The sequence below is a fragment of the Pseudophryne corroboree genome, chromosome 3, assembly GCF_028390025.1.
Source record: "Pseudophryne corroboree isolate aPseCor3 chromosome 3, aPseCor3.hap2, whole genome shotgun sequence".
In the NCBI taxonomy this organism is placed as follows: domain Eukaryota; kingdom Metazoa; phylum Chordata; class Amphibia; order Anura; family Myobatrachidae; genus Pseudophryne; species Pseudophryne corroboree.
In genome coordinates this window covers 8,416,902-8,705,259 of record NC_086446.1, presented here as the reverse complement: position 1 = coordinate 8,705,259, position 288,358 = coordinate 8,416,902, and the positions used below count along the sequence as shown (strand labels likewise).

At 46.7% G+C, this 288,358-nt stretch overlaps 3 protein-coding genes across 6 annotated transcripts; 2 read left to right on the top strand and 1 right to left on the bottom strand.

Moving 5' to 3' along the window:
* Positions 1 to 63,398: 63,398 nt before the first annotated feature.
* On the bottom strand, positions 63,399 to 95,880 carry LOC135054531 (oocyte zinc finger protein XlCOF7.1-like). Of its 3 annotated transcripts, none has more exons than XM_063957673.1 (7): positions 95,615 to 95,880; positions 92,305 to 92,449; positions 72,710 to 72,901; positions 71,543 to 71,660; positions 71,365 to 71,462; positions 65,847 to 66,051; positions 63,399 to 64,708 (listed from the first exon to the last, which is right to left on the bottom strand). In XM_063957673.1, the coding sequence occupies exons 2-7, from the start codon at positions 92,380 to 92,382 to the stop codon at positions 63,909 to 63,911; spliced, it is 1,491 nt and encodes a 496-aa protein (XP_063813743.1). In that variant the 5' UTR covers positions 92,383 to 92,449; positions 95,615 to 95,880; the 3' UTR covers positions 63,399 to 63,908. The 3 variants fall into 3 exon arrangements, with proteins under 3 accessions (XP_063813743.1, XP_063813741.1, XP_063813744.1); XM_063957671.1 differs by having other exon boundaries at positions 63,399 to 64,711; positions 95,615 to 95,878; XM_063957674.1 differs by having other exon boundaries at positions 63,400 to 64,711; positions 71,582 to 71,660; positions 95,615 to 95,876.
* Positions 95,881 to 128,497: 32,617 nt separating this feature from the next.
* LOC135054525 (zinc finger protein ZFP2-like) lies at positions 128,498 to 280,868 on the top strand. 2 transcript variants are annotated; one of them, XM_063957660.1, is made up of 7 exons: positions 128,498 to 128,656; positions 142,553 to 142,688; positions 153,431 to 153,622; positions 256,861 to 256,939; positions 257,058 to 257,155; positions 257,302 to 258,103; positions 278,523 to 280,868. In XM_063957660.1, the coding sequence occupies exons 2-7, from the start codon at positions 142,611 to 142,613 to the stop codon at positions 279,638 to 279,640; spliced, it is 2,367 nt and encodes a 788-aa protein (XP_063813730.1). In that variant the 5' UTR covers positions 128,498 to 128,656; positions 142,553 to 142,610; the 3' UTR covers positions 279,641 to 280,868. The 2 variants fall into 2 exon arrangements, with proteins under 2 accessions (XP_063813730.1, XP_063813731.1); XM_063957661.1 differs by lacking the exons at positions 128,498 to 128,656; positions 142,553 to 142,688; positions 153,431 to 153,622 and adding exons at positions 210,546 to 210,679; positions 218,877 to 219,021; positions 255,477 to 255,650.
* LOC135054524 (oocyte zinc finger protein XlCOF6-like) lies at positions 154,445 to 171,655 on the top strand. Its single transcript, XM_063957659.1, has 4 exons — positions 154,445 to 154,567; positions 154,686 to 154,783; positions 154,930 to 155,398; positions 168,762 to 171,655. Exons 1-4 carry the CDS (start codon positions 154,465 to 154,467, stop codon positions 170,549 to 170,551), a joined length of 2,460 nt encoding a protein of 819 aa, XP_063813729.1. The 5' UTR covers positions 154,445 to 154,464; the 3' UTR covers positions 170,552 to 171,655.
* Positions 280,869 to 288,358: the final 7,490 nt, after the last annotated feature.

The following is a 288,358-nucleotide window of genomic DNA, read 5'->3' as shown; positions in this document are numbered from 1 at the left end:
TTTTCACATTTTTTTAATTCTTTTAACTTTTTCATACTTTGCGATCCATGTGGACTACGATTGGGAGCGGTAGCCTGTGTTGAGCGCAGCAGGAGCGGAGCGAGGCATCTTGCCTGAAGCATGGCGAGCGAAGTGAACCCTGCGAGGGGATGCGGTGCACTAATTGGGGTTCCCCGTCACTTTACGAAGAAAACGACACCAAAGAAACATGAAAAACTCATGTATATATTTTTCCATGTCGACTTTGTTAACGTTGACCTATTGTCCGTGTCGACCTATTTCTGGTGTCGACCTAAGTGATGTCGACCCTCAGTCCCAGACCTATATATATATCTGGGACAAGTTACCAGCCCCTGAAAATGACTGAACAACATAACAGTCATGTAAGATCAGGCGGCTGTCTGCGTCCGAACAGATCAATACTTGAATTGCTCTGTTGGGCGCCATCTAGTGGCCGCTGACGCAAAAACCATTGAGGTGAGGAGCAGCATTAGCCGTTTATTATATAGGATATATGACAATGTGCCACCTCAGACTTCCATAGCAATAGGGGACATGTTTCAGGATGTTCATGCCCCTATATCTTGCAGATATATCGGCCTGTGGCTCTGTGTACGGGCGACCCGCCAACCACTCGTACACTGGGTGCAGGGACTGGCATCACAGCTGCGCGGTCCCGGAAATGACGTCAGATATCCGCCCTGCAAACGCCTGGACACGCCTGCGTTTTTCCAACCACTCCCAGAAAACGGTCAGTTGCCACCCAGAAACGCCCTCTTCCTGTCATTCTCCTTGCGATCAGCTGTGTGAATGTATTCTTCGTAAAACACATCGCCCAGCACTGATCCGCTTTGTACCCATACGACGCGCCTGCGCATTGTGGTGCATAAGCATGCTCAGTTCTGACCTGATCGCAGCGCTGCAAAAAACTCTAGCGGGCGATCAGTTCTGAATGACCGCCAGTGAGCGCTGATTGGTGTGTATGCTTTTTAGAACAACTGCTGTGTCTGCTGACCAACATCCTGTGCCACCACCGCTTACATCCATAAACTGCCCCTACAGCATGCCCAACATCCTGTGCCACTGCCCTTATATCCATACACTGCCCCTACAGTGTACCCAACATCCTGTGCCACCACCGCTTACATCCATAAACTGCCCCTACAGCATGCCCAACATCCTGTGCCACCACCCTTATATCCATACACTGCCCCTACAGTGTACCCAACATCCTGTGCCACCATCGCTTACATCCATACACTGCCCCTACAGTGTACCCAACATCCTGTGCCACCACCCTTATATCCATACACTGCCCCTACAGTGTACCCAACATCCTGTGCCACCATCGCTTACATCCATACACTGCCCCTACAGTGTACCCAACATCCTGTGCCACCACCGCTTACATTCATACACTGCCCTTACAGTGTACCCAACATCCTGTGCCACCACCGCTTACATCCATACACTGCCCCTACAGTGTGCCCAACATCCTGTGCCACCATCGTGTACATCTATACACTGCCCCTGCAGTGTGCCCAACATCCTGTGCCACCACCCTTATATCCATACACTGCCTCTAGTGTGCCCAACATCCTGTGCCACCACCACTTACATCCATACACTGCCCCTACAGTGTACCCAACATCCTGTGCCCCCACCGCTTACATCCATACACTGCCCCTACAGTGTACCCAACATACTGTGCCCCCACCGCTTACATCCATACACTGCCCCTACAGTGTGCCCAGATCCTGTGCCACCACCGCTTACATCCATACACTGCCCCTACAGTGTACCCAACATCCTGTGCCCCCACCGCTTACATCCATACACTGCCCCTACAGTGTGCCCAGATCCTGTGCCACCATCGCTTACATCCATACACTGCCCCTACAGTGTACCCAACATCCTGTGCCACCACCCTTATATCCATACACTGCCCCTACAGTGTACCCAACATCCTGTGCCACCACCCTTATATCCATACACTGCCCCTACAGTGTACCCAACATCCTGTGCCACCACCCTTATATCCATACACTGCCCCTACAGTGTACCCAACATCCTGTGCCACCACCGCTTACATCCATACACTGCTCCTACAGTGTGCCCAACATCCTGTGCCACCACCGCTTACATCCATGCACTGCCCCTACAGTGTGCCCAGATCCTGTGCCACCACCGCTTAAATCCATACACTGCCCCTACAGTGTACCCAACATCCTGTGCCACCATCGCTTACATCCATACACTGCCCCTACAGTGTGCCCAACATCCTGTGCCACCATCGTGTACATCTATACACTGCCCCTGCAGTGTGCCCAACATCCTGTGCCACCACCCTTATATCCATACACTGCCTCTAGTGTGCCCAACATCCTGTGCCACCACCACTTACATCCATACACTGCCCCTACAGTGTACCCAACATCCTGTGCCCCCACCGCTTACATCCATACACTGCCCCTACAGTGTACCCAACATCCTGTGCCACCACCCTTATATCCATACACTGCCCCTACAGTGTACCCAACATCCTGTGCCCCCACCGCTTACATCCATACACTGCCCCTACAGTGTACCCAACATCCTGTGCCACCACCGCTTACATCCATACAGTGCCCCTACAGTGTGCCCACATCCTGCACCACCACCGCTTACATCCATACACTGCCCCTACAGTGTGCCCAACATCCTGTGCCACCATCGTGTACATCTATACACTGCCCCTACAGTGTGCCCAACATCCTGTGCCACCACCCTTATATCCATACACTGTCTCTAGTGTGCCCAACATCCTGTGCCACCACCGCTTACATCCATACACTGCCCCTACAGTGTGCCCAGATCCTGTGCCACCACCGCTTATATCCATACACTGCCCCTACAGTGTACCCAACATCCTGTGCCCCCACCGCTTACATCCATACACTGCCCCTACAGTGTGCCCAGATCCTGTGCCACCACCGCTTACATCCATACACTGCCCCTACAGTGTACCCAACATCCTGTGCCACCACCACTTACATCCATACACTGCCCCTACAGTGTGCCCAGATCCTGTGCCACCACCGCTTACATCCATACACTGCCCCTACAGTGTGCCCAACATCCTGTGCCACCACTCTTATATCCATACACTGCCTCTAGTGTGCCCAACATCCTGTGCCACCACCGCTTACATCCATACACTGCCCCTACAGTGTACCCAACATCCTGTGCCACCACCGCTTACATCCATACACTGCCCCTACAGTGTGCCCAGATCCTGTGCCACCACCGCTTACATCCATACACTGCCCCTACAGTGTGCCCAACATCCTGTGCCACCACCTCTTACATCCATACACTGCCCCTACAGTGTGCCCAACATCCTGTGCCACCACCGCTTACATCCATACACTGCCCCTACAGTGTGCCCAACATCCTGTGCCACCACCGCTTACATCCATACACTGCCCCTACAGTGTGCTCAACATCCTGTGCCACCATCGCTTACATCCATACACTGCCCCTACAGTGTGCTCAACATCCTGTGCCACCACCGCTTACATCCATACACTGCCTCTAGTGTGCCCAACATCATGTGCCACCACCGCTTACATCCATGCACTGCCCCTACAGTGTGCCCAACATCCTGTGCCACCACCACTTACATCCATAAACTGCCCCTACAGTGTGCCCAACATCCTGTGCCCCCACCGCTTACATTCATACACTGCCCCTACAGTGTGCCCAGATCCTGTGCCACCACCGCTTATATCCATACACTGCCCCTACAGTGTACCCAACATCCTGTGCCCCCACCGCTTACATCCATACACTGCCCCTTCAGTGTACCCAACATCCTGTGCCACCACCGCTTACATCCATACACTGCCCCTACAGTGTGCCCAGATCCTGTGCCACCACCGCTTACATCCATACACTGCCCCTACAGTGTGCCCAACATCCTGTGCCACCACTCTTATATCCATACACTGCCTCTAGTGTGCCCAACATCCTGTGCCACCACCGCTTACATCCATACACTGCCCCTACAGTGTACCCAACATCCTGTGCCACCACCGCTTACATCCATACACTGCCCCTACAGTGTACCCAACATCCTGTGCCACCACCGCTTACATTCATACACTGCCCTTACAGTGTACCCAACATCCTGTGCCACCACCGCTTACATCCATACACTGCCCCTACAGTGTGCCCAGATCCTGTGCCACCACCGCTTACATCCATACACTGCCCCTACAGTGTGCCCAACATCCTGTGCCACCACCGCTTACATCCATACACTGCCCCTACAGTGTGCTCAACATCCTGTGCCACCACCGCTTACATCCATACACTGCCTCTAGTGTGCCCAACATCATGTGCCACCACTGCTTACATCCATGCACTGCCCCTACAGTGTGCCCAACATCCTGTGCCACCACCACTTACATCCATAAACTGCCCCTACAGTGTGCCCAACATCCTGTGCCCCCACCGCTTACATTCATACACTGCCCCTACAGTGTACCCAACATCCTGTGCCACCACCGCTTACATTCATACACTGCCCCTACAGTGTACCCAACATCCTGTGCCACCACCGCTTACATTCATACACTGCCCCTACAGTGTACCCAACATCCTGTGCCACCACCGCTTACATCCATACAGTGCCCCTACAGTGTGCCCAACATCCTGTGCCACCACCGCTTACATCCATACACTGCCCCTACAGTGTACCCAACATCCTGTGCCCCCACCGCTTACATCCATACACTGCCCCTACAGTGTGCCCAGATCCTGTGCCACCACCGCTTACATCCATACACTGCCCCTACAGTGTACCCAACATCCTGTGCCACCACCGCTTACATCCATACACTGCCCCTACAGTGTGCCCAGATCCTGTGCCACCACCGCTTACATCCATACACTGCCCCTACAGTGTACCCAACATCCTGTGCCACCACCGCTTACATCCATACACTGCCCCTACAGTGTGCCCAGATCCTGTGCCACCACCGCTTACATCCATACACTGCCCCTACAGTGTGCCCAACATCCTGTGCCACCACCGCTTACATCCATACACTGCCTCTAGTGTGCCCAACATCATGTGCTACCACCGCTTACATCCATACACTGCCCCTACAGTGTGCCCAACATCCTGTGCCACCACCGCTTACATCCATACACTGCCTCTAGTGTGCCCAACATCATGTGCCACCACCGCTTACATCCATGCACTGCCCCTACAGTGTGCCCAACATCCTGTGCCACCACCCTTATATCCATACACTGCCTCTACAGTGTGCCCAACATCCTGTGCCCCCACCGCTTACATTCATACACTGCCCCTACAGAGTACCCAACATCCTGTGCCACCACCGCTTACATTCATACACTGCCCCTACAGTGTACCCAACATCCTGTGCCACCACCGCTTACATTCATACACTGCCCCTACAGTGTACCCAACATCCTGTGCCACCACCGCTTACATCCATACAGTGCCCTTACAGTGTGCCCAACATCCTGTGCCACCACCGCTTACATCTATACACTGCCCCTACAGTGTACCCAACATCCTGTGCCACCACCGCTTACATCTATACACTGCCCCTACAGGGTGCCCAACATCCTGTGCCACCACCGCTTATATCCATACACTGCCCCTACAGTGTGCCCAGATCCTGTGCCACCACCGCTTACATCCATACACTGCCCCTACAGTGTGCCCAGATCCTGTGCCACCACCGCTTACATCCATACACTGCCCCTACAGTGTGCCCAACATCCTGTGCCTTTGGAAAAAGATGCCCTGCTGGCGTTGAAACGCGTTAGCGTACAGGTGTTCATTATCGTCAACACTACTTGGAGTCTGATTCAGCCTGAGCCTGTGTAAGAAACCAGTTCTTTCATAATTGTCGCCACTACGCATACCACCGACCAGCCGCCGCCAGAGTGTCGATTTGTCCTCCATATACATTGGTGACTGCAGGGAGGCTCAATCGGAGCTGCCCGTGGGAGCACAGGTCAGCCACCTTCAGTTGAGAGCCCGTCCATACCCCTACAGTGTGCCCAACATCCTGTGCCACCACCCTTATATCCATTCACTGCCCTTACAGTGTGCCCAACATCCTGTGTACCGCTTACATCCATACACTGCCCTGCAGTGTGCCCAACATCCTGTGCCACCCTTATATCCATACACTGCCCCTATAGTGTGCCCACTTCCTGTGCCACCACCACTCACATCCATAAACTGCCCCTACAGTGTTCCCAACATCCTGTGCCACCACAGCTTACATCCATACACTGCCCCTACAGTGTGCCCAACATTCTGTGCCACCACCCTTATATCCATACACTGCCCCTACAGTGTGCCCAACATCCTGTGCCACCACTGCTTACATCCATACACTGCCCCTACAGTGTGCCCAACATCCTGTGCCACCACCGCTTACATCCATACACTGCCTCTAGTGTGCCCAACATACTGTGCCACCACCGCTTACATCCATACACTGCACCTATAGTGTGCCCACTTCCTGTGCCACCACCACTTACATCCATAAACTGCCCCTACAGTGTGCCCAACATCCTGTGCCACCACTGCTTACATCCATACACTGCCCCTACAGTGTGCCCAACATCCTGTGCCACCACCGCTTACATCCATACACTGCCTCTAGTGTGCCCAACATCATGTGCCACCACCGCTTACATCCATACACTGCCCCTACAGTGTGCCCAACATCCTGTGCCACCACCACCTACATCCAAAAACTGCCCCTACAGTGTGCCCAACATCCTGTGCCACCACCGCTTACATCCATACACTGCCTCTAGTGTGCCCAACCTCATGTGCCACCACCGCTTACATCCATACACTGCCCCTACAGTGTGCCCAACATCCTGTGCCACCACCGCTTACATCCATACACTGCCCCTATAGTGTGCCCACTTCCTGTGCCACCACCACTTACATTCATAAACTGCCCTTACAGTGTGCCCAACATCCTGTGCCACCACCCTTATATCCATACACTGCCCCTACAGTGTGCCCAACATCCTGTGCCACCACCGCTTACATCCATACACTGCCTCTAGTGTGCCCAACATCCTGTGCCACCGCCCTTATATCCATACACTGTCCCTACAGTGTGCCCAACATCCTGTGCCACCACCCTTATATCCATTCACTGTCCCTAGTGTGCCCAACATCCTGTGCCCCGCTTACATCCATACACTGCCCCTATAGTGTGCCCACTTCCTGTGCCACCACCACTTACATCCATAAACTGCCCCTACAGTGTGCCCAACATCCTGTGCCACCACCGCTTACATCCATACACTGCCCCTACAGTGTGCCCAACATGCTGTGCCACCACCACTTACATCCATAAACTGCCCCTACAGTGTGCCCAACATCCTGTGCCACCACCGCTTACATCCATACACTGCCCCTACAGTGTGCCCAACATCCTGTGCCACTGCCCTTATATCCATACACTGCTCCTACAGTGTGCCCAACATCCTGTGCCACCACCCTTATATCCATTCACTGCCCCTACAGTGTGCCCAACATCCTGTGCCACCACCGCTTACATCCATAAACTGCCCTTACAGTGTGCCCAACATCCTGTGCCACCATCGCTTACATCTATTCACTGCCCCTACAGTGTGCCCAACATCCTGTGCCACCACCGCTTACATCCATAAACTGCCCTTACAGTGTGCCCAACATCCTGTGCCACCCTTATATCCATACACTGCCCCTACAGTGTGCCCAACATCCTGTGCCACCATCGCTTACATCTATACACTGCCCCTACAGTGTGCCCAACATCCTGTGCCACCACCCTTACATCCATACACTGCCCCTACAGTGTGCCCAACATCCTGTGCCACCACCCTTATATCCATACACTGCCTCTAGTGTGCCCAACATCCTGTGCCACCTTCTCTTACATCCATACACTGCCCCTACAGTGTGCCCAACATCCTGCACCACCATCGCTAACATCTACCGCCCTTATATCCATACACTGCCCCTACAGTGTGCCCAACATCCTGTGCCACCACCCTTACATCCATACACTGCCCCTACGGTGTGCCCAACATCCTGTGCCACCACCGCTTACATCCATACAATGCCCCTACAGTGTGCCCACATCCTGCACCACCACCGCTTATACCTAGGAGCATACCGCTATACTCCAACCAGGACTCAAGTGATGTCACTACCCGATGCACTACAACGCCCAGCGTTGCCCTTATGCTCCAGGCTGCATCTAGGACTCATACAACCTTGTATCTGTTTAACCCTGTGGTAAAAAAACCCCACCTGTTTCTGTCTTGGTTAATGAGACCCTGATAAGTTGTCTTCTGTGTGGACCACCAATCAATCGCATACCCATTGCAGACTCAGCCCTCCAGTACTGCCAGGGGAGTTTTGCTAATATCAACTATCTTACCTAAGATGTTGGGTGTTCAAAGCTGGTTATTGAGCGGGCACACCATGTTAGATCTACCCATACTTCTGACGGTGGTAGCCCCTATGTTGCAATATTCTGTTGCCTTTTGTCCTCAAGAAAATGCTATGGATTGCGTCATGAAAATAAGATTTTAAACCTACCGGTAAATCTTTTTCTCCTAGTCCGTAGAGGATGCTGGGGACTCTTTAAGGACCATGGGGTATAGACGGGCTCCGCAGGAGACATGGGCACTCTAAAGAACTTTTAGTATGGGTGTGCACTAGCTCCTCCCTCTATGCCCCTCCTCCAGACCTCAGTTAGAGAACTGTGCCCAGAGGAGATGGACAACACGAGGAAAGGATTTTTGTTAATCTAAGGGCAAGATTCATACCAGCCCACAGCAAACACACCATATAACCTGGAATATATGCAACCAGTTAACAGTATGAACAAAACACAGCATCAGTCAAAGACCGATTCCAACTGTAACATAACACTTATGTAAGCAACAACTATATACAAGTCTTGCAGATTTAGTCCGCACTGGGACAGGCGCCCAGCATCCTCTACGGACTAGGAGAAAAAGATTTACCGGTAGGTTTAAAATCCTATTTTCTCTAACGTCCTAGAGGATGCTGGGGACCGTGGACCGTGGGGTTTATACCAAAGCTCCAAACCGGGCAGGAGAGTGCGGATGACTCTGCAGCACCGATTGAGCAAACGCAAGGTCCTCATCAGCCAGGGTATCAAACTTGTAGAATTTATCAAAAGTGTTTAAACCCGACCAAGTAGCTGCTCGGCACAACTGTAAAGCCGAGACGCCTCGGGCAGCCGCCCAAGAAGAGCCCACCTTCCTAGTGGAATGGGCCTTTACAGAATTTGGTAACGGCAATCCAGCCTTAGAATGAGCCTGCTGAATCGTGTTACAGATCCAGCGAGCAATAGTCTGCTTTGAAGCAGGCGCACCAACTTTGTTGGCTGCATACAGCACAAACAGAGACTCTGTTTTCCTAACTCTAGCCGTCCTGGCTACATAAATCTTTAAGGCCCTGACTACATCCAGGGACTTGGAGTCCTCCAAGTCACTCGTAGCCACAGGTACCACAATGGGTTGGTTCATATGAAATTAAGATACCACCTTAGGCAAAAATTGTGGACGAGTCCTCAACTCTGCTCTATCCACATGAAAAATCAAGTAGGGGCTCTTGTAAGACAAGGCCGCCAATTCAGACACCCGCCTTGCGGAAGTCAAGGCTAATAACATGACCACCTTCCAGGTGAGAAATTTTAATTCAACCGTTTGAAGGGGTTCAAACCAGTGTGATTTAAGGAACTGTAACACCACGTTAAGGTCCCATGGTGCCACTGGGGGCACAAAAGGAGGCTGCATGTGCAGTACTCTCTTTACAAAAGTCTGGACTTCTGGGAGAGAAGCCAACTCCTTCTGAAAGAATATAGATAGGGCCAAAATTTGTACTTTAATGGAGCCTAGCTTCAGGCCAATATCCACTCCCGTCTGTAGGAAGTGGAGAAAACAGGCCAGATGGAAATCTTCCGTAGGAGCTTTCCTGATTTCACACCAAGAGACATACTTCCTTCAAATACGGTGATAATGTTTCGCCGTCACCTCCTTCCTAGCCTTTATCAGAGTAGGTATGACTTCCTCCGGAATACCTTTCCCAGCTAGGATTCGGCGTTCAACCGCCATGCCGTCAAACATAACCACGGTAAGTCTTGGAACACGCAGGGCCCCTGCTGCAACAGGTCCTCCCTGAGAGGAAGAGGCCAAGGATCTTCTGTGAGCATTTCCTGAAGATCTGAGTACCAGGCCCTTCGAGGCCAGTCTGGAACAATTAGTATTGTCTGTACTCTTTTGCATCTTATGATCCTCAATATTTTTGGGATGAGAGGCAGAGGAAAAAACACATAGACCGACTGAAACACCCATAGTGTCAACAGGGCGTCTACTGCTACTGCCTGAGGGTCCCTTGACCTGGCACAATAACTCCGAAGCTTCTTGTTGAGGCGTGACGCCATCATGTCTATTTGAGGAATTCCCCAGAGACCCGTTATCTCTGCAAAGACTTCTTGATGAAGTCCCCACTCTCCTGAATGGAGATCATGTCTGCTGAGGAAGTCTGCTTCCCAGTTGTCCACTCCCGGAATGAAGACAGCTGACAGAGCGCTTACGTGATTTTCCGCCCATCGAAGAATTCTGGTGTCTTCCGCCATCGCGACTCTGCTGCTTGTCCTGCCTTGGCGGTTTACATGAGCCACGGCTGTGACATTGTCTGATTGAATTAGAACCGGTAGGTTGCGAAGAAGATTCTCCGCTTGCCGAAGGCCGTTGTATATGGCCCTTAATTCCAGCATGTTGATGTACAGACAAGTTTCCTTGTTTGACCATATTCCCTGAAAATTTCTTCCTTGCGTGACTGCTCCCCACCCTCGGAGGCTCGCGTCCGTGGTTACCAGAACCCAGTCCTGAATGCTAAACCTGCGACCCTCTAGAAGGTGAGCACTGTGCAGCCACCATAGTAGAGATACTCTGGCCCTGGGGGACAGTGTTATTTTCTGATATATCTGTAGATGGGACCCGGACCACTTGTCCAGAAGGTTCCACTGAAAAGTCCTCGCATGAAACCTGCTGAAGGGGATGGCCTAGTAGGCTGCCACCATTTTTCCTAGAACTCGAGTGCATTGATGAACTGACACTTTTTTTGGCTTTAGCAGGTCTCGGACCATGTTCTGGAGATCCTGGGCTTTTTCTGAAGGGAGAAAAACCTTCTGCCGTTCCGTGTCCAGAAGCATGCCTAGAAACGATAGTCAAGTCGTTGGAACCAATTGTGACTTTGGCAGATTGAGAATCCAACCATGCTTTGGCAATTGATCTCGCCTTTATAAGGAGATCATCCAAGTATGGGATAATTGTGACTCCTTGCTTGCGCAGGAGCACCATCATTTCCGCCATCACCTTGGTGAAAATCCTCGGGGCCATGGAAAGCCTAAACGGCAACGTCTGAAACTGGTAATGACAGTCCTGTCCAGCGAATCTCAGGTACTCCTGATGAGAGGGATATATGGGGACATGAAGGTATGCATGCTTTATGTCTAGTGATACCATAAAATCCCCCCCTTCCAGGCTGGATATTACAGCTTGGAGCGATTCCATCTTGAATTTGAATTTTTTCAAGTACAAGTTCAGGGATTTTAAATGTAAAATGGGTCTGACCGAAACATCCGGCTTCGGGACCACAAACAGGGTCGAATAATACCCTTTTCCTTGTTGGGCCAGGGGAACCCTGACAATCATTTGCTGCTGGCACAGCGTTTGAATTGCAGCTAACACTACTTCCCTCCCTTGGGGAGAAGCTGGTAAGGCCGACTTGAAAAATTGGCGTGGGGGCACCTCTTCGAATTTCATCTTGTAGCCCTGGGAAACAATTTACATCACCCAAGGATCCACGGCTGACTGAACCCAGACCTGGCTGAAGAGTCGAAGGCGTGCCCCCACCAGTGCAGACTCCCTTAAGGGAGCAACAAAAATGGTCCTTTGGAGAAGGCAAAGGACCAAGAGAAAGCAACTATAAGCCTTTTCCTGGGCACACTTGAAAAAATTCTTGAAAAGATGAAGTTATTAAGACATTGCTTTTATTAATGTATACTTTAAAAAAGGGCGAGAGCTAGCGTCAATAATTGAAGAACATAAGTGTTCAAAAGTACGAATGTACCTATAGTAGGCAAAATAATAATTTAAGTGAGCGAAAATTAATGACACCTCATTCAAAAAGATATATCATACATATCCTCTATGATAGAAATTTTGTATGAGTGAGGTCACTGCCTCGGGTCTGATATAGTCAGATAAATGCTATAGCCTGAAACCAAGTTGATGCACTGGGTCCCAGGAACCAAAACAATTTGGGACCCAGTGCATCAACTTGGTTTCAGGCTATAGCATTTATCTGATTATATCAGACCCGAGGCAGTGACCTCACTCATACAAAATTTCTATCATAGAGGATATGTATGATATATCCTTTTGAATGAGGTGTCATTCATTTTCGCTCACTTAAATTATTATTTTGCCTACTATAGGTACATTCGTACTTTTGAACACTTATGTTCTTCAATTATTGACGCTAGCTCTCGCCCTTTTTTAAAGTATACATTAATAAAAGCAATGTCTTAATAACTTCATCTTTTCAAGAATTTTTTCAAGTGTGCACAGGAAAAGGCTTATAGTTGCTTTCTCTTGGTCCTTTGCCTTCTCCAAAGGACCATATTTGTTGTTTCATAGTTGTCATAACTATCTTCCGGGAGCACCACCAACCATTTGCTGAACGTATTATTCTAGTAGGCTTTCATGTTGGTTCAATATTTCCAATTTATTATCAAATAATTGTTAATCCTGTGCAGATGTATTCTCTTTTGTTAATCCCTTAGGGGAGCCCAAGCATCATGCGGTTGATTTTGTAGAAGCCGGGGAGGACTTCTGCTCCTGGGAACCAGCCGCAGCAGGTGTTCTCTTTCCTCTACCCTTACCTCTGGCAAGGAAGGAGGAGCCCCGACCTCTTCTGGACTTTTGCGACCGAAAGGACTGCATCTGATACTGTGGAGTTTTCATTTGCTGTGGGGGAACAAAAGGCAAAAAGGTAGATTTACCCGCGGTAGCTGTGGAAACCAGGTCCGCGAGCCCCTCCCCAAACAACACTTCACCCTTGTAAGGTAAAACCTCCATATGCTTTTTTGAGTCCACATCACCCGTCCATTGTCGGGTCCATAAGGCTCATCTCGCAGAAATAGCCATGGCATTGGCTCTAGAACCCAGCAGTCTAATGTCTCTTTGAGCGTCTCTCATATATAAGACCGCGTCCTTAATATGGGCCAAAGTTAGTAAAATGGTATCCCTGTCCAGGGTATCAAGGTCAGCTGACAAAGTATCTGTCCAAGCTGCAACTGCGCTACATACCCATGCCGACGCAATTGCCGGCCTGAGCAAAGCACCAGTATGTATATAAATAGACTTTAACGTAGTCTCCTGCCTGCCGTAGGGAAAGGATATGCCATAATAACCCTTTCGGGAATCTGCAGTCTCTTATCTGGGGTTTCCCAAGCTTTTTCAAATAACTCATTAAGTTCATGGGACGGGGGAAAGTTTACTACAGGCTTCTTCCCCTTAAACATGTGTACCCTCGTGTCGGGAACAGAGGGTTCATCAGTGATATGCAAAACATCTTTTATTGCAATAATCATACACTGAATACTTTTTGTCACCCTAGGGTGCAACCTTACTTCATCGTAGTCGACACTGGAGTCAGACTCCGTGTCGATATCCGTGTCTACTATCTGTGACAAGTGACGTTTCTGAGACCCCGAAGGGCCCTGTGAGTCGGTCCAATCCGTGGATTGACCCCCTGTTGTCTCCCTGGACTCTGCTTTGTCCAGTCTCTTATGTAATGATGCCACACTTGCATTTAACATATGCCACATATCCATCCACTGCTGAGTCGGCACCGTCGAGGGGGACTCACCACTCATCTGCTCCACCTCCTCCTTGGACGAGCCTTCCGCTTCAAACATGCCGACACGCACGTACCGACACCCCACACACACAGGGATATAACTCTAAGGGGACAATTCCCCACCAAGGCCCTTTGGAGAGACAGAGAGAGAGTATGCCAACACACACGCAGCGCCCACTGACACTGGAAATTTACCAGATAGCGCTTTTATGTTATAACAATAACCTATACACTCACTGCGCCAATAATTGTGCCCCCCTCCTCTTTTTTAGCCCTCTGTTCTGAGTTCAGCAGGGGAGAGTTCGGGGAGCCAGCTTCTCTGCAGCTTCTGTGGAGAAAATGGCGCTGGATAGTGCTGAGGGATCAAGCTCCGCCCCCCTCCAGTGGCGGGCTTGGGTCCCGCATGAATTTACAAAAAATGGCGGGGGTTCATGGATTTACTGCCTCCGCAGTTTAATGCCTCCCAATATGCCAGTCCCGAGGTTTATTACTGCCCAGGGCCCCTCCTGCGCACTGCACCCATCTGTGCCTGTTCTGTGTGTGTGTTGTGTGAGCAATGGCGCACAGCGTTACCACTGCGCGCTTACCTCAGTGAAGATCTGAAGTCTTCTGCCGCCTTGAAGTCTTCTTTTCTTCTCATACTCACCCGGCTACTATCTTCCGGCTCTGCGAGGAGGACGGCGGCGCGGCTCCGGGACAAACAGCAGGGTGAGACCTGCGTTCCGACTCCTTTTGAAGATAATGGTGTTCAGTAGCCTAAGAAGCAGGGCCTATCAGTTAAGTAGGTCTGCTTCTCTCTCCTCAGTCCCACGATGCAGGGAGCCTGTTGCCAGCAGGTCTCCCTGAAAATAATAAACCTAACAAATTCTTTTTCAGAGAAACTCAGGAGAGCTCCTCTGTAATGCACCCAGTCTCCTCTGGGCACATGATCTAACTGAGGTCTGGAGGAGGGCCATAGAGGGAGGAGCCAGTGCACACCCATACTGAAAGTTCTTTATAGTGCCCATGTCTCCTGCGGAGCCCGTCTATACCCCATGGTCCTTACGGAGTCCCCAGCATCCTCTAGGACGTAAGAGAAAATTCCGTAACCTCCAGTGGAAGAGTAATAATAAGAATTTACTCACCGGTAATTCTATTTCTCGTAGTCCGTAGTGGATGCTGGGGACTCCGTAAGGACCATGGGGAATAGACGGGCTCCACAGGAGACTGGGCACTATAAAGAAAAATTAGGTACTATCTGGTGTGCACTGGCTCCTCCCTCTATGCCCCTCCTCCAGACCTCAGTGAGGGAAACTGTGCCCGGAAGAGCTGACATTACAAGGAAAGGATTTTGGAATCCAGGGTAAGACTCATACCAGCCACACCAATCACACCGTACAACTCGTGATAACTTTTTACCCAGTATGAATAACAACCGAGCACCACTCAGTGGATGGCTCATAACAATAACCCTTTTAGTAAGCAATAACTATATACACGTATTGCAGAAAGTCCGCACTTGGGACGGGCGACCAGCATCCACTACGGACTACGAGAAATAGAATTACTGGTGAGTAAATTCTTATTTTCTCTAACGTCCTAGTGGATGCTGGGGACTCCGTAAGGACCATGGGGATTATACCAAAGCTCTCAAACGGGCAGGAGAGTGCGGATGACTCTGCAGCACCGAATGGGCAAATGCAAGGTCCTCCTTAGCCAGGGTATCAAACTTGTAGAACTTTGCAAATGTGTTTGAACCTGACCAAGTAGCAGCTCGGCAAAGCTGTAAAGCCGAGACCCCTCGGGCAGCCGCCCAAGAAGAGCCCACCTTCCTCGTGGAATGGGCTTTCACTGATTTTGGATGCGGCAATCCAGCCGCAGAATGAGCCTGCTGAATCGTGTTACAGATCCAGCGAGCAATAGTTTGCTTTGAAGCGGGAGCACCCAGCTTGTTGGATGCATACAGGATAAACAGCGAGTCAGTCTTCCTGACTCCAGCTGTTCTGGTGACATAAATCTTCAAAGCCCGGACTACGTCCAGCAACTTGGAGTCCTCCAAGTCACGAGTAGCCGCAGGCACCACAATAGGTTGGTTTAAATTAAAAGATGACACCACCTTTGGCAGAAATTGTGGATGAGTCCGCAATTCTGCCCTGTCCATATAGAAAACCAGATAGGGGCTTTTACATGACAAAGCCGCCAATTCTGACACACGCCTAGCCGAAGCTAAGGCCAACAGCATGACCACTTTCCACGTGAGATACTTTAGCTCCACAGTCTTAAGTGGCTCAAATCAGTGGGATTTCAGGAAGCTCAACACCACGTTAAGATCCCAAGGTGCCACTGGTGGCACAAAAGGGGGCTGAATATGCAGCACAACATTAACAAACGTCTGAACCTCAGGCAGTGAAGCCAGTTCTTTTTGAAAGAAAATGGATAGGGCCGAAATCTGGACCTTTATGGACCCTAATTTTAGGCCCAAAGTCACCCCTGACTGTAGGAAGTGCAGGAATCGACCCAGCTGGAATTCCTCTATAGGGGCCTTCCTGGCCTCACACCAAGCAACATATTTTCGCCATATACGGTGATAATGTTTTGCTGTCACATCCTTCCTAGCCTTTATCAGCGTAGGAATAACTTCATCCGGAATGCCCTTTTCTGCTAGGATCCGGCGTTAAACCGCCATGCCGTCAAACGCAGCCGTGATAAGTCTTGGAATAGACAGGGCCCTTGTTGCAACAGGTACTGTCTGAGAGGCAGAGGCCAGGGGTCCTCTGTGAGCATCTCTAGTAGTTCTGGGTACCAAGTCCTTCTTGGCCAATCCGGAACAATGAGTATTGGTGGTCATTCCGAGTTGTTCGCTCGGTAAATTTCATCGCATCGCAGCGATTTTCCGCTTAGTGCGCATGCACAATGTTCGCACTGCGACTGCGCCAAGTAAATGTGCTAAGTAGTTAGGAATTTTACTCACGGCTTTTTCTTCGTTCAGGCGATCGTAATGTGATTGACAGGAAATGGGTGTTACTGGGCGGAAACATGCAGTTTTATGGGCGTGTGGGGAAAAACGCTACCGTTTCCGTGAAAAAACGCAGGAGTGGCTGAAGAAACGGGGGAGTGTCTGGGCGAACGCTGGGAGTGTTTGTGACGTCAAACCAGGAACGACAAGCACTGAACTGATCGCACTGGCAGAGTAAGTCTCGAGTTACTCAGAAACTGCACAGAGATGTCTTATCGCAATATTGCAAATCTTTCGTTCGCAATTTTAAGATGCTAAGATACACTCCCAGTAGGCGGCGGCTTAGCGTGTGCAATACTGCTAAAAGCTTACGAGCGAACAACTCGGAATGACCACCTTTGTTCTCACTCCTCTTTTTCTTATTATTCTCAGCACCTTAGGCATGAGAGTAAGAGGAGGAAACACATAGACCGACACGAACACCCACGGTGTTGCTAGTGCGTCCACAGCTGTCGCCTGAGGGTCCCTTGACCTGGCGCAATATCTTTTTAGCTTTTTGTTGAGGTGGGACGCCATCATGTCCACCTGTGGCAGTTCCCATCGATCTGCGATCTGCATGAAGACTTTACTGATGAAGTCCCCACTCTCCCGGGTGGAGGTCGTGTCTGCTGAGGAAATCTGCTACCCAGTTGTCCACTCCCGGAATGAACACTGCTGACAGTGCTCGCACGTGATTCTCCGCCCAACGAAGAATCCTTGTGGCTTCCGCCCTTGCCACCCTGCTTCTTGTGTGTATATGGCCCTTAGTTCCAGCAGATTTATGTGCAGACAAGTCTCCTGACTTGACCACAACCCTTGGAAGTTTCTTCCCTGAACGACTGCCCCCCATCCGCGGAGGCTTGCATCCGTGGTCACCAGGACCCAGTCCTGTATGCCGAACCTGCGGCCCTCAAGGAGGTGGGCACTTTGCAGCCACCACAGAAGAGACACCCTGGCCCTGGGGGACAGGGTGATCAGACGATGCATCTGAAGATGCGACCCGGACCACTTGTCCAACAGATCCCACTGAAAGATCCTCGCATGGAATCTGCCTAATGGAATGGCTTCGTATGACGCCACCATCTTTCCCAGGACTCGCGTGCAGTGATGCACTGATACCTGTTTTGGTTTTAGGAGGTCTCTGACCAGAGTCACGAGCTCCTGTGCCTTCTCCTCCGGGAGAAACACCTTCATCTGGACTGTGTCCAGAATCATGCCCAGGAAGGGCAGACGCGTCGTAGGAATCAGCTGTGACTTTGGGATGTTCAGAATCCAACCGTGTCGCCACAACACCTCCTGAGAGTGTGCTACGCTGATCAGCAACTGCTCCCTGGACCTCGCCTTTATGAGGAGATCGTCCAAGTATGGGATAATTTTGACCCCTTGCTTTCGAAGGAGCACCATCATCTCTGCCATCACCTTGGTAAAAATTCTCGGTGCCATGGACAGGCCAAACGGCAACGTCTGGAATTGGTAATGACAGTCCTGTACCACAAACCTGAGGTACTCCTGATGAGGCGGAAAATGGGGACATGCAAGTAAGCATCCTTGATGTCCAGAGATACCATAAAATCCCACTCTTCCAGGCTTGCAATGACCGCTCTGAGCGATTCCATTTTGAATTTGAACTTCTTCAGATAGATGTTCAGGGATTTTAAATTCAGAATGGGTCTGACCGAACCGTCCTGTTTCGGTACCACAATCATAGTGGAATAGTAGCCCCTTCCCCTTTGAAGGGGGGGAACCTCTACCACCACCTGCTGGAGAAAAAGTTTGTGAATTGCCGCCAGCACTACCTCCCTTTCCACGGGGAAAGCTGGCAAAGCCGATTTTAGGTAACGGTGAGGGGGGGCCACTTCGAATTCCAGCTTGTATCCCTGCGATACAATTTGAATAGCCCAAGGATCTACCAGTGAGCGAACCCACTGGTTGCTCAAATTTCGGAGACGCCCCCACTGCTCCTGGCTCCGCCTGTGGAGCCCCAGCGTCATGCAGTGGATTTAGTGGAAGCCGGGGAGGACTTTTGTTCCTGGGAACTGGCTGCATGGTGCAGCTTTTTTCCTCTACTCCTGCCTCTGGCAAGGAAGGACGCACCTCTGACTTTCTTGCTCTTTTGCGAGCGAAAGGACTGCATTTGGTAATACGGTGCTTTCTTAGGCTGTGGAGGTACATAAGGCAAGAAATTTGACCTCCCAGCCGTAGCTGTGGAAACTAGGTCCGAGAGACCGTCCCCAAACAATTCCTCACCCTTATAAGGTAAAACCTCCATGTGCTTCTTTGAGTCGGCATCCCCTGTCCATTGCCGAGTCCATAAGAACCTTCTGGCAGAGATGGACATTGCATTTACTCTAGAGCCCAGCAGGCAAATGTCCCTCTGGGCATCCCGCATATATAGGACCGCGTCCTTGATATGTGCCAGGGTCAGCAAAACAGAGTCTCTGTCCAGGGTATCTATCTCCTTAGACAGAGTATCCGTCCATGCCGCTACCGCACTACACATCCAGGCCGAAGCAATGGCTGGCCTCAGCAGTGTACCAGAATGTGAGTAAACAGACTTCAGGATAGCTTCCTGCTTTCTATCTGCAGGATCCTTAAGGGCAGCCGTATCCTGAGACGGCAGGGCCACCCTTTTAGACAAGCGCGTCAACGCCTTGTCTACCCTGGGCGAGGATTCCCAGCGTAACCTGTCCGTTGGCGGGAAAGGATACGCTATCAGCAATCTTTTGGAAATCTATCCGGGGAATCCCACGCTTTTTCCACATAATTCATTCAATTCATGTGACGGGGGAAAAGTCACTTCTTGCTTGTTTTCCCCATACATATAAATCCTCTTGTCAGGGACAGGATTTTCCTCAGAAATGTGTAATACATCCTTCATTGCCACAATTATGTAGCGGATAGCCTTAGTCATTTTTGGCTGCAATTTTGCCTCGTCGTCGTCGACACTGGAATCAGAGTCCGTGTCGACATCTGTGTCAACTAACTGGGATATTGGGCGCTTTTGAGACCCTGACGGCCTCTGCGCTGTGGGAGCAGGCATGGGTGGAGACCCTGACTGTCCCAAGGCTACAGCTGTATCCAATCTGTTATGTAAGGAGCTTACATTACCATTTAACACCTTCCACATATCCATCCAATCCGGTGTCGGCCCCGTCGGGGGCGACACCACATCTGTTTTCACTTGCTCTGCCTCCACGTATCCTTCCTCATCAAACTCAGACTGAGGACAGGACCCCACAAAGGCTTTTTGGGGAGACAGAGAGAGAGTATGCCAGCACACACCCCAGCGCTATATAACCCAGGAATTACACAGTACTGTAGTGTTTACCCGGTAGCTGCCGTTTTTATATTATATATGTATGCGCCTAAATTTATGTCCCCCCCCCCCTCTCCTTTTTATCCAATGCACCTGTATACTGCAGGGGAGAGCCTGGGGAGCGTCCTTCCAGCGGAGCTGTGAAGAGAAAATGGCGCTGGTGTGCTGAGGAAGAAGGCCCCGCCCCCTCAGCGGCGGGCTTCTGTCCCGCTTTTCTGTGTAAAATATGGCAGGGACTCGGGCCTATATACAGTCCCAGACTGTATATATGTCTAATTTTTGCCAAAAGGTAATTTATTGGTGCCCAGGGCGCCCCCCCTGCGCCCTGCACCCTACAGTGACCGGAGTGTGCGGTGTGCTGTGGGAGCAATGGCGCACAGCTGCAGTGCTGTGCGCTACCTTTAGTGAAGACAGGAGTCTTCTGCCGACAATTTCAAAGTCTTCTTTCTTCTTGCTCTGCGGCGCGGCTCCGGGAACGGACGATCAAGGTTAGGGCCCTGTGTTCGTTCCCTCTGGAGCTAATGGTGTCCAGTAGCCTAAGAAGCGCAACATAGCCACAGTTAGTAGGTTTGCTTCTCTGCCCTCAGTCCCTCGTAGCAGAGAGTCTGTTGCCAGCAGAAGCTCTCTGAAAATAAAAAACCTAACAAAATACTTTCTTTACTAGTAAGCTCAGGAGAGCCCACTAGGAGCACCCAGCTCTGGCCGGGCACAGATTTTAACTGAGGTCTAGAGGAGGGGCATAGAGGGAGGAGCCAGTGCACACCAGATAGTACCTAATCTTTCTTTAGAGTGCCCAGTCTCCTGCGGAGCCCGTCTATTCCCCATGGTATTTACGGAGTCCCCAGCATCCACTAGGACGTTAGAGAGAAGAATTATTAATCTGTTAGGATTAGACGGTGGAAGCAACTCAGGCGTGTGAGGAAGTTTCCCCAACTTGTCGTCCAACTTTATCGAGTTTGCCTTGTTGTATCCTGTAAGGCTACTCTTATTCAATGGTGCCTCTTACACAGTGGTGCAAGTAGAAAAAATGTCTTACGGGTACTGTGTGCGCGCGCCGAAGGGTGTGGCCAAATGCCACGTGGGGCATGGCCAATGAAAATGGGGGCGTGATACAAATATGGGGGAGGGGCAGATACACGTATGACCCCAATAGTGTCAGATACACGTTGCCCCACAGTGCCAGATATACATTGCCCCACAGTGCCAGATACACATAACCCCACAGTGCCAGATACACATTGCCCCACAGTGCCAGATACACATTGCCCCACAGTGCCAGATACACAAATGTCCCCAGAGTGCCAGATACACATTGCCCCACAGTGCCACATACACATTGCCCACACAGTGCCAGATACACAAATGTCCCCAGAGTGCCAGATACACATTGCCCCACCGTGCCAGGTACACATTGCCCCAAGGTGACAGATACAGAAATGCCCCCAGAGTGCCATACATTGCCTCACAGTGTCAGATACACATTGCCCCACAGTGCCAGATACACAAATGCCCCCACTTTGTCAGATATACATTGCCCCCCGTGCCAGATACAGAAATGCCCTACAGTGCCAGATATCCCCCAGTGCCAGGTATATATGCCCCCCTGTGCCAGATATGCCCCCAGTGCCAGATATCCCCCTCCCTGTGCCAGATATCCCCCAGTGCCAGGTATATATGCCCCCCTGTGCCAGATATGCCCCCAGTGCCAGATATCCCCCACCCTGTGCCAGATATCCCCCAGTGCCAGATATAAATACCCCCCCTGTGCCAGATATGCCCCCAGTGCCAGATATCCCCGAGTGCCAGGTATAACATGTCCCCCTGTGCCAGATATCCCCCAGTGCCAGGTATATATGCCCCCCTGTGCCAGATATGCCCCCAGTGCCAGGTATACATGCCCCCCCCTCCCCTACTCACCGCTGCCGTCGCCGTCCTGTTTGTCATGTGAGGGAAGGAGAGCGCAGCCTGCGCCTCTCCTTCCCCTCAGTCTCCGGTGGGTGTCTCAGTTTAATTCAGCGCCGATCCGTGAGCCAATCAGAGCTCCCCATCCCCCCAGCCCCCGCAGAAGTGCAAAAGCATCGCACAGAGGTGATGCTTTTGCACTTTAGGAGTAGCTCCCGGCCCGCACAGCTTTAGCGTGCTGGCCAGGAGCTACTCGTCGCTCCCCGGCCCGCTGCGGCTGCGTGTGATGTCACACAGCCGCTGCGGGCTGCCCCCCCCCCCACCGCACGGTCCTGCCATGCCTGCGTTAACCGGACCATGCTCCCATAACGGCAGCCAAACGCCGCCGTGCCGCCCCCTCCCGCCTCTGCCTGTCAATCAGGCAGAGACAATCGCAGGGAAGCGACGGCCTTCGGCCGTCCGGCATGCGCCAGCGCACTGTGGCGCCGGTGCATGCGCAATTCCGACCTGATTGCTGCGATAAACTGTAGCGAGCGATCGGGTCGGAATGACCCCCATGATACACACTACTATTTCTTATGGGGATGTATTGTTTAAAGATAGGTACTTGGAACGTAGGTGGTCGTAACTGACCAATGAAAAATAAAAAGGTACTTGAGGAAATAGACCTATCTCCTTGCATAGGAGATACTCACACTGGATGTTACCATGGGTTGTCCTGGCTTCAGTCCCCTATAACGCTAAAGCCTGTGGATTCTTTAAAGAGGGGTTTGCAGCATACAATCCACTCCACTGTTGTAGATCCTCAAGGGTTGCTTGCTGGGGATCAGTATGTTTTGTTGATGGACGGGATTCCTGCGGTCAGAATACCGACAGCGGCATCCCGGCCATCAGAATCTCAACAGCCCCCCTGTAAAGAGCCCTAACCTTTCCCTGCCCCCTACACTAACCCTCCGTTGTGGGCGCCTAGACCTAACCCTCCCAGATGGTGCCTAACCCTCCCTTCCCCGCTGCCTAAACCTAACCCTCCCCTTCTAAGTGCCTAAACCATACCCTCCCTCCCGGTACATAACCCTAACCTCCCCTTCTAAGTTCCTAAACCTAACTCTCCCTCCCAGGTACCTAACCCTAACCTAACGCTCCCTCCCCGGTACCTAACCCTAACCTCCCTCCCCGGTACCTAACCCTAACCTCCCCTTCTAAGTAACTAAACCAAACTCTCCCTCCTGCGTACCTAACCCTAACCTAACGCTCCCTCCCCGGTACATAACCCTAACCTCCCCTTCTAAGTAACTAAACCTAACTCTCCCTCCCCAGTACCTAACCCCAACCTCCCCTTCTGAGTAAGTAAACCTAACTCTCCCTCCCCGGTACCTAACCCTAACCTCCCCTTCTAAGTAACTAAACCAAACTCTCCCTCCCCGGTACCTAACCCTAACCTAACTCTCCCTCCCCAGTACCTAACCCTAACCTCCCCTTCTAAGTAACTAAACCTAACTCTCCCTCCCCGGTACCTAACCCTCCCTCCCCGGTACCTAACGCTCCCTCCCCGGTACCTAACCCTAACCTCCCCTTCTAAGTAACTAAACCTAACTCTCCCTGATTTGTGCCTAACCCCAACCTCCCCTTCTAAGTGCCTAAACCATACCCTTAATCCCCGGTACATAACCCTAACCTCCCCTTCTAAGTTCCTAAACCTAACTCTCCCTCCCCGGTACCTAATCCTCCCTCCCTCCCCGGTACCTAACCCTAACCTAACGCTCCCTCCCCGGTACCTAACCCTAACCTAACCCTCCCTCCCCGGTACCTAACCCTAACCTCCACTTCTAAGTAACTAAACCTAACTCTCCCTCCCCGGCACCTAACCCTCCCTCCCCGGTACCTAACCCTAACCTAACGCTCCCTCCCCGGTACCTAACCCTAACCTCCCCTTCTAAGTAACTAAAACTAACTCTCCCTCCCCGGTACCTAACCCTAACCTAACGCTCCCTCCCCGGTACCTAACCCTAACCCCCCCTTCAAAGTTCCTAAACCTAACTCTCCCTCCCCAGTACCTAACCCTAACCTCCCCTTCTAAGTACTAAACCTAACTCTCCCTCCCCGGTACCTAACCCTCCCTCCCCGGTACCTAACCCTAACCTAACGCTCCCTCCCCGGTACCTAACCCTAACCTCCCCTTCTAAGTAACTAAACCTAACTCTCCCTGATTTGTGCCTAACCCCAACCTCCCCTTCTAAGTGCCTAAACCATACCCTCCCTCCCCGGTACATAACCCTAACCTCCCCTTCTAAGTTCCTAAACCTAACTCTCCCTCCCCGGTACCTAATCCTCCCTCCCTCCCCGGTACCTAACCCTAACCTAACGCTCCCTCCCCGGTACCTAACCCTAACCTCCCTCCCCGGTACCTAACCCTAACCTAACCCTCCCTCCCCGGTACCTAACCCTAACCTCCCCTTCTAAGTTCCTAAACCTAACTCTCCCTCCCCAGTACCTAACCCTAACCTCCCCTTCTAAGTAACTAAACCTAACTCTCCCTCCCCGGTACCTAACCCTAACCTCCCCTTCTAAGTAACTAAAACTAACTCTCCCTCCCCGGTACCTAACCCTAACCTCCCCTTCTAAGTAACTAAAACTAACTCTCCCTCCCCAGTACCTAACCCCAACCTCCCCTTCTAAGTAACTAAAACTAACTCTCCCTCCCCAGTACTTGAGGAAGTCTCCGTTGCTAGGAGACGAAACGCGTTGACGCCCCTTTCTACGAGTGCAGTGCAGTGGATATCAGTTACTCCACAGACGGGCTCCTACCATCTCGGTCCTGCTATTCCGGTTCCGTCCACATCTAAGCCAAGTGACCTACAGTAATTATACCTCCGCAGTGAGGTTAAAGGGAGTCCAGCTGCTAACGGCACTTCTACATCAGAATCCCGCTGCGACAAGCTGGATATAGACGGATCTCCGCTGTGACACCAGTGCGGCGCCAGCCATCAGCGGTTTTGCCGTTCCATGCTGTTACCGATAGCCATACGGATCAGGTCCCTTGCTGGGAAACTCCCTACATGTCATCATCTGACGGTCAACTGACGGCTATTATTACGGAGAATAAATATTCCAACAAGTCTGTCTTTTAATTACCATTGTGGCAGCAACTACCAATCTTTACATTCTCCCCGTGCAAATGCATACAGGACTCTGCATTACATCTCAGGAATCAGCACGAGGGTAACTATTATTACTTGCTTTGCTTCTAATAATTTTATTGTGGAGCCATCTGTGGACATTTTATTTGATTCCACACTGGGACGCCAGTGTTAGAATCGATTGTTGCTCTTTGTATAGAGCCTCTTTCACTTAAGATATCCGATCTGCATTTTAGATACAGTGTATGCTGTTTAAACAGCACGTTTATAAAAGTTAGATACAGTGTTTCTATTTACACTTGCAAGAGGTGAAATACCTCCGGTTTTTATACTGCTATATATATATATATATATGTATTGTTTGTCTTATTTACTTTGTTTTGTGTCATTAACTGTTTTATAAAATATTTTTCACTATAAAAAAGGTCAAGTTTCATTGAGTCAATCATTCTCCTTGCTAGACTGCACTTAATTAATCAATCAATCAATTCAAAGTGATTTTTGGTGCGCAGAGCATTTCTTTCTCCTTTGTATTTCAATTAGTTGTTCAGCCTAACCAGCTGTTTTTGCTCAGCAGCCCTAGAGATCACAATTTTCACTGATTACCATCTGGTAAATTACTACCATACATTATTTTAGCGCCAGATATATATACAGTTTGAGATTTATCTCTAGCTGTAGGTATATATAAGTTTTCTCCCTCCCCAGTACCTAACCCTAACCTCCCCTTCTAAGTAACTAAACCTAACTCTCCCTCCCCGGTACCTAACCCTAACCTCCCCTTCTAAGTAACTAAAACTAACTCTCCCTCCCCAGTACCTAACCCCAACCTCCCCTTCTAAGTAACTAAAACTAACTCTCCCTCCCCAGTACCTAACCCTAACCTCCCCTTCTAAGTAACTAAACCTAACTCTCCCTCCCCAGAACCTAACCCTAACCTCCCCTTCTAAGTAACTAAACCTAACTCTCTCTCCCCGGTGGTACCTAACCCTCCCTCCCCGGTACTTAACCCTAACCTAACGCTCCCTCCCCGGTACCTAACCCTAACCTCCCCTTCTAAGTAACTAAACCTAACTCTCCCTCCCCAGTACCTAACCCCAACCTCCCCTTCAAAGTAACTAAACCTAACTCTCCCTCCCCAGTACCTAACCCCAACCTCCCCTTCTAAGTAACTAAAACTAACTCTCCCTCCCCAGTACCTAACCCCAACCTCCCCTTCTGAGTAACTAAACCTAACTCTCCCTCCCCGGTACCTAACCCTAACCTAACTCTCCCTCCCCAGTACCTAACCCTAACCTCCCCTTCTAAGTAACTAAACCTAACTCTCCCTCCCCGGTACCTAACCCTCCCTCCCCGGTACCTAACGCTCCCTCCCCGGTACCTAACCCTAACCTCCCCTTCTAAGTAACTAAACCTAACTCTCCCTGATTTGTGCCTAACCCCAACCTCCCCTTCTAAGTGCCTAAACCATACCCTCAATCCCCGGTACATAACCCTAGCCTCCCCTTCTAAGTTCCTAAACCTAACTCTCCCTCCCCGGTACCTAATCCTCCCTCCCTCCCCGGTACCTAACCCTAACCTAACGCTCCCTCCCCGGTACCTAACCCTAACCTAACGCTCCCTCCCCGGTACCTAACCCTAACCTCCCCTTCTAAGTTCCTAAACCTAACTCTCCCTCCCCAGTACCTAACCCTAACCTCCACTTCTAAGTAACTAAACCTAACTCTCCCTCCCCGTCACCTAACCCTCCCTCCCCGGTACCTAACCCTAACCTAACGCTCCCTCCCCGGTACCTAACCCTAACCTCCCCTTCTAAGTAACTAAAACTAACTCTCCCTCCCCGGTACCTAACCCTAACCTAACGCTCCCTCCCCGGTACCTAACCCTAACCCCCCCTTCAAAGTTCCTAAACCTAACTCTCCCTGATTTGTGCCTAACCCCAACCTCCCCTTCTAAGTGCCTAAACCACACCCTCCCTCCCCGGTACATAACCCTAACCTCCCCTTCTAAGTTCCTAAACCTAACTCTCCCTCCCAGGTACCTAACCCTAACCTAACGCTCCCTCCCCGGTACCTAACCCTAACCTCCCTCCCCGGTACCTAACCCTAACCTCCCCTTCTAAGTAACTAAACCAAACTCTCCCTCCTGCGTACCTAACCCTAACCTAACGCTCCCTCCCCGGTACATAACCCTAACCTCCCCTTCTAAGTAACTAAACCTAACTCTCCCTCCCCAGTACCTAACCCCAACCTCCCCTTCTGAGTAAGTAAACCTAACTCTCCCTCCCCGGTACCTAACCCTAACCTCCCCTTCTAAGTAACTAAACCAAACTCTCCCTCCCCGGTACCTAACCCTAACCTAACTCTCCCTCCCCAGTACCTAACCCTAACCTCCCCTTCTAAGTAACTAAACCTAACTCTCCCTCCCCGGTACCTAACCCTCCCTCCCCGGTACCTAACGCTCCCTCCCCGGTACCTAACCCTAACCTCCCCTTCTAAGTAACTAAACCTAACTCTCCCTGATTTGTGCCTAACCCCAACCTCCCCTTCTAAGTGCCTAAACCATACCCTCAATCCCCGGTACATAACCCTAACCTCCCCTTCTAAGTTCCTAAACCTAACTCTCCCTCCCCGGTACCTAATCCTCAGTCCCTCCCCGGTACCTAACCCTAACCTAACGCTCCCTCCCCGGTACCTAACCCTAACCTAACCCTCCCTCCCCGGTACCTAACCCTAACCTCCCCTTCTAAGTTCCTAAACCTAACTCTCCCTCCCCAGTACCTAACCCTAACCTCCACTTCTAAGTAACTAAACCTAACTCTCCCTCCCCGGCACCTAACCCTCCCTCCCCGGTACCTAACCCTAACCTAACGCTCCCTCCCCGGTACCTAACCCTAACCTCCCCTTCTAAGTAACTAAAACTAACTCTCCCTCCCCGGTACCTAACCCTAACCTAACGCTCCCTCCCCGGTACCTAACCCTAACCCCCCCTTCAAAGTTCCTAAACCTAACTCTCCCTCCCCAGTACCTAACCCTAACCTCCCCTTCTAAGTACTAAACCTAACTCTCCCTCCCCGGTACCTAACCCTCCCTCCCCGGTACCTAACCCTAACCTAACGCTCCCTCCCCGGTACCTAACCCTAACCTCCCCTTCTAAGTAACTAAACCTAACTCTCCCTGATTTGTGCCTAACCCCAACCTCCCCTTCTAAGTGCCTAAACCATACCCTCCCTCCCCGGTACATAACCCTAACCTCCCCTTCTAAGTTCCTAAACCTAACTCTCCCTCCCCGGTACCTAATCCTCCCTCCCTCCCCGGTACCTAACCCTAACCTAACGCTCCCTCCCCGGTACCTAACCCTAACCTCCCTCCCCGGTACCTAACCCTAACCTAACCCTCCCTCCCCGGTACCTAACCCTAACCTCCCCTTCTAAGTTCCTAAACCTAACTCTCCCTCCCCAGTACCTAACCCTAACCTCCCCTTCTAAGTAACTAAACCTAACTCTCCCTCCCCGGTACCTAACCCTAACCTCCCCTTCTAAGTAACTAAAACTAACTCTCCCTCCCCAGTACCTAACCCCAACCTCCCCTTCTAAGTAACTAAAACTAACTCTCCCTCCCCAGTACCTAACCCTAACCTCCCCTTTTAAGTAACTAAACCTAACTCTCCCTCCCCAGAACCTAACCCTAACCTCCCCTTCTAAGTAACTAAACCTAACTCTCTCTCCCCGGTGGTACCTAACCCTCCCTCCCCGGTACTTAACCCTAACCTAACGCTCCCTCCCCGGTACCTAACCCTAACCTCCCCTTCTAAGTAACTAAACCTAACTCTCCCTCCCCAGTACCTAACCCCAACCTCCCCTTCAAAGTAACTAAACCTAACTCTCCCTCCCCAGTACCTAACCCCAACCTCCCCTTCTAAGTAACTAAAACTAACTCTCCCTCCCCAGTACCTAACCCCAACCTCCCCTTCTGAGTAACTAAACCTAACTCTACCTCCCCGGTACCTAACCCTAACCTAACTCTCCCTCCCCAGTACCTAACCCTAACCTCCCCTTCTAAGTAACTAAACCTAACTCTCCCTCCCCGGTACCTAACCCTCCCTCCCCGGTACCTAACGCTCCCTCCCCGGTACCTAACCCTAACCTCCCCTTCTAAGTAACTAAACCTAACTCTCCCTGATTTGTGCCTAACCCCAACCTCCCCTTCTAAGTGCCTAAACCATACCCTCAATCCCCGGTACATAACCCTAGCCTCCCCTTCTAAGTTCCTAAACCTAACTCTCCCTCCCCGGTACCTAATCCTCCCTCCCTCCCCGGTACCTAACCCTAACCTAACGCTCCCTCCCCGGTACCTAACCCTAACCTAACGCTCCCTCCCCGGTACCTAACCCTAACCTCCCCTTCTAAGTTCCTAAACCTAACTCTCCCTCCCCAGTACCTAACCCTAACCTCCACTTCTAAGTAACTAAACCTAACTCTCCCTCCCCGTCACCTAACCCTCCCTCCCCGGTACCTAACCCTAACCTAACGCTCCCTCCCCGGTACCTAACCCTAACCTCCCCTTCTAAGTAACTAAAACTAACTCTCCCTCCCCGGTACCTAACCCTAACCTAACGCTCCCTCCCCGGTACCTAACCCTAACCCCCCCTTCAAAGTTCCTAAACCTAACTCTCCCTGATTTGTGCCTAACCCCAACCTCCCCTTCTAAGTGCCTAAACCACACCCTCCCTCCCCGGTACATAACCCTAACCTCCCCTTCTAAGTTCCTAAACCTAACTCTCCCTCCCCGGTACCTAATCCTCCCTCCCTCCCCGGTACCTAACCCTAACCTAACGCTCCCTCCCCGGTACCTAACCCTAACCTCCCTCCCCGGTACCTAACCCTAACCTAACCCTCCCTCCCCGGTACCTAACCCTAACCTCCCCTTCTAAGTTCCTAAACCTAACTCTCCCTCCCCAGTACCTAACCCTAACCTCCCCTTCTAAGTAACTAAACCTAACTCTCCCTCCCCGGTACCTAACCCTAACCTAACGCTCCCTCCCCGGTACCTAACCCTAACCTCCCCTTCTAAGTAACTAAACCTAACTCTCCCTCCCCAGTACCTAACCCCAACCTCCCCTTCTAAGTAACTAAAACTAACTCTCCCTCCCCAGTACCTAACCCCAACCTCCCCTTCTAAGTAACTAAAACTAACTCTCCCTCCCCAGTACCTAACCCTAACCTCCCCTTCTAAGTAACTAAACCTAACTCTCCCTCCCCAGAACCTAACCCTAACCTCCCCTTCTAAGTACTAAACCTAACTCTCCCTCCCCGGTACCTAACCCTCCCTCCCCGGTACCTAACCCTAACCTAACGCTCCCTCCCCGGTACCTAACCCTAACCCCCCCTTCAAAGTTCCTAAACCTAACTCTCCCTCCCCAGTACCTAACCCTAACCTCCCCTTCTAAGTACTAAACCTAACTCTCCCTCCCCGGTACCTAACCCTCCCTCCCCGGTACCTAACCCTAACCTAACGCTCCCTCCCCGGTACCTAACCCTAACCTCCCCTTCTAAGTAACTAAACCTAACTCTCCCTGATTTGTGCCTAACCCCAACCTCCCCTTCTAAGTGCCTAAACCATACCCTCCCTCCCCTCCCCGGTACATAACCCTAACCTCCCCTTCTAAGTTCCTAAACCTAACTCTCCCTCCCCGGTACCTAATCCTCCCTCCCTCCCCGGTACCTAACCCTAACCTAACGCTCCCTCCCCGGTACCTAACCCTAACCTCCCTCCCCGGTACCTAACCCTAACCTAACCCTCCCTCCCCGGTACCTAACCCTAACCTCCCTTCTAAGTTCCTAAACCTAACTCTCCCTCCCCAGTACCTAACCCTAACCTCCCCTTCTAAGTAACTAAACCTAACTCTCCCTCCCCGGTACCTAACCCTAACCTCCCCTTCTAAGTAACTAAAACTAACTCTCCCTCCCCAGTACCTAACCCCAACCTCCCCTTCTAAGTAACTAAAACTAACTCTCCCTCCCCAGTACCTAACCCTAACCTCCCCTTCTAAGTAACTAAACCTAACTCTCCCTCCCCAGAACCTAACCCTAACCTCCCCTTCTAAGTAACTAAACCTAACTCTCTCTCCCCGGTGGTACCTAACCCTCCCTCCCCGGTACTTAACCCTAACCTAACGCTCCCTCCCCGGTACCTAACCCTAACCTCCCCTTCTAAGTAACTAAACCTAACTCTCCCTCCCAGTACCTAACCCCAACCTCCCCTTCAAAGTAACTAAACCTAACTCTCCCTCCCCAGTACCTAACCCCAACCTCCCCTTCTAAGTAACTAAAACTAACTCTCCCTCCCAGTACCTAACCCCAACCTCCCCTTCTGAGTAACTAAACCTAACTCTCCCTCCCGGTACCTAACCCTAACCTAACTCTCCCTCCCCAGTACCTAACCCTAACCTCCCCTTCTAAGTAACTAAACCTAACTCTCCCTCCCCGGTACCTAACCCTAACCTCCCCTTCTAAGTAACTAAACCTAACTCTCCCTCCCCAGAACCTAACCCTAACCTCCCCTTCTAAGTACTAAACCTAACTCTCCCTCCCCGGTACCTAACCCTCCCTCCCCGGTACCTAACCCTAACCTAACGCTCCCTCCCCGGTACCTAACCCTAACCCCCCCTTCAAAGTTCCTAAACCTAACTCTCCCTCCCCAGTACCTAACCCTAACCTCCCCTTCTAAGTACTAAACCTAACTCTCCCTCCCCGGTACCTAACCCTCCCTCCCCGGTACCTAACCCTAACCTAACGCTCCCTCCCCGGTACCTAACCCTAACCTCCCCTTCTAAGTAACTAAACCTAACTCTCCCTGATTTGTGCCTAACCCCAACCTCCCCTTCTAAGTGCCTAAACCATACCCTCCCTCCCCGGTACATAACCCTAACCTCCCCTTCTAAGTTCCTAAACCTAACTCTCCCTCCCCGGTACCTAATCCTCCCTCCCTCCCCGGTACCTAACCCTAACCTAACGCTCCCTCCCCGGTACCTAACCCTAACCTCCCTCCCCGGTACCTAACCCTAACCTAACCCTCCCTCCCCGGTACCTAACCCTAACCTCCCCTTCTAAGTTCCTAAACCTAACTCTCCCTCCCCAGTACCTAACCCTAACCTCCCCTTCTAAGTAACTAAACCTAACTCTCCCTCCCCGGTACCTAACCCTAACCTCCCCTTCTAAGTAACTAAAACTAACTCTCCCTCCCCAGTACCTAACCCCAACCTCCCCTTCTAAGTAACTAAAACTAACTCTCCCTCCCCAGTACCTAACCCTAACCTCCCCTTCTAAGTAACTAAACCTAACTCTCCCTCCCCAGAACCTAACCCTAACCTCCCCTTCTAAGTAACTAAACCTAACTCTCTCTCCCCGGTGGTACCTAACCCTCCCTCCCCGGTACTTAACCCTAACCTAACGCTCCCTCCCCGGTACCTAACCCTAACCTCCCCTTCTAAGTAACTAAACCTAACTCTCCCTCCCCAGTACCTAACCCCAACCTCCCCTTCAAAGTAACTAAACCTAACTCTCCCTCCCCAGTACCTAACCCCAACCTCCCCTTCTAAGTAACTAAAACTAACTCTCCCTCCCCAGTACCTAACCCCAACCTCCCCTTCTGAGTAACTAAACCTAACTCTCCCTCCCCGGTACCTAACCCTAACCTAACTCTCCCTCCCCAGTACCTAACCCTAACCTCCCCTTCTAAGTAACTAAACCTAACTCTCCCTCCCCGGTACCTAACCCTCCCTCCCCGGTACCTAACGCTCCCTCCCCGGTACCTAACCCTAACCTCCCCTTCTAAGTAACTAAACCTAACTCTCCCTGATTTGTGCCTAACCCCAACCTCCCCTTCTAAGTGCCTAAACCATACCCTCAATCCCCGGTACATAACCCTAGCCTCCCCTTCTAAGTTCCTAAACCTAACTCTCCCTCCCCGGTACCTAATCCTCCCTCCCTCCCCGGTACCTAACCCTAACCTAACGCTCCCTCCCCGGTACCTAACCCTAACCTAACGCTCCCTCCCCGGTACCTAACCCTAACCTCCCCTTCTAAGTTCCTAAACCTAACTCTCCCTCCCCAGTACCTAACCCTAACCTCCACTTCTAAGTAACTAAACCTAACTCTCCCTCCCCGTCACCTAACCCTCCCTCCCCGGTACCTAACCCTAACCTAACGCTCCCTCCCCAGTACCTAACCCTAACCTCCCCTTCTAAGTAACTAAAACTAACTCTCCCTCCCCGGTACCTAACCCTAACCTAACGCTCCCTCCCCGGTACCTAACCCTAACCCCCCTTTCAAAGTTCCTAAACCTAACTCTCCCTGATTTGTGCCTAACCCCAACCTCCCTTCTAAGTGCCTAAACCACACCCTCCCTCCCCGGTACATAACCCTAACCTCCCCTTCTAAGTTCCTAAACCTAACTCTCCCTCCCCGGTACCTAATCCTCCCTCCCTCCCCGGTACCTAACCCTAACCTAACGCTCCCTCCCCGGTACCTAACCCTAACCTCCCTCCCCGGTACCTAACCCTAACCTAACCCTCCCTCCCCGGTACCTAACCCTAACCTCCCCTTCTAAGTTCCTAAACCTAACTCTCCCTCCCCAGTACCTAACCCTAACCTCCCCTTCTAAGTAACTAAACCTAACTCTCCCTCCCCGGTACCTAACCCTAACCTAACGCTCCCTCCCCGGTACCTAACCCTAACCTCCCCTTCTAAGTAACTAAACCTAACTCTCCCTCCCCAGTACCTATCCCCAACCTCCCCTTCTAAGTAACTAAAACTAACTCTCCCTCCCCAGTACCTAACCCCAACCTCCCCTTCTAAGTAACTAAAACTAACTCTCCCTCCCCAGTACCTAACCCTAACCTCCCCTTCTAAGTAACTAAACCTAACTCTCCCTCCCCAGAACCTAACCCAAACCTCCCCTTCTAAGTAACTAAACCTAACTCTCCCTCCCTGGTGGTACCTAACCCTCCCTCCCCGTACTTAACACTAACCTAACGCTCCCTCCCCGGTACCTAACCCTAACCTCCCCTTCTAAGTAACTAAACCTAACTCTCCCTCCCCAGTACCTAACCCCAACCTCCCCTTCAAAGTAACTAAACCTAACTCTCCCTCCCCAGTACCTAACCCCAACCTCCCCTTCTAAGTAACTAAACCTAACTCTCCCTCCCCGGTACCTAACCCTAACCTAACGCTCCCTCCCCGGTACCTAACCCTAACCTCCCCTTCTAAGTAACTAAACAGTAACTAAACCTAACTCTCCCTCCCTGTGGCCGGAGAGCCCCAGCCACGAGGAGAATGGCCACCTGCGGCACTGAAGGGGTTAAACCCTAGTGCCCGGCGCCATTCTTAAGGACAAAGGGCGCTTGGCGCCAGATTTGAAATATGTTGGGCGCTAGGCACCGTGTGTTATAAACTGTTTTAGACATGTAATGTTTAGATGCGCCGTGGCCCCGGACCCCTCCGGAGACCACGGCAGTGAGGGCAGCCCCCGGCGCGCTCAGCAGAGTGTGCACGCCGGGGGAGAGGGCAACCACCGACCGCCGGAGTCCGGGAGCTCCGCTCCCGGCAGCGGTCGATGCAGCCCCGGGCGCACTGTAGTGTGCGCGCCTGGGAGAAGGGTGAGCGCTGCGGCTGGGAGCTCGGCTCCCGCTGCAGTGCTCTATGTGAGAGCCGCCGCTGGGGGCCGGGAGCTCTGCTCCCGGCGCCTCAGCCCAGCACGGGTGGCCAGCCGCAGCAGCCGGGACGGACGTCCCGGGCTGCTGGGCAGCGAGGGGGGTGCGCCGCAGCCCGGCTCCCCGCCGGACGCTGCGGCGAGGCTACCAGTCAGGCGCCGCGTATGGGGGACTGGGCTAGCCGGCTCCCTAGCGGCGTGGGTGCAATTAGGCTGGCGAGCAGGCTGATGAGCGCTGGGGTCCCCCCCCCGGGAGCTATGCTCCCGGCGCCTCAGCACTACAACAGAGCCAGAGTCCCGGCGGCCGGGACAAGTGTCCCGGGCCGCCGGGCTTCAGTACAGGGGGGTGCGCCGCTGTGTGCGGCGGGGCCCCAAAAGTAGTGCCACACTGGGGGGGACAGGGAGAGCCAGCTCCCTGGACCCCAGTGGCAGGCAGACAGGCTGGAGGGTGGGGGAAGCCAGCCCCATACCTCCAGCACGCAAAGAGCCCTAGCAGCCAGGCTGCAGGGCTAGGGAAGCCCAGCGCTGAGCACTGCGCACAGTAGTTAAATGAGACATTGTGTAAAAAATGTAATGACATACAGTGTGTTGTAAGGCACTACAGTGCCTGAGTATGTAGAGTCTGTGCAGGGCACAGGCTCAGTGTATATTTAAAGGGAAATGTACAGTGTGATTTAAGTGTAATGTATTTAAAGGTAAATTGCACTTACTTGATTGTGTGTCCCAGGAGGGGGGAATCCATGGCTGTGCAGGCTGATGGATTCTCCCAGACCTTTTCCCCAAAAACGGAATGCTTTCTCATCCAGCCTCACATTTCCAAGGGGTACAGGGAGAAAGAGAAGCAGCTCAGCTATGAAACAAGCTGAGTGGTTTCTTGGAGCTCCATGGAGATCAGCCTGTCACGATCCGGGTATCTGGACGCCATTTCTTACCCATCAGATGCCTCCTAAGGCTGGCTCAGCGCTCCAGGGCCGGATCTCATCTGTTATCCTGATGTTTACATTCCTGCATCCTCTCCTGTCTCTCTGAGACGCGGTCACAGTAAACGCCATATTACATCTGGCATGGCGTCTCCCGCGGCCTCCGCCGCCGTCCCTGAGTTTCTGCATGCAAAGTGTCAGAGTGGCGATTACGTCAGCCGCGGCCTCCGCTGTGCCCGCGTGGTTTGGATGTGCATTCATCAGTCTGGCGTCTCCTGTCTCCTGTGGCCGGCGCCGCCATTGCTGCTTCAATTCTCACATGGATTACAAACCAAACTTCCCTCCAAGTGTCTGCATGGGCGCAGCCATCTTGGATTTTGTCATCTGATCATTTCCACCAATCTGCTGTCTGTATTGTTGATTTGCATAATTGCCTAGCCTACCCCTTCCTTGCTGCAGGTATAAGTAAGCTGTGCCTGAGCAAGGAAGGCGTCAGTGCTTTGGTTGTCAAACCTAGTGTTACGATTCCTGTACTCCAGACTGGAGAAGATCTTATGGCAGAGATCTGAGTACAGGAATGAAATACAGGTTGTGGGAGCTGGAGAGCCTAGTAACCCCTGGCGCCCTAACTCCGTTGTCTCGCCCGTGTTATCAGAAATCCCCTGCGAGACTATGGTTGCTTGAGCCCATGGCAGCCGCGTTCGAAGGGCGGATTATGTCTGCCCAACCCCGATGCCCCCGCAGGTCTTAATGGGAGACAAGGGGAAGTCCGAGACAGGGTGATAACAAGGGGCCCTCTGACTAAGCAACCAAGCCAGGGGTTACAAGCTAACTTAACTAAATCAAAAGGTATGTGCGGACTAGCCGCCAGGGAAAAGGACAACCAAGGATCCACGGATCCGACACTCCTATCCGGCACCGCTGGACACCAGAGTGGATCTTGTGGAAGCGGAATCCTCCGCAAAGCTCCAGAACTCAAAATAAACACAATAATAAATAGTAGCGGACAAGCCGCAACACACGGCTGCGCCGCGACTCACGAACACCACCAGATGTTAAAGGTGCTCGGTCAGACTCCAGGAACAGATGGTAACTTCCGAGTACTGGATCACTGAGAACAGGAACAAACGAACAGACCGGGACTGGGAACTCTCTCTGCAGCAGAATCAGGCAAACAGGAAGCTATCACCGGCGTCTGTGAGGAGTCCTGGGAGTGCTTTTAACAGAGAGTCTTCCAATCAGCTGTTTGGAGGCTAATTGGATTAAATGCCATGCAGCTGACAAGCTGCATGGCCAGGGAAACAGATGAGTGATAATTACAACATGCCGTGCAGCTGCATGCTACACAGCCAGGAAACCAGTGATGATATAAACTTAGACCCAGCAACGGGGAACACGATCCGACAGTGGCGTCCCCGTTGCTAGGCACCGGCCGCACTGACGAGCGGACCCTCGGCGCCTAACAGTACCCCCCCCTTGAGGAGGGGTCAAGGAACCCCTAAATCCGGGTTTCTGAGGAAATTCTTGAAAAAATGCCCTTTTGAGCCTTGGGGCATGAAGGTCCTCATCTAGGACCCACGACCTTTCCTCAGGACCATAACCTTTCCAATGCACCAAAAAATAAAGCCGACCCCGGGACAGCTTGGAATCGAGAACCTTCTCAACCACGAACTCCTGCTGACCCTGTACATTAACTGGTGATCTCCCCTGAGGTTTTTTACGAGGAAATCTGCTAGATGAAACATATGGTTTGAGCAAAGAGCAATGGAAGGTATTTCCGATTCGTAACGTTTTTGGTAGCTGTAACCGGAAAGCAACTGGATTGACTTTTTTGATAATGAGAAATGGTCCAATAAATCTAGGACCCAATCTGGCTGAGGTTTGTCGAAGTTTGATATTGCGAGTCGACAGCCACACCCTGTCTCCTACTCTAAAAGTGCACGGCCGCCGGAACCTGTCCGAAAAATCTTTTTCCTTGAAAGCTGCTTTTCTGAGAGCTATGTGCACTTTTTTCCAAATAAGTTTAAGATGAGAGGTCAGGGCCAGAGAGGAGACAGAGGAATGTTGGAAAAATGAATTAGCTCTGGGGTGGAAACCAAAAACTGCAAAAAATGGAGACACATTGGTGGAGGAATGACAGGCATTATTATAAGCAAACTCTGCCAATGGAAGAAACTCAGACCAGTCATTTTGGAGTTTGGCCGAGTACAAACGCAAATATTGTTTTAAGGATTGGTTCACTCGCTCAGTCTGTCCATTTGATTGTGGATGATAACCGGAGGTTAATGATAATTTCATTTTTAACGAAGCACAAAAAGACTTCCAAAACTGTGCAATGAATTGTGGACCCCTGTCAGAAACAATATCAGTGGGTAACCCATGGAGTCTGAAAACATGACGGAGGAACAAGACTGCCAATCCCTGGGCAGATGGCAATCGGGGAAGACCAATAAAATGAGCCATCTTACTAAAACGGTCCACTACCACCCATATGACTGTGCATCCAGCTGACAGAGGGAGATCCACCACAAAATCCATGGAGATATGCGACCATGGTCTAAGAGGAACATTCAATGGCATAAGTTGACCAATAGGCAAAGAACGGGGAACTTTATGCTGTGCACAGACCTGACACGAAAAAACAAACTCTTTAATGTCTTTAGAAAGACCAGGCCACCACACTGAGCGGGATACCAATTCAAAAGTTTTAGCGACTCCCAGATGCCCTGCAACTTTGCTATCATGAAATTCCTCCAAAACAGTTGCTCTCAAAAACTCAGGAACAAAAAGACGACCAGCAGGAGTATTTCCCGGAGCTTGATGTTGAAGCAGCTTCAATTGAGAAAAAACATCCTGTGTGAGACCTGCCTGAATGACTGAAGGCGGAAGTATGAGAGTAACAGGACTGTTGTCTTGAGCGGGAAGAAAACTGCGTGAGAGGGCATCTGCCTTGGTATTCTTGGAACCAGGTCTGAAGGTGATAATGAATTTGAAACGAGTGAAAAATAAAGCCCAACGAGCCTGTCGGGCATTCAGTCGCTTAGCTGATTCAATGTATTGAAGATTTTTGTGATCTGTCAAAACAGAAATGGTATGGGTCGCTCCTTCAAGCCAATGTCTCCACTCCTCAAAAGCCCATTTAATAGCCAGCAACTCCCGATTACCAACATCGTAGTTGGATTCAGCAGATGAGAATTTCCTGGACATAAAGGCACAAGGATGTAACTCAAGGGAATCTGGATCCTTCTGAGAAAGGATAGCCCCTACACCAACCTCCGAGGCATCTACCTCAACGATGAAAGGCAATTCTGGGTTGGGATGTCTAAGGACAGGGGCTGAGACAAAGGCTTGTTTCAAGGCCTGAAAAGATACTTTAGCTTCACATGACCAATTGGTAGGATCTGCTCCCTTCTTAGTGAGTGCCACAATGGGAGCAACTATGTCAGAGAAAGAGTGAATAAACCTTCTGTAGTAGTTCGCAAACCCTAAAAAGCGCTGAATTGCTTTTAAGTTGGTGGGTTGCGCCCAACTCAGGATGGCTTGGAGCTTCTTAGGTTCCATTCGGAATCCCCGAGGGGAAATAATGTACCCTAAAAAGGATACCTCCGTGACGTGAAATTCACACTTCTCCGGTTTGGCATACAAGTGATTTTCACGTAATTTCTTAAGTACCTGACGCACCTGGGTAACATGTTGTTCTATAGAGTCAGAATAAATCAAAATGTCGTCTAAATAGACCACAACGAATCTTCCCAGAAACTCACGGAGCACATCATTAATGAGATCCTGAAAGACTGCCGGAGCGTTAGATAGGCCGAAAGGCATGACCAGATACTCATAGTGACCTGATTGAGTACTGAATGCCGTTTTCCACTCATCCCCCGATCTGATTCTAATGAGATTATATGCTCCTCTCAGGTCAATCTTAGAAAAAATAACAGCCGAACGTAGCTGATCAAAGAGGACAGAGATCAGAGGCAGAGGGTAAGTATTCTTTACTGAGATTTTATTCAGGGCTCGAAAGTCAATGCAGGGTCTGAGGGAACCATCCTTCTTCTCTACGAAGAAAAAACCTGCACTTAAAGGGGATTTAGATGGCCTGATAAACCCTTTCTCAAGACTTTCTTTCACATACTCATTCATGGCCACAGTTTCAGGACCAGACAATGCATATAACCTTCCTTTAGGCAACGTGGCACCAGGAATTAACTCAATGGTACAATCATAAGGCCTATGGGGAGGCAAAATATCCGCATTGCCCTTGGAAAACACATCCAAAAAATCTTGGTACTCTCCAGGAATATGTGCGGACCTGGCAGCAGCTACTCGGATAGGAAGTGTAATACATTCTTTATCACAGATGGTACTCCATTGTAGAATCTCCCCAGACTGCCAATCTATGATGGGATTATAAAAGGCCAGCCAAGGGTGACCCAGAACCACAGGAACTGCTGGACAATGGGTAAGAAAAAACTCAATCTTTTCAGAATGTAGAGCTCCCACCGAGAGCAAAACAGGAGGTGTACATAGAGAAATAACCCCATTGGATAAGGGACTCCCATCTAAACCATGCATGGTGATACACCTACTTAAGGTTAACTGAGGAATACCTAAGGCCTTGGCCCATGTTAAGTCCATAAAGTTTCCTGCAGCTCCACTGTCCACAAAAGCAGAGACCGAGGAACAGAGGCTGTCATAAGAAACTTTAGCAGGAACCAATAGTGAATTATTTGAGGAGATGAGCTGTAGACCAAAGTGAACCCCCTCATTATTCACTTGGTCAGGAAGTTTCCCGACTTGTTTGGGCAACTACGGGCAAAATGTCCCTTACCTCCGCAGTACAAACACAGACCAGAATTTTGCCTCCTGGTTCTTTCTTCCGGAGACAATTTGGAGAGACCAATCTGCATAGGCTCCTCCATGTCTATCGGAACGGAAGAAACACAGGGAAAAGAAACTACAGATGCCCCTTTCTCAGTCCTCCGCTCTCTGAGCCGACGATCTATTTTAATAGAGAGCTCCATGAGTTTATCAAGGTTCTCAGGAGCGGGATACTGAAGGAGGCTGTCTTTTATAGATTCAGATAAGCCGAGGCGAAACTGACTGCGCAGGGCAGGATCATTCCAGCCACAGTCGTTCGACCAACGGCGAAACTCCGTACAATAATTCTCTGCAGAATTCCTACCCTGTCTTAGAGCACGCAACTGACTTTCTGCGGATGCCTCTCTATCAGGGTCGTCATACAATAGCCCTAAAGATTTCAAAAAAGCGTCTACAGACGATAAGTCCGGATCGTCTGTCTTTAAACCAAAAGCCCAGGTCTGAGGATCCCCCTGAAGCAGAGAAATTATAATTCCAACCCGCTGAGCCTCCGTACCTGAGGAAACTGGTCTTAAACGAAAATACAGTTTACAAGACTCTTTAAAATTAAAAAACTGTTTTCTATCCCCAGAAAAACGGTCAGGCAGATGCATTTTTGGTTCAGGGATGACCCTCGGGGAAGTCCGTAACAGATCTTCCTGTGAGCTCACCCGGAGGGACAGATCCTGAACCATCTGGGTAAGTTCCTGAATCTGACTAACCAAAAACTGGCCAGGATTTGGCCCAACACCGGTGGGATTCATGAGGCCGACAAAATTCTCCCTACTGGATAAGTGAAAAAATTAACTCCTGTTGAAATTTTTTCTTTTGTCTGGCCGGTGATAATGTTACGATTCCTGTACTCCAGACTGGAGAAGATCTTATGGCAGAGATCTGAGTACAGGAATGAAATACAGGTTGTGGGAGCTGGAGAGCCTAGTAACCCCTGGCGCCCTAACTCCGTTGTCTCGCCCGTGTTATCAGAAATCCCCTGCGAGACTATGGTTGCTTGAGCCCATGGCAGCCGCGTTCGAAGGGCGGATTATGTCTGCCCAACCCCGATGCCCCCGCAGGTCTTAATGGGAGACAAGGGGAAGTCCGAGACAGGGTGATAACAAGGGGCCCTCTGACTAAGCAACCAAGCCAGGGGTTACAAGCTAACTTAACTAAATCAAAAGGTATGTGCGGACTAGCCGCCAGGGAAAAGGACAACCAAGGATCCACGGATCCGACACTCCTATCCGGCACCGCTGGACACCAGAGTGGATCTTGTGGAAGCGGAATCCTCCGCAAAGCTCCAGAACTCAAAATAAACACAATAATAAATAGTAGCGGACAAGCCGCAACACACGGCTGCGCCGCGACTCACGAACACCACCAGATGTTAAAGGTGCTCGGTCAGACTCCAGGAACAGATGGTAACTTCCGAGTACTGGATCACTGAGAACAGGAACAAACGAACAGACCGGGACTGGGAACTCTCTCTGCAGCAGAATCAGGCAAACAGGAAGCTATCACCGGCGTCTGTGAGGAGTCCTGGGAGTGCTTTTAACAGAGAGTCTTCCAATCAGCTGTTTGGAGGCTAATTGGATTAAATGCCATGCAGCTGACAAGCTGCATGGCCAGGGAAACAGATGAGTGATAATTACAACATGCCGTGCAGCTGCATGCTACACAGCCAGGAAACCAGTGATAATATAAACTTAGACCCAGCAACGGGGAACACGATCCGACAGTGGCGTCCCCATTGCTAGGCGCCGGCCGCACTGACGAGCGGACCCTCGGCGCCTAACACCTAGTTCCAGTTTGTCTCTCTCCTGTGATTGTCTTCCAGGTTCCAGCTCCTGTGTCAATCCTTCCACTACAGAGACCCGCACCAGCATTCCATCTGCGGTGTAGCCTGACTCTCCGATCCATTTGGATTCACCAGCTTCCAGCTACAGATCTACCTGCTTTCAGCATCCAGCTTCCAGCAGAGGTCAGCTCTCCTTAAAGTGCCGGTACCCCTTTTCTGCAGTTTGTCATTTATCACCGGCATTATTATTTCACCGCTCTCAAACTCCAAACTTCATTATTATTTCATCGCTCTCAAGTTCGTTTATTATTTAACTGGTTCCAGCCAGTATCCACTCCGTACCAACAACAGTCTGGTTCCAGCCAGTATCCACAGCAGCCGTTTTATCTTCAGCAGCCCAGCCTTTCCTGGAACACCAGCTGGTTCGATCCTGGGTTCTCTCCATTGCTACAGTCAGGCCTGGTAAGGACTTTCCAACTAGAAGATTATAAGAACTATCTCACACTACCAGTGCCTGTGGCCCTTGCCACCCTGTAGTACCCAGGAATTGTATTTATCCTCTGTTGACTTTTATGTTTCCTTTTACTGCTGCTGTGTTGCGGAGTTGTCATAAATAAACATCATTGACTTTTATTCAAGTTGTCTTGGTCACGCCTTCGGGCAGTTATTATTCATGTTACTTACATGTCCAGGGGTCTGATACAACCTCCCAGGTTCCGGTACATCTCAGCCCCTACAACTGAGGCTGCCTCCCGTCAGCTCAGGCCCTCAGTTGTGACACAGCCGTAGTGCCAAGAAACCTGGACCGGGGAGCCAGGCTGCCCAGCTCTGGAGCCCAAATCCAGGCTGCAGGCAGTGAGAGGGGTCCCGGGCAGGTTTCTGGAAGTCAGATTTAGGAGGGAAAACCTCCCCCCAGCCAGACGGAACGGCACCGTGGGAGTATCCTGATTCTCCAAGCTGGGAGAGCCAAAGGAGACCGACCACTCCCCACTGTCCATAGGGAACAATGTAAAGCTGTGCATGAGACCAGAGCATGCACAGCTCATGGGTAAACATTGATTGGTTGTGCACCACAGGGCGGGCTTACCCCCTGTGGTAAGGGGTCTTGGAGAGGGATAAAAGAAGGGCAGTTGGCCCATAGGAGTGTGTATTATTCCATCTTATTCTGCTGAAAACATCTGATTGTATGCTGTTGCCCCTAGCAATAGGGAGGAGCCTTTTTAAAGGTTATTTGAGCAATAAACATCTTTGCCTCAAGAAGACTGCTTCATCTTGTGACCAACAGGGGGGATCGGTATGAAATACCTCCAATCAAAATCCCGACACCCACTGACCGATGGTCAAAATCCCGACAAGGTCGAAATCCCGACACGGACAAAATACCGACATTTAAAATACCGACAAGGTCAAAATACCGACATGTAAAATGCCGACAGGTCGAAATACCGACATGCATTTTTTGATGTTTTTTTGTGTGTATGTCGACATAAATCAACATGGACACCATATAAAGTGTACCGCGTCCCCTCGCATGGCTCGCTGCGCTTGGCACACTATTATATTCCCCCTCCAGGTCCACTGGGACGGTAAAGTATGAACAAGTCGGTTTCGATTAAAAAAATCATGAAAAACCTGTGTCGGTATTTTGACCTGTCGGCATTTTACATGTCGGTATTTTGACCTTGTCGGCATTTTAAATGTCGGTATTTTGTCCGTGTCGGTATTTCGACCTTGTCGGGATTTTGACCATCGGTCAATGGGTTTCGGGATTTTGAACGTCGGGATTTTGATTGGAGGTAAACTGACTGCATCCCCAACAGGGTTAGGCCAAACCTAGCCCCATCCTCCGGCTGTCCAGGGAAGCACCTAGCGTCTCCAAGCTCCGCCTTCCGCCAGCTACCGGTAGAGGCCTAGCAAGTGGCTAGTGGGGATTCGTCAACACCACACAGGTGTGGTAAGGCAGTGCGTCGGCACATACAGAGCAGAACCGTGGTTCCAAACGCCACGGCAGGTTAGGAGTTTGGTGGTGGCAGCGAGAACCCGCCCACAGCGCAGTGGGTGGAGTCAGTAACAGGCGGTTACTGACGGTAAGCGGGAATCCCCTATGTGGTCAGGCCTCGTGCGGCTTGACCTTCCATTCTGTGCGCAGTCGACGGGACGCGGCAAGCGGCAAGTGCTTCCGTACGGTACCGTCCTGTCACACTCCCCGGTACCTAACCCTCCCTCCCTCCCCGGTACCTAACCCTAACCTAACGCTCCCTCCCCAGTACCTAACCCTAACCTCCCCTTCTAAGTAACTAAACCTAACTCTCCCTTCCCGGTACCTAACCCTAACCTAACGCTCCCTCCCCGGTACCTAACCCTAACCTCCCCTTCTAAGTAACTAAACCTAACTCTCCCTCCCCAGTACCTAACCCCAACCTCCCCTTCTAAGTAACTAAACCTAACTCTCCCTCCCCGGTACCTAACCCTCCCTCCCACACGGTACCTAACCCTAACCTAACGCTCCCTCCCCAGTACCTAACCCTAACCTCCCCTTCTAAGTAACTAAACCTAACTTTCCCTCCCCAGTACCTAACCCCAACCTCCCCTTCTAAGTAACTAAACCTAACTCTCCCTCCCCGGTACCTAACCCTCCCTCCCTCCCCAGTACCTAACCCTAACCTAACGCTCCCTCCCCGGCACCTAACCCTCCCTCCCCGGTACCTAACCCTAACCTAATGCTCCCTCCACGGTACCTAACGCTCCCTCCCCGGTACATAACCCTAACCTAACGCTCCCTCCACGGTACCTAACCCTAACCTAACGCTCCCTCCCCGGTACCTAACCTTAACCTAATGCTCCCTCCCCGGTACCTAACCCTAACCTCCCCTTCTAAGTAACTAAACCTAACTCTCCCTCCCCAGTACCTAACCCCAACCTCCCCTTCTAAGTAACTAAACCTAACTCTCCCTCCCCGGTACCTAACCCTCCCTCCCACACGGTACCTAACCCTAACCTAACGCTCCCTCCCCAGTACCTAACCCTAACCTCCCCTTCTAAGTAACTAAACCTAACTCTCCCTCCCCAGTACCTAACCCCAACCTCCCCTTCTAAGTAACTAAACCTAACTCTCCCTCCCCGGTACCTAACCCTCCCTCCCCAGTACCTAACCCTAACCTAACGCTCCCTCCCCGGCACCTAACCCTCCCTCCCCGGTACCTAACCCTAACCTAATGCTCCCTCCACGGTACCTAACGCTCCCTCCCCGGTACATAACCCTAACCTAACGCTCCCTCCACGGTACCTAACCCTAACCTAACGCTCCCTCCCCGGTACCTAACCTTAACCTAATGCTCCCTCCCCGGTACCTAACCCTAACCTCCCCTTCTAAGTGCCTAAACCTATCCCTCCCTCCCCGGTACATAACCCTAACTATTCCGTCCCTGTACCCTAACCCCCCTTCTCCTACCTAAACCTAACCCCCTTCCCCCTTCTGACAGTACATTTGTGATTTCAGCTGTCAGTATTTTGATGCTGGTGTCCCGATTGGCATCTGTATTTCGACGCCGGGCTTGTGGCGTCCTGCGGGATTCCGGCATCGGTATAGACTGCCAGGATCCCATTCTTCGGGATGTTAACTGCATCCCGCTTCCTGATATGAGATCTAAGTATGTGATGCTCAATGTTTCCTGCAATGTTTACGCCCCAAATGTTTGCTTAGAATTTTGGCCAAAAATATGGGCCTACCTAAAGCGTCCAGGTGACCTCACCATGTAGGTCCCTCACATTCCTATGGTTCAAGTCCAGGGCATGGGACCCCCCAAGTCAGCACAGCCAAACCGTCCCAAGGTACCACACTAGTGCGAGACAGCAAATGTTAGATGGTGTTAGATAAGTAAAAAGTTGCCCCAAATCCATCACTAATACTGACATACTATAAATTGATTACGGACTTACCTTTCATAGTGCCTTGTTCAATATGCAGTCTGCAAATTCAAGGAGTCCATGCAGCTTAGCCTCACAGATATTTGGAGAGCCCGCCACTCAATAGGCCGTTAATGTACATTCTTGTCAGCTGCCATGCATAGATGACCTCCTCCGAGCAACGCACTTGTTCCCTCATTTCTCCTAAACTTAAACACGTTCCTATCTCGGATCATGCCCTGTTGCGGAGGAATGTGACGTCACTATATAGAGCGCCATACCGTCAATGGAGCATTCCTTCTTGTCTCGCCCATTCTCTAAAGATCAGGAATATGTTAGAAGCCACTTGGCAGTAATGCCTACATAATAATTCGGACCTTGCCCTCCATGACCCATTACTTTGGCAAGCATCTAAAAGAGGCTGAGTGCGATTCTTTCCTATTACATACAGCTATTTACATCTGGCTTGATTTGAAGAAACATTGCATCCTCCTCAATGATGGGTACACCCAGGCATTTAAACATATCATATCGGCTTTGGAGACCAAGGGGTGGATTTACTAAAGCTTTGAAAACAGACCAGTGAAGGTGTTGCCCGTTGCAAACTGATTCTATCATTTTCTAGAATGCAGTGGAGAAATGATAGCTAGAATCTGATTGGTTGGGCTTGGGTATGATATAGACCGTGATGATGCTGTCATTCATCATGTCTGCATATTGTCCCCGGTGACCCAGCAGTCACTTACCTGCTGCCATTGGCTGCAGCAGTGTCTTCTGTGTCCCAGCGGTCATGGAATTGTGACTTCTGGGCCAGAACCCCATTTTTTTTTAAAAGGGGCAGTCATTTACAAGGCACGGTTTAGCCTTGCGCAAGATTGCCCCTTTAAAAAAATGTCCACGTTCGGCCAGCATCCCGCACGGCCGATGAACACGGACCTCCTTCCATGCCGGCCCCTAGGGGAGATGGGCGGAGAGGGAACCTATAGCAGAAGGTTATTATGAGCCATTATCAGCCATCTTATCTAAGCCGCCTCCCTGGTAGCCAATCAGATGTATCCTACTGAGATACAAATAAGAGTTGATAAAGAGACAGGAATCTAGACACCCACCAGACATTAGAACACAATGGGATAATAGTGATATAATAGGACATAGGAAGGGCACATACGGAAACAGTAAGTGAAGAAAAATATTAGAACCTCCGAGGGCCACGGCCTTCCATATATCTGCTGAAATATAACTTAGATTAATAACAGGAAATAGAATTGGAACATTAATAAAACAAAAACAACTAAAACGGAGCAATAAGAAAAGCATTACTTTATTCTCCAAATGACACATGCAATACACGTTACCATGCATCATAGAGACATATAAGAACAACGTGACCTTAAACATACATGAAAATGCCATAGGATAGGGTACCCTTCAACCACATGTAGATATAGAAAAAGGAGGAGGTATTCCTGTTGCACTGGATATTCACTAAGAAATGTGTGGCTAAGTGTGGTATGTTCACCCCTTGGGTTTGCTATCGGAATACAATTCTAGATCTTAATTCGTGGTACGGAAAAAAAAAGAAATTCAATAATATATTATAAAAAAAATACCTTACCTCCCTGATATGAAAGAATAAACTTAAAGTATACACCATTGAATTTTGTAAGAAATAAGTTTATTAAAAATGGCTGGGTTGTTGTTTTCTTCACTCCCAGTAGCAGTATAAAATTAAGATAAATTATAAGTTACAGAATTGTCACGTTGATAGTGGCGCTCATCTCTACACATGCAACATTTGAGTATTATAACGCAAGTACAATAAAGTTTAGTACTATAGTAAGACTAAAATGTACACATAAAACATCATAAACAGCACTTGTAAAAAAAAAAAGTAAACATATTTATTAAAAAAGGTTTCACTCATCCAAACTTAGTGGATCGGAATGCGTTTAACAGAATACAGTTCACTTCCTATTGCAATTTTTTTAAACTTTTTTTTTTTAGATTGTGCTATTAAGTTTTATGTGTACATTTTAGCATTTATTTGTCTTAAGGATCAGAGAAAACTTGTTGGAGTCTCACAGCGGACACTGGGATTCAGAGGCTCAGTTGAAATCTGGGCACTTTAAAAAACGGCTCAAAAAGTCTAATTTCTACCCTGCTGGGAAACTAATTTATTTAAAAAGAGAGCGCGATTCTACAATACCATAAACAGAAACAAAAAAAAGGACATAATAGGAGGGGATCATGTGCCCACCAATGGACTCTGAGAAACAGATAGTGTATATCACAGGTTCTGAAACGTGTTCCTCAAGGCACCCCAATGGTCCAGGTTTTAAGTATATCAATGCTTGGCCACAGTTGACTTAATTAGTACCTCAGTCATTTTGATTTAACCGTCTGTGCTGAGCCTTGGATATACTTAAAACCTGGACCGTTGGGGTGCCATGAGGACTGCATTTGAGAACCTCGGTTGTATATACAAAAATTCTGTATTTTTCTTCACCCTAATGAGGAACACTGGGAACATTACAAAGCTGTTCCTACAGGAGGCTACACTTATTGAACACATAAATGGTGACTATATTTAAAACCTTTCAAAGTTGTGGACTGAAGATGAGGTGGCCACTGGACACAGTTGCCCAGCTGAGATCCCATGCTGTGCCGCTCAAGAAACAGTCCCTGATTTGGTAGAACGCGACATTACGCTTTATAGGAACAGAATGACCTACTCCGCCATAATCCTGACTAATTACCAAAGTAGTCAACCTACAAATGATTTTGTTGAATGCTGATCCTCTTGTGGTCATCACGGAGGACCAAAAATCCATTTGTCTTAAAGACATAGATCTCAAAGCTCTGAAGAAAAGAGAATGGGGAGTCCTCTTCTTCTGTAGACCTGCCAGAATCTAAGGCCAGAACCACAATGTCCTTGTTTGACATGGAACTTGGAGACCACTTTGGGCTAAAAGAAGTATTAGTCACTAACATTGTCTGATCAGATCTTTTTGTTCCTTTCTCAGATACCACAGTATCCTCAAAGATGTGTTCAACCCTATAGTCAGAGTTTCAGTACATTTAACAGAATATTTACCAAGTCACAATGGTTTAACCCCAATGTTGAGCACAGTTTGCTGCCCCTAAGCCACCTGAAGAACGATTGATGCACTTTTGGATATAGTGTGATGAACTAGTCTGATGATAGTGACTTGTATAAATTGGTAAATCCTATACTACTGTGAGGACTTAGCAAGTTAGAAAACTTCCTGGCCTGTGATTATTAACGTTATAGTGTACTATGGCCCTCATTCCGAGTTGTTCGCTCGCTAGCTGCTTTTAGCAGCATTGCACACGCTAAGCCGCCGCCCTCTGGGAGTGTATCTTAGCATAGCAGAATTGCGAACAAAAGATTAGCAGATTTGCGAATAGAAAATTCTTAGCAGTTTCTGAGTAGCTCAAGACTTACTCAGCCATTGCGATCAGTTCAGTCAGTTTCGTTCCTGGTTTGACGTCACAAATACAACCAGCGTTCGCCCAGACACTCCCCCGTTTCTTCAGACACTCCCGTGTTTTTCCCAGAAACGCCAGCATTTTTTCGCACACTCCCATAAAACGGCCAGTTTCCGCCCAGAAACACCCACTTTCTGTCAATCACAGTACGATCACCAGATGGATGAAAATTCCTCGTTATGCCGTGAGTAAAATAACTAAACGCATGCGCTCTGAGAACCTTGCGCATGCGCAGTAAGCGACTAATCGCAATATAGCAAAACTCGGCAACGAGCGAACAACTCGGAATGAGGGCCTATATGTGCATATTTACAATGAAGGGCATTTGCCATTTTACTGAACGGTTTACCCGAGTGACCAAAGAACCCGTATCCTCACAAGGTGTCAGGCTTCAAACTGCCCTAATTCCAACTGAGCCTCTATAACCCAATGTAAAGGGGAAAAGAAATCTGACATTTGCCCCCATGGGCCATTTCTTGCAGCTTTGGAAAGTGAACTGAGAGATAGAAACAGGTTACAGAACTAATTATGTAAACCATCTTCCTCCATCAGAATACAAAAAAACAGAAGTTCAAAGCATACCACACTACAAATTACATAGCCAGCATATTGCGAGATAATAGATTACATAAAACCGTACAAAACAACGTAATCTTGTTAGTGCTGTGGAAATTGATGCCGATATCCAACAAAATAATAAAATGGCCAAAAGTTCGAAACGAGAGATCTGTCTAATCTTACAGTATGTTGCTAACACACAATCAATTTATGTCAACAAGAATAAAATGATATGTTAATATTCTGTGTGACTGAAGCTTTCAGTTCTCATTCATAACGAGTGATGTATTTATAACTTTGTACACACCACAAAAGATGAAAAAAAGAAAATCTTTTTGTAGGGCACTCTTGCTTTAAAAAATAAAAATGTCAAATGTATTTGCTCATTAATAAAAATGGAAACCAAGAATCAACATATATCTTGTGAGAATGATAACTATCAAGGCAGACGCACGTTTCACCTATTCCCAGTTTGATCATAGTATGTACCGGGTCTGGCAGCTGGCTTAAAATATGTCCATGAAGTTAACCAATCAGCATTTATTCAATTTGATTGGCAGCTGTCATACGCAATAGCGTGCAGCACTGCTTCTAAAGCAGTTTTTGACTGCCAACAAATCAGGAGACTTCCTACATTCACCAATCACAGCTTATTAGTATGTGATGTTGATTAACATCGCTAAAGTGCTTTGATACTGAGGTTCCATCAGATATGTCATACCTGAGATGTCTCACCACATTGGAGGATATAATCACCAAACCTTCGGACAAGTGATGTAATATCAACCTGTAGCCAATAATTATATGAAAGAAGCTTTTAAGCAGGTCCTGTATATCTCATGTTACCAATGCCAACTCTTTAATCCAATAGATAAATTATTTAATTTTCTACACAAGGATGATTGACTAAAATGTGAGGAATGGCACAATCAAAAAACAAGAACATGATTTCTTGGAAGGTCACGAACCCCAAGATCCCTATATTTTACTTGCTTCCTAAGGTCCATAAGTAAGGGGAAAATCCACCAGGTAGGAAGATTGTATCTGGCATTGGTAGGGGGTAGGGTGCAACTAGAACAAGCAAGTAGAGTCTTGGACCTTAATTTTAAAAATGATGTGACTGTCTCCCCTTATATCTACAAGAAGCCTCTGATGTACTGTAAAAAAATAAATGTCAAAATTGCTGAAAATTATCTGATGTTACTGGATACGGAGTCACTGTACACTAGCATCAATCACAAGACGGGAATCTCAGCTGTAAACTATTTCTTGAAAATGGAAGGAACAAATTCCATGAATTCTTATTAGAGCCATTACAGTTCATTTTGAGTAGAAATGAAATTCCATTGCTGACCAAGTCTTCATGCATGCCCACAGTACGGTGATGGGATCATCCTGCGCATCTACATATGCAAACATCTTCCTTGGGTGCTGGGAGAGGGAACTAGTTTGAGGAGGATAGAGATCTTACACAATATGTAACCTTGTACACCATGTAGACAAAAGTGATTGGACAATGCCCCACCCTCTCCCACGTGAAATGGTGTGCTCCTACAACAGACAAGCTTTCATGAAGGTATAAAATGGGTAGAGGGGCACTGTTAAGATAATTTGCTAACAAAATGGCTTGCCAGAAGGTTCTAATTGAGTTTGAAAAGGGATCATCGTTGGCTACGAGATGTCATGTTTCCAGGGAAACGATGAGCTGGTATACAGAAAATTCAATAACCTGGTTGGACTGGCCAGCTCAAAGTCCAGATGTTAAACCCCACTGGCAACCTCTGGGATAAATTGGAGTGATGGATGCGTTCTAAACCAACTCGACCTTCAGTGTAGCAGTTGGTCAATGTTTTTAAGGCAGATTAGCAAACATACCACCTGCTGTTGTCCAGGAACTTGGGGACAGTTTGCCAAGAAGGGTGTCTGCAGTAATCACTACATGTGGTGGCCCTGCAAAGTACTGACATCAATAAAATCTTGTTGATCTATTTGCTGTCAGTGTCCAAACACTTTTGCCTATATACTATAGATATGTTACATAGACAACATCATCATGATTTGGAATGACAGTGAAGAACAGGTCATGGAATTCATTAGGAGATATAACTCTAACAAACAACTTGAAATTGATGTTCGAAATCAGCAAAGATACTATAAAATACCTGAACTAACGGATCACAAAAAATGGTCAAGGAGAACGGACTTGTTCAGGGAAAGTACATCTACAAGTAGCCTTGCTCATAATACAGGCTGGCACTTCCCACCAACAGTACAGTAATATACCTAAAGGGGAACTCCCAAGGCTACGTGGGAAATGCTTTAACACTATGGTCATCAAGGAGAGGTGTCAAGAACTTACCACATGACTCTGTAAACCTTACATTCACAGATGAATAAATATGCAATTTTCCTCATGAACAACATCAACAGGGACAATCAAATCTCCCCCCCAAAATACTAAAGAGTGAGAAACCAATACGATTGGATTCATAGGAATTTTCAGTCATGAATGGAAAGTATTCAAGGAGATAATTCAGAAGAAATGCTGATCCTACTTATGGATAAGGATATGGAAAAAATTACAGAAGACAGCAAAAATAATATGGATGATTTCTGCAAATCTCAACGACCAAGTGATGAAGAGTCACTATGAAAAGATTGCCCCCCGTCTATTGAAAATTAAAGGCTCATACCCATGTAGTTCATGTAAAGCATATCTTCACTTAGAGAAGACACAGCCACTACAGACCGACACGAGGAGACAGTTATAACAAAAACCTTCCTTAACTGTAATACTCTGGGAACAATATACTGCCTACAATACATATGTGGAATGAGATACGGGGACATGACGACCAGGATTCTTAAGACGAGTTCTGAAGCATGTGGGGAACATCAGAAATGACCAAAATAACCTTCTCAAATAAAAAAATAAAAAAAGATAACACCAGTGGGAAGACACTTCCATACAGTACATAGAGGAGGTTTCGGGAACATGAAAGCTTTTGACCTTGAGAGAGTCAAATTAGGCATTCCAGGGGTAAATGACCAATGAACTCCAATGAGGGAGAGTAAGTAGACTTTCAGATTAGGCACAATCACAGCACACTGTCATCTATACATATAGGGGGTCATTCCGAGTTGATCACTCGCTAGCAACTTTTTGCAGCGCTGCGATCAGATAGTCGCCACCTATGGGGGAGCATATTTTCGCTTTGCAAGTGTGCGAGCACCTTGCAGCCAAGCGGTACAAAAACAGTTTATGCAGATTCTGAGTAGCTCTTATTCAGCCGATGTGATCGCTTCAGTCTATTTGGTCCTAGAAATTACGTCAGACACCCACCCTGCAAACGCTTGGACACGCCTGCGTTTATTTCCAAACACTCCCAGAAAACGGTCAGTTGATACTCGCCCTCTTTCTATCAATCTCCTTGCGATCGGCTGTGCGAATGGATTCTTCGTTAAATCCATCACTCAGCAATGATCCTCTTTGTACCCATACGACGTGCCTGTGCATTGCGGTGCATACGCATGCACAAAAAGTTGCTAGCGAGCGATCAATTCAGAATGACCCCCATAGTAAAATTGTAAGGGTTGTGTCTGCACATAGAATTACTTCTAGGGACCGTTTGTGAACTATGGAGACAAAAAAAAATATTTTCGAATTTTTTGTCTGTGTGCTTGTTCCGGCATTACGAAAAAACTACTGGATGAATTTGGATCACGTTTTCACTATTGTATAGCTTAGAGACATATGGGGTCATTCCGAGATGATCGTAGCTGTGCTAAATTTAGCACAGCTACGATCATTCACACTGACATGTGGAGGGACGCCCCGTATGTCAGTGCCGCCCTCCCCCCCCCAGCAAGGCATCGCACAGCGGCAATGCGTTTGCACTTCAAGAGTAGCTCCCGACCAGCGCAGCTTTAGCGTGCTGGCCGGGAGCTACTCATTGCTCCCCGGCTCGCAGCTGGGGAGCGATGAGTAGCTCCCGGCCAGCACACTTATGTGCATGTGATTTCTTAGTTTTTATTTTTAATAAATTTGCAAACATCTCAATATATCTTTTTTCGCATTGTCATTATGGGGTTTTCGCATTGTCATTATGGGGTTTTGTGTGTAGAATTTTTGGGGGAAAAAAATAAGATTTTACTTACCGGTAAATCTATTTCTCGTAGTCCGTAGTGGATTCTGGGGACTCCGTAAGGACCATGGGGATAGACAGGCTCCGCAGGAGACATGGGCACTTTAAGAAAGAATTTAGGTTCTGGTGTGCACTGGCTCCTCCCTCTATGCCCCTCCTCCAGACCTCAGTTAGAGAAACCGTGCCCAGAAGAGCTGACAGTACAAGGAAAGGATTTTGGGAATCCAGGGTAAGACTCATACCAGCCACACCAATCACACCGTATAACTTGTGATAAACTTACCCAGTTAACAGTATGAACAACAACAGAGCATCAGATCAACCCTGATGCAACCATAACTGAACCCTTATTGAAGCAATAACTATATACAAGTATTGCAGAAGAAGTCCGCACTTGGGACGGGCGCCCAGCATCCACTACGGACTACGAGAAATAGATTTACCGGTAAGTAAAATCTTATTTTCTCTAACGTCCTAGTGGATGCTGGGGACTCCGTAAGGACCATGAGGATTATACCAAAGCTCCCAAACGGGCGGGAAAGTGCGGATGACTATGCAGCACCGATTGAGCAAACAAGAGGTCCTCCTCAGCCAGGGTATCAAACTTGTAGAACTTGGCAAAAGTGTTTGAACCTGACCAAGTAGCCGCTCGGCAAAGTTGTAATGCCGAGACCCCTTCGGGCAGCCGCCCAAGAAGAGCCCACCTTCCTAGTGGAATGGGCCTTAACTGATTTTGGCAGCGGCAATCCAGCCGCAGAATGAGCCTGCTGAATCATGTTACAGATCTAGCGAGCAATAGTTTGCTTTGAAGCAGGAGCACCAAGCTTGTTGGATGCATACAGGATAAACGACGACTCTGTTTTCCTGACCCTAGCCGTTCTGGCTACATAAACCTTCAAAGCCCTGACCACATCAAGCAACTCGGAATCCTCCAAGTCACGAGTAGCCACAGGCACCACAATAGGTTGGTTTATATGAAAAGATGAAACCACTTTCGGCAGAAATTGTGGACGGGTCCGCAATTCTGCTCTATCCATATGGAAAACCAGATAGGGGCTTTTATGTGACAAAGCCGTCAACTCTGACACACGCCTAGCCGAAGCCAAGGCTAATAGCATGACCACCTTCCACGTGAGATATTTCAACTCCACCGTTTTAAGTGGTTCAAACCAGTGGGATTTCAGGAAACGTAACACCACGTTAAGATCCCAAGGTGCCATTGGAGGCACAAAAGGAGGCTGAATATGCAGCACTCCCTTTACAAACGTCTGAACTTAAGGTAGAGAAGCCAACTCCTTTTAAAAGAAAATGGATAGGGCCGAAATCTGGACCTTAATGGAACCCAATTTTAGGCCCAAATTCACTCTGGACTGTAGGAAGTGAAGGAAACGGCCCAGCTGGAATTCCTCCGTAGGAGCATTCCTGGCCTCACACCAAGAAACATATTTTCTCCATATACGGTGATAATGTTGAGCTGTCACGTCCTTCCTAGCCTTTATCAGCGTAGGAATGACCTCATCCGGAATGCCCTTCTCTGCTAGGATCCGGCGTTCAACCGCCATGCCATCAAACGCAGCCGCAGTAAGTCTTGGAACAGACAGGACCCCTGTTGCAACAGGTCCTGTCTTAGAGGAAGAGGCCACGGGTCGTCTGTGAGCATTTCTTGCAGATCTGGATACCAAGTCCTTCGTGGCCAATCTGGAACAATGAGAATTGTTCTCACTCCTCTTTTTCTTATTATCCTCAGCACCTTGGGTATGAGAGGAAGAGGAGGAAATACATAGACCGACTGGAACAACCACGGTTTCATCAGGGCGTCCACAGCTACCGCCTGAGGGTCTCTTGACCTGGCGCAATACTTCTGTAGCTTTTTGTTGAGGCGGGATGCCATCATGTCCACCTGTGGCAGTTCCCACCGACTTGTAATCTGTGCGAAGACTTCCTGATGAAGTCCCCACTCTCCTGGGTGGAGGTCGTGTCTGCTGAGGAAGTCTGCTTCCCAGTTGTCCACTCCCGGGATGAACACTGCTGACAGTGCGCTTACGTGATTCTCCGCCCAGCGAAGAATTCTGGTGGCTTCCGCCATCGCCACCCTGCTCCTTGTGCCACCTTGTCTGTTTACATGAGCCACTGCAGTGATGTTGCGTCCGTGGTCACCAGGACCCTGTCCTGAATGCTGAATCTGCGGCCCTCGAGAAGGTGAGCACTCTGCAGCCACCACAGGAGTGACACCCTGGCCCTGGGGGATAGGGTGATTAACCGATGCATCTGAAGATGTGATCCGGACCACTTGTCCAGTAAGTCCCATTGAAAGGTCCTTGCATGGAACCTGCCGAAGGGAATGGCCTCGTATGATGCCACCATCTTTCCCAGGACTCGAGTGCAGTGATGCACTGACACCTGTTTTGGTTTTAATAGGTTCCTGACCAGTGTCATGAGTTCCTGAGCTTTCTCTATCGGGAGATAACCCCTTTTCTGGTCTGTGTCCAGAATCATGCCGAGGAAAGGCAGACGATTCGTAGGAACCAACTGCGACTTTGGAATATTTAGAATCCAGCCGTGTTGCCGTAACACTTCCAGAGAAAGTGCTACGCTGTTCAGCAACTGCTCTCTTGATCTCGATTTTATGAGGAGATCGTCCAAGTACGGGATAATGGTGACCCCTTGCTTCCGCAGGAGTACCATAATTTCCGCCATTACCTTGGTAAATATTCTCGGTGCCGTGGAGAGACCAAACGGCAACATCTGAAATTGGTAATGACAATCCTGTACCACAAATCTGAGGTACGCCTGATGAGGTGGATAAATGGGGACATGAAGGTATGCATCCTTTATGTCCAGAGACACCATAAAATCCCCTCCTTCCAGGCTTGCGATGACCGCTCTCAGCGATTCCATCTTGAACTTGAACCTTTTCAGGTATATGTTCAGGGATTTTAAATTCAATATGGTTCTGACCGAACCGTCTGGTTTCGGGACTACAAACATGGTCTAATAATAACCCCTTCCTTGTTGAAGGAGGGGAACCTTGACCACCACCTGTTGAAGATACAATTTGTGAATTGCAGTTAACACTATTTCCCTCTCGTGGGGGGAAGCTGGTAGGGCCGATTTGAGGTATCGGTGAGGGGGCATCTCTTCGAATTCCAGCTTGTATCCCTGAGACACAATTTCTATTGCCCAGGGATACAACTGGGAGTGAACCCACTTGTGGCTGAAATTTCGAAGACGTGCCCCCACCGGGCCTAGCTCTGCCTGTGGAGCCCCAGCGTCATGTGGTGGATTTTGTAGAGGCCGGGGAGGACTTCTGTTCCTGGGAACTAGCTGTGTTGTGCAGCTTCTTTCCTCTGACCCTGCCTCTGGCAAGAAGGGACGCACCTCGGACTTTCTTGTTTCTTTGTGATCGAAAGGACTGCATTTGATAATACGGTGCTCTCTTAGGCTGTGAGGAAGTATAAGGCAAAAACTTTGACTTTCCAGCTGTAGCTGTGGAGACCAGGTCCGAGAGACCCTCCCCAAACAATTCCTCACCCTTGTAAGGTAAAACCTCCATGTGCCTTTTTGAGTCGGCATCACCTGTCCATTGCCGAGTCCACAGGACCCTTCTGGCAGAAATCGACATAGCATTTATTCTAGAACCCAGTAGACTAATGTCTCTTTGAGCATCTCTCATATATAGGATAGCGTCTTTAATATGCCCCAGGGTCAACAATATAGTATCCTTGTCTAAGGTATCAATTTCCTCAGATAAGGTATCTGTCCATGCTGCTACAGCACTACACACCCAGGCCGACGCGATCGCCGGCCTCAGTAAGGTACCTGAATGTGTATAAATGGACTTCAGGGTAACCTCCTGTTTGCGATCCGCAGCGTCTTTGAGGGTAGCCGTATCCTGTGACGGCAGGGCTACCTTCTTGGATAAACGTGTTAAAGCTTTGTCCACCCTAGGGGAGGATTCCCAGCGCAACCTGTCCGTTGGTGGGAAAGGATACACCATAAGAATCCTTTTGGAAATCTGCAGTTTTTTATCTGGAGATTCCCAAGCCTTTTCACATAGCTCATTTAGCTCGTGTGAGGGGGGAAAGGTTACCTCTGGCTTCTTTTCCCCATACATATGCACCCTCTTGTCAGGGACTGGGGTTTCCTCTGTGATGTGCAACACATCCTTAATTGCTATAATCATATAACGGATGGATTTAGCCAATTTTGGCTGTAACTTTGCATCCTCGTAATCGACACTGGAGTCAGAATCCATGTCGGTATCTGTGTCAACAATTTGCGATAGTGGGTGCTTCTGAGACCCTGACGGCTTCTGCGACATAGGATCAGGCACGGGTTGGGACCCTGACTGTCCCGAGGCTTCAGCTTTTCTAACCTTTTATGCAAGGAATTAACATTATCATTTAAAACCTTCCACATATCCATCCAATCAGGTGTCGGCGCCGTCGGCGGAGACACCACATTCATTTGCTCCCGCTCTGCTTCCACATAGCCTTCCTCATCAGATATGTCGACACACGCGCACCGACACAACACACACACAGGGAACCCTTTCTGAAGACAGTTCCCCCACAAGGCCCTTTGGAGAGACAGAGAGAGAGTATGCCAGCACACACCCCAGCGCTATAAACCCAGGAATAACACAGTATCTTAATGTTAACCCAGTAGCTGCTGTTTATATTGTGTTTTGCGCCTAATTATGTGCCCCCCTCTCTTTTTACCCTCTTCTACCGTGTATCTGCAGGGGAGAGCCTGGGGAGCTTCCTCTCAGCGGAGCTGTGGAGAAAAAATGTCGCTGGTGAGTGCTGAGGAAGAAGCCCCGCCCCCTCGGCGGCGGGCTTCTGTCCCGCTTAAATATGCAATTTTTGGCGAGGGCTCATACATATATACAGTGCCCCGCTGTATATATGTTTAACTTTACCAAAAAAGGTCCCAAATGCTGCCCAGGGCGCCCCCCTTCCACCCCCCGCGCCCTGCACCCTTACAGTGACCGGAGTATGTGTAGGTGTGTGGAGCAATGGCGCACAGCTGCAGTGCTGTGCTTTACCTCACGGAGTCTTCTGCCGCCTGTGAAGTCTTCTTTGCTTCTCATACTCACCCGGCTTCTGTCTTCCGGCTCTGCGAGGGGGACGGCGACGCGGCTCTGGGACCGGACGGCGAGGGTGAGATCCTGCGTACCGATCCCTCTGGAGCTAATGGTGTCCAGTAGCCTAAGAAGCAGGACCTATCTTCAGAGAGTAGGGCTGCTTCTCTCCCCTGAGTCCCACGATGCAGGGAGTCTGTTGCCAGCAGAGCTCCCTGAAAATAAAAAACCTAACAAAATACTTTCTCTCAGCAAATTCAGGAGAGCTCACTGAAAAGCACCCAGCTCGTCTGGGTACAGTATCAAACTGAGGTCTGGAGGAGGGGCATAGAGGGAGGAGCCAGTGCACACCAGAACCTAAATTCTTTCTTAAAGTGCCCATGTCTCCTGCGGAGCCCGTCTATCCCCATGGTCCTTACGGAGTCCCCAGCATCCACTAGGACGTTTGAGAAATTAATTTATTCCATTTTGGAATAAAGCTGTAACATAACAAAATGTGGATAAAGTGAAGTGCTGCGAATACTTTCCAGATGCACTGTATATATGAATCTCAAATCAGGCAGGTTCTTGACTCATGAAGTTTCAGTTTACATATCAATGCATTTGATGGCGCACCAAGACAAATACTAAACGCTATGGTTGTGCACGATGCGAGTAGACTCAAGCATCATTTTGTGTTAATCTCTGAAGGAAAAACTACCGCACAGCAATAACAGACATCTACGCAAGTGAAGCCGCAGGCAAACACTAATAAAGAATACACTGGTTATTGAGCTTTTCTGGAAAAATGAGTCTTTAATCTCAAATATGATCAGACCCGGAATTACTTTAATATACAAGATGTTCTTAAAATTCTATTACCATAGACAATTTATTAACACAATATAACTTCTGGAAGGTCTATGTCTCTGTGAAATATAGCTACAATTACCCCTTTGTTAGACATAAAGGCGTCATATTTTATTGTATTTCAATGATGCAGTGGAAACCTAGGTTTGATTGCCTAGACCAGGGGTGGGGAACCTTTTTTCTACCGAGGGCCATTTGGATATTTATAAAATCCCTCGGGGGCCATACAAAAATTCTCAACTTAAAAAATTACCCTGCCCCCCAGTAGGTCTGCCCCCTAGAGGTACTGTGTGCGCGCGTGCCCCAAAAAAATGGGTGTGGCCAGTTAAAATGGGACGTGATACACATATGCCCCCAATAGTGCAGTGCCAGATCCACAATTGCCCCCACAGTGCCAGGTATACAAATGCCCCTCACCGTGCCAGGTATACAAATGCCAAATGCCCTTCACAGTCCCAGGTATACAAATGCCCCCCCCCCCCCCCCCCCCCCACAGTGCCAGGTATACAAATGCCCCCCCCCAGAGTGCCAGATATACAAATGCCCCCCCCCCCCCCCACAGTGCCAGGTATACAGATGCCCCCCACAGTGCCAGGTATACAGATGCCCCCCACAGTGCCAGGTATACATATGTCCCCACAGTGCCAGGTATAGATGCCCCCCACAGTGCCAGGTATACAGATGCCCCCCCCCCCACAGTGCCAAGTATACGTATGTCCCCACAGTGCCAGGTATACAAACGTCCCCCCACAGTACCAGGTATACAGATGTCCCCACAGTGCCAGGTATACAGATATCCCCACAGTGCCAGGTATACAGATGCCCCCTGCTTACCGCTCCATTCGGCGGTGTTTCTCATGTGTCAGGAGTGGACAGGGAGGAGAGCGCGGCTATGTCGGGTGGCGGCGTGTAGGACTTCAAACAAGCCGCCGGTGTGAGAGCAAATCAGAGCTCGCGGACCGGCAGCTGCGGCTCCTGATTTCCTGCCGGTCCGCGAGCTCTGATTGGCTCACGAACCGGCGAATGGTTTGAAGTCCTACACGCCGCCACCACCCAACATAGCCACGCTCTCCTCCCTGTCCTAACAGCTGAGACGCTGCCGCCAGACTGAGTGGCGGCGTGTCTCGCTGACAGAAGCGGGTGGGCCGGAGCAAACAGCTTTGCGGGCCTTATACGGCCCACGGGCCGGAGGTTCCCCACCCCTGGCCTAGACAAACGCTTCCTAATACCCCTTTCACACCAAAAATGCAGGGTCTTACCAGGGAATACGGTCCCGGGTTCATGCAGGGACATTCCCGGGTAAGACACCTTGCATACCGCAGTCAGCATATTGCCGGGTTTCTGACATCAGCGGTGACGCTGCGGGGGTGGCGCTAGAGATCACATGATCTCCAAGCGCCGCCTGTACATAGAGAGTTAACGGGAGCATTGACCCGGCTCCCGTTCACACCGCACAGTGAGCCGGGTTGAACACAGGTTCAACCCTGGTCAAGAGCCGGGTTGAAATACCGGGTCACAGGACCCGGTATTTCAACCCAGGTACCCTTTCATACCGCACATGAACACGGGTTATGCGTGTTCATGTGCCAATAACCTGTGTTCAGAGGTGCTGGTGTGAAAGGTGTATTAGATGCTCTCTCAAATGATCTAACTATACAACAATAAGAAAGTACAATCACTTACGTCATTCATGCTACAATTTGCTTCCAAAAATCATATTAACTATTACGTTCTCTTATGCGCACTGCGTTTTTGTTATCCTTATCCTCCACATCCCTCCACCCCCCTCTCCATATACTAACATTATTTCACACTAATAAATACCGTCTAAAATAACACTGAATCTAGCAGGTTATATAGATATTATATGCTTTCCTCTCCTCTAATTGTTTATTATAGATGTTTTAGAATGAACAGGAGGTGCATAACCCATTATAGGGTATAGCACGATATTTTCAATATTATATTCTCCCTTTATTTTCTATTCCCCCCCCTCCAATTTATCTCCCCTCTGTCACCATTCCCCTTCCTCTTGATCACAACACATAGCCCCTGCCCATACACCCCCTTCCCTTTTTGTGTTATATATATAAACAGTTGGGACTTTACCTCCAGCGTCTAACAGCATTATTATTAACGAGGTATATAAAAAAGATGCAGGGATGTATGGACAAGCCAATATTATATATTACAGTAATGAGTAGAAAAATACACCATGGTGCACAGAAATTCTAATTTATGGCGACCCATCAAGGACTGATATACCATATTCCTCCCCCTATTTCCATGCCAATGTCAATTCTCCTTATATAACAATTATCAGATGGTACCACTGTCAATTTTACAACACAGAAAAACACACTTGGGGTAGGATAAATCTAACAAACTACTATTTAAACTTCAGTATCACTGGATGATAACTATGTTGACCAAAATCACATACTTCTGATTAGTGGATGTAGGAAGCCTTATGATTTGTCAGCGGCCAAACACACCCTTAGAAGCAGCACTATATGCTATTTGTTTTGACCACTCTTAATCAAACTGAATGAATGTTGATTGGCTAACTTCAATGACATATTCTAACCTAGCTCCTAGACTCAAAACTGTGATTAAGGTGGGAATGGGTGAAACGTCCGTCTGTCTTGATGTCCTAGCTCCTAGACTCAGAATTGTGATTAAGGTGGGAACGGGTGAAACGTGCGTCTGTCTTGATGTTAATAAAATTCACAAGATATATGTTGTTTCTTGGTTTGTTTTTAATTAAGCAACAAATAAAAGGTACATTTTATATTTTAACTGTTTAAAGCATGAGTGCCCCCACAAAAAGTTATTTTTTCCTCTCTTTTGTGCCGTATACTAAAATTCTAGAGGAGCAACACCAGGTGGACGATTGCAACTCACGCAAAATTCCTATCTGGGAATACTTCTCAGTATCTGAAACAAATTTGATTTCTACATAATTACATTGAACCTGTACAGCAAACTATACATTTTTTGTCAATTTTATACACACTATAAATGTATATATATATTTTTTAAATAACTTACTGTGACAAATACACATAGTTTACAATTCTAGGAGTATCACTAGATTGCTTTTAATGTTTAACAGCTTATTGCTTTTATCTTGTATGTATTGTCCAATGTTTAAGACGAGATCTGCATTTAAAATATTTCCCAAACTCGAGTATGGACATTATCTTTCACTATTTTTGACATTAAAACATTTCCCACACTAAGAACATGAAAATAGTTTGTCATTGGTATGCTTCCTTTGATGTCTAATTAGACTTTTATTCTTTTTAAAACATTTTCCACACTCAGAACAAGGAAATTGTTTCTCACCTATGTGACGTTTCTGATGTGTAACAAGATCTGATTTCTGTGTAAAACATTTTCCACACTCAGAGCATGTAAACGGTTTCTCTCCTGTGTGAAGTCGTTGATGTCTTTGAAGATGGGATTTCTGTGTGAAACATTTCTCACACTCAGAACAAGAAAATGGCTTCTCACCCGTGTGACTTCTCAGATGTTTAACAACAGCTGATTTGTTTGTAAAACATTTCCCACACTCATTGCACATAAATGGTTTTTCTCCTGTATGAAGTCTCTGATGTCTGTAAAGATGTGATTTCTGTGTAAAACATTTCCCACACTCAGAACATGGAAATGGCTTCTCACCTGTGTGACTTCTCTCATGTTTAACAAGAGTCGATTTGTTTATAAAATATTTCCCACACTCAGAGCATGAAAACGTTTTCTCACCTGTGCGATTTTGACGCATCGCTAAAACAGACCATGAAAGGACTGTTTTACCTGAATCAGATGTGCTATGTGTAGCAGTAACTGATTTAGTAGGATAACATTCTTTATGATTAAAGGTCTCAGGTGATTTATCTGCACCGATCACTACTGGATGCATATCTAGAGTAATGGGGTTTTCTGCTGAAGAATCTTGTGTGATGTTATCTTCGATTTTAAAATCTGGAGACAAAGCGAGATGTCCCTCCAAAGGATCCCTGCTTGTGCATCCATCTGCTGGAAATAAATAATTTAATTTGTATTAGTGAGCACAAGAGGTCTAGTTGTTTACCCCCGTCAGTGCTAAGGACAAGTAAGACTAATCCTCAGCAAATATAACAAATGTCGAAAACTGGCTTAAATTAATTCAAGTCACCTTTATGCAGAATAGGGGGGTGGGACGCAGTGTCTTTGTGATTACTGTCTGGTGATAATGGTGACAATAACCGCCTGCATTGCAGAAAAACAAGTATAGCCAGGGATGGGGGATGGGGAAGGCAATTAAAGGAACCAATCTAAGCCATCCTGGAACCTACAGAACAAGGGACACCTTTCACATTTTATTCAAGTAAAAAAATAAAAATGTATTATAATTTTCAAGAACAGAGTCTTTTATAAAAACTTATTTGTAGAACCCTGATTTTTGTAGTTTAAGAATGGTGGGGTTTAGTTTTTATTGTTTTATTTATTTTATGCACGCATTTGCGTTTAGGTCCCAAGCTTGCAATTTCAGTGATAAAATAAATATATATCTTTCTTGACCATTTTGGGAAAGTCATAATAGCTGTGCCAAGAGGAATAAGCAAACTACATCATGACAATGCGATGCCATCTGGAAAACCAAGATATAGTTTGTGAGGGGGCTGCATACCCACAATTACTGCTAACTATGTTTAAATATGAGCAGCCCAAAAAAAAAAAGGGTCAACATAGGTGCAAGTACCGGGGTGAGACGACTCAACAGCGGAGAGGTTAATTTTCTTTGCAAACTTTGAAAAACAGAAAAAGGATGCCGTGAAGCAGCCCGTAATACTGTAGGTCCCTCACGTAGGAAAAGCCTGATTCAGAGATGGAGCAATGTCAATGGGGGAGATGGTGACTAAAAAGGGGGCATGTTGCGGCCGTTTTGGGGGCATGTCACAGTTTGCAACTGCGATTCCGTACACAGATACAATGGTTCCATCATCTCAGTGACTGACATTTTGCATATTTTTGCACAGCTGGTGCATACAAATTTGCAGCTGCGATGGCATTAGTGTACATGTCTTAATCCGGATATGAGTTGTATTGCAACTTCAGTAGAGACAATTGCTGAGCGGATAGGGGTAGCAACAGGATAGCAGTACTTCTGTAATAGGTGTTTATTACTCACCTGTGCTGATATCTGTAGGGATTTCCTCCTCCTTACACTGATGATCACCCCTCACATACGTCTCTTCTTCTTCCTCTGCATCTTCTAGCTTAATATCCGTCACATACATCTCTTCTCCATCTATAACTTCTATCTTAATATCACTCACATACGTCTCTTCTTCACCCTCTTTATCTTCTTCCTTATTATCAGTCAGATCTTCACCCTAAATAACCCACCAATCAATAATATAATACTGTAGAAATGTCTGCTATCATTAATTGAGCTTAAACAGTAGAATATCAGTGTATAAGACACACTCAGCTTCTCTAATAATAATTTTATTTATATAGCACTCTTTCTCCAATAGGACTCAAGGCGCTTAACAGATACATAGCAAAATATAGTACAGAAAATAATGAAGCACAGAACAACTTTTCATAAAATACAAAAGCATATAGATACTAAAAGAGACATTATGGAAATGCCTGAGTAAACAGGAAAGTCTTGAGTTTATTTTTGAAGGATTCTATAGTTGGGGCCTCTCGCACTGTGCGGGGAAGCGAGTTCGATAGAGTGAGAGCCGCATGATTAAAAGCTCGACCCCCAGATGAATTACAGTAGATTCTAGGTACAGCTAAAAGTCCTTCATCCACAGATCGCAGTAATCGAGTGGGGCAGTATGGGGTCAGAAGCTGCTTCAGGTACCTTGGGTCCTGGTCATGTAGGGCTTTGAAACTCAGTAAGCCAATCTTGAAGATTATTCGCCATCTTACAGACAGCCAGTGAAGGGAGTACAGGATGGGTGTTATGTGGCTAGAACAGGGCTGGTTGGGTAACAGCCTGGCAGCTGTGTTTTGCCCCAGCTGTAAGTGGTGCAATTCTTTTGCTGGGAGGCCAAGGTAGAGGGCATTACAGTAGTCTAATCGAGATGATACAAATGCATGTATGACTTTTGGCATATCATCTGAGGGAATTAAGTGCTTGATTCTGGCTATGCTCAGTAGGTGAAAGAATAAGGATTTGATTGTGGCTAATATCTGATGTTTAAGTGTCAAGCCCCCATCCAGGACAACGCCAAGATTCCGCACACGATCACTGGTTTGTAATTCTGAAATCCCCAAGTGTAAATCCAGTTGGTTGGCTATACTGCAGTCTTGTCCTTTGCTGTTGCGGTCCTATCATAAGGACCTCTGTTTTATCCAGGTTCAGTCACAGCCAACTGGCGCTCATCCACTACTGTAGTTCAGCTAGACAGCCATTTAGGGTTGCTATTGGGTTATCAGTGCCCGGAGCAAAGGACAAGTACAGTTGTGTATCATCTGCATAGCAGTGGTAGACCAGCCATAGTGCCTGATTATTTCACCCAGTGGGAGCATGTATACTGCAAAAAGCATGGGGGATAGTACAGAACCTTGTGGGACACCACATGGCAATGGCACTGATGGTGATGAGTATACGCCAGACGATACTCTCTGTGACCTGCCTGTAAGAATTATTTGATCCAGCTTAGGACTGTGCCATCCAGTCCACAAAAATGTATCTTTCACTCAATCAGAAGCCCATGGTCCATGGTATCAAATGCTGCAGAGAGATCCACAAGGATTAATATTGAACAGTCACCTCTGTCTCTTGCCATCAGAAGATCATTTAACACACACACCAGGGCTGTTTCAGTGCTATGGCCCTCATTCCGAGTTGTTCGCTCGTTAGTTTTTTTCGCAACAAAGCGATTAGTCGCAAACTGCGCATGCGTAACGTTCGCAGTGCGCCCGCGCCAAGTAAATTAGCAAAAAAGTTTGGTATTTTACTCATGGCTTAACGAAGAAATTTCATCGTTCTGGTGATCATAGTGTGATTGACAGGAAGTGGGTGTTCCTGGGCGGAAACTGGCCGTTTTATGGGTGTGTGCGAAAAAACGCTGGCATTTCAGGGAAAAACGCGGGAGTGTCTGAAGAAACGGGGGAGTGTCTGGGCGAACGCTGGGTGTGTTTGTGACGTCAAACCAGGAACGAAACTGACTGAACTGATCGCAGTGGAGGAGTAAGTCTTGAGCTACTCAGAAACTGCTAAGAAATTTCTATTCGCAATTTTGCTAATCTTTCGTTCGCAATTCTGCTATGCTAAAATACACTCCCAGAGGGCGGCGGCTTAGCGTGTGCAAAGCTGCTAAAAGCAGCAAGCGAGCGAACAACTCGGAATGAGGGCCTATGTCTTCTCCTGAATCCTGATTGGAATGAATCATAAATATCATGGGTTGTCAGGCGGGTTTCCAGTTGATTTGCAACCACTTTCTCAATAACCTTTCCTAGAGAAGGTTTGATACAGATAAACATAAATAGAATAGCAGCGCTAATAAAGTAATTTATAAACAAATGGTATTAATGATAATAATGAAGGATTGAGTGAAAATTAATAACAATTTAATATTCCATATATTTAAGAGCACTTAAAACAACATGATCTGGCCATTCATATAATTGATTACTCAATGAAACTACTGCCTATCTGGTGTAGTCCGTTCCTAGCATAGAGGACTGGTGTAGATTTTAGTGATGCAACACTGGAAATAAACCAAAGGTGAAGTCCCACAGGGGTTGTTACCACAATGTGCCGCTGGAGGTGTAGTCCCTTGAAATTATCCTTGTGTTGGATTCAACCCAGGCAAGGGTTTTTTTGGGGGTCCTCACTGCAATGCGGTATCCTCCTGTTGTGGAGGGCGTGGATGGTAATCACGATGGTTTTTATTCACCTCAGGTTCTTAAAGATGGTCGCACTCCAGTCCTGGTTCGGACACACCAAGGCGGTTTCAAGTTCCAAAGAGTGAGGGCCTGCAGTGCCCTGCAGCGAAACGCGTCAGGAGGCTTGCCAGGCCCTCACTCTTTGGAACTTGAAACCGCCTTGGTGTGTCCGAACCAGGACTGGAGTGCGACCATCTTTAAGAACCTGAGGTGAATAAAAACCATCGTGATTACCATCCACGCCCTCCACAACAGGAGGATACCGCATTGCAGTGAGGACCCCCAAAAAAACCTTGCCTGGGTTGAATCCAACACAAGGATAATTTCAAGGGACTACACCTCCAGCGGCACATTATGGTAACAACCCCTGTGGGACTTCACCTTTGGTTTATTTCCAGTGTTGCATCACTAAAATCTACACCAGTCCTCTATGCTAGGAACGGACTACACCAGATAGGCAGTAGTTTAATTGAGTAATCAATTATATGAATGGCCAGATCATGTTGTTTTAAGTGCTCTTAAATATATGGAATATTAAATTGTTATTAATTTTCACTCAATCCTTCATTATTATCATTAATACCATTTGTTTATAAATTACTTTATTAGCGCTGCTATTCTATTTATGTTTATATGTATGCACATTGGGTTTGACTACCCCAACTTTTAGCAGCTGCTTTAGAAACGCAACATCCATTCAGCGCCCGAACCTTTTTCTATCTTGATAGAAGAAATTCCATTGCTAAGGTTTGATACAGGTTGGTCATGCAGTCGGGATCTAAATTAGGTTTTTTAAGAGGTCTAACAATTGCTTCCTTTAGGGGTTCAGCATTGAACAATTTTTGCAAAGATAGGACCAATTATATTCATACAACCTATTAGAAGCTTGGTTGAGGCAGGGTCTAGATCACAGGTGGGTGGACGCAAAATCCAAGCAATTTCAGCAGTGTCCTTTACATCCACTGCGTTAAAGCTGGTCCATGAAGGCAGGTGGCTTATATTGGCAGGTTTTGTAATTTGACACTCCTTTGATGGCACTGTGGAGATTCCAGCCCGGATGGTGGATTTTTTTTATTTTTTTCAAAATATTTTTTTTATTAAGCACCGCAATTGCCAACATTTCTTTACAACCTGCACAATAAATACATTTAAATGGCCAGGGGTGTGCATCCAAGCAGTACATTGAATCAAATACAGTAATTATATCACAATGAAGTAGAGTAATCCATATTGGAAGGTTATCCATTTACCAAAGAAATAATATATAAATGGTCTGCTAGGATGCAATACTGTGATATAAAGTGATTATAACACTGCCATTCACACTATATAATACATTACTAAATTGATAAGACGTAAAAGGGGAGGGGGGGGGGGAATGAGGAGCCGCACAGGACCACAAGAGCCAAACCCCAAGGTGTCAATTGTAAGCAGAAGGAGAAAGCAAGAAGTAATATTCCCTCATATATCGAAGGGGAGATCTCCCGTGATTCTTCGCTGCTGAAACCACGTTGTGTTTGTAAGGGATTCTACTAGTCTATTCTGAAACTCCCTGGGCAGAATGGGGATTTAGCTTTCCCATGTTTCAAAGAAAGGCGGAACCAAACGCTCCTTATTCAATGATGCTTCAATCCAATCCATGTTAAAAACATGGAATGGCTTGTTTTTAAACATCTGTAGGGATGACGGAGAGGTAGAAATCCAGCTCTGCAATATAGTCTTTTGGACAGCAGCGCTTATAGCTAGCAGTAACTTCCTGCACCCCCTAGCAATTCTTTGATGGTGGATATTTTATCTGCAAAGAAGTTTGCAAACTCGTTACATCTTGCCTGGGAGAGGGCTTCATCAGTCTGCAGGCATGCTGGCTTGCAAAGCATCGCCACTGTGCGGAAAAGTTGAGCTGGCCTATTGTTTGCTTCCGTGATCTAATTTGACAGGAACTGTGATTTCTTACGAGTGATTGTCGAATGATATTCTTCGTTATGCTTTATTCGTTTTATTTTGTCATCCACTAGGTTAGTCTTCCTCCATCGTCTTTCCAGTCTACGCCCCCTTTTCTTGAACTCACTAACACTGTTGTCAAACCATGGAGCTAGACGTTGTGGTTTGTGAGGTCTTATACGCACAGGGGCGATAATATCAATTGCAGCCATAACATCCCTATTATAATAACGGACTAGGGAACAGGCCTCTTCACAGGCACCCAGTATAGCAGAGAGATCCAGATTTGCTGCAAGAGCCTGGGGAGTCATACCCCTCCTTGAAGGATACCTTGTCAACTCCACGGGCAGAGATGTAATTTGAGGGGTTGCAACTGAGAACCAAAGGGAGTAGTGGTCTGACCAGATGACTGGGTTTATTTTTAGGTCAGTGATTTGTAATCCAATCTGAAAGACAAGGTCGAGAGTGTGACCACTTTTATGTGTGGCAGAAGGAATGACCTGTGTGAAGCCCAGACCATTCATTGTGCACAGGAAGTCTTTGCCAATGCGTGAGAGCTCATCATCCCCCCAGGCATTGAAATCACCGAGGATGAGCCATCTTTGATGTTCCAGAACCAGGCCAGCAACAGTGTCTGCAATTTCTTGTAGAAATATCTTTCCATCTCCAGGGGGCCGGTAAATGAGAAGTACTCTGAAACCTAATCCTATCGAACTCCGGCAGCAATGCATTAGAATGAGCAAATAATTTCAATAGGGTGGATCCTAAGTTTAAGTTCTTTTTTTGAAGCAGATCATATACACATCATAGAGTGACAGTCACTTTGGTATATTGGTGAGACTCTAAATCCCACCTACCTGATCCTCCTGTGGGGTCCTGTGATTCTCCTCTGTACAATCCTTGGAATACAGAGGACGGGAACATCTCTCTGGGGTATCTCTGTTACTGGGTCCATCTGCAGGAGACACACAGTGACTGAGTGCAGTGTATATATGTGATTATCAGGTGATGTGTGTATATAGGGGGCCCCCATACCTGCTCTCCCCTGTACAATACATGACAGTCTCCTCTTACCCAGCGATGTGAGGGGCCGGTGATTCTCCATCATCACGTCCTTATACAGACCCCTGTGTTCCTCTATATACTCCCCCTCCTGTATGGAGACATAGACAGTGACATCATGACACCTTATAGGAACCTGACACATACAATGATACAGTCATCACCCAGACACGTCCCCTGGTGTTACTGTATAATGTCCCATTCCCAGCAGTCACCTCTCCAGTCATCACCCAAACACAACCCCCTGGTGTTACTGTATAATGTCCCATTCCCAGCAGTCACCTCTCCAGTCATAACCCAGACACGTCCCCTGGTGTTACTGTATAATGTCCCATTCCCAGCAGTCACCTCTCCAGTCATCACCCAGACACATCCCCTGGTGTTACTGTATAATGTCCCATTCCCAGCAGTCACCTCTCCAGTCATCACCCAGACACGTCCCCTGTTGTTACTGTATAATGCCCCATTCCTAGTAGTCACCTCTCCAGTCATCACCCAGACACGTCCCCTGGTGTTACTGTATAATGTCCCATTCCTAGCAGTCACCTCTCCAGTCATCACCCAGACACGTCCCCTGGTGTTACTGTATAATGTCCCATTCCTAGCAGTCACCTCTCCAGTCATCACCCAGACACGTCCCCTGGTGTTACTGTATAATGTCCCATTCCCAGCAGTCACCTCTCCAGTCATCACCCAGACACATCCCCTGGTGTTACTGTATAATGTCCCATTACCAGCAGTCACCTCTCCAGTCATCACCCAGACACATCCCCTGGTGTTACTGTATAATGTCCCATTACCAGCAGTCACCTCTCCAGTCATCACCCAGACACGTCCCCCGGTGTTACTGTATAATGTCCCATTCCCAGCAGTCACCTCTCCAGTCATCACCCAGACACGTCCACTGGTGTTACTGTATAATGTCCCATTCCCAGCAGTCACCTCTCCAGTCATCACCCAGACACATCCCCTGGTGTTACTGTATAATGTCCCATTCCCAGCAGTCACCTCTCCAGTCATCACCCAGACACGCCCCCTGGTGTTACTGTATAATGTCCCATTCCCAGCAGTCACCTCTCCAGTCATCACCCAGACACGTTCCCCGGTGTTACTGTATAATGTCCCATTCCCAGCAGTCACCTCTCCAGTCAGCAGCTGAATGATCTTGTTGGTAAGTTCCAGGATCTTCTGGTCATTGTGTCTCTCATGTATCAGTGAGTGAGGTGGAGGCACCGTGATGAGGCGCTGGGTGCTGCTCCGTCTTCCTGACACACGGGAATGGCTGCTGGGTTTCTCACAATCACCAAATGTCTTCTTCACTATTGTGTAATCCTGTGTATTGGGGGAGACATCAATAAAGGTAACCATATGTGACAACACTGTGTATAAAGCACGGAAAACACAAAAGCAAATGAGGCTTACATGGTGAGACAATAATTCCGTAAGCAAAGTTTAGAATACAAATGTTAAAAGGACATCATATGTTCGAGAATAGAGAGTAACCAATGTCTAATAGGCATAAAGGAGAATAACAAAGATTTTGAACAAGATGCCACCTCAGAGAACAAATACACTAATCAAAGTACTACAGTAATACAAAGGATGGAGGAGGGAGGGGGGAGGGAGGGGATGTCATTTTCATAGAAAGCTTCTCATACCAAAGAGTATCTAATATAGATTGCAGAAAACCTTCTGCATGCTGGAGTCTTTTTGTAGAGATGGTTCAACCCAGTCCTTGGTAAGCATAAATATATTTTCTCTGCGGAAAGCCTGTAGTAAACCTTCGGACCGGAACCCAAAAACATTTCATGAAGGAGCAATTCCAGAAGAAATCATCCCTTCCTAGGCTAGTCCAGTTATGGCTCATTTCCAAAGGCTGGAAGGCTTGGAGAGGCTGCTAATCTCTTACTGCCATCAGGACAGTGATCCCGCTGTCTGCCCGCACATATCATCTCAGGACCATCCATAGATTCTCCAAGGAAGATAACGCCGGTTCCTCACAATCCTTGCACAGTGATTCTTATGTTCTTCCACTGGTTCATTCCAACGCAGGTCCTAGCTCACACTCTCCAACTACTCTCCTTAGCTCTGGGCTACAGCTCAGTTACAGCCTCCCGGATGTGACTGGGACAATCGCTGTGTAGCTCCCCCCTGTGGCCACGTAACCAATAGCTACTTTCCAACCACACATGAACAGTATTGGGTTTTCTTATTTAATCATCCGTGTATGGACAGTAAACATATTCGGATTACACAATATGCCCCAACATGATATTGTTACTGGATCACCGTCATAAAACAAATACAACCTTACCCAGTATATTATTAATAACCTGCCTGGGGATGCTGCAGAACATCTTTCCATGGTTCCGTGGAATGCAGTGCATAAAACCAGCGATCTTTACTCTTTGTGCATAACATTAAATACTATATAACCAAATAAACTATTATATATTACATATGTAACACTGTAACCTATAACTTACGTATTTCCAATATAACAGATACAGTCTAACCATTGTCCATCACTGTGAGAGTACCGCCTGGCTGTGGGTTAGAACCCCGATATGCCATAAAGTGAAGGGGTAGGCCGCCATGCCATCTTGGAAAGATTGATTCTTTAATGGATTATTTAATATGGTAAGGTAAAGGGAGTAATGAGGATTTAACCAGTGCCTCCATGTTAGAATGTCCGAAGTTTTCCATACTGACATGAGAAGGGACTTCCCCATCATGACTATGAAGAAATGCAGTAAGTGGGTCTTCAGGAGTAATCCCTATTCCAAGGTAATACTTGCATAAACCAATCCCTGGTATGGAACTGCGCCGCTAGGCTATAAACCCACATTAGGGCAGGTAATCCACCATTATGTTTGGGTTTTTGCAATTTGGTGAGAATCAGCTCAGGCCTCTTCTTGCCCAACAGAGAGATTTTTGAAACACAACGATGAAGAATTGCCCTTATTTGTATTGTTTTTCTGTTGTTGTTACATTGGGTGAGGAAGGCCATCTTTGGAGCTTCAACTTTTGCTGATGAGTTCTTTCCTTTTCGAAAGTCTTCAGTTCTTCAAGACTTTTTCTTAAATGTATTTCCAGATAATCCCTTCTCTATGAATTCACTAGTGAGGTCCTCACTTTGGTTTTGAAATACATCATAGTTTGAGCAATGTCTTTTCTATCTTCCAAACTGCCCTCCTTGAGAGATTGGCAATCCATTCATGGTGGTGTTTGCTGTTGGCAAGCAGCAATGTGTTACAATATACCTCTTTTACATGTGTTCTTGTCTTGACGGTGTCGTTTTCTATACACAATTCCAGATTTAAAAAACCACAATGCTCCTACTGGTGAAGTCCAGATTACTGTGGTTATAGTTAATGCAGATGATGACTTAATCCATGATTCTTCTAAATTAATGCCATATAAAAAGTAACTTGGTAATGAAGCAATGACAGCAAATATGGTGAGTTTTGAAGGGGTTATTGCTCCAGATGGTGTTCACACATAGCAAGAAACAGGTTTGCGTAACTTGGTGCAAAGCTCGTTCCCATCGCAGTCCCATTGATCTGATCAATGGAATCACCCATGTACCAAAATTAATCCTAATGTAATATGTACTCCATGCTATCTAATATGACGTTGATCTGCTTTTTTGGTAAATTAGTAATTTAGGAAAGTTAGAACCTTGGATGTTTTCATCCTATGTCATGTTGAATGCTGTATAAAGGGATTTTCCGTCACTATTACAGACTTAGGGGTGTATACAATAGCTGTCAGAAGATGCCGTCTTGTCTGAAAGACGGCAGCATCCGACAGATTTCGGTCGGAAGGGGATCCGACCTATTCAAAAAGTGCAGTTTTTTTCCGACAGGTCGGGAATTCCCGACTTGTTGGAAAACACGTGGATCGGCGGAATAGTTGCCGATCCGCATGCTTCTGTCGGAATCGGGGCCAAATCGGACAGGTTTTGGCCCCCTTTCCAACAATCTCAATCCGACTTTAAAAAAAGTCGGATTGAGCAGGGTGTCCCCCACGGCCAGGCTACTCACTCTCCCACCGTCGCCACAGACATCACCCCAACTGACGCAGATATATCCCCCCGACGCCAGCTTGTAAAAACGAGTCATCGCCCTTCATCCAAGAACAAAAACTATGTCAGCTCACAACTTCTTAAGGGGAACAAGGAGATAACTGCAGCTAAAGGATGTATTTTGTCCCGCAATGTTCCTTCACACAACATTCAAGGAGGCGTCGAAAATAGGGCTAGGTGAAAGAGGCATGGCTATCCTTACCCTACAATAGGAACAAGTTTAAACAAGTTGTACATAAACATTATATAATTCCCCCTCTCCCCAGAAATCAGTCAGAGAGTTAATAAATATCTGACATGGATTTTTACACAAAGTACTACATACTAAAGAAATACAAACAGTAACATAATGTAAATGAGACACATATTTGATCACTTTTTCTAACAATTTAATAAAACCAAAATTTATGAGCGATTGGGCAATAGACTTTAATTGAAAAAACAGCCAAATGACTCACAAAGGGCAAAGACAGTTACCATATTACTTGTATGTGAAAATAGGATTTTAATACCTACCGGTAAATCCTTTTCTCCTAGTCCGTAGAGGATGCTGGGCGCCCGTCCCGTCTCTATGCCCCTCCCCCCAGACCTCAGTTATAGGAACTGTGCCCAGGAGAGACGGACATTTCGAGGAAAGGATTTTTGTTAAACTAAGGGCGAGAAACATACCAGCCCACACCACAAACATACTGTACAACTGGAGTAGCATGAAACCAGATAACAGTATTAACTAACAACAGCAACAAGCTGAATATAACTGATACACAAACCACGTGTAACCGAAATTAACCATTATCGACTCAACTGCAAGGAACAGTCCGCACTGGGATGGGCGCCCAGCATCCTCTACGGACTAGGAAAAAAGTATTTACCGGTAGGTATTAAAATCCTATTTTCTCTTACGTCCTAGAGGATGCTGGGGACTCCAAAAGGACCATGGGGTCTACACCAAAGCTCCAGAGTGGGCGGGAGAGTGCGGCCGACTCTGCAGCACCGCTTGAGCAAACATGAGGTCCTCATCAGCCAGGGTATCAAACTTGCAGAACTTTGCAAAAGTGTTTGAACCCGACTACGTAGCTGCTCGGCAAAGTTGAAGTGCCGAGACCCCTCGGGCAGCCGCCAAGATGAGCCCACCTTCCTGGTAGAATGGGCCTTTACTGACTTCGGCAACGGTAGCCCAGCCGAAGAATGAGCTCGCTGAATCGTATTACAAATCCAGAGTGCAATAGTTTGCTTAGAAGCAGGATTTCCAATCTTGTTGGAAGCATACAGGACAAACAGAGCCTCTGTCTTCCTAGTAAGAGCCGTTATGGTGACATAAATTTTCAAAGCTCTTACAACATCAAGAGATTTTGGGACCGCAACAGCATCCGTAGCCACAGGTACCACAATAGGTTGGTTTATGTGAAATGAAGAAACCACCTTCGGCAGAAATTGTTGACGAGTCCTCAATTCCGCTCTATCCGAATGAAAGATCAGATATGGGCTCTTGTGAGACAAGGCCGCCAACTCGGACACTCGTCTGGCAGAGCCAAAAGCATGACCACTTTCCAAGTGAGAAACTTTAACTCAACCTTACGCAAAGGCTCAAACCAGTGAGACATAAGAAACTGCAACACCACTTCAAGATCCCACGGCGCCACGGGTGGCACAAATGGAGGATGGATATGCAGCACTCCCTTCACGACAGTCTGAACCTCAGGAAGGACGGCCAATTCCTTTTGAAAGAAAATAGATCACGCCGAAATCTGCACTTTTATGGAACCCAATTTCAGGCCTGCATCCACGCCTGCCTGCAAAAAATGGAGGAAACGACCCAAGTGGAACTCCTCCGCAGGAGCTGCTTTGGTTTCACACCACGACACATACTTTCTCCAAATATAGTGATAATGTTTCGCCGTGACCTCCTTCCTAGCCTTAAGGAGAGTGGGGATGACCTCCCCGTGAACACCCTTCCGAGCTAAAATCTGGCGTTCAACTTCCATGCCGTCAAACGCAGCCACGGTAAGTCCAGAAACAGGCAGGGCCCCTGCAGTAACAGGTCCTCTCTTAGAGGAAGCGGCCAGGGATCTTCCACTAGTGTCAAAGTCAGAAAAATATCTCTATGCACACTGCCATATTTGCACCTCACCCATGTCCGTGCTGCGCATGCGTGCGCTCTCCCGTGAGTGCGCATACTCGCAGTATTTAAATAGCAATATTCCGGTGTTGGTTTGGAGCGGATTAGTCGCTCGTGCGAATAGTTATGGACATAAGAAGTTTATGTCCATTTACTATTATTTGTTCTTACTTAGTCATGCGGCGGGAAACCCAGTATCCCACCCACCTGAACAGTTGGAAACAGTCACAGCCCACCTGTATGAATCAACCTATGACCTTTTGTTATAATGCGAAGCCGAATTCCTGTGTCCAATGAACAATGAGATTGTAGGGACCATAGAATTGTATTGTGTGTGGGGCATAAATAGGCAGGCCGACCATATCCAGGTCACACTCTCTTCAACGGTTCTCATTGCTGATAATCGGGAGCTGGATATCGAGGCGCATGCGATCGTTTCCCCTTGTGCGTAAGTTTTCTCCGCAATCATATTGTCTTTATTGTTATTGTGAGCCATTTCTCTCTCTCTCTCTCTTGTCCTCTTTCTCTCTTATTTTCCCTTAAACGTAATTGTATTGTATTGTATTTCTTGTGTAGTTATCTGGTTAGGTAGTCTATGTTATATTGTAGTGTATGACTTGTATTATTCTTTTGCAAATAGAACGTTCACATAAGGTGTTAGAACCTCAGCAGGGTGTCTGTGTCTCTCTAGCTGGTACAAAGGGGTTCTGAATTCTAAATCGCTCTAACAGCATTTACATTAACAAGGTTAAGCAGGGTTATATCGCTGCAGTATTTCAGCAGTAAGGTTTTACAATACAAACTCAATCATAGTGTGTAGCACAATGTAAGCATAATCTGTGTTTAAAGTTTATAAAGGTTACTGTCTGTGTGTATGCTCACTGTGGGTATTCCGTACACCCAGCACAGCGTGTGTACTTTATTTTCGTACCACGTGCGAGGTCTTCATACGCAAATAGCGTACGGAGTGCGTAGCATGTGCACATGGTTTAGCAGCCATTACGGCTACACGGTATTAATATATAGCTAATGTTAAAAGGTAGTTATTTGACTCTATCGAGTGGGGGCAAGTCCGGTCCATCTCATATCCGCAGTCAGGCGAAGAAGGCGCAGACTTGTATCGATCAGCAAAGGGAGGAACAGGTAGTATCTTGGAGTGCTGATCAGATGAGAGTCTGCGTCTGATTCTTTTGGTCTGTAGGGATGCTGGTGGAATCCGAAGAAGGTAGGAACATTGAGCTATTGTCTTTGTAAATCTGGTTTTTATTTCGATTTGGTGCCAACTGCACACGCAGATTGGATGGTTTGTCTGTTTAAATAGGTTTAAAATTATTTTTAATCGCTCTGCATAGCGTGATAACTAAAAGGGGCTGGCATGATGATTTTTCTTTGTGACAAAAGGTCTGTCCCCCATTTTGTGTAAACCTCATGGATGGGGGAGGAGCAGCGGCCATTTTGGGAAGGTCCAAAAATTTTTTTTGAACGGCTGATTTTCAGTTGACTCAGGAAATAATCAGCCATCCACTGTCAAAAAAAGAAATCATCATTTAATGAGGTTTTTTTTGCATTTGTTTAGTCCATATCATAGGCAATCATAAGTAGTTCAGATAGAGTTTAATAACAGATAATAATAAATGAAATATTTGATTTAAGAAATACACAAGTAGTTTTTTTTTTTTTTGGTAACTGTCTCTCTTCAAGAACCTGTTTTAACGCTGCTATTTGTAGGATGGCCATTGAAATGCAAATGACCTGTGGGACTGGTTTGTTGTTTGTTTGTTTTTTTCTCTCTCCCAGCAGTGAAAGAAATTGCACATTCATATGCAAAGTAGAAGCATGAATAAGGTCTCATATATGTAATATCTATATGCGTGTGCTTACATCAATATATGTTATTAGATTAATTTAGAATTGCATGTTCATTTGTGTAATCTTCACATCTCACTTTCCTGGTTGCCATTTTATAATTGATAAACGTGCTAAGAGAGATTTGTCGCTATTTCATAGTTAAAGTGTAAAAGTAATACATTAAAGGGATAAAGTGTAAAGCGCACACGCAACTCTACCTAAAGGTATAAGGAGAGATTGGTGTGGTGCTCGGTAGATGATCGAGGATCATCTACATCAGGGGTCTTCAACCCGTGGCCCGCGGGCCACAGGTGGCCCGCTGCTATGGTTTCCATGGCCCGCCGACGCGCCCGCCCGCAGCGCACATATGAACACAAAAAAAAAATATTTTTTTTTTCCCTTTCCCGGAGTCATGTGACTCCTCCGCACTGTCACTGGTTGCCTGTGAAGAAGGGGAGTAGCTCCTCTTAGGCTGGTCAGTGGTCTGGTCACCCTTACTGTGTCTCCCTCCCTGTGTCTCCCTCCGCCTGCAGTGTTGAATAGGTGGGTGAGAGCGGCGGGGACCCGGCTGGGGTGGGTGCGGCAAGTTACCATTGAGAGCAGGGGGCAGTGCGGGAACCCGGCGGGCGGGAGCGGAGGGGGTGCGGCAGCATGTATGCAGCCTGAGCATGGCTGTGTGCGGCGGGGACCCGGCGCGGGGGGGGGGCTGCGGCAGGAGAATAAAAGTGTATAAGTGTTGAGGGCAGGGGGCAGTGCAGGAACCCGGCGTGCGGGAGCGGCGGGGACGGGGGTGCGGCAGCCTGAGCATGGCAGTGAATAAATTAGTATTGAGGGCAGGGGGTGTGGCGGGGGACCCAGCAGGGGGTGTATTAAGTATTAAGAGCAGAGATGGCAGGGAGCATGCTTTGACAATGCTGCTGTCTGTCTGTGATGGGGAGGAGGGAGGGTATGATAGCACCTATGTCTTGACATAGGCGCCATCATACCCTCCCTCCCCCCATCACAGACAGACAGCAGCAATATTGTGAAAGCATGCCCACATTATACCCACCAGTCCAGTGATACTGCCGTATGAGTCCAGTTCAGTGCTTACAGACCAACATCTTGAGAATACTCTGCGCATAGCGACTTCTAACATTGATGCCAACATCGACAAGCTGGCCAAGCAAAAACAATGCCAAGTTTCCCACTGATATGAACTTATTATAATAACAAAGGTAAAGTAGACCATGTTTCATTCATTAAATTACAATAATTATCTTTTGAAGTCTTTTTTATGGTCTTATGAGTCTAGAAAAGGTCTCATTACAATCATAAATTAAAATTTAGATTCTAAATACCGCAGTATAGCTTAGTGGCCCTCGGCTTCGTTTCATTTTTTTATGTGGCCCACACTGTCTTAAAGGTTGAAGACCCCTGATCTACATTGATAAACGTGTTAGTTGTGTTACGGTGGACAAAGACTGGTGTACACGTGTCTCTAACAAAGGGAGAGACTCGCGTGCGCAAAGGCCGACGCACGCAGCGTATATTACGCAACGGAGCGTCTGTGTACGCCCACGTAACTCAAACCACAAGTTGATTTTAACAGGCGATAAATAGCGCAAGGAGATAAATAGCGCAAAGCGATAAATAGCGCAACGCGGTAAATAACGCGAGGCGAGAAATAACGCAAGTCTATTTTTGGGTGTCCGAAATTTAAATTAACAGATCCTCCTCCTAATTGGTAACACATCTGGTCTAAAGGAAAAATTTCTGCGCAGAAATAGAAATAGAAACAAAAGTGTACATGTGATGAGTGAGTGTTTCTATATTACATAAGTTTATATAACTTTGAGGTTGAACCAAAAGAAATCACAGAGTACTCGTGAGGAACATACGTGTAAGTGACATGCACGGTGGCTAGGGAGGCATCCTTGGTTAAACATAATATATGAGCATTAGAGTATAGCGGACCAGGAGGTAACGGACCAGGAGGTCATACTGCAACAGACCAGGAGGTCATAGCAAACCAGCAGGTTCAGGTACAGTAGACAAGGAAGTCCGCTATACAGTCCACAGGCACAACACCGAAAAGGGTTGGTGCAACACCCATATAGGCCATACAAGCTCGCTGAAGGAATTCGCAGCCACAATTTTCGATTCCATTGATCTTTCCGTACATAAGATTAGTTGCTTATGTACTGAACGATTGTACCGCACGTAATTGTGTGCATTAGTAAACCTGACCGGTACCATTTTCGTACGAAGGTCATAAACGCTATTTGTACATTCTGACGTGATTTGTGTAATTTTTTATTTTTACAAAGGGAAGTTCGCTGGTCACTCAGGAATTATCCAACAACCCCACCTTTACTGGAAAGAGTAAGTGTTCTTCGGATAACCCTCGCATGTTCCAGTAAACAAAGGTTTATAGGTGCCCTGGGTCGAGTGCGCCAGCACCATATCGGTGTGATCAGGTCGCATTGGTCGGCGTGGGCGAGCGAGTGGGGTGCTCGGTAAACTTCACCGCCTACCTATCGTGAATATCTTGGTTTTTTGTAAGGTTCCGTAACACCTGCAGATTATGGGGGCCAGTTGTTCAGGAAGGAGGCGATCAACCTCGGTTCGGGTTGACTTTATAAACCGACCAGTCGAGTCGGCAAGGTACGTAATGTGTGAAAAATACGGAAGACACACAGAAGTTTTATGTGATGAATGGGAGAGAATGACTGTACATGATGGGGAGAAGTTCCCAAATATAGGTAGCTTTAGCCCAAAAGTGTTACTGAATCTAAGGAGGAGGATAGGTCTCATTGAACCAGCAAAGAGACGAATCAAACATTATGATTATTTGCAGTTATGGCAACAGGAAAGTGAATTACAAAGAGATTTAATTGACTTATCTGACTCTTATCTTGAGAGGAGAGACATGGCGATGGAGGGGATTGTGGTTGCGGAGAAAAGCACAAAGGTGAACAATAAAAACGCTCTTAGCAACTGTAGTATAGATGATAAGAATAAGTGTAATAAATGTAACAATGATTATTGTAATACTGTTGAATGTACAACTATTAACCTATGCAAGTTGCACCCCATGTCAAACTTCCCTCAGGAATACCAACAAGAAAGTGAGCCCAGAACGATGTCGGCACCCCTTCCAACAACCATCACACAAGACATCCAGGTGGACGCGACCAAATTGGTAAAGGCAATAATCAAACCCCCTAACGGAGGGTCAGGTGAGGTCGTGTCCACAGGTACGTACAATGTTTTATATCACGCACCAACAGATGTACCACATATTGTAAGACCAACACAAGATGATGTAGCTGAGTTTGATCCGGTCAGGGTGATTGCAGTCCCCAATGGGAAGACTGACGATCAGGGAATCATTCCCGTCAAGGACAGTGCAATGCGCTGTCTCTGGTCCCGGACCGAATTAAGATCAATTATGTCTGAATTTCCTGATCCTAGGAAAAATCTAGTAGCCTGTCAAAGATTTATTAAAGAACTAGGAAACTCCACAGAACCCACCAACAAAGATTGGCGGAAGGTGCTGAGGGTATGTTTGCCCTCCAGTGTTGACCCTGCGAAATTTATTGCTGATTGTAAATTAGACACGGAGGTACCTTGGACGGAGGAACACAATCAGGAATGTATTAAGCAGATCAACCGACAGTTAGAAGTATATTTCCCAGCCATTGTCGAGTGGAACAAAATTTTCTCCATAAGACAAAACGAAAGGGAAAGTACTTCTAATTATTTCCACCGGGCATTGCAGGACATGACTAGGTATACGGGTATAGAAAACATTGAAACAAGCACACCGCACAGAGAAGCAGCAGTATCTGTGCTAATGAATGGTTTAAAGGATGAATTAAGTACAAGGGTACAGACCACCAACCCAGACTGGAAAGATATCTCGGTGGCCGCATTAAGGGAGGCCATCATTAATCATGATCAGAACATCACCAGATACAGAGAGTCACTAAGTAACAAATTAATGGCAACAAGTATACAGGGCCTAACCACAAGACCACCCCAACAAAAGCCCCACACCACTGCGAAAAATTCAAATATGGAAGTCTGTTATAATTGCCAGAAGGAAGGTCATTATGCAAGAGATTGCAGGTCTAGAAGCACACACAAGGTATATGCACCCCCTAGACAACAACATAACCAGAATATCCAAGGAAGCAGGGAGGTACAGGGAAAGCGGTTGAGGGTGATGAGCATCCAAGCGTTTGAGGAGGCATCAAACCAGCCAAGACTCCATTTCACTGACACTTGGAGGAAGCCCAGGGTTTGTTATCGTTGTAAAAGAGAAGGGCATTATGAAAGGAACTGTAACCTCCCACGTAAGGTCAGACCCCCTAGACATGAAAATGAGCATGAATATGACACACCAAATCACAATCAGGGATCATATAGGCCACACCCATGATATGTAGTCAGGAAAGGTGATCATTAGGACTGATGGTAAGCCTGAGGTAACGGTTAATAAATTGGGAGGTCATTCACTGAAGACACAGGAATGACCAGGTGAAACGTTGTAAATGTATTTGTGAAGAAAAATGTTTTTCTCTCTCTCTCTATCCCCATCTCTGACGATTATTGGTAAGAATTCACACATTGCATATCCACTTGGTCCATGCAGAAGTCTACCAAACCCCAGCATGACCTATCCGCCACAATGTATTTCTGGCCAGATACAAACAGTGGAGTAATGCAGGTGCTGGTGGGGAGGGACTGTTCAAGGAGACCATTAGACACGTAGATATGACAGCCTGATAATGCTAACAATGTTTTCTTAATGTTGAAAAATGTTTGATAAAAATGCTTTGTTTCTCGTTTCCTATTGTTGTTTGTTGTTGAGTTATGTAATATATATATGCACATGAAGTGTTCTCTCTCTCTTTTGTTTTTTTGACTCTCTCTCTCTTCTCACTCATGTTTTCATGGTTTAAAGATGGTATGTCACCCCTCAGTTGGACCAATGGTAATGCCAGATTTTCGCTCCTTACAGAAAGATCGTCGGTTAGGAAGGAATATTGCATCACCAGAATGTTCGTTTGGAAGACTGAGAGACAGCACCTTTGAGAGGACAGCAGAACAAAAAGAACAACAAGACGAGAGAACTTATTATCGTAACAAGTTCTCTCCCCCTCAAACTGTTTTCTTATACCCCCTTTACAAATTTCTTCTTTTCTCCTCCTGTAAGATGGACTGGCCCCAAGAGACTGTGATATGGATTTTCCTGTTGACCATGATGTTGACCAGAGCAGTCTGTTTCGGTGAGAGTACCAGTGAGGCCGAGAAAGGATCCAGAAAGGTCCTGATGACTGAGACGGAGGTGTAAATTTCCAATAGCAACCTAACCAACAAGCAAAGGCGAGTATCAGAAAACGATCCGATAGCATTGACCATAGAAGAAATTGTGACGGATTGTTAGCTGAAGAAAACTGTATCTGTAGGCTCTGTAACAATGTCATTGAGGATGGGTGCATTAAGAAATGCCAATCCAGTTTTAATATCCATATGGACCGGCATCCATTGAGTGACTATCACTCCTTAGTGGGTAGTGTGTTAAACCAGACAGATTGTTGGGTATGCTCACAAGTACCTCAGGGCCACAGCAAATCAGGGCTAGTACCATTTCCTTTAACGGTAGGGGAGGTACTTGAGCTAAAGGGTGGGAGACCGGTGGACAGGAGGTTCAATATCTCCAGTCCTCCTAGTTTGAAGCTCCACCAATACCATGTGGATAGGTCCCTATTATGTTTCAACATCTCCAATCCCCGAAAGCCGGGAAATTGTGAAGTGTCATGGAGCAACCAAACCATGACCTTTTCGCATAGAGCAGATAGAATGCCTACAGATACAGAGCTTGTACGCCACATAGCCAGTAGAGGAAAATCTTTCCGGTATAGGTACACCTTAGGAAATAGGATTACGAGAGTTGGAGAAGTATCACCAGGATACTGTGCACATATCGTACAACCTGATACGTGTACTAAGCAGATGGAAGAATTAGGGTCAGGAGATTTCACATGGAAGGTGTGTAATATGGTTATGTCCTACTCCGTCCCATATGTTCTCCCCGATGATGCATATTTCATATGCGGGAGAAAGGCGTACAAGTGGCTTGCCCCAAACTCTGAAGGATTGTGTTATATTGGAAAAGTATTGCCTGAAGTAATGACTGTATCACATGACAAAATGAAAGACATACACCGTGGTCCCCAAGCTCCTTATACTCACACTCATTACGAGCACATTGTTAAAAGGCAACTGACAGAAAGGTTAGAGCATCCGGCCTCCGATCTGATCCATGAATCCACCGGGATTCAGGTTCTGATGGCGTTAGATTTCACTCGCACAGCTCGAGGAGTGATGAACTATAGATACATCTCTGCGCTTGCAAATTTGTTAGATAATATCACTGAAATGTATGACGACACGTTTAGGTATACTGGAAGGGAACTTCAAGCATACAAAACAGAACTGGTACAGCATAGAATGGTTCTTAATTACCTCACAGCAGTGACAGGTGGATATTGTGTTACATTAGCAACACAGTACGGCGTGAAGTGTTGCACGTATATCACGAATAGCACCGAGGATCCGGTCGAGGTCATAGACCAAAAGATGGACGATATTCTCCAATTGAAGTGGGAATTTCGCCGAAAACACAATCTCACCCTTGCTGCTGTAGGTAATGAGCTGACTGGTTGGGTGTCATGGTTGAACCCGCGAAATTGGTTCTCCGGTTTAGGAGAGTGGGCTCAAGGAGTCATAATGGATGTTGGGAAGTTTCTTCTATGTATCTTGGGTGTCATTATATCGATTGGATTGATATTTAGATGCGGGCAGGCTTTAATGAAGTGCAAACAGAGTACAAGAGTGATGAGTTTGAGGAGTGAGGAAACTGTAATAAACCTGGATTTGATTTATGACCCAACGATAGAAACAATGATGTGATGAAAATGCGATTATACGATCCGTTTCTTTCACCTGTTTTTCTGGTTTTCTCCAAGATAAAAAGACCCCCTTAGACGAGGAAGTTGACGAGACGCTATACAGACAACGGATTGACCAAAGAAGAAGTTTTGACCACTTTAGATACGGACATTTGATGAACTTTGCCATGGATCCCCAGTTTCCCTAGAATTCTTAAACTTACGCTAGCCCAACATTTTTTTGTAAATCTAATGGCATTGACAAAGCTTTTTGCTCGCACCTAATGGGCAAAACAGCGCAAAGAAGATGACTTTCAACTGATACCGAACAAAACTACAAACGACAGATGTACATTAACCTGACATAGAATACCACTGCATTTTCCATAAGTGTTCTTTATCTTCATCTCTACAACCCTCAGGTAATAACACACATAGTCGATAGGGAATACAGGCACAGATATCAGCAACCACATACCTCCCCTATTCATGTATCATCAACTAAAATGTGCTTCCCCATTTTGTTACAACTGAAAGCCGAAATGAGCTCGGTAGAGTTTGACAGCCCATCCACAGACCCTTAATACGGGATAAGAAGGAATTCAAATGTATACTTCGCAATACCTCGAAGCTTGATTTACAACACGTACGGCACGATGATACATGACCCCCCAAACATGGACTCATACACACAAGCTTCTGCTGTCTCACTAGGTCATACCCTCTTCACACCTGCTCCTCTCTCCTCCCCTACCCAACCATGGAAATGAATTAACCCCTGACATATATTTTTCTCCTTTTGAAATGTTTTAGAAGGTGGCAGTTATTATTGACTGCCAAAGGGTGGACTGTCAAAGTCAGAAAAATATCTCTATGCACACTGCCATATTTGCACCTCACCCATGTCCGTGCTGCGCATGCGTGCGCTCTCCCGTGAGTGCGCATACTCGCAGTTGCGTGCACCCGCGGGTGCTCGGTATGCGTATTTACGGTAGTGTGTAGGTAGTCGTAGCGTGCGACTCAAACGTTACATATTTTCAGTAATAATGTATTTTGTAGATCATGGTCCCTTTGATAGATTCTGAAAGTTTAGTTAACATAGCATGTTCCTGAACAGAGAGATCCCTCTTTGTATTGTACGAAGGGTCTAACAGGGGTCATACAGTAGTGTTTGGTACCCATCGGAAGAGTATTTAAATAGCAATATTCCGGTGTTGGTTTGGAGCGGATTAGTCGCTCGTGCGAATAGTTATGGACATAAGAAGTTTATGTCCATTTACTATTATTTGTTCTTACTTAGTCATGCGGCGGGAAACCCAGTATCCCACCCACCTGAACAGTTGGAAACAGTCACAGCCCACCTGTATGAATCAACCTATGACCTTTTGTTATAATGCGAAGCCGAATTCCTGTGTCCAATGAACAATGAGATTGTAGGGACCATAGAATTGTATTGTGTGTGGGGCATAAATAGGCAGGCCGACCATATCCAGGTCACACTCTCTTCAACGGTTCTCATTGCTGATAATCGGGAGCTGGATATCGAGGCGCATGCGATCGTTTCCCCTTGTGCGTAAGTTTTCTCCGCAATCATATTGATCTTACTGTTATTGTGAGCCATTTCTCTCTCTCTCTTGTCCTCTTTCTCTCTTATTTTCCCTTAAACGTAATTGTATTGTATTGTATTTCTTGTGTAGTTATCTGGTTAGGTAGTCTATGTTATACTGTAGTGTATGACTTGTATTATTCTTTTGCAAATAGAACGTTCACATAAGGTGTTAGAACCTCAGCAGGGTGTCTATGTCTCTCTAGCTGGTACAAAGGGTTTCTGAATTCTAAATCGCTCTAACAGCATTTACATTAACAAGGTTAAGCAGCGTTATATCGCTGCAGTATTTCAGCAGTAAGGTTTTACAATACAAACTCAATCATAGTGTGTAGCACAATGTAAGCATAATCTGTGTTTAAAGTTTATAAAGGTTACTGTCTGTGTGTATGCTCACTGTGGGTATTCCGTACACCCAGCACAGCGTGTGTACTTTATTTTCGTACCACGTGCGAGGTCTTCATACGCAAATAGCGTACGGAGTGCGTAGCATGTGCACATGGTTTAGCAGCCATTACGGCTACACGGTATTAATATATAGCTAATGTTAAAAGGTAGTTATTTGACTCTATCACTAGTAAATCCTGAAGATCCGGATACCAGGCCCTCCGTGGCCAATCTGGAGGACGAGTATTGCCCGAACCCTTGTTTGCCTTATGATCCTCAACACCTTTGGAATGAGAGGAAGCGGAGGGAAAACATACACCGACTGAAACACCCACGGAGTTACCAGGGCGTCCACCGCACAGGCTTGGGGGTCCCTTGACCTGGAACAATACTTCGGAAGTTTCTTGTTGAGGTGAGACGCCATCATGTCTATCAGAGGAGTTCTCCAACGCCTTGTCGCTTCTGCAAATACCTCTTGATAAACAGCCCACTCTCCTGGATGGAGATCGTGTCTGCTGAGAAGTCTGCTTCCCAGTTGTCCACGCCCGGGAGGAAGACTGCTGACAGAGCGCTCACGTGCTGTTCCGCCCTGCGGAGAATCTTTGTGGCTTCCGCCATTGCCGCCCTGCTCCTTGTTCCACCTTGGCAGTTTACATACGCCACCGCTGTTATGTTGCCCGACTGGATCAGGACAGGGAGACCCTGAAGAAAGCTCTTCGGTGGCAGAAGGCCATTGTAAATGGCTCTTAACTCGAGAACATTTATGTGGAGAGAAGATTCCTGGCTTGATCATTTTCCCTGGAAACTTCTTCCCTGCGCGACTGCGCCCCAGCGTCGGAGACTTGCATCTGTGGTCAGCAGGACCCAGTCCTGTATTCCGAAACAGCGTCCCTCTAGAAGGTGAGAGCCTTGCAGCCACCACAGGAGAGAGATCCTGGCCCTGGAAGATAGACTTATTTTCCGGTGCATGTGTAGGTGAGACCCGGACCATTTGTCCAGCAGGTCCCACTGAAACACCCTGGCATGAAACCTGCCAAACGGAATGGCTTCATAAGCCGCCACCATCTTCCCTAGCACTCGAGTGCATTGATGAATCAACACTCTTGTCGGTCTCAAAAGCTCCTTGACTATGGTCTGTATTTCTAGAGCTTTGTCCTCCGGAAGAAACACTCTCTAAAGCTCCGTGTCTAGGATCATGCCCAGGAAGGGCAGCCGAGTCATCGGAATCAACTGGGACTTTGGCAAATTTAAAATCCAACCGTGATGTTACAGAACCGTCAGGGAGAGTTCCACATTCCTTTGACCTCGCCTTTATCAGGAGATCGTCCAAGTACGGGATAATTGTGACCCCTCGCTTGCGAAGGAGTACCATCATTTCTGCCATAACCTTGGTAAAAACCCTCTGGGCCGTGGAAAGCCCAAACGGCAACGTCTGGAATTGGTAATGACAATTCTGCACCGCAAATCTCAGGAAGGCCTGATGCGGAGGATCTATCGGGACGTGTAAGTAGGCATTCTTTATGTCGACTGACGCCATAAAATTCCCCCCTTCTAGGCTGGTGATCACAGCTCGAAGAGATTCCATCTTGAACTTGAAAGTTTTCAAGTATGGATTGAGGGATTTTAGGTTCAGAATCGGTCTGACCGAACCGTCCGACTTCGGTACGACAAAGAGGCTCGAATAGAACCCTTCCCCCCGTTGGGATGGGGGAACGGGGACAATGACCCTCTGTTGACACAACGTTTGTATCGCAGCATTTACCACTTCTCTTTCTGGAAAAGAAACTGGCAAGGCCGATTTCAAAAAGGGGCAGGGGGGGGGGGGGCATCTCCTGAAACTCCAGCTTGTACCCTTGGGACACTATGTCTAAGACCCAAGGATCCAGGGCTGATTGAAACCAGACTTGACTAAAGATTAGGAGACGGCCCCCCACCGGCACGGACTCCCGCAGGGGAGCCCCAGCGTCATGCGGTGGACTAGGTAGAGGCAGGGGAGGACTTTCGGTCCTGGGTGCCTGACACTGCAGGCAACTTCTTTCCCCTTCCTCTACCCTTTGAAGCGAGGAAGGACGAGCCCTTACCTCGTTTGTATTTATTAGGCCGAAAGAACTGCATCTGCTGATGGGGCCCCTTTTTCTGTTGAGTGGGAACATAAGGAAGAAAAGATGACTTACCCGCAGTAGCGGTAGACACCAGGTCAGCAAGGCCGTCACCAAACAAGACACTACCTTTGAAGGGGAGAGCTTCCATATTTTTCTTGGAGTCGGCATCAGCATTCCATTGATGGATCCACAGTGCCCTCCTGGCCGAGACTGCCATGGCATTGGCTCTTGATCCCAAGAGGCCAACATCCCTCGCCGCATCCTTTAGGTAATCTGCAGCGTCCTTGATATAACCAAGAGTCAAAAGAATGTTATCCTTATCAAGGGTATCCATGTCAGCAGCTAAATTATCAGCTCACTTAGCAATAGCACTACTCACCCATACAGACGCCACAGCAGGTCTGAGCAATGCACCAGTATTAACGAAAATGGCCTTCAATGTCGTCTCCAGCTTGCAAACAGCCGGATCTTTGAGAGCAGCAGTGTCAGGGGACGAAAGCGCCACCTTCTTGGACAAACGGGATAGAGCCTTGTCCACATTTGGAGGTAACTCCCATTTTTCCTTGTCATCAGAGGGGAAAGGATACGCCATAAAAATTCTCTTGGGAATCTGCCACCTCTTGTCCGGCGAGTCCCAAGCCTTCTCACAAAGAGCGTTCAGTTCATGAGAGGGGGGAAACTTCACCTCAGGTTTTTTCCCTTTAAATAGGCAAATCCTTCTGTCCTGAACAGCAGGTTAGTGAGATATATGCAAAACATCTTTAATAGCCACAATCATGTACTGAATACTCTTAACTACCCTTGGGTGTAAAGTAGCCTCATTAAAATCGACATCGGAATCAGAGTCCGTGTCGGCATCTGTATCAATGAACGTTTTTGTGACCCTGAGGGGGTCTGTACCTGAGCAAAAGCATCTTCCATGGATTTTCTCCATGTTTGTGTCTGAGAATCAGATTTATATAGCCTCTTAGACAATAAAGCCACATTAGCATTAAGTGTACTTAACATAGTAACCCAATCAGCAGTCGGCTGTGACGACAGAGCCATTTCCAACTCCTTTTCTGCACCCCCAGTACCTTCCTCACACACACTGGTCAAATAAAGGGGACAGCCTACAGGGAAGCCCGGAGAGAGAAACACAGAGGGAGTATGCCAGCTCACACCCCAGCGCCCATATACCACACAACTATAATATGTCAGTAGCACTGTAAATAATAAAAAAGCACAAAAAAAAGCACAAATTTGTGAGGAAATTGGAGGTCCGGGCCAGCGTCTCAGCAGCGGCTGTGGAGAGAAGAAAATGGTGCTGGTGAGCTGTGCAGCTAATCCCCGCCCCTTCCCGGCGCACTTCAGTCCCACTCAAATTTGAAATATTTATACTGGCGGGGGTATTATATACGGTGCCCGGGCACTGAATATGCCTTTAGCCAGTACTAATGTCCCTGTATTATTACTATAGATATAAGTGATGTCACTGTGACACTCCCAGATCCCCTCACCTCCCCAGTAATGTCCCTGTATTATTACTATTGATATAAGTGATGTCACTGTGACACTCCCAGATCCCCTCACCTCCCCAGTAATGTCCCTGTATTATTACTATTGATATAAGTGATGTCACTGTGACACTCCCAGATCCCCTCACCTCCCCAGTCAGCAGGTGGATGATCTCCAGAGTGAGCTGTAATATACTCTCAGTCATGTGACTTCTGTCTATGTCCATCCTCACTGATATATACAGGACGTGTGATGATTAGTAGAGAATCCCCGGTTTCTCAAACCTTAGTTATCTAAGAATAAATGTAATTATTAGTATAAGCATCACATAGAAAAAAATTTACTTACTATAAACAACAGCTTAGAAGCTGTACCCATAGCACCCTATACTTCTGCCCACCGGACTCTGTATAACAATGTGTAACGCTGACATGTATATTCCCCAGCTCAGAGGCCAGACCCATAGTGCCTGATACTACATATCAACGTGTGCCAAGGTCTGTTATTCCTCCTCATATATCACTGTAAGATCCCCTCTCCCCTATATAATAATACTACATATCAGTGTGTGCTGGCAGCCATGTTATTCCCCCTCATATATCACTGTAAGGTCCCCTCTCCCCTATATAATAATAATACCACATATCAGTGTGTGCCGGGAGCTGTGTTATTCCTCCTCATATATCACTGTACGTTCCCCTATATAATAATACCACATATCAGCATGTGCCGGGAGCTGTGTTATTCCCCCTCATATATCACTGTAAGGTCCCCTCTCCCCTATATAATAATAATACCACATATCAGTGTGTTGGGAGCTGTGTTATTCCCCCTCATATATCACTGTACGGTCCCCTCTCCCCTATATAATAATACCACATATCAGTGTGTGCCGGGAGCTGTGTTATTCCTCCTCATATATCACTGTACGGTCCCCTCTCCCCTATATAATAATAATGCCACCACATAGCAGTGTGTGCCGGGGGCTGTGTTATTCCCTTCATATATCACTGTACGGTCCCCTCTCCCCTATATAATAATAATACCACATATCAGCGTGTGTCGGGAGCTGTGTCATTCCTCCTCATATATCACTGTACGGTCCCCTCTCCCCTATATAATAATAATACCACATATCAGCGTGTTGGGAGCTGTGTTATTCCCCCTCATATATCACTGTACGGTCCCCTCTCCCCTATATAATAATACCACATATCAGTGTGTGCCGGGAGCTGTGTTATTCCCTCTCATATATCACTGTACGGTCCCCTCTCCCCTATATAATAATAATACCACATATCAGCGTGTTGGGAGCTGTGTTATTCCTCCTCATATATCACTGTACGGTCCCCTCTCCCCTATATAATAAATAATACCACATATCAGTGTGTGCCGGGAGCTGTGTTATTCCCTCTCATATATCACTGTATGGACCCCTCTCCCCTATATAATAATAATACCACATATCAGCGTGTGCCAGGAGCTGTGATATTCCCCCTCATATATCACTGTACTGTCCCCTCTCCCCTATATAATAATAATACCACATATCAGCGTGTGCCAGGAGCTGTGATATTCCCCCTCATATATCACTGTACGGTGACCTCTCCCCTATATAATAATACCACCACATATCAGTGTGTGCCGGGAGCTGTGTTATTCCCCCTCATATATCACTGTACGGCCCCCTGTCCCCTATATAATAATAATACCACATATCAGCGTGTGCCGGGGGCTGTGTTATTCCCCCTCATATATCACTGTACGGTCCCCGCTCCCCTATATAATAATAATAATACCACATATCAGTGTGTGCCAGGAGCTGTGATATTCCCCCTCATATATCACTGTACGGTCCCCTCTCCCCTATATAATAATAATACCACAACATATCAGCGTGTGCCAGGATGAGACAAGAAGGGGGCAACAGGTGAGGGGGGTGGGAGGAGACAGGCAGGGGCAGCAGGTGAGGGGAGCAGTCAGGAGACAGGCAGGGGCAGCAGGTGAGGGGACAGTCAGGAGACAGGCAGGGGTAGCAGGTGAGGGGGCAGTCAGGAGACAGGCAGGGGCAGCAGGTGAGGGGGGCAGTCAGGAGACAGGCACGGGCAGCAGGTGAGGGAGCAGTCAGGAGACAGTCAGGGGCAGTAAGTGAGGAGAGCAGTCAGGAGACAGGCAGGGGTAGCAGGTGAGGGGGCAGTCAGGAGACAGGCAGGGGCAGCAGGTGAGGGGGCAGTCAGGAGCAGAAGGTGAGGGGGCAGTCAGGAGACAGCCAAGGGCAGTAAGTGAGAAGAGCAGTCAGGAGACAGGCAGGGGTAGCAGGTGAGGGGGGCAATAAGGAGACAGGCAGGGGCAGCAGGTGAGGGGGCAGTCAGGAAACAGGTAGGGGCAGTAGGTAAGGGGGGCAGTCAGGAGACAGACAGGGGGCAACTGGCGAGGGGACAGCCAGAAGACAGGTAGGGGGCAACAGGTGAGGGGGCAATCAGGAGATAGGCAGGGGGCAGCAGGTTAGGGGGCAGCAGGTGAGGGGGGCAGGAGACAGGCAGGGGCAGCAGGTGAGAGGGGCAGGAGAAGGGCAGGGGCAGCAGGTGAGGGGGAGAGGAACCAGCAGATGAGGGGGGCAGGAAACAGGCAGGAGGTAGTAGATGAGGGGGGCAGGAGACAGGCAGGGGTAGTAGGTGAGGGGGGCAGGAGACAGCAGGGGCAGTAGGTGAGGGGGCAGTCAGGAGTCAGGAAGGGGCAGCAGGTGAGGGGGGCAGGGGCAGCAGGTGAGAGGGGCAGGGGCAGCAGGTGAGGGGGACAGGAGACAGGCAGGGGGCAGAAGGTGAGGGGGGCAAGAAACACGCTGGAGGTAGTAGATGAGGGGGACAGGAGATAGGCGGGGTAGTAGGTGAGGGGGCAGGAGACAGGCAGGGGTAGTAGGTGAGGGGGCAGGAGACAGGCAGGGGCAGTAGGTGAGGGGGGCAGGAGACAGCAGGGGTAGTAGGTGAGGGGGGCAGGAGACAGCAGGGGTAGTAGGTGTGGGGGCAGGTGACAGGCAGGGGGTAGTAGACAGGCAGAGGGTAGAAGATGAGGGGGTAGTAGACAGGCAGGGGGTAGAAGGTGAGGGGGCAGGAGACAGGCAGGGGGCAGTAAGTGAGGGGGCAGGAGACAGCAGGGGTAGTAGGTGAGGGGGGCAGGATACAGCAGGGGTAGTAGGTGAGGGGGCAGAAGACAGGCAGGGGGTAGTAGACAGGCAGGGGGTAGAAGGTGAGGGGGTAGTAGACAGGCAGGGGGTAGAAGGTGAGGGGGCAGGAGACAGGCAGGGGGCAGAAAGTGACGGGGCAGGAGACAGGCAGGGGGCAGAAAGTGAGGGGGCAGGAGACAGGCAGGGGGCAGAAAGTGAGGGGGCAGGAGACAGCAGGGGTAGTAGGTGTGGGGGCAGGAGACAGCAGGGGTAGTAGGTGAGGGGGTAATTTTACCTGGAGCTGGAAATCCTAGAGGCCAATTAAAATAACAGGAGGGAGAATAAGGCGATGGGTGATGACGTCATATCTGCGACGTTATTTCTTCTAAGGTCACTAGTCGGACTAAAAGAAAATGGCGCCCTGTGTATGATATTACGTCTCTTATACTATTTGAACCACAGGAAAATGGCCGCCGGGATTCTTGTAGAGTTCATGTTGTTGCAATTACAATGTTATAACTCGCCCTCTACTGCCCGTTACCGCGATCCCTTATTTACGAGCGGCCTCTGATTTGCTCGTTACTATAGTAACTAAGATGAGTCCCCGGCGTCCATGTTGGACTTGGGCAAAGGTTAACAACAGTGTAGGCTTTCCCTCATTTAGGCTAGCAGCACAGAGGGGCCCTCACACAGCAGCACAGAGGGGAGAGATCACACAGCAGCACAGAGGGGCCTCACACAGCAGCACAGAGGGGAGATCACACAGCAGCACAGAGGGGAGATCACACAGCAGCACAGAACATATAATGGTATGTGAGATACAGCACGTCACATGGGAGAATAAAAGAGCCATGCACAAAATAAGAAAAAATAATGGAAATATATAAATGGGATATACACAAAGCATCAGGCAGATCAGTGATATTAGGCCTGAACAGAGATGGGCGCATTGGCACAGGTGCTGTGTGATAATATCCTCATGCCACAGGAGGAGGCATCATATGTGCATAGACACCTCCTGGGCGGCCTGTGTCATCTGCTGCTGCGTCATGCTGCCTGACCACCGGACATCTGAGCGACCTTCAGGAACTGGCCTCGGAACAACCAAATAAAACGAGGCTGAAGTTAGCTTCTTATTCGGCCAGCTTCTTATTCACTTCTTATTCGAGCTCCAGCTTCTTATTCAGATCATTCAGTTTTGCAAGGGTTAATGAGTCTTGGGCAACACATTTGATGCCTGAAATTCACAGAGTAGGGTCCCTTTCATATGACCCACCTGTATTTTGGCTTGCCCAACGCTGGTTTGGGCATGAAATACGCTGGCAAAGTGGGCACATACACTATAATTCACCATTTTGAATAAGTAGCTGTAGTTGTGCAAGGGTTAACGAGTCTCGGGCAAGAATTTTGACACCTGAAATCAACTGAGTCGGGTCACTTGCATATGACCCACATGTATATTGCCTTGCCCAACACTGGTTTAATACATTGCCCAAGTGGGCACCTTAACACTATCATTTTCTATTATGAATAAGTAGCTGTAGTTTTGCAAGGGTTAAAGAGTCTCGGGCAACAATTTTGACACCTGAAATCAATAGAGTCGGGTCACTTGCATATGACCCACATGGATATTGCCTTGCCCAACACTAGTTTGGCCATGAAATACGCTACCCAAGTGGGCACATACACAGTATTATGAATTACTAATTTGAATAAGTAGCTGTAGTTGTGCAAGGGTTAACGAGTCTCGGGCAAGAATTTTGACACCTGAAATCAACTGAGTCGGGTCACTTGCATATGACCCACATGTATTTTGCCTTGCCCAACACTGGTTTGGGCATGAAATACGTTGCCCAAGTGGGCACCTTAACACTATTAGTTTATATTATGAATAAGTAGCTGTAGTTTTGCAAGGGTTAATGAGTCTCGGGCAACAATTTTGACACCTGAAATCAATAGAGTCGGGTCACTTGCATATGACCCACATGGATTTTGCCTTGCCCAACACTGGTTTGTGCATGAAATACGCTGCTCAAGTGGGCATTTTAACACTATCATTTTCTATTATGAATAAGTAACTGTAGTTTTGCAAGGGTTAACGAGTCTCGGGCAACAATTTTGAAACCAGATCTCAATAGAGTCGAGTCACTTGCATATGACCCACATGGAGTTTGCCTTGCCCGACACTGATTTGGGCATGAAATACGCTGGCAAGGTGGGCATATACACAGTATTATGAATTACTATTATGAATAAGTAGCTGTAGTTGTGCAAGGGTTAACGAGTCTCGGGCAAGAATTTTGACACCTGAAATCAACTGAGTCGGGTCACTTGCATATGACCCACATGGACTTTGCCTTGCCCAACACTGGTTTGGGCATGAAATACGCTGCCCAAGTGGGCACCTTAACACTATCATTTTCTATTATGAATAAGTAGCTGTAGTTGTGCAAGGGTTAACGAGTCTCGGGCAACAATTTTGACACCAGAAATCAATAGAGTCGGGTCACTTGCATATGACCCACATGGATTTTGCCTTGCCCAACACTGGTTTGGGCATGAAATACGCTGCTCAAGTGGGCATTTTAACACTATCATTTTCTATTATTAATCAGTAGCTGTAATTTTGCAAGGGTTAACGAGTCTCGGGCAAGAATTTTGACACCTGACATATACTGAGACGGGTCACTTGCATATGACCCATATGGATTTTGCCTTGCCCAACACTGGTTTGGGCATAAAATACGTTGCCCAAGTGGGCACCTTAACACTAACACTTTCTATTATGAATAAGTAGCTGTAGTTGTGCAAGGGTTAACGAGTCACGGGCAAGAATTTTGACACCTGAAATCAACTGAGTCGGGTCACTTGCATATGACCCACATGGATTTAGCCTTGCCCAACACTGGTTTGGGCATGAAATACGCTGCCCAAGTGGGCACCTTAACACTATCTTTTTCTATTATGAATAAGTAAACTGTAGTTTTGCAAGGGTTAACGAGTCTCGGGCAACAATGTTGACACCAGAAATCAACAGAGTCGGGTCACTTGCATATGACTCACATGGATTTTGCCTTGCCCGACACTGGTTTGGGCATGAAATACGCTGGCAAGGTGGGCATATACACAGTATTATGAATTACTATTATGAATAATTAGCTGTAGTTTTGCAAGGGTTAACGAGTCTCGGGCTACAATTTTGACACCTGAAATCAACTGAGTCGGGTCACTTGCATATGACCCACATGGATTTAGCCTTGCCCAACACTGGTTTGGGCATGAAATACGTTGCCCAAGTGGGCACCTTAACACTATTATTTTCTATTACGAATAAGTAGCTATAGTTTTGCAAGGGTTAACGAGTCTCGGGCAACAATGTTGACACCAGAAATCAACAGAGTCGGGTCACTTGCATATGACCCATATGGATTTTGCCTTGCCCGACACTGGTTTGGGCATGAAATATGCTGCCCAAGTGGGCACCTTAACACTATCATTTTATCAAGATAGTGTTAAGGTGCCCACTTGGGCAGCATATTTCATGCCCAAACCAGTGTCGGGCAAGGCAAAATCCATGTGGGTCATATGCAAGTGACCCGACTCAGTTGATTTCAGGTGTCAAAATTGTTGCCCGAGACTCGTTAACCCTTGCAAAACTTCAGCTAATTATTCATAATAGTAATTCATAATACTGTGTATATGCCCACCTTGCCAGCGTATTTCATGCCCAAATCAGTGTCGGGCAAGGCAAAATCCATGTGGGTCATATGCAAGTGACCCGACTCTATTGATTTCAGGTGTCAAAATTGTTGACCGAGACTCTTTAACCCTTGCAAAACTACAGCTACTTATTCATAATAGAAAATGATAGTGTTAAGGTGCCCACTTGGGCAACGTATTTCATGCCCAAACCAGTGTTGGGCAAGGCAATATACATGTGGGTCATATGCAAGTGACCTGACTCAGTTGATTTCAGGTGTCAAAATTCTTGTCCGAGACTCGTTAACCCTTGCAAAACTACAGCTACTTATTCAAATTAGTACTTCATATTACTGTGAATGTGTCCACTTGGGCAGCGTATTTCATTGCAAAACCAGCGTTGGGCAAGGCAAAATCCATGTGGGTCATATGCAAGTGACCCGACTCAGTTGATTTCAGGTGTTAAAATTCTTGCCCGAGACTCGTTAACCCTTGCACAACTACAGCTACTTATTCATAATAGAAAGTGTTAAGGTGCATACACACGGAGAGATTTTGGCTATGAGAGATTTTGACTAACTTTTCCCTTGAACTGGCAGTAGGAGATTTTGACTAACTTTACCAGAGATTTTGTCTAACTATGCAAGAGATTTTGGCTATGGGAGATTTTGACTATCTCATTTAAATAAGGGGATGAGTGTCATATATAGGATGAATTTACAGGGTGGCTGGTATTTAAATAGCTGAAAGTTAAAAAAAAAATTTGCGTGGGGTCCCCCCTCCTATGTAAAACCAGCCTCGGGCTCTTTGAGCCAGTCCTGGTTGTTAAAATACAGAGGAAAAAATGAGTAGGGTTCCCCCATATTTAGACAACCAGCACCGGGCTCTGCGTCCGGTCCTGGTTTAAAAAATCCGGGGGACAAAAGACATAGGGGTCCCCCGTATTTTCCAAACCAGCACCGGGCTCCACTAGCCAGGGAGATAATGCCACAGCTGGGGGACACTTTTATATTGGTCCCTGCGGCCGTGCCATTACCCCCCCAACTAGTCACCCCTGGCCGGGGTACACTGGAGTGAGGACCCCTTAAATCAAGGGGTCCCCCCCTCCAGCCACCCAAGGGCCAGGGGTGAAGCCCGAGGCTGTCCCCCCCATCCGTGGCCCGGTGGATGGGAGGCTGATAGCCTTTCAATAGTAATATTGTTCTTTACAGGAGGCCTACAGGTCCCAGCAAGCCTGCCCCAGCATGTTGGCACTTGGAGAACCACAAGTGCCGGCATGCCCGGACATAAAGGGCCCGCTGGCACCTGTAGTCCACCTGTAAAGAAAATATTTAAAAAAAAAACACAACACATTCTTTTAAAAATCTTTTATTAAACTGGGTCTTCACCTGGGGGCGACGGCCTTTAAGCTCTTTTGCATGGCCGCCGCCTTCCCAGGGCTTCCGGCGTCTTCACCTGGGGGGGCGCCACCTCCCCAGGGCTTCTGGGGTCTTGCTCCGGCGTCTTCACCTGGTGGGCGGCTGCTAAGCTCTTTTGCATAGCCGCCGCCCATCCAGGACTTCCACGACGTCTTCACCTGGGAGGCGGCGGCCTTTAAGCTCTTTTGCATGGCCGCCGCCTTCCCAGGACTTCCAGCATCTTCACCTGGTGGGCGGCGGCTGCTAAGCTCTTTTGCATAGCCGCCGCCCATCCAGGACTTCCACGGCGTCTTCAGGAGCTCTTCTCCGCTCCTCCTCCGCCGTCGGACTGACAGCCGCTGCCTCGCGCTGACTTATATAAGTCAGCGGGAGGGGGCGGGGCGATGACGCGGCGAGCCGTGATTGGCTCGCGGCGGCCATCTTGAATTTCAAAAATGACGCTGAGGCGCCATTTTTGAAACTGGTACCGCTCCGCTGCCAAACTCTGCAATAGAAAGGTAAATTTCCCCCGCCCGCACCGCTGCCGCAACCCGCCGCCGCCCGCACCGCCGCCGCCCACACCGCCCACACCGCAACCCGCCGCCGCCCGCACCGCCGCCACAACCCGCCGTCGCCCACACCGCCACCGCAACCCGCCGCCGCCCGCACCGCCGCCACAACCCGCCGCCGCCCGCACCACCGCCGCCTGCACATCGCTATCGCTGGGAAAAATCGGTGGCCTCTTAAAGTGTTAGCGATTTTGCCTAACTTTACCAGCGACATAGCCAAAATTGACTTGCCGGCACTGACTATTTTTCCCAGCGATAGCGACTTAGCGGGGACGCGCATCGCTATCGCTGCCTGTATACACACGGAGCGATCTGCACTAACTTTCTGAGCGATTTTGACTATATAGTCAAAATCGCTCAGTTATATCGCTCCGTGTGTATGCACCTTATGTGTTAAGGTGCCCACTTGGGCAACGTATTTCATGCCCAAACCAGTGTTGGGCAAGGCAAAATCCATATGGGTCATATGCAAGTGACCCGTCTCAGTATATGTCAGGTGTCAAAATTTTTGCCCGAGACTCGTTAACCCTTGCAAAATTACAGCTACTGATTCATAATAGAAAATGATAGTGTTAAAATGCCCACTTGAGCAGCGTATTTCATGCCCAAACTAGTGTTGGGCAAGGCAAAATCCATGTGGGTCATATGCAAGTGACCCGACTCTATTGATTTCTGGTGTCAAAATTGTTGCCCGAGACTCATTAACCCTTTCAAAACTACAGCTACTTGTTCATAATAGAAACTAATAGTGTTAAGGTGCCCACTTGGGAAACGTATTTCGTGCCCAAACCAGTGTTGGGCAAGGCAAAATACATGTGGGTCATATGCAAGTGACCCGACTCAGTTGATTTCAGGTGTCATAATTCTTGCCCGAGACTCGTTAACCCTTGCACAACTACAGCTACTTATTCAAATTAGTAATTCATAATATTGTGTATGTGCCCACTTGGGCAGTGTATTTCATGGCCAAACCAGTGTTGGGCAAAGCAATATCCATGTGGGTCATATGCAAGTGACCCGACTCTATTGATTTCAGGTGTCAAAATTGTTGCCCGAGACTCGTTAACCCTTGCAAAACTACAGCTACTTATTCAAAATGGTGAATTATAGTGTATGTGCCCACTTTGCCAGCGTATTTCATGCCCAAAGCAGCGTTGGGCAAGCCAAAATACAGGTGGGTCATATGAAAGGGACCCTACTCTGTGAATTTCAGGCGTCAAATGTGTTGCCCAAGACTCATTAACCCTTGCAAAACTGAATGATCTAAATAAGAAGCTGGAGCTCGAATAAGAAGTGAATAAGAAGCTGGAGCTTGAATAAGAAGTGAATAAGAAGCTGGCCGAATAAGAAGCTAACTTCAGCCTCGTCAAATAAAGGGCTATCGTCTGCAACACTTCCGCAGCCAAAAGAAAATTAATACAATACCAGAGTTGCGCAGTGAAACAGAAAAAGCTGCCCAGACACACTGTTCTGTGGGGGAAGAAACACCAATTCCCAATGTTACAAAGAGGAAAGAATGGTGAACAGAGTGTCACTGGCGCTGAATCCGTATGGATATGTGTGGGCCCCCAATGACGGGATCCTATACCCCTAGAGTAGGACTGTGTCCTTGGGGTGGTAAACAGTAACTGGATGACAATAGATATAAAATCACAAGTGAATATTTATTAATAAAAACATACAATACGTGAACACTGAAAGTGCAAGGTGACCATGGGCATTCCAAAAAAAGTGACTTGTGCTTTTTTTCAAAACGCACAAAGATCCTCTCACCCTCTCACTGTGTTGCGGTGGGCTAGCTTATGAATAAGCTGTTGTGGTCCTAGGCTGAGTTAGCCAAGCACCACCGCAGAAAGATTATCAGCATGGATTCACTTCCAGTTCACCTGTGTTTATCCACAGTCCAATGCAACGCGTTTCGGTTCCACAGAACCTTTCTCAGGAATTGCAGCCCCAAATAGCTGAGGCTCGTCAATTATGCTGCAGCTAAGGGGGCACCACCATCATCAATGCAAACAGAGGTCAAAAGGAACATCAAGGGAGAGAAGGTCAAAGGCACACATGGAGAAGCAGGGGGCAGAGGCACACATGGGGAGAGGGATCAGGCACACATGGGGAGAGGGATCAGAGGCACACATGGGGAGGGGAGGTTGGAGGCACACCTGGGGAGGTGGTCAGCGCACACATGGGGAGGGGGTCAGAGGAACACATGGGGAGGGGGGGGGCTGAGGCACACATGGCGAGGGGGTCTTGTGTGTGTGTGTGTGTGTGTGTGTGTGTGTGTGTGTGTGTGTGTGTGTGTGTGTGTGTGTGTGTGTCTGTCTTATGCATCCTCTATACTGGTAGATTATAACAATAAGATTCTAGCTGTTATGATTCCAGCACTCTGATCTGAGGTGGTTCTATTGCAAGGACCGGAGCACTGGAACGGAATGCTGGGGAAGGGAGCGGGAATAGAAAGTAGCCCCTGGCGCCCTAACTCCGTTGTCTCGCCCGTGTTGCCAGAAATCCCCTGCAAGACTATGGTTGCTTGAGCCCATGGCAGCCGCGTTTGAAGGGCGGATTATGTCTGCCCAACTCCGATGCCCCCTCAGGTCTTAATGGGAGACAAAGGGAAATCCGAGACAGGGTGATAACAAGGGGCCCTCTGACTAAACAACCAGGCCAGGGGCTACAAGCTAACTGACTAAACCTGAGGTATGTGCGGAAACCCGCCAGGGAAAAGGACAACCAAAATCCACTTGTCCGTACTCCTACCCAGCACCGCTGGATACCAGAGTGGATCTGTGGGAGCGGAATCCTCTGCAAAAGCTCCGAAACACAAATAATAAATGATAAATAATAAAGCTGCCCAAGCCGCAACACACGGCTACGCCGTGACTCACGAACACCACTGGATGTTCAAAGGTGCTCAGTCAGGACTCCAGGAACAGATGACGACTTCCGAGTACAGGACAACTGAGAACAGGAACGACCGGATACAGCAGGACTGGAAACACTCACAGCAAACAGATTCAGCATGCAGGAAGCTATTACCGGCGTCTGTGAGAAGCCCAGGAAGTGTATTTAACAGGGAGTCCTCCAATCAGCTGTTTGGAGGCTGATTGGATTAGATGCCATACAGCTGCCAAGCTGCATGGCCTGGAAAACAGATATCTCATTAATTAAATTGAACCCAGCAACGGGGAACGCAGTCCGTACGTGGCGTCCCCGTTGCTAGGGTCCATGCGGCTCCGTGCGCCCGGCGTCTAGCGTTGCCAGGGAGCCGGCGGTGTTATGATACCAGTACGTCTGACCAGAGGAGATCTTATGACGGAGGTCAGAGTACTGGAATGGAATGCTGGTTACGGGAGCAGGAAAGCCTAGTAACCCCTGGCGCCCTAACTCCGTTGTCTCGCCCGTGTTATCAGAAATCCCCTGCGAGACTATGGTTGCTTGAGCCCATGGCAGCCGCGTTTGAAGGGCGGATTATGTCTGCCCAACTCCGATGCCCCCTCAGGTCTTAATGGGAGACAAAGGGAAATCCGAGACAGGGTGATAACAAGGGGCCCTCTGACTAAGCAACCAGGCCAGGGGCTACAAGCTAACTAACTTAAACCAGAAGTATGTGCGGACAAACCGCCAGGGAAAAGGACAACCAAAAATCCACGAATCCGTTACTCCTATCCAGCACCGCTGGATACCAGAGTGGATTTGTGGGAGCGGAATCCTCCGCAAAAGCTCCGAAACACAATATAACCAAATAACAAATAGTAAGCGGTCAAGCCGCAACAAACGGCTACGCCGCGACTCACGAACACCACAGGATGTTAAAGGTGCTCGGTCAGGACTCCAGGAAAAGATGACAACTTCCGAGTATAGGACCACTGAGGACAGGAACGACCGGATAGACAGGACAGGAAAACTCTCTGCAACAGACACAGCAAACAGGAAGCTATTACCGGCGTCAGTGAGAAGTCCTGAGAGTGCTTTTAATTGGGAGCTCTCCAATCAGGAGCCAGACAGGGTAATTAACAATCATGCCGTGCAGCTGCATGCTGCACGGCCAGGATACCAATGAGGTGATTAATCTAGACCCAGCAACGGGGAACGCGGTCCGACAGTGGCGTCCCCGTTGCTAGGGTCTGAGCGGCTCCGTGCGCCCGGCGTCCCTAGTTGCTAGGCGCCGGGCTGCACTGACGGGCGGACCCTCGGCGCCTAACAGTACCCCCCCCTTGAGGAGGGGTCAAGAAACCCCTAAGGCCAGGTTTCTGAGGAAATTCTCGAAAAAATGCCTTTTTGAGCCTCGGGGCATGGAGATCCTCATCCAGGACCCAAGACCTTTCTTCTGGACCATAACCTCTCCAATGTACCAAAAAATAAAGCCGACCCCGGGACAACTTGGAATCGAGAACCTTCTCCACCAAGAACTCCTGCTGACCCTGTACATCTATTGGTGATTTCCCCTGAGAGATCTTCCGAGGAAATCTACTGGAAGAAACGTATGGTTTCAACAAGGAGCAATGGAAGGTATTTCCGATCCGGAGAGTTCTTGGTAAACGTAACCGGAAAGCAACTGGATTGATTTTTTTTATAATATGAAATGGTCCAATAAATTTAGGGCCCAATCTGGCTGAGGTTTGTCGAAGTTTAATGTTGCGAGTCGACAACCATACCCTATCTCCAACTTTAAAAGTGCACGGCCGCCGGAGCCTGTCAGAAAAATTTTTCTCCCGAAATGCCGCTTTTCTGAGAGCAAGGTGCACTTTTCTCCAAATGAGTCTGAGATGAGCGGTCAAGGTCAGTGAGGAGACAGAGGAATGTTGAAAAAAGGAATTAGCTCTGGGGTGAAAACCGAAAACTGTAAAAAATGGAGACACATTGGTGGAGGAATGACAGGCATTGTTGTAAGCAAACTCCGCCAACGGAAGAAACTCGGACCAGTCATTTTGGAGTTTGGCCGAGTACAAACGCAAATATTGTTTTAATGATTGATTAACTCGCTCAGTCTGCCCGTTGGATTGGGGATGGTAGCCAGACGTTAAAGACAATTTCATCTTTAAAGAGGCACAAAAAGACTTCCAAAATTGTGCAATGAATTGTGGACCCCGATCAGAAACAATATCAGTGGGTAACCCATGGAGCCTGAAAACATGGCGGAGGAACAAAACTGCCAATCCCTGGGCAGATGGCAATCGGGGAAGAGCAATGAAATGGGCCATCTTGCTAAAACGGTCAACTACCACCCATATGACTCGGCATCCGGCTGACAGAGGGAGGTCCACCACAAAATCCATGGAAATATGAGACCATGGCCTGAGAGGAACATTCAAGGGCATAAGTTGACCGATAGGCAAGGAACGGGGAACTTTATGCTGTGCACAGACCTGACACGAAAAAACAAACTCCTTAATGTCTTTGGAAAGACCAGGCCACCATACTGAGCGGGAGACTAATTCCAAAGTCTTAGCGATCCTCGGATGCCCGGCAACTTTGCTATCATGAAACTCCGTCAAAACAGTTGCTCTCAAAAACTCAGGGACATAAAGACGACCAGCAGGAGTATTTCCAGGAGCTTGATGTTGAAGCTGCTTTAACTGGGTAAATAAATCTTGTGTGAGGCCTGCCCGAATGACTGAAGACGGAAGTATGGGAGTAACAGGACTGTTATCATGAACTGGAAGAAAACTGCGTGACAGGGCATCCGCCTTGGTATTCTTGGAACCTGGCCTGAAGGTGATAATAAACTTGAAACGAGTAAAAAATAAAGCCCAACGAGCTTGCCGGGCATTCAGCCGTTTAGCTGATTCAATGTACTGAAGATTTTTGTGATCAGTCAAAACTGAAATGGTATGTGTTGCTCCCTCAAGCTAATGCCTCCACTCCTCGAAAGCCCATTTAATAGCCAGTAATTCCCGGTTACCAACATCGTAGTTGGATTCAGCAGATGAGAATTTCCTGGACATAAAGGCACAAGGATGTAATTCTAGAGAATCCGGATCCTTCTGAGATAGGATAGCCCCTACTCCAACCTCCGAGGCATCAACCTCAACAATGAAAGGCAATTCTGGGTTGGGATGTCTGAGGACTGGGGCTGAGACAAAGGCTTGTTTCAAGGCCTGAAAAGATAACTCAGCTTCACGTGACCAGTTGGTTGGATCCGCTCCCTTCTTAGTCAGTGCCACAATGGGAGCAACTAGGTCGGAGAAAGAGTGAATAAATCTTCTATAATAATTCGCAAACCCTAAAAAGCGCTGAATTGCTTTTAAGTTGGTGGGTTGCGCCCAACTAAGGATGGCTTGGAGCTTCTTCGGTTCCATACAGAATCCCCGAGGGGAAATAATGTACCCTAAAAAGGATACCTCCGTGACATGAAATTCACACTTCTCCAGCTTGGCATATAGGTGATTTTCACGTAATTTTTTTAGAACCTGACGCACCTGGGTAACGTGTTGTTCAATAGAGTCAGAATATATCAAGATATCGTCTAAATAGACTACTACGAATCTTCCAAGAAAATCACGGAGCACATCGTTAATGAGATCCTGGAAAACTGCCGGAGCGTTAGACAGGCCGAATGGCATAACCAGATACTCCTAGTGACCCGACTGAGTACTGAATGCCGTTTTCCACTCATCCCCTGACTTGATTCGGATGAGGTTATATGCTCCTCTCAGGTCAATCTTAGAAAAAATCACAGCCGAACGTAGCTGATCAAAGAGGACAGAAATCAGCGGCAAAGGGTAAGTATTTTTTACTGAGATTTTATTCAAGGCTCTAAAGTCAATGCAAGGTCTGAGTGATCCATCCTTCTTCTCCACAAAGAAGAAGCCTGCACTTAAAGGGGATTTAGATGGCCTGATAAATCCTTTCCCTAGGCTTTCTTTAACATATTCATTCATGGCCACAGTTTCTGGTCCGGACAATGCATATAACCTTCCCTTAGGCAAAGTGGCACCAGGAATTAGCTCAATAGCACAATCATAAGGCCGATGGGGAGGCAGAATGTCCGCATTGCCCTTGGAAAATACATCAACAAAATCCTGGTATTCCACAGGAATGGGTGCGGGAATGACAGCAGCTATTCTGATGGGAAGCGTAATACATTCCTTATTACAGATGGTACCCCATTGTGAGATCTCCCCCGACTGCCAATCAATGATGGGATTATGAAAGGCCAGCCAAGGGTGACCCAGAACCACTGGAACTGCTGGGCAATGGGTAAGGAAAAATTAAATTTTTTCGGAATGAAGAGCTCCTACCGAAAGTAGTACAGGAGGTGTACCGAGAGAAATAACCCCATTGGACAAGGGACTCCCATTTAAACCATGCATGGTGATACACCTACCCAAGGCTAACTAAGGAATACCTAAGGCCTTGGCCCACGTTAAGTCCATAAAGTTCCCTGCAGCTCCACTGTCAACAAAAGCCGACACCGAGGAACAGAGGCTGCCAAAGGAAACTTTAGCTGGGACTAACAGTGAATTATTTGAGGAGATAAGCTGCAGACCAAAGTGAACCCCCTCACAATTCACTTGGTCGAGGCGTTTCCCGACTTGTTCGGACAATTACGGGCAAAATGTCCCTTACTCCCACAGTACAAACAAAGACCAGAATTTTGCCTTCTGGTTCTTTCTTCAGGAGACAGCTTGGAGAGACCTATCTGCATGGGCTCCTCTATGTCCACAGGAATGGAAAAAACACCAGGAGTAGACCCGACAGGTGCTCCTTTTTCAGCCCTCCGCTCTCTGAGACGACGATCAATCTTAATAGAAAGCTCCATGAGTTTATCAAGAGTCTCAGGAGCGGGATACTGAAGGAGACTGTCTTTTATAGACTCAGATAAGCTGAGGCGAAACTGACTGCGCAGGGCTGGATCATTCCATCCACAGTCGTTCGACCAACGGCGAAACTCCGTACAATAAATCTCTGCGGGATTCTTACCCTGTCTGAGAGCACGCAAATGACTCTCGGCGGATGCCTCTCTATCAGGGTCATCATACAATAGCCCTAAAGACCCCAGAAAGGCGTCTACAGACAACAATGCCGGATCGTCTGTTCTTAAACCAAAAGCCCAGGTCTGGGGATCCCCCTGAAGTAAAGAAATAATAATTCCGACCCGCTGAGATTCCGTACCTGAGGAGACTGGTCTTAAACGAAAATAAAGTTTACAAGACTCTTTAAAATTAAAAAACTGCTTTCTATCCCCAGAAAAACGGTCAGGCAAATGCATTTTCGGTTCAGGAACGACCCTCGGGGAAGTCCGTAACAGATCTTCCTGTGACCTCACCCGAAGGGATAGATCCTGAACCATCTGAGTAAGTTCTTGAATCTGACTAACTAGAAGCTGGCCAGGATTTGGCCCTACACCAGTGGGATTCATGAGGCCGACAAATCTTCCAAACTGAAATAAGGGAAAAAATCAAATCCTATTTAATTTTAAATTTTAGTCTGGCCGGTAATAATGTTATGATACCAGTACGTCTGACCAGAGGAGATCTTATGACGGAGGTCAGAGTACTGGAATGGAATGCTGGTTACGGGAGCAGGAAAGCCTAGTAACCCCTGGCGCCCTAACTCCGTTGTCTCGCCCGTGTTATCAGAAATCCCCTGCGAGACTATGGTTGCTTGAGCCCATGGCAGCCGCGTTTGAAGGGCGGATTATGTCTGCCCAACTCCGATGCCCCCTCAGGTCTTAATGGGAGACAAAGGGAAATCCGAGACAGGGTGATAACAAGGGGCCCTCTGACTAAGCAACCAGGCCAGGGGCTACAAGCTAACTAACTTAAACCAGAAGTATGTGCGGACAAACCGCCAGGGAAAAGGACAACCAAAAATCCACGAATCCGTTACTCCTATCCAGCACCGCTGGATACCAGAGTGGATTTGTGGGAGCGGAATCCTCCGCAAAAGCTCTGAAACACAATATAACCAAATAATAAATAGTAAGCGGTCAAGCCGCAACACACGGCTACGCCGCGACTCACGAACACCACAGGATGTTAAAGGTGCTCGGTCAGGACTCCAGGAAAAGATGACAACTTCCGAGTATAGGACCACTGAGGACAGGAACGACCGGATAGACAGGACAGGAAAACTCTCTGCAACAGACACAGCAAACAGGAAGCTATTACCGGCGTCAGTGAGAAGTCCTGAGAGTGCTTTTAATTGGGAGCTCTCCAATCAGGAGCCAGACAGGGTAATTAACAATCATGCCGTGCAGCTGCATGCTGCACGGCCAGGATACCAATGAGGTGATTAATCTAGACCCAGCAACGGGGAACGCGGTCCGACAGTGGCGTCCCCGTTGCTAGGGTCTGAGCGGCTCCGTGCGCCCGGCGTCTAGCGTTGCTAGGGAGCCGGCGGCTGTCCGCATGCGGCGTCCCTAGTTGCTAGGCGCCGGGCCGCACTGACGGGCGGACCCTCGGCGCCTAACAGGCGGCTGTACGCGCACGGCGTCCCTGGTTGCTAGGCGCCGGGCCGCAGCGACGAGCGGACCCCGGCGCCTAACACTAGCAGGATAAAATATCTATTGTATGAGAAGATGGTGATGTTTCTCCAGCACACTGATGTACTCATCAGGTACTCTGCTCCACAGCGTTTTCTCATGATAATGCTTTAGTGAGATTGAGTTACTTGCCAGGAATAGGTGCACTACAATAAAGTGGCCGCCATCTATGAAGCTGTATCTACTCAGATATCGGGCAGAAATTTGTTCTTGGTTAGGTAGGAAGATGATTCTCCTGCTTCGACTACTCACTGTCATGGGCCTTGAGATCTTAGGACCATCTGAAGCAGGAGTGTGGGAGACCTGATGAGTTGTCTGCTTATAGAGCAGAAATCAGCATAAGCAGATATGATAGAGAGTTCTTGGCAATACGATGCAGCAGAACTCGACTGGACTCAGCACCAGGAGACACATCTGGAATCCTAGCTCTGAGGACCTGGTACCAGTCATTGGGAACTCAGCACCTGGACTCAGGGGCTTAGGGCTGGAACCCACTACTGTTAACGCAGGCCAACACCACTACAGAGCTGCAGAGAACCAAACCTGGAATCGAGAAGCTCAGAACTAATGTCAGGAAAGGTGACCAACCACAGGGATTGTATTATCCCGGAACCAACACCATAACACACAAGCCTGGAAGTGGAATAAGTCCCTGGAATTCTGAACTGAGAGCAAAGATACAATACGACGGGCCTCTGACTGAACCAGCTGGATAAACCTGGAAACCACAACCTACCATCAATCCTACCTAACCAACAGGACTTACACTTGGGGGCTCAGTTACAAAACACTGAACATATGCGGAATCTTGGTGTTGTCCTGGATAGTGGCACCTGACAGTTAAACATCAGGTATCAGCCACAATCAAATTCTCATTCTTTATATATGAAGAACATAGCCAGAATCAAGAAGATCTACCTAAAGTCATACATGCATTTGTATCATCACAACTGGACTACTGCAATGCCCTTGTCAAAGTCGAAAAATATTGCAGAATATCCAGCACGTATAAACTGCACACACATGCCCACTGCGCGTGCACTTGTTCTGCCGTGAGTGCACATATCCGCAATTTGCGTATGGTCGCTCCCGCGTGACCTGCACATCGGCGCGTGGCATGGGTATTTCCGTAAGAGTTTGTGTACGCATGGAGAGCCATCAAAACACATTACATATTTAATCCAAATAGTGCACAATGTACACATAGTCTCCTTGCACCACATCAGAAAGTTATAGCTGTTTAAATGGTTGCAGAACAAAGGGATTCACCTTTACAGGATAAGAGGGGACAGACTAAGCTTATAAGGTGGTATTTGGTATCCAGCTGTAGGGTATTTTAAGGGAAACATTCCGGTGTTGGTCTGCGGAAGATCGCATGTTCCTGCGGATAGTTATGTGCAGAATATAGATATAAACTGTATTTACTGTATATTATGTATGCGACGAGAATCCAGAGGAGACCACCCACAAGAGCAGTTGAGAAAGACATCGCCTTCCTTTTCAAATCAACCTATGACCTCTCCTGTACTGTAAAAGTGCATCCCTGTGTCCAATGGACAAAGGGATTACAGTATCCATTGTATTGCTTTTGGAAGACTTGTATAAATAAAGCCTGCTGCAGGCCGGCCACACACAAGACTCACAACGTTATCTATTTGATGACGGAGGACTGGACCAGGAAGCGCACGTATGTACATTGAGCTGTAGCCATTATTCTGTTACATATTGTCTTGTTTTGTAGTGTATAATTTGTATTGTGAACCCCCTTCAGAAATAATCCACTGTGGTGTCGGAACCCAGCGGTTAATCACAATTGGTGTTGTGTACTCATTGCCATGCTAAGGTTTAAAGTGTATTATTATTATTGCATAGCATTGCTGTAGAAGGTTTAAAGTGTATCTCTGGGTGTGTACGCACTGGGAGTACTTTGTACCGTCAGCGCGGCGTGTTTACGCAAAGTCCGTACACTGTACGGGACTCTGTACGCTAATAGCGTAAAAGGTGCGTAGAGTGTGAATTAAGTATAGTGGCCTTAGCGGCTAAAGGTTTAAAGTGTATTTACGGTGTGTTTAAGGTATAGCTTTTATTCCTGTAAAGATAATCGACATTATCAATAGGGGGCATCGTCCGATTTTCCACATTTTTACTGCTTAACAGGTCACAAGCAGACATAATTATCAGCATCAGGGTGGACAGAAGGTATCCTACGTATCCTTTTCTTGGTCGGTGTATACACTGAAAATCCTACTTAATTGCTGATTAGATGGTGTCTAATCAGATGGTGTCTTAATTGCTGATTAGATGGTGGTTTGTAGGGATGCTGGTAAGAACTCGTAAGGTAAGCAGTAAAAAAGCTATTTAAAATCTGTGAATTTATTTTTGGCGACAAATGCGTACACAACAAAAGCGTACACCCATACCCTGTGCATACTCTCCTACATTGTTGCCCTAACACTCAGATTACTAGATTCATAATATAAGTATTAAGGTAGTAAGTGTAAAACACAAACGCAGTCTGGCCTAGTTATAAAGGTTTATACAGAAAAGAAACTGTGTGACGTGTTAAGTGAGCAATTATAGTTAATTTTGCTCACATTTATAGAAATTGTATGATTTGTGCTATTGCGGACGTACGGTTTTGTACATGTGTCTCGGACACAGTACGGAACTGCACACATGGCGTAAGCACGGTCGCGTGTTTACGCAAATTACGTAAGAATAAGGTTGCTATGTACAAATTACACAATAGTTCGTTTAGTTTAAAGGTGGGACAGTAGCCACGCTACAATAACACAAGATTGCCCAGCTTCCAAAGTTTAGTATAAAACCCTTATTTACTGTATTGCCTCTGGGAGTAAAGCTGTTTGTCTGAATTAATAATAATTTTCTGTACAGAAAAACCAAAGTGTAATTGAGTGAGCGAACGCAGGAGCGAGTGGAAATTTGAACCACGGAATTTGGAATCTCGGTGTGTGGTACATCAAGTGAGTGGAGACTTGGTGGCATGAGGCGGCTGACTCACGTTAATATAAGGTTTAATATGTAAGTCATGAGGAGACTTATAGGAGCGTGGTAGGGAATTGTGAAGTGTTGTGACCCATATACTTTTTTAGATACGCTCCGGCTGAGGTTTCGCAGCCTGAAAATCGATTCCAGTGGTCGTACGGCAGATAAGTAACAAGTACCTATACGCTGTGCGATTGGACAGCGCGTTTGTGGGTGCGATATATAGCGCAACGTGATATCCTTTTTACGAGCTTTAGCGTAAAAATCGCGGTATCATCAGCGCTGTATAGAACATACGCAAGTGTGATTTGTGTATAATAAAGTGCATAGGGAGTTTTCGCTGGTCTCTCTCAGGAAAATCTCCAACGGCCGATACTTTACTGGAAAGGGTAAGTTATTCCTAAAAACTTCCAGCAAATATAGGTCACATAGGGCCCTAAGTTGGGTACATTGCCTTCTCTATCGACAGTGTATGGTAGTACTGGCCAACGTGGGCGGTGAGCGGGTGAAGAGCGCTTGGAGAACTTTCACTGTTACCTTATATTGAGTATTTTGATGTTTGTGGGAAAAGGCCCACAATTATGGGAGCCAGTTGCTCAAGTAAGGGACGTTTAACCAGGGTTCAGGATGTAGAGCCGCGGCCCATGGGGTCAGCGGAGTTTAAAGGAAAAAGTATTGAAGACTTTTTGTCTGAATGGGAATGTGTGACTGACAAAGATAGGAAACCATTCCCTAAGGTGGGCAGCTTTGAACCAGAGGCACTGCAGAATGTAAGCAGTAAAATATGTCTTCAAAACTCCAGAAAACAAAGGATTAGACATAATGATTGTTTAAATTTATGGCAACAGGAGGGTGATTTGCAAAGAGAACAAATTCGCAAAACAGGTTCAAAACCTAGCGGGAATGAGAACACAAACACAGCAGTGTTGACACAGGTCGAAGGGGAAGAGATGGCTACAGTCAATGATATATCCATAAACGATAGTAGTATGCAAAAACAATGTATTAACCCTAATTTTTGCAAGATGTATCCTGTTTTAAATTTTTTTCCAGGTTATAGGTCATAGGAAGATGAAGGATCCAGCCAACTCGCAGCTCTCCTCCAAGCAGTCACTTTGCAGGACAATCAGGTGGGGTCTGTCCAACCAGGTAGTGCAGTAACAATATTCCCCAATGAAAGAACACAGCTACCGGTAAGTGTGAGACGGCTCATTGCACAGAGAGAACAACACCTCACAGTAAACAAATCAGGAATGGAATGGTAGAATTACACCCTGTCTAGGGAACAGTAACTCCCAATGGGGGAACCGATAGTCAGGGAGTAATCCTCACCAGGAATAATGCAATGTATTGCCCATGGCCCAGAGATGAGCTGCGATCAATCATTTCAGAATTCCCCGACCCTCGGAAACAATTAGCCAGATGTCAGACATTTTTCGGAGATCTGGGTAATGCATATGAACCGACAAACAAACACTGGCGGATACTTTTGAAAGCGTGCCTGCCCCCTAATATTGACACCCAAAAATGTATCACTGATTGTAGATTAGAGTCGGATAGTCTTATGACTGACAAACACAATCAGGAGAACTTAGAGCAAATTAACAGGCAACTAGAGTTGTATTTCCCCACAACTGTTAAGTAGAGAAGAATTTTCTCCATAAAGCAGAGGGAAAATGAAATGACATCTGAATATTTCCATCGGGCCCTGCAAATAATGGATAGATACATGGTGGTATCGGATACAGGGAACGATAGGAATTACAGGGAGGTGGCTGTCTCTGTGCTAATGGACGGACTCGATAAGACAGTAAGGGACAGAGTACAAATATCTTTGCCTAATTGGAGAGGAGTCACAGTAGCTTGCCTTAGAGCGTGCGCAATTGTACACCACAAGAATATTGTTAGGCGTAGAAAACAACAGGAGGAGAGGCTGAGGATTGAAAGCATACAGGCTCTTACACAAAAGTCTCATCAGCCTAAAACCCCAGACCCCTGCTGTTTGGAAAAGACCGAGAACATGCTACATTTGTAGGAAGGAAGGGCATTTTGCCAGAGATTGTAGGTATAGTAGAACACATAGCCAATATAGACCCCTAGACAGAGAAAACAAGCCACGTTATTAAACACATAGACGGGATCAAGGGACATATAGTAAGGAATCACGAGCCATATAGAAAACACAGATTCGGTTAATGGGAAGAACAGAATAAATGCAACTTTACCCTTTTGACAGAACTTACTGGGGTTAGGAGGAGGCCTCTAAACTTCTGCTTCTCTCTCTAGCAGAAGTGACCTCTAAGTAACTTAACAGGAGTTTTGTTAGAGATGGTATACATATAGAGTGCTCCCACCCAGGAAGCACAAAATATGTTAGATACCCACGAAGACTAATGTTGCATTTCACTGTTTTAGATGCACGTCCATCACAGGTAGAGGAAATTATCTCAAAATACCGGGTTCCATATGAACTTAGAATGGACAAGACACTGGATTGATGGCTGGGATAGTCCCAGTAGAGATATAACACACATAGAATTTATTTAGGGGAACAGACCGATTAGGGAATCATTTCCCGTAGTGCCCAATCCAGATGTCAAACTTTGTAAAATCTTCTTTGCCTCTACAAACTTATCTGTTACTAAACTGTGTGATTTGTCTTCAAAGTTTCCTCTTTATCTCTTAAGTTTACCGACAGGATTACAGTTCAAACGTCACATGTCTACTTGGTCTTTTCAGAGTTCTGCCCAAACCCAGTATATCTCACCAGCATAGGGACACCAGTATCAGTGTGCCTGGTAATGCACAAAGGGTGGAGAATGGGAATACTGGTGAAAGGAGACTGTGCATAGATACCGATATACATGATGGTGTGACAGTCTGATGGTGAACGCAAATCTGACAAATTGTCTTTTTATTATTTCCCCTCTCTTTTCACTTTCCACAGGTGGTTCACTTCACACAACTGATAATACACAACAGTTAAACACATTGAAATGCAAGATTTATGTTCCCTACAGAAAGGTCGCTGACCCAGAGAGAACCCGTGACAAAGAGCAGAGTGTAGAGAACATCGTATCACTGGAGTGTCTGTTCCGGGAAGGTTGAGAGGCAGTACTGTTGAGACGGCACCGGCACGGAGAACAACAAGACCAGAGGCGGTTGTCGCACCAGTCTTTTTTTATTTTCTCCACCCCCCACTACTCTCCTTCTCTCCTTCTCTTTCTCCCCCTTCTTGTTTCCCTTCTCTTCCCTTAACAAGATGGACTTGTTTTCCTGTTAATCCTGTTGTTGACCAGGACAGTCTGTTTCGGTGAGGGTCCCAGAGAGGTCGAGAAGGGATCTGGAATGGGTACTGATGGCGAGGATGGATTTGTAGAATCTCAAGAGCAACACATCACTCGAGCAAAGGCGAGTATCAGAAAGCGATCTGGTAGTCAGGGAGCTCGGAGGCACTGTGAAGGGTTATTGTCTGAGGAAAATTGCATTTGTAGGAATTGTGAGAACATAGTCGAGGATGGGTGCATCCAGAGATGTCAGTCCAGCCTTAATATCAACATGGACAGTCATCCATTGAGTGATTACCACTCACTAATGGGTAAGGTCTTAAACCAGACAGAATGCTGGGTGTGCTCACAAGTACCTCAAGGTCAGAGCAAGTCAGGATTAGTACCGTACCGTTTAGCAATAGATGAGGTACTCGAATTACGGGGTGGGAGACCGGTGGACAAGAAATTCAATATTTCTAGGCCCCCTAGTTTGAAGCTCCACCAGTATCACGTAGATAGATCCTTATTATGTTTCAATATTTCCAATTACCGAAAACCGGGAAATTGGGAAGTGACGTGGAATAACCAGACAATGGCCTTTTCGCACAGAGCTGATAGGATACCCATAGACTCTGAACTTGTACGCCAAATAGCCAACAGTGGAAGGTATTTTCGGTATAGGTATACTCAAGGAAGCAAGACCACTTGGAAAGTTTGTAATATGGTAATGTCATATTCTGTCCCCTATGCTCTCCCCGATGATGCCTATTTCATATGTGGGAGGAAGGCGTATAAGTGGCTTGCCCCGAACTCAGAGGGATTGTGTTATGTTGGAAGAGTGTTGCCAGAGGTCATGACCATAACCCATGATAAGATGAAAGATGTTCACCGCAGTGCTCAGGCTCCTTATACTCATACTCACTATGAACACATCGTCAAGAGAGACCTCATAGAGAGGACAGAGCACGTAGCCTCTGATTTAATCCACGAATCCACCGGGATTCAATTCCTACTCACATTAGACATCACCGTACTGCCAGAGTGTCACAATCCTGACTGTAGGTTTCATATTTGGTGACTTACCCCTGCCATCTGTCCCGGATCCTGTGTCTTTTACTCACTGAGTTAAACAGCTTGTCAGCACTATGAGTTTTCCTGAGTTCTCTGCCTGAAAGGTAATAGTTAATTAGCTCCACCTGTGGTGATTTCCTGTGTGAGGCTGAATTCAGTAATCTGAAGTTCAGGCTTCAGTGTTCTCTCGGCCTGCTAGGCCTCATTCTACATCACAGCCTAGTCTGGAGTAGTCACATGACAGTGACTGTTCACCTGACCCAGAGTTGTCCAATCCTCTGCCAGCCTGAGACTCTCTGCATCACCTAATCCTGCTCACCAATCACCAAGAACCAGGAAGTATAAATCGGGAGGCTGAGTTAGAAACTGGGCCAGTTACTCGTGTCACACACAGCTATGTGTGAGCCTTAATGCTGAGCTCCCTAAAGTTGTGATCTCCAGAGCTCCAGTATCCCTGTGGCCTCCGTGCCTCTGCACCTCCGTGCCTCAGTACCTCCGTGCCTCTGCACCTCCGTGGCTCAGTACCTCTGTGCCTCTAGACTCTAGTAGTGCCATAGTAAGTGGTGTGATTAAAATAATATATACAAAGTGATAGGAAAAATAATAAGTGTTAATAAAGTGTTAGGGTGTGCTGACCTGCAGCAGCCCACCCATACCGACACAGGGGCCACTGCACCCCACACCCACCCCACAAATAATTACATATATATATATATCTGGGTTAAATTCCCAGTGTAAGGCCACATGGTAATGGCACCTACAGCATCTGAGAGCCAGCTTACCTGGGGATACCCCTGGCTTCCCCTATGGCACTACTAGAGTCAGCAATCCCTCCTAATGCTGACCAATTTGTGCCTCTCTATATACAATACACAAGGTGGAAAGCTGCTCAATCAGATTGTAATGTCACTCAGGTGTTAAAAGGGGAGGGGTAATTCTGTGTAGGAAAAAAACTGTGTTCCCTAATGCACACCGAGTGAATAATATTACTATATAATAATAGTCAGATAATACGGAGATCTTAGTTGCGTATATCTGCAGATATAGGGTTAAGCCCCCAGGCCGATCGACAAGGCTTCTCCGTCACTGGGGGTCCCTAATACTAGGTATGGGCCTGGGGTGCAGGACCCCACAATGTCGGCACAGGTCGGCCACCCCAGGTCAGCACACAGGTGAAAATTAATAGGGGTTAATAAGAAGCACAGAAGTGCTATGTAAGTGATGTGATTAAAATAATATATACAAAGTGATAGGAAAGGAAGGGAGTTACAAGCTTACAAGACGGAACTGATCCAGCACAGGATGGTCCTTAATTATATCACAGCCGTGACGGGTGTGTACTGTGTCACTTTGGCAACTCAGTATGGTGTGAAGTGCTGTACGTATATTACAAACAGCACTGACAACCCCACATAGAGTATCGATCAAAAGATGGATGATATATTGCAGTTGAAGTGGGAGTTCCGGAGGAGACACAACCTTACCCTGACTGCTGTGGGTAATGAGCTGACTGGCTGGGTCTCATGGTTGAACCCACGAAATTGGTTCTCAGGATTAGGAGAGTGGGCTAAAAATGTTATTATGAGTGTAGGAAAGTTTCTCCTTTGTATCCTGGGAGTCGTCATAATTATTGGTTTGATATTTAGGTGTGTTCGAATTCTGACGCGGTGCAAGCACGGCACAAATTTGATGAGTTTAAGGAGCGAAAGCATTGTTATAGCAGCATATTTAATTTACGACCCATACATAGAGACAGTGTTATGGTAAGGATTCCAAATGAATTCCATGGCCTGTTTCTTTCACCTGTTTTTGCTTTGTCTCCCCGTTTGCCCAGATACACCCATCCGGAAAAGACATCAGCCCTACCCAAGAAAGTCTATGAAAATGTTATGTGAATGTATTTGTGATACGTGTCTTATCTTCATCTCTACAACCTCCAGCTAATGGCACACATAGTCGACAGGTGATATCCACATATACTAGCACTCACATATGTTCCCCCTTCATGTATCATCAACTAAATGTGCACCCCATTTGTTGGAACAAGAAGCCGAAAAGAGCTCAGTAGTGTTTGTCAGCCCACTTACAGACCCTTAATACGGGATAAGAAGGATTTAATGTATACTTCGCAATACCTCGAAGCTTATCTAAAACATATACGGCACGATGATACATGCCCCTCAGACATGGATTCATACATACATGCTTTTTACTATCCCACTAGGTCATACATTTCCCGCCTACAACTCTCCTCTGACCATCCAATCGTCTGTAGATATTGTATTGATATTTTTCTGTTTAGTGATTAGATAGTGGCAGTTATTGGTGACTGCCAAAGGGTGGACTGTCAAAGTCGAAAAATATTGCAGAACACACAGCACGTATAAACTGCACACACATGCCCACTGCGCGTGCACTTGTTCTGCCGTGTGTGCACATATCCGCAATTTGCGTATGGTCGCTCCCGCGTACCTGCGCATCGGCGCATGGTATGGGTATTTACGGCAGAGTTTGTGTACGCATGGAGAGCCATCAAAACACATTACATATTTAATCCAAATAGTGCACAATGTACACATAGTCTCCTTGCACCACATCAGAAAGTTATAGCTGTTTAAATGGTTGCAGAACAAAGGGGTTCACCTTTACAGGATAAGAAGGGACAGACTAAGGTTATAAGGTGGTATCTGGTATCCAGCTGTAGGGTATTTTAAGGGAAACATTCCGTTGTTGGTCTGCGGAAGATTGCATGTTCCTGCGGATAGTTATGTGCAGAAGCAGAATATAGATATAAACTGTATTTACTGTATATTATGTATACGGTGGGAATCCAGAGGAGACCACCCACAAGAGCAGTTGAGAAAGACATCGCCTACCTTTTCAAATCAACCTATGACCTCTCCTGTACTGTAAAAGTGCATCCCTGTGTCCAATGGACAAAGGGATTACAGTATCCATTGTATTGCTTTTGGAAGACTTGTATAAATAAAGCCTGCTGCAGGCCGGCCACACACAAGACTCACAATGTTATCTATTTGATGATGGAGGACTGGACCAGGAAGCGCACGCGAATATTCTCACGTATGTACATTGACCTGTAGCCATTATTCTGTTATATATTGTCTTGTATTGTAGTGTATAATTTGTATTGTAAACCCCCTTTCAGAAATAATCCACTGTGGTGTCGGAACCCAGCGGTTAATCACAATTGGTGTCGTGTGCTCATTGCCCTGCTAAGGTTTAAAGTGTATTATTATTATTGCATTGCATTGCTGTAGAAGGTTTAAAGTGTATCTCTGGGTGTGTACGTGCTGTGAGTACTTTGTACCGTCAGCACGGTGTGTGTACGTAAAGTCCGTACACGGGGGGTAATTCCAAGTTGATCGCAGCAGGACATTTTTTAGCAGTTGGGCAAAACCATGTGCACTGCAGGGAAGGCAGATATAACATGTGCAGAGAGATATAGATTTGGGTGTGGTGAGTTCAATCTGCAATCTAAATTGTGTAAAAATAAAGCAGCCAGTATTTACCCTGCACAGAAACAAAATAACCCACCCAAATCTAACTCTCTCTGCAAATTTTATATCTGCCCTCCCTGCAGTGCACATGGTTTTGCCCAACTGCTAAAAAATGTCCTGCTGCGATCAACTTGGAATTACCCCCACTGTACGGGACTCTGTAAGCTAATAGCGTAAAAGGTCCGTAGAGTGTGAATTAAGTATAGCGGCCTCAACGGCTAAAGGTTTAAAGTGTATTTACGGTGTGTTTAAGGTATAGCTTTTATTCCTGTAAAGATAATCAACATTATCACCCTCTACCTTGGTCTCCCAGTGAAAGAATTACACCACTTACAGCTGGTACAAAACACAGCTGTCAGTTAACCAACTAGCCCCGTTCCAGCCAATAACACCCATTCTCTACGCCCTCCGCTGGCTGCCTGTAAGATGGTGAATCATTTTCAAGATTGTCTTACAGACATGACCGGGTTCCAAGGTACTTGAAGCAGCTTCTGATTCCATACTACCCCACTCGATTACTGTGACCTGTTGATGAAGGACTTTTAGCTGGTCGAGCTTTCAGCTTTGTGGCTCCAAGTCTATGGAACTCTCTTCCCTGCACAGTGCGAGAAGCACCCACTCTAGAATTCTTCAAAAATAGACTCAAGACTTACCTATATACTCATCATCTCACTAATATCCACTGTTAATTCTGTTTTGTATTTTGTGCTGTCAAAACAAATGTAAAGCCCCTTGAGTCCTTTTAGGAGGAATATGCCATATAAATTACATTATTATTATTACTACCACAGCCCTGGAACTGAACCCTTGATACACAGGAACAACCGCAGTATAGATACTTAGAACAGGAGAAACCAGCTAAAGTATCAGCTTATGGAGGGAACTTCTTGAGATAACTGCAGTATATGGAAGCCAGTAGGTGCAGAAGAGGAATGTGGGAATGCAGAAGACTGCTAATAACACTGGAATACAGACAGTGGTAGCTGCTCAATCATTCCTGGAGATAATTATATCAGGTGCTAAAAAAGGGCAGGGTCACAACAAACAACAGACAGGAAGGCGGGGGGTGTCCCCCCCCCCCCCATCCCTAGTTCCCCCAGCACACTTATACCTGCAACAATACTTGAACCTATCTGGTAATAGAATTTCAGAGAATTGGTTACATGAAACATAGAAACATAGAATTTGTCGGCAGATAAGAACCACTTGGCCCATCTAGTCTGCCCCTTTTTTTTTTTTTATATATTATTTTTTTTTTATCACTAACCTTATTTGATCCTTATTTCTTTGTAAGGATATCCTTATGTCTATCCCATGCATGTTTAAATTGCTCTACTGTCTTAGCCTCTACCACCTCTGATGGGAGGCTATTCCACTTGTCCACTACCCTTTCTGTGAAATAATTTTTCCGCAAATTTCCCCTGAACCTCCCCCCCTCCAGTCTCAGTGCATGTCCTCGTGTCCTATTGCTTCTCTTCATTTGGAGAATGTTTCCCTCCTGGACTTTGTTAAAACCCTTCATATATTTGAAAGTTTCTATCATGTCCCCCCTTTCTCTTCTCTGCTCCAAACTATACATATTGAGATTTCTTAGTCTTTCTGGGTATGTTTTGTGATGTAGGCCATGCACCATTTTAGTTGCCCTCCTTTGTACAGTTTCTAATGTATTAATATCCTTTTGAAGATATGGCCTCCAGAACTGAATACAGTATTCTAGATGAGGCCGTACCAATGACCTATACAGTGGCATTATTACTTCTTTCTTTCTGCTGCTGATTCCTCTCCCAATGCAGCCAAGCATCTGACTAGCCTTCCTCATTGCCTTGTTACATTGCTTACCTGCCTTTAAGTCATCTGAAATAGTGACTCCTAGATCCCTTTCCTCCTCAGTAGTTTCCAGTATAGTGCCATTAATACTGTATTTAGCTTTAGGATTTTTGAGACCCAAGTGCATGATTTTGCATTTTTTGGCATTAAACTGTAATTGCCAGACTCTTGACCATTCCTCTAGTCTACCTAGATCCTCAATCATTTGTTTTACCCCACCTGGTGTGTCTACCCTGTTGCATACCTTTGTGTCATCTGCAAAAAGGCATACTTTCCCTTTAATCCCATTTGCAATGTCACCAATAAAGATATTGAAAAGCACTGGTCCAAGTACAGATCCCTGGGGTACTCCACTGGTAACATTTCCCTCCTGTGAATGCACTCCATTTACCACAACTCTCTGTTTTCTATCCTTCAACCAAGATCTTATCCATTCAATAATCCTAATATCCAATCCCAAACTTTCAAGTTTATTTAGCAGTCTGCGATGTGGAACTGTGTCAAAAGCCTTACTAAAGTCAAGATAAGCTATATCCATGGCTCCACCTTTATCCATCACTTTAGTCACACAATCAAAAAAGTCAATAAGATTTGTTTGACATGATCTTCCCCCAGTGAATCCATGCTGTTTGGGATCCAGTAAATTGCCGGATTTGAGATGATCTACAACTCTTTCTTTTAAGAGTGTTTCCATCAATTTCCCTACTACTGATGTAAGACTCACTGGTCTGTAGTTGTTTGCCTCTTCCTTGCTTCCACTTTTGTGCAGTGGGACTACGTTTGCTCTTTTCCAGTCCCCTGGAATTTCTCCTGTAGCTAATGACTGGTTGAATAATTCTGTCAATGGTGCTACCAGCACCTCTTTAAGTTCTTTTAGTATCCTTGGATGTATCCCATCTGGCCCCATAGATTTGTCCACTTTCAGCTTTGAGAGTTCTGTTAGGACCTTCTCCTCTGTAAATGTACTTGTTTCATTTTCCTGAATATCCCTGCAACTTAACTGTGGCCCCTTCCCCTCTCTTTCAGTAGTAAATACTGAGCAAAAATAATCATTAAGATGATCTGCTATTAAATTGTCTCCCTCAACAAGATTCCCAGTGTCCGTCTTTAGTTTTATAATTCCGCCTTTTGTTTTTCTTTTTTCGCTTATATACCTAAAAAAAGTTTTGCCTCCTTTACCCACTGACTGGGCCATTTTCTCCTCAGCTTGTGCCTTTGCACATCTGATTACCTTCTTTGTCTCCTTCTGTCTAACAAGATATATCTTTTTGTCTTCATTATTTTGTGTCTGCTTATATTTCCTAAAAGCCATCTTTTTTGCTCTCACAATATTTGCTACTTCTTTTGCAAACCACACTGGCTTCCTTTTCCTTGTGTTTTTCCTAACAGTTTTGATACAAAGGTCTGTTGCCTTCCATATTGCACATTTGAATGTTTTCCACCTCTCCTGCACTGTTTCCAAGTTCCTCCACTCTGCCAAAGAATCGCTTACACATTTTCCCATCCCTACAAAATCAGCCTTCCTAAAATCCAACACCTTTGTTTTTGTATGGGACGAGTCAGTCTCTGTCTTAATGCTGAACCATACTGCTTGATGATCACTGGATCCGAGGTTTTCACCCACTTTTACGTCTGATAATCTGTCTCCATTTGTAAGTATTAAGTCTAATATTGCGTCTTTCCGAGTGGGCTCCCTCACCAATTGGTGGAGGGATGCTCCCTGAAGGGAATTTAAAATGTTCCTACTTCTAGTGGAACTAGCAACAGACACCTCCCAGTTTACATCAGGAAGATTAAAGTCTCCCATGATTATTACCTCTCCTTTTAATGCCATTTTAGTTATGTCCTGCAATAGGTTCTTGTCAAGTTCCTCTTCCTGACCTGGTGGCCTGTATATCACGCCAATACGAATAATCAACTTTTCCCCTGTTTCTATGGTCACCCAAAGGGCCTCAGTTTTTTCTTCAATACTTTGTATTAATGTAGTATTTATGGCATTTTTTATATACATTGCTACCCCTCCCCCGATTTTTCCAATTCTGTCCTTCCTAAACAAAGTATATCCCGGTATAGCTATGTCCCAGTCATGATTTTCATTGTACCATGACTCTGTAATTGCCACAATGTCTAGATCATCCCTTGTCATTATTGCAGTTAGTTCTGGGATTTTATTTCCTAAGCTCCTAGCTCCTAGCTCCTAGCGTTTGCAAAGCATGTTTAGCTGCTGAGCTGCATCAAGTCTTCTCCGATATTAGCAGTCCTAACACTACATAATGGCAGTGCCCACATAGGGTCATGTGATTTGTCTACAGTAAGGCCTCATGATAAAGGCTCATACAAAACCGCATCCAGACTGAGGGCTAGCTTACCTGGGAGCCACCACTAATATCTCCCCCTCTCTGTCTGCAATAACACTGGAATGCCAGCAGGTGACGGAAGCAAACTGAGCAGATCACAGGTGAGATTGGTTTATGAACCAATGCTTGCTGAAAATGAATAGGGTACTGGATAAACCAGCGAATGTGCAGAAGCCTGCTGAGAAGAATATGTAGGTGGAGCCAGCAAGGTGAACAGATGCTTGCTAAGCAGATGTACAGATCACTGTGAGAGTACTGGCAACAGGAGGCAGCTGAAGAAAGTCCAGACACAGGAGTACAGCAGTCGGTAATAGGAACAACACAGAAATTACTGAAACCTGGCGATCAGGAACTATCCTAGAAGGAAAGTGTTGCTTTGACAATGTGCTGTGCTCAGGAGCAGGTTTAAATAGGCCAAAGTGGAAGGCCATAGGCAAACAAGAATCATGTGTGCCCAGCTGCAGCACAGGTAATGGACTAGGGAATCACAGGGGGAAATCCAACATGGCCACGCCCATTCAGATGACCACTTTGTGTACATTACATGTTATGGAGAGCGGGGATACTACTTAGGTATTGAAGTTGTGTGGAGAACAGTGATGTGGCAGCGCCGAGTGTGGTAAGTGGAGCTAAGACCCCAATTTGTGACACTCTACCTCTTTCAAATCCTCCCTACCTTCACTCAAATACATAGATGGTTTATGCAGCTTTGTCAACCTCCGTCAGGCCACTTCTAATGGTGGGAGAGGGTTTCCAGATGCCTGTCTTTATTTTATGGCTGCTTACTTGAATCAAGCAGTGATTTGGTTTGTGAACTTGTATGCGTCGCAATGGATTGGTCTGGAGGCTACCTCATACAATGTTTTCTACTTGTACTCCGTTGCTAGAGTGTCTACAACATTTACACCTTCCTCAAAGATGTATTCTAACCTGGCGGTCGCGATGGTGATCCGAAGCAGTATCTACGGAAGCTACACTCGGATCACAAGTGCAATGCAGGTGGTGTCTATTTCGGCTCTGCAATTCTGTCCATCTCTGAATGAGGCCTTCAGTACGGTCCCACCTGGTCATTGCCTGTTCCTGCTCTATATGGGATTACTGTGAAGCCCATTATCAGACTACTGCCTATCCCTCCCCTAAGGTGGAATCTAGACTTCTCCTCAAGGCCACTCTCTGACCTGATGTTGCCATTGACTTAGAGGGGTGTTACCAGTTGTGCTGAGTCTTGCCTCTACCCTTCACTCCCCATGTGTGCCTTTGACCTTTGTTTGCATTGATGATGGTGGTGCCCCCTTAGCTGCAGCATAATTGACGAGCCTCAGCTATTTGGGGCTGCAGAAGTGTCGCCGACAGACAGCCCTTTATTTGGATGATCCGAGGCCAGTTCCTGAAGGTCTCTCAGATGTCCGGTGGTCAGGCAGCATGACGCAGCAGAAGATGACACAGGCCGCCCAGGAGGTGTCTATGCACATATGATGCCTCCTCCTGCGCCATGAGGATATTATCACTCAGCACATGTGCCAATGCGCCCATCTCTGTTCAGGCCTAATATCACTGATCTGCCTGATGCTTTGTGTATATCCCATTTATATATTTCCATTATTTTTTCTTCTTTTGTGCATGGCTCTTTTATTCTCCCATGTGACGTGGGTATCCAGTCTCTAGGTCAACCACACTGAAGTTGACAGTCATTAGGTCGACCACTATTGGTCGATATGCATTAGGTCATCATGGTGGTGTACATGTGCTAGGTCGACTTGGAAAAAGGTTGACATAAGTTTCTGATATATTTTTTAATTTTTTTTGAACTTTTTCATACTTTACGATCCACGTGGACTACGGGAATAGTAACTTGTGCCGAGCGCAGCGGGAGCGGAGCGAGGCACCTTGCCTGAAGTATGGTGAGTGAAGTGAGCCATGCGAGGGGACACGGTACACTAATTGGGGTTCCCCGTCACTTTACGAAGAAAAGTACACCAAAAAAACAAAAACCCCTCATGTCGACCTAAAGACCATGTCAACTTATTTCAGGTGTCGATCTAGTCACTGTCGACCGAATGACTGTGGACCTAAGTGTGGTCGAGCTTATGATCCACACCCGTGACGTGAATACCATTATATGTTCTGTGCTGCTGTGTGAGGACCCCTCTGTGCTGCTGTGTGAGGCCCCTCTGTGCTGCTGTGTGATCTCCCCTCTGTGCTGCTGTGTGAGGCCCCTCTGTGCTGCTGTGTGATCTCCCCTCTGTGCTGCTGTGTGATCTCCCCTCTGTGCTGCTGTGTGAGGCCCCTCTGTGCTGCTGTGTGATCTCCCCTCTGTGCTGCTGTGTGATCTCCCCTCTGTGCTGCTGTGTGAGGCCCCTCTGTGCTGCTGTGTGAGGCCCCTCTGTGCTGCTGTGTGAGGCCCCTCTGTGCTGCTGTGTGATCTCCCCTCTGTGCTGCTGTGTGAGGGCCCCTCTGTGCTGCTCTGTGAGGGGCCCTCTGTGCTGCTGTGTGAGTCCCCTCTGTGCTGCTGTGTGAGGGGCCCTCTGTGCTGCTGTGTGATCCCCCCCTCTGTGCTGCTGTGTGAGGGCCCCTCTGTGCTGCTCTGTGAGGGGCCCTCTGTGCTGCTGTGTGAGGGCCCCTCTGTGCTGCTCTGTGAGGGTCCCTCTGTGCTGCTGTGTGAGTCCCCTCTGTGCTGCTGTGTGAGGGGCCCTCTGTGCTGCTGTGTAATCCCCCCCTCTGTGCTGCTGTGTGAGACCCCTCTGTGCTGCTCTGTGATTCCCCCCTCTGTGTTGCCGTGTGAGGGAAAGCCTACTGTGTTATTACCCCTTCGCCCAAATCCAACATGGCCGCCGAAGGCTCATCATAGTTACTATAGAGCATAATCAGAGGCATCATAAGGAATCGCGGTAATAGAGAGCGGACACTAGAGGACGATTTGTACCAAAATAATTATAACACCATATTCTCATCAAGAATCCCGGCGGCCATCTTCCTGTGGTTCAAAAAGTAAGAGAAGTAATATCATGCACAGAGCGCCATTTTCTTATAGTCTAAATAGTGACATCAGGAACTAATGACGCCGCATATATGACGTCATCACCGATCGCCTAATTCTCCCTCCTCAAGTGAGTGGCCTCAAGTATCTCATTCTCCAGGTAATACTACCCCCTCACCTACTACCCCTGCCTGTCTCCTGCCCCCTACCCCCTGCCTGTCTCCTGCCCCCCTCACCTACTACCCCTGCCTGTCTCCTGCCCCCTCACCTACTACCCCTGCCTGTCTCCTGCCCCCTCACCTACTACCCCCTGCCTGTCTCCTGCCCCCCTCACCTACCACCCCTGCCTGTCTCCTGCCCCCCTCACCTACTACCCCTGCCTGTCTCCTGCCCCCTCACCTACTACCCCTGTCTGTCTCATGCCCCCCTCACTTACTGCCACTGCCTGTCTCCTGCCCCCCTCACCTGCTACCCCTGCCTGTCTCCTGCCCCCCTCACCTACTACCCCTGCCTGTCTCCTGCCCCCCTCACCTACTTCCCCTGCCTGTCTCCTGCCCCCTCACCTACTTCCCCTGCCTGTCTCCTGCCCCCTCACCTACTTCCCCTGCCTGTCTCCTGCCCCCTCACTTACTACCCCTGCCTGTCTCCAGCCCCCTCACTTACTACCCCTGCCTGTCTCCTGCCCCCCTCACCTCCTGCCCCCTCACCTACTACCCCTGCCTGTCTCCTGCCCCCCTCACCTACTACCCCTGCCTGTCTCCTGCCCCCTCACCTACTACCCCCTGCCTGTCTCCTGCCCCCCTCACCTACTACCCCTGCCTGTCTCCTGCCCCCCTCACCTACTACCCCTGCCTGTCTCCTGCCCCCTCACCTACTACCCCCTGCCTGTCTCCTGCCCCCCTCACCTACTACCCCTGCCTGTCTCCTGCCCCCCTCACCTACTACCCCTGCCTGTCTCCTGCCCCCTCACCTACTACCCCTGTCTGTCTCATGCCCCCCTCACTTACTGCCACTGCCTGTCTCCTGCCCCCCTCACCTGCTACCCCTGCCTGTCTCCTGCCCCCCTCACCTACTACCCCTGCCTGTCTCCTGCCCCCCTCGCCTACTTCCCCTGCCTGTCTCCTGCCCCCTCGCCTACTTCCCCTGCCTGTCTCCTGCCCCCTCACCTACTTCCCCTGCCTGTCTCCTGCCCTCCTCACCTACTTCCCCTGCCTGTCTCCTGCCCCCTCACCTACTTCCCCTGCCTGTCTCCTGCCCCCTCACTTACTACCCCTGCCTGTCTCCTGCCCCCCTCACCTCCTGCCCCATCACTTACTACCACTGCCTGTCTCCTGCCCCCTCACCTACTACCCCTGCCTGTCTCCTGCCCCCCTCACCTACTACCCCTGCCTGTCTCCTGCCCCCCTCACCTCCTGCCCCCTCACTTACTACCCCTGCCTGTCTCCTGCCCCCCTCACCTCCTGCCCCCTCACTTACTACCCCTGCCTGTCTCCTGCCCCCTCACCTACTACCCCTGCCTGTCTCCTGCCCCCCTCACCTCCTGCCCCCTCACTTACTACCCCTGCCTGTCTCCTGCCCCCTCACCTCCTGCCCCCTCACCAACTTCCCTCTGCCTGTCTCCTGCCCCCCTCACCTACTACCCCTGCCTGTCTCCTGCCCCCCTCACCTACTACCCCTGCCTGTCTCCTGCCCCCCTCACCTACTGGGTCTGGGACTCCAGGTCCACAACAAAAAGGTCAACACACCTTAGGTCGACGTCAATTGGTCGACATGGACAAAAGGTCGACAGGAACGAGGTCGACATGGAAAAAGGGCGACATGAGTTTTTTATGTGTTTTTTTTTGTGTTGTTTTTGTCGTAGAGTGACCGGGAACCCCAATTAGTGCACGGCGTCACCTCGTATTGCTCGCTTTACATATTGTTCATGTCGACCTATGGCGTTGACCTAAGGTGTGTCGACATTTTTGTTGTCGACCTGGAGTCCGGATACCTACCTACTACCCCCTGCCTGTCTCCTGCCCCCCTCACCTACTACCCCTGCCTGTCTCCTGCCCCCGCACCTGCTGCCCCTGTCTGTCTCCTGCCTGGTTCCTGCCCTCCTCACCTGCTGAACCTGCATGTTTCTTGACTGTCCCGTCACCTGCTGCCCCTGCCTGTCACCTGACTTCCCCCCCTCACCTGCTGCCCCATGCCTTTCTCCTGACTACCCCCTCACTTGCTGCCCCTGCCTGTCTCCTGCCCCCTCATCTACTGCCCCTGCCTGTCTCCTGCCCCCTCATCTACTACCCCTGCCTGGTTCCTACCCCCTCACTTGCTGGCCCTGCCTGTCTCCTGCCCCCTCATCTACTGCCCCTGCCTGTCTTCTGCCCCCTCATCTACTACCCCTGCCTGGTTCCTCCCCCCTCACCTGCTTCCCCTGCCTGGGAAAAAGTACAAAAGGCAGCCATTATCTCGTAGTCTAAAAAATGAGTACGAATTATCACCCACTGACTGCTTCTTCCACCTCCAGGCTGTATCTATGTGTGTGTCTCTCTCTCTTTTATATATATATATATATATATATATATATATATATAAAATAAAAAATCGTTATATTATTAATAATATATAGTGGAGAGGAGACCGCTAATATGTGGTATTATTATATAGGGGAGAAGGGACCGTACAGTGATATATGGGGGGAATAACACAGCTCCCGGCACACGCTGATATGTGATATTATTATTATATAGGGGAGAGGGGACCGTACAGTGATATATGAGGGGAATAACACAGCTCCCGGCACACACTCATATGTGGTTGTTATTATTATTATTATATAGGGGAGAGGGGACTGTACAGTGATATATGAGGGGGAATTACACAGCTCCCGGCACACGCTGATATGTGATATTATTATTATATAGGGGAGAGGGGACCGTACAGTGATATATGAGGGGGATAAACACAGCTCCCGGCACACGCTGATATGTGGTATAATTATTATATAGGGGAGAGGGGACCGTACAGTGATATATGAGGGGGAATAACACAGCTCCCGGCACACGCTGATATGTGGTATTATTATATAGGGGAGAGGGGACCGTACAGTGATATATGAGGGGAATAACACAGTTCCCGGCACACGCTGATATGTGATATTATTATTATATAGGGGAGAGGGGACTGTACAGTGATATATGAGGGGGAATAACACAGCTCCCCACACACGCTGATATGTGGTATTATAATATAGGGGAGAGGGGACTGTACAGTGATATATGAGGGGGGAATAACACAGCTCCCGGCACACGCTGATATGTGGTATTATTATTATATAGGGGAGAGGGGACCATACAGTGATATATGAGGGGGGAATAACACAGCTCCCGGCACACGCTGATATGTGGTATTATTATTATTATATAGGGGAGAGGAGACCGTACAGTGATATATGAGGAGGAATAACACAGCTCCCGGCACACGCTGATATGTGGTATTATTATTATATAGGGGAGAGGGGACCGTACAGTGATATATGAGGGGAATAACACAGCTCCCGGCACACACTGATATGTGGTATTATTATTATTATATAGGGGAGAGGAGACCGTACAGTGATATATGAGGAGGAATAACACAGCTCCCGGCACACGCTGATATGTGGTATTATTATTACATAGGGGAGAGGGGACCGTACAGTGATATATGAGGGGAATAACACAGCTCCCGGCACACGCTGATATGTGGTATAATTATTATATAGGGGAGAGGGGACCATACAGTGATATATGAGGGGGGAATAACACAGCTCCCGGCACACGCTGATATGTGGTATTATTATTATTATATAGGGGAGAGGAGACCGTACAGTGATATATGAGGAGGAATAACACAGCTCCCGGCACACGCTGATATGTGGTATTATTATTATATAGGGGAGAGGGGACCGTACAGTGATATATGAGGGGAATAACACAGCTCCCGGCACACACTGATATGTGGTATTATTATTATTATATAGGGGAGAGGAGACCGTACAGTGATATATGAGGAGGAATAACACAGCTCCCGGCACACGCTGATATGTGGTATTATTATTACATAGGGGAGAGGGGACCGTACAGTGATATATGAGGGGAATAACACAGCTCCCGGCACACGCTGATATGTGGTATAATTATTATATAGGGGAGAGGGGACTGTACAGTGATATATGAGGGGGAATAACACAGCCCCTGGCACACGCTGATATGTGGTATTTCTCTGACGTACTAGTGGATGCTCGGGACTCCGTAAGGACCATGGGGAATAGACGGCTCTGCAGGAGACTGGGCACATCTAAAGAAAGATTTAGGACTATCTGGTGTGCACTGGCTCCTCCCCCTATGACCCTCCTCCAAGCCTCAGTTAGATTTCTGTGCCCGGCCGAGCTGGATGCACACCAGCTCTCCTAAGCTTCTAGAAAAAAAGTATAGTTTAGGTTTTTTATTTTACAGTGAGACCTGCTGGCAACAGGCTCACTGCAACGAGGGACTAAGGGGAGAAGAAGCGAACCTACCTAAGTGGTGGTAGCTTGGGCTTCTTAGGCTACTGGATACCATTAGCTCCAGAGGGATCGCACACATTACCTGACCTCATCGTCCGTTCCAGGAGCCGCGCCGCCGTCCCCCTTACAGAGCCAGAAGCAAGAAGGTCTGGAAAACCGGCGGCTGAAGACTTCTGTCTTCTCCAAGGTAGCGCACAGCACTGCAGCTGTGCGCCATTGCTCCTCATGCACACCACACACTGCGGTCACTGATGGGTGCAGGGCGCTGGGGGGGGGGGGGTGCCCTGAGCAGCAATAAATAACACCTTGGCTGGCAAACTGACACCATATATAGCCCCAGGGGCTATATAGCTGTAAATTAACCCCTGCCAGAATTATTAAAATAGCGGGAGAAAGCCCGCCGAGAAAGGGGCGGAGCCATCTCCCTCAGCACACTGGCGCCATTTTCCCTCACAGCTCCGCTGGAAGGATCGCTCCCTGGCTTTCCCCTGCAGTCCTGCACTACAGAAAGGGTTAAAAAAGAGATGGGGGGCACAAAATTATGCACAGTATAGTAATATAATGCAGCTATAAGGGAAAACACTCTTTATAGGTGATATCCCTGTGGTATATAGCGCTCTGGTGTGTGCTGGCATACTCTCCCTCTGTCTCCCCAAAGGGCTTTGTGGGGTCCTGTCCTCTGTCAGAGCATTCCCTGTGTGTGTGCTGTGTGTCGGTACTGCTGTGTCGACATGTATGATGAGGAAAATGACGTGGAGGCGGAGCAAATGCCTTATGAATGTGATGTCATCCCCTGCGGGGTCGACACCTGTGTGGATGGACTTATGGAAGGAATTACGTGACAGTGTCAACTCCTTACATAAAAGGTTTGACGACATAGGACAGCCGGCTACTCAGCTTGTGCCTGTTCCAGCGTCTCACATATCATCAGGGGCTTTAAAACGCCCGCTCCCTCAGATGACAGATACAGATGTCGACACGGATACCGACTCCAGTGTCGACGACGATGAGACTAGTGTACCCTCCAATAAGTCCACCCATTACATGATTGAGGCAATGAAAAATGTATTACACATTTCTGATAATACCCCAGGTACCACAAAAAAGGGTATTATGTTTGGTGAGAAAAAACTACCAGTTGTTTTTCCTGCATCTGAGGAATTAAATGAGGTGTGTGAGGAAGCGTGGACTTCCCCCGATAAGAAATTGATAATTTCTAAACGGTTATTGGCAGCGTACCCTTTCCCGCCAGAGGATAGGTCACGTTGGGAAACACCCCCTAGGGTAGATAAAGCGCTGACAAAGGTGGCACTACCGTCCCCGGATACGGCCGCCCTAAAGGAACCTGCTGATAGAAAGCAGGAAACTACCCTTAAAGCTATATACACACACATGGGCATTATATTGAGACCAGCTATTGCATCGGCATAGATGTGCAGTGCTGCAGCTGCGTGGTCAGATTCCCTGTCGGATAATATTGATACTATGGATAGGGACAATATTTTGCTGACGGTAGAGCATATAAAAGACGCTGTCTTATACATGCGTTATGCACAGAGGGATATTTTCCGGCTGGCATCAAAAATAAGCGCTATGTCCATTGCCGCCAGGCGGGGGTTATGGACTCGGCAATGGTCAGGCGATGCCGACTCGAAACGGCAAATGGAAGTTTTGCCCTATAAGGGGGTGGAACTGTTTGGGGATGGTCTTTCAGACCTCGTTTCCACAGCTGCTGCTGGGAAATCGACTTTTTTGCCACAGGCTACCCCACAACAAAAGAAAGCACCGTATTATCAGGTACAGTCCTTTCGGCCCCAGAAAAGCAAGAGGGCTAGAGGCTCATCCTTTCTGCCGAGAGGCAAAGGTAGAGGGAAAAGGCTGCACACAGCTAGTTCCCAAGAGCAGAAGTCCTCCCCGGCATCCGGTAAGTCCACAGCATGACGCTGGGGCTGCTCAGGCGGACCCGGGTACGGTGGGGGCCCGTCTCAGAAATTTCAGCGCACAGTGGGATCTCTCACAGGTGGATCCCTGGGTCCTTCAAGTAGTATCTCAGGGGTACAGGCTGGAATTCGAGACGTCTCCCCCCCGCCGTTTCCTAAAATCTGCCTTACCGGCAACTCCCTCTGCCAGGGAGGCAGTGTTGGTGGCTATTCAAAAACTGTATTCACAGCAAGTGATTGTCAAAGTACCCCTCCTTCAACAAGGAAAGGGTTACTATTCCACAATGTTTGTGGTACCGAAACCGGACGGTTCGGTGAGACCCATCTTGAAATTAAAATCCTTGAACACTTATATCAAAAGATTCAAGTTCAAGATGGAATCGCTCAGGGCGGTTATTGCGAGCCTGGACGAGGGGGATTACATTGTCTCCCTGGACATCAAGGATGCGTACCTGCATGTCCCCATTTACCCTCCTCACCAGATTTGTGGTACAGGACTGTCACTATCAGTTCCAGACGTTGCCGTTGGGTTATCCACGGCACCGAGGGTCTTTACCAAGGTAATGGCCGAAATGATGATACTCCTTCGCAAGAAGGGAGTTTTAATTATCCCGTACTTGGACGATCTCCTGATAAAGGCGAGGTCCAAGGAACAGTTGGTAGTGGGGGTAGCACTTTCTCGGGAAGTGCTGCAACAGCACGGCTGGATTCTCAATATTCCAAAGTCACAGCTGGTCCCGACGACACGTCTTCTGTTCCTGGGAATGATTCTGGACACAGACCAGAAAAAAGTGTTTCTTCCAGTGGAAAAAGCCGAGGAGTTGTCATCTCTAGTCAGAAACCTCCTAAAACCAGGACAGGTGTCGGTACATCAATGCACACGAGTCCTGGGAAAAATGGAAGCTTCGTACGAAGCAATTCCATTTGGAAGGTTCCACGCAAGGACTTTCCAGTGGGACCTGTTGGACAAATGGTCCGGGTCCCATCTCCAGATGCAGCAGCGGATAACCCGGTCGGCAAGGACCAGGGTGTCGCTGCTGTGGTGGCTGCAGAGGGCTCATCTACTAGAGGGCCGCAGATTCGGAATACAGGACTGGGTCCTGGTGACCACGGATGCCAGCCTTCGGGGCTGGGGTGCAGTCACACAGGGAAGAAATTTCCAAGGACTGTGGTCAAATCAGGAGATTTCACTTCACATAAATATTCTGGAGCTAAGAGCCATTTACAATGCTCTAAGCCAAGCAAGGCCCCTGCTCCAAAACCAGCCGGTGCTGATCCAATCAGACAACATCATGGCGGTCGCCCATGTAAACAAACAAGGCGGCACAAGAAGCAGGAGGGCAATGGCAGAAGCCACAAGGATTCTCCGTTGGGCGGAAAATCATGTGTTAGCACTGGCAGCAGTGTTCATTCCGGGAGCGGACAACTGGGAAGCAGACTTCCTCAGCAGGCACGACCTCCACCCGGGAGAATGGGGACTTCATCCAGAAGTCTTCCAAATGCTGGTAAACCGTTGGGAAAGACCACAGGTGGACATGATGGCGTCCCGCCTCAACAAAAAGCTACAAAGATATTGCGCCAGGTCAAGGGACCCTCAGGCGATCGCTGTGGACGCTCTAGTAACACCGTGGGTGTACCAGTCGGTTTATGTGTTCCCTCCTCTTCCTCTCATACCCAAGGTACTGAGGATAATAATAAAAAGGCATTCCGGAGGAAGTCATTCCTACCCTGATCAAAGCCAGGAAGGGTATCACTGCAAAACATTATCACCGCTTTTGGCGATAATATGTTGCTTGGTGTGAGGCCAGGAAGGCCCCTACGGAGGAATTTCAACTGGGTCGATTCCTGTATTTCCTGCAAGCAGGGGTGACATTGGGCCTCAAATTGGGGTCCATTAAGGTCCAGATTTCGGCTCTGTCGATTTTCTTCCAGAAAGAACTGGCTTCACTGCCTGAAGTTCAGACGTTGTAAAGGGAGTGCTGCATATTCAGCCCCCTTTTGTGCCCCCAGTGGCACCTTGGGATCTCAATGTGGTTTTGGAGTTCCTGAAATCACATTGGTTTGAGCCACTTAAAACCGTGGATTTGAAATATCTCACATGGAAGTGGTCATGTGGTTGGCTCTGGCTTCGGCCAGGCGTGTGTCAGAATTGGCGGCTTTGTCATGTAAAAGCCCTTATCTGATTTTCCATATGGATAGGGTAGAGTTGAGGACTCGTCCTCAGTTTCTCCCGAAGGTGTTCTCAGCTTTTCACTTGAACCAACCTATTGTGGTGCCTGTGGCTACTAGGGACTTGGAGGATTCCAAGTTACTGGACGTAGTCAGGGCCCTGAAAATTTATGTTTCCAGGACGGCTGGAGTCAGGAAAACTGACTCGCTGTTTATTCTGTATGCACCCAACAAGCTGGGTGCTCCTGCTTCTAAGCAGACTATTGCGCGCTGGATTGTAGCACTATTCAGCTTGCGCATTCTGCGGTGGGACTACCGCAGCCTAAATCTGTAAAAGCCCATTCCACAAGGAAGGTGGGATCATCTTGGGCGGCTGCCCGAGGGGTCTCGGCTTTACAACTTTGCCGAGCTGCTACTTGGTCAGGGGCAAACACGTTTGCTAAATTCTACAAATTTGATACCCTGGCTGAGGAGGACCTTGAGTTCTCTCATTCGGTGCTGCAGAGTCATCCGCACTCTCCCGCCCGTTTGGGAGCTTTGGTATAATCCCCATGGTCCTTACGGAGTCCCCAACATCCACCAGGACGTCAGAGAAAATAAGAATTTACTCACCAGTAATTCTATTTCTCGTAGTCCGTAGTGGATGCTGGGCGCCCATCCCAAGTGCGGATTGTCTGCAATACTTGTAAATAGTTATTGTTACACAAATCGGGTTGTTATGGCGAGCCATCTGTTCAGAGGCTCCGTTGTTATCATACTGTTAACCGGGGTTCATATCACGAGTTGTACGGTGTGATTGTTGTGGCTGGTATGAGTCTTACCCGGGATTCAAAATCCTTCCTTATTGTGTCAGCTCTTCCGGGCACAGTGTCCTAACTGAGTCTTGGAGGAGGGTCATAGGGGGAGGAGCCAGTGCACACCAGATAGTCCTAAATCTTTCTTTAGATGTGCCCAGTCTACTGCGGCGCCGTCTATTCCCCATGGTCCTTACGGAGTCCCCACGGACTACGAGAAATAGAATTACCGGTGAGTAAATTCTTATTTATTATTATATAGGGGAGAAGGGACCGTACAGTGATATATGAGGGGGAATAACACAGCTCCTGGGACACGCTGATATGTGATATTATTATATAGGGCGGAGGGGACCGTACAGTGATATATGTGGGGGAATAACACAGCTCCCGGAACACGCTGATATGTGGTATTATTATTATATAGGGGAGAGGGGACCGTACAGTGAGATATGAGGGGAATAACACAGCTCCTGGCACATGCTGATATGTGATATTATTATTATTATATAGGGGAGAGGGGACCGTACAGTGATATATGAGGGGGAATAACACAGCCCCCGGCACACACTGATATGTGGTATTATTATATAGGGGAGAGGGGACCGTACAGTGATATATGTGGGGGAATAACACAGCTCCCGGAACATGCTGATATGTGGTAATATTATTATATAGGGGAGAGGGGACCGTACAGTGATATATGAGGGGGAATAACACAGCTCCCGGCACACGCTGATATGTGGTAATATTATTATATAGGGGAGAGGGGACCGTACAGTGATATATGAGGGGGAATAACACAGCTCCCGAAACACGCTGATATGTGGTAATATTATTATATAGGGGAGAGGGGACCGTACAGTGATATATGAGGGAGAATAACACAGCTTCCGGAACACGCTGATATGTGGTAATATTATTATATAGGGGAGAAGGGACCGTACAGTGATACATGAGGGGGAATAACACAGCCCCTGGCACACGCTGATATGTGGTATTATTATTATATAGGGGAGAGGGGACCGTACAGTGAGATATAAGGGGAATAACACAGCTCCTGGCACATGCTGATATGTGATATTATTATTATATAGGGCAGAGGGGACCGTACAGTGCACCCCCTCCTCCAATAATAAGAAACATACCAAACAAATGAGTTAAATATCACATCAGTTGAGGGAAAGTAGGGATAGGAAAGAGAAAGGAAGAAAGAAAAAAGAAAGGAAATAAAGGAGAAAAGGATATGTTAGAGAGCAAAGAGAAAGCATTAGTACCGAGGTACCATAAATGGTTAGCGTTCGTTGCCGGGGGGGGGGGGTGTCAAATCCTTATTCTGGGCAAGGAGAGTAGCTCATGGGTTTGGAGTGAATATTATACCATGTTAATCCCTAATGAGGAGTGTCTACGCTGTAAACTAGGCATCTCATTTAAATCCATCTTTCATCATCCCACCTGTGGTCAAGTAATGGTTCCCACTATCCGACTAGTCCAATGCCATGTAGTGTCGCGGAATACCTTCCAGATACATTCACGCCTGTCTAGGGGTAAAGTCTCTATATAGGTTCCCCATTTTTTGTGGAAAAGCTTCACTCCATTTTCAATTTGAAAAGTGGCCATTCGCCTCTCACAAAACAGTATATCTAGTAAGGCAGATTCCCATTCTCCCATTGATGGAGCAGTTTTATATATCCAGTGTCTCAGTATCACCTGTCTCGCCACCGTGACCATCACAGTCAGTAGCGGGATCATAGAGGCAAGGTCAAACTGCGACAACCAGGATGAAAAGTCCGCGAACAGCAACGGGCCCACCTCTTCTGGAAGGGGTAATTTAAGTAAACGGGATAGATATTGGAGAAACTTACGCCAGAACCGTTTGATTTTCCCACATAACCAAAAATTGTGCGTGAGGGATGCTCCACTCTCTCCACATTTAGGGCAACTACTCGTCTCACCAGGGCGGAAGTGTTGTCTTTGAGAGGGGGCTATATACATCCTGTTTAAAGTTCTTAAATGTATTTCCTGTAGTGTGGCGGATTTTAGAGCTTTGAGGACCAGTTCAGTGTTCTTAGACATCTCGTCCATCGCGGGTGCCTCCGGGAGTTCCCGCCGCCATGAAACAGAGAGAGGGGACCAAGAGGGGGCTGACACCTCAATCAGGTCACTATATAGATAGCGAATTTTGAATGGGTTATGTCTACAAAACGTGAGAGTATCGAGTATTGTTCGAGGAGAGGCCTTTTTACCCAGGGGGTCACCTAGGGAGGTAATGTAGTGGCGCGCTTGGAGATACATAAAGAAATTAGTGTGGGGCAAAGAAAATCTGTCACGTAGTTGCTGAAAGGAGAGCATCTGGCCACCAGGATCAAAGACATCCCTGATAGAACAAATTCCTTTACCTTTCCACGTGTAAAAGTGTCGATTGTCTAAGGAGGAGGGGAAATTAGGGTTGCCCCATAAGGGAATATACGGTGACTCAAAGGGGTTAGTATGGAACAATTTATGAGTGGAGATCCAGGCCCTATAAGTGTCCCAAAACAGAATATTAGTCTTTAGTTTTTGGGGTAGTTTGGAGAGTGGTGTGTGAAGCAACGCTGCTGGGGAGTAAGGGAAAAACAATGCTTCTTCCAATTCCAGGTTCGTAGATAGATCTGATCGGAGCAGCCAGTCTGAGGCAAATTTAAATAGTGCTGCTCTAGCAAACATCGTCACATTGGGCATACTCAGACCACCTTTACGTTTGTTAATATAAGTTCGGGCTTTGGGCATGCGAGGTTTAGCGTTTTTCCATATAAATTTTGAAAATATTTGCGAGCATAGTAGGGAGTCTTGTTTAGTAATCGTGACAGGGAGCATTTGGAGCAAATATGCCAGTTTAGGGAATATAACGGATTTTATCACGACTATTCTGCCTAGTAGAGAAAGTTTAAGATCTTTCCAGGTTTCTAGTCGTGTTTTGATTTGTTGGATAATGGGAGTGTAATTGAATGTATACAGCCGGGAGAGTTCTGAAGGGATATAAATACCCAAGTATTTTAGTTTAGTAGGGGTCCTTTAAACAGTTCTTAAAACGGGTCTGAGCAGTTAAACCCCCTTCACATCGCATGTTGTAACCAGTATATTACCATTTAATTACCGTTTTGGTACCTTTCACACTGAAGCCGTTTCACCCATAGAAAACAGTGGTTGTCATTATAAATGGACTTTTCTGGCCCACAGATTATTAATAATTATTAAGTAATTAATTATTAATAATTTGGATAGTCGTACGATGGAACCCAGCAGCTTGAAGCATTTGAACCATGTTTTTATATACGAGTGCATCCTTGACTGTCCCAGTTATTTGTCTGCAGATTTCCTCATCCCTCTGATTCTTAGCAGCTCCCTCACCTCTTCATCACTCCAAGTTGCCATTGTATAATATATTTGCAGTAAGAAAACGCTTCTAAACCCACTCTCATGTGTCTGATGTGTTTTTCCTCCAGCTTCCTGCTTCTGCCTGGTGACATCACACATGGAGACAGCCTATCACCTCCTGTGGCTTGGAAATACCGTTTCAGAGCCTTTCACACTGCACAGTGAAACGGTTCTGAACCGGGTAGGACACTGCTTTTTAACCGTTTCAAAATACCAGTATTTTGAAAATGGTAAATTCAAGGTGGCCCTTTCACATCGCAGCTAGAACCGTTTAGGAAGGCTGAAAAATCGGCAATTTACTGTGTTAAAGCTGCGGTGTAAAAGGGGTATAATATGTGGTATTATTATATAGGGGATCGCACAGTGATATATGAGGGGGAATAACACAGCTCCCGGCACACACTGATATGTGGTATTATTATATAGGGGAGAGGGGACCGTACAGTGATATATGAGGGGAATAACACAGCTCCCGGCACACACTGATATGTGGTATTATTATATAAGGGAGAGGGGACCCTATAGTGATATATGAGGGGAATAACACAGCTCCCGGCACACACTGATATGTGGTATTATTATATAAGGGAGAGGGGACTTACAGTGATATATGAGGGGGAAAAACACAGCTCCCGGCACACGTTGATCTGTGGTGGTGGTATTATTATTATATAGGGAAAAGGGGACCATACAGTGATATATGCGGGAATAACACAGCTTCCGGCACACGCTGATCTGTGGTATTATTATTAGCGTTACACATTGTTATACAGAGTCCGGTGGGCAGTAGTGTAGGGTGCTATGGTGGGTGTAGTACTGGTGACCGGCGGTCTCCTAACCGCCGGTCACCTTACCGACGCCGGGATCCCGGCGGGGAGGAGTGAGTGCAGCAAGCCCCTCGCGGGCTCACTGCGCTCGCCACGCTGCGGGCTCAGTGGCGACCTGCGGTCACCACGGGTTCTATTCCCACTCTATGGGTGTCGTGGACACCCACGAGTGGAAATAGTCCCTGTTGGTTGGCATGCCGACCATCAGGATAGTGAGTCGTCGGGCTCATGGAGGAGGTCATGTGACTGTCGGTCAGCTGACCGGCGGTCACATGAATACCACCCGTTATGGGTACAGCTTCTAAGCTGTTGTTTATATTAGTTACATTTTTGCTATGTGATGCTTATACTAATAATTACATTTATTCTTGTATAACTAAGGTTTGAGAAACTGGGAATTCTCTACTAATTGTCACACGTCCTGTATATATCAGTGAGGATGGACACAGACAGAAGTCACATGACTGAGAGTATATTACAGCTCACTCTGGAGATCATCCACCTGCTGACTGGGGAGGTGAGGCGATCTGGGAGTGTCACAGTGACATCACTTATATCTATAGGAATAATACAGGGACATGACGGGGGAGGTGAGGCGATCTGGGAGTGTCACAGTGACATCACTTATATCTATAGTAATAACACAGGCACATGACTGGGGAGGTGAGGGGATCTGGGAGTGTCACATTGACATCACTTATATCTATAGGAATAATACAGGGACATGACGGGGGAGGTGAGGGGATCTGGGAGTGTCACAGTGACATCACTTGTATCTATAGTAATACAGGGACATGACTGGGGAGGTGAGGGGATCTGGGAGCGTCACAGTGACATCACTTATATCTATAGTAATAATACAGGGACATGACTGAGGAAGTTAGGGGATCTGGAAGCGTCACAGCAACATCACTTATATCTATAGTAATAATACAGGGACATGACTGGGGAGATGAGGGGATCTGGGAGAGTCACAGCAACATCACTTATATCTATAGTAATAATACAGGGACATAACTGGGGAGGTGAGGGAATCTGGAAGTATCACAGTGACATCACTTATATCTATAGTAATAATACAGGGACATGACTGAGGAAGTTAGGGGATCTGGAAGCGTCATAGCAACATCACTTATATCTATAGTAATAATACATGGACATGACTGTGGAGGTGAGGGTATCTGGAAGTATCACAGTGACATCACTTATATCTATAGTAATAATACAGGGACATGACTGGGGAGGTGAGGGGATCTGGAAGGGTCACAGTGACGTCACTTATATCTATAGTAATAATACAGGGACATGACTGAGGAAGTGAGGAGATCTGGAAGTATCACAGTGACATCACTTATATCTATAGTAATAATACAGGGACATGACTGAGGAAGTGAGGGGATCTGGAAGCGTCACAGTGACGTCACTTATATCTATAGTAATAATACATGGACATGACTGGGGAGGTGAGGGTATCTGGAAGTATCACAGTGACATCACTTATATCTATAGGAATAATGCAGGGACATGACTGGGGAGGTGAGGGGATCTGGTGGTGCTATGGTTATTTCACATACATGTAATATGGTAACTGTCTTTGCACTTTGTGAGTCATTTGACTGTTTTTTCAATTAAAGTGCCCATAAATGTTGGTTTTATTAAATTGTTAGAAAAAGTGATCAAATATGTGTTTCATTATCATTATATTACTGTTTTTATTATTTTTTACTTTGTAGTAAAATCCATCTCAGATAATTATTAAATCCACCTGATTGATTTCTGGGCAGAGGGGGCTTATATAACCAGTGTTCACAAAATACTCGCTATAGTGCGTATTTATGCGCTACAGCGAGCGAGGTACTCACTCTTTAAAAATGACTGGGTGCTGCAGGAATGGTATTGACTGAGGCGCACACAGGCGCCTGACTGACAGCGCGTCCTGCAGAACCCTCGCCGGATCATTCCTCAGTGCCCCTCCCCTCTTCAACGGCTCCTGTGTCCCGCCTCCTTGATCTCTGCGTGTGTTCCTTGGTGGAGAGTTGTGCTGCCGCGCTGTACCTTCCTGAGCTGATCCCGCCTTCCCGCAGCTGGTAGAGGCGCTGGAGAGGAGCGGAGCAGGTGACGTGGAAAAGGGTGAGCAGCGGGGCTGGGATTTATTGTTGTATGGAGGAGAGGGAGGCATTCTGCTAAGGGAGGTCCTTACACTGGCTGCCATAGTGACTCCCCTATATACCCATCCCTAACTGTGCCTCCTTGAGATACCTCATCTTCTCTGTACCCCCATCCCTGACCTTGCCTCACACTGACACCTCATCATCCCTCTACCACCATCCCAGAAAGTGCCTCCCACCAACACCTCATCTTCCTCCCTTTACCACTCCCCTCATCCCAGACCATGCCTCCCACTGACACCTCATCATCCCTGTACCCCCATGCCTGACCGTGCCTCCCACTGACACCTCAATTAGGTTTCGTGATGACAATCTATTTAGGATTGAAACATTGAATACTGTCACTTTGTGTATGACTTTTTATTTTGTTGACAAGAGTCCAGAGTGCCGCTGAGCATTGGGTATGACCGGCGCTTGAAATCCTGCTGATCACCATACCGACGCCGGGATCCCGCGGATTAGAATGCCTGGGGGGGGGGGGGAATTGGCACAATGAAGCCCCTGGTGGACTCACCACAGGTTCTATTCTCACTCTATGGGTATCGTGGACACCCACAAGTGGGAATAGTCCCTTTTCCCCAGTACTGCGCAAACTGCTATTGACCCTTACCCCCTCCCTGCCCCCATTACTCCGCTGGTACTGCATGGACCTAAGCCCCTCCTTGCCACCAGCACTGCCCCAAATGCTGTCTACCCTTACCTCTTCCCTAGCTCCAGCATTGTATCAATACTGCCTGCCCTTAATCGACTCCTTTCCTTCTGTACTTCCCCAGCTGCGGTCTACCCTTACTCCCTTCCTACACCTAGCACTGACTGCCCCAACCCTCTCCATGTCCACCAGCGCTGTCCCAACTGCTGTCTGCCCTCACCACCTATAATATGTGATGGGACCCAGAAATAGTGGAGTAGGACCACCATTTTTTTTAAGTTGAGGGGTCCTTGGGACCCAAAACATTTTTCGCTCCGCACGATCACTGGTAATGTTTTTGTACAACCTGTTTAAACTTGTTCCTATTGTAGGGTAAGGATAGCCATGCCTCTTTCACTGAGCCCCATTTTTGACGCCTTCTTGAATGTTGTGTGAAGGAACATTGGGGGACAAAATACATCCGTTAGCTGCAGTTATCTCATTGTTCCCCTAAGAAGTTGTGAGCTGACATAGTTTTTGTTCTTGGATGAAGGGTGATGACTCGTTTTTACAAGACCTTTGTATTGGGGATTGTTTTTCAGCCCCTTGTATTACATAATCTAGGGGTGCCACCATCTTGATCGCTTATCTACTCTTGAGAGAAATGAGCGCTATGTGTTTGAAACTGTAGCAATAACATTTTAGCTTTTGTCTACAAGCAGTAAATCAATAAAATAACAAATAACATTAAAAGCAATGCAAATTAGTGATAATGTTCCAGCTCTCTTCCAATATTTTCTCCGCCTCTAAGAAACCGGGTGTTTGGGGGACTAGGTTTTTAAGGCTGGAATGCTTCCTTACCCTAAACTTGGCCTGTCACTTCCCTCCAGTTCTTCTGTAGCGCTGGCAGTCTCTTGTCTGTGTTAATGTCTCTAGTCTCTGCTCTACGTTTGGCAGGTGGTAGGGGGGGGGGGTTGGATGATGTTAGCATTGGGGGTATTCAGTCTGCAGCGATGGAAGGATCACGTACGTTTCCCACTTGGTGTACTTTATACTACTGGCCGCAGTGAGAGGTCCTTTTATGTAAACATTCTAGAAAGACGTTTAATTCATTTGTATCTAGTGTCTTAAATAGAAAGATCCAGTTGTTTTCAGTCTTTTATAATTCATTGATGGTGTCTCCTCTCCAATTTTGGTTCACTTTCTGTATTCCTAAGAATTTCAGATCTTTTGTGTCTTTACCATGTTTTTGTAAAATATGCTACAATACACTGTGGGTTGTGAGACATCTTTTCATATTGTTTTTTTCATATTGAGTTTTTATTTTTGACCTACCAAAGGTCTACAAAGACTTCAAGAAAATTCCCAAGGAGGACCAATAGTTTCTGGGATCTCATCGGTCTCCTCAAACCTGTCACACTATGTCAACCAGTTTTGACAACAACTAGTTATTTGACAAAGGAGCTATGGGGGTAATTCCAAGTTGATCGCAGCAGGAAATTTTTTAGCAGTTGGGCAAAACCATGTGATCTGCAGGGGAGGCAGATATAACATGTGCAGAGAGAGTTAGATTTGGGTGGGCTATTTTGTTTCTGTGCAGGGTAAATACTGGCTGCTTTATTTTTACACTGCAATTTAGATTGCAGATTTAACTCACCACACCCAAATCTATCTCTCTCTGCACATGTTATATATGCCTCCCCTGCAGTGCACATGGTTTTGCCCAACTGCTAAAAAATGTCCTGCTGCGATCAACTCAGAATTACCCCCTATGTACGGGACAAAATTTAGGTGCTACAGGTTTTATACAATCTGGAATGGAGGAAATCTTACATAGTCTGTAAAAGTGAAGTAAAATCCCTTGATACATGCATTCAACATGACATAGGTTGAGAACATCCAAGGTTCTATCTTCACAAAATTGCTAATTTACGGAAAAAGCAGATTAACGTCATATTAGATAGCATGAAGTAAGTATTATAACAGGATTTTTTTTGGTATACGGGTGAGTCCTTTGATCAGGTCAATGGGACTGCGATGGGAACGAGCTTTGCACCAACTTACGCAAACCTGTTTGTTGCAATGTGTGAACACCATCTGAAGCAATATCCCCTTCAAAGCACACCTTATTTTGCTGACATTGCTTCATTACCGAGTTACTTTTTATATGGCATTAATTTAGAAGAATCATTGATTAAGTCATTATCTGCACTATCTATAACTACAGTAATCTGGACTTCAGCAGTAGGAGCATGGTGATTTTCTTAGATTAGAAAATGTATATAGAAAACAGCACCGTCAAGACAAGAACACATGTAAAAGAGGTATATTGTAACACATTGCTGCTTGCCAACAGCAAACTCCGCCATAAATGGACTGCCAATCTCTCAGGAGGGCAGTTTGGAAGATAGAAAAGACATTGCTCAAACTATGATGTATTTCAAAATCCAAATGAGGATCTCACTAGGAGTAAGGCACTCCCCTAGTCGCCCCTCCCCCAGTTCATGGTCTGTCTCCTCTGTGTTTCCAGTTATGAACTGTATTTACCCGCTTCCGTGTGAGACGCTATGAGACTAAGTACGCGTGGTGCGTCATAGTTGCTGTGCGGCTGTGTTCACTGGAGTGGCTCTTACTGATAACCATTTTTAGCGGCAGTATCGAAATAAGGAAGCCGGGCTCTAGTCTCCCTGTATCCCACTCTCCGGAGGCAGGTGATACAGCACTGATTTCCTGCCTACCTCTGTGGTATTCCATACTTGAATTAAGTGCCTAATGTAAATGTGCAACAGTGTACACGTGTTGCTGTAATAGTCACTGTGCGGCTGTATACAGTGCATCCGGAAAGTATTCACAGTGTTTCACTTTTTCCACATTTTGTTATGTTACGGCCTTATTCCAAAATGGAATAAATTCATAGTTTCCCTCAAAATTGTACACACAATACACCATAATGACAACGTGAATAAAAGTTTTTTTTGAGATTTTTGCTAATTTCTTAAAAATAAAAGACTAAGAAATCACATGTACATAAGTATTCACAGCCTTTGCTCAATACTTTGTTGGCTGTTCCGGCTATATCTCCGTTTATGGGGTGCCCACAAAACCCTTCTGCATTTATGCAACAACCCCCATGGATGAATGTTCTCTCACACTCTGTCCAAGACTTGTTACAGACCTCGGCTGCCTTTCAGCAATTTTTACAGGCAGACAGGCCTAGGGATTTGAAAATGGAGATAGATATAGGGTACCACCCTCACAGTCTACACAGCTGTTAGAATCCGAGGATACTTCAGAACATAGAGAGAAGAGGAGCACCGCACGTCAAGAGAAGAGGAGCACCGCACGTCAAGAGAAGAGGAGCACCGCACGTCAAGAGAAGAGGAGCACCGCACGTCAAGAGAAGAGGAGCACCGCACGTCAAGAGAAGGAGCACCACACTTCAAGAGAAGAGGAGCACCTTTAAACGTCCAAAAACAGTAATGGCTGAATTTCCACTCTCAGATCAGTTGACGGAAATTATACAGGAGGCACGGGGAACACCCAGTAAGAAGTTTAAGTTACCAAAGAAATTGGTCTCATAGTATCCTCTTCCACCTGTGGATTGTGTAAAAAGGAAAGCACCTCCCAAGATAGATGCTCACGTAGTCCAACTGGCGCGCAAATGTACACTACCTCTGCCTTCAACATCATTAAATGATGCAACAGACAGAAAAATTGATAGTATATCTTAAAGCTGTATTTTTCCTAAGTACAAGACCAGCTATGGCTACAGCATGGGTGGCTAAAGACAAGGCAGGCTGTCTACGTTTATGGAAGGCTGATACGGAATCCAAGAAGGTATTGGAATCCCGACCCTTTGTCGGAAATATTCTGTTTGGAACAGAATTGGACAACATTCTAATGTCCAAAGCAAACTCTAAATCAGCTTGGTTTCCTTCGACATCAGCATCAAAACCTAAATTCCCTGCTTGCCGGTCCTTTCAGCCCCAAGGTAAAGCAAAGGGAAAGGCTTATGTTAAACCGTCTAAATCGGATAAAGCGGTTAAGACTAAAGCCAAACAGGCTTGGTCAGCCAGACACTCGACTTCCAAAGCAGAAGACAAGTGCCCTGCCTGATTGCATGGGCCTCCACCTGGGGGACCCCAGGGTGGGATGCCGACTTCAGTTTGCACTGGTCTGGCAGCAGTCCACCACAGATACCTGGGTGCAAGAAGCGGTGTCTCATAGGTACGCCTTCTCCTTCAAGAAGCGCCCCCCTCAACAGTTCTTTTGTACCAACCCGCCGTGAATGGCAATGAAGGCCAGTGTTCTACAAGATGCAATACAGAAGTTGCTACAATCAGGAGTGATAGTACCAGTTCCCTCAGCACAACGAGGACTAGGTTTCTATTCTACCCTGTTTCTGGTTCAGAAGCCAAATGGGTCGCACTGGCCCATTCTCAATCTGAAAGCTCTGAACAAATATATTTCAGGGCCTCGGTACCATATGGAAACATTGTGGACCATTATCCTGGCCATGGAGCCGGGGGAGTTTATGGTGTCCCAGGACATTCAAGATGCTTACCTACATGTACCGATAGCACTCTCCCATCAGTGCTATCTCAGGTTCGCAATCCTCCAGCAACATTTTCAGTTTCAGGCTCTACCCTTTGGGCTTGCTACAGCTCCAAGGGTGTTCACCAAAATATGGGAGTGATGGCAGTGCACCTTCGTCATCAGGGAATAAGGATTTTCCCATACCTGGATGACCTGCTTATCGTGGCACAATCCCAGGAAACCTCTACCATCAACAAGTGACAATAGACAGGCTCAGGGTTGGCTCATAATTTGGGAAAAGTCCTTCTTAGTCCCATCACAATGGATGACGCACCTAGGGGCTGTATTGGATACCAGTCTTCAGAAAACCTTTCTACCTCTGGACAAAATATTCACAATACAGACGACAAACCGTGGATTGCTACGCAGCCGGAGAGTATCCATATATGCAATGAGGATACTGGGATCAATGGTCTCGGCATTTGACATGGTAGAATATGCCCAGTTCCATTCAAGATCCCTTCAACATCTGATTCTCTCCAGATGTAATTAACAGCATCAGACGATAAGAAGTCAGACAATGACACTTCCTTAGGGGGTATATCAGTCATTTAGCCTGGTGGCTGCAGACGTCCCACTTGGACAGAGGTGGAGAGGTGGACCCTTTTGGATCTCAGACTGGGTGCTTCTGACAACGGACGCCAGAGGCCGGGAAGCCATAACAGTGCAGTACTTTCTCCAGGGGTTTTGGACCAAGGAAGAAAGTTGTCTGCCAACCAATGTCCTGGAACTTCGGTCCATCTACATGGCACTCACCCAGGAAAAAGAAGTGCTTCACGACAAACCGGTTCAGATTCAGTTGGACAATGCCATGGCAGTAGCTTACATCAAATCACCAAGGAGGCACTCGCAGTCTGATGGCAATGAAGGACGTAAGCTGCACATTAAAGTGGCGAGAACTTCATCATCTGGCCATGTCCACTGTATTCATACCCAGAGTCCTAAATTGGGAAGCAGACTTCCTCAGCCAGCACGACATTCATTCGGGGCTAATGGTCAGTCTTTCAGATTCTGGTAAACAAATCGGGGAAGTTGACCTTATGGCTTTATGTCAGAAGAACAAGGGATCCCGAAGCAATCTTTGTGTACACCATGTCGGTGAGATATAAATTTCATCTGGCATATGTCTTCGCACCAATTTCCCTGTTGCCCAGGGTGATTTGAAAATTCAAACAGGAAAGGGGCGCCGTGACATTGATTGCTCCAGTGTGGTCCAGACGAGAATTGTACACTGATCTACAGAGGATATCTGTGCCCACTCCATTCCTACTGCCTTAATGAGCAGATCTACTGATCCAGGGTACCTGTCTCTACGCACACCTGGATTGGCTGTCTTTGATGGCGTGGCAATTGAAACATCTAAAAGCAAAGGGCTTTTCATAGGCGTTAATTCAAACAATGCTTAAAGCAAGGAAACCATCCTCAGCTCGCATCTATTACCAAATATGGCATGCTTATTTTCAGTGGTGTTTTGCCAGAAACTATTATCCAAGGTCCTTCAGAGTTCAAGAATGTCAGCGTTCCTTCGAGCTGGAATGCACCGAGGTCTCCTTCTAACCTCCCTGAAGGTACAAGCGTCAGCATTAGCCATATGGCTCCAAAGGAAAATTGCAAATCAACACAATGTTCGCACATTTTTCCAGGGAATGCTTCACATTCAGCCTCCGTTTGTACCTCCAACAGCGCCTTGGTACCTTGGACTGATTCTCAGGGCTCTTCAAACTGCCCCATTTGAACCCTTGGAACGGGGGTACCTCAAATAGTTGACAGCTAAAGTTTTCTTTCTACTGGTAATTGCTTCAGCTAGAAGAGTATTAGTATTTCATCCAGACAGAGCGGTTCTCTGAACCAAGTCTGGATATCTTCCTAAAGTCCTCTCAAAAGTCCATCTTAATGAAGAAATAGTTGTTCCGGCCTTCTAATTGCCGGACCTCTCTGTGGGAGATGCATCATTAGACGTAGTTCGTGTACTAAGGATCTACGTTGATCGTACCAGGGCCATCAGAAGAACAGACACTCTCTTTGTCCTATATGGATTCCACAAGATAGGATGGCCTGCCATTAAGCAAACATTGGCTATATGGCTTTGGATGACGATCTCAGAAGCATACTCTCAAGCAGATCTCCATATCCCGAATAATGTCTCTGCCCATTCTACCCGGTCAGTCGGTCCTTCATGGGCAGCCTACCATGGTGCCTCAGCTGAGCAACTCTGTAAGGCAGCCACATGGTCATCCATAAATACATATATCAGACATTATGCCTCTGATACCTTTTGCCTCTCGGGGTGCTGCGTTTGGGCGAAGGATTCTCCTGTCTAATCGGGAGCGTCCCCTCCCTTAATTGTTGCTTTGGGACATCCCAATGTATGTCCTGTGGAGCTACTGTGAACCCTGAAGGAGAACAGAGTTATGGCAGACTTACCATGGTTAACTCAGTTTCTCCAAGGTCCACAGTATCCACAGGGAGCCCACCCTGATGCACTAGATTTGGGAATCTTTACACTTCCTTCCTTCTGGTATGGAAGTGTGTGTGCGTGTTTTTCTTGCCTGAACAGGTCGTCCTTCTCGCTTTAATCCTGCTCCTGCCTTAGAGCTGAACTGAGGCATGCTGGGGGCTCAAAAGTTTAACCGTTTGGTGCTTGATCCTCTCACCCCATCTGCAACCCAATGTATATCCTGTGGATACTGTGTACCTTGTAGAAACAGAGTTAACCATGGTAAGTCTACCATAACTCTTGATTTCTTCTTGCAATTGTCTCAGCACGTAGCGTCTCAGACTTGGTAGTACTTTCCTGCCGCTCGCCGTTTTTGATTTTTCATCATGACAGGGCAGTCCTACGGACCAAACCAGGGCTACCTTCCCAAGGTGGTATCCAGATTTCATCTCAAAAAGGAAATTGTTGTTCCGGCATCCATTCACATGGCCTCTCCGCGGGGGAATCCTCCTTAAATGTGGTCCATGCTCTACGTGGACCATACTAGTTCCATTAGGAAACCGGATTAACTTTGTGTCCTCTATCGATTCCACAAGTGTGGCTGGCCAGCCAACAGACAAACCCTAGCTTATTGGCTCAGCTTGAATATCTCCCAGGCGTACACTCAAGCTGATCTTCCAGTACCAAGTACTGTCTCTGCTCTCTCTTCTCGCTCTGTGGGACCTTCGTGGGCAGTCCACCGTTGTTCATCTACTCAACAACTATGTTTGGCTGCTACATGGTCTTCTCCCCACACGTTTCTAAAGCCCAGTACCCACGGGCCGATACAGGAGAGATGTGTGCTGAGCGAACCGCTCAGCACAATTCTCTTCTTCCGCTCAGCACAGCGCAATCTGTGCTGAACGTGTGGGGGGAGATGGTGGGGCCGCTCATTTCACCCAGCGGGTGAAGTGAGCGACCCACTAGATTGGCCTGCTTGCAGGCCAAACTAGCAGCAGCGATAGCGATGTGCGGGGCCACGCATCGCTGTCGCGGAAGGGGCTACACACGGAGCGATCATGCTGATATTCTAAGCAATCTGGTCAGATTGCTTAGAATATCGCTCCGTGAGTACCCCCCTTTAGGTTCTATGCCTTTGATACATTTGCCTCTCAGGATGCAACGTCCTAGGAGCGTTCACTCCCTATTTCAACTGCTTTGGGACATCCCTATGGACCCTGAAGAAGAAAATAAGAGTTATGGTAAAACTTATCTATGTTAACTCTTTTTCTTTGAGGTCCATAGGACTCACCCTGTCGCACCTGTCTTCAATGGGTACACAGCGTTAGATATGTTTGAATAAAATCAAATATTTTAAATAAATCCATATATTTCATTTATTTATACTTGTCATTTACCTTTATTAATGTCCCCTTCCCCCCAATACACAGAATTACACAGTAGTTAAGAAGACATCCGGTGAGTGTGAGACACCTAGCAGCCGTCCCTGTGTGTCAGGAGGACTGAGCAAGACCCGGAGCCCCATCACAGTGCCTCCACCTCACTCACTGATACATGAGAGACACAATGACCAGAAGATCCTGGAACTCACCAACAAGATCATTCAGCTGCTGACTGGAGAGGTGACTGCTGAGAATGCGGCATTATACAGTAACACCAGGGAACGTGTCTGGGTGATGAGACCGCTAGGAATGGGACATTATACAGTAACACCAGGGGATGTGTCTGGGTGATGACTGGAGAGGTGACTGCTGGGAATGGGGCATTATAAAGTAACACCAGGGGACGTGTCTGGGTGATGAGACCGCTAGGAATGGGACATTATACAGTAACACCAGGGGATGTGTCTGGGTGATGACTGGAGAGGTGACTGCTGGAAATGGGACATTATACAGTAACACCAGGGGATGTGTCTGGGTGATGACTGGAGAGGTGACTGCTGGGAATGGGGCATTATACAGTAACACCAGGGATGTGTCTGGGTGATGAGACCGCTAGGAATGGGACATTATACAGTAACACCAGGGGATGTGTCTGGGTGATGACTGGAGAGGTGACTGCTGGGAATGGGGCATTATACAGTTACACTAGGGGACGCGTCTGGGTGATGACTGGAGAGGTGACCGCTGGGAATGGGGCATTATACAGTAACACCAGGAGATGTCTGGGTGATGACTGTAGAGGTGACTGCTGGGAATGGGGCATTACAGTAACACCAGGGGACGTGTCTGGGTGACGACTGCTGGGAATGGGGCATTATACAGTAACACCGGGGATGTGTCTGGGTGATGACTGGAGAGGTGACTGCTGGGAATGGGGCGTTTTGCACTAACACCGGGGGACATGTCTGGGTGATGACTGGAGAGGTGACTGCTGGGAATGGGGCGTTATACAGTAACACCAGGGGATGTGTCTGGGTGATGACTGTATCACTGTGTGTGTCAGGCTTCTATAAGGTGTCGGGATGTCACTGTCTGTCTCCATGCAGGAGGGGGAGTATATAGAGGAACACAGGGGTCTGTACAAGGACGTGATGATGGAGAATCACCGGCCCCTCACATTATTGGGTAAGAGGAGACTGTCATGTATTGTACAGGGGAGAGCAGGTATGGGGGCCCCTATATACACACATCACCTGATAATCACATATATACACTGTACTCAGTCACTGTGTGTCTCCTACAGATGGGCCCAGTAACAGAGATACCCCAGAGAGATGTCCCCGTCCTCTGTATTCCCAGGATTGTACAGAGGAGAATGACAGGACCCCACAGGAGGATCAGGTAGGTGGGATTTAGGGTCTCACCCATATTCCAAAGTGACTGTCACTATGTGATGTATAGAGAAACTGTGTGTTTCATATATTCTTCTGTGTTGTCTCAATAAATGTAGGTACTATTAAAGTCTTATTGATTTATGGGTTATTTAGGGTGAAGATACAGAGGAAGAAGAAGAGACGTATGTGACTGATATGAAGGCAGAAGATACAGAGGGAGAAGAAGAGACGTATGTGACTCGTATGAAGGCAGAAGATACAAAGGGAGAAGAAGAGACGTATGTGACTGATATGAAGGCAGAAGATATAGAGGGAGAAGAAGAGACGTATGTGACTGATATGAAGGCAGAAGATATAGAGGGAGAAGAAGAGACGTATGTGACTGATATGAAGGCAGAAGATATAGAGGGAGAAGAAGAGACGTATGTGACTAACATGAAGGCAGAAGGTATAGAGGGAGAAGAAGAGACGTATGTGACTGATATGAAGGCAGAAGATATAGAGGGAGGAGAGACATATGTGACTGATATAAAGGTAGAAGATACAGAGGAAGAAGAAGAGACGTATGTGATGGGTGATCAGCAGTGTACGGAGGAGGAAATCCCTACAGATATCAGCACAGGTGAGTAATAATACATACTACCACTGTCCTGTTACTCTCCTATCTGCTCAGTTCTCATCTCTACTGAAGCTGCAATGTAACTACATTGGTTCGCCAGAAGGCATTGCATGTTGGATTTAGCATTTGTTTGCTTATTCCTCCTGACACAGTGACTAAAATCTACCAAAAATGTACAAGAAAACTAGATATCATTGAAATTGCAAGTGCATGAATAAAAAAAATTAAAAATAAACACCTGGAAGAAATACTTTCTTCTTCAGAGTCCATACGGAGTCCACAGGTATACCATGGGGTTGTGGATTGGAGAAGTCTGGGCACCAAACAGTTAAGTTTTAGCTTCCAGGATGCACTGATCCTACTCCCCTATCTCCTCACCCCCAGCTAGAGGCCTAGTCAGTATTCGTTTGGTGCCAGCGGGAGCCAGGCATCTTTAGACAGGGGGATTGCTTTGCAGTCCCAAGCATTTATTTTATACTTTATGGGGTGTTACAGGTGGGTTAAGTTCGAGGAAACCCAAATGGGTGGATTCTCAAAAAAGTACTTCAACAAATAACTTGAATATATAAATATGAATTTATTGTATACTTAGCTAAGGTTATAGATTAATTCAGCAGATGTTCAATACAGCAATCACATCAGCATTCTCAGGAGCCCCGCCCTCTGCGTCTAGAGGCTGAGTTATATTCAGATCATCCTGGCACTTCTGAAGTCAGTGATTCATCCAGGCGGATCAAGGCTGATTTAACATTGACAATTTCTACCTTTGACAAAAACTCCTGAATAAGCTATTTCATACGTACAAAGGTCAAATTAGGAAATGTACATAAATGCTAAGAAACAGTAGGGGACACTGTTGCCTCAATTTTAAATGTTTGAAATAACATATATACAATGTTTAACATGGATTATGTAGATTAAAACAAGATGAAATGTCAATGTCTCAAGATTAAAACACAAACATTCTAATTTTGACTTATGTCCAACTCCAAACACTGACACTCAGAAACACATAAATTTGTAATAAAAAAATATATATATTTATTTTATTTTTCTCTCTCCCTTCTTGTCCTATTAAAAACACTATATTATTGTCATAATAAACACCAACCACCTTTCTAAAGGTATAAAATAAAGCACTGATAAAATAATCTGAATTGTGTATAGTCAGTACACACCATGACATGTAATGAGTAACTAGTACTAGTATGTGTACTTAAGTTGTACTTTGTATTTGGTGCTAAAACACCGGAAAACATGAGTTTGAGAATAGTAGAACTTATTTTTTGTATCACTCCTAATACATGGGGTTAATGTCAGCAAGGGTGAGGAAAGCTCTCCCTGATATCTACTTCCCCGGCTCAGCGCAAACCCTCAGGGAGGTTTCCTGTCTTAGAGCTGTACATTTGAATCCTTTTCCCGGTGAAACGCTCAGTTGCTATTGGGGCTTATGTCAGCAGGTCTTAGGAGGGTCCTGTTTACCTGTATACTTTTCCTCTGGATCAGGTTTATACAGCACGTGAATCCTACCAGACTTTGTGACTCAATGGGGGGGAATTCAGTTGTTTGAAAAGTTGGTTGGGTGTCTGTTTTTTCCTATTTGATAGGAAAAAAGCAGACATCCAACTGACATTTGAAAGCAATTGACTACCCCCCAAAAAGTTGATTCAGTTCCTAAATGATTTATGCATTGTATGTAACTTGTGTTAAGATCTGCTGTGTAATATATTATGTATACCCTGTCTGTACAGGCAGTGTATATATTAGATTCTGAGGCCTCATCTGGTCGGGAGACTTATGCTTCAGAGTCTGAGTCTGCTTCATGGGAGGAACACAGTTTGGTTATTCCGTGTCATATCAACACACTTTTTGATAATTTTACCCTACAGGGCGTGGCCTGGCAGACGAGAGAGAAATACTGTGTATACCTTGGATGAGCTCCTGCCCAGCGTCTGCTATAATATAGCTTTATACTGCAAATTAGCCTGCCTGGCTTACCCTTTTCACCCTACTTACCTTCCCCAATGGTCTGCAATAAGGGGAATTAGGTTGTGGAGGCGGGAGACGCTAGTTGCGTCTTTGCAGGCTGTGGCCTTTCCTCCCTCTACAAGCCGGGACCTTGAGTTGGCCTGGGACCTGCTGCGGTCTACCAGGGCAGTGGAACAGAGACGCCTGCACCGACAGCCACATAATAACTCTCCCTGCTCTCTGGAGAGTAAACAGGCTGACTTGTGCCACCTGGCCCTACTATACAGACCTGAGAGACGCTTTTCCATGAAGCTGTGGCTGTTTGTTGCTGTTGGCGGTTACTGGCTGGTCCGTGGCTGTTGTCCTCTGCGTCCACTGCAGTATCCACTCACTGGACAGTATACTTCAACAGCTATTCCACCGATGGGCTGGGTGTTTTCATTTTGGAGAATTGTTTATGCAACGTGGCCTAGTGTAGGCATAGGCTAAATGACCACAACTACGACTTCATCTACTAGAGTGCAAACTACACTTAAATGAGTTTCCTGGAATGTAGAGGTGCTGAATACTACTGTTAAAACCCGATCTTGTCCTTTTGCAAGAAACCCACTGGAAGTCCTCTGACCCTAATGTTGTGAGAGACACATGGATAGGGGAATTTAAAGTGGCCTCCTATACGTCCAAACGGAGGGGGTTTTTAATCCTCTTTAATAAATATCTCACATATCACATTAGAGATTGTTTATATGACTTGGAAGGCCATTATCCATTTATTAAGCTCACCATTTACGGAATTCCTTATGCTATAGATACTATATATGGCCCCATTGTCCCCTTTTTTCAGACATTTATGATAAGTTGCAGGACTGGGCGGATGGAGAAATTATTTTAGGTGGAGATTTAACTGTGTTTAGTCTTCGGCTTTGGCTAGATCTACTTCTGCTAGTTCTCAAGGTACAGCTAAACCCCTTCTTTGTTCCTGAAGACCAATTTACTGAAGCTCTGTGATCCCTGGAAGTGCCACCATCCTGAGTCTCGTGAATATACATTTTACTCACATCCCCATCACTCCTCTTCTCGCTTGGACTATTGGTTGGTCACTGATACTCTTACAACGTGTAGTCAGACCCAGACAGAACCCATAACTTTGTCTGACTATGCTCCGCTATGGTTCACTAGTAAACTAAATACCTGTGTCTCCCTATCATATAATTGGAGATGTCCTGCATATATGGAGAAATCATCTGATTTTTGGACACATTTGGAGCAGGCGCTCCTTAATTATGTGGATGACAATATAGCACATGTAGAAGATATACATTTTTTGGGGTCAGCCACGAAGCTGGTGATACGTGGACAGATTATGGAATATGTTTCCAGGAGACGCAGGTTGTTGACTACTCAATTATATGATCTTGGTCGCAATTTGACTAAAACATAGGATACACTTCTATTACAGGATTCGCCTGAACACTGACAGGCCGATCTAGCTGCAAAACAGCTTTATGACTAATTATGCACCGAAAGGGCGAGGTTTTCATATGATGTACAACACAATAGATTTTTTTGAGGTGTCAACTAATCCGGCAGATTGTAAGCAAATTTGTCAGATCATACTCTGCTCCTTCTCGTATTTCTCAATTAAACACTGACTCTTCATCAGCTGTCTGTGATACGCCGTCTACCTGACGCGTTTCTCCAATATTACAAAACCATGTATGAGGCACTCCCTGATCACCCGAATATGGGTATGCAATTTCTTGAGAAGGCGGGCCTACCTGTTTTGATAGAGGAGGAAAGAGAGTCGCTGACGGAACCGGTCACAGAACCGGAACTACTTTCCTTAATCGGATCATTACAAAAAGATAAATCTCCTGGCCCAGATAGTTTTAGAGCGGAGTATTATCAAATATTGGCTCCTCATTTAATACCTCATTTGCTGACTTTCTATAACTCTCCACCTATGGGCTTTAATGATGCTAGAATGGTAGTTTTTCTGAAACCTGGGAAAGAATCTCGTTTTGTACAATCCTATAGACCAGTGATTTTCAACTTTTTTTTAACTCGCGTCACACCAAACAATATTTTTAAATTGCCAAGGCACACCATCAGTCCCCTACATGGAAAAAACATGCACATTGGCCCCCACAGTAAGAAAAAGCCCCCCACACACACATTGGCCTCCACAAAAAAAACCAAAGACATTATTCCCCATAGAAAAATCAATCACATTGCACCCCACATAAATCATTTTGCTCCCCACATAAATTACATTGCTCCCTACATATAATATATTCCTACCCACAAAAGTTACATTGCCCCTACACACATTATTCCACACATAAGTTACATTGATCCTCCACATAAATTATTCCCCACAAATAGTAGCCCCTACCGTCATCTGTCTTTCTCCATGTCTGTCCCTCAGTGGTGGGGGCTTGCTTCCAGTGCTGAGAGTACTGAGCAGCGGGCAGGCAGGAGCGGTGTGGAAGCAGAAGAGTGGGCTGCCTGCCTGCCTTGTGGGATGCGGCGTCCATGACCTATGATGTCACTTCCGCATCTCCATGGCATAGGTCACGGCCCATGCACGATTGCCTCTGAGCCTCCCAGAGCTGCCTGGGCTCACAGTTTGTATTGAAAGTATGGCAGCGGCTCAGGAGCACACCTTACAAGCGGTGGTGTGCCGTGGCACACCGGTTGAAAATGCCCGCTATAGACCTCTCTCATTACTGAATCAGGATCTAAAACTGGTTACCAAATTGATTGCTATACGGCTTCAATCTGTCTTACAACGTCTTTTACATCCTGCTCAGAATGGATTTGTCAGTAACAGAACTTCAGTGCGTAATATTCATAAGCTGATCACAGCAATGTATTGCTCAAAACAATAAGCCTACCAAACTGCAGTTATTGTTAGTTGCGACGCCGATAAGGCATTTGACCGTGTCTCCTGGTCACATATGCTCACGGGTTCTCCGTGTGCAGCAATTTGATATTTTTCGCCTATTTCGATTACTCTATGCGCAACCTCAGGCATGTCTTACGATTAATTGCCTAAACACATCCTCCTTTACCGCAAAGGGACACGTCAAGGGTGTCCTCCCCCCTTCTTTTTAATCTGGCCCTGTATCCATTGATTCGTACTTTTATACAAGAGGTATCATGGAAAGAAATTAGAGTAGGACCTCATGACGTTAAAATTTCTGCCTTTGCAGACCTATTATATTTTAATGATCCACTTCCCTCTTTATTAACTATATTAAGAGTATCTAATTTAATATCAGGATTTTTAATAATTTTTTTGCCAAACGGAGGCATTGGGAGAAGAGGCGAAATTGGGATGAGGCAACTCATTTCCATTTTAAATGGGCTCAAGAATACTTCGTATATTTGGGTGTACGTATTTCATCTAATATAACTGATTTTATATTCTTTGAATAATTCTCATTATATTAACCAGATGATGGAAGACTTTGCAAGATGGCAACATCTTCCGATTTTCCTATTTGGGTAGATGCTACTTATAAAATGATCTGCTTCCCTCATTTTCTTTATCCAATTCAAATGCTTTTGTTTCTGTTGTTAAAACATGATATACAAACAATAAGTAAAGCCCTTACTAAATTTATTTGGGCAAAGAAATGTCCTAGTGTTGCGTCATTTCAATTGAAATAACCTACATCACTAGGTGGGAGTTAATCTTCCTTGTCCAGAAGACTACACCCTGGCCGCCAATTGTAGATACGCCTTAGACTGGATAGGGGGGATTATAAAGCCTGGCGTCTACTTAGGAAACGCTTAGGCCTTCCTTTGACAAACTCATTATTCCAGCCTTTGTTATCAAATCCATTCTTCCAGGATGGGGAGGCTTATGAGACAGTTCGTGGTTGGCACCTTCAGGGTAATTATATATTGAATTATGAATCCTCAGCGATCCTTACTCTATCCCTACTAAAAGAGAAACAGCCAACTCTTTGCTTTCCTCTTTTTGTTAACTTTCAGGTACGGAGCTATTTTACTGGTAAACTATCACATTTACAATCTATAGAACGTCCCTTCCCTTTAGATGGCCTAGTACGGATATATCCAACTTCCCCCTATTCTTCAGCCTTCATTTATTCTCATACTAGGCTAAGACTAGATCTATCTTGGGGAATCTATTTAGGCGTACCCGGCTCAAAATAAGTTCTTTAGTCTTTCAGGATACCAATGATGTCTTTGCTGTGCAGGAGAATATAGAAAACACACGTGGGCTTCAGGATATATTCTGGCTTTTAATGGACTCAGTTGATCCATTATAACAGCTTTAATTAGCATAGATACAAAGAAATCATAACTGTGCACGCTCTTCATTATAATACAATATTAATATTAGTAATTTTAAACACAATGGGGTGTATTCAAGTCTTGTCGGAAACTGCCGTCTTGTCGGAAAGACGTCAGTTTCCGACTGTTTTAGGTCGGAAGGGGTTCCGACCTATTCAATGCCCCCCCCCCCCCAGATTTTCAACAAGTCGGGAATTCCGACTTGTCGGAAAGCACGCAGATCGTGTATTGTCGTAAACGCGGCTAAATACAACAGGTTTTAGCCCCCTTTCCGACAATGTCAATCCGACTTTTAAAAATTTTGGGTTGGCATTGTCGGGAATGCCACTCATTGAATACTTATATGTCGGATCCGACATCTATTGAATACACCCCAAAATGTTTATAATATATTGTCGCTGGAGGACAACATTACTCTACATAAAAGTACTGAAAAGTATGTCTTGTCTAAGGAATGTGGTCCTTGAATGTGTGAAAACAATATCAGACATCCTACACTCCCATGTCGTTCTCACTGCCTCCTATTCATTTAACGTCACTTGATTTGGCGTACTAGATCTATATAAATAAGTTAAATACGATTCTAATAATTTTTAAATGTCAGGGTGGGAAGTGAGTGTCGATTTGGAATTTTGATCTTGTAATTTGGTGATTATAGCATTTTTTCGTGTGTTGTTTAGCCATAAAGGCCAGAAGTCGTCCTGCTTACCACCCCAACAGTAGTATTGGTTTTTCATGTATTCAGTCTTAAGTTTTTCCTCCTGTAAGACAAAGGCCTCCAGTAAGGCCTTCTCCTGAAGGTATGTGGCTTTATTTTCCTCTGTAGCAGAAGTCAAGAATTGTTGGTGTGAATAGTGTAACCTACTGGTTAGAGAGTGTATTTTTTCCTTTCTGTCTTTATTATGCCTGGCTACATATGATATGATATGTCCTCGCGTGACCGCTTTAGAAGCTTCCCAAAATAAAACTATGTTCTCCCAATGTTGTATATTGTCCTCTACATACGCCTGCCAGTTAGTTGTAAGATATTTTTGGAAATCTTCATTTTGTGTTAGGTACATTGGCTATCGCCATAATTTAGGGGTACGTAATGGGTTTCTCTGTGTCCATGTTGCACAAAACAGGTGGATGGTCAGAAATTATGTTGTCAATAAAGGTATGAGTTATACGTGTGAAGGAGGACTCCTCCACTAAAATGTAATGCAACCTCGTAAAGGTGTCATGCAAACGCGAGTGGAAGGTATATTCCTTACTGGAGCCATTTTGTTAAATCCACACATCAAGCAGAGCATGTTGAGGACATAAACAAGATATACCCTCTCTGTTGTTGGGTGGAGGGGGGTTCTGTGGGCTTAGAGTGATCTAGACTACGTTATGCAGTGAGTTCATATCACTGCCAATAATTAAGTTGGGTGTAGAATTTGCATCAACAAAGTAGAAATGGACTGGTAAAATGTGGAATTTGGGGAGTTGGGTGCATAAAGGTTAAGTAATGTAAAGTGTTCGCCGTGAATTGTCCTATTCAGCATAAGGTATCTTCCTTTACAAGTCAGCCACAGTTTTGGTTATTTCATAGGGGTGGTCTTCAGTATGCCGACTGACGGGATCCCGGCGCACAGCATACCGGCGCCGGAATCCCGACAGCCGGCATACCGACACTTATTCTCCCTCGTTGGGGGTCCACCACCCCCCTAGAGAGAGAATACAATAGCGTAGCGCGCTACCGTGCCTGTAGCGTTGCGAGCGCAGCGAGCCCGCAAGGAGCTCATTTGCGTTTGCCACACTGTCGGTAAGCCGGCGGTCGGGCTCCCAGCGCCGGTATGCTGGTCGCCGGGAGCCCGACCGCCGGCATATCGTAGTGAACCCATTTCATAGTCAAGGTTCCTATTGAATAGGATCGCCACACCCCGTTTTGTTTTTTATACAGAAAGAGGCGGAAACACAGTGTCCCAACCAAGGGCTTTTTAAAGCTGAATTAGTGGTTTTTAACCAATGGGTTTCCTGTAAAAATATACTATCAGGATGAGGATGCTTTAAATGGGTGAGAACCCACGATGATGAAACCAACGTCCGTACATGCATGGTTTAGGGAAAAAAAAAGAGAAAAGTATAGAAAAAGAAATGGTTAAACCAAGTCAACAAAACAATAACCATATTACAGTTGCTTTTAGTAAATCACCCAACGCCATAAGGGTGATTCAGTTAGAACCACACAAATTGTCGGACCATATAGTGTGGTGTTGCTTACAATTGCAAATTACAACTTTGTAAGCCATCAGCCATTTGGGTGTGGGTTGGTATCTGGGGTGGATTAAGTGATTTTAAAGTAATTCCTGCCCTGGATTGGGTCATCAAACATATGTATTTTTCTGTCAGCATTCACCCTAAGCTTCGCCAGGTATAAGACAGCAAATGTTAGTGTTATTTTAAAAAATGTGCTGTTACAAACTGCAAATGCAGCTTGCATTCTGTTTGTTTTTATGTTGTGAGGCTGTTGTATTTCGGTTAGCATTCCAGGTTTTCTTATGTACTTGTTTGGGGTACTGTTGCGGGCCGCCTTTGATGAGTCTGTGTAACTGCAGCCTGTCTCCTGTATGTGTGGCCTTTGCAGTCTCACCTGTCAGATAATTAGGCCATTAGCTTGCGCCTGGCTTTCCAGCCATTCTTTTTGGGGCTTGCTTCCTATATTACACAGCCTGCCTTTCATCTGAGGTTATAGCTTCTTCTTGGTAGCTGTGTCCGGTCCCTGTCCTTGGTGGAATCTAGAATCTGTGCTGTCTGTTCCAATTGCTAAGCCTGCTATCACTGCACACAGTGTAATCCTGCTCTGAAGCCGGTTTCAGTCTAAGTGTCTCTGGATCTCTGCTTCCCTTCAGGGGGTTCTGTTCCAGTTCCAAATTCCGTGCTTCTTAATAATTCACATCAGACAGTTTAAGCTAAATCCTGGGATTTGCTTTGGTTATTTTTAGAGTTTGAGTTACCTCTTGTATTTGATTATTTGTATCATCCTGTGCATTGTTGCATTTACATACCATCTGTGTTTGCTTATTATTCCACCCTGTGCATTGTTGCATTTCATATACATTCAGTGTTTATTATTATATCACCCTGTGCATTGTTGCACCTACGTACAATTTGTTTATAATCTCTGAGTATTAAGCAGGGTTATTAAGGTTCTGTTCTGTGAAGTCTCATTGAACTGCATCTACTCCTGCCCAGCCTCCAATAGTCGCCTTGTCCTTACATAAGACCTGGGGGTATCTGAGTACGGAGTGGACCTAATTCACTCTGGAAAGGCGGTTGCTATAGGTGGAGCCTAGCATTACAGTAGGCTAAAAGACTGCTGGGCAGGGGATAATTGCGTGAGCATCACCAGGTACTACCTTATAAACCAGGGGACTGAGTAGTCTTCATAACAGGTGCTTACATACAGGAGTAAATTATCTACGTCATTGAGTGACTAAACTTGAGAAATCTTAAAAAATCTGAATTTGGAAATCACGCACCTGGTGGGTGTGGTGCTTGAGGTATGCAATAAAAACATTCTCTTTGACCCTGTAGTTAATAAATTTGGCTATAACAAGACGTGGTCTTACATCTCGGGTCTCCCTATCAGGCCCTATTGGGTGGTCTCTTTCAGTCATAAGCGTGCCTGACGTGGTGCTGGGGACATTTAATACGGCTATGATGATCATTATTTCCGTATCCTTCACCGATTTGGGGATGCCAATGAACCTCAAATTACTGCATTAGGTTCTATTTTCTAAATCCTCTAAGTTAGATTCCAACTTGATGTTAAGTTGGACTTGCACCTCTGCAAACTGGTTGAGTTCTGAAATGGCATCCTCATTGTTGGCGCGCTGTTCCACCTCAACCAAGTGCTTAGTGTTTGTCCCTAGATGGGTTAGAGTACTATTAAGACGCTGGTATAGCGTCTAATTTTTGTTCTATCAGTGAAGTTTGTTCCGGATTCAAATCTCTTGAGGATTCACGTGATACCTAAAGATGGGCTTTCTGGAGGAGTGGTAGAGAGCAATAAGGTCCCTAAGTTCAGGTTAGCGGGATTCATAATAAGGGTGTTTGGAATGTTCTTAGTATTGGTCCTATTTTTATTTCTCATGATTGGTGTTTAAGGATTTTTCCATGGTATGAGCAACTAACTTAGGCCAGGAATTGAATGTACCCGCAATGATGGTTTATGGAGGATCACATTTTGTTATAGTCACTATAGCGACCCACCAAATTAATAGCTCACATTTGTTATAGTGTGTAAAGTACCATGCACTTTGAAAAAGTCAGTACTACAAATTAGTAGATATACATTAAAGTCAGTTATGGTCTGGTAGCTACAATAACACTGAGGTTGTATATTACTTGTAAGTTGTAAAATGTTAATGTATTCAATTCAGTATTTAAGTTAAAGCATAGTATGAAAAGGCAATTATGGTTAATCACCACTAGGTGGTAGAGTTTGCCTGAAAATATACCTCAATAAACCAAATGTAGCAGAGGATATAACCTGAGGTAAGATGACCAGGAGCTACAGTATGTCACCGGCAGCCAGTAGTTGAGAAGCAGTGTTCTCCGAAGGCTATTGAGCAGCTAACACCAACCAAGGTCCCTGTAGGCAATGTCAGATGAATGCGCTTCAGCAATTCCGTCCCGTACAAGTAGGGCAGGGCAACAGGTTCCCCTACAGACTCCCACTTGACACCACCAGCCGTGAGGGGCACAATGTCCTTTTCATGTTACCTATATGAAGGATATTGAGGGCAGCTACCCAAAGATTGGCCTCAGTAGCCCTCCAGGTCTGTTTTCTTCCCACGCCACACGCCTCCGCAACCATTGGAGATATGAATAAATCGGAACTGCAGCACTCCAGCGCAAGCACAGCCCCGGGTGTCTTCCTGCAACCTATGGCTTTGCAGCTGCCGGAGATGGTGATGAAACGGCACAGCAGCAGCCTCAGTTTCTTCCCATGTCCCTACAGCTGCCGAAGATGAAGCAGCGTGTCAGCCCTCCAGTGCAAGTACAGCTCCGGTGTTCTAAAGTGCCTCCACAAACACCACAGATGTGGACAAATCGGCATGACAGCCCCCTAGCGCGCACACCGCTCTGGTGTCCTCCCGCATCACACACCTCCATGGCTGTCGGGGAAGAGGATGGAGCTGCACCTACACTCAATAGGCCACCCAGGACGTCAGTTGTCCACTGCCTCTGCGCCAGCTGCCGCCAGTGAAAGCACAACAACAGAAGCCCACCACGAATAGCAGGCCATCTGATGGAAGACCTGCATCAGTCTTCAGTGCTGGTCTCCAGTCGCCCACCGATCTCCTCACAGTGTGCCAGGTGAGGTGGTTTATATTGGCAATTCCTGTTGAACTCAGGGTGGGAAGAATAGTATGGGTGATGTTCTCGTGGCAATGGCGACTCTGTCCCGCACGCAAGCAGGCCCCAGCATGATCAGGCCAGATTCTGGTGATTACAGGGTTCCATCCAATGTAACAATCGGGTCCTCTAGTTGGCCCACCCATCCGGCACTCAAATCTGTGAAGTGTGCATTGTTTTTGTCACAAATACTTGCCGACGGGTTCAGTTTAGGCCAAGCAAAGATGGAGCCTAAGGTAAAATGCGGCCATTGTGATGCTTCGCCAACCGGAAGTCTCTCTCTCCTTTTTTGATTTTTTTTTATCCAGAAAGAGCTTTCCTAAGGACTAGGTCTGGATTCCTTCCTAAGGTTCTCCAAATTTTATATCACTGTAGAAATTGTGGTTCCAGCCTTTCATTTTCCTAACCCTTCCACAAATTATGTGTTGTGGGAGGTGGTACGAGCACCTCAGATTTATGTGGAGCGTACTAGATCTGCCCATAAATCTAATACTCCTTTTGTTTTGTATGGTTTTCACAACAGAGGCTGGCCTGCTAGCAAGCAGACCTTGGCTTGATAGATCCATATGATCATCTCTCAGGCATACATGGAAGAGGAGCTTCCGGTACCTAGCATACTCAAGGCCCATTCCACTTTAGTGGGGCCTTTGTGGGCGGCTAGCCATGGGGTATCTGCTGGACAGTTAGGCAGAGTGGCCACATGGTCTTCCATCCACACTTTTCTTGGACATTTGTTTCTCATGTTGCTGCCTTTGGGGCGAGGAGTTCTCCAAGCTCAGGCATCTCACCACCCTTAAGGGAAACAGCTTTGGACATTCCCATGGTATCCGTGTGGACTCCCTATACACTCTGAAGAAGAAAATAAGAGTTATGGTAGAACTTACCTTTGTTAACTCCCTTTCTTGAGGATGATATGCCCTGTGTTGGGATTACTGTATAATTGACCACACTGATTCCTTTCAAATAAGGTAACCATTATACAGGTTGAGTATCCCATATCCAAATATTCCGAAATACGGAATATTCCGAAATACAGACTTTTTTGAGAGTGAGATAGTGAAACCTTTTTTTTTTGATGGCTCAATGTACACAAACTTTGTTTAATACACAGTTATTAAAAATATTGTATTAAATGACCTGCAGGCTTTGTGTATAAGGTGTATATGAAACATAAATTAATTGTGTGAATGTACACACACTTTGTTTATTGCACAAAGTTATAAAAAATATTGGCTAAAATGACCTTCAGGCTGTGTGTATAAGGTGTATATGTAACATAAATGCAATCTGTGCTTAGATTTAGGTCCCATCACCATGATATCTCATTATGGTATGCAATTATTCCAAAATACGTAAAAATCCCATATCCAAAATACCTCTGGTCCCAAGCATTTTGGATAAGGGATACTCAACCTGTATTTATATCTGCCAGATTGATGGAGATAGTTAATGTACATTCCTACCTCATTTTCAATATTTTCTGCAGTGTAGTGACATAATCTCTGCCCCTTTTGTTACATTACCGCACACTGGAAAGGTAGGTAATCCTCACCCCTCCCTGTTTCTTTCCATGTTTCATTTGAGCTACATACTGAGGATGAGTCTTACTCATCCTTAGCACTGAAGGGGTTAAACAACTAAAGCTCTTGTACTGACTAATACTATGAAATTCTGTTATTTCCAGCAGACGGATGCACAAGCAGGGATCCTTTGAAGGGACATCTTGTTTTGTCTCCAGATTTTAAAGAAGAAAATAACCCCACACAAGATTCTTCACAAGAAAACATTATTACCCTAAAAATACATCCAGTATTTATCAGTGCAGATAAATCAGCTGAGCCCTCTAATCATGAGGAATGTTCTGCTGATAAATTGGTTATTGTTTTACCCAGTACAACTGATTCTGCTTGTATATGTTCTGAGTGTGGGAAATGTTGTAAAACATTCAAAAGTCTAATTAGACATCAGAGAAGTCACACAGGTGAAAAACCATTTCCATGTTCTGAGTGTGGAAAATGTTTCAGAAATAAATCACATCTTGTTAGACATGAGAGAACTCACACAGGTGAGAAGCTATTTTCATGTTCTGAGTGTGGAAAATACTTCAGAAATAAATTACATCTTGTTAGTCACGAGAGAAGTCATACAGGTGAGAAGCCATTTTCATGTTCTGAGTGTGGAAAAGGCTTCATAAATAAATCAAGTCTTGTTACACACGAGAGAAGTCACACAGGTGAGAAGCCATTTTCATGTTCCGAATGTGGAAAATGCTTCATAAATAAATCCCAACTTGTTATACATGAGAGAAGTCACACAGGCGAGAAGCCATTTCCATGTTCTGAGTGTGGAAAATTTTTCAGAAATAAATCACATCTTGTTAGACATGAGAGAACTCACACAGGTGAGAAACCATTTCCATGCTCTGAGTGTGGGAATGTGTTTACACGCAAATCAAGTCTTGTTGAACATCAGAGAACTCACACAGGAGAGAAACCATTTTCATGCTCAGAGTGTGGGAAATGTTTTACACACAAATCATATCTTGTTGCACATCAAATGCTTCACACAGGTAAGAAACCATTTTCATGCTCTGATTGTGGGAAATGTTTTATAAAAAAATCAGTTCTTGTTACACATCAGAGAAGTCACACAGGAGAGAAACTATTTCCATGTTCTGAGTGTGGGAAATGTTTCCTTTCTAAATCCCATCTTGTTAGACATGAGAGATCTCACACTGGTGAGAAGCCATTTACATGCTCTGTGTGTGGGAATGTCTTTGCAAGTAAATCGAATCTTGTTGAACATCAGAGAACACACACAGGAGAGAAACCATTTCCATGTTCTGAGTGTGGGAAATGTTTTACACAGAAATCAGTTCTTGTTGCACATCAGAGAAGTCACTCAGGTGAGAAACCGTTTCTATGCTCTGAGTGTGGGAAAGGTTTCATAACGAAATCACATCTAGTTAAGCATGAGAGAGCTCATACAGGTGAGAAGCCATTTACATGCTCTGAGTGTGGGAATGTGTTTTCAAGTAAATCAAATCTTGTTGAACATCAGAGAACACACACAGGAGAGAAACCATTTCCATGTTCTGAGTGTGGGAAATGTTTTACACAGAAATCAGTTCTTGTTGCACATCAGAGAAGTCACTCAGGTGAGAAACCGTTTCTGTGCTCAGAGTGTGGGAAAGGTTTCATAACTAAATCACATCTTGGTAAACATGAGAGAACACACACAGGTGTGGAAAATAGTTTCCTAAAAAAATCAGCTCTTGTTACACAGCCGAAAAGTCACACAGGTGAGAAACCATTTCAATGCTCTGATTGTGGGAAATGTTTTAGACAGAAATCAGTTCTTGTTGCACATCAGAGAAGTCACACAGGTGAGAAACCATATCCATGCTCTGAGTGTGGGAAACGTTTCATTACTAAATCACATCTTCTAAGACATAAGAGAACTCAACACGGGTGAGAAACCATTTACATGCTGTGTGGGACATATTTTTGCTTGTAAATCAAGTCTTGATGAATATCAGAGAACACATACAGAAGATAAATCATTTCCATGCTCTGAGTGTGGGAAATGTTTTACATATAAATCACTTATTGTTACACATCAGAGAATGCACATAAGGGGAAATACATTTCTGTGTGCTTATAGACAAAGCTGCAGTAATATTTAAATAATGTAAAATCCATTGATATTATTCCTAAACATTATAAACACAGGCAAAAGTTAATTTTCAGCGTCAAAAATATGTAGACTACACTGCGTTATGGAGGACAGGTACTATATGCAATGCTCTCTGTATTGTATGGCTCTCACTAGATTTATTTTTTATATCAGTTACTATGTTGCACTCTGTATTGTATGTCGGTCACTAGGATGGTATCTTTACTTTATGGCAGTCACTAGGATGCTCTATTGTATATTAGTCACCAAAATGCTCTGTATATTGGTCACATGGCTACTTTAAGTATTTGGTTACATTAGGATAGTCTTAACTGCACTAATAATTCACACAACCCTCCCACACACACAAGGTAAGAATGTGAGTATTATATACCGTACACTGTTGTGTACTGTCTGGTTTTATATTGTGCTCTATGAGTATTATACAATGTAGTATGTGTTTAAGGTTGTCATGCTTTGTTGATATATTCCCACCTACATGAGACCACTTCCAGTATTTTTTCCAGGGCCAGTTTATGTTTTCAAATCTTAGCTATCGAAGCGTACAAATGTGTCCTCATCCACCGTTCCCTTTTTGCTTCATTTGCTAAGATGCTCCATCACGAGTAGCAATCGCACCACAACTTGACCTTCCTTCCCCATGGCCTGGACTGGTGACTTTTTCTAGATCTGTATAGCGCTACAAACAAAAATCTGAGTTTTTGGAAGTACCATTAGTGCTGCATATAGCTGAGCGTAGTTCGCATCTGGTTGAATTTAACCCATATATTGCTTTAGATTTAGTTTCATTTTGTATTCTAGACTTTTTATTCTGTATCTAGTGACTAAACACAGTAACTAGCAGTACTGTACATATATAAACCCGATCTGCTGTTGTGTTGTCTGTACATCTAAATAAATATAATAAAGTTGTAATTTTTGTTTGTTCATTCCGGCATCATGCAAAAACTACGGGATGAATTTGGATGGCACTATCGCTGGATAGCCTAGTAACTTAGAAACTGAGGTATGTACTGTATTATCTCGATGTGACATCAGGGAGAGGAGCAATAGAGGGAAAACCAGACGCTTTACACTCGAATTGTGCAGGCTCCTCAAGTCCAAAATGACTATATGTATATAAATATAATTTCTGGGGAGAAATATACTTCTAGGGACTGTTTATGAACTATGGAGATGGGAAAAAGAAATCGGAAGACATCCACACAAGCGAAAACCCCGGGCAAACACTAGTAACAAAATAAAATCTAATTAACATCTGAGTTGTCGACGTTACATGGGAAAAAGAAAATGAAGGAAGCAAGCAGATTGATAGAAATAACTACAACTAATGAAATAACCATAAATCATACAAACATTGAGTAAAACCATATATATATATATATATATATATATATATACATACATAGAAAAAGGATGTGTGTAGACTGGTGCGCTTCTTCTGGAGTCGACCGCACGGTTAAAACTTTTGACGTGGTTTAAAGAAATTATCTGGTACGCATTTATATATATCGCTACAGTGTTGTCCAACACATACAAAACTTACTGCACCATAGGCGCTTGTTCTTCTCCTCTTTTTTGCTATATATACATACATACCTGAGTTTTACTACTGGCCCTTTTGTATTCCTGGAGATCCCTGTAGTAATCTTTTACGGGGCTTTCTAACTGCCCACCCTAGGGTTCAGTTTTCCTGTTCTACCACTACGGTCAGGCAAGGCAATACCACACAGAATGTCCCTTATAGTAGACTCAGCCGAATACCTAAATCTGCTATGACCCGCCAGATCACACAGCTGGTAGATGAAGAGTCAGAAAATGTTTCCTATATAGTCTAGTGTACAGGGTGTAAGTGGTCCTCTGTTGAATGAGGAATCTCACCTCACCACCTCTCTTCTCGAATAAGATGCATTTAACCCTAGAAGTTAAACCTATAAATGGGAACATATGTCTGGAGTGGAAATCCTGGAGTGTCACCCACACGTATACACTGAAGTGCCAAAAGTCATGATATAGATGGTGTCATAGTGAGCCCCTTTTCTTCTATCTAAAAAAGATTATGGAATCTGCAGCACCTCATAAATAAATGATGATGTTGATGACTGTTTGGAGCCTAGAAAGGGCCCAAAAGTTGAAGGCTCTGTGAGCATCATTACCTGAGGATCTATGTTACGGGTAGGGGAAAATTTTTTAGAACAGCTATTTAAAATATTTGAACCATTGATATGAAGTTTCTTCAAAGTCGGGGAGAAATGTATTAAACCTTCTAAAGTGGAGTGTCTTATAGTAACCTTTAGGAGGCAGGGACCGGAGGAAGAACTGACTCCAGCCTTGTGTTGCTCCTTCCCAGCTTCCATTTATTGTGTGGATAATGGTCCTGTGGCCTCCTACAGTAAGGAGAGGATAAGCACTGCTGTGGGTCTAACAACATAGAGAGCGGCTTTCCAGTGGATCCAATAATATGACCCTACGTTCATGTAGTCAGCATGTCACCTATCACAAACCCAAAACATAGGGTCTATGTACTAAGCCTTGGAGAGAGAAATAGTACCAGAAATCAGCCCCTAACTGCCATGTTTCATCCGGTGTTTGAAAAAAAATGAATTAGGAGCCGATTGGTTGGTACTTTATCTCAGTCCACTTTACCTCTTTCTTAAGCTCAATACATAGACCCTAAAATACCTCTTCTGCTAATAGAAGGGAAGAGAAACTGGCCACAGGTACCAGCACTCTGCTAGAGGAGGAGATCCCTGTAGAAAACTGCACTTGACATAGAACATTTAGATACACACTTTTAGTACCCTTTGTCCAGAGGAACTCACTGATTCCAGATCTGGTATGTTCTGTCAGCACTCAAAATGCCAACAATCGTTACATAGAACCATAGTGTCAACACATATAATAAGCCTACAAAATTCAACATGTTCAGAAGGCCGACTTTCACAGAATCGACTTTAAAATCTCAATATGGGCAAAATGTTATCTGGCACATAACACTGACACCCAATTTTGGCCCAAACCCAACACTATCCCTCAAATTTCTATTTCTTCACAGGGTCCATAGGCATTCACAGGGATGACATTGGGGGGGGGGGGGGATGTAGGTAGCTGGAAAGGACTGGGCACCAAATAGTTAAAGCTTTTGATTTCCAAAGATGCTCCAGTCCTTCCTGCCCTATATCCCGCCCTCAGCCAAAGCTAGCCAATTTTACTTTGGTGCTGGCAGGAGCAAGGATACACCTTGTAACAGTTTTTTTATTTTACAATCTATTTTATTTTTACTGCTTTGAGCACGCAGTCCTAAGAAAGCCAACGCTGCTGCTCCTCCTCCAACCTCCCGCCGGCAGGATAGGAGAGAAGGAAGACTGAGTACATCCCAAGAATCTGTAAAAACAGATCTATGAAATTAATGTATGGGTGGGATGCCGGTCGATCTCGAACAAAACCATGCCCTGTAAGTGATTGCCCCTTTAAAACAACAACTAAAATCTGTCAGCATCCCACACCTCTGGTGTTATAGGACTCCATTACATCCCATTGTACATGTTCTCTTAGTTTACCCCCCCCCCCCTCTCCCTCTTTGGTGATTTGAGCTCTGTCCCTTAGATGGAAGTGAAGGGAAGCATACTCAAGCCCACAACCTGGTCCATCCCAGCGCCACCTTCCCAGCTGTACTATTCTTTCTAATGTTTCCATAGTGGATGGAGAAAAGGGGATTATGTTATTGCCGTTTCCTACATGATCTCTGATGCTTTAGATGAACACAGATCAACCTGACAAATAATTGTACTGCTTCCTTCTTTTTGTCAGGACAAAGGTTTAACTATGGACGAGTGGAAAATTGCAGAGATGAGTCCTCTTATATACAACCCATTGTGTATCTCCCCTTAATGCACCTTAAAGAAAGGTACATACAAAACTCTTGTTCTTTCCACCACTACATCCCTGAGACTTCATATTTGAAGCAGGTAAAATGTGAAATGGTTATTTTTACCTCAATACCATTGTAAGGAAGGTTGCTGGATAGGAATGATGATCTCCCCACAGTAGGTAGCTCAAAATCCTTCACTGCCTGAGGCCACTTGCTCATGCAAACCCTCTCATGGATGTTCTGACCAGTAGAGCTGTAAGATTGATGAAGTCTCTGTTATCTAAGCTGGTACTCTGTGCCCAAAATACTGGCAGTCGGGACCCCAACAGCGAGATCCGGAAGACCTAAATCCCAACACATCCCAGAGGTAAGTACAGGGTTAGACTGTAGGAGGGAGAGGATGTTCTAAAAGTGAAGTACTCTCAACAGAGGGAAGCCTTCCAAATATCTGGAAATTGCTCACACACCCAAATGATTGTAGTGTTGAATACACCTTCACCATCCCTCACATTCTTAGCAGACACTTCTCTTGGACCCTAAGTGCTGGGAAAGGAGAGCGTTCAATGAACTCAAATCTGAACAGAGTTGTAATGAGGTAGCCGACCACACACAGAAATGAACAGAGGCTTACACAGTGCTATAGTAAGATTATAAACCAAAATGAATTAATTCTGTGATCGTAAAAAAATAACATTATTAAAATCATTGCTACACATACCATCATTTTAAAAAAGAATTGCATTTGACATATGTTGAAAATGTAATATTACACCATATCACAAGGCAGTAGAGAATATATCTTATTGTAATTCAAATGTAACAGTGTTTTTCCATGTGGAATCATTTTCATACACTGCTTTTCTCTAGTCTTTCCCATAGCTAACTGACCTACAAGCTTGTCCTCTATATCCACATAACTGTGTCCTTAATACACGCAAGGTGATAGTCTGGGGACATGCTCCAATGGCTCCCACTGTGAGGGAGATGGCACATCCGTTTGAAAGGAGGATATCATGCCTGGGTGTATGGGGTTGTAGTTTTAACTACTTTTTCACGCCATTTTGATCATGTATAATTCCATTGCTTTATATACTGTATATACTTTTATTAGAATAAGTGCTTTTGCAGACACATAGGCACCCGTTAGAAATATTGCACCAAAGCGGTCTTTCAACTTTGACCTAGTGTGAAGGACATAGTGAGTGGGGAGTGTACACAGCTTTCAGGCTGGATGATTATAATATATGTTCCTATTATCAGTATCTCAGATGGAACCTCTCTAGTAAGCTGCTTGGGGTGTTGTGTTCATAAGTGGGTGAAAGGTGAACCTGTCATGTATATGATAAATTATCTTATGTGAATGACTACTGCACCCAGCATCACAGACCCTGAGTGTAATATCTGGTAAGACAATGTTAGCTTATCCTTGCCGGGCTATAAAGCCTAGAGACTTACACACAGCAGATCAGTTCCGATGGAAGCTAGTTCTGTCTGCAGTGGATCCAGACTTCAACAAATCCTGTCCAGGACTTCATTATTTATACTATTTAATTGATGACCATCATCTCTTAATGTATTTATTTCCACCTGTGAGTCTGGAGTTATACCTGTGAGTTACATTTAACTTACTCCACCATTTCCGGGCAGTCTCTGCAATCTGTATTCCACTTATTAGTGTAGTCTCTTTGTCACCATCACAGCTATAAGCAATATAGCCACGGCTCTGAGTAACATTTACCTTGGAATGGGCACAATTTACTTGTACCAGCTTGGATATTGCTTTTAAACTTATCATCACCGCATTTATACTACCCATTCTTACAAGAGTGTCATTTGGTTTGACTGGGTGATTCAAGACAAAATTCTGGATCTTGTGCCCATAGCAATTATTATAATTGGCACAGACCTCTGGGAAAATGCCTTATTGGACTGTTTTGCCTATTCAAACTCAAGGTTCAATAGTTCAGTCATATTAAGGGGAACTCCAACCCAATTTATGGATGTAGCTGCTATTGGTGACTGTGTACAATCCAACAGTTCCTTAATCCCAAAATCTGGGCTGCTTTGTAGTGTGACTGTACGAATGAGTTTAGCCATGGCTTAAAGAGCTCCCTCTTAACTCTGCTGTCAGTGCTTGTATTCACTGTATATGTACAGTTCTGGTAATTGTCATACTTTACTGGATCAATTATTAATGACCACATGAGGGACACAATAATCACCGTTATCATAGCAGAACACCATATATCTCCAAAGACGCTTGTCAGATTTCAAGCCTATTAAACTGTATTTATGCATGGTATAGTACAATGATTGGATTATACTTCCTATAAGACTTTCTTGTATCTCAGTGTCCTTATTTGCCACTTTGCTGAGATTGGTGTGGTCAGTAGAACTTGGCATGGACTTTCGAATCAGCGTTCAAGAGCTCTTCTGAAGCATATCCTTTATAACCACTCAATCTCCAAGTTGCAGCTTGTACTCATATCTGCATTAGGATCTGGAATGGAGGAACAGACTTGATGGTGGATTTTAGTTAGTTGTTTTTACAATCAAATCACATATTCAGTTAGGTCACCAAATGAATATCACAATGACGGGGCATGGCCTGGATGGTATCCGTGGTGGACGCAAGTTCCAGGAGCTCCTGAGAGTCTGCTCATATAGAGTGCTGCACACTTTGAGCAACCTGCCCTGCTTGCCCTATTTGGATCCCTACAGACTTGCCACATGGCTGTGGGTTGGTTCGTGTGGTCCGAGGAGCCGAGAGGCACATCAACTAGTCTCAGCGGGTTGTGGCCTGTGCGCCGCCCTCACGCCAGTAGGCTGCCTGCCTGCAGGTGCCTCAGCGTCCCCTCCCCGGGGCAGCGGTGGTTACTGGAGCACCCACTCACCATGCCTACCTAAGGTGCCGAGTGCTCAGACGCCTGGAGCCGCATCTAGTGGAGGCCCTTACAGGAGAAAGTGTGGACGGCGGCCATCCTAAGTGTGGTAAGGAGAGGGTTTTCAGCGGAACCCCCTAATGCACGTTACCTTCCTTATACTCAACAGCACCCTGTAGGGCTGTGTCTCAGGGTCCCATAAGAGCAGCCTTTTGCCTGTGAAGAGGTGCTTTGAGATTAGACCAAGGGTGCACTGGACAATGGACATATTCCTATCTTGCCCATACACTCTGCTCTGGCACTACAGCTGGTATTCCCACTGTGAGATAGCAGGGACCTTTTACCAGAGCACTGAAGGTGTTGCTTGGATTGTGCTCCATCTAATACAGGGACGGAGAACCTTCGATCCTCCAGCTGTTGTAGAACTACACATCCCAGCATGCCCTGCAACAGTTTTAGCATGGCCAAATAGCAAAACTGTAGCAAGGCATGCTGGTATGTGTAGTTCAATAACAGCTGGAGGGCCGAAGGTTCCCCATCCCTGATCTAATATATACGTCTCCTACTCTGTATATTACTGCAGCTGGAATTGGTTTGTCCTGCGGCTCCATCTAGTGGCTTGCAGAGGTAACTTCACAGGCTCTTCACTAAAATTTGTAGTTGTGCTGATTTGGGTGCTACCTAGTTAGAGCACAGTGCCCTGTCCTGTATCTGAAGTGGATTTAGAGACGGGTGGCCATCTTACCAGCCCAGAATCAGGATCCCCCTATCTGTGAAACCAACAAGGTACAAGTACACCTTGAGAGTTGGATATTTGCATGACGCAGATGGCATCAAATAAGAATCTTATAATCTCTTATGACCGAGTGTGATGCAGGTTGCTCCATGATATATTAATGCCAGGCCGATGGGAGTCATTGCTCAATAGACATATTCTAATGTAGTTTCTACACCTATTCCTCACTACGGTTCAGACCAAAATACGCTTTTACTGCTTTATTTCCACATTATGGTCAGAACAAAACAAAAAAACTCACAGAAGGGTAACACATCTTGACCAAGGAATTCTTCATCTCAAACTACCATAAGGCCATTTCTCCAACCTACACCCTCCGAGACTGATCAAGACCCAATGGCGGCAAGTCCTTCATCCTCTTCCTCGCCATTGTCTAATGTGGATCCTACTCTCCCTCCCTCCTATGATAGGAATGATCTTAAGGAAATATTTACTTTTCTTAAATCACTCCCAACTAAACAGGATCTTCAAGATACAATTAGACAGGAACTTGTGACAGTTAAGAGGGACATTTCACAACTGTTGAAGAGAGCCAAGATGCTTCTGATACAATCTTCCAGTCCTTACAGGATATACTTACGGCTCAAACTACAGAAATACGTGCACTACAAAACAGAATGACGGACATGGACAATAGGGGCAGACGGAATAATATTCGCATAAGGGGCCTTCCAGAAGATGCTCCACAATCAGGTCTTATAGATGCTCTCACAAAGATTTTTTTTTTTACATCAATAATTTTTATTGAGAAAAAGATAAGTTTTACGGGGTACAAAAAGAACAAAGGGGGATAAGCAGTACATCATATAGCATATCAAAGAGGTTAAAAAAAAGGAAGGGTGAGGGAGGGGGGGTAAGCATCCAGTGAATTTAAAATGCATATACGTCCATAATTTATATATGAGTCAAGAGAAACATCCAAAGGGAAAAGGGACAATGGTACACCCAGCAAGTTTACACACAGTAGCAGAAATCATAATAGTTTTGGGTGAGGAACACGGAGATGTAACAGTAATAACACATACGGAAACATATATTACAGCACAATAAGGAGGGGCTGTTAAAGAGGAAAAGAGAGGGGGCAGGTACGTGTATAAAACCTAGTAAAAACCTGGACTGAGAAGGGAGTGGTGCAGATCTATATTAATTTTGGGAAAGGATTTCAGGGAGTAGACATACCGACTCGTTACTCACTGTCCGGTTGTTCGATTAAACTACAGTGAGAATGAGCGCTTGAAGATGGGATCCCTCACCAACAGTGACAAACTGCTGCCACGGGGACCAATTCCTCCCGGGGGAAGTGATGTTGTTTGGGGGGGGGGGGGGGGGGGGGGGGAAGGGATATATTCAGTCTCCATAAGGTAGTGATTTGTTTTGTGGATAACTGGTAGTAAAGTGGGGGGCGTGGATTGTTTCCAGAGCTGGGCCAGGTTAGTACAAGCAGCGATTAACGTGGCCTAAGACGTAACTGCTAGAGGGGGGAATAGAAGAGGGAACAATATGAAATAAGGCCAAGGTAGGGTCCGGGTAAGGTGAATGTTAAGGACCTTATTGATCAAGCCAAAGACTTCAGACCAATATTTAGTAATATGTGGGCAGGACCAAAATATGTGGAAAATGTGTCCTACAGAGCCGCAAAGTCTCCAACATTTATTGCTACAGGAGGGCCAGAATATGTGCAGTCGGTCGGGGGTCAGATATAATCAGCAGTCTGCCTAAATCGGATTCCCATTTCAATTGTGCGTTAGACTTGGACGGGGAAACAGGAGTAACCAATAGTTTATACCAGAACGTGATGTCACCTCTGGATTTATGTAAGGAAAGACGAGAGAAAAACAGTTGTGAGGTCGTGTCTGGGGACAGCAGGGTATTGGAAACCGATCTCCACCAGTGTGCTACTTGCAAATAGTGGAAGTGTTCGGAAGTGGGCAGAGAGAACTTTAGTTGGAGGGTTGGGAAGGGCAGCAGAAAGAGTCCATCAAGTATATCACCTAGGCATGATATACCTTATTGTTTCCATTTAGAAAGGTTCAGGTGGGGTATCAGCTTTGTGAGTGTAGTGATGGAGATCTGAGTGATGCAACAGGATGGGGACGTAAGAGTGGCAGATAATTTGTCCAAGGTTTTTAGCGTAGCTTGTGTAGATGGGAGCAGGCATGGGATGGTAGGTCGGAGCGTCTTGGGAATACGGAACAGATCTGCAAGAGGGAGTGAGTGAGCTCGAGTCTGTTTAAGTTATACCCAGCCTATCTGGGTATTGACATTGTTTAAGGGAGGCTAGAAGAGAGGCTTCCTGATATAGGGAGATATCAGGTAGATATAGACCTCCTAAAGCTCTTGGTAGAACCATCTTGGAATGTGCTAACGAGGGTGGTTTTGAAGACCAGACATATCTAGACATTATAGAGGATCAGGTTCGGAGGGCTTTCTTTGGAAAATTATATGGGATCGTGCCGAACAGGTACATTCATTTGGGTAAGAGAGACATTTTAAATGCGGCCATACGGCCAAGCCAGGAGACCTCGTACGACACCCAGGAGTTCGTTCTATTAGAGGGGAGAGATTGGATGCGTAGACATCAGGAGTGTGAGCTGGGATGTTAATACCTAGGTATTTTATTACATGTTTCTGCCAATTATAAGGGTAAGAAGACTGGAGGGCTGTCAAGTAGTGGGATAGGTTGATGGGCAAGGCATCTGTCTTTGTGGTGTTGAGCTTGTAGTAGTAAGTGAAGCCATATGCATCTAGAGTAGAATGTAGGAGAGGAAGGGTATTAATTGGATCAGAAATAAAGAGGAGAACATCGTCCGCGAATAGGCTCAATTTGTGTCGAGGGGAACCAAGCCACATTGCTAGAAATCGGGGATTGTCCCAATTGAAATGGCTCAGGGTGCAATTGATAAGACAAATATTAGGGGGAAAAGGGGGCAACCCTGCCTGGTGCCATTTGTGATTAAAGAGTCGGAAAGGAATCCATTGCTGAACACCCGGGCCGTTGGGGAACTATAAAGCGCTAAGATAGAGGTCAAGATACGATCTTTAAAGCGAAAAAGAACTTCACGCATATTGGCCCTCATTCCGAGTTGTTCGCTCGGAGTTTTTCATCGCATCGCAGTGAAAATTCTCTTAGTGCGCATGCGCAATGTTCGCACTGCGACTGCGCCAAGTAACTTTACTATGAAGAAAGTAAGTTTACTCACGGATTTTTCATCGCTCCGGCGATCGCATTGTGATTGACAGGAAATGGGTGTTACTGGGCGGAAACACGGCGTTTTAGGGGCGTGTGGCTGAAAACGCTACCGTTTCCGGAAAAAACGCAGTAGTGGCCGGGGAAACGGTGGGAGTGCCTGGGCGAACGCTGGGTGTGTTTATGACGTCAACCAGGACCGAAAAGCACTGAACTGATCGCACAGGCAGAGTAAGTCTGAAGCTACTCAGAAACTGCTAACTCGTTTGTGATCGCAAAAATGCGCATACATCGGTCGCACATTTAAGAAGCTAAGATTCACTCCCAGTAGGCGGCGGCTTAGCGTGTGTAACTCTGCTACATTCGCCTTGCGAGCGATCAACTCGGAATGAGGGCCATAGTCCCAATTTAGCCTATCAAAGGCCTTCTCAGCATCCAGGGATAGCAAAAGAAGGCCCTGATCATTCGAGAGTGAGTCAATTAAGTTAAAGACTCTGCGCGTATTATCTGACGCCTGTCTTCCCGGCACAAAGCCAGTTTGGTCCGGGTGTACCAGCAATGGAAGAATTTGGTTGATACGTGTTGCAATCAGTTTGGCGTAAAGTTTGACGTCACAATTAAGCAATACTATAGGGCGATAATTATGAACGAAAGCTGAGTCTTTGCCGGGTTTGGGAATAGTGACTATACGTGCTTCCAATAGGGCTGATGGGAGGTTGCCTAGACTCGAGAATGTATTGAACAGGGCAGTCAAATGGGGGGAAAGAATGTCATGAAATGTAGTATAAAAATCAGTGATAAACCCATCTGGGCCAGGGGCCTTGTTACGAGGGGATGACTTAATGGCCACGGAGATTTCAGCAGTAGACCATGGGGCATTAAGAGTAGATAGTTGTTCCTGGGTGAGAGTGGGAAAAGAAAGGTTATTTAGAAAAGAAGAAATAGAGAGAGGGGTAGGTTGAGGGGTTGAAGGGTCAGTCCGCAAGTTGTAAACTTTGGCGTAATATTGTGCAAATTGGTTTGTTATGTCCTTGGGATTTTAGATCTTTGAAGGCGAGTAGAGAAATTTGATTTTATTTATAGCCTGTTGGACTCGTAATTTATGGGCCAACATTCTACCAGATTTATTGCCTAATAGATAGAACTTCTGCCTCATCCTATTCAATGCCGCTTGAGTACGAGCAAGAAGTAGTTTTTGGAGGTGACTACGGATAATGGAAATTTCTTTTTTTTTTTAAAGTTCTAGAGGGATTGGATATATTTCTTGATTCGAGATCTGTCAATTCAGCCTCTAGTTTTGACTGCAATTGAAGGGCTTGTTTTTTGAGGGTGGTGCCAGCTTGGATGGCCGCATCGCGGGTGACAGCTTTAAAGGCGCACCAGTGGTTTATAGTGGAGGTGTCCAAGGGGGAATTAGTAGCAAGATAAGAGTTGATAGTCAAGGATAAGTTTCTTGGACAAGAGGTTATTCAAGAGATAGGGATAGAGGCGCCACTGTCTCAAAGGGTATCGGGTGTCGTGGAGATTCCATTTCCAGAGAACGGGGGCGTGGTCAGACCAAGTGATCGGTAGGATATCAACATCCCTAGTTCTCTGAAGAGACCATTTATCACACAGAATCAGATCTATCCTGGAATAGGAGTTGTGACCTGGGGAGTGGAATGTGTACTCCCAACCCGAGGGGTTTCGGGTTCTCCATATATCGTATAGATCAAATTCTGTGAGTAAATTACGGAAGGCTAGTGAGGGGCCGGATTGAGCGGATGGAATGGGTTGGGAGGGATGACGGGATTTGTCTAGTTTCGGGTCTATAACTAAGTTGTAATCTCCCAGAATAACCAGAGAGCCCTTAAGTGATTTACGTATTGTGAGGAATAATTTACGTAAAAATGGTACCCGATTAGAGTTGGGGGCATATAGGCAAACTAGCGTAGATGGTTTATCGTCAATCAGGCCTGTAAGAATCAGGTATCGGCCACTGTTGTCCGAGGTCTGTGAATGGAGGACAAAAGAGACATGTTTACTTAATAGAATACCCACCCCATTGCGTTTACATGGGCCATTTGTATAGTATCCTACGGGGAAGTTACGGTTTTTAAAAAGGGGAGGGTTAGCAGAGGTAAAATGGGTTTCTTGCAGTGCACAACATCAGCTTTTTGTTGGTGAAAAAAAGAGAGGGCCAATCTACGTTTGTTGGGCAAGTTCAGTCCCTTAACATTAAGAGAAAGAAGGTTCAACATTGGAGGTTTATATCAAATATGAGATAAAGGAATCTATGCAGAACACAGTAAGTATGAACATGCCAAAAATCAGAATACCACAATAAATGAAGGGTGGATAAGCATCTGGAGCTCGGAGGGGAAAGGGACAAATGAGGGATTGGTGAAGAGGGTCTAAATCGGGGGTTGGGGGAACAACAAAAGAAAAAAGGTCTGGTACATTGGACCTGCATGACTACTGCAGGGGAGGGAAAACAAGAATATGGGAACTTGCAGTAGTATAGAAAATGTTAGTGGCGGACACCGCCATTTCATTATAGCGTCAAAACAAAATCAAACATGTAGCGTAAGTCCTATAGAAAAATGTAAGTGAGAACATAGGGGACGGAAGCACAGGTTTAATCTGGAGATATCACCAAGTTGTAACAGTACCCCTGAACATTAAGACAAACTGGACAGCAGCAAATAACAGTATAAGACAACAACCATAGAATAACAAGTGAAAGAGTAAACCTGTAACACAGAAACCTGGATAGGAACCAACAAGTTGAATGAACAGCAATAACAGTGTGGACTTCCCATCGTATAAGAGGGGAAGAGGTCTATAGCCTCAGAGGGCTAGAGAAAATCTGAAAAGACTCAGCACTGCAGCTGCAAGGCTCAGGGATTTGACCAGTCCTGGAGAATGTTAGTAGCGTGGGTCAGTGCAGCCGGCTTCTGAACAGAGATGTCCCAGTCCAATAACAATCTGACCTCCGCATCGAGGGAGGAGATGATGTAAGTAGATTCCTTGTAGGTAATTATCAATTTAACAGGGAATTCCCAGCGGTACACGATGTCATGGGACCTGAGGGCGAGGGTAATAGGAGCAAAGGCGCGCCTCTTTGCGATGGTGGCAGCAGAGAAGTCTTGGAATACCTGAAGACCCCCCAGGGTGTCTGAAATTTTGGATTCTCTGGCAACTCTCATGATGCGTTCCTTAACGGGGAAGAAATTCACACGAAGGAGGGTATCCTTAAGTAGGTCAGAAGAAAAGAACGTGGTCTAGGGAGGTGGTGGATGCGGTCTATCAGGAGCTCTGCAGAGACCACAGCGGGGAGGAGTTTCTTGAATAGGGCAATGGCATAAGACTGTAGTTCGGAGATGGTAACTGAATCAGGAATGCCTCTGATCTTGATGTTATTTCATCGTGATCAGTCCACCATATCCACCAGCTTAGACTTAAATTGGTCCAGCTCCTGTTGCTGGAGATCATTGGAGATCAGTTCGTTATGGGATGCAACGAGCGCTTCCACTTTATGTTCCAAGTGGTCAGTCCTGTTCCCTATTGCCACTAACTCGGTCTTGACCTCACGGACGGCTGAGGTTAGGTCTTTTGTACACCCATTGTCCCCCTCAATTGTGCTACGCAGTACTGACGCGGGATGGTAATGTATGTATTCCATGTGCTCTGTTACTTTGCCATGTTACACTGCTTGCCAACCTGGTATAGTTATTGCTACCGATTTCGTTTCGTAGAATGTTTTTACTGTTCGCCTATTTGTAGTTGTTTTTATGTGTTCATTGTTTTCTGGTTTCGGGAGGACAATCTCCAGTCCACTTTAGCCTCTGCTACCCCCCCTACACCTGGGACTTTGAGTGCTCCCCTGCTCCCTCTCTTTGTATTCTTATTTACTGGTAATATTATGTCAGCCCTCCCAATACCTGGGTCCCCTAGGTTTGCTTTTTGCTGAAGCATACCTTACTACCCTTCCAACTCCCCCTTGGGAGCCGACCTCTGTGAACCCTTTTCTTTGTAAGGTGTTATTTAGTTCACAACTTCCTCCCTCCTTTTTTTCCCTTCTTTTCTTTACGTTCTAGTGTATTACTACCCCCATCTCCAACACTGCTCTTTCTCTAATTCTCTGAGTAGTTACAGTTTTTATAAATTGTGTAAACCTGGGTGAGTGGGTGTTCCATCCGACATCATGCCTTTTAATGTACTCTCCATGAATGTTAAGGGCTTGAACTCCCCCGCCAAACGTTCCCTCCTATACAATACACTCAATACTCATCACGGGGACATTGTGTTCCTTCAAGAAACCCATTTTAAAAAAGGTTCTCATCCCTCGCTATATAGATGCTTTCCCATGGTTCTGTATTCTTCACACGCCTCCAAAAAGAATGGGGTAGCTATTATGATACAATCATCAGTTCCATTCCAAGTTCTTACTACTACTGTAGATACGGAAGGGCGGTATATCATTATGGTGTGTGAGTTGGGCCCTCAGACTGGTTTCCGCAAACTCTTTCTGGAACTTCCATTCCTCCGTAGTGGTATCCTTTTGGTTGGTGGGGACTTTAATTCTGTAATTTCACCTGAATTGGATAGGAGTACCCCACAAAATCTTAGGGAACACATGACCAAGGCTGGTCTCTCCGATACGTGACGGGAGTGTTATCCGACCTCCAGGGACTACACATTCTTTTCCAATCCCCATGGTTCATATTCACGAATTGACATGATTCTTGGTTGTAGTGGGCTACAACAAACCTTGGCAAAGGTTGACATTGTTCCCAATGTTTGGTCTGACCATGCGATAGTTATGGCCACCGTTGATCTTCTAGAATCCCCAGGAGGCCACCCTACCTGGCGGTTGAATGAGACTCTCACCCGCATTCCCCATTTTAAGGAGCAAATTACATCCGAAATAGAGGATTATTTTAATAACAATATCACTGCGGATGTTCCCTTCCCTACAATCTGGGAAGCCCACAAAGCTGTCATTAGATGGGCAATGATTAAATATGACACCCATAGAAAAAGCAATAGACTGAGCGACTAATTACTCTCACCTCCCAACTAACGCAGTTTGTGCGTGTACATAAACAATCCCACTCCCCACAGGTATTCCATCAGATTCAAAGTATTAGAGGCAAGCTTCAACCCCTCCTCGCGGAACGTACAGAGAAATTCCTTAGGTATTTAAACCAAAGATTTTATGAAAAAAGTAACAAACCTGATTCCCTGTTAGCGGCCACTCTTAGAGCCAAAAAGGCTTCGTGGACCATCCTGGCTCTTAGAAATGGTTCAACTGTTCTTAGCTATGACTCGGGTTCTATTAACGAATCCTAATACTCACTACAAATCTCTTTATAATCTTGTAGAACCTGTGAGAGGCCCTGAACTACCATCCACGGTGGCCCAAGATTATCTGGATGCCTGTAACCTTCCTCGCCTTCCTACCTCCGCAGTTAGCAAGTTGAACTCTCCCATCTTAGTCGAGGAATTTGAGGCAGACCTGAAATCACAAAAACCATCTAAAGCGCCGGACGGATTCCCCATGTCATACTATAAATCCTTTTCAGATTTATTGGCCTCCCATCTGCTCACTGTTTTTAATAAAATAACGCTTGGTGAACGTTTCCATGCAGACTCCCTAAAATCAGTGATCATTGTGCTACCTAAACCTGGAAAGCACCCGGCTGGTTGCAACAGCTATAGGCCGATTTCTCTTCTTAATGCATACATTATTTGCTAATATTCTCGCGATCCGGTTGAATACTTATTTGGTCCAATTGATTGACGCCGACCAAGTGGGACTTGTCCCGACTAGACAGGCCCTTGACAACATGAGGCGCAGTCAACCTGATTACGTTTATTAATAAACACAAACTGCCATCCATTCTTGTCATAGGATGCCAAGAAGGCCTTTGACCGCCTGGCCTGTCCTTTTATGTTTCAAACCCTGCGATCCTATGGTTTCTTCGAAAACTTTCTGTCTGCAATACAAGCTTTATACCACAGCTCCATGGCATCTGTCTCTACAAATGGACTCTCTTCCCCACCCTTCGGTTTAGGTAATGGCACCAGACAGGGATGTCCTTTATTGCCCGTTATATGCCCTTAGCATCGAACCACTGGCAGCTCACATTAGGCTGCATCCAGATATTAAAGGGATCACGGCCCTTGGTACCCAATATAAAATATCTCTTTTTGCAGATGAAGTCCTGCTCTCCCTATCCTTACCTCTGACCTCACTCCCTAACCTTGCAGACAGCACTTTCGTTGTTTGGTAGGTTATCAGGACAAAAAAATAATAGCATTAAATCTGAGGCACTAGCATTTCACCTTCCCGCTGACACTGTGAAGCTTTTGGAAACAAATTTTGAGTATAATTGGTGGCCTCAATCCATCAGATACCTGGGAAGCCAGATAACGAACACTATGATCAGTTGTTCAAAGACAATTTTTTCCCGCTTCTACAAAATATCAGGAAGGACTTGGCTAAATGGGATCCCTTGTGTATTTCATAGACTGGTAGAATTAATTCCATTAAAATAACTGTTTTGCTGCAACCGTTCTATCTGTTCCAAACCCTCCCCATTTGTGGTCCCAACTTCATATCTCCGTACAGTGCAATCTATGTGTGGCAAATGTATTTGATCAAACAAGCGCCCCAGCCACAGTAGATTTTGCCTCTCTAAATCGTCGACTGCCGGCGGTTTGGGCTTCCCTATATTTGAACGATATTTTCAAGGTAGTTAGAAAGGGTGGGTAGTTAGAAAGTTCCATAAAAGATTACTACAGTGATCTCCAGGAATACAAAAGAGCCAGTAGTAAATCTCCGGATATTTGTATGGTTTTACTCAATGTTTGTATGATTTATGGTTACTTAGTTTATTAGTTGTAGTTATTTCTATGAACCTCCTTGCTTCCTTCCTTTATTTTCTTTTTCCCATGTAAGGTCTCCTACTCGGATGGTAACTGCAGATTTTATTACTTTACTAGCATTTGCCTGCGACTTCTCTCATGTGGATGTCTTCTAGGGGTAAAAAAAAATCCTCTCCATAGTACATAAACAGTCGCTAAAAGTATAGTTCTCCCCAAAAACGTATACAGTGTTTATATACATAAAGTCATTTTGGACTTGAGGAGCCTGCACACTGCAAGTGTAAAGCGTCTGCTTTTCCCTTTATTGCTCCTCTCCCTGACGTCACATCGAGATAATACAGTACATGCCTCCGTTTCTGTCTAGGTGGCTAGGCTATCCACCATCCAAATTCATTCCGTAGTTTTTGCATGCCGCCGTCACAAATAAAAAAATACAACTTTGATATAGATTTATTTTTTAGATGTACAGACAACGCAACAGCATGTCAGGTTTATATATGTACAGTATTGCTAGTTTATGTGCTTAGTCATTAGATACAGAATACAAAATATAGAAATAAAATTAAACTAAACCTAAAACTATCTATGGGATAAATTCAACCAGACGCGAATTACTTGCAGTCACAAGTAGTTACAGCTATATGCTGCTTTAATGGTACTTCCGGACACACAGATTTTTGTTTGCAGCACTATACAGATAATCTAGAAAAAGTCACGAGTCCAGGCCATGGGGGGAGGGGGCGGCAAGTTGCGGTAAAATAGCTACTCGTGATGGAGCGTCTTAGCAAATGAAGCAAAAAGGGAACGTGGATGAGGACACATCTGTACGCTCCGACATCTAAGGGTTCAAAAATATGATTTTAATACCTACCAGTAAAACCTTTTTTAAAGCCAATGAGCAATGGACTGTTTAGAAGCAGGGAAAAACCTTTTTCTGTGCATCATACAGCACGAAAAAAGAATCAGTCTTTCTGATCTGAGCAGTTCTCTTGAAATAGATCTTCAAGGCTCGCACAGCATCCAATGCCACCGGAGGAGAAGTGCCAAGAATGGACGGAATTACATTAGGTTAATTCAAGTAAAATGCAGAGAGACTACCTTCGGCAGGAATTGCTGCCTAGTCCTGAGCACCGCTCTATCCTCGTAAAAGATCAAGTATGGACTTTTACACGATAAGGCCCCCAATTCTGAGACACACCTAGCAGTACCCAGGGACAGTAACATCACTTGTCTTCTACTGTCAGCAGAGGTTCAAACCAGGAGGGGACTGTAGAAAATTAAACACCACATTGAAATCCCAAGGTGCCGTGGGCGGCACAAACGGAGGTTGTATGTGAAGCACCCCTTGCAACAAGGTCTGAACTTCTGGCAACACTGCCAATTTCTTATTGAAGAAGATCGAAAAAGAGCTGAAATCTGGACTTTTACGGAACCCAGACGTAAGCCTTTATCCACACCAGCCTGCAGGAAATGGAGGAACCGCCCCAAGTGGAACCCCACAGGCTGATACGTGCGCGTTCCTCGCACCACGAGACATATCTCTTCCAGATATGATGATTGAGTTTTGACGTCACAGATTTCCTGGCCTGAACCATGGTAGCAATGACCTTTTTGGAAATGCCCATATGAGCTAGGATGTTCCACTCAACTTCCATGCAATCAAACGAAGCTGCCGTAAGTCCGGGTAGACAAACGGTCCTTGTTGAAGATCCCTTCTTAGCGGCAGAGGGCAAGGGTCTTCTATGGGCATGCCCAGGAGATCTGCGTACCACGTTCTCCGGGACCAATCCGATGCAATCAGGATTGCCTGAACTCCTTGATACCTGATCCTCTTGAGCACCCTTGGGATCAACGGAATCGGAGGAAACAGGTAGACCAGCTGATAAGGACAAGGCGACGTCAGCACATTCACTGCGCTCGCCTGTGGGACCCTGGTTTGCAAGCAATTGCAGCGAAGCTTCTTGTTGAAGCGAGATGCCATCATGTCGATATGTGGGCATTCCCACCTGTCGATCTGTTGAAACACCCAAAGGTGTAGCCCCCACTCTCCCGGGTGGAGATCGCGACGACTGAGGAAGTCCGCTTCCCAGTTGTCCACTCCCGGAATGAAGTTTACAGACAGTTCTCTTGCATTTCTTTCTGCCTAGAAGAGTATCCTTGACACCTCTCGCATACAGGCCCTGCTTTTTGTCCCTCCTTGTCGATTGATGTATGCACCAGGTTCGCATGATTTATGAGTAGAGAGGCCTGAATCAGAGCATTGTATATCCCCCGAAGTTTCAGAATGTTGATCGGAAGTAGGGCTTCATTCAGACCACCTGCCCTGGAACTGAGCCCCTTGGGTGACAGCACCCCATCCTCTCAGACTTGCATCCGATGTGAGGATCCAATCCTGAATCCCGAAGCTTTGGCCTTCCAGGAGGTTGGAAGACTGCAGCCACCACAGAAGTGAAATCCTGGCCTGAGGTGACAGTTGTATCATCCGGTGCATCTGAAGATGTGAACTGGACCACTTGCTCAGGACATCCAATTGAAATGTTCTGGCATGGAACTTTCCATACTGGACCGCCTCATACGAGGCTACCATTTCTCCCAACAATCTTATGCAAAGATGGATGGAAATTCGGGCAGGTCAGAGAACCATGCATACCATCTCTTGTAGTGTTCTCGCTTTGTCCTCTGGGAGGAACACTTTCTGTGCCACAGTATCCAGTAGCATTCCCAGAAACAGGAGGCGCTGAGATGGCTCTAGGTGGGACTTGTTTATTGAGGATCCACCCATGGTGTGACAGAAGTTATATAGTGTGATCTATATGGAGCAAAAGAAGCTCTCCGGAACACGCTTTTATCAGGAGATCGTCCAGGTAAAGGACCACGTTGACCCCCTGGACTAGGAGCTGGAACATCATTTCCACCATCACCTTCGTGAACACCCTCAGAGCTGTAGACAGGCCAAAGGGTAATGCCTGGAGTGGTAAGTGATCATTCAGCAGGGCAAATCTTAGATAGGCCTGGTGAGGAGGCCAAATCCAGATATGGAGATAGGCTTCCTTGATAGGGATACCAGGAATTCCTTTTCTTCCAGGCCTGCAATCACTGCTCTCAGAGATTCCATCTTGAACTTGAAAACCTTCAGGTAAGGGTTCAAGGACTTCAGATTGTAAATGGGTCTTACCGACAAGTCCGGTTTTGGTACTATGAACACATTGGAGTAGTAACCCTGTCCTTGCAGTGGCACTGGAACAATTACTTGGGACTGAACCAACTTTGCGATGGCCAGCAGCAGCGTAACATGCGTATCCTCCAAAGCTGGTAAGCTTGATTTAAAAAATCGTTGGGGAGGAGCACTGTCGAACTCCAGCTTGTATCCTTGAGAGATGAGGTCCCTTACCCAGGAATTTTAGCAGGAAATGTTCCAGATGTGGCTAAAGTGACGCAACCGAGCTCCCACCTCAAGTTCCCCTCAGGGTGGGCGGGCACCATCATGCTGAGGCTTTTGCGAAAGCTGAACTGGTGCCCTGTTCCTGAGAGCTGGCAACAGCTGTTTTTTTAGGTTTACCTCTGGAGCCTCTAACTGCATTGGAGGCACCTCTGGCACTAGATCGGAATCTGGTGGCACGAAAGGACTGAGTAGAGGGGAGAAATGTGGATTTCCCAGCAGTATCCTTAGAGATCCATGTATCCCGCTCTCCCCCGAAGAGCCATTCCCCTGAAAAGGGAAGAGACTCCACAATCCACTGACGCAACCATAAGGCCCTACGTGCTGACACTGACATAGCAGTAGTCCTAGGATTATTATTGCCAATCTCTTTGAGGGAGTCACGCAGGACGCGGGCGGTGTACTGAATATGCTTAAGGAGATTCACCATAGTAACCATGGACATTTCCCCTGAGACCCTCCGGAATTTTAGTAGCCCACATATGAATGGCATGCGTCATCCAGCAACCCGCTATGACCGGCCTTTGAGATATACCTACAGCTGCGTACATAGATTTCAGTGTGGTCTCAATTTTTCTATCCCCAGGGTCCTTTATGGTAAAGGAGCCAGGGGCAGGTAGTACTGCCTTCATAGATAGGCGAGAGGCTGATACATCCACAGCTGGGGCTTCTTCCCATAATTTTCTGCCTTCAGGAACAAAAGGGAAAGTGTGCAAAAACCGTTTTGACACTTTATATTTTTTTTTATCTGGACTTTTCCAGGCTAACGTAAATAGGTCATCTAATTCTTTAGAATCAGGGAAAGTGAGTTTGTTTTGTGTGAGGAAAAATGACTGCTGTGTCGCAGAATCCTCTAGAGGGAGTTTTAACACATCCCGCATAGCCAGAATGAGGGGTTCAATACCCTGAGCAGAAGGGGAATCCCCACCAATGGTATCCACTTCCTCCCCATCCTCCTGTAATTCTTCCTCAGAATCTGAGAGTAAGGCAGGTAATCCATGGTTTGTGGACCTGAAATAGAGATGCGGGGTTGGGGAACATCAACCCTAGCAGCTAGGTCTGCAACAGCCTGCTGCAATTGTTGTGTTATGCGCATTTGAAGTGAGCTGAGATGAATTATCAGACATCATAGTTTAATGGCACCTAGCCAAGAAGGCTCATGACCCTCTCTCCCCAGTGATTTGTGAGGACTGACTGCATTGTTCACAAGAAATGGAGCCAGATGATCGGGGAGGGGGGGAATCTGTTGTTATACACACTCCATAACTTGTGTTTTGCCATGATTGCAGTAACACAGACATATACAGATGGGTCCATGTTTATCTTGACCTTTAATAGGATTGATTTGAGACTGGGCAGTCGGACTTAATCCCCTGCTGTATTGTTCTCTGCATTGTATTGCAGCTGAGAACAATAGATGAAGAGTTTATGTTAATAAACCATGTTGTGCCTAGGCGCAGCAAACTAGCCAAGATAATCGTGGACCCATCTGTACATGCACAGACAAGTATAATGCAAGCCTGCCCTACTGTATGTGAGAGGGAGACAGACAGAAGGCACCAGCACACCCAAGCTACACAGCCCCAGTGAGGCTGCTAGCTGTTGTTCAGTGAAGCACTGTGTGTATGTGTGTGTATATATATATATGTGTAAGATACGGGGGGAGAGAGATAGCGACTACTGTATCAATAAAATATTTTCAGGCGCCTATAGTAATAAAATTAAATTTATTATAAAGAAGCATAAAAACATACATAAAAAATGGGACAACAATAAAAGCACACAGCTGGACTATAAAATACAAATGAATTAAGAACTACAATAAAAATATTTAAAATCAAATATTCCTTATCTTTGGAGTGAGGTAGGTACAGGTCACCCAACGCGTTTCGTCTGATAAGACTTCTTCAAGTCTTATCAGAGACTTATCAGACGAAACGCGTTGGGTGACCTGTACCTACCTCACTCCAAAGATAAGGAATATTTGATTTTAAATATTTTTATTGTAGTTCTTAATTCATTTGTATTTTATGGTCCAGCTGTGTGCTTTTATTGTTGTCCCATTTTTTATGTATGTTTTTATGCTTCTTTATAATAAATTTAATTTTATTACTATAGGCGCCTGAAAATATTTTATTGATACAGTAGTCGCTATCTCTCTCCCCCCGTATCTTACACAATTGTATCTCAGGGTTTTACCACCCCTGGATTATTGAGGGACTAAGCTGACGCCCCATTACTAGCATTAGGGGAGTATCATTCAGGGCAGCCCTTTTTTAAAATTACATATCTGTTTTACATCACATGTGGCGCAGTATTAATCTCTATTTTTACGTATATATATATATATATATATCTATACATACATACATATACATACACACACACCGTGCTTCACACACGCTAGAAACTTGGTACAGGGTGTATCTAAGGGGGAGAGCCGCTATTGTGCACAATCTGTGACCCTTAGGGACTATATATATATATATATATATATATATATATATATAGTCCCTAAGGGACAGATTGTGCACAATAGCGGCTCTCCCCCTTAGATACACCCTGTACCAAGTTTCCAGCATGCTCCTGCATGTGAGTGCCTGCTGCTACTGTATGCAGAGGAAGGCGCCAAAACGCAGCTGAGCCCGCTCTGAGGAAGCTCCACACCCTGTAATGGCACTGGAGCGTCAGTGATTTTTATACTGGCAAAGTCTCACAAAACATAACATACATGCTAGTTTCCACTACCGCTGCCAGTGTACACGGGGCTACAGCGTATCTCCCCCAGGAGGGTTCAGTATGTCGCCCCTGCGTTTCGCCGCACCAAGAACCAGGGGGCCACCCTCGCGGGGCCCCGGTGTATACTCACCACTGTCATCACCTTCAGGCTAGTGTTAGGGGTGTGCGGCGCACTGCGATTGTGACCGCCAAGGCGCAGTGCCCCGCTGTACTACAACCTCTCAGGTCGGTGGTCCTGCAGTGGGGAAGCGGCTCAAACGCCTCGCAAGCCTGGTGACCGCCCCCCGTGGTGCAGGTATGCTGTTGCTCAAACAGCATACCAAAAATAATAAAGTTTTAAAATAAACTGAAGAAAACTCTCTGGAGCTCTAGGAGTGTGCATCCTCTACAGAGGGCAATTTTCCTAAAATGCCAGTGGGAGGGGGCATAGAGGGGAGGAGCCAGCACATCCAGTTGAAGAAATGTAAAGTGCACTGGCTCCTTTGGACCCGTCTATACCCATCGTACTAATGTGTCCCCAATATCCCTTATGGATGCTAGAGAAAATAAGATTTTAAACCTACCGGTAAATCTTTTTCTCCTAGTCCGTGGAGGATGCTGGGGACTCCGTAAGTACCATGGGGTATAGACGGGCTCCGCAGAAGACATGGGCACGGTAAAGACTTTAGATGGGTGTGCACTGGCTCCTCCCTCTATGCCCCTCCTCCAGACCTCAGTTAGAGAACTGTGCCCAGAGGAGACGGACAGTACGAGGAAAGGATTTTTGTTAATCTAAGGGCAAGATTCATACCAGCCACACCGTATAACATGGAATATACGCAACCAGTTAACAGTATGAAACAAAACAACATCAGCCAGAGACTGATCTCAACTGTAACATAACCCTTATGTAAGCAATAACTATATACAAGTCTTGCAGAATTTTGTCCGCACTGGGACGGGCGCCCAGCATCCTCTACGGACTAGGAGAAAAAGATTTACCGGTAGGTTTAAAATCTTATTCTCTCTTACGTCCTAGAGGATGCTGGGGACTCCGTAAGGACCATGGGGATTATACCAAAGCTCCAGACCAGGCGGGAGAGTGCGGATGACTCTGCAGCACCGAATGAGCAAACATGAGGTCCTCCTCAGCCAAGGCATCAAACTTGTAGAATTTAGCAAAAGTGTTTGAACCCGACCAAGTCGCCGCTCGGCAAAGCTGCAATGCCGAAACGCCTCGGGCAGCCGCCCAAGAAGAGCCCACCTTCCTAGTGGAATGGGCCTTTACCGAATTTGGTAACGGCAATCCAGCCGTAGAATGAGCCTGCGGAATCGTGTTACAGATCCAGCGAGCAATAGTCTGTTTAGAAGCAGGAGCACCAAGCTTGTTGACTGCATACAGGACAAACAGTGCCTCTGTTTTCCTAACCCGAGCCGTCCTGGCTACATAAATCTTTAAGGCCCTGACTACATCAAGGAACTTGGAATCCTCCAAGTCACCCGTAGCTACAGGCACCACGATAGGTTGGTTCATAGGAAAAGATGAAACCACCTTAGGCAAAAATTGAGGACGAGTCCTTAATTCTGCTCTATCCACATGGAAAATCAGATAGTGGCTCTTGTGAGACAAAGCCGCCAATTCGGACACCCGCCGTGCAGATGCCAAGGCCAACAACATGGCCACCTTTCAAGTGAGAAATTTTAAATCCACCGTTTGAAAAGACTCAAACCAGTGAGATTTTAGGAACTGTAACACCACGTTAAGGTCCCATGGTGCCACAAAAGGAGGCTGGATGTGCAGCACTCCCTTTACAAAAGTCTGGACTTCTGGGAGAGAAGCCAATTCCGTCTGAAAGCAAATGGATAAGGCCGAAATCTGTACCTTAATGGAGCCTAACTTTAGGCCCATATCTACTCCTGTCTGTAGAAAGTGGAGAAAACGGCCCAGATGGAAATCTTCAGATACAATACAATACAAGATACATACTTCCTCCAGATGCGGTGATGTTTCACCGTCAACTCCTCCCTAGCCTTAATCAGAGTAGGGATGACTTCCTCCGGAATACCTTTTCCCGCTAGGATTTTGCGTTCAACCGCCAATGCCATCAAACGTAACCGCAGTAAGTCTTGGAACACGCAGGGTCCCTGCTGCAATAGGTCTTCCCTGAGAGGAAGAGGCCACGGATCTTCTGTGAGCATTTCCTGAAGATCTGAATATGAGGCCCTTCGAGGCCAATCCGGAACAATGAGTATTGTCTGCACTCTTTTTCGTCTTATGATTCTCAGAATTTTTGAGATGAGCAGAAGAGGAGGGAACACATAGACCGACTGAAACACCCATGGTGTCACCAGGGTGTCCACCGCTACTGCCCGAGGGTCCCTTGACCTGGCACAATACCTCCGAAGCTTCTTGTTGAGGCATGACGCCATCATGTCTATTTGTGGAAGTCCCCACTGACTTGTTATCTCTGCAAAAACTTCTTGATGACGTCCCCACTCTCCTGGATGGAGATCGTGTCTGCTGAGGAAGTCTGCTTCCCAGTTCTCCACTCCTGGAATGAAGACTGCTGACAGAGCGCTTGCGTGATTTACCGCCCAGCGAAGAATCCTGGTGGCTTCCGCCCATTGCCACTCTGCTCCTTGTCCCGCCTTGGCGGTTTACATGAGCCAAAGCTGTGACGTTGTCTGATTGAATCAGAACCGGTAGGTCGCGAAGAAGAGTCTCCGCTTGTCGTAGGCCGTTGTATATGGCCCTCAATTCCAGTACGTTGATGTGTAGACAAGCCTCAGTACCTGAAAATTTCTTCCTTGTGTGACTGCTCCCCATCCTCGGAGGCTCGCATCCGTGGTCACCAGAACCCAGTCTTGAATGCCGAACCTGCGACCCTCTAGAAGGTGAGCACTCTGCAGCCACCACAGGAGAGACACCCTGGCCCTGGGGGACAGGCTTATTTTCTGATGTATCTGTAGATGGGAGCCCGACCACTTGTCCAGAAGGTCCCACTGAAACGTCCTCGCATGAAACCTGCCAAAGGGGATGGCCTCGTAGGTCGCCACCATTTTTCCCAGTACTCAAGTGCATTGATGGACTGACACTTTTTTCGTTTTTGACCATGTTCTGAAGTTCCTGGGCTTTTTCCATCGGGAGAAAAAATAAGAATTTACTTACCGATAATTCTATTTCTCGTAGTCCGTAGTGGATGCTGGGAACTCCGTAAGGACCATGGGGAATAGCGGCTCCGCAGGAGACTGGGCACAAAAGTAAAAGCTTTATGACTAGCTGGTGTGCACTGGCTCCTCCCCCTATGACCCTCCTCCAAGCCTCAGTTAGGATACTGTGCCCGGACGAGCGTACATAATAAGGAAGGATCTTGAATCCCGGGTAAGACTCATACCAGCCACATTAATCACACCGTACAACTTGTGATCTGAACCCAGTTAACAGTATGATAAACGTAGGAGCCTCTGAACAGATGGCTCACAACAATAAACCCGATTTTTTGTAACAATAACTATATACAAGTATTGCAGACAATCCGCACTTGGGATGGGCGCCCAGCATCCACTACGGACTACGAGAAATAGAATTATCGGTAAGTAAATTCTTATTTTCTCTGACGTCCTAGTGGATGCTGGGAACTCCGTAAGGACCATGGGGATTATACCAAAGCTCCCAAACGGGCGGGAGAGTGCGGATGACTCTGCAGCACCGAATGAGAGAACTCCAGGTCCTCCTCAGCCAGGGTATCGAATTTGTAAAATTTTGCAAACGTGTTTGCCCCTGACCAAGTAGCTGCTCGGCAAAGTTGTAAAGCCGAGACCCCTCGGGCAGCCGCCCAGGATGAGCCCACTTTCCTTGTGGAATGGGCTTTAACAGATTTTGGCTGTGGCAGGCCTGCCACAGAATGTGCAAGCTGAATTGTACTACAAATCCAACGAGCAATCGTCTGCTTAGAAGCAGGAGCACCCAGCTTGTTGGGTGCATACAGGATAAACAGCAAGTCAGATTTTCTGACTCCAGCCGTCCTGGAAACATATATTTTCAGGGCCCTGACTACGTCAAGCAACTTGGAGTCCTCCAAGTCCCTAGTAGCCGCAGGTACCACAATAGGCTGGTTCATGTGAAACGCTGAAACCACCTTAGGGAGAAATTGAGGACGAGTCCTCAATTCTGCCCTGTCTGAATGAAAAATTAGGTAAGGGCTTTTATATGATAAAGCCGTCAATTCTGAGACACGCCTGGCTGAAGCCAGGGCTAACAGCATGACCACCTTCCATGTGAGATATCTTAATTCCACAGTGGTGAGTGGTTCAAACCAATGTGATTTTAGGAACCCTAAAACTACATTGAGATCCCAAGGTGCCACTGGAGGCACAAAAGGAGGCTGTATATGCAGTACCCCTTTGACAAACGTCTGAACTTCAGGCACTGAAGCCAGTTCTTTCTGGAAGAAGATCGACAGGGCCGAAATTTGAACCTTAATGGATCCTAATTTTAGGCCCATAGACAGTCCTGTTTGCAGGAAATGTAGGAAACGACCCAGTTGAAATTCCTCTGTAGGGGCCTTCTTGGCCTCACACCACGCAACATATTTCCGCCAAATGCGGTGATAATGTTTTGCGGTTACATCCTTCCTGGCTTTGATCAGGGTAGGTATGACTTCATCTGGAATGCCTTTTTCCTTCAGGATCTGGCGTTCAACCGCCATGCCGTCAAACGCAGCCGCGGTAAGTCTTGGAACAGACAAGGTCCCTGCTGGAGCAGGTCCTTTCTTAGAGGTAGAGGCCACGGGTCCTCCGTGAGCATCTCTTGAAGTTCCGGTTACCAAGTTCTTCTTGGCCAATCATGAGCCACGAGTATAGTTCTTACTCCTCTCCTTCTTATGATTCTCAGTACTTTGGGTATGAGAGGCAGAGGAGGGAACACATACACCGACTGGTACACCCACGGTGTTACCAGAGCGTCCACCGCTATTGCCTGAGGGTCCCTTGACCTGGCGCAATATCTGTCCAGTTTTTTGTTGAGACGGGACGCCATCATGTCCACCTTTGGTTTTTCCCAACGGTTTACAATCACGTGGAAGACTTCTGGGTGAAGTCCCCACTCCCCCGGGTGGAGGTCGTGTCTGCTGAGGAAGTCTGCTTCCCAGTTGTCCACTCCCGGAATGAACACTGCTGACAGTGCTATCACATGATTTTCCGCCCAGCGAAGAATCCTTGCAGCTTCTGCCATTGCCCTCCTGCTTCTTGTGCCGCCCTGTCTGTTTACGTGGGCGACAGCCGTGATGTTGTCCGACTGGATCAATACCGGTTGACCCTGAAGCAGAGGCCTTGCTTGACTTAGGGCATTGTAAATGGCCCTTAGTTCCAAGATATTTATGTGAAGAGACGTTTCCATGCTTGACCACAAGCCCTGGAAATTTCTTCCCTGTGTGACTGCTCCCCAGCCTCTCAGGCTGGCATCCGTGGTCACCAGCATCCAATCCTGAATGCCGAATCTGCGGACCTCTAGAAGATGAGCACTCTGTAACCACCACAGGAGAGACACCCTTGTCCTTGGAGATAGGGTTATCCGCTGATGCATCTGAAGATGTGATCCGGACCATTTGTCCAGCAGATCCCACTGAAAAGTTCTTGCATGGAATCTTCCGAATGGAATCGCTTCGTAAGAAGCCACCATTTTCCCCAGGACTCTCGTGCATTGATGCACTGACACTTGGCCTGGTTTTAGGAGGTTCCTGACTAGCTCGGATAACTCCCTGGCCTTCTCCTCCGGGAGAAACACCTTTTTCTGGACTGTGTCCAGAATCATCCCTAGGAACAGTAGACGTGTTGTTGGAATCAGCTGCGATTTTGGAATATTTAGAATCCACCCGTGCTGACGTAGCACTACCTGAGAAAGTGCTACTCCGACCTCTAACTGTTCCCTGGACCTTGCCCTTATCAGGAGATCGTCCAAGTAAGGGATAATTAAGACGCCTTTTCTTCGAAGAAGAATCATCATTTCGGCCATTACCTTGGTAAAGACCCGGGGTGCCGTGGACAATCCAAACGGCAGCGTCTGAAACTGATAATGAAAGTTTTGTACCACCAACCTGAGGTACCCTTGGTGAGAAGGGTAGATTGGGACATGGAGATAAGCATCTTTGATGTCCAGAGATACCATATAGTCCCCTTCTTCCAGGTTCGCTATCACTGCTCTGAGTGACTCCATCTTGAATTTGAACCTTTTTATGTAAGTGTTCAAGGATTTTAGATTTAAAATTGGTCTCACCGAGCCGTCCGGCTTCGGCACCACAAACAGCGTGGAATAATACCCCTTTCCCTGTTGTAGGAGGGGTACCTTGATTATCACCTGCTGGGAATACAGCTTGTGAATAGCTTCCAATACTGCCTCCCTGTCGGAGGGAGACGTTGGTAGAGCAGACTTCAGGAACCGGCGAGGGGGAGACGTCTCGAATTCCAATTTGTACCCCTGTGATACTACCTGCAGGATCCAGGGGTCCACTTGCGAGTGAGCCCACTGTGCGTTGAAATTTTTGAGACGGGCCCCCACCGTGCCTGAGTCCGCTTGTAAAGCCCCAGCGTCATGCTGAAGACTTGGCAGAAGCGGGGGAGGGCTTCTGCTCCTGGGAAGAGGCTGCCTGGTGCAGTCTTTTTCCCCTTCCTCTGCCCCGGGGCAGAAATGAGTGGCCTTTTGCCCGCTTGCCCTTATGGGGACGAAAGGACTGAGTTTGAAAAGACGGTGTCTTTTTCTGCTGAGAGGTGACCTGGGGTAAAAAGGTGGATTTTCCAGCCGTTGCCGTGGCCACCAGGTCCGATAGACCGACCCCAAATAACTCCTCCCCTTTATACGGCAATACTTCCATATGTCGTTTGGAATCCGCATCACCTGACCACTGTCGCGTCCATAACCCTCTTCTGGCAGAAATGGACATCGCACTTACTCTTGATGCCAGGGTGCAAATATCCCTCTGTGCATCTCGCATATATAGTAATGCATCCTTTAAATGCTCTATAGTTAATAATATACTGTCCCTATCCAGGGTATCAATATTTTCAGTCAGGGAATCCGACCAAGCCACTCCAGCGCTGCACATCCAGGCTGAGGCGATTGCTGGTCGCAGTATAACACCAGTATGTGTGTATATACCTTTTAGGATATTTTCCAGCCTTCTATCAGCTGGTTCTTTGAGGGCGGCCGTATCAGGAGACGGTAACGCCACTTGTTTTGATAAGCGTGTGAGCGCCTTATCTACCCTAGGGGGTGTTTCCCAACGCGCCCTAACCTCTGGCGGGAAAGGGTATAGTGCCAATAATTTATTAGAAATCAGCAGTTTTTTATCGGGGGAAACCCACGCTTTATCACACACCTCATTCAATTCATCTGATTCAGGAAAAACTACGGGTAGTTTTTTCACACCCCACATAATACCCTTTTTTGTGGTACTTGTAGTGTCAGAAATGTTCAACGCCTCCTTCATTGCCGTGATCATGTAACGTGTGGCCCTACTGGACATTACGTTTGTCTCCTCACCGTCGACACTGGAGTCAGTATCCGTGTCTGGGTCTGTGTCGACCATCTGAGGTAACGGGCGCTTTAGAGCCCCTGACGGTGTTTGAGACGCCTGGACAGGCACTAACTGATTCGCCGGCTGTCTCATGTCGTCAACAGTTTTTTGCAAAGTGCTGACATTGTCACGTAATTCCTTAAATACGACCATCCAGTCAGGTGTCGACTCCCTAGGGGGTGACATCACTAAAACAGGCAATTGCTCCGCTTCCACATCATTTTCCTCCTCATACATGTCGACACAATCGTACCGACACCCAGCACACACACAGGGAATGCTCTGATAGAGGACAGGACCCCACTAGCCCTTTGGGGAGACAGAGGGAGAGTTTGCCAGCACACACCAGAGCGCTATATCTGTATAGGGATAACCTTATATAAGTGTTTCTCCCTTTTATAGCTGCTGTATTTATATTAACTGCCAAATAGTGCCCCCCCTCTCTTGTTTTACCCTGTTTCTGTAGTGCAGGACTGCAGGGGAGAGTCAGGGAGCCGTCCTTCCAGCGGAGCTGTGAGGGAAAATGGCGCTTGTGTGCTGAGGAGATAGGCTCCGCCCCCTTCACGGCGGCCTTTTCTCCCGCTTTTTTTTAGGAAAACTGGCAGGGGTTAAATGTATTCATATAGCCCAGGAGCTATATGTGATGCATTTCTTTAGCCATATAAGGTTTAAACTGTGTTTTATTGCGTCTCAGGGCGCTCCCCCCCAGCGCCCTGCACCCTCAGTGACCGGAGTGTGAAGTGTGCTGAGAGCAATGGCGCACAGCTGCGGTGCTGTGCGCTACCTTATTTGAAGACAGGAACGTCTTCTGCCGCCGATTTTTCCGGACCTCTTCGCTCTTCTGGCTCTGTAAGGGGGCCGGCGGCGCGGCTCCGGGACCCATCCAAGCTGGGCCTGTGATCGTCCCTCTGGAGCTAATGTCCAGTAGCCAAGAAGCCCAATCCACTCTGCACGCAGGTGAGTTCGCTTCTTCTCCCCTTAGTCCCACGATGCAGTGAATTGAGACCACAAACGTAGCCCCCTCAAGCCAGTGTCTCCACTCCCCGAGTGCATCCTTTATAGCCAACAATTCCCAGTTACCCACATCATAATTCATCTCGGCAGACGAAAATTTATGGGAAAAGTAAGCACAGGGATGAAGGCGATTATCAGACACCCCCATCTGAGAGAGCACTGCCCCAATACCTATCTCAGAGGCATCCACTTCTACCACAAAAGGACGCTCTGGATCTGGGTGTCGCAGCACCTTGGCCGAGACAAATGCCCTTTTGAGACGGGCAAAGGCCGCTTTGGCCTCACAAGACCAGTGAGCAACATCCGCCCTTTCTTAGTGAGTGCCACCAAGGGGGCCACTATAGACAAAAATCCAGCGATAAATCGTCTATAAAAATTTGCAAAGCCCAGAGCTGAAGCGCCTTCAAACTAGTGGGCTGCACCCAATCCAGGACTGCCTGAACCTTAGAACCCTCCATTTGGAAACCTTCTGAGGAGATAATATACCCTAAATGCGATTTGCTGGACTTCAAATTCGCACTTCTCCAGCTTCGCCCCAAGCTGGTGGTCTCTGAGTTTCTGGAGGACTAAGCGTACATGCTTCCGATGTTCCTCCAGGGAATGGGAGAAGATTAGGATGTCATCTAGAGAAACAACTAAGAATCTATCCAAATATTCCCTGAGCACATCGTTCATGAATTCCTGGAAGACTGCCGGGGCATTACAGAGCCCAAAAGGCATCACCAAATATTCATAATGCCCCGAGTGGGTATTAAAAGCAGTCTTCCGTTCATCCCCCTCTCTTATTCGGATTAGATTGTAAGCACCGCGTAGGTCAATCATAGAAAAACTGGTGGCAGTACGAAGCTGGTCAAACAAAACCGAAATGAGAGGCAGTGGGTACAAGTTTTTAATCGTGATACGGTTCAATTCCCTGAAGTCGATGCAGGTTCGCAATGAACCATCCTTTTTACCTGCGAAGAAGAACCCCGACCCAACTGGGGACTGTGAGGGTCTGATAAATCCCTTAGCCAAGTTCTCCTGAATGTACTCTGCCATAGCCTGAGTCTCAGGACGTGACAGGGAGTACAACCTGCTCTTGGGAAGCTTAGCATCCGGCAACAAATCAATGGCACAGTCATAGGGGCGATGGGGAGGTAGTACCTCCGCAACTTTTTGGGAGAACACATCCGCAAAGTCTGCATAACATCCTGGCAATCCTGGCTAATTTAGCTGCGAGAGCCTGAGTGGAAGGCTCAAGCAACTCCTGAAACAATCACTACCCCAACTAAGAATCTCCCCAGAGACCCAGTCAAATTGAGGGTTATGGGCCCTTAACCAGGGTAACCCCAAAACCAATGGGGCAAAAGAACAGACAGTCACATAGAAAGACAATTTTTCAGAGTGTGTGGCTCCAATAAACAAAGGAATTTGGCTGGTGCAGGAGGTAATTTTACCCTGGGACAATGGTTCCCCCGTTTAACCCACAGATCTCAATCTCTGATGCCAAAGGTACTAAGGGAACAGAGTGTTCCAGGGCGAATTGATGGTCCATGAAAACCCCATCGGCCCCACTGTCAACAAAGGCCTCAGTCTTGACAGTTTGGCCGAGGATCTCCAAAGTCACCGGAATGAGAAAAGTATTTTTGGGAAATTCTGACTTCTGGCCTGACAGGATATTTCCCATCACCCTCAGGCCCTGAAGTTTTCCGGCTTTTCTGGGCATGATACTACAATATGACCTTTATTCCCACAGAACAAACACAAACCCTGCTGTCTCCTCCGCGTCTTCTCCCGCGAGGAGAGGCGGGTAGCCCCACTCTGCATAGGCTCCTCGGAATATTCCTCAGAGTCTGAGGTTCCCTTGGGAAAAAAGGAAACTGCGGTCTCCCTTTCAAGCCTACGCTCTCTCAGCCGTCTATCCACCCGGATGGATAACTGCATGAGCTGATCTAAGCTATCAGGAGAGGGATATTGTACCAGTTGGTCCTTTATCTGGTCAGAAAGGGCCCTTCGTTACTGGTTTCTCAGGGCTGGGTCATTCCACTGGGTATCATGAGCCAACCTCCGAAACTCCGTACTATAAACCTCAACTGGCCGTCGTCCTTGCTTAAGGACCGTAATCTGAGCTTCGGCTGAAGCCATCTTGTCAGGGTCATCATACAAAATGCCCAGTGCCGTAAAAAAAGCATCAACACTTCTAAGCGACGGACAGTCAGGCTGCAACCCATATGCCCAGACCTGTGGGTCTCCTTGTAGCAAGGAAATCACCATGCCCACCCGCTGAATCTCCGACCCAGAAGACTGGGGCCTAAGCCGGAAGTATAGCTTGCAGCTCTCCTTAAAACAAAAGAACTGCGAGCGATCTCCAGAAAAATGATCCGGGAGATTTACTTTCGGCTCCTTAACCCCTGAACTTGCCGCTGTTGCTGCGGGAGCTCCGCTAGCGGCCTGCGGGGTGTTCATTTTAAGGGACATCTCATTAAATTGTCGAGTCAGGACTTGCACCTGATCGACCACCTGTTGCAAAGTATTTTGAGAGGTATGCTCCATATTCCCACAAAATTTCAACAGGAGGAGGGCTGCTGAATATTTTATGCACACCAGTGCTAACAGGAGTATACCGGTGTATGAACAGAGAGGGATGCGAAGCAAACGAACTCACAGACAGTATAACATAACATACACAGGGGGTGATGGAATAACTAATAAACACAAAGTGAAAGGAGAAGCCCAAAGGCTCAGGAACTGGGTGTCTCCCTAGTGTCAGAAATGCTCAGATGGAATAGAGCGGACACTGAAGCGAGATGTAGTGATTTAACATGTGGAGCACCCGAAATTATGTTGCTAGGAGCAACAGAAAAAACCCTAAAGGGTTACCAACGGGTGTGGGAATAAACTCCTTGGTCAGAGATAGTAATATAGACACAAGGAGAGTATCCATAATCCTAACCCCCACTTGCAGGGCACAGGTTCAGCTTACTGCCACTAAACTGACACCTAGACGCCCTGCACAGTGAGGGAGGATTAAGCAAGCAGGTCTGAGAGTACAGCCGCAAACCTACTGGGTTCACAGAATAGCAAAAGAACCCCAGCAGATTAAACAAATGACTCCAGTCTTACTGCTAGGTCCGGATTGGCAGAATGAAGTACCGAATCCCAAGGCCTATTTGCAGTAAGTAAATACAAAATCACACAGTACTAGTTAACTCTCTGGAACTGACTAACAAACAAAGATTCAGCAGCCTTTGCCTAGCCTGAGAGGATGGTTTATATAGCAGGTGCTGTCCACGCCCCACTCAGACCTCACAGACTGTGAGCACAAAACCAGCGCCGGATTCCCTGCCGTGCACAGAGCCTGTAACCACTACACAGTAAAAACCCGGACCGGAGTATCAGCTGCGCTCAGGTTACTTCGCTAACACTTGCCTCCCGGTTGCCATGGCGACGTGGCAGCACAGAGCAGGAGATCCTAACAGTTGAACTGTCAGGTGCCACCATACAGCACAACACCAAGATTCCGCACATGTTCAGTGTTTTGTAACTCTGAACCCCCAAGTGTAAGTCCTGTTGATTAGGTAGGATTGATGGTGGGTTGTGGTTTCCAGGTTTGTCCAGCTGGTTCAGTCAGAGGTCACTTCCATGCTTGTGTGTTAGGGTGTTGGTTCCGGGATAATACAATCCCTGTGGTTGGTCACGTTTCCTGACACTAGTTCTGACTTTCTCGATTCCAGGTTTGGTTCTCTGCAGCTTTGCGTCTCCGTAGTGGTGTTGGCCTGCGTTAACAGTAGTGGGTTCCAGCCCTAAGTCCCTGAGTCCAGGTGCTGGGGCTGAGTTCCCAATGACTGGTACCAGGTCCTCAGAGCTAGGATTCCAGTTGTGTTTCCTGGTGCTGAGTCCAGTCGAGTTCTGCTGCATCGTATTGCCAAGAACTCTCTATCATATCTGCTTATGCTGATTTCTGCTCTATAAGCAGACAACTCATCAGGTCTCCCACACTCCTGCTTCAGATGGTCCTAAGATCTCAAGGCCCATGACAGTGAGTAGTCGAAGCAGGAGAATCATCTTCCTACCTAACCAAGAACAAATTTCTGCCCGATATCTAAGTAGATACAGCTTCATAGATGGCGGCCACTTTATTGTAGTGCACCTATTCCTGGCAAGTAACTCAATCTCACTAAAGCATTATCATGAGAAAACGCTGTGGCGCAGAGTATTTGATGAGTACATCAGTGTGCTGGAGAAACATGACTATCTTCTTATACAATAGATATTTTATCCTGCTAGAATCTTATTGTTATAATCTACCAGTATAGAGGATGCGGCAGATGCCTGTCTCACTGCAGTTCCTTGCGCACGCACGCACGCACGCACGCACACACACACACACACACACACGAGATCAGATATACCACCATCATAAGACTACTGCCTATCCCTCCACTATTACTTCCCCTAAGGCAGAATCCAGACTTCTCCCCATAGCCACTCTCTGACATGATTTTTCCCATTGATTTAGAGGGGTGTTACCAGTTGTTCTTGAGTCTTCCCTCTACCCTCCCCTCCCCATGTGTGCCTCTGCCCACTGCCACTTCATGTGTGCCTCTGATCCCTCTCCCCATGTGTGCCTCTACCCTTCTCTCCCCATGTGTGCCTCTGACCCCCCTCCCCATGTGTGCCTCCGCACCTCCTTGTGTGCCTCTTACCCCTCCCCATGTGTGCCTCTGCCCCCTGCTTCTCCATATGTGCCTCTGCCACTTTGTGTGCCTCTGACCCCTCCCCATGTGTGCCTCTGCCCCCTGCTACTCCATGTGTGCCTCTGCCCCCTGCCACTTCGTGTGCCTCTGACCCCCCTACCCATGTGTGCCTCTGCCCCTGCTACTCCATGTGTGCCTCAGCCCCCCTCCCCATGTGTGCCTCTGCTCCCTGCCACTCCACGTGTGCCTCTGCCACTTCATGTGTGCCTCTGATCCCTCTCACCATGTGTGCCTCTGCCCCCTTCCCATGTGTGCCTCTGCCCCCTTCCCATGTGTGCCTCTGCTCCCTTCCCATGTGTGCCTCTGCTCCCTGCCACTCCATGTGTGCCTCTGCCCCCTTCCCATGTGTGCCTCTGCCCCCTTCCCATGTGTGCCTCTGCTCCCTGCCACTCCATGTGCCTAAGCCCCCTCCTCCCCATATGTGCCTCTGCCCCCCCTCCCCATGTGTGCCTCTGCCCCCCCTCCCCATGTGTGCCTCTGCCCCCCCCCCCTCCCCATGTGTGCCTTTGACCTTTGTTTGCATTGATGATGGTGGTGCCCCCTTAGCTGCAGCATAATTGACGAGCCTCAGCTATTTGGGGCTGCAGAAGTGTCGCAGACCATAGCCCTTTATTTGGCTGTTCCGAGGCCAGTTCCTGAAGGTCTCTCAGATGTCCGGTGGTCAGACAGCAGATGACACGGGCCGCCCAGGAGGTGTCTATGCACACGATGCCTCCTCCTGCACCATGAGGATATTATCACACAGCACCTGTGCCAATGCGCCCATCTCTGTTCAGGCCTAATATCACTGATCTGCCTGATGCTTTGTGTATATCCCATTTATATATTTCCATTATTTTTTCTTATTTTGTTCATGGCTCTTTTATTCTCCCATGTGACGTGCTGTATCTCACATAAGATTATATGTTCTGTGCTGCTGTGTGAGGGGCCCTCTGTGCTGCTGTGTGAGGGCCCCTCTGTGCTGCTGCGTGAGGCCCCTCTGTGCTGCTGTGTGAGGCCCCTCTGTGCTGCTGTGTGATCTCCCCTCTGTGCTGCTGTGTGATCTCCCCTCTGTGCTGCTGTGTGATCTCCCCTCTGTGCTGCTGTGTGAGGCCCCTCTGTGCTGCTGTGTGAGGCCCCTCTGTGCTGCTGTGTGATCTCCCCTCTGTGCTGCTGTGTGAGGGCCCCTCTGTGCTGCTGTGTGATCTCCCCTCTGTGCTGCTGTGTGATCTCTCCTCTGTGCTGCTGTGTGATCTCCCCTCTGTGCTGCTGTGTGATCTCCCCTCTGTGCTGCTGAGTGAGGCTCCTCTGTGCTGCTGTGTGAGCCCCCCTCTGTGCTGCTGTGTGAGGGCCCCTCTGTGCTGCTGTGTGATCTCCCCTCTGTGCTGCTGTGTGATCCCCTCTGTGCTGCTGTGTGAGGGCCCCCCTGTGCTGCGGTGCGCGGCCCCTCTGTGCTGCTGTGTGATCTCCCCTCTGTGCTGCTGTGTGAGGCCCCTCTGTGCTGCTGTGTGATCTCCCCTCTGTGCTGCTGTGTGATCTCCCCTCTGTGCTGCTGTGTGAGGCCCCTCTGTGCTGCTGTGTGATCTCCCCTCTGTGCTGCTGTGTGATCTCCCTTCTGTGCTGCTGTGTGATCTCCCCTCTGTGCTGCTGTGTGAGGCTCCTCTGTGCTGCTGTGTGATCTCCCCTCTGTGCTGCTGTGTGATCTCCCCTCTGTGCTGCTGTGTGATCTCCCCTCTGTGCTGCTGTGTGAGGCCCCTCTGTGCTGCTGTGTGAGGCCCCTCTGTGCTGCTGTGTGATCTCCCCTCTGTGCTGCTGTGTGAGGGCCCCTCTGTGCTGCTGTGTGATCTCCCCTCTGTGCTGCTGTGTGATCTCTCCTCTGTGCTGCTGTGTGATCTCCCCTCTGTGCTGCTGTGTGATCTCCCCTCTGTGCTGCTGAGTGAGGCTCCTCTGTGCTGCTGTGTGAGGCTCCTCTGTGCTGCTGTGTGAGCCCCCCTCTGTGCTGCTGTGTGAGGGCCCCTCTGTGCTGCTGTGTGATCTCCCCTCTGTGCTGCTGTGTGATCCCCTCTGTGCTGCTGTGTGAGGGCCCCTCTGTGCTGCGGTGCGCGGCCCCTCTGTGCTGCTGTGTGATCTCCCCTCTGTGCTGCTGTGTGAGGCCCCTCTGTGCTGCTGTGTGATCTCCCCTCTGTGCTGCTGTGTGATCTCCCCTCTGTGCTGCTGTGTGATCTCCCCTCTGTGCTGCTGTGTGAGGCCCCTCTGTGCTGCTGTGTGATCTCCCTTCTGTGCTGCTGTGTGATCTCCCCTCTGTGCTGCTGTGTGAGGCTCCTCTGTGCTGCTGTGTGATCTCCCCTCTGTGCTGCTGTGTGATATCCCTTCTGTGCAGTGCTGCCATATGAGGGCCCCTCTGTGCTGCTATGTGAGGCCCCTCTGTGCTGCTGTGTGAGGGCCCCTCTGTGCTGCTAGCCTAAATGAGGGAAAGCCTACACTGTTGTTATCCTTTGCCCAAGTCCAACATGGACGCCGAGGACTCATTTTAGTTACTATAGTAACGCGCAAATCAGAGGCAGCTTGTAAATAAGGGATTGCGGTAACGGAGAGCAGGCAGTAGAGGGCGATTTATAACATTGTAATTGCAACAACATGAACTCTCCAAGAATCCCGGCGGCCATTTTCCTGTGGTTCAAATAGTATTAGAGACGTAATATCATACACAGGGCGCCATTTTCTTATAGTCCGCCTAGTGACCTTATAAGAAATAACGTCGCAGATATGACGTCATCACCCATCGCCTTATTCTCCCTTATCCTGTTATTTTAATTGGCCTCTAGGATTTCCAGCTCCAGGTAAAATTACCCCCTCACCTACTACCCCTGCCCCCACACCTACTACCCCTGCTGTCTCCTGCCCCCTCACCTGCTACCCCTGCCTGTCTCCTGCCCCCCTCACCTACTACCCCCTGCCTGTCTACTACCCCCTGCCTGTCTCCTGGCCCCCTCACCTACTACCCCTGCTGACTCCTGCCCCCTCACCTACTACCCCCTGCCTGTCTACTACCCCCTGCCTGTCTTCTGCCCCCTCATCTACTACCCCTGCTGTCTCCTGCCCCCTCATCTACTACCCCTGCTGTCTCCTGCCCCCTCACCTGCTACCCCTGCCTGTCTCCTGCCCCCCTCACCTACTACCCCCTGCCTGTCTACTACCCCCTGCCTGTCTCCTGGCCCCCTCACCTACTACCCCTGCTGACTCCTGCCCCCTCACCTACTACCCCCTGCCTGTCTACTACCCCCTGCCTGTCTTCTGCCCCCTCATCTACTACCCCTGCTGTCTCCTGCCCCCTCATCTACTACCCCTGCTGTCTCCTGCCCCCTCACCTACTACCCCTGCTGTCTCCTGCCCCCCTCAACTACTGCCCCCTGCCTGTCTTCTGCCCCCTCACCTACTACCCCTGCCTGTCTCCTGCCCCCCCTCATCTACTACCCCTGCCTGTCTCCTGTCCCCCTCACCTACTACCCCTGCCTATCTCCTGTCCCCCTCACCTACTACCCCTGCCTATCTCCTGTCCCCCTCATCTACTACCCCTGCTGTCTCCTGCCCCCTCATCTACTACCCCTGCTGTCTCCTGCCCCCTCACCTACTACCCCTGCTGTCTCCTGCCCCCCTCAACTACTGCCCCCTGCCTGTCTTCTGCCCCCTCATCTACTACCCCTGCCTGTCTCCTGTCCCCCTCACCTACTACCCCTGCCTATCTCCTGTCCCCCTCATCTACTACCTCCAGCCTGTTTCCTGCCCCCCTCACCTTCTGCCCCCTGCCTGTTTCCTGTCCCCCTTAACCTGCTGCCCCTGCCTGTCTCCTGCCCCCTTCATCTGCTGCCCCTTCCTGACTCCTGACTGCCCCCTCACCTACTGCCCCTGCTGTCTCCTGCCCCCCTCACCTACTACCCCTGCCTGTCTCCTGTCCCCCTCATCTACTACATCCTGCCTGTTTCCTGCCCCCCTCACCTGCTGGCTCCTTTCCCCCTCACCTGCTGCCCCTGCCCTTCTCCTGCCCCCCTCACCTGCTGCCCCTGCCTGTCTCCTGCCCCCTCACCTGCTGTGCCTGCCTATCTCCTGACTGCCCCCTCACCTGCTCCCCCTGCCTGTCTCCTGAATGCCCCCTCACCTGCTGCCCTTGCCTGTCTTCTGACTCCCCCCCCCCCCAACCTGCTGCCCCCTGCCTATCTCCTGATTGCCCCCTCACCTGTTGCCCCCTACCTGTCTCCTGGCTGTCCCCTCGCCAGTTGCCCCCTGTCTGTCTCCTGACTGCCCCCCTTACCTACTGCCCCTGCCTGTCTCCTGACTGCCCCCCTCAACTGCTGCCCCTGCCTGTCTCCTGACTGCCCCCCTCACCTGCTACCCCTGCCTGTCTCCTGTCTGCCCCCCTCACCTGCTACCCCTGCCTGTCTCCTGACTGCTCCCCTTACCTACTGCCCCTGCCTGTCTCCTGACTGCTCCCTCACCTGCTGCCCGTGCCTGTCTCCTGACTGCTCCCCTCACTTACTGCCCCTGCCTGTCTCCTGACTGCCCCCTCGCCTGCTGTCCCTGCCTGTCTCCTGACTGCTCCCCTCACTTACTGCCCCTGCCTGTCTCCTGACTGCTCCCTCACCTGCTGCCCGTGCCTGTCTCCTGACTGCCCCCCTCACCTGCTGCCCCTGCCTGTCTCCTGACTGCCCCCTCACCTGCTGCCCCTGCCTGTCTCCTGACTGCCCCCTCGCCTGCTGCCCCTGTCTGTCTCCTGACTGCTCCCCTCACCTGCTGCCCCTGCCTGTCTCCTCCCACCCCCCTCACCTGTTGCCCCCTTCTTGTCTCATCCTGGCACACGCTGATATGTTGTGGTATTATTATTATATAGGGGAGAGGGGTCCGTACAGTGATATATGAGGGGGAATAACACAGCTCCTGGCACACACTGATATGTGGTATTATTATATAGGGGAGAGGGGTCCGTACAGTGATATATGAGGGGAATATCACAGCTCCTGGCACACACTGATATGTGTTATTATTATTATATAGGGGAGAGGGGACCGTACAGTGATATATGAGGGGCAATAACACAGCTCCCGGCACACGCTGATATGTGGTATTATTATTATATAGGGCAGAGGGGACCGTACAGTGATATATGAGGGGCAATAACACAGCTCCCGGCACACGCTGATATGTGGTATTATTATTATACAGGGGAGAGGGGACCGTACAGTGATATATGAGAGGAATAACACAGCTCCCGGCACACGCTGATATGTGGTATTATTATTATATAGGGGAGAGGGGACCGTACAGTGATATATGAGGGGGAATAACACAGCCCCGGCACACACTGATATGTGGTATTATTATTATATAGGGGAGAGGGGTCCGTACAGTGATATATGAGGGGGAATAACACAGCTCCCGGCACACACTGATATGTGGTATTATTATTATATAGGGGAGAGGGGACCGTACAGTGATATATGAGGGGAATAACACAGCTCCCGGCACACGCTGATATGTGGTATTATTATTATATAGGGGAGAGGGGTCCGTACAGTGATATATGAGGGGAATAACACAGCTCCCGGCACACGCTGATATGTGGTATTATTATTATATAGGGGAGAGGGGACCGTACAGTGATATATGAGGGGAATAACACAGCTCACGGCACACACTGATATGTGGTGGTATTATTATTATTATATAGGGGAGAGGGGACTGTACAGTGATATATGAGGGGGAATAACACAGCCCTGGCACACACTGATATGTGGTATTATTATATAGGGGAGAGGGGACCGTACAGTGATATTTGAGGGGAATAACACAGCCCCCGGCACACACTGATATGTGGTATTATTATTATATAGAGGAGAGGGGACTGTACAGTGATATATGAGGGGGAATAACACAGCTCCCGGCACACACTGATATGTGGTATTATTATTATATAGGGGAGAGGGGTCCGTACAGTGATATATGAGGGGAATAACACAGCTCCCGGCACACGCTGATATGTGGTATTATTATTATATAGGGGAGAGGGGACCGTACAGTGATATATGAGGGGAATAACACAGCTCACGGCACACACTGATATGTGGTGGTATTATTATTATTATATAGGGGAGAGGGGACTGTACAGTGATATATGAGGGGGAATAACACAGCCCTGGCACACACTGATACTTGGTGTAAAGATATGAGACAGAGGGTAAAACTGTATTTATGGCATTTCAATCTTTATAGCGTTTAATGTACTTTTTATTCCTTCTGTTCCCATGTCTCTCTGGCTTGTGTCCCTATTACCCCATGTGTGTGATCATCCATTAGCCTATATATTCTGTACTATAATCTTACCCAGGTAAATACAGGTGTGCTGTGACCTGGCACCTAGTGCTGTCATGTTATGTTTGTAGGAGAATGCCAGGCTGGTATGAGGTTACTACAGGTTATCATTGCCATGCCTATTGAGTCCATCTATGATCCTTATATGGTCACACAGGAAATACATTTGAGGACCAGGTAATGTCTCTTTGAAGCTTCTCCTCCACAGGGGACAATCAGGACTTAAACCAATTTCCCTGTCATTGTTCCTTCTGTTTACTTTCCACTGTTCCATCCTGGTACCTCACAGACAATACGGAGCCTGACCCAGCATGTGGTCAGCAGGAGAAGGCCAGCTGTGGGAGGCAGTAGAGAAATACCTGAGGTGGCATACACCCAATCAGAAACCTGCGTTTCCTCCCCAGGTGAGCGCTGCATGATGGGCATTTGGAAGGTTTTAAAAGAGGTTGCGCAGGTCAGCTCCGCATGTTAGTCGCAGGACTCTGGCTAAGGGGTGATTCTCTGCCAGGGTACCTTGTGGAACGCATCAACAGTGCTTTGTGGACTTATATGTACTTACTACTGCAAGGACTAATCTGCTATTACTGCTGTGTGGACTCAGTGATAGTTCTGCTGTATGGACTTGTTTATCTGGAACTTCTACACGGAATTGCTGTGGACCTAAATCCTCTACTGGGACTTACTATCTGGACTGCTACCTGTATACTGTTTCTGGGCTATATTTACGTCTGTTTCCTGTGAATTATCTATTCCTGTGTGCTGTGAGAAATAAACCATCACTTTGGTTTCATCGGCTCTGTGTCTGAGTGATTAGAAGAACCCCGTATCTTCACATTTGGCGGCAGCGGTGGGATCATTCAGACACCAAGCAACGACCGCAGGAAGCGTGAAGGCCCAGCAGAGAACAGAGGATCAGGCCATATGTAATGCAAGAGGATCTGCAGTGAGGTAGTCGCAAGTGAGCAGGTGTCAGTCCTGTGCAAAATAAAATGTTTCCAAGGAAAGAAAATGAACGCCTCAAGTCGCCCAGGGCAGTGGAGCTCGTGGATGGAGGTGTGTCGGTGTATCGGCAGGCTGGTAAGCCGGATCTGTTATTGATTGCTATAAAGATGCAGTACATTTGGGAGTACTGGAATGAAGCTAGGCAGATGATCAGTGGCTGGAGAGTATCCAGCATACAGGACAAGTTGTGTTACCTGGGGGATGCATTCCTGCACTGTAAAAGTGAGGCAGCCTCATGGAATCTGCTGGGGGAGCCAGAGTTTGTAGAATTCACAGAGGAAGTGATTGCTACAGTGACCCAATTGATGCAGAGAAGTCAATATTCTGAGGCTGAAAGGCAAGTCCAGAATCAATTATCTTCTGGGTTAGAGACAGAGGAAATATCCAAAATGGGTCCGCTGCAACCCGGGCAGATGACTGAGGGGTCAGCCTTGCAAGTGCCTGTTACCAAGGGAGCAAAGTCATTGTCAGCGGGGCCCATAACCACATTGGAAGAAATGAGCATGGAGGAGCTGATAGCAGAATGCCAGCTGCGAGGCATCCTTTTCCAATTCTGCACTCGCAGGGAAATCCTCCAGCTTATTCTCCAGGATCAGGGGGATCCAACAAAAGCGTTCACCGATTACCGGACGTGGATCCTTCGCCTTGGCCCAGGGATGAGTGTGTGGGAACAGCTGGAGTGTCTGGAGGAGTGCTTCATTGTGGCAGAGGAAGAGGCAATGGATCGGGGGCTCCTGGATACCCCAGCATGGCTAGACCAGTGTTGCAGGGTGGATGCAGAAAGGCACCGCCTGCAACAGCTTATCCCACACCCAAGGGAAGCAGTTGCCCGGTGTACTATGCAGGGAGAGGCTAGCGCTGAAGTGAAGGCTATGCCCACAATACAGGCATCCCAGGAGGAGCTGCACTACACCTTCCCTTTTGCTGAGGTGGAAGATGTAGACCTAGTAACCAGCTGCCAGGGGATCTATGAAGACTGTGCCCAAGAGATCACCATGGATGGGGGAGTATTGTTCCACTGCCCGACTACAAACATACCAGTCACGGATAGCCTCTTGCTCCAGGATGCCCAGCTTATTCAGCTGGGGGAGGCTCATCGCGATGGATTGGCAATGGCAGCCCCATTCATTTCACTGAGGAAGGCTGATGAGAAAATGCCCTGTGTATCTCCTGCTACCCTAACTCCACAAGAAGATTATGAAGGATTATTCCCTTTTAACGATTTGGAGAATGAGGAGCTGCGATGTGAATACTGGTACGTACCCTGTGATTCAAAAGTGACATTGGTAGCAGAGACTGTTAACATAATATCAGAGCAGGAACCAGAAAAGGATGTGTTGCACCACCGTAATACCTGTGAAAGTGTGGACTATAACTATGTGCCGAGGGATGTGCCTGCCATAAGCCAGATCCAAGCAACTGCAGATCAAGTGGAGGTTGGGAGATGCCGCTTGTTACCTTGTCTCCTTTACCTGGGTGAAGGCACAGTGCAACCCGCTCCCCTTCCATCTGCAGAGCAAGAGAAAGTTGTGGAGATAATTGTGGAAGCTTCAGTTGTTAAAACCCTGACTGGTACCCCACCAGCTACCAAGTGCACAGGACTGGCGGTGGAGGAGGTTACCCAGGAGGAGGAGTGCGCAGAAGGCGCTGCAGGTGAGATACTGGCTTTTGAGGGGGGAGCACGGGCACAGGACCAGCCTGTGCTGGTGACTCTCCTGCAGCCACCAGCTGAATTGTTTCTGATGAAGGGTCCATCCTCAGCACTTGGTATTGAGACCACGTGCTGTACGGAAATTTGCCAGCCCCCTAGTTGGGGTTTGAGGAAGGAAGGACTGGACAGAGTTGCGGAAGTACTGGGGGCAGGACCCCAACATTGGCCTGCCTTTAGGCAGCTGTTCCTTGTGCAAGGGAGGGAGGTGGAAGGTACTCCCTGCCCCGTTGTGCCAGAGGCACAGGTATTAGTACACCCAATAGGTGGGCCGGGTGTAAAAGTTTGCAATGTTGCGGAGTGGGGATACCCAACATCTGAATTGCTAAATCCCCTGCTGGTGAAAATGAATGTGTCATATTGTAATATTGTCCTTGCTGGTTGTTTAACACTACTGCCTCTTACCACATGGGTCTGGTGTGACATCACCCTGTGGGACTCAGGTGGTACACACATGCATGATATTCTCTCCCCTGCACCCACCGCTCCTGGGTGGTAATGTTTCCTCAACACTTCAGAACAGGAATAAAAAAGTAGAGGAAGGAATGTAAAGATATGAGACAGAGGGTAAAACTGTATTTATGGCATTTCAATCTTTATAGCGTTTAATGTACTTTTTATTCCTTCTGTTCCCATGTCTCTCTGGCTTGTGTCCCTATTACCCCATGTGTGTGATCATCCATTAGCCTATATATTCTGTACTATAATCTTACCCAGGTAAATACAGGTGTGCTGTGACCTGGCACCTAGTGCTGTCATGTTATGTTTGTAGGAGAATGCCAGGCTGGTATGAGGTTACTACAGGTTATCATTGCCATGCCTATTGAGTCCATCTATGATCCTTATATGGTCACACAGGAAATACATTTGAGGACCAGGTAATGTCTCTTTGAAGCTTCTCCTCCACAGGGGACAATCAGGACTTAAACCAATTTCCCTGTCATTGTTCCTTCTGTTTACTTTCCACTGTTCCATCCTGGTACCTCACAGACAATACGGAGCCTGACCCAGCATGTGGTCAGCAGGAGAAGGCCAGCTGTGGGAGGCAGTAGGGAAATACCTGAGGTGGCATACACCCAATCAGAAACCTGCGTTTCCTCCCCAGGTGAGCGCTGCATGATGGGCATTTGGAAGGTTTTAAAAGAGGTTGCGCAGGTCAGCTCCGCATGTTAGTCGCAGGACTCTGGCTAAGGGGTGATTCTCTGCCAGGGTACCTTGTGGAACGCATCAACAGTGCTTTGTGGACTTATATGTACTTACTACTGCAAGGACTAATCTGCTATTACTGCTGTGTGGACTCAGTGATAGTTCTGCTGTATGGACTTGTTTATCTGGAACTTCTACACGGAATTTCTGTGGACCTAAATCCTCTACTGGGACTTACTATCTGGACTGCTACCTGTATACTGTTTCTGGGCTATATTTACGTCTGTTTCCTGTGAATTATCTATTCCTGTGTGCTGTGAGAAATAAACCATCACTTTGGTTTCATCGGCTCTGTGTCTGAGTGATTAGAAGAACCCCGTATCTTCACACTTGGTATTATTATATAGGGGAGAGGGGACCGTACAGTGATATATGAGGGGAATAACACAGCCCCCGGCACACACTGATATGTGGTATTATTATTATATAGGGGAGAGGGGACTGTACAGTGATATATGAGGAGGAATAACACAGCCCCCGACACACGCTGATATGTGGTATTATTATTATATAGGGGATAGGGGACCGTACAGTGATATATGAGGGGGAATAACAGACCTTGGCACACGTTGATATGTAGTATCAGGCACTATGGGTCTGGCCTCTGAGCTGGGGAATATACATGTTAGCATTACACATTGTTATACAGAGTCTGGTGGGCGGCACTATAGGGTGCTATGGGTACAGCTTCTAAGCTGTTTATATTAGTTACATTTTTGCTATGTGATGCTTATACTAATAATTACATTTATTCTTAGATAACTAAGGTTTGAGGAACTGGGAATTCTCTACTAATTGTCACACGTCCTGTATATATCAGTGAGGATGGACACAGAGAGAAGTCACATGACTGAGAGTATATTACAGCTCACTCTGGAGATCATCCACCTGCTCACTGGGGAGGTGAGGGGATCCGGAGTGCCACAGTGACATCACTTATATCAATAGTAATAATACAGGGACATGACTGGGGAGGTGAGGGGATCTGTTGGTATCTTAGTGACATCACTTATATCTATAGTAATAATACAGGAACATGACTGGGGAGGTGAGGGGATCTGGGAGCATCACAGTGATGTCACTTATATCTCTAGTAATAATACATGTACATGACTGGGGAGGTGAGGGGATCTGGGAGTGTCACATTGACATCACTTATATCTATAGTAATAATACAGGTACATGACTGGGGAGGTGAGGGGATCTGGGAGTGTCACAGTGACATCACTTATATCTATAGTAATAATACAGGGTCATGTCTGGGGAGGTGTGAGGATCTGGGAGCATCACAGTGACATCACTTATATCTATAGTAATAATACAGAGACATGACTGGGTAAGAGAGGAGATCTGGGAGTGTCATAGTAACATCACTTATATCTCTAGTAATAATACAGGGACATGACTGGGGAGGTGAGGGGATCTGGGAGCATCACAGTGATGTCACTTATATCTATAGTAATAATACAAAGACATAACTGGGGAGGTAAGGGGATCTGGGAGTGTCACAGTGACATCACTTATATCTATAGTAATAATACAGGGTCATGTCTGGGGAGGTGTGAGGATCTGGGAGCATCACAGTGACATCACTTATATCTTTAGTAATAATACAGGGACATGACTGGGGAGGTGAGAGGATCTGGGAGTGTCACAGTGACATCACTTATATCTATAGTAATAATACAGGGACATGACTGGGGAGGTGAGGGGATCTGGGAGCATCACAGTGATGTCATTTATATCTATAGTAATAATACAGAGACATGACTGGGGAGGTAAGGGGATCTGGGAGTGTCACAGTGACATCACTTATATCTTTAGTAATAATACAGGGACATGACTGGGGAGGTGAGGGGATCTGGGAGTGTCACAGTGACATCACTTATATCTATAGTAATAATACAGGGACATGACTGGGGAGGTGAGAGGATCTGGGAGTGTCACAGTGACATCACTTATATCTATAGTAATAATACAGGGACATGACTGGGGAGGTGAGGGGATCTGGGAGCATCACAGTGATGTCACTTATATCTCTAGAAATAATACATGTACATGACTGGGGAGGTGAGGGGATCTGGGAGTGTCACAGTGACATCACTTATATCTTTAGTAATAATACAGGGACATGACTGGGGAGGTGAGAGGATCTGGGAGTGTTACAGTGACATCACTTATATCTATAGTAATAATACAAGGACATGTCTGGGTAAGAGAGGAGATCTGGGAGTGTCATAATAACATCACTTATATCTCTAGTAATAATGCAGGTACATGACTGGGGAGGTGAGGGGATCTGGGAGTGTCACATTGACATCACTTATATCTATAGTAATAATACAGAGACATGACTGGGTAAGAGAGGAGATCTGGGAGTGTCATAGTAACATTACTTATATCTCTAGTAATAATACAGGTACATGACTGGGGAGGTGAGGGGATCTGGGAGTGTCACAGTGACATCACTTATATCTTTAGTAATAATACAGGTACATGACTGGGGAGGTGAGGGGATCTGGGAGTGTCACAGTGACATCACTTATATCTATAGTAATAATACAGGGTCATGTCTGGGGAGGTGTGAGGATCTGGGAGCATCATAGTGACATCACTTATATCTATAGTAATAATACAGAGACATGACTGGGTAAGAGAGGAGATCTGGGAGTGTCATAGTAACATCACTTATATCTCTAGTAATAATACAGGTACATGACTGGGGAGGTGAGGGGATCTGGGAGTGTCACAGTGACATCACTTATATCTATAGTAATAATACAGGGACATGACTGGGGAGGTGAGGGGATCTGGGAGTGTCACAGTGACATCACTTATATCTATAGTAATAATACAGGGACATGACTGGGGAGGTGAGAGGATCTGGGAGTGTCACAGTGACATCACTTATATCTATAGTAATAATACAGGGACATGACTGGGGAGGTGAGGGGATCTGGGAGCATCACAGTGATGTCACTTATATCTATAGTAATAATACAAAGACATAACTGGGGAGGTAAGGGGATCTGGGAGTGTCACAGTGACATCACTTATATCTATAGTAATAATACAGGGTCATGTCTGGGGAGGTGTGAGGATCTGGGAGCATCACAGTGACATCACTTATATCTTTAGTAATAATACAGGGACATGACTGGGGAGGTGAGAGGATCTGGGAGTGTCACAGTGACATCACTTATATCTATAGTAATAATACAGGGACATGACTGGGGAGGTGAGGGGATCTGGGAGCATCACAGTGATGTCATTTATATCTATAGTAATAATACAGAGACATGACTGGGGAGGTAAGGGGATCTGGGAGTGTCACAGTGACATCACTTATATCTATAGTAATAATACAGGGTCATGTCTGGGGAGGTGTGAGGATCTGGGAGTGTCACAGTGACATCACATATCTATAGTAATAATACAGGGACATGACTGGGGAGGTGAGGGGATCTGTTGGTATCTTAGTGACATCACTTATATCTATAGTAATAATACAGGGACATGACTGGGGAGGTGAGGGGATCTGGGAGCATCACAGTGACATCACTTATATCTATAGTAATAATACAAGGACATGACTGGGTAAGAGAGGAGATCTGGGAGTGTCATAGTAACATCACTTATATCTCTAGTAATAATACAGGTACATGACTGGGGAGGTGAGGGGATCTGCGAGTGTCACAGTGACATCACTTATATCTATAGTAATAATACAGGGTCATGTCTGGGGAGGTGTGAGGATCTGGGAGCATCACAGTGACATCACTTATATCTATAGTAATAATACAAGGACATGACTGGGGAGGTGAAGGGATCTGGGAGTGTCACAGTGACATCACTTATATCTATAGTAATAATACAAGGACATGACTGGGGAGGTGAGGGGATCTGGGGGTGCTATGGTTATTTCACATACATGTAATATGGTAACTGTCTTTGCACTTTGTGAGTCATTTGGCTATTTTCTCTGACGTCCTAGTGGATGCTGGGAACTCCGAAATGACCATGGGGAATAGCGGCTCCGCAGGAGACTGGGCACAATTAAAGAAAGCTTTAGGTCACCTGGTGTGCACTGGCTCCTCCCACTATGACCCTCCTCCAAGCCTCAGTTAGATTTTGTGCCCGGCCGAGCTGGATGCACACTAGGGGCTCTCCTGAGCTTCTAGAAAGAAAGTATATGTTAGGTTTTTTATTTTACAGTGAGACCTGCTGGCAACAGGCTCACTGCACCGAGGGACTAAGGGGAGAAGAAGCGAACCTACCTGCTTGCAGCTAGCTTGGGCTTCTTAGGCTACTGGACACCATTAGCTCCAGAGGGATCGACCGCATGGAACTGGCCTTGGTGTTCGGTCCCGGAGCCGCGCCGCCGTCCCCCTTACAGAGCCAGAAGCAAGAACAGGTCCGGAAAATCGGCGGCAGAAGACATCAGTCTTCACCAAGGTAGCGCACAGCACTGCAGCTGTGCGCCATTGCTCCTCATACACAATTCACACTCCGGTCACTGAGGGTGCAGGGCGCTAGGGGGGGGCGCCCTGAGCAGCAATAAAAACACCTTGGCTGGCAAATATATCACAATATATAGCCCCAGAGGCTATATATGTGATAATTACCCCTGCCAGAATCCATAAAAAAGCGGGAGAAAAGTCTGCGAAAAAGGGGCGGAGCTATCTCCCTCAGCACACTGGCGCCATTTCTCCCTCACAGCTCCGCTGGAAGGAAGCTCCCTGGCTCTCCCCAGCAGTCTGCACTACAGAAAAGGGTAAAAAAGAGAGGGGGGGGACTAAATTTAGGCACAGAATATATAACAGCAGCTATAGGGGACATAATTCAGTTAGTCCCTGCATTATATAGCGCTCTGGTGTGTGCTGGCATACTCTCACTCTGTCTCCCCAAAGGGCTTTTGTGGGGTCCTGTCCTCTGTTAGAGCATTCCCTGTGTGTGTGTTGGTACGGCTGTGTCGACATGTTTGATGAGGATAATTATGTGGAGGCGGATCAGATGCCTATAGAAGTGATGTCACCCCCTGCGGGGCAGACACCTGAGTGGATGGACTTATGGATGGAATTACGTGCAAGTGTCGACTCCTTACACAAAAAATTTGACGACATGCCAAATGCTGGACAGCCGGCTTCTCAGCTCGTGCCTGCCCAGGCGTCTCAAAGGCCATCATGGGCTCTAAAACGCCCGCTACCTCAGATGGCAGACGCAGATGTCGACACGGATACAGACACCAGTGTCGACGATGATGAGTCTAGTCTAATGTCCACTAAGGCCATTCGTTGCATGATTGAGGCAATGAAAGAGGTGTTACACATTTCTGATATAAACCCAGGTACCACTAAAAAGGGTATTATGTTTGGGGAGAAAAAACTACCCGTAGTTTTTCCCCCATCGGAAGAATTAAATGAAGTGTGTGAAGAAGCGTGGGCTTTCCCCGATAAAAGATTGGTAATCTCTAAGAAGTTACTAATGGCATTCCCTTTCCCGCCAGAGGATAGGGCACGTTGGGAAACACCTCCTAGGGTGGAGAAAGCGCTCACACGTTTGTCTAAAAAGGTGGCACTACCATCTCCTGATACGGCCGCCCTTAAGGAACCTGCTGATAGAAAGCAGGAGGCGATCCTGAAGTCTGTATAGACACACTCAGGCATTATACGTAGACCAGCTATTGCGTCAGCATGGATGTGCAGTGCTGCCGCTGCGTGGTCAGATTCCCTGTCGGAAAATATTGATACCCTAGACAGGGACACTATATTGCTAACCATAGAGCATATAAAAGACTCAGTCTTATACATGAGAGATGCACAGAGGGAGATCTGCCGGCTGGCATCTAAAATAAGTGCATTGTCCATTTCTGCTAGGAGAGGCTTATGGACTCGGCAGTGGACAGGGGATGCAGATTCGAAAAGGCACATGGAAGTTTTGCCTTATAAAGGTGAGGAGTTATTTGGGGATGGTCTCTCGGACCTAGTTTCCACAGCAACTGCTGGGAAGTCAGCATTTATACCCCATGTTCCCTCACAGCCTAAGAAGGCGCCGTTTTATCAGGTACAGTCCTTTCGGACCCAGAAAAACAGGCGTGGAAAAGGCGGGTCCTTTCAGTCCAGAGGCAGAGGTAGGGGAAAAAGGCTGCAACAAACAGCAGGTTCCCAGGAGCAAAAGTCCTCCCCCGCTTCTTCCAAGTCCGCCGCATGAGCCAGGTACGGTGGGGGCCGCCTCAAAAATTACAGCGATCAGTGGGCTCGCTCACAGGTGGATCCCTGGATCCTTCAAATAGTATCTCAAGGGTACAAACTGGAATTCGAGGCGTCTCCACCCCACCGGTTCCTAAAATCTGCCTTGCCGATTACTCCCTCAGAATGGGAGGCTGTGCTAGCGGCAATTCACAAGCTGTATTCCCAGCAGGTGATAATCAAGGTGCCCCTACTTCAACAAGGACGGGGTTACTATTCCACACTGTTTGTGGTACCGAAACCGGACGGTTCGGTGAGACCCATTTTAAATTTGAAATCCTTGAACACATACATAAAAAAATTCAAGTTCAAGATGGAATCGCTCAGGGCGGTTATTGCAAGCCTGGACGAGGAGGATTACATGCTAACCCTGGACATCAAGGATGCTTACCTGCATGTCCCCATTTACCATCCTCACCAGGAGTACCTCAGATTTGTGGTACAGGATTGCCATTACCAATTCCAGACGCTGCCGTTTGGACTGTCCACGGCACCGAGGGTGTTTACGAAGGTAATGGCGGAAATGATGATACTCCTTCGAAAAAAGGGAGTTTTAATTATCCCGTACTTGGACGATCTCCTAATAAAGGCGAGTGTTAGGGTCTCCTGCCCTGTGCTGCCACGTCGTCATGGAAACCGGGAGACAAGTGCTAGCAGAGTAACCTGAGCGCAGCTGATACTCCGGTTCGGGTCTTTTGCTGTGCAGTGGTTACAGGCTCTGTGCACGGTAGGGGATCCGGTGCTGGTTTTTGTGCTCACCGTCTGTGAGGTCTGAGTGGGGCGTGGACAGCACCTGCTATATAAGGCCTCTTCTCAGGTTAAGCAGATGCTGCTGAATCTTTGTTGGTTAGTCAGTTCCTGAAAGTTAGCCAGTACTGTGTAGCTTTGTATTTGTTGTTGCTTACTGCAAATAGGCCTGGGGATTTGGTACTACACTCTGCCAATCCAGACCTAGCAGTAAGACTGGAGTTAGTCGTTTAACTTGCTGGGGTTCTTTTGCTACTCTGTGAACTTAGCAAGTTTGCGGCTGTATTCTCAGATTTAACTGCATAAATCCTGTCTCACTGTGCAAGGTGTTCAGGTGTCAATTTAGTGGCAGTAAGCTGAACCTGTGCACTGCAAGTGAGGATTAGGATTGTGGAGACTCTCCTTGTGTCTATCATTCCATCTCTGACCAAGGAGTTTACTGCCACACCCGTTGGTAACCCTTTAGGGTTTTGCTGTTGCCCTTAGCAACAGCATTTCGGGTTCTCTACGTATTAAAACACAACATCTTGCTTTTTCCATCTGAGCATTACTAATACTAGGGAGACACCCAGTTTCTTAGCCTCTGGGCTTCTCTGTTCACTTTGTGTTTATTTTGTTACCCTATCACCTTCTGTGTACGTAATGTCATATTCCCTAGTCTGTCTGTGAGTTCATTTGTTTTGCATCCCTATCCGTTCAGACACCAGTACATTCCTGCAGGCACTGGTGTGCATAACAGTTCAAACACCAGTACATTCCTGCAGGCACTGGTGTGCATAACAGTTCAAACACCAGTACATTCCTGCAGGCACTGGTGTGCATAACATATTCAGCAGCCTAATACTCCTGTTGAAATTTTGTGGGAATATGGAGCATACCCCTCAAAATACGTTGCAACAGGTGGTCGATCAGGTGCAGGTCCTGACTCAACAATTTAATGATTTATCCATTAAAATGCACACCTCCCAGGCCGCTGGCGGAGCTCCCGCAGCAGCAGCACCTTCAGGGGTTAGGGAGCCGAAAGTAAATCTCCCGGATCGTTTTTCTGGAGATCCCTCGCAGTTCTTTTGTTTCAAGGAGAGCTGCAAGCTATACTTCCGGCTTAGGCCTCAGTCTTCTGGGTCGGAGATTCAGCGGGTGGGCATAGTGATTTCCTTGCTACAAGGAGACCCACAGGTCTGGGCATATGGGTTGCACCCTGACTGTCTGTCGCTTAAAAGTGTTGATGCTTTTTTTACGGCACTGGGCATGTTGTATGATGACCCTGACAAGATGGCCTCAGCCGAGGCTCAGATTTCGATCCTTAAGCAAGGGCGAAGGCCAGTTGAGGTTTACTGTACGGAGTTTCGGAGGTTGGCCTATGATACCCAGTGGAATGACCCAGCCCTGAGACACCAGTACCGAAGAGGTCTTTCTAACCAGATAAAAGACCAACTGGTACAATATCCCTTGCCTGATAGCTTGGATCAGCTCATGCAGTTATCCATCCGGGTGGATAGACGGCTGAGAGAGCGTAGGCTTGAAAGGGAGACCAAGGTTTCCTTCTTTCCCAAGGGAACCTCAGACTCTGAGGAATTTTCCGAGGAGCCTATGCAGAGTGGGGCTACCCGCCTCTCCTCGCGTGAGAAGACGCGGAGGAGACAGCAGGGGTTGTGTTTGTACTGTGGGAATAAAGGTCATGTGGTAGTATCATGCCCAGAAAAGCCGGAAAACTTCAGGGCCTGAGGGTGATGGGAAATATCCTGTCAGGCCAGAAGTCAGAATTTCCCAAGAAGACTTTTATCATTCCGGTGACCTTGAAGATCCTCGGTCAAACTGTCAAGACTGAGGCCTTTGTGGACAGTGGGGCCGACGGGGTTTTTATGGACCGCCAATTCGCCCTGAAACACTCTGTTCCCTTAGTACCCTTGGCATCGGAAATTGAGATTTGTGGGTTAAACGGGGAACCATTATCCCAAGGTAAAATTACCTCTTGCACTAGCCAGATTTCTTTGTTTATTGGAGCCACACACTCTGAAAAATTGTCCTTTTATGTGACTGTCTGTACTTTTGCCCCATTGGTGTTGGGGTTACCCTGGTTAAGGGCCCACAATCCTCAATTTGACTGGGTCTCTGGGGAGATTCTTAGTTGGGGTACTGATTGTTTCAGGAGTTGCTTGAGCCTTCCAGTCAGGCTCTCGCAGCTAAGTTTGCCAGGATTGCCAGGGTGTTATGCAGATTTTGCGGACGTGTTCTCCAAAAAAGTTGCAGAGGTACTACCTCTCCATCGCCCCTATGACTGTGCCATTGATTTGTTGCCAAATGCTAAGCTTCCCAAGAGCAGGTTGTACTCCCTGTCACATCCTGAGACTCAGGCTATGGCAGAGTACATTCAGGAGAACTTGGCTAAGGGATTTATCAGACCTTCACAGTCTCCAGTTGGGTCGGGGTTCTTTTTCTTGGGTAAAAAGGACAGTTCGTTGCGACCCTGCATCGACTTCAGGGAATTGAACCGTATCACGATTAAAAACTCATACCCACTGCCTCTCATTTCGGTCTTGTTTGACCAGCTTCGTACTGCCACCGTTTTTTCTAAGATTGACCTACGCGGTGCATACAATCTAATCCGAATAAGAGAGCGGGATGAATGGAAGACTGCCTTTAATACCCACTCAGGGCATTATGAATATTTGGTGATGCCTTTTGGGCTCTGTAATGCCCCGGCAGTCTTCCAGGATTTCATGAATGATGTACTCAGGGAATATTTGGATAGATTCTTAGTTGTATACTTAGATGACATCCTAATCTTCTCCCATTCCCTGGAGGAACATCGGAAGCATGTACGCTTAGTCCTCCAGAAACTCAGAGACCACCGGCTTGGGGCGAAGCTGGAGAAGTGCGAATTTGAAGTTCAGCAAATCGCATTTCTAGGATATATTATCTCCCCAGAAGGTTTCCAAATGGAGGGTTCCAAGGTACAGGCAGTTCTTGGCGAAGCTGGAGAAGTGCGAATTTGAAGTTCAGCAAATCGCATTTCTAGGATATATTATCTCCCCAGAAGGTTTCCAAATGGAGGGTTCCAAGGTACAGGCAGTTCTTGGCGAAGCTGGAGAAGTGCGAATTTGAAGTTCAGCAAATCGCATTTCTAGGATATATTATCTCCCCAGAAGGTTTCCAAATGGAGGGTTCCAAGGTACAGGCAGTTCTGGATTGGGTGCAGCCCACTAGTTTGAAGGCGCTTCAGCGTTTCCTGGGCTTTGCAAATTTTTATAGACGATTTATCGCTGGATTTTTGTCTATAGTGGTGCCCTTGGTGGCACTCACTAAGAAAGGGGCGGATGTTGCTCACTGGTCTTGTGAGGCTAAAGCGGCTTATGCCCGTCTCAAAAGGGCATTTGTATCGGCCAAGGTGCTGCGACACCCAGATCCAGAGCGTCCTTTTGTGGTGGAGGTGGATGCCTCTGAGATGGGTATTGGGGCAGTGCTCTCTCAGATGGGAGTGTCTGATAATCGCCTTCATCCCTGTGCTTACTTTTCCCGTAAATTTTCGCCTGCCGAGATTAATTATGACGTGGGTAACCGGGAATTGTTGGCTATTAAGGATGCACTCGAGGAGTGGAGACACTGGCTTGAGGGGGCTAAGTTTGTGGTCTCAATTCTCACCGACCATAAGAATCTGGCATATTTAGAGTCAGCGAAGCGTCTCAATGCCAGGCAGGCACGATGGGCTTTGTTTTTTGCTCGCTTTCATTTTTTGATAGCGTATCGCCTTGGGTCAAAAAACATCAAGGCTGATGCGCTCTCGCGGAGTTTTGCTCCAATCCAGGAGACCACTGTGGAGCCGTTGCCCATTGTGTCCCCATCATGTATTAAAGTGGGCATTACCCAGGACCTCTTATCATTAGTCCTTAGAGCACAGGAGCAGGCTCCTCCAGACCTTCCGGTAGGTCTTTTGTTTGTGCCTCCTAGGTTAAGACAGCGAGTGTTCCTGGAATTCCATGCCAAGAAGTCGGCAGGTCACCCAGGTATTGCCAGAACTCGGGAGTTGCTATCTAGGGCGGTGTGGTGGCCCTCGGTGGCTAAGGATGTGGATCAGTGGGTACGGGCATGTGACATCTGTGCCCGAAATAAGACTCCTAGAGGGGTTCCTGTTGGCCCATTACATCCACTCTCTATCCCATCTAAGCCATGGACCCACATTTCAATGGATTTTGTGGTGGACTTGCCCAAATCCTCGGGGATGACAGCCATCTGGGTTGTCGTTGACAGGTTTTCGAAGATGGCGCAGTTCGTTCCACTGGTTGGGCTGCCATCGGCCAGACGCCTGTCTGAATTATTTATGCTGCATGTTGTGCATCTCCACGGGTTGCCACTTGATGTGGTCTCTGACCGCGGATCCCAGTTTGTGGCCACATTCTGGAGGGCATTTTGTTCCGATCTCCAGATTTCTGTCAGCTTGTCGTCAGGCTACCATCCGCAGTCTAATGGGCAGACTGAAAGGGTGAACCAGTCCTTGGAGCAGTTCCTCAGGTGTTATGTCTCCAAGTGTCAGACTGACTGGGTTGCTCATCTGTCCATGGCGGAGTTTGCCTATAACAACGCAGCTCACTCTGCTACAGGGATCTCTCCCTTCCTTTGTGTGTATGGGCATCATCCTAAGGCCAATTCTTTTGACCCCCTGGACTCCACGCCTGGTGGTTCCTCTGTGGTTTCGGTCCTTAGAGGTATTTGGAGGAAAGTGAAGAAAGCCCTTGTGTCTGTGTCATTAGTGACCAAAAGGGTTTTTGATAAGCGGAAAAGACCCTGCAGCTTCAAATTAGGAGACTTCGTCTGGTTGTCTACCAAGAATTTGAAGTTGAGACAGCCATCTCATAAGTTAGGCCCCCGGTTCATCGGCCCTTATAAGATCACCAGGGTTATCAATCCGGTGGCATTTCAGTTAGATCTGCCCCGTTCTTTGGGTATCAATAAAACATTTCATTGTTCCCTTTTAAAACGGGCGATTAGTAATCCTTCTTCCAGTGGAAGACCTTCCCCTCTTCTGATACGTGGCCAGAGGGAGTTTGTTGTTGAAAGGATTCTTGACTCCAAGATGGTTCGGGGTCGGCTGTCATTTTTGGTGCACTGGAAGGGGTATGGCCCGGAGGAGCGGTCGTGGGTGCGCAGTTGTGATCTTCATGCCCCCAGACTGATACGCTCTTTCTTCTCGCAGTTCCCTGATAAACCCGGTGGTAGGGGTTCTTTGACCCCTCGTCAGATGGGGGGTACTGTTAGGGTCTCCTGCCCTGTGCTGCCACGTCGTCATGGCAACCGGGAGACAAGTGCTAGCGGAGTAACCTGAGCGCAGCTGATACTCCGGTTCGGGTATTTTGCTATGCAGTGGTTACAGGCTCTGTGCACGGCAGGGGATCCGGTGCTGGTTTTTGTGCTCACAGTCTGTGAGGTCTGAGTGGGGCGTGGACAGCACCTGCTATATAAGGCCTCTTCTCAGTTTAAGCAGATGCTGCTGAATCTTTGTTGGTTAGTCAGTTCCTGAAAGTTAGCCAGTACTGTGTAGCTTTGTATTTGTTGTTGCTTACTGCAAATAGGCCTGGGGATTTGGTACTACACTCTGCCAATCCAGACCTAGCAGGAGTCAGTCGTTTAACTTGCTGGGGTTCTTTTGCTACTCTGTGAACTTAGCAAGTTTGCGGCTGTATTCTCAGATTTAACTGCATAAATCCTGTCTCACTGTGCAAGGTGTTCAGGTGTCAGTTTAGTGGCAGTAAGCTGAACCTGTGCACTGCAAGTGAGGATTAGGATTGTGGAGACTCTCCTTGTGTCTATCATTCCATCTCTGACCAAGGAGTTTACTGCCACACCCGTTGGTAACCCTTTAGGGTTTTGCTGTTGCCCTTAGCAACAGCATTTCGGGTTCTCTACGTATTAAAACACAACATCTTGCTTTTTCCATCTGAGCATTACTAATACTAGGGAGACACCCAGTTTCTTAGCCTCTGGGCTTCTCTGTTCACTTTGTGTTTATTTTGTTACCCTATCACCTTCTGTGTACGTAATGTCATATTCCCTAGTCTGTCTGTGAGTTAATTTGTTTTGCATCCCTATCCGTTCAGACACCAGTACATTCCTGCAGGCACTGGTGTGCATAACAGTTCAAACACCAGTACATTCCTGCAGGCACTGGTGTGCATAACAGTTCAAACACCAGTACATTCCTGCAGGCACTGGTGTGCATAACAGCGAGGTCCAAGGAGCAGTTGTTGGTAGGAGTAGCTCTAGCTCAGGAGGTGCTACACCAGCACGGTTGGATTCTGAATATTCCAAAATCACAGCTGGTTCCGACGACACGTCTACTGTTCCTGGGTATGATTCTGGACACAGTCCAGAAAAAAGTGTTTCTCCCGGAGGAGAAAGCCAAGGAGCTGTCATCTCTAGTCAGAGACCTCCTGAAACAAAAACAGGTGTAGGTGCATCACTGCACGCGAGTCCTGGGAAAGATGGTGGCTTCTTACGAAGCAATTTCTTTTCGGCAGGTTCCATGCCAGAATCTTTCAGTGGGACCTGTTGGACCAATGGTCCGGATCGCATCTTCAGATGCATCGCCTAATAACCCAGTCTCCAAGAACCAGGGTGTCTCTGCTATGGTGGCTGCAGAGTGCTCATCTTCTAGAGGGCCACAGATTCGGCATACAGGACTGGGTCCTGGTGACCACGGATGCCAGCCTTCGAGGCTGGGGGGCAGTCACACGGGGAAGAAACTTCCAAGGGCTATGGTCGAGTCAGGAGACTTCCCTACACATAAATATTCTGGAACTAAGGGCCATTTACAATGCCCTAAGTCAGGCAAAACCCCTGCTTCTACACCAGCTGGTACTGATCCAGTCAGACAACATCACGGCAGTCGCCCATGTAAATCGACAGGGCGGCACAAGAAGCAGGATGGCAATGGCAGAAGCCACAAGGATTCTCCGATGGGCGGAAAATCACGTACTAGCCCTGTCAGCAGTGTTCATTTTGGGAGTGGACAACTGGGAAGCAGACTTCCTCAGCAGGCACGACCTCCACCCTGGAGAGTGGGGACTTCATCCAGAAGTCTTCACACTGATTGTAAATCGGTGGGAACGGCCACAGGTGGACATGATGGCGTCCCGCCTAAACAAAAAACTAGAGAGATATTGCGCCAGGTCAAGGGACCCTCAGGCGATAGCTGTGGACGCTCTAGTGACACCGTGGGTGTACCAGTCAGTTTATGTGTTCCCTCCTCTGCCTCTCATACCAAAGGTACTGAGAATAATAAGAAAACGAGGAGTAAGAACAATACTCGTGGTTCCGGATTGGCCAAGAAGAGCTTGGTACCCGGAACTTCAAGAAATGATCTCAGAGGACCCATGGCCTCTGCCGCTCAGACAGGACCTGCCTGTTCCAAGACTTACCGCGGCTGCGTTTGACGGCATGGCGGTTGAACGCCGGATCCTAAAGGAAAAGGGCATTCCGGATGAAGTCATTCGTACGCTGATTAAAGCCAGGAAAGATGTAACTGCAAAACATTATCACCGCATATGGCGGAAATATGTTTCTTGGTGTGAGGCCAGAAAGGCCCCAACAGAGGAATTTCAACTGGGTCGATTTCTGCATTTCCTACAAGCAGGAGTGACTATGTGCCTTAAGTTAGGCTCCATTAAGGTACAGATCTCGGCTCTGTCGATTTTCTTCCAGAAAGAACTAGCTTCACTACCTGAAGTTCAGACATTTGTAAAAGGAGTGCTGCATATTCAGCCCCTTTTGTGCCTCCAGTGGCACTTAGGGATCTCAACGTGGTGTTGAGTTTCCTAAAATCACATTGGTTTGAGCCACTAAAAACCGTGGATCTAAAATATCTCACGTGGAAAGTGGTCATGTTATTGGCCTTGGCTTCGGCCAGGCGTGTGTCAGAATTGGCGGCTTTGTCATGTAAAAGCCCTTATCTGATTTTCCATATGGATAGGGCAGAATTGAGGACTCGTCCCCAGTTTCTACCTAAAGTGGTATCAGCCTTTCACTTGAACCAACCTATTGTAGTGCCTGCGGCTACTAGGGACTTGGAGGATTCCAAGTTACTGGACGTAGTCAGGGCCTTGAAAATTTATATTTCCAGGTCGGCTGGAGTCAGGAAAACTGACTCGCTGTTTATCCTGTATGCACCCAACAAACTGGGTGCTCCTGCTTCTAAGCAGACTATTGCTCACTGGATCTGTAGCACAATTCAGCTGGTGCATTCTGTGGCTGGACTGCCGCATCCTAAATCAGTAAAAGCCCATTCCACGGGGATAGTGGGCTCATCTTGGGCGGCTGCCCGAGGGGTCTCGGCTTTACAACTTTGCCGAGCTGCTACTTGGTCAGGGGCAAACACGTTTGCTAAATTCTACAAATTTGATACCCTGGCTGAGGAGGACCTGGAGTTCTCTCATTCGGTGCTGCAGAGTCATCTGCACTCTCCCGCCCGTTTGGGAGCTTTGGTATAATCCCCATGGTCCTTTCGGAGTTCCCAGCATCCACTAGGACGTCAGAGAAAATAAGATTTTACTCACCGGTAAATCTATTTCTCGTAGTCCGTAGTGGATGCTGGGCGCCCATCCCAAGTGCGGATTGTCTGCAATACTTGTACATAGTTATTGTTAACTAAAGGGTTATTGTTGAGCCATCTGTTGAGAGGCTCAGTTGTATTTCATACTGTTAAACTGGGTATAGTATCACTAGTTACTCGCTATAGTGCGTTTTTATGCGCTACAGCGAGCGAGGAACTCACTTTAAAAAAATAACTGGGTCCTACAGGAATGGTATTGACTGAGGCGCACACAGGCGCCTGACTGACAGCGCGTCCTGCAGGCCCCTCGCCGGATCATTCCTCAGTGCCCCTCCCCTCTTCAACGGCTCCTGTGTCCCGCCTCCTTGACCTCTGCGTGGTGTTCCTTGGTGGAGAGTTGTGCTGCCGCGCTGTACCTTCCTGAGCTGATCCCGCCTTCCCGCAGCTGGTAGAGGCGCTGGAGAGGAGAGGAGCGGAGCAGGTGACGTGTAGAAGGGTGAGCAGCAGGGCCGGGACTTATTGTTATGTGGAGGAGAGGGAGGCATTCTGCTAAGGGAGATCCTTACACTGGCTGCCATAGTGACTCCCCTATATACCCATCCCTAACTGTGCCTCTTTGAGATACCTCATCTTCTCTGTACCCCCATTCCTGACCTTGCCTCACACTGACACCTCATCATCCCTCTACCACCATCCCAGAAAGTGCCTCCCACGAACACCTCATCTTCCTCCTTTTACCTCCCCCCCATCCCAGACCATGCCTCCCACTGACACCTCATCATCCCTGTACCCCCATCCCAGACCGTGCCTCCCACTGACACCTCAATTAGGTTTCGTGATGACAATCTATTTAGGAGTGAAACATTGAATACTGTCACTGTGTGTATGACTTTTTATTTCGTTGACGAGTCCTGAGTGCCGCTGAGCATTGGGTATGACCGGCGCTTGGGATCCCGCGGATTAGAATGCACAATAAAGCTCCTGGTGGGCTCGCTGCACTCACCACAGGTTCTATTCTCACTCTATGGGTATCGTGGACACCCATAAGTGGGAATAGTCCCTTTTCCCCAGTACTACCCAAACTGCTATTGACCCTTACACCTTCTCTGCCCCCATTACTCTGCTGGTACTGCATGGACCTAAGCCCCTCCTTGCCGCCAGCACTGCCCCAAATGCTATCTACCCTTACCCCTTCCCTAGCTCCAGCATTGCCCCAATACTGCCTGCCCTTAATCGACTCTTGTCCTCCTGTACTGCCCCAGCTGCTGTCTACCCATACTCCCTTCCTACCCCTAGCACTGACTGCCCCTAACCCTCTCCTTGCCCACCAGCGCTGTCCAAACTGCTGTCTGCCCTCACCCCCTATAATATGTAATGGGACCCAGAAATAGCGGAGTAGGACCCCCATTTTTTAAAGGGAGGGGTCCTTGGGACCCAAAACATTTTTCGCTCCGCACGATCACTGGTAATGTTTTTGTTCAAACTGTTTAAACTTGTTCCTATTGTAGGGTAAGGATAGCCATGCCTCTTTCACCGAGCCCTATTTTTGACGCCTTCTTGAATGTTGTGTGAAGGAACGTTAGGGGACAAAATGCATCCCTTTGTTGCAGTTATCTCCTTGTTCCCCTTAAGAAGTTGTGAGCTGACATAGTTTTTGTTCTTGGATGAAGGGCGATGACTCGTTTTTACAAGACCTTTGTATTGGGGATTGTTTTTCAGCTCCTTGTATTACATAATCTAGGGGTGCCACCATCTTGATCGCTTATCTACTCTTGAGAGAAATGAGCGCTATGTGTTTGAAACTTTTAATAACATGTTAGCTTTTGTCTACAAGAAATAAATCAATAAAATAACAGAAATGGCATTAGAAGCAATACAAATTTGCGATAATATTCCAGCTCTCTTCTAATATTTTCTCCGCCTCTAAGAAACCGGGTGTTTGGGGGACTAGGTTTTTAAGGCTGGAATGCTTCCTTACCCTAAACTTGGCCTGTCACTTCCCTCCGGTTCTTCTGTAGCGCTGGCAGTCTCTTGTCTGTGTTAATGTCTCTAGTATCTGCTCTACGTTTGGCAGGTGGCGGGGGAGGTTGGTTGTTGTTAGCATTGGGGGTATTCAGTCTGCAGCGATGGAAGGATCACGTACGTTTCACACTTGGTGTACTTTATACTACTGGCCGCAGTGAGAGGTCCTTTTATGTAAACATTCTAGAAAGACGTTTAATTCATTTGTATCTAGTGTCTTAAATAGAAAGATCCAGTTGTTTTTCAGTCTTATAATTCATTGATGGTGTCTCCTCATGTCCAATTTTGGTTCACTTTCTGTCTTCCTAAGAATTTAAGAACTTTTGGGTCTTTACCATGTTTTTCTAAAATATGCTACAATACACTGTGGGTTGTGAGACATCTTTTCATATTGTAACTGTGCCTGAGTTTTTATTTTTGACCTCCCAAAGGTCTAGAAGAATTTGAAGAATATTCCCAAGGAGGACCAATAGTTTCTGGGATCTCATCAGTCTCCTCAAACCTGTCACACTATGTCAACCAGTTTTGACAACAACTAGTTATTTGACAAAGGAGCTATGTACGGGACAAAGTGCAGATCCTACAGGTTTTATACAATCTGGAATGGAGAGAATCTTACATAGTCTGTAAAAGTCCCTTAGAATGTAAGCTTTCACGAGCAGGGCCCTCTTCCCTCATGTGCTTATCCTTTTCTTACTTTAATAATCCTCAATTGCCCAAATCACTCATTTTTTTGGCCACCTGGAACTTATCTCTGTCATTTACTGGTATAGTTATGCTTAGTTACCCTGTACTTGTCCTAAATTGTCTATATTGCCATATAAATAAAGGATAATAATAATAATAATAATAATAATAATAATAAAAGTGATGTCAAATCCCTTTATACATGCATTCAACATGACATAGGATGAAAACATCCAAGGTTCTAACTTTACAAAATTGCTAATTCACGGAAAAAGCAGATCAACGTCATATTAGATAGCATGGAGTAAGTATTATAACAGGATTATTTTTGGTATAAGGGTGAGTCCTTTGATCAGGTCAATGGGACTGCGATGGGAACAAGCTTTGCACCAAGTTACGCAAACCTGTTTGTTGAAATGTGTGAACACCATTTGGAGCAATAACCCCTTCAAAGCTTACCTTATTTTGCTGACATCGCTTCATTACCAAGTTACTTTTTATATGAGATGGATCAGAAGAATCATTGATTAAGTCATTATCTGCATTAACTATAACTACAGTAATCTGGATTTCACCAGTAGGAGCATTGTGGTTTTTTAAAATTTGGAATTGTATATAGAAAACAGCACCGTCAAGACAAGAACACATGTAAAAGAGGTAGATTGTAACACATTGCTGCTTGCCAAAAGCAAACACCACCATGAATGGACTGCCAATCTCTCAGGAGTACAGTTTGGAAGATAGAAAAGACCTTGCTTAAACTATGATGTATTTAAAAATCCAAGTGAGGATCATTAATAAATTCATAGAGAAGGGATACTCGGGAAATACATTTAAGAAAAAGTCTTGAGTAACTGAAGACTTTCGAAAAGGAAAGAACTCATCAGCAAAAGTTGAAGCTCCAAAGATGGCCTACCTCACCCAATGTAACAACAACAGAAAAACAATACAAATAAGAGCAATTCTTCATCGTTGTGTTTCAAAAATCTCTCTGTTGGGCAAGAAGAGGCCTGAGCGGATTCTCACCAAATTGCAAAAACTCCAACATCATGGTGGATTACCTGCCCTAATGTGGGTTTATAGCCTAACGGCACAGATCCATACCAGGCATTGGATCTCAAATACCTTGGTTTATGCAAGTATTACCTTGAAACAGGGATTACTCCTGAAGATCCACTTACTGCATTTCTTCATAGCCATGATGGTGAAGTCCCTTCTCATATTGGCGATAATCCCCTCCTCATACCAGTATGGAAAACTTGGGACATTCTAACACGGAGGCACTGGTTAAATCTTCATTACTTCCTTTACCTTCCCATATTATATAATCCATTAAAGAATCCATCTTTCCAAGTTGGCATGGCGGCCTACCCCTTCACTTTATGGCATATCGGGGTTCCTAACCTACAGCCATGCGGTACTCTCACAGTGATGGACGATGGTTAGACTGTATCTGTTATATTGGAAATACGCAAGTTATAGGTTACAGTGTTACATATGTAATATATAATAGTTTGTTTGGTTATATTGTATTTAATGTTATGCACAAAGAGTAAAGGTCGCTGGTTTTATGCACTGCATTCCACAGAACCATGGAAAGATGTTCTGCAGCATTCCCAGGCAGGTTATTGCTAATATATTGGGTAAGGTTTTATTTGTTTTATGACGGTGATCCAGTAACAATATTATGTTGGGGTGGCATGCGGTCAGCATCCCGGTGAACGGGACGCCGCCGGTCATGTGACCCACACCACTTGAATTCCCGGCGCTGGAATGCCGACTGCTGACATCCCAACATCTTCCCGTCGGTGTCCCAACAACTGTTACTCTCATGTCGACACTGGTGTTACGGCGGGCACCAGATGGACATACTAGCAGGTCCACGCTGGCGATCCCAGGCTGTGGCCGGAGCATGGGGGGGAGACGGTAAGGTGTCTTGACCTCTTATCGGTCTAAATTGCATTTAGCAAAGTCTTACTGTTTCGGGTTGGACACTTCCGGACAGTCACTGATGCGGTCGTACATCTCAGGTGCACCAGCACTAGACCTTAGGGATCACAGGCTCTGGGGATTAATGAGGCCGCAGAACCCTGGGGTGGATGTCAGCAGTGAGCAGTAAGGCGCTCCCCTAGTTGCCCCTCCCCCCAGTCCATGGCCTGTCTCCTCTGCGTTTCCCATCGGGTACTGTATTTTCCCGTTCCCGTGTGAGACGCTATGAGACTAAGTACGCGTGGTGCGTCATAGTTGCTGTGCGGCTGTGTTCACTGGAGCGCCTCTTACTGATAACCATTTTTAGCGGCAGTATCGAAATAAGGAAGCCGGGCTCTAGTCTCCCTGTATCCCACTCTCCGGAGGCAGGTGATACAGCACTGATTTCCTGCCTACCTCTGTGGTATTCCATACTTGAATTAAGTGCCTAATGTAAATGTGCAACAGTGTACACGTGTTGCTGTAATAGTCACTGTGCGGCTGTATACAGTGCATCCGGAAAGTATTCACTGCGCTTCACTTTTTCCACATTTTGTTATGTTACGGCCTTATTCCAAAATGGAATAAATTATTTTTTTTCCACTCAAAATTCTACACACATTACTCCATAATGAAAAGGGAAAATATAATGTTTGTTTTAGATTTTTGCAACTTTCTTAAAAATAAAAAACTAAGAAATCACGTGTACATAAGTATTCACAGCCTTTGCCATGAAGCTCAAAATAGGATTTTGGTACTTACCGATAAATCCTTTTCTCCTAGTCCGTGGAGGATGCTGGGGACTCCAAAAGGACCATGAGGTATAGACAGGATCCGCAGGAGCTTGGGCACACTAAAAAGACTTAATCTGGGTGTGAACTGGCTCCTCCCTCTGTGCCCCTCCTCCAGACCTCAGTTATAGGAACTGTGCCCAGGAGAGACGGACATTTCATGGAAAAGATTTTTGTTTAAACTAAGGGCTACAAACCGACCAGCCCACACCACAAACCTACCGTACAACCGGAGTAACTTTAAACCAGATAACAGTGTGCATTAACACCAGCAACAAGCTGAAACAAAACAATACACAACCCGTGTATAAACTAATTTAACCAGCAAGAAAACACTGCAAGTAATAGTCCGCAGCGGGACGGGCGCCCAGCATCCTCTATGGACTAGGAGAAAAGGATTTATCGGTACCATGGGGATTATACCAAAGCTCCAGAACGGGCGGGAGAGACTGTGCAGCACCGACTGAGCAAACGCCAGGTCCTCATCGGCCAGGGTATCAAACTTTTATAGAACTTAGCAAACGTGTTAAAACCTGACCAAGTAGCTGCTCGGCAAAGTTGTAATGCCGAAACGCCTCGGGCAGCCACCCAAGATGAGCCCACTTTCCTGGTAGAATGGGCTTTCACCGACTTCGTCACCGGTAGTCTGACCGAAGAATGAGCCTGCTGGATCGTACTACAAATCCAGCGTGCAATAGTCTGTTTTGAAGCAGGATGACCAATCTTGTTGGCAGCATACAAGACAAACAATGCCTCAGTCTTCCTAGCAACAGCTGTCCTAGTGACGTAGAGCTTCAACGCTCTTACAACATCCAGACATTTTGGAATCACCACCGCTTCCGTAGCCACCGGAACCACAATAGGTTGGTTAATGCGAAATGAAGAAACCACCTTCGGCAGAAATTGTTGACGAGTCCTCAATTCCGCCCTATCCGAATGAAAAATCAAGTACGGGCTCTTATGAGATAAAGCCGCCAACTCTGACACCCACCTGGTAGACGCCAGCGCCAAAAGCATAACTACCTTCCAAGTGAGAAACTTCAACTCAACCTTACGCAAAGGCTCAAACCAGGAAGACATGAGAAACCGTAAGACCACATCAAGGTCCCATGGAGCTACAGGAGGCACAAACGGAGGATTGATATGCATTACTCCTTTCACAAAAGTCTGAACCTCTGGGAGGGCAGCTAACTCTTTTTGAAGAAAATAGACAAAGCCGAAATCTGCACTTTGATGGAACCCAATTTCAGGCCTGCATCTACCCCCGCCTGTAAAAAGTGGAGAAAGCGACCCAAGTGAAAATCTTCTGCAGGAGCCATTTTAGACTCACACCAGGAAACATACTTTCTCCAAATACGGTGATAATGTTTCGCCGTAACCTCCTTCCTAGCCTTAATGAGAGTGGGAATGACCTCCCCGGGAATACCCTTACGAGCTAAGATCTGGCGCTCAACCTCCATGCCCTCAAACGCAGCCGTGGTAAGTCTGGAAACATGCATGGTCCCACTGAAACACCCGGGCAAGAAACCTGCCGAATGGGATGGCTTCGTACGCCGCAACCAACTTCCCCAGAACCCGAGTACATTGATGGATCGACACACTCGTCGGCATCAGAAGTTCCCTGACCATCGTCTGCAGTTCCAGAGCCTTTTCTTCTGGAAGAAATACCTTCTGTAATTCCGTGTCCAGAATCATGCCCAGAAAAGGAAGGCAAGTGGTCGGAATCAGCTGGGATTTTGGGAAATTGAACACCCAGCCGCGCTGTCGCAGAACCGACAGTGACAACTCTACACTTCTCAGCAACCGTTCCTTGGACCTCACCTTTATCAGGAGATCGTCCAAGTACGGGATAATTGTAATCTCTTGTTTGCGAAGGAGAACCATACTTTCCGCCATGACTTTGGTGAAAATCCTCGGAGCCGTGGAAAGCCCAAACGGCAACGTCTGAAATTGGTAATGAGAATCCTGTATCGCAAACCTGAGAAAGGCCTGATGTGAAGGATATATCGGGACATGTAAATAGGCATCCTTGATGTCGACTGACGCCATAAAATCCCCCCCTTCCAGGCTAGCAATCACCGCTCGAAGGGATTCCATCTTGAACTTGAAAACTTTCAAGTATGGATTGAGGGATTTTAGATTTAGAATTGGTCTGACCGAACCTTCTGGTTTCGGCACAACAAAGAGGCTCGAGTAGAAACCCACCCCCCGCTGGGACGAGGGAACGGGAATAATGACCCTCTGTAGACACAGTTTTTGAATCGCTGCTAGCACCACCTCCCTGTCCGGAAGAACTACTGGTAATGCTGAAACAAAGAACCGGTGAGGGGGCATATCCTGAAACTCCAGTTTGTATCCCTGAGACATGATCTTTAGTACCCAAGGATCCAGGCCTGATTGAATCCAGACCTGACTGAATATTCGTAGACTGCCCCCCACCGGTCCGGACTCCCCCAGGGAAGCCCCAGTGTCATGCGGTGGACTTGGTAGCAGCAGGGGAGGAATTTTGGTCCTGGGCGCCTGAGCCTGCAGGAGGTTTTCTTCCCCTTCCTCTACCCTTTGAAGCGAGGAAGGACAAACCTTTCCCACGCCTGTATTTATTGTGACGAAAGGACTGCATCTGCTGATGTGGTGCCTTTTTCTGTTGTGTGTGTACATAAGAAAGAAAAGAGGACTTACTCGCAGTCGCGGTCGAGACCAGGTCAGCCAAGCTGTCCCCAAACAAGATAGTACCTTTGAAGGGTAGCGCTTCCATAGCCCTCTTGGAGTCGGCATCAGCGTTCCATTAATGGATCCACAGCGCCCTCCTGGCTGATATCGACATGGCATTGGTTCTTGAACCCAAGAGACAGACGTCCCTCGCCGCATCCTTTATGTAATCTGCAGCATCCTTAATATAACCGATAGTTAAAAGGACATTATCTTTATCAAGAGTATCCATATCATTAGCTAAATTCTCAGCCCATTTAGCAATAGCACTACTCACCCATACCGACGCCACAGCGGGTCTGAGCAATGCACCCAAATTAGCGAAAATGGACCTCAGAGACGTATCCAGTTTGCGATCCGCCGGATCTTTGAGAGCTGCGTGTCAGGAGACGGAAGTGCCACTTTCTTAGACAAACGAGATAGAGCTTTGTCAACATTTGGAGATGCCTCCCATTTTTTCCTGTCATCAGAGGGGAAAGGATACGCCATGTAAATACTCTTGGGAATCTGCCATTTCTTATCCGGCAACTCCCAAGCCTTTTCACAAAGAGTATTAATTTCATGAGAGGGGGGAAACTTTACCTCAGGTTTATTTCCTTTGAACAAGCAAATCCTTGTTTCCTGTACCGCAGGTTCATCAGAAGTGCGTAAAACATCTTTTATAGCCACAATCATGTATTGAATACTCTTAACTAACCGTGGATGTAAAGCAGCCTCAGTGAAATCGACGTCGGAATCAGAGTCCATGTCGGTATCAGTATCTACCACCTGAGTAAATGGCCGCTTTTGTGACCCGGATGGGGTCTGTACCTGAGACAAAGCCTCTTCCATGGACTTTTTCCACACCTGCGTCTGTGACTCAGACTTATCTAACCTCTTTGATAAGGAAGCTACATTTGAATTTATCGTACTGAGCAATGCTAGCAAATCAGGTGTCGGCTGCGTCAACAGTCCCAACTCTAGCCCCGCATCCGGTCCCCCAATAACCTCCTCCGGTGAATAACCTTCAGCCTCAGACATGCCGACACGTAGTACCGACACACCACCACACACAGAACGTCCCAGCTAGGTGACAGGCCCACAATAAAGCCCAGATAGAGGACACAGAGGGAGTATGTCAGCTCACACCCCAGATCCCATATATCGCAAGAAACGATATATGTACCCAGCGCTGCCTTATGTTAATATTAAGCACCACACTGCGGCCCCCCTCTGAAAATGCCCCCCGTTACTTGGGAGAGAAGTGTGGAGGTCCCGGCAGCGTATATCCCTCAGCTGCGTGTTGTAGGAAAAATGGCACCCGTGAGCTGCGGGACGAAGCTCCGCCCCCTTCCCGGCGCGATTTGGCCCGCCAATTTTAAATCTGAAAAAAGATGCCGGCGAGGGTCTGTAAACGGTGCTGAGGCACCTACAATCTTTAAGCCGCCCAACAAACTCCAGTAACATGCTGCCCAGGGCGCCACCTCCCCCAGCGCCCTGCACCCAGTGAAAACCGTTGGTAATGTGTGTGGGAGCATGGAGCACAGCGTTACCGCTGCGCTGTACCTTTACTGAAGTCTTCTGCCGTCCTGAAGTCTTCTGATCTTCTCATACTCACCCGACTTCTGGCTTCTGTGAGGTGGCGACGGCGTGGCTCCGGGAACAAGCAGCTAGGCGCACCAAGTGATCGAACCCTCTGGAGCTAATGGTGTCCAGTAGCCGAGAAGCAGAGCCCTAAACTAAGAAGAAGTAGGTCCTGCTTCTTTCCCCTCACTCCCACGCTGCAGGGAGCCTGTAGCCAGCAGGTCTCCCTGAAAATAAAAAACCTAACATAAAGTCTTTTCTAGAGAAACTCAGTAGAGGTCCCCTAGTGTGCATCCAGTCACTCATGGGCACAAAGTCTGGGGGAGGGGCATAGAGGGAGGAGCCAGTTCACACCCAGATTAAGTCTTTTTAGTGTGCCCAAGCTCCTGCGGATCCCGTCTATACCCCATGGTTCTTTTGGAGTCCCCAGCATCCTCTAGGACGTAAGAGAAAATTGAGCTCAGGTGCATCCTGTTTTTACTGAGCATCCTTGAGATGTTCCTACAGCTTGATTGGAGTCCAACTGTGATAAATGAAGTTGATTGGACATGATTTGGAAAGGCACACACCTGTCTATATAAGGTCCCACACTTGACAGTGCATGTCTGAGCACAAACCAAGCATGAGGTCAAAGGAATTGTCTGCAGGCATCCGAGACAGGATTGTCTCAAGGCACAAATCTGGGGAAGAGTACAGAAAAATATCTGCTGCTTTGAAGGTCCCAATGAGCACAGTGGCCTCCATCATCCATAAATGGAAGAAGTTCAGAACCACCAGGACTCTTCCTAGAGCTGGCCGTCCGTCTAAACTGTGCGATCGGGGGAGAAGGGCCCTAGTCAGTAAGGTGACCAAAAACACAATGGTCACTCTGTCAGAGCTACAGCATTCCTCTGTGGAGAGATAAGAACCTTCCAGAAGGACAAACATCTCTGCAGCATTCCACCAATCAGACCTGTATGGTAGAGTGGCCAGACGGAAGCCACTCCTTAGTAAAAAGCACATGGCAGCCCGCCTGGAGTTTGCCAAAATGCACCTGAAGGACTCTCAGACCATGAAAAAATAAATTCTCTGGTCTGATGAGACAAAGATTGAACTCTTTGGCGTGAATGTCAGGCATCATGTTTGGAGGAAACCAGGCCAATACCATCCCTACAATGAAGCATGGTGGTGGCAGCATCATGCTGTGGGGATGTTTGTCAGCGGCAGGAACTGGGAGACTAGTCAGGACAGAGGGAAAGATGAATGCAGCAATGTACAGAGACATCCTAGATATTTCAGCGTATGTAAATATTTTACCAACTAAAATCCTCATGACCTCTAAGAACAAAATGCAACCAATTTGGTAGACAACTATATACATTGTGATTTACATGTGATTGTACATACCTGTTTGTCACTTTGCTCTATAATGCACAGTTAACATACAGCAGAACAACACCAGTAAATAGGCACCTGAACTTTTAACTTGAACAGGTAAAACCTTACACTCTCAGCCTAGAAAACACAGGTTTCAGCTCAAACTAACTATGTTCCACAAATTGATTTTCTGCATTGCTCTTCATGGAGTATTCATAAAGGCCATTGCATCATTCAGTCTCCCAGCAACTCACCCCTCTGTACATGTTGCCCCCTCAATTCTACACTCCCCTCTTATTAGCACTCATGAGCTTTTTACTTCCCTATACTCACTGACAATAACATCTACAACCTCTTACCATAAAAAACTTTCACAAACCTCTGATACCCACATTTATCTCTCTCTTCTGCTTCTGATAGCTGGTGACATTTTACCAAATCCAGGACCCAGCCACTTGCATCACTCGCATTCACCTGATTCACAGCAACATAGAAATCCAGCTAACCTCATAAACATCACATGTCTTCCATCACCCTCCAGATCACTAAAATGTGCCTTATGGAATGCACGCTCTGTTTGTAACAAATTAACATCTATCCATGACCTCTTCATATCTAACAATATCAATCTGCTGGCTATAACAGAAACCTGGCTTACACAATCTGACACAGCCTCCCCTGCAGCACTGTCACGTGGTGCTCTCCACTTTACACACACCTCCAGACCCGATAACCATAAAGGAGGAGGAGTTGGACTTTTACTTTCCCAATCTTTTGCATATACTGTTCTACCACAGGTTCCATCACTCACATTTACATCATTTGAAGTACATTCCATTAGGGTTTACTCTCCTTTCTCTCTGCGTGTTGCAGCTATCTACCGCCCACCTGGGCATCCAAAACAATTTTTGGAAGATTTTTCTGTCTGGCTCCCTCACTTTCTATCCTCTGACATCTCCACCATTATCATGGGTGATTTCAATATTGCTATTGATTGTCCAAAATCTGATGCGCATGCCTCCAAACTACTCTCTCTAACCTCCTCTCTTGGCCTCTCCCAATGGACTGACTCCTCTACTCATCAGGTGGGCCACTGCCTTGATCTAGTATTCACCAGATTATGCTCCATCCCTGAACTCACTAACACTCCTTTCCCCCTCTCAGGTCACAACCTTATCACCTGGATGCTTTCCTCTGTTAATTCAAACCCTGTGTTGCGGAATTTCTCCAATCTTCCTCAAACTCGCAGAAATATTAACACAATTAATCTTCAAGAACTTTCCACTTCACTCCAACAACTGCTTTCACCTATTTCTGCATTCACCTCTCCTGAGATGGCTGATCACACCTTAATAAGACTCTAGAACTAGCCCTTGATGAAGTGGCTCCAGCTACCCATCACACTCCACGTAGGCCTAGATGTCAACCATGGCACTCCAAATCAACAAGACAACTACAAAAACTCACACGAAAACTTGAACGTCAGTGGCGTAAATATCGTATTTCAAGTGACTTCCTCACATATAAGACAGTCTACCATTCTTATAAAAAATGCCCTGGACACTGCCAAACAAACATATTTCCAAACTCTTATCTCTGCTCAAGCCTCTAGCCCCAAACGACTCTTTAATACATTTAAATCACTTCTGAATCCTCCCGCACCTACCCCACCAGCCACTATCAAGGCACAGGATCTTGCTTCCTACTTCAAGGAGAAGATTGATAATATCCGAGATGAAATGGTATGCTCTTCGTCAGCCAGTGACCTGCTCCGTTCTTTACCTGAACCCTCTGGCACTCTTTCTTCATTTGATCCCACAAATGAAGATGAAGTTTCATCACTCTTCTCATCCTGCTTCTCTACTACCTCTCCTCTTGATCCTTTACCCTCACAAATAAGTAAAGCTCTGTCTCTGGTGCTCATCCCTACCTTAACTAACATCTGTAATCTCTCTCTCTACTGGTATTTTTCCTTCACTCTTCAAGCATGCAGTGATTACTCCCATTTAAAAAAAACTAAATTCTGACCCTAATGCTCTCTCAAACTACCGCCCTATCTCTCAGCTCCCTTGTCTCTCTAAGCTACTTGAGAGACTTGCCTACACTCGACTCACACACTTTCTTAACTCATACACTTTGTTGGACCCACTTCAGTCAGGCTTCCGTTCCCAACATTCCACAGAGACGGCACTGACTAAAGTGGTTAATGATTTGGTCACTACGAAGTCTAAAGGCCACTACTCACTACTTATTCTTCTAGATCTATCTGCTGCATTTGACACTGTAGACCACTCTCTTCTCATACACACACTACAATCCCTAGGTCTTAAAGACACAGCCCTTTCTTGGTTCCTATCGTACCTATCTAATCGCTCCTTCAGTGTTCGCTTCTCTGAATCTACCTCCTCTTCGCTACCTCTTTCAGTTGGAGTACCGCAAGGCTCAGTCTTGGGTCCTCTGCTTTTCTCTATACCTCATCTCTTGGTAAACTAATCAGCTCTTTTGGTTTTCAGTATCATCTGTACGCAGATGATACTCAAATCTACCTATCCTCCCCTGACTTGTCCCTATCTGTACTGGACCGTGTCACTGAATACCTTTCTGCCATTTCATCCTGGATGACATCTCGCCACCTCAAACGTAATATTTCAAAGACAGAGTTAATTATATTTCCACCGGCCAATAGTAGGTACCAACCTGATATCTCTATCACTGTTGAAAACTCGACTATCTACCCTACCCCACAAGCTCGCTGCCTAGGTGTCATCCCTGACTCTGATCTGTCCTTTGTTCCCCACATTCAATCTGTCTCAAGATCATGTTACATGCATCTAAAAAACATATCCAAAATACGACCATACCTTACACAAGACACTGCTAAAACTCTAATCCACGCTCTCATTATCTCCCGCATTGATTATTGCAATAGTCTCCTAACTGGTCTTCCCAAAATAAGACTCTCACCACTACAATCCATTCTGAATGCAGCGGCGAGGCTTATCTTCCTTGCTAGTCGTTCATCGTCTGCAGATCCACTCTGTCAGTCCCTCCATTGGTTACCTGTACTCTACCGCATTCAATATAAAATACTTTTACTCACACACAAGGCCATTAACCAAACTACACCAACGTACATCACTTCGTTTATCACAAAATATCTCCCAACCCGACCTCTTTGCTCTTCACAAGACCTGCGTCTCTCATCCACACTCATTACTCGCTCCCACTCACGACTGCATGACTTTCATCGGGCTGCACCCACCCTGTGGAATGCCCTACCACGCACAATAAGACTCTCCTCTAGTCTCCAAACCTTCAAGCGTTCCCTCAAAACTCACCTCTTTAGGCAAGCGTATCAAATTCCTGAACCGCCCACATAACTTTCATAAACCTTCCTATCAAATTACATCCACTCTGTACAGTCCACACATATCCTCACGTCTTCTCATTCTATGCAATAGATAGCACCTTTCCTTGTGTACATATGCCTATTTCCCTATAGATTGTAAGCTTGCGAGCAGGGCCTTCCTACCTCTATGACTGTTATCATCCAGTTTGTTATTGTTATTTCAAATTGTAAAGCGCAACGGAATTTGCTGCGCTATATAAGAAACTTAATAAATAAGTAATAATAATAGATGAAAATCGTCTCCAGAGCGTGCTCGACCTCAGACTGGGGCGACGGTTCATCTTTCAGCAGGATAATGACCCTAAGCACACAGCCAAGGTATCAAAGGAGTGGCTTCAGGACAACTCTGTGAATATCCTTGAGTGGCCCAGCCAGAGTCCAGACTTGAATCCGATTGAACATCTCTGGAGAGAGCTGAAAATGTCTGCACCGACGCTTCACATCCAACCTGATGGAGCTTGTTAGGTGCTGCAAAGAGGAATGGGCAAAACTACCCAAAGATAGGTGTGAAAAGCTTGTAGTATCATATTCAAAAAGACTTGAGGCTGTAATTTCTGCCAAAGGTGTACCAACAAAGTATTGAGCAAAGGCTGTGAATGCTATACATCTAGTTTCTAGTTTTTATTTTTAATACATTTGCAAAAATCTAAAAAAAACTTTTCACGTTGTCATTATGGGGTATTGTGTGTAGAATTTTTGAGGGAAAAAATTAATTTATATCAGTTTGTAATAAGGCTGTAACATAACAAAATGAGGAAAAAGTGAAGCGCTGTGAATACATTCTGGATGCACTATAGGTTAGTCTCCCTGTATTCCGCTCCCAGGAGCTAGGTAATACAGTACTGATTTCCTACCTACCTTTGTGGTATTGTGTAGGTGAATAAGTATCCATTTGCAAATGTATATGCATGTATTGTATGTGACTGTTTGCTAGTGCCTGACATTAAATAGTAACATAACAGTTAATGAAGTTGAAAAAAGATAAGTTGTCCATCGAGTTGAACCTTTATACTTTCTTTTTCTGTCAGCTTGTTTCTAGCCCTTTTTTCATACACTCAATGCTGGGTGCAAACAGGGTAAGTTCTGATTGTACTTCACTTTATACATAAGTGAAGGCTGTCACATTGCTGCATATTGTTACACTGATGTGTGAGTAATATTGTTGCGATGTCCTTACGAGGCAAGGGTAATGATGCAGCACCCGCACCTACATTAATATCTCAAACCTTAAACATGTTGACCAACTGGCTTTAGGCTAGGAACCTGCAGAAGAACCCCCTTGGGCATCTTTTGCGCAGGTTCTATCTAATATAGCGGATTGCTTGGCTGTTCCGGCTATATCTCCGGTTATGGGGTGCCCACAAAACCCTTCTGCATTTATTAAACAACCCCCATGGATGAATGTTCTCTCACACTCAGTCCAAGATTTGTGCCAGACCTCCTCGGCTGCCTTTCAGCAATTGTTACAGGCCTAGGGGTTTGAAAATGGATAGATATAGGGAGCCACCCTTATAATCTATGCAGTTGTTAGAATCCGAGGATACTTCAGTGAAGTGGAATCTTCTCTCTCTGAGTCTGCCTCAAGAGAAGAGGAGCACTGCACCTCAGTGGGTGTTCCTGCATTAATTTGTGCAGTGAAATCCATATTGTCATTGGAAGAAGTAGAAGATCCTATACTAAGGTCTAAGGCTCCGATCTTTAAACGTCCAAAAACAGTAAAGGCTGAATTTCCACTCTCAGATCAGTTGACGGAAATTAGACAGGAGGCACGGGTAACACCCAGTAAGAAGTTTAAGTTTCCAAAGAAATTGGTCTCTTAGTATCCTCTCCCACCTGTGGACTGTGTAAAAAGGGAAGCACCTCCGAAGGTAGATGCTCACGTAGTCCGACTGGTGCGCAAACGTACACTACCTCTGCCTTCAACATCATTAAATGATGCAACAGACAGAAACATTGATAGTATATCTTAAGGCTGTATTTTCCCTAAGTACAGCATAAGTGGCTAAAACCAAGGCAGGCTGTCTACGTTTATGGAAGGCTGATACGGAATCCAAGAAGGTATTGGAATCCCTACCCTTTGTCGGAAATATTCTGTTTGGAACAGAATTGGACAACATTCTAATGTCCGAAGCAAACTCTAAATCAGCTTGGTTTCCTTCGACATCAGCATCAAAACCTAAATTCCCTGCTTTCCGGTAATTTCAGCCCCAAGGTAAAGCAAAGGGAAAGGCTTATGTTAAACAGTCTCAATTAAATAAAGCGGTTAAGACTAAAGCCAAACAGGCTTGGTCAGCCAGACGCTCTACTTCCAAAGCAGAAGACAAGTCCCCTGCCTAATGGTATGGGCCTCCACCTGGGGGACCCCAGGGTGGGATGCCGACTTCAATTTGTACAGGTCTGGCAGCAGTCCACCACAGATACCTGGGTGCAAGAAGCAGTGTCTCACGGGTACGCCTTCTCCTTCAAGAAGCACCCCTCTCAGCCTTTCTTTTGTATCAGCACGCCGTGAGTGGTAATGAAGGTCAGTGCTCTACAAGATGCAGTACAGAAGTTGCTACAATCAGGAGTGAAAGTACCAGTTCCCTTAGCACAACTAGGACTAGATTTCTATTCTACCCTGTTCCTGGTTCAGAAGCCAAATGGGTCTCACCGGCCCATTCTCAATCTAAAAGCTCTGAACAAATATATTTCAGTGCCTCGGTTCCATATGGAAACATTGTGGACCATTATCCTGGCAATGGAGCCGGGGGAGTTTATGGTGTCCCAGGACATTCAAGGTACTGATAGCACTCTCCCATCAGTGCTATCTCTGGTTCGCAATCCTCCAGCAACATTTTCAGTTTCAGGCACTACCCTTTGGGCTTGCCACAGCTCCAAGGGAGTTCACCAAAATTCTGGTGGTGATGGCAGCGCACCTACATCGTCAGGGAATAAGGATTTTACCATACCTGGATGACCTGCTTAGCATGGCACAATCCCAGGAAACTCCCACTGCCATCTACAAGTGACAATAGGCTGCCTACAGGCTCACGGCTGGCTCATAATTTGGGAAAAGTCCTTCTTAGTCCCATCCCAATGGATGACGCACCTATGGGCTGTATTGGACATCAGTCTTCAGAAAAACTTTCTAGCTCTAGACAAAATATTCACAATACAGGTGACAAACCAAGGATTGCTACGCAGACGGAGAGTATCCATATATGCAGCAATGAGGATACAGGGATCAATGGTCTCTGTATTTGACATGGTAGAATATGCCGAGTTCCATTCAAGATCCCTTCAACATCTGATTCTCTCCAGATGGAATGGACAGCATCAGACGATAAGAAGTCAGACAATGACACTTCCTTAGGGGGTACGTCACTCATTTAGCCTGGTGGCTGCAGACGTCCCACTTGGACAGAGATGGACCCTTTTGGATCTCAGACTGGGTGCTTCTGATAACGGACGCCAGTCTCAGAGGCTGGGGAGCCATAACAGGGCAATACTCTCTCCAGGGGTTTTGGACCAAGGAAGAAAGTTGTCTGCCAATCAATGTCCTGGAACTTCGGGCCATCTACATGGCACTCACCCAGGAAAAAGAAGTGCTTCACGGCAAACCGGTTCAGATTCAGTTGGACAATGCCACAGCAGTAGCTTACCTCAATCACCAAGGAGGCAGTCGCAGTCGGATGGCAATGAAGGAAGTAACTGCACATTAAAGTAGGCAGAACTTCATTATCTGGCCATGTCCACTGTATTGAAACCCAGAGTCCTAAATTGGGAAGCGGACTTCCTCAGCCAGCACGACATTCATGCGGGGCTAATGGTCAGTCTTTCAGATTCTGGTAAACAAATCGGGGAAGTTGAGCTTATTGATTTACGTCAGAACAACAAGGTACCAGTATACGGGTCAAGAACAAGGGATCCCAAAACAATCGTTGTGGATACCATGTCAGTGAGATATAAATTTCATCTGGCATATGTCTTCCTGCCAATCTCGCTGTTGCCCAGGGTGATTTGAAAATTCAAACAGGAAAGGGGCGCCGTGACATTGATTGCTCCAGCGTGGTCCAGACGAGAATTGTACACTGATCTACAGAGGCTATCCGTGCACACTCCGTTCCTACTGCCTTAATGAGCAGATCTACTGATCCAGCGTCCCTGTCTCTATGCACGCCTGGATGGGCTGTCTTTGATGGTGTGGCACTTGAAACATTCATTCTAAAAGCGAAGGGCTTTTCATAGGCGTTAATTCAAGCGATGCTTAAAGCAAGGAAACCATCCTCAGCTCACATCTATTACCGAATATGGCATGCTTATTTTCAGTGGTCCTCTGCCAGAAACTATGATCCAAGGTCCTTCAGAGTTCAAGAATCTCAGCGTTCCTTCGAGCTGGAATGCACCGAGGTCTCCATCTAACCTCCCTGAAGGTACAAGCGTCAGCATTAACCATATGGTTCCAAAGGAAAATTGCAAATCAACACGATATTCGCACATTTTCCAGGGAATAATTCACATTCAGTCTGTTTGTACCTCCAACAGCCCCTTGGGCTCTTGGACTGGTTCTCAGGGCTCTTCAAGCAGCCCCATTTGAACCCTTGCAACGGTGGGACCTCAAATGGTTGACAGCTAAAGTTCTCTTTTTACTGGCAATTGCTTCAGCTAGAAGAGTATTAGTATTTCATCCAGACAGAGCGGTTCTCTGAACCAAGTCTGGATATCTTACTAAGGTCCTCTCAAAATTCCATCTTAATGAAGAAATAGTTGTTCCGGCCTTCTAATTACCGGATCTCTCTGTGGGAGATGCATCATTAGATGTTCGTGCAGTAAGGATTTACGTGGCTCGTACCAGGGCCATCAGAAGAACAGATACTCTCTTTGTCCTGTATGAATTCCACAAGAGAGGATGGCCTGCCAATAAGCAAACATTGGCTAGATGGCTTTGGATGACGATCTCAGAAGCATACTCTCAAGCTGATCTTCCTATCCTGGATAATGTCTCTGCCCATTCTACCCGGTCAGTCGATCCTTCATTGGCATCCCACCATGGTGCCTCAGCTGACCAACTCTGTAAGGCAGCCACATGGTCATCCATAAATACATATATCAGACATTATGCCTTTGATACCTTTTGCCTCTCAGGATGCTTTGTTTGGGTGTATCATTCTCCTGTCATATTGGAAGCGTCCCCTCCCATAATTGTTGCTTTGGGACATCCCAATGTATATCCTGTGGAGCTACTGTGGACCCTGAAGGAGAAAAGAGTTATGGCAGACTTACCATGGTTAACTCTTTCGAAAAGGTCCACAGTATTCACAGGGAGTGCACCCTGACGCACTAGATTTGAGAATCTTCACACTTCCTTCCGGTATGGAAGTGTGTGTGTTTTTCTTGCCTGAAAAGGTCTTCCTTCTCGCTTTAATCCTGCTCCTGCCTTGGGCTATATGAAAACATTCCCTTGGCCATGAGGCGGGGTTATATGGGAGCTGAACCGAGGCATGCTGGGGGCTCAAAAGTTTAACCGTGTGGTGCCCGATCCTCTCACGCGACCTACAACCCAATGTATATCCTGTGGATAATGTGTATCTCAGAGAAACAGTGTTAACCATGGTAAATCTACCATAATTCTTGTCTTCTTCTGGCAATTGCCTCAGCACGTAGCGTCTCAGATTTGGGAGCAGTTTCCTGCCGCTCCCCGTTTTTGATTTTTCATCATGACAGGGCAGTCCTACGGACCAAACCAGGGCTACCTTCCCATGGTGGTATCCAGATTTCATCTCAAAACTGAAATTGTTGTTCTGGCGTACCATACACATGGCCTCTCCGCAGGGGAAACCTCCTTGGATGTGGTCCATGCTCTACGTGGACCATACTAGTTCCATTAGGAAACCGGATTAACTATGTGTCCTCTATGGATTCCACAAGCGTGGCTGGCCAGCCAACAAACAAATCCTGGCTCGTTGGCTCTGTCTGAATATGTCACAGGCTTACATTGAAGCTGATCTTCCAGTACCAAGTACAGTCTCTGCTTACTCTTCTCGCTCTGTGTGACCTCCGTGGGCAGCCCACCGTGGCGCGTCTGCTGAACAACTATGTACGGCTGCTACGTGGTCTACGCCCCACACATTTCTTAGGCTCTATGTTTTTGATACGTTTACCTCTCAGGAAGCAACCTTTGGCCGCAACGTCCTAGGAGCGTTCCCTCCCTATTTCAACTGCTTTGGGACATCCCCATGGATATCCCTGTGGATACCTATGGACCCTGAAGAAGAATATAAGAGTTATGGTAAAACTTATCTATGTGAACTCTTTTCTTTGAGGTCCATAGGACTCACCCTGTCGCATCTGGCTTCAATGGGTGACTTTCTCAGTCACAAGAAGGGAAAGGGGGGACATGATAGAAACTTTCAAATATATCAAGGGTCTTAACAAAGTTCAGGAAGGAAACACTGAGACTGGAGGGTGGAGGTTCAGGGGAAATTTAAGGAAAAATTACTTCACAGAAAGGGTAGTGGATAAGTGGAATAGTCTCCCATCAGAGTTGGTAGAGGCTAAGACTGTAGAGCAATTTAAACATGCTTGGGATAGGCATATGAATATCCTTACAAAGAATTAAGGTTCAAAAAGGGTTGAGATTACCTAAAGGATAAAAAAAAAGGCAGACTAGATGGGCCAAGTGGTTCTTATCTGCCGTCAAATTCTATATTTCTATATATATTATGTTCCCGTCTCCAGGCTGTTGGTGTGTGTTTTCTGTGTGTACCATCCTTCTCTCATCTACAGCTCCTGCTTTGGGTTTGTTATCTAAAACTGAAGAGCCTGAGCTGTGGGCAGGGTATGAGGGGAGAGGGTCCAGTGCTTCCTGGGAGCTTCTAAAAACATAACTGTTTGGTGCCTGTCCGGGACTCCACCAGCATACCCCAAGGTTATCCATGTGGATACTATGGACCTCGAAGAAAGAGTTAAAGGGTTTTACCATAACTCTTATTTTTGGTTTGAGACCCTTTTATATTAAAGTGACTCCCGATCCTTGTATGACTGCATAAATCTGATTTGTACTTTTGTTATCTAAGGAGCTGGCTTCTTGTTCCAGACCTTTGTTTTTCTCCTTTGTTTTATTAGACATTGGTTACTCTCTATTCACTAACATGTTAGGCCTGTTGTATATTTGTATTCTAAATGTTGCTTATAGAACTATTGTTTTACCATGTATCCCTCATTTATATACAGTGTTGTCACATATGTTTTAAAAAAATCAAAGATTAAAAAAAAATCCAAATATTTCATTTATTTATACTTCTCATTTACCTTTATTAATGTCCCCCAATACACAGAATTACACAGTAGTGAGGAAGATATCCGGCAGCCGTCCCCATGTGTCAGGAGGACTAAGCAGGGCCCAGAGCCCCATAACGGTGCCTCAACCTCACTCACTGATACATGAGAGACACAATGACCAGAAGATCCTGGAACTCGCCAACAAGATCATTCAGCTGCTGACTGGAGAGGTGACTGCTGGGAATGGGGCATTATACAGTAACACCAGGGGACGTGTCTGGGTGGTGACTGCTGGGAATGGGGCGTTATTCAGTAACACCAGGGGACGTGTCTGGGTGATGACTGGAGAGGTGACTGCCGGGAATGGGACATTATACAGTAACACCAGGGGATGTGTCTGGGGGATGACTGGAGAGGTGACTGCTGGGAATGGGGCATTATACAGTAACACCAGGGGACGTGTCTGGGTGATGACTGGAGAGGTGACTGCTGGGAATGGGGCGTTATTCAGTAACACCAGGGGACGTGTCTGGGTGATGACTGGAAAGGTGACTGCTGGGAATGGGACATTATACAGTAACACCAGGGGACGTGTCTGGGTGGTGACTGCTGGGAATGGGGCGTTATTCAGTAACACCAGGGGACGTGTCTGGGTGATGACTGGAGAGGTGACTGCCGGGAATGGGACATTATACAGTAACACCAGGGGATGTGTCTGGGGGATGACTGGAGAGGTGACTGCTGGGAATGGGGCATTATACAGTAACACCAGGGGACGTGTCTGGGTGATGACTGGAGAGGTGACTGCTGGGAATGGGGCGTTATTCAGTAACACCAGGGGACGTGTCTGGGTGATGACTGGAAAGGTGACTGCTGGGAATGGGACATTATACAGTAACACCAGGTGACGTGTCTGGGTGATGACTGGAGATGTGACTGCTGGGAATGGGGTATTATACAGTAACACCAGGGGACGTGTCTGGGTGATGACTGGAGAGGTGACTGCTGGGAATGGGGCATTATTCAGTAACACCAGGGGACGTGTCTGGGTGATGACTGGAGAGGTGACTGCTGGGAATGGGACATTATACAGTAACACCAGGGGATGTGTCTGGGTGATGACTGGAGAGGTGACTGCTGGGGATGGGGCATTATACAGTAACACCAGGGGACGTGTCTGGGTGATGACTGGAGAGGTGACTGCTAGGAATGGGACATTATACAGTAACACCAGGGGACGTGTCTGGGTGATGACTGCTGGGAATGGGACATTATACAGTAACACCAGGGGATGTGTCTGGGTGATGACTGGGGAGGTGACTGCTGGGAATGGGACATTATACAGTAACACCAGGGGACGTGTCTGGGTGATGACTCTATCACTGTGTGTGTCAGGTTCCTCTAAGGTGTCAGAATGTCACTGTCTATGTCTCCATGCAGAAGGGGGAATATATAGAGGAACACAGGGGTCTGTACAAGGACGTGATGATGGAGAATCACTGGCCCTTCACATCACTGGGTAAGAGCAGACGGTCATGTATTGTACAGGGGAGAGCAGGTATGGGGGCCCCTATATACACACATCACCTGATAATCACATATATACACTGTACTCAGTCACTGTGTGTCTCCTACAGATGGGCCCAGTAACAGAGATACCCCAGAGAGATGTCCCCGTCCTCTGTATTCCCAGGATTGTACAGAGGAGAATCACAGGACCCCACAAGAGGATCGGGTAGGTGGGATTTAGGGTCTCACCAATATACCAAAGTGACTGTCACTATGTGATGTATAGAGAAACTGTGTGTTTCATATATTCTTCTGTGTTGTCTCAATAAATGTAGGTACTATTAAAGTCTTATTGATTTATGGGTTTTTTAGGGTGAAGATACAGAGGAAGAAGAGACGTATGTGACTGATATGAAGGCAGAAGATATAGAGGAAGAAGAGACGTATGTGACTGATATGAAGGCAGAAGATACAAAGGGAGAAGAAGAGACATATGTGACTCATATGAAGGCAAAAGATATAGAGGGAGAAGGAGAGATGTATGTGACTGATATAAAGGCAGAAGATATAGAGGGAGAAGAAGAGACGTATGTGACTGATATGAAGGCAGAAGATACAAAGGCAGAAGAAGAGACGTATGTGACTGATATAAAGGCAGAAGATATAGAGGGAGAAGAAGAGACGTATGTGACTGATATAAAGTCAGAAGATATAGAGGGAGAAGAAGAGACGCATGTGACTGATATAAAGGCAGAAGATACAGAGGGAGAAGAAGAGACGTATGTGACTGATATGAAGGCAGAAGATATAGAGGGAGAAGAAGAGACGTATGTGACTGATATAAAGGCAGAAGATATAGAGGGAGAAGAAGAGACGTATGTGACTGATATGAAGGCAGAAGATATAGAGGGAGAAGAAGAGACGTATGTGACTGATATAAAGGCAGAAGGTATAGAGGGAGAAGAAGAGACGTATGTGACTGATATAAAGGAAGAAGATATAGAGGGAGAAGAAGAGACGTATGTGACTGAAATGAAGGCAGAAGATACAGAGGGAGAAGAAGAGACGTATGTGACTGATATAAAGGTAGAAGATACAGAGGAAGAAGAAGAGACGTATGTGATGCGTGATCAGCAGTGTACGGAGGAGGAAATCCCTACAGATATCAGCACAGGTGAGTAATAATACATACTACCACTGTCCTGTTACTCTCCTATCTGCTCAGTTCTCATCTCTACTGAAGCTGCAGTGTAACTACATTGGTTCGCTAGAAGGCATTGCATGTACAGGATGTAGCATTAGTTTGCTTATTCCTCCTGACACAGTGACTAAAATCTATCAAAAATGTACAAGAAAACTAAATATCATTGAAATTGCAAGTGCATGTATAAAATAAAAAAATAAAATAAAAACTAAACACCTGGAAGAAATACTTTCTTCTTCAGAGTTCATACGGAGTCCGCAGGGATACCATGGGGTTGTTGGTTGGAAAGGTCTGGGCACCAAACATTTAAGCTTTAGCTCTCAGGATGCACTGGTCCTACTCCCCTATCTCCACACCCCCAGCCAGAGGCCTAGTCAGTATTCGTTTGGTGCCAGCAGGAGCCAGGCACCTTTAGACGGGGAATGCTTTGCAGTCCCAAGCATTTATTTTATACTTTATGGGGTGTTACATGTGGGTTAAGTTCGAGGTACTTTAACAAATAACTTGTTTATATAAATATTAATTTTTTGTATACTTCAATTCAGAAGATGGTCAATACAGCAATATTCAGATCATCCTGGCACTTCTGAAGTCAGTGATTAATCCAGGCAGAGTGAGGCTAATTTTACACTGACGATTTCTAATTTATATAGGTTGGAAAACTCCTGAATAAGCAATTTCATAGGTACAAGGGTCAAATTACAAAATATACATAAATGCTAAGAAACAGTAGGGGGCACTGTTGCCTCAATTTTGAATGTTTGAAATAACATATATATATATATATATATATATATATATATATATATACACACACACACACACACACACACACACACACTGTTTAACATGGATTATGTAGATTAAAACAAGGTGAAACGCAAATGTCTCAAGATTAAGACGCAAACATTCTAATGTTGACATATGTCCAGCTCCAAACACTGCCACTCAGAAACACATCAATTTGTCATGAATATATATATATATATATATATATATATTTTCTCTCCCTTCTTGTCCTATTAAAAACACCATATTGTAGTCATAACAAACACCAACCACCTTTCTAAAGATATAAAATAAGGCACTGATAAAATAATCAAATGAAGTTAAAACATGAAATAGACTGAATTGTGTATAGTCAGTACACAACATGACATGTAATGGGTAACTAGTAATAGTATGTGTACTTAAGTTGTACTTTGTATTTGGTGCTAAAACACCTGAAAACATTAGTTTGAGAATAGTGGAACTTATTTTTTGTATCACTCCTAATACATGGGGTTAATGTCAGCAAGGGGGAGGAAAGCTCTCCCTGATAGCTCCTTCCCCGGCTCAGCGCAAACCCTCAGGGAGGTTTCCTGTCTTAGAGCTGTACATTTGAATCCTTTTCCCGGTGAGACGCTCAGTTGCGATAGGGGCTTATGTCAGCAGGTCTCAGGATGGTCCTGTTTACCTGTATACTTTTCCTCTGGGCCAGGTTTATACAGTATGTAAATCCTACCAGCCTTTGTGACTCAATGGAGGGTATTCAATTGTTTGAAAAGTCGGTTGGGTGTCTGTTTTTTCCTGTCTATTTGATAGGAAAAAGCAAACACCAAACTGACTCTTGAAAACAATTGAATACCCTCCAAAAAGTTGATTCAGTGCCTAAATTATTTATGCATTGTATGTGACTTGTGTTAAGATCTGCTGTGTGATATATTGTTTATACTCTATATCTGTACAGGCAGAAGGTGGGAGGGGCTGGGGCACATAGACGTGCTACCCCGTCATCACAGTCTGTGTATACATCCGATTCAGAAGCTGTTAGGCGCCGGGGTCCGCTCGTCGGTGCGGCCCGGCGCCTAGCAACCAGGGACGCCGTGCGCGTACAGCCGCCGGCTCCCTGGCAACGCTAGACGCCGGGCGCACGGAGCCGCGCAGACCCTAGCAACGGGGACGCCACGTTCGGGCCGCGTTCCCCGTTGCTGGGTCTTTTCTAATTGTATAATGGTGTGCTGGCCGTGCAGCATGCAAGCTGCACGGCATTACTTGTGATTACCCAGTCTGGCTCCTGATTGGGGAGCTCACAGTTATAAGCACCCTTTGGACTTCTCACAGACGCCGGTGATAGCTTCCTGTTTGCCTGTGTCGGTTACAGAGAGTTTCCAGTCCTGCTCAATCCGGTTGTTCCTGTCCTCAGTGATCCTGTACTCGGAAGTTGTCATCTATTCCTGGAGTCTGACCGAGCACCTTTAACATCCTGTGGTGTTCGTGAGTCGCGGCGTAGCCGTGTGTTGCGGCTTGACCGCTTACTGTTTATTATTTTGTATCTTTGTGTTCTGGAGCTTTTGCTGAGGATTCCGCTCCCCCTGATCCACTCTGGTATCCAGCGGTGCTGGATAGGAGTGACGGATCAGTGGATCTTTGGTTGTCCTTTTCCCTGGCGGCTAGTCCGCACATACTTTTTGGTTTAGTTAGTTAGCTTGTAACCCCTGGCCTGGTTGCTTAGTCAGAGGGCCCCTTGTTATCACCCTGTCTCGGATTTCCCTTTGTCTCCCATTAAGACCTGAGGGGGCATCGGAGTTGGGCAGACATAATCCGCCCTTCAAACGCGGCTGCCATGGGCTCAAGCAACCATAGTCTCGCAGGGGATTTCTGATAACACGGGTGAGACAACGGAGTTAGGGCGCCAGGGGTTACTAGGCTCTCCTGCTCCCACAACCAGTATATCTTTCCAGTACTCAGACCTCTGCCATAAGATCTCCTCTGGTCTGGAGTACGGGAATCATAACATTATCACCGGCCAGACTAAAATTTAAAATTAAACAGGAGTAATTTTTCCCTTGTTCAGTTGGGAGATTTGTCGGCCTCATGAATCCCACCGGTGTCGGGCCAAATCCTGGCCAGCTTCTAGTTAGCCAGATTCAAGAACTTACTCAGATGGTTCAGGATCTGTCCCTTCGGGTGAGGTCACAGGAAGATCTGTTACGGACTTCCCCGAGGGTCATTCCTGAACCAAAAATGCATCTGCCTGACCGTTTTTCTGGGGATAGAAAACAGTTTTTTAATTTTAAAGAGTCTTGTAAACTTTATTTTCGTTTGAGACCAGTCTCCTCAGGTACGGAGGCTCAGCGGGTTGGAATTATTATTTCTCTGCTTCAGGAGGATCCTCAGACCTGGGCTTTTGGTTTAAAGACAGACGATCCGGCTTTATTTTCTGTAGACGCCTTTCTAAAATCTTTAGGGCTATTGTATGACGACCCTGATAGAGAGGCATCCGCCGAGAGTCAGTTACGTGCTCTCAGACAGGATAGGAATCCCGCAGAGATTTATTGTACGGAGTTTCGCCGTTGGTTGAACGACTGTGGATGGAATGACCCAGCCCTGCGCAGTCAGTTTCGCCTCGGCTTATCTGAGTCTATAAAAGACAGTCTCCTTCAGTATCCCGCTCCTGAGACTCTCGATAAACTCATGGAGCTCTCTATTAAGATTGATCGTCGGCTCAGAGAGCGGAAGGCTGAAAAAGGAGCATCTGTCGGGTCAACTCCTTGTGTTTTTTCCATCCCTGTGGACATAGAGGAGCCTATGCAGATAGGTCTCTCCAAACTGTCTCCTGAAGAAAGAACCAGAAGGCAAAATTCTGGTCTTTGTTTATACTGTGGAGGTAAGGGACATTTTGCCCGTAGTTGTCCGAACAAGTCGGGAAACGTCTCGACCAAGTGAATTGTGAGGGGGTTCACTTTGGTCTGCAGCTTATCTCCTCAAATAATTCACTGTTAGTCCCAGCTAAAGTTTCCTTTGGCAACCTCTGTTCTTCGGTCTCTGTTTTTGTGGACAGTGGAGCTGCAGGGAACTTTATGGATTTAACATGGGCCAAGACCTTAGGTATTCCTCAGTTAGCCTTGGGTAGGTGTATCACCATGCATGGTTTAGATGGGAGTCCCTTGTCCAATGGGGTTATTTCTCTCTGTACACCTCCTGTTCTACTCTCGGTAGGAGCTCTGCATTCTGAAAAAATTGAGTTTTTCCTCACCCATTGCCCAGCAGTTCCAGTGGTTCTGGGTCACCCTTGGCTGGCCTTTCATAATCCCATCATTGATTGGCAGTCGGGGGAGATCTCACAATGGGGTACCATCTGTAATAAGGAATGTATTACGCTTCCCATCAGAATAGCTGCTGCCATTCCCGCACCCATTCCTGTGGAATACCAGGATTTTGTTGATGTTTTTTCCAAGGGCAATGCGGATATTCTGCCTCCCCATAGGCCTTATGATTGTGCTATTGAGCTAATTCCTGGTGCCACTTTGCCTAAGGGAAGGTTATATGCATTGTCCGGACCTGAAACTGTGGCCATGAATGAGTATGTTAAAGAAAGCCTAGGGAAAGGATTTATCAGGCCATCTAAATCCCCTTTAAGTGCAGGCTTCTTCTTCGTAGAGAAGAAGGATGGTTCACTCAGACCCTGCATTGACTTTAGAGCCTTGAATAAAATCTCAGTAAAAAATACTTACCCTCTGCCACTGATCTCTGTCCTCTTTGATCAGCTACGTTCGGCTGTGATTTTTTCTAAGATTGACCTGAGAGGAGCATATAACCTCATCAGAATCAAGTCAGGGGATGAGTGGAAAACGGCATTCAGTACTCAGTCAGGCCACTATGAGTATCTGGTTATGCCATTCGGCCTGTCTAACGCTCCGGCAGTTTTCCAGGATCTCATTAACGATGTGCTCCGTGAATTTCTTGGAAAATTCGTTGTAGTCTACTTAGACGATATTTTGATTTATTCTGACTCTGTAGAACAACATGTTACCCAGGTGCGTCAGGTTCTAAAAAAATTACGTGAAAACCACCTATATGCCAAGCTGGAGAAGTGTGAATTTCATGTCACGGAGGTATCCTTTTTAGGATACATTATTTCCCCTCGGGGATTCCGTATGGAACCAAAGAAGCTCCAAGCCATCCTTAGTTGGGCGCAACCCACCAACTTAAAAGCAATTCAGCGCTTTTTAGGGTTTGCGAACTACTATAGAAGATTTATTCACTCTTTCTCTGACCTAGTTGCTCCCATTGTGGCACTGACTAAAAAGGGAGCAGATCCTACCAATTGGTCACGTGAAGCTGAGTTATCTTTTCAGGCCTTGAAACAAGCCTTTGTCTCAGCCCCTGTCCTCAGACACCCCAACCCAGAATTGCCTTTCATTGTTGAGGTTGATGCCTCAGAGGTTGGAGTAGGGGCTATCCTATCTCAGAAGGATCCGGATTCCCTTGAATTACATCCTTGTGCCTTTATGTCCAGGAAATTCTCTTCTGCTGAATCCAACTACGATGTTGGTAACCGGGAATTGCTGGCTATTAAATGGGCTTTCGAGGAGTGGAGGCATTGGCTTGAGGGAGCGACTCATATCATTTCAGTTTTGACTGATCACAAAAATCTTCAATACATTGAATCAGCTAAACGACTGAATGCCCGGCAGGCTCGTTGGGCTTTATTTTTTACTCGTTTCAAATTCATTATCACCTTCAGGCCAGGTTCCAAGAATACCAAGGCAGATGCCCTGTCACGCAGTTTTCTTCCAGTTCAAGACAACAGTCCTGTTACTCCCATACTTCCGTCTTCAGTCATTCGGGCAGGCCTCACACAGGATTTATTTACCCAGTTAAAGCTGCTTCAACATCAAGCTCCTGGAAATACTCCTGCTGGTCGTCTTTTTGTCCCTGAGTTTTTGAGAGCAACTGTTTTGACGGAGTTTCATGATAGCAAAGTTGCCGGGCATCCGGGAATCGCTAAGACTTTGGAATTAGTCTCCCGCTCAGTATGGTGGCCTGGTCTTTCCAAAGACATTAAGGAGTTTGTTTTTTCGTGTCAGGTCTGTGCACAGCATAAAGTTCCCCGTTCTTTGCCTATCGGTCAGCTTATGCCCTTGAATGTTCCTCTTAGGCCATGGTCTCATATCTCCATGGATTTTGTGGTGGACCTCCCTCTGTCAGCCGGATGCCGAGTCATATGGGTGGTAGTGGACCGTTTTAGTAAAATGGCCCATTTCATTGCTCTTCCCCGATTGCCATCTGCCCAGGGATTGGCAGTCTTGTTCCTCCGCCATGTTTTCAGACTCCATGGGTTACCCACTGATATTGTTTCCGATCGGGGTCCACAATTCATTGCACAGTTTTGGAAATCTTTTTGTGTCTCATTGAAGATGAAATTATCTTTAACGTCAGGCTACCATCCCCAATCCAACGGGCAGACTGAGCGAGTTAATCAATCACTAAAACAATATTTGCGGTTGTACTCGGCCAAACTCCAAAATGACTGGTCTGAGTTTCTTCCATTGGCGGAGTTCGCTTACAATAATGCCTGTCATTCCTCCACCAATGTGTCTCCATTTTTTGCAGTTTTTGGTTTTCACCCCAGAGCTAATTCCTTTTTTCAACATTCCTCTGTCTCCTCACTGACCTTGACCTCTCATCTTAGGCTCATTTGGAGAAAAGTGCACCTGGCTCTCAGAAAAGCGGCATTTCAGGAAAAGAGATTTTCTGACAGGCTCCGGCGGCCGTGCACTTTTAAAGTAGGAGATAGGGTATGGTTGTCGACTCGCAACATTAAACTTCGACAAACCTCAGCCAGATTGGGTCCTAAATTTATTGGACCATTTCACATTATCAAAAAAGTCAATCCAGTTGCCTTCCGGTTACGTTTACCAAAAACTTTACGGATCGGAAATACTTTCCATTGCTCATTGCTGAAACCATATGTTTCGTCCAGTAGATTTCCTCGTAAGATATCTCAGGGGAGATTACCAATAGATGTACAAGGTCAGCAGGAGTTCTTGGTGGAGAAGGTTCTCGATTCCAAGTTGTCCCGGGGTCGGCTTTATTTTTTGGTGCATTGGAGAGGTTATGGTCCAGAAGAAAGGTCTTGGTTCCTGGATAAGGATCTCCATGCCCCGAGGCTCAAGAGGGCATTTTTTCGAGAATTTCCTCGGAAACCTGGCTTTAGGGGTTCCTTGACCCCTCCTCAAGGGGGGGGTACTGTTAGGCGCCGGGGTCCGCTCGTCGGTGCGGCCCGGCGCCTAGCAACCAGGGACGCCGTGCGCGTACAGCCGCCGGCTCCCTGGCAACGCTAGACGCCGGGCGCACGGAGCCGCGCAGACCCTAGCAACGGGGACGCCACGTTCGGGCCGCGTTCCCCGTTGCTGGGTCTTTTCTAATTGTATAATGGTGTGCTGGCCGTGCAGCATGCAAGCTGCACGGCATTACTTGTGATTACCCAGTCTGGCTCCTGATTGGGGAGCTCACAGTTATAAGCACCCTTTGGACTTCTCACAGACGCCGGTGATAGCTTCCTGTTTGCCTGTGTCGGTTACAGAGAGTTTCCAGTCCTGCTCAATCCGGTTGTTCCTGACCTCAGTGATCCTGTACTCGGAAGTTGTCATCTATTCCTGGAGTCTGACCGAGCACCTTTAACATCCTGTGGTGTTCGTGAGTCGCGGCGTAGCCGTGTGTTGCGGCTTGACCGCTTACTGTTTATTATTTTGTATCTTTGTGTTCTGGAGCTTTTGCGGAGGATTCCGCTCCCCCTGATCCACTCTGGTATCCAGCGGTGCTGGATAGGAGTGACGGATCAGTGGATCTTTGGTTGTCCTTTTCCCTGGCGGCTAGTCCGCACATACTTTTTGGTTTAGTTAGTTAGCTTGTAACCCCTGGCCTGGTTGCTTAGTCAGAGGGCCCCTTGTTATCACCCTGTCTCGGATTTCCCTTTGTCTCCCATTAAGACCTGAGGGGGCATCGGAGTTGGGCAGACATAATCCGCCCTTCAAACGCGGCTGCCATGGGCTCAAGCAACCATAGTCTCGCAGGGGATTTCTGATAACACGGGCGAGACAACGGAGTTAGGGCGCCAGGGGTTACTAGGCTCTCCTGCTCCCACAACCAGTATATCTTTCCAGTACTCAGACCTCTGCCATAAGATCTCCTCTGGTCTGGAGTACGGGAATCATAACAGAAGCCTCATCTGGTCAGTAGACAAATGCTCCAGAGTCTGCTTTACGAGAGGGACACAGTTTGGTTATTCTGTGTCAAATCAACACACTTTTTGATAATTTTACCCTACGGGGCGTGGCATGGCAGGCAAGAGAGAAATACTGTACATACCTTGGATGAGCTCCTGCCCGACGTCTGCTATAATATAGCTTTATACTGCAAATTAGCCTGCCTGGCTTTCCCTTTTCACCCTATTTACCCTCCCCAATGGTCTGCAATAAGGGGAATTTGGTTGCGGAGCCGGGAGACGCTAGTTGCATCTTTGCAGGCTGTGGCCTTTCCTCCCTGTACAAGCCGGGACCCTGAGTTGGCCTGGGACCTGCTGCGGACTATCAGGGCGGTGGAACAAAGACGCCTGTTCCGCCTACACCCGCAGCCACATGACAACTCTCCCTGCTCTCTGGAGAGTAAACAGGCTGACTTTTACCACCTGTCCCTGCTATACAGACCTGAGGGACGCTGGTCAATGAAGCTGTGGCTGTTGCTGTCGGCGGGTGACGGTTACTGGCTGGTCCGTGGCTGATGTCCACCCTGTCTGCTGCAGTATCCCCTCACTGGACAGCATACTTCAACAGCTATTCCACGGATGGGCTGGGTGTTTTCATTTTGGAAAATTGTTTATGCAACGTGGCCTAGTGTAGGCATAGGCTAAATGACCACGACTACGACTTCATCTACTAGAGTGCAAACTACACTTAAATGAGTTTCCTGAAATGTAGAGGTGATGAATACTCCTATAAAGAGAAGAAAAATTCTCTCTTCCCTTAAACTGTTAAAACCCGATCTTGTCCTTTTGCAAGAAACCCACTGGAAGTCCTCTGACCCTAATATTGTGAGAGACACATGGATAGGGGAATTTAAAGCGGCCTTTTATACGTCCAAACTGAGGGGGTTTTTAATCCTCTTTAATAAATATCTCACATATCACATTAGAGATTGTTTATATGACTCGGATGGCCGTTATCTATTTATTAAGCTCACCATTTACGGAATTCCTTATACTATAGCTACTATATATGGCCCCATTGTCCCCTTTTTTCAGACATATATGATAAGTTGCAGGACTGGGCGGATGGAGAAATTATTTTAGGTGGAGATTTAACTGTGTCCAGTCTTCGGGTTTGGCTAGATCTACCTCTGCTAGTTCTCAAGGTACAGCTAAACCCCTTCTTTGTTCCTGAAGACCAATTTATTGAAGCTATGTGATCCCTGGAAGTGCCACCATCCTGAGTCTCGTGAATATACATTTTACTCACATCCCCATCACTCCTCTTCTCGCTTGGACTATTGGTTGGTCACAGATACTCTTACAACGTGTAGTCAGACCCAGACAGAACCCATAACTTTGTCTAACTATGCTCCGCTATGGTTCACTATTAAACTAAATACCTGTGTCTCCCTATCATCTAATCTGAGATTTCCTGCATAAATGGAGAAATCATTTGATTTTTGGACACCTTTAGAGCAGGCGTTCCTTAATTATGTAGATGACAATATAGCACATGTAGAAGATATTAAAAAATTTTTGGTCGGCTACGAAGCTGGTGATACGTGGACAGATTATGGAATATGTTTCCAGGAGACGCAGGTTGTTGACTACTCAATTATATGATCTTGGTCGCAATTTGACTAAAACATAGGATACACTTCTATTACAGGATTCGCCTGAACACTGACAGGCCGATCTAGCTGCCAAACAGCTTTATGACTAATTATGCACCGAAAGGGCGAGGTTTTCATATGATGTACAACACAATACATTTTTTCGAGGTGGCATCCAATCTGGCAGATTGTAAGCAAATTTGTCCGATCATACTCTGCTCCTTCTCGTATTTCTCAATTAAACACTGACTCTTCATCAGCTGTCTGTGATACGCCGTCTAACTGACGCGTTTCTCCAATATTACAAAACCATGTATGAGGCACTCCCTGATCACCCGAACATGGGTATGCAATTTCTTGAGAAGGCGGGCCTACCTGTTTTGACAGCGGAGGAAAGAGTCGCTGACGGAACCGGTCACAGAACCGGAACTACTTTCCTTAATCGGATCATTACAAAAAGATAAATCTCCTGGCCCAGATAGTTTTAGAGCAGAGTATTATCGAATATTGGCTCCTCATTTAATACCTCATTTGCTGACTTTCTATAACTCTCCACCTAAGGGCTTTAATGATGCTAGAATGGTAGTTTTTCCGAAACCTGGAAAATAATCTCGTTTTGTACAATCCTATAGACCAGTGATTTTCAACCTTTTTTAACTCGCGTCACACCAAACAATATTTTTAAATTGCCAAGGCACACCATCAGTCCCCTACATGGAAAAAAACACACACATTGGCCCCCACAGTAAGAAAAAGCCCCCCCCACACACATTGGCCTCCACAGAAAAAAACAATTACATTATTCCCCATAGAAAAAACAATCACATTGCACCCAACATAAATCATTTTGCTCCCCACATAAAGGCCCTCATTCCGAGTTGTTCGCTCGCAAGGCGATTTTAGCAGAGTTACACACGCTAAGCCGCCGCCTACTGGGAGTGTATCTTAGCTTCTTAAAAGTGCGACCGATGTATTCGCAATATTGCGATTACAAACTACTTAGCAGTTTTTGAGTAGCTTCAGACTTACTCTGCCTGTGCGATCATTTCTGTGCTTTTCGTTCCTGGCTGACGTCACAAACACACCCAGCGTTCGCCCAGGCACTCCCACCGTTTCTCCGGCCACTCCTGCGTTTTTTCCGGAAACGGTAGCGTTTTTCACCACACGCCCCTAAAACGCCGTGCTTCCACCCAGTAACACCCATTTCCTGTCAATCACAATGCGATCGTCGGAGCGATGAAAAAGCCGTGAGTAAACTTACATTCTTCATAGTAAAGTTACTTGGCGCAGTCGCAATGCGAACATTGCGCATGCGCACTAAGCGGATTCTCACTGCGATGCGATGAAAAACTCCGAGCGAACAACTCGGAATGAGGGCCAAATTACATTGCGCCCTACATATATTATTCCACACATAAGTAACATTGCCCCCCCAACATAAGTTTCTTTGCCCCTCCTACATAAGTTACATTGCCTATCCCCACAAATTATTCCCCACAAATAGTAGCTCCTACCGTCATCTGTCTTTCTCTGTCTGTCCCTCAGTGGTGGAGCTTGCTTCCAGTGCTGCGAGTACTGAGCAGCGGGCGGGCAGGAGCGGTGTGGATGCAGAAGAGTGGGCGGGCTGCCTGCCTTGTGGGATGGGGCGTCCATGACCTATGATGTCACCGCCGCGTCTCCATGGCATAGGTCACGGCCCATGCACGATTGCCTCTGAGCCTCCCAGAGCTGCCTGGGCTCACAGTTTGTATTGAAAGTATGGCAGCGGCTCCGGAGCACACCTTACAAGTGGTGGTGTGCCGTGGCACACCTGTTGAAAATGCCTGCTATAGACCTATCTCATTACTGAATCAGGATCTAAAACTGGTTACCAAATTGATTGCTATACGGCTTCAATCTGTCTTACAACGTCTTTTACATCCTGCTCATAATGGATTTGTCAGTAACAGAACTTCAGTGCGTAATATTCATAAGCTGATCACAGCAATGTATTGCTCAAAACAATCCGCCTACCAAACTGCACCTATTGTTAGTCGCGACGCCGATAAGGCGTTTGACCGTGTCTCCTGGTCACATATACTCACGGGTTCTCCATGTGCAGCAATTTGGTGTATTCGCCTATTTCGATTACTCTATGCGCAACCTCAGGCATGTCTTACGATTAATTGCCTAAACACATCCTCCTTTATTTTCCGCAAAGGGACACGTCAAGGGTGTCCTCTCTCCCCCCCCCTTTTTTTTTAATCAGGCCCTGTATCCATTGACTCGTACTTTTAAACTAGAGGTATCATGGAAAGGAATAAGAGTAGGACCTCATGACGTTAAAATTTCTGCCTTCGCAGATGACCTATTATTATATTTTAGAGATCCTTTTCCCTCTTTATTAACTATACTAAGAGTGTCTAATTTAATATCGGGATTTTTAATACATTTTAGCCAAACTGAGGCATTGGCATTGGGAGAAGAGGCGAAATTGGGATAGGGCAACTCATTTCAATTTTAAATGGGCTCAAAATTACTTTGTATATTTGGGCGTACGTATTTCATCTAGTATAATCGATTTATATTCTTTGAATAATTTTTATTATATTAATCAGATTATGGAAGACTTTGCAAGATGGCAACATCTTCCGATTTTCCTATTTGGGTAGATGCTACTTATATAAAATGATCTGCTTCCCTCATTTTCTTTATCCAATTCAAATGCTTTCGTTTCTGTTGTTAAAACGTGATACACATACAATAAGTAAAGCCCTTACTAAATTTATTTGGGCAAAGACACGTCCTGTTATTGCGCTATTTCATTTGAAATAACCTACATCACTAGGTGGGAGTTAATCTTCTTTGTCCAGAAGACTACACCCTAGCCGCCAATTGTAGATACGCCTTAGACTGGATAGTGGGGGATTATAAAGCCTGGCGTCTACCTAGGAAACGCTTAGGCCTTTTTGACAAACTCATTATTATATCAGATCCACACTTCCAGGATGGAAAGGCGAATGAGACAGTTCGTGGTTGGCACCTTCAGGGACTTGGGTAACTATATACATTTTTGAATGATGAATCCTCAGCGATCCTTACTCTAAAAGAGAAACATCCAACTCTTTGTTTTCCTCTTTTTGTTAACTTTCAGGTACGGAGCTATTTTACAGGTAAACTGTCACGTTTACAATCTATAGAACGTCCCTTCCCTTTAGATGGAGTACGGATATATCCACCTTCCCCCTATTCTACATCCTTCATTTATTCTCCTACTTGGAGGAGATTAGATCTTGTGGAATCTATTTAGGCGTACCCGGCTCAAAAATAAGTTCTTAAGTTTTTCAGGATACCAATGATGTCTTTGCTGCGCAGGAGAATATAGAAAACACACACACGTGGTCTTCAGGATATATTCTGGCTTTTAATGGACTCAGTTGACCCTTTTATAACAGCTTTAATTAGCATAGATACAAAGAAATCATAACTGTGCACGCTCGTCATTAACATACAATATGAATATTAGTAATTTTAAAACACAATGGGGTGTATTCAAGTCTTGTCGAAAACTGCTGTCTTGTCTGAAAGACGTCAGTTTCCGACTGTTTTTGGTCAGAAGGCGTTCCGACCTATTCAATGCCCCCTCAGATTTTCCGACAAGTCTGGAATTCCGACTTGTCAGAAAGCACGCATATCGTGTATTGTCGGAAACGCGGTTAAATCCAACAGATTTTAGCCCCCTTTCCGACAATGTCAATCCGACTTTAAAAAATATTGGGTTCGCATTGTCGCGAATGGCCAAATCCTTTCAGATTTGGCCACTCATTGAATACTTATATGTCGGATCCGACATCTGTTGAATACACCCCAAAATGTATATAATATATTGTCGCTGGAGGGCAACATTACTCTACATAAAAGTATTGAAAAGTATGTCTTGTCTTACGAATGTGGTCCTTGAATGTCTGATAACATAATCAAACATCCTTAGACATCCTACACTCCCATGCCGTTCTCACTGCCTCCTATTCATTTAATGTCACTTGATTTGGCGTACTAGATCTACATAAATCAATAAAATACGATTCTAATAATTTTTAAATGTCAGGGTGGGAAGTGAGTGTCGATTTGGAATTATGATCTTGTAATTTGGTGATTGTAGCATTTTTTAGTTTGTTGTTTAGCCATAAAGGCCAGAAGTCGTCCTGACTTACCACCCCAACAGTAGTATTGATTTTTCATGTATTCAGTCTTAAGTTTTTCCTCCTGCAAGACAAAGGCCTCCAGTAAGGCCTTCTCCTGAAGGTATGTGGCTTTATTTTCCTCTGTAGCAGAAGTCAAGAATTGTTGGTGTGAATGGTGTAACCTACTGGTTAGAGAGTGTACTTTTTCCTTTCTGTCTTTATTATGCCTGGCTACATATGATATGATATGTCCTCGCGTGACCGCTTTAGAAGCTTCCCAAAATAAAACTATGTTCTCCCAATGTTGTATATTGTCCTCTACATACGCCTGCCAGTTAGTTGTAAGATATTTTTGGAAATCTTCATTTTGTGTTAGGTACATTGGCTATCGCCATAATTTAGGGGTACGTAATGGGTTTCTCTGTGTCCATGTCGCACAAAACAGGTGGATGGTCAGAAATTATGTTGTCAATAAAGGTATGAGTTATACGTGTGAAGGAGGACTCCTCCACTAAAATGTAATGCAACCTCGTAAAGGTGTCATGCAAACGCGAGTGGAAGGTATATTCCTTACTGGAGCCATTTTGTAATATCCACACATCAATCAGAGCATGTTGAGAACATAAAAAGATATACCCTCTCTGTTGTTGGGTGGAGGGGGGGATTCTGGGGGTTTAGAGTGTTCCAGACGGACGTCATGCAGTGAGTTCATATCATTGCCAATAATTAAGTTGGGTGTAGAATTTGCATCAAACAAACAAAGTAGAAATGGACTGGTAAAATGTGGAATTTGGAGAGTTGGGTGCATAAAGGTTAAGTAATGTAAAGTGTTCGCCATGAATTGTCCTATTCAGCATAAGGTATCTTCCTTTACAAGTCAGCCACAGTTTTGGTTATTTCATAGTCAAGGTTCCTATTGAATAGGATCGCCACACCCCGTTTTGTTTTTTACAGAAAGAGGTGGAAACACAGTGTCCCAACCAAGGGCTTTTTAAAGCTGAATTAGTGTTTACAACCAATGGGTTTCCTGCAAAAATATGCTATCAGGATGAGGATGCTTTAAATGGGTGAGAACCCACGATGATGAAACCAACGTCCGGACATGCATGGCTTAGAAAAAAAAAAGAGAAAAGTATAGAAAAAGAAGTAGTTAAACCAAGTCAACAAAACAATAACCATATTACAGTTGCTTTTAGTAAATCACCCAACGCCATAAGGGTGATTCAGTTAGAACCACACAAATTGTCGGACCATATGGTGTGGTGTTGCTAACAATTGCAAATTACAACTTTGTAAGTCATCAGCCATTTGGGTGTGGGTTGGTATCTGGGGTGAAATAAGTGATTTTAAAGTAATTCCTGCGCTGGATAGGGTCATCAAACATATGTATTTTTCCATCAGCATTCACCCTAAGCTTCACCAGGTATATAAGAGCAAACTTAATTTTATTTTCAAAATGTGCTGTTACAAGCTGCGAATGCAGCTTGCATTCTGTTTATGTTGTGAGGCTGTTGTCTTTCTGTTAGCATTCCAGGTTTTCTTATGTACTTGTTATTTATAATTCTCACAAGATATATGTTGTTTCTTGGTTTCCGTTTTTATTAATGAGCAAATACATTTGACACTTTAAATTTTTAAAGCAAGAGTGCCCTACAAAAAGATTTTCTTTTTTTCCCTCTTTTGTGGTGTGTACAAAGTTATAAATACATCACTCGTTATGAACAAGAACTGAAAGCTTCAGTCACACAGAATATTAACATATAATTTTATTCTTGTTGACAGACATAGTGCTGTCTGTTCCAATTGGCAAGCCTGCTATCACTGCACACAGTGTAATCCTGCGCCGGTTTCAGTCTCAATTTCTCAGGATCTCTGCTTCCCTTCAGGGGGTTCTGTTCCAGTTCCAAATTCCGGGCTTCTTCATAATCCACATCAGACAGTTTAAGTTAAATCCTGGGATTTGCATTGGTTAATTTCAGAGTTTGAGTTACCTCTTGTATTTGATTATTTGTATCATCCTGTGCATTGTTGCATTTATATACCATCTGTGTTTGATTATTATACCACCCTGTGCATTGTTGCATTTCATATACATTCAGTGTTTATTATTATATCACCCTGTGCATTGTTGCACCTACATATAATTTGTTTATAATCTCTGAGTATTAGGCAGGGGTATTAAGGTTCTGTTCTGTGATGTCTCATTGAACTGCATCTACTCCTGCCCAGCCTCCTATAGTCGCCTTGTCCTTACATAAGACCTGTGGGTATCTGAGTACGGGGTGGACCTAATTCACCCTGGACAGGCGGTTGCTATAGGTGAAGCCTAACATCACAGGAGGCTAAAAGACTGCTGGGCAGGGGGTAATTGCATGAGCATCACCAGGTACTACCTTATAACCCAGGAGACTGAGTAGTCTTCATAACAGGTGCTTACATACAAGAGAATTTGGAAATCGCGCACCTGGAGGGTGCAGTGCTTGAGGTATGCAATAAGAACATTCTCTTTGTCCCTGTAGTTCATAAATTTGGCTATAACAAGACATGGTCTAGCATCTCGAGTCTCCCTATCAGGCCCTATTGGGTGGGCTCTTTCAGTCATAAGCGTGCCTGAAGTGGTGGGGACATTTAATACGGCTATGATGTTGGTGCTAAGGAGGTTCATTATTTCCGTATCCTTCACTAATTCGGGGATGCCAATGAACCTCAAATTACTGCGTAAGGTTCTGTTTTCTAAATCCTCTAAGTTAGATTCCAACTTGATGTTAATTTATACTTGCACCTCTGCAAACTGTTTGAGTTCTGAAATGGCATCGTTATTGTTGGCGTGCTGTTCCACCTCAACCACGTGCTTAGTGTTGGTTTCAAGATGGGTTGGAGTACTATTAATGGACGCTGGTATAGCGTCTAAATTTTGTTCTATCAGTGAAGTTTCTTCCGGATTCAAATCTCTTGAGGATTCACATGTGATACCTAAAGATGGGCTTTCTGGAGGAGTGATAGAGAGCGATAAGGTCCCTAAGTTCAGGTTAGTGGGATTCATAATAAGGGTGTTTGGAATGTTCTTAGCATTGGTCCTATTTTTATTTCTCAAGATTGGTGTTTAAGGCCTGTTTAAGAATTTTTCCATGGTATGAGCAACTAACTTAGGCCAGGAATTGAATGTACCCGCAGTGATGGTTTATAGAGGATCACCTTTTGTTATAGTCACAATAGTGACCCACCAAATTATTAGCTCACATTTGTTATGGTGTGTAAAGTACCATGCACTTTGAAAAAGTCAGTACCACAAATTAGTAGATATAAATGAAAGTCGGTTATGGTCTGGCAGCTACAATAACGCTGAGGTTGTATATTACTCCTGACTTGTAAAATGGTAATGTATTCAGGCCCTCATTCCGAGTCGTTCGCTCTGTAAATTTCTTCGCATCGCAGCATTTTTCTGCTTAGTACGCATGCGCAATGTTCGCACTGCAACTGCGCCAAGTAATTTTGCTATGAAGATAGGATTTTTACTCACGGCTTTTTCATCGCTCCGGCGATCGTAGTGTGATTGACAGGAAATGGGTGTTACTGGGCGGAAACACGGCGTTTTATGGGCGTGTGGATAAAAACGCTACCGTTTCCGGAAAAAACGCAGGAGTGGCCGGAGAAACGGGGGAGTGTCTGGGCGAACGCTGGGTGTGTTTGTGACGTCAAACCAGGAACGACAAGCACTTTACTGATCGCAGATGCCGAGTAAGTCTGAAGCTACTCTGAAACTGCTAAGTAGTTTGTAATCGCAATATTGCGAATACATCGGTCACAATTTTAAGACGCTAAGATTCACTCCCAGTAGGCGGTGGCTTAGCGTGTGCAACTCTGCTAAAATCGCCTTGCGACCGATCAACTCGGAATGAGGGCCTCAATTCAGTACTTAAGTTAAAGCATAGTATAAAAAGGCAGTTATGGTTAATCACCACTAGGTGGGAGAGTTTGCCTGAAAATATACCTCAAGAAACCAAATATAGCAGAGGATATAACCTATAATGTTAAAATAAGACCATCACTTGTCTTAATGCTTAGATGCAAATGGGTACACAGACATAACGCTAGATTTAGAACAGTAGACACCATTACACATTACTGATAACTAGAAGACCTGACACTGAAACACATAGCAAGTGAGTCCGCATGGCAGTAAATCGTAGTGGCAGTAAAAATGTGGAATGGTAATCTGTATTGCCTGTTATACACACCAAACAAAGACAACTAAGTATTGTGTACCAGTGACCGTAATATAATAAAGGGGGAATGGAAAAGAATGATTTTGCCCTTCCAGCGAGTCCTGCTTCAGTTTTACACCCAGCAGTGGACCTTTCAGAAGACAGTTGCTTGGGGGGGGGGGATGCAAGTAACTCGGGGTGGGAAAGAAAAGGGATATATAAAAAAGGTGGGTGGGGGAAAATACCTGAGTAGAAGAGGTGAGATAAGATGACCAGGAGCTACAGTATGTCACTGGCAGCCAGTAGCGGAGAAGTGGGGCTGCAGAGGCTGAGTGTGCTTCAAAGGCTATGGAGCAGCTAACACCACCGAAGGTCCCTGTAGGCTATGGCAGATGAATGCTCTACAGAAATTCTGTCCCATAGGGCAGGGCAACAGGTTTCCCTACAGACTCCCGCTTGGCACCACCAGCCGTGAGGGGCAGGATGTCCTTCTCGGGTTACCTGTATGAAAGCTATCGAGGGCAGCTCCCCGAATATTGGCCTCAGTAGCCCTCCAGGTCTGTTTTCTTCCCGCGCCACACGGCTCCGCAACCACTGGAGATATGAATAAAGCAGAACTGCAGCGCTCCAGTGCAGGCACAGCCCCGGGTGTCTTCCTGCAACCTATGGCTTCGCAGCCGCCAGAGATGGTGATGAAGCGGCACAGCAGCAGCTTCAGTTTCTCCCCATGTCCCTACAGTTGCCGGAGATGAAGCAGCATGTCAGCATGTGCAGGTAAAGCTCCAGTGTTCTCCAGTGCCTCCACAGCCACCGCAGATGTGGACAAATCTGCACGGTAGCCCCCTAGTGCACACACCGCTCTGGTGTCCTCCCGCATCACACACCTCCATGGCTGTCGGGTGAAGAGAATGGAGAGGCACCTACACTCAGTAGGCCACCCAGGACATCAGTTGTTCACTGCCTCCGCGCCAGCTGCCGCCAGCGAAAGCGCAACAACAGGAGCCCACCACGAATAGCAGGCCATCCGATGGAAGACCTGCATCAGTCTTCAATCCTGGTCTCAAGTTGCTCACTGCTCTCCTCACAGTGTGCCAGGTGAGATGGTTTATGTTGGCAATTCCTGTTGAACTTAGGGTGGGAAGAAAAGTATGGGTGATGTTCTTGTGGCAATGGCGACTCTGTCCCGCACGCCAGTGGGCACCAGCATAATCAGGCCAGATTCTGGTGATTACATGGTTCTGGTCAATGTAACAATCAGGTCCTCTGGTTGGCCCAGCCGTCCGGCACTCAAATCTGTGAAGTGTGCCTTGTTTATGTCACAAATACTGGCCGATGGATTCAGTTTAGGCCAAGAAAAGATGGATCCTAAGGTAAAATGCAGCCATCGTGATGCTCCACCCACTGGAAGTCTCTCCTTTTTTGATTTTTTTTTATCCAGAAAGAGCTTTCCTCAGGACTAGGTCTGGATTCCTTCCTAAGGTTGTCTCCAAACTTCTTATCACTGTAGAAATTGTGGTTCCAGCCTTTCATTTTCCTAACCCTTCCACAAATTATGTGTTGTGGGAGGTGGTATGAGCACCTCAGATTTATGTGGAGCGTACTAGGTCTGCCCGTAAATCTAATGCTCTTTTTGTTTTGTATGGTTTTCACAACAGAGGCTGGCCTGCTAGCAAGCAGACCTTGGCTTGATAGATCCATATGATCATCTCTCAGGCATACATGGAAGAGGAGCTTCTGGTACCTAACATACTCAAGGCCCATTCCACTTAAGTAGTGGGGGCTTTGTGGGTGGCTAGCCATGGGGTATGTGCTGGACAGTTATGCAGAGTGGCCACATGGGCTTCCATCCACACTTTTCTTAAGTTTTCCACCTTTGGACATTTACTTCTCAGGATGCTGCCTTTGGGAGATGAGTTCTCCAAGCTCAGGCATGTTCCCACCCTTAAGGGAAACTGCTTTGGACATTCCCATGGTATCCGTGTGGACTCCCTATAAACTCTGAAAAAGAAAATAAGAGTTATGGTAGAACTTACCTTTGTTAAATTCCTTTCTTGAGGATGATATGCACTGTGTTGGGATTGTTGTATAGTGACCACACTGATTCCTTACAAATCAGGTAACCATTATATTTATATCTGCCAGATTGATGGAGATAGTTAATGTACATTCCTACCTCATTTTCAATATTTTCTGCAGTGTAGTGACATAATCTCTGCCGCTTTTGTTACATTACCGCACCCTGGAAGGGTAGGTAATCCTCACCCCTCCCCGTTTCTTTCCATGTTTAGTTTGAGCTACATACTGAGGATGAGTCTTACTCATCCTGCGCACTGAAGGGGTTAAACAACTAGAGCTCTTGCACTGACTAATACTATGAAATTCTGTTATTTCCAGCAGACGGATGCACAAGCAGGGATCCTTCGAAGGGACATCTTGTTTTGTCTCAAGATTTAAAAAAAGAAAATAACATCACACAAGATTCTTCAGAAGAAAACACCATTACCCTAAAAATACATCAAGTATTTATCAGTGCAGATAAATCAGCCGAGCCCTCTAATCATGAGGAATGTTCTGCTGATAAATTGGTTATTGTTTCACCCAGTACAACTGATTCTGCTTTTATATGTTCTGAGTGTGGGAAATGTTGTAAAACATTCAAAAGTCTAATTAGACATCAGAGAAGTCACACAGGTGAAAAACCATTTCCATGTTCTGAGTGTGAAAAATGTTTCAGAAATAAATCACATCTTGTTAGACATGAGAGAACTCACACAGGTGAAAAACCATTTCCATGCTCTGAGTGTGGGAATGTGTTTACACGCAAATCAAGTCTTGTTGAACATCTGAGAACTCACACAGGAGAGAAGCCATTTTCATGCTCAGAGTGTGGGAAATGTTTTACACACAAATCATATCTTGTTGCACATCAGAGAAGTCACTCAGGTGAGAAACCGTTTCTGTGCTCGGAGTGTGGGAAGGGTTTCATAACTAAATCACATCTTGTTAAACATAAGAGAACTCACACAGGTGAGAAGCCATTTACATGCTCAGAGTGTGGGAATGTGTTTTCAAGTAAATCAAATCTTGTTGAACATCAGAGAACACACACAGGAGAGAAACCATTTCCATGTTCTGAGTGTGGGAAATGTTTTACACAGAAATCAGTTCTTGTTGCACATCAGAGAAGTCACTCAGGTGAGAAACCGTTTCTGTGCTTGGAGTGTGGGAAAGGTTTCATAACTAAATCACATCTTGGTAAACATGAGAGAACACACACAGGTGTGGAAAATAGTTTCCTAAAAAATACAGCTCTTGTTACACAGCCGAAAAGTCACACAGGTGAGAAACCATTTCAATGCTCTGATTGTGGGAAATGTTTTAGACAGAAATCAGTTCTTGTTGTACATCAGAGAAGTCACACAGGTGAGAAACCATATCCATGCTCTGAGTGTGGGAAACGTTTCATTACTAAATCACATCTTCTTAGACATAAGAGAACTCAACACGGGTGAGAAACCATTTACATGCTCTGAGTGTGGGACGTATGTTTGCTTGTAAATCAAGTCTTGATGAATATCAGAGAACACATACAGAAGAGAGACCATTTCCATGCTCTGAGTGTGGGAAATGTTTTACATATAAATCACTTCTTGTTACACATCTGAGAAGTCACACAGGTGAGAAGCCATTTCCATGTGTCGAGTGTGGGAAATGTTTTACACGCAAATCAGGTCTTATTATATGAATGCATATAAGGGGAAATACATTTCCGTGTGCTTATAGACAATGCTGCAGTAATATTTAAATAATGTAAAATCCATTGATATTATTCCTAAACATAAACACAGGCAAAAGTTAATTTTCAGCGTCAAAAATATGTAGACTACACTGCGTTATGGAGGACAGGTAATATATGCAATGCTCTCTGTATTGTATGGCTCTCACTAGATTTCTTTTTTATATCAGTTACTATGTTGTACTCTGTATTGTATGTCGGTCACTATGATGGTATCTTTACTTTATGGCAGTTACTAGGATGCTCTATTGTATATTAGTAACCAAAATGCTCTGTATATTGGTCACTTGGCTGCTTTAAGTATTTGGTTACATTAGGATAGTCTTAACTGCACTAATAATTCACACAACCCTCCCACACACACAAGGTAAGTATGTGAGTATTATATACCTTACACTGTTGTGTACTGTCTGGTTTTATATTGTGCTCTATGAGTATTATACAATGTAGTATGTGTTAAAGGTTGTCATGCTTTGTTGATATACTCCCACCTACATGAGACCACTTCCAGTATTTTTTCCAGGGCCAGTTTATGTTTTCAAATCTTAGCTATCGAAGCGTACAAATGTGTCCTCATCCACCATTCCCTTTTTGCTTCATTTGCTAAGATGCTCCATCACGAGTAGCAATCGCACCACAACTTGACACCCACCCCGCCCCACCTCATGGCCTGGACTGGTGACTTTTTCTAGATCTGTATAGCGCTGCAAACAAAAATCTGAGTTTTTGGAAGTACCATTAGTGCTGCATATAGCTGAGCGTAATTCGCATCTGGTTGAATTTACCCCATAGATTGCTTTAGGTTTAGTTTCATTTTATATTATTTCTAGACTTTTTATTCTGTATCTAGTGAATAAGCACAGTAACTAGCAGTACTGTACATATATAAACCTGATCTGCTGTTGTGTTGTCTGTACATTTAAATAAATATTATAAAGTTGTAATTTTGTTTGTTTGGGCCGGCATCATGCAAAAACTACGGGATGAATTTGGATGGCACTATCACTGGATAGCCTAGTAACCTAGAAAGAAACTGAGGTATGTACTGTATTATCTCGATGTGACGTCAGGGAGAGGAGCAATAAAGGGAAAACCAGATGCTTTACACTCGAATTGTGCAGGCTGCTCAAGTCCAAAATGACTATATGTATATAAATATAATTTCTGGGGAGAAATATACTTCTAGGGACTGTTTATGAACTATGGAGATGGGAAAAAGAAATCGGAAGACATCCACACAAGCGAAAACCCCAGGCAAACACTAGTAACAAAATAAAATCTGTAATTACCATCTGAATTGTTGACGTTACATGGGAAAAAGAAAATGAAGGAACAAGGAGATTGATAGAAATAACTACAACTAATTAAATAACCATAAATCATACAAACATTGAGTAAAACTATATATATATATATATATATATATATATACCTGAGTTTTACTACTGGCCCTTTTGTATTCCTGGAGATCCCTGTAGTAATCTTTTATGGGGCTTTCTAACTACCCACCCTAGGGTTCAGTTTTCCTGTTCTACCACTACGGTCAGGCAAGGCAATACCACACAGAATGTCCCTTATAGTGGACTCAGCCGAATACCTAAATCTGCTATGACCCGCCAGATCACACTGCTGGTAGATGAAGAGTCAGAAAATGTTTCCTACATAGTCTAGTGTACAGGGTAAGTGGTCCTCTGTTGAATGGGGAATCTCACCTCACCACCTCTCTTCTCGAATAAGATGCATTTAACCCTAAAAGATAAACCTATAAATGGGCACAGATATCTGAAGTGGAAATCCTGGAGTGTCACCCACACGTATACACTGAAGTGCCAAAAGTCATGATATAGATGGTGTCATTGTACTGTGACGTCTTGGAAATGCCCAGTTGTAATCTGACATCACTTATAAACCATCCTACTCAATTACATCTCATCTATACGGTCTACACATAACATTCCATATTTCTCTAACATCCTAGTGGATGCTGGGGACTCCGTAAGGACCATGGGGAATAGACGGGCTCTGCAGGAGACAGGGCACTTTAAGAAAGAATTTGGATACTGGTGTGCTCTGGCTCCTCCCTCTATGTCCCTCCTCCAGACCTCAGTTTGAATCTGTGCCCGGACGAACTGGGTGCTACTTAGTGAGCTCTCCTGAGCTTGCTATAAGAAAGTATTTTGTTAGGTTTTTTTATTTTGAGAGGGATCTGCTGGCAACAGACTCTGCAGCGTGGGACTGAGGGGAGAGAAGCAGCTCTACTCACTGAAGATAGGTCCTGCTTCTTAGGCTACTGGACACCATTAGCTCCAGAGGGATCGTACACAGGATCTCACCCTTTGTCGTCCGATCCCGGAGCCGCGCCGCTGTCCCCCTCGCAGAGCCGGAAGACAGAAGCCAGTGACAGAGGCAAGAAGATTTCAAAAGCGGCGGCAGAAGACTCCAGTCTTCAAACTGAGGTAGCACACAGCACTGCAGCTGTGCGCCATTGCTCCCACATTAAACCCACACACTCTGGTCACTGTAGGGTGCGAGGGGGGGGGGGGCACCCTGGAAAGCAATTAGAAACCTCTTGGCAAAAAGCATATATACAGTTGGGCGGCACTGTATATATGCATGAGCCCCTGCAATTTTTTACACACAACCGTGGGACAGAAGCCCGCCGCTGAGGGGGCGGGGCTTCTTCCTCAGCACTCACCAGCGCCATTTTCTCTCCACAGCTCCGCTGAGAGGAAGCTCCCCACGCTCTCCCCTGCAGAAACACGGTAGAAGAGGGTAAAAAGAGAGGGGGGGCACATAAATTAGGCGCAAAAAAGCTTTATATACAGCAGCTACTGGGTTAACACTAAGTTACTGTGTGATTCCTGGGACATATAGCGCTGGGGTGTGTGCTGGCATACTCTCTCTCTGTCTCTCCAAAGGGCCTTGTGATGAACGGTCTTCAAAAAAGAGCATACCCTGTATGTGTGTGGTGTGTCGGTACGCTTGTGTCGACATGTTTGACGAGGAAGGCTATGTGAAAGCAGAGCGGGAGCAAATGAACGTGGGGTTGCCGCTGACGATGCCGACACCTGAGTGGATGGATATGTGGAAGGTTTTAAATGATAATGTTAATTCCTTGCATAAAAGGTTGGATAAAGTTGAAACCTTAGGACAGTCGGGGTCACAGCCCATGCCTGATCCTATGTCGCAGAGGCCGCCAGGGTCTCAGAAGCGCCCACTATCCCATATTGTTGACACAGATACCGACATGGATTCGGACTCCAGTGTCGATTACGATGATGCAAAGTTACAGCCTAAATTGGCAAAAGCCATCCGTTATATGATTGTAGCAATGAAGGATGTGTTGCACATCACAGAGGAAACCCCAGTCCCTGACAAGAGGGTTCATATGTGACAAAGCTGGATTGCTTTATCGTATAAACAACCCTTTATGAGGTCTAAGAACACTGTACGCTGAATGCGTAAGAAGTACCGTAAAGGTACGCTATTTGCGTATCGATCGCTTAGCCGTGATCGAGACGCTCAGGCGTCACGTTCACTCACGAGTAAATGATCACAGGCAGGCACGCTATTGGCTATAGACAAACGTAATGCTTCGCTATGGCGTAGCGGACGCTCGAGACCACGAGGAGGTCACCAGCGGCGCAGACGCTCACAACGCTAAACCTTGATATCTATATCTTTGACAATGAAATGCACAGTATACCTTAATGTGAGGACAGGGTGTAAGTGCAACCTTGTGTAACCTGTTTTAACTACAAAGCTGCTTGAGCGTCACCGACGCTCGTGAACACACTATACTTATGAGAAAATACACAGATACTTGCTTAGGGTCCAAAGCCTATTATATGTATTATAACTAATATACTTGTAAAAAGGAATCACAGTACAAATGATACACTACAGTATAACAAAGACTTCCTAACCAAAGAACTACACATTAAATACAATACAATACTGACCTAATACAATACAATACTGACCTAATACAATACAATACTAGTCAATGGGAGATACGGGAGAAAAGAGAAGGGAGAGAGAGAGACGGAGAGAGAGAGAGAGAGAGACGGAGAGAGAGAGAGAGACGGAGAGAGAGAAATTGGCTCACAGTAAGACAATATGATTACGGAGAGAAACTTACGCACAAGGGTAACGATCGCAAGCGCTTCTGGACATCCAGCTTCCCGATTATCAGCAATGAGAACCGTTTGATGAGAAGTGAAAAACTGGATGCCACAGGCCCGTCTTTTATGCTACTCACACAATGCAATCCAATGGTCCCTACAATCTCATTGTCCATTGGGCGCAGGAACTCAGCTTCGCATCATAACAAAAGGTCATAGGGTGGTTCATACAGGTGGGCTGTGACGATTTCAAACAGCTCAGGTGGGTGGGAAACTAGGTTTCCCGCCGCATACCTGAGTAAGAGTAAATAATAGTAATGGACATAAACTTCTTATGTCCATAACTATTCGCACGAGCGATTAATACGCTCCAAACCAACACCGGAATATTGCTATTTAAATACTCTTCCGATGGGTACCAAACACTGCTGTATGACTCCTGTTATGCCCTTCCTACAATACAAAGAGGGATTCCTCCGTTCAGGGACATTCTATATTAACCAAACTTTCAGAATCTATCAAAGGGACCATGATCTATAAAATACATTATTAATGAAAATATGTAACGATTGAGTCGCACGCTATGATTACATAAACTCTACCGTAAATACGCATACCGTGCGCCTGCGGGTGCCCGCGGCTGTGAGTATGTGTACGTACGGGAGAGCGTACGCACGCGCAGCGCGGACATGAATGAGGTGCAAATATGGCAGTGTGCATAGAGATATTTTTCTGACTTTGACAGTCTACCCTTTGGCAGTCAATAATAACTGCCACCTTCTAAAACATTTCAAAAGGAGAAAAATATAGGTCAGGGGTTAATTCATTTCCATGGTTGGGCAGGGGAGGAGAGAGGAGTAGGTGTGAAGAGGGTATGACCTAGTGAGATAGCAGAAGCGTGTGTGTATGAGTCCATGTTTGGGGGGTCATGTATCATCGTGCCGTACGTGTTGTAAATCAAGCTTCGAGGTATTGCGAAGTATACATTTGAATTCCTTCTTATCCCGTATCAAGGGTCTGTGGATGGGCTGTCAAACTCTACCGAGCTCATTTTGGCTTCTAGTTGTAACAAAATGGGGATGCACATTTTAGTTGATGATACATGAATGGGGGAAGTATGTGGTTGCTGATATCTGTGCCTGTATTCCCTATCGACTATGTGTGTCATTACCTGAGGGTTGTAGAGATGAAGATAAAGAACACTTATGGAAAATGCAATGGTATTCTATGTCAGGTAAATGTACATCTGTCGTTGAAGTTTTGTTCGGTATCAGTTGAAAGTCGTCTTCTTTGCGCTGTTTTGCTCGTTAGGCATGAGCAACAAGCTTTGTCAATGCCATCAGATTTACAAAAAATGTTGGGCTAGCGTGAGTTTAAAAATACTAGGGAAACTGGGGATCCATGGCAAAGTTCATCAAGTGTCCATTTCTCAAGTGGTCAAAATCCTTCTTTGGTCTCGTCTGTAGTCTGTATATATATCGTCTCGTCAGCTTCCTCGTCCAAGGGGGTCTTTGTATCTTGGAGAAAAGCAGAAAAACAGGTGAAAGAAACGGACCTTATAATCGCATTTTCATCACATCCTGGTTTCTATCATTGGGTCATAAATCAAATCTAGGTTAATTACAGTTTCCTCACTCCTCAAGCTCATCACTTTTGTACTTTGTTTGCACCTCATTAAAGCCTGCCCGCATCTAAATATCAATCCAATAGATATAACAACACCTAAGATACATAGGAGAAACTTTCCAACATCCATTATGACTCCTTGAGCCCAGTCTCCTAAACCGGAGAACCAATTTCGCGGGTTCAACCATGACACCCAACCAGTCAGCTCATTACCTACAGCAGCAAGGGTGAGATTGTGTTTTCGGCGAAATTCCCACTTTAATTGGAGAATGTCGTCCATCTTTTGGTCTATGACCTCTACCGGATCCTCGGTGCTATTTGTGATATACGTGCAACACTTCACGCCGTACTGCGTTGCCAATGTAACACAATATCCGCCTGTTACTGCTGTAAGATAATTAAGAACCATTCTATGCTGTACCAGTTCTGTTTTATAGGCTTGAAGTTCTCTTCCAGTATATCTGAACGTGTCACATACATTTCAGTGATATTATCTAACAAATTGGCGAGTGCGGAAATGTATCTATAATTCATCACTCCTCTAGCGGTGCGAGTGAAATCTAACGCTACCAGAACCTGAATCCCGGTGGATTCATGGATTAGGTCAGAGGCCGGATGCTCTAACCTTTCTGACAGTTGTCTTTTAACTCGGTGCTCGTAATGAGTGTGAGTATAAGGAGCTTGGGCACCACGGTGTATGTCTTTCATTTTGTCATGTGTAACAGTCATCACTTCAGGCAATACTTTTCCAATATAACACAATCCTTCAGAGTTTGGGGCAAGCCACTTGTACGCCTTTCTCCCGCATATGAAATATGCATCATCGGGGAGAACATATGGGACGGAGAAGGACATGACCATATTACAAACCTTCCAGGTGAAATCTCCTGACCCTAATTCTTCCATCTGCTTAATGCACGTATCAGACTGTACGATATGTGCACAGTATCCTGGTGATACTTCTCCAACTCTAGTAATTCTATTTCCTAAGGTGTACCTATACCGGAAAGATTTTCCTCTACTGGCTATGTGGCGTACAAGCTCTGTATCTGTAGGCATTCTATCTGCTCTATGCGAAAAGGTCATGGTTTGGTTGCTCCATGACACTTCCCAATTTCCCGGCCTTCTGGGATTGGAGATGTTGAAACATAAGAGGGACCTATCCACATGGTATTGGTGGAGCTTCAGACTAGGAGGGCTGGAGATGTTAAACCTCCTGTCCACCGGTCTCCCACCACTTAGCTCAAGTACCTCCCCTATCGTTAAAGGAAATGGTACTAGCCCTGATTTGCTATGGCCCTGAGGTACTTGAGAGCATACCCAACAATCGGTTTTGTTTAACACATTACCCACTAAGGAGTGATAGTCACTCAATGGATGCCGGTCCATATGGATATTAAAACTGGATTGGCACTTCTTTATGCATCCATCTTCAACCAGATTATCACAGAGCCTACAGATACAGTTTTCTTCAGCTAACAATCCGTCACAATTTCTTCTATCGGATCGTTTTCTGATACTCGCCTTTGCTTGTTGGTTAGGTTGATCTTGGAAAACCATGCCTCCATCATCATAATCGGAACCCATTCCAGAACCTCTCTCGACCTCTATGGTACTCTCGCCGGAACAGACTGCTCTGGTCAACATCATGGTTAACATCAAAATCCGGATCACAGTCTCTTGGGGCAAGTCCATCTTTGAGGAGGAAATAGAGAAGAATGAGAAGGGGAAAAAAGGAATTTTAAGGGAGAGGGGATGGGAAGTGGAGAAAAACAATAAAAGGGAGAAGGGAGTCAACAACTGCTTTCGGTCTTCAAGGCTCAGGTGCCGCCTCAGTCCTCCTGGAACAGACACTCCAGTGATACAACCTCTACCGTCTGTTCCTTATCACGGGACTTCTCTGGATCAGCAACCTTTTTGCAGTGGGATGAATGGACCCAAGTCTCTCTCTCAGCAACCTTCAATGCTGTGGTGCTAGTCAATAAGACCTGGTATGGTCCTTCCCATCTATCAATAAGACAACCTGAGCGTAGAAAATTTCGTATCATTACATAATCCCCAGGTTCAATGTCATGACAATTACTATCTGGTAAATCAGGAATCACCAACTTCAGATTATCATTTTGATTCCTCAACTGTTTACTCATGTTAATCAAGTACTTTACAGTTACTTCATTGTTACATTTCAAATCATCCTGAGGGTTAATCATGACATGCGGTTGTCGACCAAACAAGATTTCAAAAGGGGACAGATTAAGAGGGGACCTGGGAGTGGTTCTGATGCTATACAAAACAATGGGCAAAGCTTCTGGCCACGTCAATCCTGTCTCTGCCATTACTTTACTCAATTTATTTTTAATAGTGCTGTTCACTCTTTCGACCTTCGCACTCGCCTGTGGACGGTACGGAGTGTGCAGCTTGCTATCAATTCCCATCAACTTACACATTCCTTGAAAGACATCACCTGTAAAATGGGTACCCCTATCACTTTCAATGATTCTAGGGATACCATATCTACATACAAATTCCTGCACAATTTTCTTAGCTGTAAACATAGCGGTATTTGTAGCTGCTGGAAAAGCTTCGACCCAATTCGAGAAAACATCTATACAAACAAGTACATATTTCAGATTCCGACAAGGGGGTAATTGAATGAAGTCAATTTGTATTACCTGAAAAGGGCC

Bases quoted from the DNA above. Each gene is read 5' to 3' on its own strand.
- LOC135054531 (XM_063957671.1), bottom strand. From the start codon at position 92,382: ATGGACATAGACAGAAGTCACATGACTGAGAGTATATTACAGCTCACT. The intron at 71,463-71,542 runs GTATGGGGGCCC...TGTCTCCTGCAG, and splicing joins TATTGTACAGGGGAGAGCAG to ATGGACCCAGTAACAGAGAT. The intron at 64,712-65,846 runs GTGAGTAATAAA...ATTTATTTCCAG, and splicing joins CCCTACAGATATCAGCACAG to CAGATGGATGCACAAGCAGG.
- LOC135054525 (XM_063957660.1), top strand. From the start codon at position 142,611: ATGGACACAGACAGAAGTCACATGACTGAGAGTATATTACAGCTCACT. The intron at 153,623-256,860 runs GTGACTGCTGAG...GTCTCCATGCAG, and splicing joins TTCAGCTGCTGACTGGAGAG to AAGGGGGAATATATAGAGGA. The intron at 256,940-257,057 runs GTAAGAGCAGAC...TGTCTCCTACAG, and splicing joins CTGGCCCTTCACATCACTGG to ATGGGCCCAGTAACAGAGAT.
- LOC135054524 (XM_063957659.1), top strand. From the start codon at position 154,465: ATGTCACTGTCTGTCTCCATGCAGGAGGGGGAGTATATAGAGGAACAC. The intron at 154,568-154,685 runs GTAAGAGGAGAC...TGTCTCCTACAG, and splicing joins CCGGCCCCTCACATTATTGG to ATGGGCCCAGTAACAGAGAT. The intron at 154,784-154,929 runs GTAGGTGGGATT...TGGGTTATTTAG, and splicing joins GGACCCCACAGGAGGATCAG to GGTGAAGATACAGAGGAAGA.